Raw genomic sequence first — 288,358 nt, forward strand, 5'->3', positions numbered from 1 at the left:
GTAAGCAGAATCATCTTTTCCTACAGCTTATCTGTATGGATGAAAACTGGCCAGCATTAAACCTAAGGAAACCTTAAAACAGCTTCTAAGCTAAACCTTAGAAACAGCTTCTCTGGAAAAATGATTACTTATTCATGGTTACTCACCTGGATTAGTTAATACATGATATATCAGTATACATCGCTGACATCCAGGACCTGAAAAGCTTTATTCAACAACCATGCTCCTCTGGGCCTCTGTTGACCGATTTCATAGTCTAAACCAAATAAGCTATGGATCTCTAAATGTATTTACTAGAAACATTAACCAAATGCAGTCAGAAAAGCAGTGAACTAGATTCCTTGAAATCTTGTTGCCTTCATTCCTGTTGTTCATCAGCACATATATTTGATGCAGGAACTTCTGTGATTCCACCTCAGATCGGTACCATGCCAATCAGTTTGCTGTATCAACACGTCAGTGACTTTCTGCTCCATGAACCTGTGCTGGTGCTTCATGGTTCATTTAAATATCATCATCAGTAAGCTCCATATGGGAAATTACTTTAAACATTTGGAATGCATTATACTCACCTTCATAAATGCACTAAAATACAGAGCCACTGACTCCTGGAACAGAGAAATTACATTAACAGCGTCACAACAGAGAGTGCAGAAATATCCCACAAATCTACTTTTCTGCAGAATCTTTTTGAACCATCTTATCATCCCTATGTAGCAATGAATTCCCACAATATATTACAAAAACTCCTCCTTGTTCTTCACAACAGATGTTTTTCATGGATAAGTTTTAATCTTTCAATCCATCAGCTTCCTCACCTTTTCTAGCCTCAAATCCATTCAAACACTGCTTTTAGTTCTCCTAACCAGAATATACTTTCATGTACAGTAATAGCAGGATTGTTTTTCTTCTTGGTGCAGTAGGGGAGTAGGAAGAGACTAACAGAAGAAGACTGAGCAGCTTTTCTTATGGAGCTCCCTTTATTCACCTTGCTTAGAAGATACAAAAAGAGCAATTTGCCTAATATAGAGTGCTAGAAAACAATCTTTCAGAACCAAACATAGGCATAATACCAATTAGCTTTATGCTTAATCTACAGAAAACATATTGAGGCAGCCAGGTGCCTTCAGCCCACTGATCACTTTTCTTTAAGAACACAAGAGTCAATATTTAATATAAAGATACTAAGATTTTGTCTGAAATTTCACCAGGGGCAGCATGAGACCATTGATATTTAAAGCTAACAAGCTGAAGAAGTTCAGGCAATGCAAATAAAGCAAACATTTAGGTTTTTTACAGAATCCTTACTTAGGCAGAACCATAAGCAATTGAAGACAACCCTTAGGGGATGAACTGCTTTCTTTTAACAAAACATTTTCTCCCAAGAGGTTAACTTATTTTGAATAGTAACAGGAAAGGGAGGGAGGGAAGGTTAATTTAAAATATTCTGGTAATTCTTCTCATTAAATGTGTCTCTCTTTTATTTTCCAGTCATGAATGCTACAGTGACAGAGTTAGGAGGAATAACCAGAAAAAACCCCAAATATCACAGAACAACTTCTTGCAATCTTGAAAGTCTGTTCCTATTTGAAAACTAATAAACACTGAATAACTCCTACAACCAACATATACTAACAGAGACCTGAAATTTAGGAGGCAAAACTCCTGAAGACAACCTGCATTGAAAGTTAGCTGCCTACACAGTAATTTTCTCACCTCAGCAGGTACTGTGCTGGTCTTCCTGCAATCCTCGCTCAAATTCCTACAACTGGTGTGAAGTAGAATCGTGAGTAGCAAAAGCTACACTTTTCAAGGGGCTGGAGAGACTGGACCTATTACCCAATGGGGTAAAGATGCTACATTTATAGTAACAAACTAAGGAGTCTCATCCCACTTTTTCCACAGCTAAATTGCTGTCACAGTTATTCGGCTCATGTGAATTCGCAAGTTTTCCAAACAGTGGATGAAGTTCAGCGTAGGTGAGCAGCCACTCTCACAGGCAGCTGCCCTGCTTTAGAAAGCAGCAGCTTAACCACTGACCTGTTATTTCAGTCTCATGGCTACAGAGTTGTCTCTGGCACTGCAACTGCTCGAGAAGTCAGAAAAGAGGAGAAGAAAAATCCAAAACAAAACTGTGGCACAGGAGACATAGGAGAAGAGGAGACCCTGAATGAAAACAGCAGTAAAGCCACAGGTCTAGGAGCAAAGGAAATTGAGCAAGTTCAGTCTACCACCTGCTATGTAAAAAGAGTTAAGGCTAAACAATTTCTGTGCATTAGATGTCTCTCCTGTAACAGCTCTGTTGATGTGATTATCTTTTTCAGAGAAGAGCAGGAGTAACAAGACAAGGCAGGTATACAAAACTTTTTATTGACAACAGAACAATAGAGAGGAACATGACCACTTCCATTCCTCAGGAATGTCTCCATTTCACAGTCAGTCTGCTAAAAGCAAAATTTCATGGTAACGAGCAACACGAAGGCATGGAGCTGTCTGTAACCTCCACAGAAATGTTCATCAGTGCAGTGCAAGGGGACCAACGGCGCGCACGTGAGCAGCAGGCCCTGTCACAACACAACCATGGCAGGAACAGCGCGTGTGGAGCCAACAGGCACAGACATGAAGCAGGCAGAAGCCTCAAGTTATCGCCATCTAAGGGTGATACCCAACCTGTTATTCCATCCATATTCTTTACTCCCTGTAAAGGGGAGTACTTTATTCCCTTGCTCTTTTTTGCTTTCCCAGTCCTCAAAGACGTCGATACTTCCAGCTGAATTGGTACCGTGTCAGAGAACGCCTGAGCTTTTATATTTTGCTACCTCATATCAGTTCATACATGCACTTGAGTTTATTTTCAGAAGCTTACATTGACATAAAGAAGGGGGAAAAAAGTGCTGTATAAGAAGAAAAGGATTTAGTTGTTAATGCTTCCTTGCTAAGAAAAATATTTGGTAGTTGAATATACTCCCTGTAATGTCATTTTCAAATAGTAGGTAGGCAGTCTACTTAACATTTTAAAGAAACTACACATCAAACTCAGCATAATTTCAAACACTCCAAAATCAAATCTGAACTGAAATTCAATCTAAACAACAAAATATCTTTAGTTTTCACAGTCCACAGAACTGCACACTGAGTGCAAGACGAAAGCTGTCTCTCTCCTGCATAAGGTTTCCTCTGCCTGCAGAACTGTACTAGGGACCCTGTGTAGTAGCTTACACATTTATTAATTTATCATGTATTTCCTTTACTTAATGGTTGTGACTGTGGATGTGTAGACTTGTAAAGTGCTTTAAAATAAAACAAAAACCCCTACAAAAGAAAAAAAATCCCTCAAAAAAAACCACATAGATGTGAGAATTTTATCTGAAGGACTTTGTACAGCATTTACAATGTCGGCATAAAGCATGTGAAACATGAGCATTCCCCGCAGACTGATGCAGTGCAAGCAGTCTCATACATTAGATACTGCAATTCCTCTGGATTCAAGATGCACAATACTTACAAAAACAACCCTAGAAGCACAGACAAATGCTGGTGGCTCTTCCTCTTCTTTTTAGAAACATAATTAAAAAATCTGCATTACTCTCTCATAATTTAAATACATAAGTAATCTCCACTTTTATTACTTCATGACAATGACTTCAAATTTACATTATTTTAAGTACCGTCAGAATAGCTCCATGTATAATACAGATATTTGCTGATATCCTGTCAGAAAATAAAAAAAAACCAAAACCTTCCACTATATAAAAAAAAATATGCTGGAAAAGACGAGAACACAGAACAGGGACTTGGTACAGACTATGATTTCAGTTTTATATCAACCACAGTTAACCCAAAATTAACAGATACACAGCGATATTCAAAAGCAGTGCAAATATCTTTGGAGGTTAGAATAAAATTATACTACAAGAACATAAGACAGAAGAAATTAAAAGGCAAGTACTTCAAGTACAGGAACCAGTCTCTGTGAGGTCCACCTTAGTGTTAGCTGGGAGTTCCTTTTCCCATCTTACTTCTTCCTCTGGAACACATTAGCCAACATTGCACCTGATGTAGTCAGTTGGCCCATTTTGTTCAAAAACTTGGTCTTTGTATCTTCACTTACCAGGCTCGCTGCAATTGACATTGAGCTAGGAAAGAAAAATATTTTGTGGCATGAGACTACAAATTAAAAAGAACTTTATGTTGTTATTTTTTAAGCAACTAAATTGTCTTTGTGTTTCATAGGTTTCAACAAAAAAGAACAGTATGTGAAGAAAAACTGAAAACCCATCACTACCAAGTCCATATATACACTGTTAAATTTATTATAATGTGCTCACAGTGCCTGTGAAAATGGTAAAATATTTTTGTGCACACTAATTTTTAGTACCTTTGAATGTCACCACATTAGCATTCGCTACCTACTAGGGAATTGCTGTAGTGACAAATACCTCTGCGAAAGACTGGCTTTGCCTTCTTACCAGAAATGTCAATCCTTGTGTTTATTTAGTGTTAAGTTCACCAGTATTAGTTCAGACACAGACCTTTCTAACCCAAGTAACCTGCCTCCAATGGTGACATTAGCAGATGTGTAGAGATGAGTAAAAGCAAGGTAAGTACAAAACAGTGACATCTCTCTTTAATTTTCAGCTCTTTATTTTCCAGCTGCTTTCACCTGAGCAGAGTTAAAAACTGTGAGGATTGTCAACCTAGTAACTCTCAATAAATCTTTATTTTATATTACTTGATCAGCTTTCCTTTGATCTCCTTATAAATTTCTTGCAAACCCCACCCTGAGCCCTACTGGGTCAGCCCCCTGCTGGGTAAGGAGCGTCTTCTTCTGGTTGTTGTGAACGTGGGTCCTGTTACCTGTGCTTGGATGTTCCTAATTGAGACATACTAGATAGGACAATGGAGAGTTCAAAGCTTTCCCACAAACTGGACTGGAAGGAGCAATCCAATCAATGCTGAAGCTACAGGATGCTAAGCTTTGAATAATATGTTAAGAAATTATCCCTATTACATTAAATTATTCCTATTATATGAAATTAATTTTTTTAAAATTAACAACATATCAGTGAGCTCAAGTTCAGATTTATATAACTGTTTAGCACAGTAGGAATCATCTGTCTCAAGACAGAGCAAATGTACATAGCAAGAATATTAACAAATATTCCATACTTCCTATATTTGTAGTCAAAATGGCAAGTGTTTTTCAACATTGGACAAGGACAATTTTAGAAAAAAATACCAAATAAATTCTCCCTTGTGAACTCAGTGTGGACTCTGCATTTCAAAATTATAGCTAAGACCACAAAATCTGTCTTACTGGCAAAGGCCAGATTCCAGGAACTGACTTTTCCGTGTGAAATGTTATAAACAGTTCTGTTAGACGCACTTGCATCAAGGAGATAAAACTGAAGTTAACTCTGAATTGTTTCAACAGAGCTTGAATGATTTTTTCAAAGGTAGAAGGGATGTAAGCCAGTACTGTCTCCCATTTCACACTACAGAAAAAAGGTGCTTAGTAATAATGATTTCTGGTTCTTTTTAAAGTACCTTGAAAATAAAAGGGAAGCTTCTCACTAAAGCTGTATTGTGGATTTGCAAATAGTTGAATTATAGACTTTTAAAGTAAAATATTTATTTCAGGCACAGTCATATAGCCAGACATCTTTGGCTTGATTAAACATCTCCGGTCAACTAATGAATCACATATTTCCAGCTGATAAAACTCAGCTGGGAAATTACTGCTACAATAAGATGGATGCCTTTTACAATTTTCTTCGTCTTTGTGATAAAGCAAGGACATATAAATTATGTAAGTAACAGTTTGCACTCACTATCAGCTAGTTAAGGACAAGAAGCTATCTCAGACTATGAGGTATCCTAGAGTTATGTGTAGTTATGAAAACTTATTTGGGAAATACTGTACATTCCAAGCATTAGCAGCATTAAGAAAATAAAACTGCTCACTTCAGAAAAGAAAGCTTAGCAACTGGTGACAAATCTGTAGTTCTAAACAAACTGTGCTTTCATTAGTCTAATGATCCTGAATAAGATTGAGAAAAACAAGGAGGTGTTCCATTGGTTGTTGAAACAGTTTGGGGGACATCAGGCATCTGATATCAAAAACTAAACAGTAACAACTACAGAGCCTAGAAGTTCATGTTTTCTAATACTGTTACTGGAAATAGAAATATAATCCACAGCATCATGCATACTTAAAAGTTTAAATATCCAAAATAAATAGCCTCCAAAGTACTTCCATTACTATGCAAACTGAGTACTTAAACATAGCAAAAATTAATATGAAATCAAATAATTTGAGTCTCACATCTTTAAAAAGTAATCAAAGAACCCAACAAAGCAATAGTGTATCTTGTTTAAAACAATCATTATTTAAAAACCAAAACAAAACCCAACCCACAAATAAAAATAATGCGTAAACATCAAATTTTTCCTGGTGTCTAGATGAATCAGATGCTACGAAGAGTTCTGCCTGTTTTATGGGGAAGCTCTAGGCCAAAACAAACATTCCTAATGGGCATATTATAGCAATCAGTTTGTAATGTAAGTTGTTACCCATGATTAAAATATGTTGTTAATTGCTAAACAAAATGTTTAACAAAAGTGGCTATCCAATATTTAAAAATGTAGAAATTAATCTTCTGAAAAAACAATTTCTTTGATCCCGTATTATTTTACCAAGCTTTTCTAACAGCAAGGGGAAAAGACAAGATAAGAACATCAGAAGATTGCTTTTGCACCCACTTTCATTTCTGTGTGTGTGCACTGCCATGCTGTTAACAAACCCCAGTAATTTATATCCCAGTTGTATTTAAATCCTTTGTCAAATATGTATTTGCCATTGAAATTAGGAACTGAAATTAGCAAGCACTTAGTAAGAAAACAGAGATATTTATGTATATGAAAAGGTCATTTTTTCAGTGGTAAAATATTTCTTCTTAATTTTGTACAGTACAGCACAAGACTACAACCATAGCCTGACACTGAATAAGAAAGGGGAAGGCTAATTAAAGAACAAAGGAACAGACTGCAAAGACTTATCCTATTCATAGCTTAGTTTTCAGCAGTTGCATTCTTAAAGAAAATACATTAGATGTTGTATGAGGTTTGCATTTATCTGTTTCTGTAATGGCTTAATAGGACTGACTGTCATTTCAAAGTATTTACTACTAGTAAAGTCTGAAGTACTTTACTTGGTGCCGGAGAGACTGACCCTTTTTCTACTTTACATTTCTTCTGTTGAGTTCTTGTACACCTTTCTTATTTTAGTCATTCTCAAACTACCAGTTGCTTCCAGGACCATAGGTGACCTCTTTCAAGAAGTAAATTTTATCAGTATTTTATAGCTAAGGAAGCATGACATGAACAGCTTCAGTAATTGTCTCAATTCTCATGACAAAGCATTGGGATTGAGAACAGATTCTCTTTTCAGATACCTACTCACACACTTCCTTGGCAACACTGCTAAGGATTTGTTAAGCTATATAATAATCCACAAGAATTTACCTGCTGGCATGCCATTCCAGGCAATAAGCAGGCAACAGAGCATATACAACTCATCATAATGACACTGAGCATTCCAAATTTCCACATCCAACATGCGTCTGTTGGCTACTTTTGTTATCAGGAAGTGCACACAAATGATACCATCTCTACAAGTGAAGCAAATGGATGCATGTGCACAGTGTGTCTGCTGCCTCCCTGGTGAGCTGGGTTTACTCTGTGTTCGTGGAGAAGGTGTTTTCCCAAAGTGCAACACAGGCAGCATTTTCCCAAAGTCAGCCTACTGCCTAACCAGCACACTGACACAGGGGTCAGTTTATACACCGGAGAAACTGTTCATGTGTGCACTAGTCCTGTGCAAACCAGCCTGAAGCAAGCCATTCCCAGGACCAGAACGATTCCCTCAGCCTGCAAGTTGCCACCCCCATGGGTGACAAAGTACTTGCTACATATGTTGCTCTAAGCACTTAGGCCAGGCACACCCTGATTTCTCAAGATTCAGGACAGAAATTTAAATACAGCTTTAAATGAACAAAAAATTAAGAACCAAGAACAACATTCCTATAAAAATAATTGTTGTCTTGTGTTTTATACTGGAGACAGAAACAACCACTGTATTAAAGTTTCCAAAATCTGTTTTCAAATACAGCATATATCAGTGCAGGATTTTAGGCCACAAACCTTAGACAGCATTATGGAATACACTCAGCAGAACACTACTCTGGAGGCACATAGAAAAAGGGAAGTGGAAGTCTTACCCTTGCGGTTCTTGGACGGTCTTGTTTTCCACTTTCTGTTCGCATTCTTTTATCATGGAGCTCAAAATAACCTAAGACACATAAGGAAGAGAGATACATGACATTTGACATTTTTCCTTTTACATTAACACTTATGAAATCTACTCTGCAAATAATTCTGACATTAGCAGAACTGTTTAAAACATTTCCCTGTTTTTTTTTCAAGTGCCTTTGAGTTCCAGTTATGTGATAATGACTTGTGGTTAGAAACAACAAAACATGTTCAAAATAAAATAATAAAAAACAACAAAAAATGTTCAATATAACTTAAGGAAGAAAATGTTTTCCAAATAGTTACAGAAGTTCAGGACTCCGTCCCTTTGCCCCAGGCTTTTAAAAACAGCACTAAAACAAACCCACATCTGTGACACACTGTATCTTCATGAACATCATGCATGAAAGAAAAAGCAAGGAAAGAAAAAAGTGTGATGGTATCCTAAGACAACATCTTAATGGAAGGAAGTGCTAAAATCAACCTGATACCATTCCACAGGTGTCTTCCAGAGTTCCTGTGACTCATGGCTTTTTCCTTTTATTTAAGCAATTACAGTGTTAAAGGTTTCTGCAGAGTATTTAAGACTGAAGACACCTCCACACTGACATTTTTACTTATCCAAAAATAAGGAAATGATTCCCAATAGCAAGCTTTAAAACAAAATCATACAGTTAATTCATGGGACAGATAAATTAATCCCTGCCCTATTCACAACAGTACTATTTTAACACATTAAGACGTAAGTGTTTTGTCTTAAGTTGCAAATGCAAGATGTAGCCAGGGGTGTGTATTCTATTGCCATCTGTTAGAGGTGGGGCAGTTATCCTCTGTTAATTGGGCAGCTTATCTCTTCCACAACCAATCCTCCCTCCACGAGATATCTTCTGTTGATGGGCCATTGAGTGCAATGGCTGACAAAATTACATCATCCCAATGTGAAATGCTCCGCCCAAGGGGAGGTGCCAAGCATTCCTACCTGGGTATAATCTGAGATTGGAACACCACAGGCAGCTTTTTCCCAGTGGATTCCCAGAGGAGCAGCCTTTTTCCCACTGGATTCCCAGAGGAGGACCAGGCCCATCTACACCACCACTGGACCTTCAGAGGAAAACTGCACCCTTCTACAAGATCATTGCTTCAACAGAACCATATCTGTCACCCCAGGAGGACTGCAGCCACCATTCCATTTGGACTGCTACCAACACCCTGACCCACAGGATGTCAGGACACATTCTGAATCTGACAGTGTTGTTTTGTATTACTGCTTTTTTTTTTTTTTTTACTTTTCATAATAAAGAACTGTTGTTTTTACTCCCATATCTTTGTCTGAGAGCCCCTTAATTTCAAAATTACAACAATTTGGAGGGAGAGAGTTTACATTTTCCACTTCAAGAGAGGCTCCTGCCTTCCTTAGCAGACACCTGTCTTTCCAAACCAAGACATGTTTTGAAACACTTAGGAAAAAAAGTTAGAATGCAAAGTATGAAACTATAAATATATACATATACACACATATATACACACAGCATAAATGGAAACTTCCTCTGCCACAGCTCAGAAGAAAGCAAAATACTTTTTTGAGACACTAAACTTAAAATCTCAAAGCCACAAGCAATTGGAATTAGTACTGTCTTACCAAACCTGAATATATACAAGAAAGGAAAAAAACTATTTTCAATCTCTAAAATACAGATCAGTCACTAACGGTTACTACCAACTGACAACTATTTTAAAATGTATTTGTAACAATTAAAATTCTGATATCTGTCAAGTCTGCAGCACAACCATTTATTACACTAATAAGATGTGGCCTGGTCTGCAGACATGTGCCACTGCTCACTCTATTTATCCATAAGTCTTACTTCAGCATTTGAAACATTTTAGGTAGCAGGTGTTACGCACCCTTGAGTGTTTCAGAGAGCAGCATTCAAACAGGACTACAACTCTTCCTGCTACATTTGCTATCCTCCATTTGCATAAAATGTTATACAAATACTTAACGTTCAAGAGTACTGAGGTACAAGACAAATACATTCAGAATTCTAGTGAAAAAACAAGCTTTTTGTTCTGTATCAAAGAAGCCCTGAAATTTTCAAGCACAGCTGCCATAATTTTTGTTACTTATCATTTCCACCTGTGCACTGGAGCTTTCCTACATTTTTGTACATCTGAATCCAGATGTTCCAAGTATCAACAGTATGAAGCCTTGATCAAAGGGGAGAATAATTCAACAAGGACCCAGGATTATTTCAATAATAGGATGGTTTTCCCATCCATTGCACAGTTCCTTCTGGGAAGGCTGTGTAATTCTTGGATGAAGTGGAGCAATTCTTGCGTCTTCTGCAAATTAATTTCTAAATTTCTACATTATGGCTTTGCACATACTGCTCAGACCTATTCCCTTAGGTTCTCCTTGTTTGGTCATAGGACCGATTATGAACTCACATCTCCTTAAAGAGAAATATTTTAGAGCACTAACTCTATATTTAGAGACACTTAAGAGACTTAACATTCTGAAGTCTTATAAACAATACTGCAGTATATGGACTAAATATTTTTACCAAGTACTGACTCACTATCGTGCAAGTCAAATCCACTTACTTTGAAAACCCATAGAAGGCAAGTGGAAAATGAGGAAGAAGGGACTTGACATTGAACTAGAGATGCTGGTAAAGTATCTGAATGTCTGCACAAGGTGAAATGTTTCCTTTAAAGTTGAGAAGGTCTGACCTAAATGCTCAACTTACACTTTTATTTATATGAAAGAAAGGAAAACAAGTATGAGGTATGAGTGGTAAATTCTGCCAGACAGGACCACACAAGCCAATTCCACAATGTTACCCTTCCAAGATGAGCATAATCTCTGTACTAATGTTAAAACCATTAGAGCTAAGGCTCTGTGATTTAGACAATGTGTGTTTGTCAAGTGATATGCCATTGAATCATGAATAACACCAGAGGCCAAAAATAATGAAAAAAGGCTTAATTCTGTTTATGCAAAAGTCTAATTATTTGAGACAGTAAATGACATTCATTTCAGAAAACATGATTTTCAGATAGAAGGCTTCCAAGACAGGCACTAGAACTCACTGTGCCCCAGAAGCCTCTATGATGATGCCTACAAACATCCTATTGAATTGAGAAGCTGATCAAGCACTAGATATCCATTTCTACAAAAAAAGGGGTAAAAATTGTAAAGCCTGTGGTGAGTTTTCTAACCCACTGGAGCAGGAGCAAATATTTTTTAATTTTATATTGCTCTCTGGCTAAAAAACAAAAGCACTTTGGCATCATCACTGAAGTCACTTAAGCACAGTAATGCAGAATGTGGTAATGGAGGATTGAGAGCTGTCTTTACTTATTGATTTATTTTAAATCCTATTCCAGTCCTCAGTTCCTTCTCTGACTTCCAAGATTCAAACTCAATCAAACCCCTTGTTCTAATTCAGGATATCTTTTGAACTGACTATGTCTTTAAACCTTAGAAGTTACATTAACTACAAAAATGAAGTAGCAGTATTCAATCAGTTATCCCACTGGTGAAAGAAAATGAAACTTTTGCCTAACTGCAGCTTTCAGATATATGTTTAAGACCTCCCAGTCCATCTTCCACCTCTCTCTGAACACAGAGTATCTATCATTGCCACACCTCCAGTGCTGCTTGTGGTATGGAACACAATTCTGTTGCTTTTGAGTGATGCTGTTTCTTCTGACTCAGCCTTCTGAACTCAGGTTCTTTCAGGTTGAAAAGTTCCTCCAGTAATAATATATAGAAAACAAAAGATTGATACTATAGGCTTTTAGATGGCAAATGTAACTGGAAGAAGGAACTTTGTTACTGAATATAAGAACTTTGGACTCCTAGAGAATACAGCCATCTCAATTCAGTCACTTTTGCAAATACAAGGAAAAGAAAATAATTTTCTCACATACAAAGTAATTTATGAAAGTGCAGTAATTCATGAAAGTGCAGTATTAACCTTCAAAGACTAGAACAGTACTCTTCTGTACATTCTAATTAAATCTTTTCCTCCATCCCCTGAAATGTTCATCCTCTTAAGATTTTCCCCAACATGCAATGAAACAACCATCTCTTTTATTTCTCTTTTCTAACATCTCTTTGTTTCAATCTCTGTTAGTATTCATCTATTAACACCTCTTTGTTTCAGTCTCTGTTAGTATTCATCCTCTTCAAGTACTTACCAAAAAGGTGCATATGGCCAAGATTTTCAAGTTATTTAAGCTGGCTTCTTCTGCTAACTTTTTTGGGGTTTTTGCTGCTTTCTGTAAGCTCCTCCTACCAGAGAAGATCTTGTTCACTCCCATCTTGTCCTGTCTACTTCTCTTAATCTGCTCTTTACAATTCACAGAATCACAGAGTGGTTGAGTTTAAAAGGGACCCCTGGAGGATCATCTGGTCCAACCCCCTGCTCAAGCAGGGCCACTTGAAGCCAAATGCCGAGGAAGAACATGTCCACATGGCTTTTGAGAATCCAAGCATTTAGACTCCACAACCTCTTTGGACAATGTGGGCCACTGCTCAGTCCTACTCACAAAAATAACCCCAAAAACTCAGCTCTGCCCATGGTTCTCTGGTCTTCTCACTGAGCACCACTGAGAAGAGCCTGGCTCTGTCCTCTTTGGACCTTCTCTTCAGGTACTGATAAAATTTACCCAAGCCTTCTGTTCTTGAGGCTGAACAGTCCCAGATCCCTCATTTTCTCCTCCAGCACTTCAGTGGACTCTCTCCACTAAGTCCATGATTTTGTACTGGGGAGCCCAGAACTGGACACAGTAATCCAGATAGGAAGTGTACCCCAAGTATTTTAGGACTTCACTTCCCTAATCCTTAATAGTTTCTTTCTGGCACTCCACAATTTTTATCTACATTTCCTTGGATATATTGTAGCCAATGATTTTAGTGCATCCTTGGTTCGATTAACATAAACAAAACCAAAAACATAAACAAAAGCAGTTCCTTTTTCTTCAGTCTAGGAAGATCTGTGTTTCGACATGCATTTCTGGTGGTTGAGTATTTGTCTCCAGAGATCCTCAGCTTAGAATTATATTTTACAAGATTTTACTGGTTTTGAAATTATGTGACCTATTCTTTATGAAAGAAACCTCCTCAATGTCATGTTTTGAACTACTTATGAGCAGTTCTCCTTAACTTCTGGTTTTAAATGCCATCGCATTTTAACTTCTGCCACCTACATCTCATACTCAGTAAACATAGTTTACTGCTCACCTCATGTTCTGGAGAGAGATGTTCCATGTCAGTTCGTAAACACTTCAGTCCTGGTAAAAAGTGATTGACCATTAAATCCTCTGAAATAACTAAAACCCAGGTTGTTAAGGTATTGTAAGGATTGCCTTTTGAAATTATACTTTTTTTTCTGTCTTCTGATAATGTTGTTTTATGGAACACTAGGGAAGCAGCACAACTAAGAAAATGGAACAGCATTTGACACTTAATGACTAATAAAAATGAGAAAAGATCTTAAACATATTTAACATCATATATTTCATACATCCATATAATTATTTTTAGCTTTTTTTCCTTGATTTATTGTTTAAGATCAAGAGTTTTGTTTTTTTAGCTTTGTTTTTTGAAGCATCTGTCAGTTCCACCGTACGGGGAACTGGTTGAGTTGGAGTTCATTTTCTGCACAGCAGCCCTCAGTGCTGTGCTTTGCACTGGTACCTAGAAAGGTGTTGGTAACACACCAGTTCTTAGGCTACTGCTGAGCAGCGCTGGCACAGCATCAGCGCTCTCTCTAAACATTCCCCCCATCAGGAGGCTGGGGGAGGGCACACAGCCTGGACAGCTGACCCAAACTGACCAGAGGGATGTTCTACACTGTGCCTATTCAGATATAAAAACTAAGAGAAAGTGGTGGTGGCAGGGCAGGACACCATTTGTTATTATGATGTTTGTGTTCTGGAGCGACTGCTACATGTGCTGAAGCCCTGCTTCCTGGAAAATAGCTGGGAAGTAGAGAATAAATCTTTGGTTTTGCTTTGCTTCCATGCATAGTTTATGTTTTATTAAACCGCCTTTATTTTGACACGAGTTTCTCCTCCATCTGATTTTCTCCCCCACCCTTACCCATCCTGCTGAGGAGGGGAAGGAGAGTAGTTTGGTGGGCACCTGGTGTCCAGCTACTCCATGATATTCACCATCTCAGAAAACCTCCCCCTTATATTGAATAGATCATGTTTTATATCACAGATTCAAAGACAAACCTAGTTATTTCTCTAATATTAAACTTCTCTCACCACCAGAGAAATAATAGCTAGACTTCCCCTGAAAAAAGGATACAACAACAGGAAAGAGCACTGTAGGACTCAAACAGGTGGGTAGCGATATCCAATCTCTTCGAATCAACAGACTGCTGGTTGTTGACCAAGGCTAACTTGTGCAAGTGCGGAATAACAACTGGAAAAGTAAATACAGGAATAAGTATTTGAAATTGCTTTTCACAGACTTGTTTAGCATTAAACAGGTGCTATGTGGCAACTGCAGGCATTTGAAACTTCACACATCAGCATGGAATAAGAATTGCACACAATCGTTTTTAATGGGATTGCCCTTGCACATTTAATAAATTGACTCAAACTTGAAATAAAAATTTGTGGTAGCACCACCTAAAATAAAAAGGTACCCTGGAGTACCTTTGAAATAACAACAGTTTACAGAAAAGAAAGAAAAACCCCATCAATGTAACCAGCATACCTATTAGTTTTGGACAGAGAGAAGACTGCATCTTCCCATGGATGCAACTTACATTCGTCTCTAAATCTGGGCTCAGCGTTAGGTCCAACTCTTCCAAATGTTTTTATGATTTCTGTATGTAAAGAATGTTGGTCTTGATACTGAGGGTCCTCCAGGAAAGATGCCAGCTGCATTTTTACTCTCTCCAGAAGCTTAAAAATTCCCAGAGAAATAGAAAGAATACAAAATGAATTTATGTTATGTTATGATCAGTTCAGAGTATATTTACAGTCTTCTGTATTTCAGATGACAGATCTTGGACTTTCTTTTAATTTATAGATTTTTTCCTAAGAGGATGTTTCAAACTCTTCAATGCACCTCTATGTTTTAAAGACTGTTACCAGGGTTTGAATCTGATCTGTCTTTTAACAACAGACAGGTGCTCCCATATAGCTAATATTTCCTCCTGAGGTTTCCTTGATTATCTCCTTGAGATAATCGCTCTTTTTACCTACTATTACAGTTTCCCACTTACTAAATAACTAATAACTACAGAGTTTTCCTGTTTAATTAGAAATCAATTAATAGCATTTTTTGGTAATGTATCTCAATTAATAGGTTGAAATGTTTTGTGCAGAGGACAGAGATGCAAAAGTAACCATCATAAAATTAATGGAATTAAAAAGATTTCTTCAACTAAAGGCTAGAATACCAAAAATGAGATTGGTATTTAATTTGGATTCAAACTTGAAAAAAGTAACATTTTATGATGTATTTTGGAAGGTGCTATCACCTCTGTACTGTAAGGGTTATTATAATTAGTGCAATGAATGCAGTAATTTCTTTGTGGTAACAAAACAATATTCTTCCCAACTGATTATAGGTATGCATTCCAAGCTGCAAAATTCTAACTTTTCCATCGTCCAAGTACGTGTGAGTCATCACTGACTTGACTCACATTACTCACATTTCCTCAAACACATTCTTTTAGAATATGTTGAAATTACGGGAAGAATGCAAGCTCTGCAAAAAGCTGCAAAAACTTACAGACTGCACAGTTATATGAAACAAAATCCAGTTTTCTACTGTTTACAGCAGAATCCCAACTGTCTTCAGAATTCTTATCTATTACCATGGTATCATCATAAAAAAAATGAGGAGGAATTGCATCCCTGCATTATCTTCAAGGAATACTTTGCTAATATCATTATATCTTTCAGTGCCATCTTGGACACCAAGGGCTAAACCAGCAGATATGACTGGAACAACAAGAGTCTTGTGTTCTTCTGAAGTATTTGGGAGTCAAGCAAGATACCCTAAAGCACCTAAAAAAGTATAATATACGATAGTACAATATGTGGATGTTTTTGGTCACCATTTTAAAATAGAACTATTTTGTTTGGAAATAATGGAGTTAGATTTCACAACTGTACTGGAGAAGGTTTTAGAAAACATTTTGAGCATGGGATTTCCCATCTTCTAGTACAGGCCTCCCCTCTACTTATTTGTCTCTGTTTGTTTATGTTTGGTTGAGATTTAGAAGGAAATGTTTTTATTAGTTACAAGGGTTGGTTTGTTTAGACAGAAAAATAGCCCATTGCAAAACCAGAAAGAACTTTGGAAGAGAATATGACAAAGAAAGAAAGAAAGAATTTATGGCTTGCCTTTTCTTTTCTTTTGGATTTATTAAAAAATCATCCTCTTCTTTATGCTACAAAAACACAGGTGACAACACGTGTCTTACCTCTCTCTGAGTAACAGTTTCCATGATGGTCCCAAAAGCAGGGATTGTAGCAATCCTTACTGAACTACAATAGAAGAATAGGGTCTTTAAGATGTATTCAACACCAAGAACAAAATTACTTATATAAAAATTAAAAAATTAGTACTTTTAATTTACATTAGTTTCTAGCAATGACAAAGATAAAAAAAAAAAAAGCAAAAAAAAAGCAGACCAGGAAAAAGACAGGATTATCTCAAGGTCTCAGTCTGAAACTCACAATTCAGGATCACTGGACAAGGTAACAAGGGCCGGAGCAACCCGCTTGTCAACTAATGCTTCACTCATGCCTCGAAGAGTCAGCTGTAAACCAGTCAACATGCAATAAAAAACGCTTTGGTAAACGTGAAGAACTGGGTTAGCTGTGACTGAGGATGGGCAGGCAGACTCTTGGGGTTGTTCTTGGTTTAGTCACCCACACAAGACATTAAAGCCACTAAGACTCTATTCATGCTGGAGCATCTGTTAGTAACGAGTTGTTAGTGAGATTAGCAAAGCATCCCTTCTTAGCTTGAAAGAAATACCACATCAAAATGTCCACGAAATGAAGTACCACGGTTGTCTATCAGAAATAAGATGCAGCCAAAACTACTCTGCATTTCATTAATGCAAATGATACTTAATTTTGCAGTAGCAAAGCTGATAGCATTACAGAAAAGTAGTATTCAGCTTTCTGACAGAAATGATGTAAGCAAATTTGAAAACTGAGAACATGATTAAAGATAAACAAAAATTCTATTACATGGATTTAAGTTTTCTATTTAAAGTTTATTCAGCATTTTATGCAGTTTAATTCCAAGTGTTGCAGTAAACCTTTTTATTTAGAAAGAAGGGATTTAAAGGTTACTTTCCTTCAAAAGTAATTCAATTTTTGTTCAGCTAGATTAAGAGACATAACTGATAGTTATTTCTTTCTAAGTATTAAGAGGGATGCTAGGTATATAAGACAGGGAACTTACATTTCAGGGTCACTGGAGAGAGTAATGAGAGCAGGAACAACTCTCTGAGCTACCAGAGTTTCATGTACCCCCTTCACCAACAGCTGAATGGTCGGAGCAGGGGGGTATCACAGGTGATGCACGGAAAGAGCGAGCACAGTATCATGGGAAGAAGAACGGCACAACCAAGAGAGAGAAAGAAAAAACACAAAAAGCAAACCAAAATTAGAAGCTAAGCAAATACTGCTACACTAGAGCTTCATAAATGCAAAGGCATGAAGAAAGCTAAAGTTGTCTGGCAATCAGCACAAACATGACTAATTCAACAATATAATGTTTTCTTTATTTTCAGGTATTTTAAATTCAAACCTTTAGCAAGTAATTGCATGTTTTATTTCAGATACGATTATAACTATTAATAAAGTTATGTTACATAATTAAGTACTAAAGCAATGTCAATTTGAATTTGACGATTTCATGTAAATGCTGTTCCTAACTCAACACAACATATTTATCATAGTAGGTGGCTGTCACATGCAACACAGAAGTCTTGACTAGGCCAAATGCATGTAGGTTTTCCCATAGTGAGTGATACATCTCACACCTTTTACAATGAGACAAACAGCACCTTCCCAGATGCCAAAATGTTTTCCTGAAAGTCATTCAGGACTCCTTGATATTTAACAACCATTCAAGCAGTATACATCCTGGTCTGTGCAGGGACAAAATGGAGAATCCTTGAACTATCCATGAAATGTATTTCCTCAAGTCTTTTTGCAAACTGAGGAAGAGATGTATTTGTTGCACTGCATCCCAGACGTTAAAAGCTTGAAATCACAGTAAAACTCATTACCCATGAACACAACAAAGTTGTTTGAATCCAGATGTTCCCAGGTGATTTTTTTACATTACCTATGTAGCTATACACAGCTACATATGTTGCTGCATATGTTGCAAATGCCCTTTACATGCTTTCTTCATATGAAAACCTACTAATTTTCAAACCAAGTTGCAAACTTTTTAAATATTCAACAAAATGGTAGGTTTTGTCTTCATTAATAAAAAGAGGAAAGATTAGATATTTCCATTTTATGTCTCATGTAAGGAAGTCTGCATGTATTTGCTGGTTTTAGGAGATGAATACAAAGATCTTATCAGTAAGTTTATATGAGAAATATGAAATGTCTTTTTAGTATTTAGCAATATTCTGATTACTCATAATGCATAATGAACACAAATTAAATCCTAATCTATTCCCCTGGGAAAAGCAGTAGCTGTCAGTGTATCAGTACCAAAACCAGACAGTATTTACATCCTCTACATAGAGAAGATTTTACATTTTGCTATTTGTTAGAGCAACTAAAGCAACCTGCTTTACTAACTCTGAATTTAAACTAAAGTAAGCTGTAAAATATTGGAAGGAATCTGACTTTTCAGAAGTTTCTATATAAAGGAGTTGCTCCTATTAAGAAACATTTATGTGTGCATATATGTGTGTACATGCATGAGCGCACACAGACACGGAACAGAGTGTGGCCTCACAGACAATTACTGGAGAAGGAAGAATGGGAAGAAGCTGTGTAAGAACATAAGACACTACTGCTGCAAAGCACCTGGAGTAGCAAAGTTGCAACATCTTATACTTGTTATTCAGAAAGTATTAGGATGTCAGTTCAACTACAACATTTTAACATTAATACATTTCACAACTATTTACATTGGCAACAACTCCAAGTGCCAATCTGTTGAGTTCATGGGCTACTCTTCAAACAGCTGTTCAGGACATAGCTCAGTTTGCTTATGATGGTTTTGCTCTCATATAAAGCTTTACTAATTTTCACATTTATTAAAATAGAGACTGCTTATAATTTCCAATCTTGGACAAACAAGAGACTTGAGTTTTCTTTATGAACCTTAATTTAGAGAAAAGCCCAGCAGTTATACAGTGCTTTGAAAAAAAAACACTTGGGATTTGTATAATTAGCAAATAATTTGGAACAATCTCAGCTTCATTCCTGTCTGGTCTGCCACATTTTTAAGTATGGTAAACAGATGCATTTAAAGCATGGTGAACAGATGCATTCCATCACACAGAAAATAAAACATGCTTTATAATACAAGTGTCATTCTGAAGATGTGTCCCTAGCCCTGAACCCAAACAGACCAGCAAAGCTTATGTATAAGTCAACTTATACTTACTCACGTTCAAATCAGAGCAATCAAATTTGTTTGCATCAATATTCAAATGGGAAGCTGCTGACTACAAACATAACACAGAAGCAACAGGAACAGCTGGGTGGGCAAAGCTGTGTAGCAGCGTGTAAGTTAGAGTGAGACAGACAATGTAAATTGTTATCTTTTTTTGATTCCTCTAGATAATTACTTATACATACTACAGCTTTAAAATGGTAGCATAAAGCTTCCAGCCCCAAAGGAGCAAGGGAGTGGAAAGGCCCCACATCACTTCTGTTTCCTTCTATCCCTTAACAGACTGTAAAGGTTTGGTAAAGCAGTTGGGCCTGCAGTCTCTGTTCTGCTCAGAATTGTCACTGTTCTTATACAGCTGTCCTGCAGGTCACATACTCTTCCTCATATTATCTAGTCACTGGGCTTTGCCATTCAGCAGCCTCTGAGGTTACAGAAATTTCTTGAGTGATGGAATCTTCCTGCAGTGAAACCAACTATTACTACCTCTTTGCACAGGTGACTTCCCAAATTTACATAATACCATGCATAAATATGCATACACCATGGTTATCCAGGAAATTGCAATATGCTACTATTTTCAAGTAAGAAAAGCATTTAAAAAAAAGCTGCCTAGGCTTTGGTAAAAATTGAAATATGCTAAGAAACAAGATATGAAATGGCATGCATAGACTGCCTGAAAAATCAACATGCAGCTGAATTTGAAAAGAAGCTGCAACCAAGACAACAGCTTGTTGTAACTGAGGTGTTTCATAAATTTGGCTAATATTTATTAGGGGAAAAGAGCTTATCACTACAAATAGGATATAAAAAATACTTTTGTGAGAGGGAAAATATGAAAATAGATTGCAATAGTGTCCAAAAATTGTCATTTCCTTTTTAAAAGGAGGGGCATAAAAAAAAACCCCCACCCATCAAAAAAGGACATGGTTGGATGTTTTCAGTTCAAGTCTGAGGATGGAGCTTGTTGTGGTTGTTAACTGCTCTTTCTGCTCTAACTTGCAGAGTGTCACTAAAGAAAGCTGATGGATATCTTAAGTGCTCTTTTTTTCTGAGGCAGCCTTAGATTTGTTTTTGCAAATGGATACAAGATGTCAGGTTCAGCTAGAGGTCCCCTCCAAAGCTATCCAAACTAGGCATATATGGAAGAAATGCACAAAAAAAAAGGAAAAAGGAATGGTGATTAGAAATATGTGTTTCTAACACTCAAAGGACAGAAAGTTCTTTCTTTGTTAAGCCAATGGAGTATGTCCCAAAGATTTTGCATATGCCTTTGAAAAGGAACATTTGATGAAACAAAGGCATGATGTGAAAATAAAAGCAAATTTACTAGGCATAAATTTCAGTCTTTATTCTGACCAAAATTTGTAGATGTTAAGGGAAAAATGAAGCTGTCATTATAAGGGAGGTAAAGTGACTGTAAATTCTTTTAAAATTCTTTAAATGTCTACAAAAAAATACAGAATTGGTTATATGTGTGTCTTCACCACATCTACCACAAAGAAAACTAGTTTGAATTACAATGCAAGTGCATTGTATGAGCATACACAAGACCTACTGAAAATGGTAAGTTGTATATTAGACTACTAATGTGCTGAATAGCAAAAGCAGAAATTAAAACTCAGAGATGCTTATATTTAACTACAGACCTATAGAAAGATGTGCTGTTGAATAGAGAACAGATACAGAAACAACTGAACAACAACCTCCTGCTCCATCACACAGTACACAGCTTATTTAAGTTGCTTGTAATTATTAAGAATGTAGCAACATTGTCTGATTGATCCCCGTTTTAAAAAATACACTCTACTTTTAAAAAAGTGAAAAACAGTTTGGACAACACTTACCTCAAACATTCTAGCAGCTGTACACCGAACAAGAGCAGAAGTATGCACAACTCCATACCACAGAACAGTTAATAGTAGCTCATGATAAGCTGGGTTTGCACTAGAACAAAACAGTTGGGCAACTGATCAAACAAAAATACTCCCAAGCCCTGGATGTGTTCTTTACCTAAAAAATGCAGTCTTAAGAATTCCTTGTTCAACAAATCTAAAACTCTGGCATTTATCCTTTCTGAAGGATACAAAACACTTATCTCATTCTGAATGCCTCGCAACATGCTGCAGGCTAGAAAATATGTTCCTTCTTCACGTTAATTAAAAGAACCCCAAGCTCAACCTTAAGAACATAATGAATTATATAGAATGCAAATATGTATCTAGAACAAATGACAATAGTATGGTAAATACAAAATTAATTTCCATTGTATTCTCAATGAGTTATTTTTGTGGAAATATTTTGTTTGGATTTTGGTGTTCCTCTTTTACACTTCAGATTATTTTTTTAACTGCTATATTTTAAACCTAGAAATTACATTTACACCAGGGAAAAAAAGCAAGTATACCCTTTACTCACCCAAAGCATCACAGTTATTTAAAATTACAAAGAGATTAGCAGGTTTAATAAAAGCTTCTAATGTATTTAGATGTAGTCAACCCAAGGTATTCTTTACCCTAGTTCCACAAAGGAAGCTTTCAGGCTATCAAGAGGAGCATGGGACAGTGAAAGCATGGTCATTACGTCTTCTAGGAATCCAACTAACAGCTTGCGGTCTTCTTCCTGAAAGAAGAGAAGACAGGAGTATGGTGATGAATGTGCTGGAAGGATTGCTGAGGTTATGATGGCAACCTACAGCTGCAGAGGAGACAAACTATGAAAAAGAACTAATGAGATTAAGCATTTAGCAGTTTTCTTAGGAACTTCAAAAATGTATTTATAAGAACAAGAGCCTTTCAAAGCAAACACATGAAGAGATTGTGTTTCATCTACTAAGCACATACTTATGCATAAATTCTTTTCTTAGAGAAATTTCTAAGAACAGTACTTAAGCACATTTATGATTCCTGAAGGTTTGTAAGTCATAATCCACTAAACATTTGTAAGACTATGAAGAATTTCTTTTTTTTCCTGTAAGATATGTATATACTAGAACTTGACTGCTCATTGTTGGAGGATTAGGTAAGATTTATAGTGTGCTTGTTTCATTACTAGGTAACATTAAAATTTTAAGACTCCAACTAGGCTTCAAATGGCAATTTACCTGTTTCAGTAAGTTTTGCACCATGATGTCCTGCCAAGTTTACAGTTAAATGGCTGAGAACCCGTTTCAGGAATAACATTAATAGAGTTTTGATGGAGGGGCATGGTAACACGTGATCTAAATATGCATCACCACCTGACTAGAAAACTTAGCTTGTAAATGTATTTACAGCTGCCCATTCATCTACCTATCTTCAAAGCACAAGAACAGTAAGTTTTCAATTAAGACAGTAATGTTTAAGTATTTTTTAAAAATAAGTTTCAGACACTATTATACAACAAAGAAACAGAAACCCAAACCTACCTGAATATAACATGTAAGAACCCCTGTTGCATAGATGGGAACTGTGGCTTTTGTTAGCACTCCATTACCTGCTGTGGAATCTAATGAAACACAGTGAAGAACTGAGGTTTCATACATACATATGAGTATAGAACATATATATTATATATAGTAGACTTACATGTGTGCATTTAAGCATTATATATTCAATAATCCTTTTATATGTATATAAAGAATTTATATGCATATATACTGAAATGTGCTTAAATAATACTCAAGAGGTATTTAGATTTGAGTTTTTTTACCTTGCACACAATTTACAACTTCAGAGTGTTCCATTCAGATTAAGACTAGATTTTTCAACATTTCACAAAGATAACAAATTTGAGAACTGCAGCCTGACGATGTTACTTGAACAAGAGAATGAAAGTTTTTTTCCTGTTGCAGTTAAGATCAATTTCTTTCAGTAAAATCTACTTACCTATGTTTTCCTCAGACAGTCTTAAGATTTCCTGGAACTGTGGTTTTACCTATGCAAAGGATGATGAATCCCATGTAAGCATTGGTCAATGGTAATTGACCTGTTACCAGTGTCAATAAACTTAGAAAAATAAAGAGAATTGCAAAACAAAGACAAAAAAAAAATCCCCAAAACAAAACAACAACAATCCCCTTTCTGGAGGTAGCATGTACTGCTAACAGTTTTATCTTCAGGTAATCCTCTCATGTTTGACAATTTCCTTTGAAGTATTTTTAAATTTTATTCAGAAGTTATTTTATTGAGAAAAATTATACAATTCCTTGATAAAAATGTTTAGATACCACCTGCAGAAAATATTTCAAGCTGGGAAGGCATCAACTTCAAATTTTTTAATCAAGTAAAGCTGAAGATCTTATGTACACTGCAAAAAGTGAACAGTATGCTACTCTGAAGAAAGAAAGTTATTAAATAACCAGAATCTCTCCTACTCCCTCTGTCATTCACAAAGGAAATATGAAGAATATAGTTAAAAAAAAAAATGTCCCTGGTTGGGCAAAATTACCAAAACCAGAAAAGGACACAAAGAGAGTTCTAAAAATAGTAGGTTTAAATGTACTTATGGAAAAACATCAATGTGACATGAAAATATAAATGGTCACAAATTGTGGCTGTTCCAACATACTGTAAATATAGAGAATATATGTTACCAAGTATGTAGAATATTTAAAGTAATATCTTACCTTAGTGTTTGTAAAAATTTTCCCAAATGTCCTACAAAGTCTCCAGAAAAATCTAGAGAATTCATGGACACAGGCAGTTGATGCTACATTGATCTTGCCAACTATTTCTATAAGCTGTGGTAGCCTAAAAATCAGGAAACAAAAGGATATCAAACACTAACTTTTTGCTTTTGTCCATTTACATGTGTATAGATTTATTGCTTATATTAATAAATACATACACATACAGAGCACTACTGCTTCTAATAAAATTAGCTACATGTTCTGTACAATTCCTGACCCATGAAGAAAGCAAAGGTTTAAGTGCCAGAAAAGTCTGACCCATATTTTCAAACATCTGTTGCTATCATGAGATAGTCAGAATACAACAGTCTTTATTTCACAAGAGAATTAACAATACTGATGCAAAAATAAAAGAAACAACTTTTCAGAGCAAATAGTTACCTACATGTTCTGCTAGACTTGATATTTTCTGAATAAAATCAAAGGCAATTCAGCATGAAAATTAAAATGCCTAAAATAAATTAAGTTTTCCTCTTTAGCATTTTTCAAATGCAATCATTCTTAGCATTCTTATATTCAGTAATTGTTAAACACGACCATGCTTAAGACCTGTTAATTTTGACACATTTTAAAATGAGGTATCCTAAGACACAAATTAACTCACAGCTGATTGACTACCCATAGCAGAGTCTCCCAGCCTGTGGTGCCTTCATGTTCTAGCTGATGATCGTACAGTTGCAACAGCACTGCCAATTGTTCGCGGCTTCCAATGATGACGGCAACGTCCTGAAGAGGTGACACGGGTCGGGGAAACCTAGTGACTGTAACAGCAGAGAACAAGCAACCATGAACGAAAGAAGATGAAAATACCATGGAGGTGATGTCAGAAACAACAGCTAAGAAACTGTGAAACTCATTAAGTGCCTTCTCTATAACGTTATCAGTTTGATTCTTAAAAATCAGTGAGTAAAAATCATCTCTGAAGAGATTGTGTAACCTTCCGTTAAAAAGAGAAAATACAGGGAGATTAGTTATTATTATTGCCAGCATAGCTTGACCAAGGTCAAACCCTGCCTGACCAACCAAGCGGTCCTTTAGGATGGAGTGACTACATCTGGGAACACAGAGCTACAGATGTCACCTATCTGGACTGCTCTAAGGTCTCTGACAGTCTCCCGAAACATCCTCTCTAAACTGGAGAAATATGAATTTGATGGATCAGCTTTTGAGTGAATGAGGAATTGACTGGATGCTCACACCTTGAGGATAGTGGTCAAGGCCTTAATGTCCAGATGGACATCAGTGACAAGTTGTGCCTCTCAGGGGTCCATACTGGGAGCAGTAGTGTTCACTCTCTTCACTAATGACACAAACAAAGGGATCGAGTGCACATTTGGCAAGTTTGCAGATGACACTAAGCTAGTGGTGCAGTGACACACCTAAGGGACAGGATGCCATCCAGAGGGACCTGGATAAGCTTGAGAACTGAGAATCTCATGAGGTTCAACAAGGCCAAGTACAAGGTGCTGCATCTGGGTCAGGGCAATGCAGGTTGGGGGATATGAAGGGATTGAGAGCAGACTTGGGGGTGCTGGTCAATGACAAAACTGGACACGACCCGGCAATATTCGCTCACAGACCAGAAAACCAACACTATCCTGGGCTGCATCCAAAACAGCGTGGCCAGCAGGATGAGGAAGGTGATTCTAGCCCTTTGCTTCTCTCTCAAGAGACTCCACTTGGAGTGCTGCATCCAGTTCTGGGGTCCCCAGCACAGGAAAGACACGGACCTACTGGAGCAAGTCCCAAAGATGGCTACAAAAGTGTGAACAAAAAGATAGAGTACCTTTCCTATGCAGAAAGGCTGAAAGAGCTGAGCTTGTTCAGCCTGGAGAAGACTAGGCTGAAACCTGAAATTTTTGAATTTGTTATTTAAGTAGCGACCACTCAGTGAAAAAGTGCTCATCTTCAAATTACTCAAGTCAGATAGATGAGCCTTACCATGACATCCATTTTCAAAGGAGTATCATACAGTAAAGTACCACTAGCTACTTTCCAAATTCTCCTTTGTTACCCTTTCTTTACAACTTCACACACAGCACTATCATCAGCATGTGGCAGGTGTTACCAATAACATCTTTAAAGTATTTGCAACAGTAGAAAACACTCCACAGGCCAGGTTTGCTGATCTAAGGACAACTTCACCATGAGGCCATTCAGTCCTAGAATGGTTTGGGTTGGAAGGCACCTTAAAGATCACTTAGTTCCAACTCTACTACCATGAGCAGGGACACCTTCCACTAGACCAGGTTGCTCAAAGCTCCACCCAACCTGGCCCTTGAACACTTCCAGGGATGATATGGGCTTCTAGGATATTACACAGATAGATAACAGATGGGTGATGCTGCTGCATTATGCTGTGTTTTTCCCACTCCATGAATTTGTAAGAATTAATTAAATCTGGGGCCAGCCTTCCTGAGCTATTACTGGCTATTAATGAAAACAAATTTTTTAGAAACCCTTAGGAAGTACAGTTAAAACTGCTTTGCTTTCTAAAAGCTTCTTATAAGAAGTAGAGAAAAATAGATAGAAGTTTTTTTGTGATAATCAGGTATCTCAAGCATAGCAAGGGATGAAAAAAGGAAGCATTACTTAAGAATTTACTAAGGCAGACCAATATAAAAAATTGACATAACAGAAATTAAAAATTTACCTTCTATTTGTGGTACTTCTCCCTGAAGTTTAGCCTTGCTTGTAAAAGGTGCATTCTGTAGCACCAGTGCAAACAGCGAAGGAATCAATGACTGCAGGGCGGACAGATACATGTGGAGCTTATGTTCATCCAAACCATGTTCTCCTTCCTGAAACAAACAGGGCATGAACAGGTCAGCCAAACTGAAAGCTTCCAAGTTACTTAGGCATGTATTCCCTGGCAAGGCATCAATACATCTGTGATGAGCTTCTACCCAGACACACTAATTATAAAGCAATTTAGCCTAATCATAAGCATATTTTGCTTAAGTCACCTCTACTCAAAAGATTCAGGCAATATAGCCTTGGCATTTAGCAGCTCATGCTGATGAACAGACTGATACTTTGAAAGAACATTTTTCAGCACATTTTGGAAATGTGGATCCTTTGCCTCAGAGACCAAGGCATCGAAAATGAATAAACAAGTCACCTGTACTCTGAGAGCAAGTATCTTCTTCCAGCGTGTTAGATAGTTTTGAGGCACACAATTTTTCCAGAACTTTTGAGATATCTATCAAATGAAATGTGCAAACTGGATCATAACTGGAAATTACCTAACTTAACCATTCAAATCTACTTTTCTTGCTTTAATAAAAACTGCAGCTTAACAAAACCTACACCACTTAAACATGGGACAAATGCTATTAAGCTATAAAACAAAACAGTATTAAAGAAGATTATGTTTAGTTTGTGGGAGGTTTGGTGTTTTTTCTTGTTTTTTTTTTTTCCTTCTTCCAAAGTACAAGTAAAGAATACATAGAAAATTCTCCAATGTAGAAACAGCTGAGGACATACCCTGAGCAATTTTTCAATTTTATTAAGCAGTGTAGGTATAAGATGGAACTGTAAATTTCCCAGTTCTGTTGTCCAGGCAGCATAAGCAGGTAAAAATACCTGATGTGTTGCACTAACCACACGCTCTGAAGGGTCTCCTAAAGCTGAAAGCAGCAGTTCAAAACCCTGGTAAAAGACAGTAAAGAATGCAATTATTTCCCAAAAACCGATACACACATTTTACCACTCTGCCTTCAAAAACTCAAAGAGAAAAGTTCTTTATTTTCACTTATGTGAAACATTATTGGGCAGCATTAAGCTGAACTATACATAGGCTTTGTTGTAGCAAATGAATCTGTGTTAGTAAGTGATGATGCAAAACTGGCTAATAATATCAGATGGGCAGTGAAGTGGTATGTTCTTAAAGGCAAATTATGAACTATTAGAGCAGCTTCTGTATAAGGCTTACACCTGAAATTCTAAGGCTACTTGTAGTTTTTCTGTTTTGTCTTGGTGATATAGTAAAATCAACATACATATAAATAATCAATTTTTAAAAGTATCTGGAAAGAATTAATAAAAATGCAGGAATTGAAACAACCCACTATTATTATACAACTCCATTCCTTATTTATGAAATATCTATAGAAAGCATTTTACACATACAGAACCCAAACCAAATTATACCTGTTGATATTTATCTGGATCATCAATATAGCCCATAATGATGCCAAGGCTTTTGATCACAGCTTCTCGTACCAGATCTGCCTTATCTTCCATTAGCATTTGTTGCAGCATGGAAAGTACTAATGAACTACGAATTTCTTTCTGTTTGTAAATGAGAAACACATTTGTTAAAGCAAATGAAACAAGAAATGTGAGTTTGCATCAATTGTAATAAAAAGTTTCCACTTCTATTAGTGCTCACAAACAGAATCCCTTCCTCCAACCATCAACTCCTTTATGAATATTACATGTTCAGCTTTCACAACGGAAGATGAATGAATATGAAATATCAGTAGCTTCATTAGAAAGGCATTTGTCCTACTAAGCACAGAACTAAGGTCCTTTCATTCACATGGAACCAAAACAACTAACAGCAGTAAAACTACTATAGGTCTAGACTTTAAGTAATCACTGCATTGCTAAATTGGAGAAATTGGGTTTTAAGTTCCCTCCCCTGACCCTTTCTCTGAAGCTTCAAATTCTAGTTTACCACTGACATAATTTCACTGCTTCTTCTAAATGGCAGCATTCTTGATGTGACATTCCACAGTATCCGAAGAATGCTACAGCTGGGTGCCAATTCCTTTTTCATAGATTGTTTCCTTAATTGGTCCTAACTATCTTTTCTTTACCTAATTTTTACTGAAATGAATATTCATATTGTTTTTAGAAACATTTTATAGCTAGATTAACCTGTATTTCTTCATAACAAACTATCTCCCTTTTAAAGAGACTTAGTGAATTTCATGTGATATAAAGTAGAAGACAATGTGACTGTCTATGCATAACGTACACACTTGGTAATTAAAATTATAGAGGATGCTTACATCATGCATCAGATTTTTCCCTTGCTTTCCCTAGCAGGTATTTGGAGTCTATTAATACTTACTGGAAGGTAAGGTGCTAGAGCTCCACAGGATTCTGCTACCAGTAGCCGTCGCTCTGGGTATTTGTGGTTGATCTGGTAAAGAGAAACAGATGGACTATTTGCTTTGCAGTAACTAGGATTCCAAATGTGCTTAGAATGAACTGCAGAGGGGTGCACACCCTGTTAGAGAGGTGTGTCTGCACCTTCTCAATAAACACTGATTGAGCTCACAGAAGTTGCAGCTGGGTACTAGGCAGCCTCAAATTCTTGCACTGAGGCATAGAAGTGAGGCAGTTGTCCTGTAAGACATAGCTTGTAGTAGGGAAAGAGTCAGAGAAGCCCATTTGTATATAAGAAGCATGTATATATATGCAATAAAAAGGAAAGCAGCGTGGGGCCTGCTGTACTCTAAAGAATCTGCATAACTCCTGAACTAGCATGACATGAAATATTTTGTCTTATGAAGCCTTTCAGAAGCACTGTTTCTCCAAGAGCTGCACAAGTGCCCTCTAGTGCTCTGAGCCAAGCAGTGTAGCAGAGCTGCCCAGGTCTTGTTGAGCAATCAGTCAAAAGAAGACACCTGTAGAAGCCTAAACACATTTGCATTCTATTAAAGTTCAAGTCCAGCATAAATATGTCACACCTCTAAAAACAATTCATATTACCAAGAACCACTTGATCCTGTGATATTTCCCCTTTCTACTCAAAAGTTGCTTGAAAATTCTGCCTTACAAATTTAGTATTTATTATTGACACTTCAGAATCAAGTGTGCATCGTGATTTAGTGGTTCGTGTAATAGTTGTACAATGAAACAATGAAGCGTTTCAATACTTTGTGAATAAAAAAGTCTATGCTAACATGCTGAGAGTAAAATGTGAATTTTTGATGCTGTCAGGTAAAATAGGATATGAAGCATTTGGTGCAGCTGTTTTTTTCTTGCTATGTAGTGTATAGCCTTGGTGAGGCAGCCATCTCACCATGAAAAAAGACCAAAGTGCTCACTACCTTCTTTGTATCTGTCTTGAAAGACTTGCCTTCAGTAGTCTAAGGTCCCTAAAATCCATGCCAAATTCTGGCACAAGGAGGACCTTGGGCAGAAACTAGCAGGCTAGGAAATATTCGAAGAGATTGGACATACACTAGTCTGTGGGCCCTGATGGGGATGTACCCATGAGTGCTCAGGGATCTGGCTGACGTAATTCCAAGAACACTCTTGACAATTAACAAAATGTTGTGGCAATGGGGAAAGTTCCTGAGGACTGGAAGAAAGCAAATGTCACTGCTATCCCTCAGGAAAAGCAAGACAGAGAACCCAGTAAAACACAGATCAGTCTGCCTCACACCAGCTCCTGGGAAGGTGTTGGAGCAATCGGCCTTACAAAGTATTTCCAAACACTGAAGGACAAGAAGGTGGCTGGAAATAGCCAGCGTGTATTTACATAGAAAAAAATGACACAACCAACCTGACAGCTTTCTGGGATGACTGGCTCGGCACATTCAACAGTGATGCCTGACTTGGACTGCTCTGGTATGAAATTACTGAGAACTCTCAAGAATCAATTGTGGAAAAGATGATTTCAAAGAGACTTAAATTAACAAATCATAAGCTTCAGGACTAAACTGAGGTCTCAGGCATGGGAGAATGTTCTTTCAGTGTGTCTATCATTATTTTGCATTCATTCATCAGCAGAGCACCTGCAATAATTTTTGTAAGTATGGAGATTTCATAGATGAAAAATATTATGGACAAGTAAGAGGCTGCTTTAAAACCTACTAGGCTGTGAAGGTGGTGAGGCACTGGAACAAGTTGCCCAGAGAAGCTGTGGATGCCCCATCCCAGAAAGTGTTGAAGGCCAGGTCAGATGGGGCTTGGAGCTAATAGTTTTTAAGGTCCCTTCCAACCCTAACTTCTTTATTATTCTTTGAAATCTTTTACTTATGTACCATCTTTTCAAATGCAAATTCCCCACAGGCAGCAGAGACACACATAATTTTCTGGAGCTCTGCCTACCTGAGGGAAACAGCAATGACTAGTTTCAGCTGGTTTAGGTGGTCTGGCATGGCAATATAAATATCACCCCTGATATTGCAAAGACATATTGGAGAAAAAAAGACCAAAATTTCTGTCAGGTTTCTGTTCACAGAAAATGAGTAGCCCTTGGAAACTAAATGTAACTAAAATGTTTATTATGATTTCTTTTCCTTTTGTCTTTAGTAAGCAGTATTCCAATTTTGGAAGCCAATAACTGGTCACTAGTTTGGAGTGACCCTTTTAGCATTCACAGAGCCTTCAACTAAACTGAGTCAGTTATCAAATTTTACCTGCAAAAGAGCAGATAGAGAGTTTAAAAAGACTAGTCTGATAACTGAGCTCCACAATGTATCAATGAAAAGGATGAATTTCCTGAGGGCCCAGTCCTTTGCATCTGTGAACAGATTTTGGTTGGAGACCAAGAGCATGAATCCTTTTCATGATTTATACATCTACTGCAAAAAGTAGAAAATCATGTCTATACTAGAGTTCCTTCTACAAACTCAAGACTTGTGACAGTAAGATCCAGCTGGTATTTCGCTGGAGAAAATAATGACCTGGTTCCAGTACTGCCAAAGAAAGTCTGGCAAACTGCATTAAGTGCACTATGCCATATGACTTGGCAGTCTGATATGCTGTACTTGTACAATTGGACTAATTTCTCTTTTGCATCAGCAATTAGCAAGAAGTGGATGAGAAAAAGGTCTCACTCTCTTACTGAGGTGAGATAGTTTTTTCAAGCACATTTTCATGAGGACTAAAAAAACAAAATCTTGCTTACAAAATTAGGCAAAAATACAGAATTCTTTGTATGGCTCCTTTCAAACTACTACTGTCATGAGACCTTCACTTAATCAACAGATACATCAGTCATTCACAACAAGCAAAAACGCTGCATATAATTCGTACATCTACTGTCAGAAAGCATTAAGGCTATTAAAGCTTAGACTTCATTGTGAAACACAGATTGCTGTGTTATGCAAGGAACAGTAGAAAACTACCAGACCAGAAAGACTCTGCCATCAAAGCAGTCATTCCCATTCCGTCATGGCTTAGTTATTCATTGTCTTTTCAGGCAATGATGAACTCCCTTTCCTTCAACGTGTTAGGAAAATATAACAGATTTTCACCTGAACTCATGTTGTTCTGCTTCAATGCATCAGATGAAACAGTAAAAACATTTCCATTTGGTTGTTCAGTTATTTCTATTAATTTGAAGTATCTGTGAAAAAGATCACTGATTGTACAAGTGACATGTAAACTTCAGGCTTATCGCACAGGTGCCCATCTATGAGAGATCTGCTTATGAGTACTCTGGTCTTTGATTTTCTGTTTAAGAATTTAAACTAGCTGGTTTAGGGACACTGCTCCAGGGACTTAATAGAATATTAAAAAAATCAGCAAATAAAATCTTTGAATGAAAATGGATTTCCAACAGGCTGGAAGGCAGAGTAAAAATTATAAAGGTACCCACCTAGCAATATGTTACACAACATTGATGATGAACATGGGCTTATCTACACTTCAGTATAACAAGCTTATTCAGATACAAGCAGATAACTAAAATCTCTCCAGATAGTCTTTAGTAAGGTTTCTGCTTCTGAGGTGTTTTTATGGTAGATAAAAACATATATGATGAGAACAAAGAGCATCCCAATATCTTTCTGAAAACCAATCCCAAAACCTCCCCCTCGAACAAGTAAAACTCAAATTTATGAACTTTTAACTGATTTTGGAGCATAAAGAAAACACTAATCAGTTACCTGCTCCCAACACTGTGGTAAAAGTTCAGCTTCTACACGTGTTGGTCCAACATGTCGGGCAAATGCCACGCACCCAGTGAGTATCATCTGTCTGAAAATATAAATGTAAAGCTTTAACCTGTTTATAAAGTTTTATAAAATAGAACATATATTCTTTAAGTTAGGAAAAGCACAAGCTGACAGGCAATAGGTAGTTGTCTGCAGTCAAGATTTCACACCATCCGTATGGACTTAAAGACTAAATATTAAATTGAAAGCCACTAATATCCCTGCTCATTGCAGGGTGGGGATTTGCTTCCATGACCTTCAAACATCACTTCCAACCTAAACTATTCTATGATTTTACCTTGTTTTATATTCAGAATGCCTTTTCCAAAATCTTGGAGATCCTCAACTCCATAAACCAGTCTGAGAATCTCTGATTTGAGTATTTCTGATTTTCTGAAGTCTGAGATTGGGAGTCTCAGACTAAATCTCTCATTTAATTCTTAGTACTGAATACCATCATGCAGTAAAAGTTTACCTAATTACTATCATAATTACCTAATACTATAATACCATCAGTATTTCACTGAAGTAAATTGATTTTATTTAGAAGCATTTGTGAGATTTAATGAACTTTCTTCAGAGCAAGCAGCTTATTTCTTTTATAGTTTTGCAACATTCTAACATGCAAGTTACTGTCATCTCTCACAAAATACTGGACTTCACTCTTGTGAGAAATCTTCTAAAGCCCACTAAAAATGAAAGCAAGTAATCAACCAGTAGGATCTATGATCACCTGTTATTTGTATTCATATTCTTATACTTTTTTACCTTTCATTAAAGTTTGCAAGAAATTGCCATTGTAGCATCAATTTTATAGGCACAGAGGTATATATAAAATTGCAGTAAGATTGTACTAAATTGTCATTTGCGATATTTTATTTAATGAGTGTCTATCTTGCGTCTATCTTGCTAAGATGTTTTTACTTCTATTTTTCCTGTTGATAGGATTGGAATAGTACCAACTTTGCATGCAATTCACCAATTCTATTTACCCTCAGAGCCTACATGAATTATTAAATACTCAGTTTCAAATAACAATGCATGGACATGGATTCAATTTCATCACCTCCTCAGTAAGATTAGGACACCACTCAGAATTTATTATTATTCCTCTGTCAAATGTAAGCCAGAATTAATTTGTTACCATTTTAGTGTCATGTCTAGACTCCTAAATATTTTCTGTACCAATAGCATCCCCTTAAGGTTGAAAGGCAGAGATTCTGCTGGTTATCTTTTAACCCCTTAGAGAACATACTCCATCAAAAAAAGACTCATTCACTTTAAGAATTTTTTAGGAGAAAGATCCTATCAAAAAGGTTTTTTTTAAATCCCAGCATTCTTTATGCCAACAATCAGAGCAACTCTTTTGTGTTGTGCGTGTTTGGGTTTTTTACCTCTCTACCACATTCAGAGAACTAAGCCTTTGATTAAGATAAAAAGTAGGGAGAAAACAAAAATGATTTGATAAGACTCAAGAAATCAACAGCTGATAGCAATATGGAGACAAAAGCCTGTGGTAATTCTCAGTTCTACTGTAAACAAAATAGGCATTTGAATTACCGTCTTTGGTTCTGTGCACTGCACCTAATCACAAAACTGGACAAGAGAATATATATTTTTAAGACGTTAGAAAATAGCAGAACACAGTAATCACTTGAAGTTTTCAGCATTATAAATGGGATAAAACAAAATATTTTTTCTTAAATAAAATCTTTTTTAAAAAGTTCCATGAAATCTCAAAATTAAATCAGATTTATTTTTGCCCTGCCTACCAAGATGAGAATTTGAAGATATTTCAAAAATATTTTAAAATAAGGTTTTAAATATTCTACTGCAGCCATTTTAGCAGCATATCATAACAGTCAGCATTTCAGGGAAAGGAAAGTTGTAAGGATCTGAATAAGAGGTGCTTGAAGCAACGTTTTAATCTTGTCCTATTAGAGTCAAACATTACTCTCACTTCTTCATGACTCCTAGCCTCCAAAACTAACATAATTGTACAAAAAGGAGGTTATGTGAACACATTATCTTTCCTTTGCAGAAGAGAATTTGATAGGCATTTTTAAAAGTTGAATGGGACATTAATGAGCAAAGCCATGAGGATACAAGTGGCCTTCTTAAATATCATGTTAGTGTACAAGACTACAAAAATATGCCAAGCACCAAAAAGCATCTCCCATAGGAGATGGGCAAGAAGTATAATCCAGGCTTTCTGCTTACCTGTTAACATACTTCAGATATTTGATATTGCAAAACAATACAATTATTTTAATTATTTAGAAATGCAATGTCACATTTCAGTCTCTTGCATTTAGTAAATTAAAAATGTCAACTAATCAGCTGCTACATCAAGATACAATGTAGTAGGCCTGTACAGTACAGTAGAAGGTAAACAAGTAACAAATGATAATTTACATCATCGGTCCGGTGACTAAACCTGAATGTCTTTGCTCACTTCATATTGCACAAGACTGCTAAAATATTATTTAAATGTACTTAGATAAAAACAAAGCATGCACAATACACTTCCATACTAATGTATAAATATAACCCCTCCTTTAATTCTGAAAAAGTATGTTCTGTTTAATTACTATTTGGAATATATTTTATTTAATGAAATCTTAATTGGTTTTCCATCAGGTTATGGCACCTTTAGAAGCAACTATTACTTCTATGTGTGCAAACGTATATTATGCATATGCATGCTTTGTCCTAGAGTTTATAGCAGACTATTTTTTCCCAGATTTCTCATGGAAACAAATTATTTTTATATATAAATCTCTAATTCACAATAAAAATTGAACAAATTCTAGGAAAAAAAGCTTTTTCTTCTTTCTTAACTGGTGGAAAAGACATACCTAATGCACCTATAGGGGGATTTGAAAAATCTACTTGATAAGCCACCAATCCTGTAACAAATTTATCACAAGAGACTCCAAGTGACATTCAATTTCCCTTCCCTTCAGCCACAAATTACTTTAGCTTCTCAATCCACATGGGACATTCAATACATTTCAGAAGGAGATTTCTAATGACTCTGAAGTAGAACCAAGACTGCATCTCTTTGTAATTTCAATCTGCATGGGGCCACTATTCTACAAGTTGCTTTTTTATTTAAGCTTTTTTTTTTTTTTTTTTTTTTTTTTTTTTTTTTTTTTTTTTTTTTGTCTCCAAAACCAAGGCTTTCAGTTATACCTAATCTCTAAATTTTACCATGAGAACAGTTAGAAAGATGCCTGAACACTTCAGTTTTGGAGAGTCTCCAAAAGAAATGCTTTCCACCTATTTCATAAAGCCTATTTTGTCTGAAGACAGTCTGGAACAACAGATACAGATGCTTTCCAAAACATCTCTAATGAAAATAATGGAAGAGCGACAGATCAAACATGAAAAGTCGTTCCACAGCTAAGAGAAGGAAACATACCAGCTTGGGCGCTGTCTTTCAACCTTAAGGATATTCTCATCAAGATCAGTACAAAGTCAGATTTCCTGAGCACTACTGAAGAATTACATTTATAGAACAAAAGATGTAATTTGTTTCAGAAGCTTAACCAAAATGAAACAAAGTCCTTAACACTTGTCAGACCTAAATGACTGCTACATTCTTCTGAATTTTTTATTGCTACCATAGTAATAAGCCATATGTAGAAAGAGCATTATTTTCCCCAAAGAAATGTGGTGGTCATCTGAACAAACATGTAGATCACTGAGGTTTAGGAAAAAAAAAAAAAGCTGTTTTGATTTCTACATTAACCAGTGCTAAGAATTATGATGTTAAAGATCATTTTAACAAAACAGTTAAAGTTTCATCTTTAAACAGAAAAAGGAACTGAAATTACACTGTAGCTTACAAGCACATTCTTACATTTCAGTAACTAGGAAGTATAGGTCATGGAAATGGAAAGTCCTGAACTTGGCATAAATTTGTCAACACTATATAAGCAAAACACCAGCTTAAATAAAACTTGTTTAATACCACTCAATAATATCCAATTTTTACTAGTTCTGCTTGCACAGAGAAAAAAGTTCCTGCTTGTCCCATATCACACAAGCGCAAACACACCTTTGCTCATCGTCTGGTCGTTTGATCAAATTGAACAGTATGTGCAGAAGCTGATCTCTCTCTTTGGGTTCAGGATGGAGGCAGGCTGTACACAGTATGAGTGGGATCAATTCCTAAAAAGTTGTGGGTAGGGGAAAACCAAACAAAGTAAAATTGCTTTGGGCATACATTCATTTACTGCAAAAGAAACTAAGAAGATAAATCTAAAATCACATAACATCAAAACAGTTAGAAAAGATACTTTGGAGTCCTGATGTCTTATTAAGTGACTTGAGAAAAGTGAAGGTTTACAAAAGTTAAAATTATTTTCCTGCTAGGAAAAATCAGGGAGGAATCAGCACATAATACAAAAAGCTCTGCAAAGATTACAATTAACATATGCAGGTCACCTGTAACCAGAATTAGATGACAATCATAGTTTCAACTGTTTTCACTACCTACTGAACTGAAGCTCCACAGAACTATGTAATAAAGCTCCTATGAAAAAATGCCACAGAGTTAAAGATTAAAATTTCCACTTAAGCATCCACACAGTTTTGTGCACATTTGAAAAAATAAACATTAAGAAACATAAATTGGTAAAGGTGACTGCAGACAGATTTTGTGTTGGCTGACAATTATCTGGTTTTTGTAAAGGTTCTACGATTTTTTTTTCCCATACAAAAGCGATCTCTGAAGCTGAATTTTCTTTTTGGAGCAATTAAAACCCCTTAAAGGAACAAATTACAAAGAAAATACTGTGTAAAACACAGAGACAAAACATAAGGATCTTCATAGTAAAGGCCTCCTGCTTTCTAAATATGCCTACAAAGCTCATGGTATTCATTCCCAGAAGAAACAAATGTTTCTAAAACATTGTCTGGAAGTCCCTTCACTTGACCTTGTTGATGTGAGCTTTTACTCCAGCTGAATTTGGAAGCCAGACAGTTTTTAAGTGATTTAATACCTTAAAAACAGAAACATCACACTGGGAGGTCAGGAAAAAAAGAACAAGAAAAACCTCAGTGTTTGGAAAAAAACATGAACAAATAATCTGGAGATTACCTTGCACACCTGCTGTGTACTTTGGAGTAATTTTCAGCAGAAAGACTTTTTGTGAATTATTAAGTTGTGACAAATAGGCAGGTGACAGTGGAAAATGCATCTAATGTTAGTAGGAGAAATTATACAAAACCTGGAAAAATCTGTGGTTGTTTAGAATGACTTTGCAGGGAGGTGCAAATTTCTTCTTGGAGATATTCTAAGAGACCTAATCACGATGTTCTTGTGGACATGTGGAAACACCACTGACAACATCCTCACTGCTCAACCTGTATTTTCCTAAACAGCAGGAGCTCTATTTATACTAAACATAGAACAAGACTCAATTTTAAAGCAGTGCCTAAGCTAGTCAACTCCTGACAAGTATTTTTTTTTTTTTCATTTTACAAGAATTCTACTTGATGTGCTGTTTTCCATCTTCAAAGATGACCAAGACACAACCTAAACTGTATTTTAACATTCTGTGATTCTGGAAGACATATTGGCAATATTTAACTCAATTATGATACAGATTAGGGAATTTATGACAGAGGAAACAACATGGAAATATCCTACCTATCACTTAAAAAAAAAATCTAAAAGGAGAGGAGAAATGAAAAATAAATTTTAATACTTTGAATATTTCCATTTTTAAAATAATTTTAAGAGTAACTGGGGTTGTTTTGAAATAAGTACAGCACAACACAAAATAACATGAACTGAAGACCTGCATTAAAGAAACTTTACAAATTAAATTGCACGAAGAAGTAAATAACTTTCTTCAGCAGAGAACTTCTTTCCCTCTAGAATCTGTATGTTAGATCTCATTATTTTTGGTTACTTAAGATTTTTGCCCATTTAAAGTTATAAGAAGTCAGAGGCTTTAACTTATTTAACTTATTTTTTTGGACTGCATAGAATTTTCTGTCCTGCAAACCCTGCTTTAATTAAAAAAGACTTGAAAGAATATTATTAAAATAATACCATCTCAACACCACTCTAAATACCTCTACTTATACATTAAACTAAAATATTTTAAATAGGAAATCTGATTGCAATTTGTAGATACAGAACAAAATTACTACCATAAAGAATAAAGCTCACTTAAAAACTTAAAGCTAAATATACATCTATTACATTAGTGAAATCTACTTTCTGAAGTCTACTCTAAATTCACTTTATTCAACTGCTCTTGCAAGTATTCTTAAATACTCCTATGAAAAACTTTACAAAGAATATGCTCCATGAAATGGGACATTTATGGGATTTTTGTTTCATCTGTTGAAACCAACACATTGATATCACTTCCTTAGTATGTTTGAGTACCTACTTAAAAATCTCAACATCTTACACAGAACTGCTGCTAGATTTTAAAGCAATACCATGAGGTGGTATTTTTTTAGGCTTCCTATGGAATTTAAGGAAGTTAACATTGTTTTTTTTCAGCTGAGTCTGCGTGAAAGGAAAACACCTGAGAATATTCACCTAGAAACTACTGCCTTGTGTCTGAAAGGCTAATGAGTAACCTAACAGCATTGACATGGGGCAGATACAAGGCTGACTCTTTACCTTGTAGAAAGCTGGTTATTATAGCTGATGGAATTAGCTGTATTTTCTCGTCCATTGGTCACATTCTCTCATGCATACTATGGGAGAAGAGAGTTCTCTGCATCGCTGCATCAGGGCTTCTACAGTTCCTTCTATTAATGGGAGTGGAGAAACAGTGAGAAGTCTTGAACAGTGTTTTCTGTACTCCCTAAAGCCCTCAGGGACAGGAAGGTAAAACTGCAAGCAAAGGGGACTGTGGCACAAGAAGAACAAAACTGCCCTACAGTGGCATGAAACAGGTCAAGTGAAGTCTCTCAAAAACTTGTAAAGGGCAGATTCTTCTCAGGACATTCAGGAGCATTAAGAAAAAAACCAACCTATAGGTACATTTGAGCTAATTTCTTCCTGTTGCTAAGGGCCATGCTTTTGATGTAGATCTGTTTTACAAATCTCAGATTTTTCATTCTTGAAGCCAGCAGAGAAGCTATAGGAAGTAGCAATTTTCCAATAAAACATGGTAAGACTAGTATTTGGTGGTTTAGATTCAAGAGAAAATATGATTGTGGAGACTCTATGTAATTATTAATAATCAAGGTGTGGACTTCCAATGCTATTTGAAACACTCTGCATTCCTTGGGAAGGAATACCACTTGTGCTGACAGTCATAAAGCAAGAACTTAAGTTTTAAAAAAACCCAACAACTCTCCCTCTATTTAATTTGGGATCCTTCCTAAAGATCCTGTTCATCCCCAAGTCCTTCTTTTCTCTTTTGCCTTTGAGTTCAGAACATGAGTTTTGATAGTTCGTGTTGGTGTTAGTCAACAGGAGTGACTAGTGACTCATGACCATAGCAAGAAGAGTGACTTCAGAGCTTTGATACTGTTTTCCCATTAGATTCCAAGCAGACTGACATGGTAACATTGTTGGCACTTGCAGCTTGATGCAATAAAACATTATGTGTCATAAGTCCCATCTCTACTATTGAAAAGCCAAATTCTAATCGGAGGCAGTTTATACCTGTGAGCTACCCAGATGCAGAACAGAGAGAAGTAATTTTGGTTTTACTGTGAGAGAAGCTACATACATGTGTGACTGACAGACAATGCTCTGAGGCTGACCTAACACAATGCACAGGAGAACTGAAACAGCGCCCATCTTCCCTCTGCTCTACTTCTCTGTAACTCTCCATGTAGGTGTCTCCAAAGAAAAACTCACATTTTTCTCATCATAGTGTCTCTGGACAACTTCTTCCTAACTTACAACAACTTGTTCCATTACCTTTGAAAGGGAGTCACTATTTGAATTATCAACAAAGGCAACATTTGCATGGTCATATGGAGTAGCTCTCTCTTCATTATGGTCAAAAGAACATGGCTTTTTAATAGTAATTAGTACCATCTAAACTATATGCCTACAGTTCCTCCTACATATTAAAAGTATTACAACAAAATATTGAACTTTGGGTTTTTTTAAAGTGCATCATATAGTGAGCATCTCAGAATGTAGCATGGAATTTTCTGTCAGTGTTGTTAACAATAACAATGTTTTGCTAAACATTCCAACAAGTCTTCTACATCTTATTGCTCTCACTAATTACCGTCTTCTTGTTGGAATGTTCATAAGCAAAATAATTATCTCAAAGAATACATTTAACTAGTGTTAAGTGTCAAGACTGGTTACTTCAGTAGGTTCAAATAATATTTTTTGTTACTCCAAAAATTAATGTATTAATATTGCAGGCAACAATATAGAAACCAGGATGACACGATCAATTTTGTTAATGTGTGCCTTTTAATCTTCTTTAATAGTCAATGCTTATATTGTGAACCAATATGGTGTTAAAATTATTCTGTAACTTAGCCTCTGACAACAAGTAAATAAAATGAAATAATCTTATTGTCTGCAACTGAAATAGCTGCAGGTACCAACAAACCACTGATAGAGACTGTTGTGGGCAAGAATGTATTTAAAGTTCCAAATTAATTCTTTTAGTTTTAAAATGAAAAAAAAAAATCATAGGATTAAGTTAAACACATGACTCAAAACTTTGTGCTACTAATCTTACCAATATTAAAGTCACAGCTCTAATTACCTCTCATGGGGTGAGACTATTATTCCAGGATCCAAAGTAAGCCTCTCCAAGATCCCAAAGGGACGCTTTTACATAAGAATCAATAGTAGGGTGTGGGTGTGAAAAAACTTTGTACTTCCTTGTCTGTATCTACTGTGTATTTGAAAACACACATAAAAAAGTTTGTGATATAACAAAAGCTGGTAATTCAATTAATAAACATCAAATTCAACTCCTTGCATCCTTGAACTGTCTAAGCTTTACAGACCAAGTGTTGAAAGACATTGGCTTTCAGACTAGACATGAAAAGGATACTCTATGAGACTGAGCTACTTTACTCTAAGGAAACTGCATTAGGCTCTCCTATCGAGGAGAAGGGAGACTTAAAAAAAAAAGGACTTAAAAATGGTTATGTCTCATGTACATCCTCACCCCCTGAACAAAACAGCCCTGCAAGCCAAAACCAACACTGCATGTGTACCAGAAAGGACCAGCAAACAGGCTGTGATCAACACTACCCCTGTTTTTTAGAAACATAATCCATAGAAGTCTACTGCAATCTAAGTTTTACAGAGTAACGAAGTATTGTAATTGTTCATTTAGATTTCTTTATTCTCCCCTATAATGTGAAATTAAAGTGGTCATCTAGAAAATATTGACAACTGACAATTTTCATGCCTAGCAACTCAGGTTTATGTACCTTTATCCATATCCAACCATAATGAAATCTGCTAGATACAACCCCTGGAAGCAAACAATTATACTGCCAAGATCTGACACGGTCTTCTTTTGCATTTCTTTAGCAAAACCAGTATTTATGGCTTTTAAAGCATAAGACTGAGATAAAAATTTATAGTAAGATACTCAACTCTACTATGTTTTAAGAGACATGCCAGAGAATTAAAATGCCTTGATGATATTTATGTGCAGTTACCACACATTAATGTGATTACTTTCAATCTACAGTGGAGATCTAGTGGAGTGGAGAATGGCATCAATTCAGAGCCTGAAGATTTAACATTATCTTTGCTTTAACTTTACAAACAAATGAAAGCAAAAATCTGTTCTTAACATGTTGAACTCTCTATAAATAACAGTTTCTCAGTATAATTATTTAGTGGTTCATATTCAGTAGACTACTACTATGACGATTTTGCTAAGTTTGCATAACACAACAGAAGCTAAAGACTAACACTGGAATAATGGGCGAGATGAAACATGTAAATAATTAAATACAAGTGCTGATGAAGAACATTAAGATATTAAGCAAAAAGTTTACTCTGGGCCAAACTCTATTAAAGGATTATACTGCAGAGTATGGAAGTTGTACATACAAACAAGGTTACTCTTGTTTCCTGACAAAAAACCATTGACTTTTACATTTTAGAAAGTGTGAAAAATGAGTATTGCACTGATTAGCTATTACAAAAATTTTAAAAGGCAGCTTCTCTCTAATTACATTTTAGCCAAAGGAATTTTTCTATGGTACATCTGTTAACAAATAGAAGGTGTCTGATTTTACTTTTGTGATTTTTTTAATTGCTAATATATTTTAAGTGGCAGAATGACAATTGAGATAGCAGATTCCAATGCAGATCAATTTTTATGAACCCAAGCTGCTAATTTTCAAGAAGTACTATCACAGACTACATCCCAAACAATGGACTATTTTTTTAGGTATTGGTTTTTAGCATTTTGTTACTGGTCATTCCACTTAACTGTCACTTGGATTGCAACATCTCCTTTACTTGTGACTGCATTCATATACAAATCTAAATATTGATGTACATGTTTTCAGGGAATCAAGATAACCTAGATGCTTGAGATGAAAACAAAATTAAATTTATATGTTGTTACACGAATTTTGATGATTATGAATTGCTTTGAGGCAATTTTCCTGTTTGATGCATTATTCATTTTACACAGTTGAACTGCTTTTTTTAGAAACAATTAAAATCATCCCCTCAGCCACCCTACGCAATACTGCATTTTTCCTTCTTTGTTACCTTCCATTGGAACCTAAACTACAGACACTGAAGAACAATTAAAGCTGCACCAATACACAAAAATAAATAATTTCAGAAATGTCAACTATAATATTTGCTTGAACACTTACTACTGTATCAGGCAGGCTGCTGCTGACCTTAACATGCTTAAAAGCATAGGAAAAATGGTTTCTGAATTTCTGCTAAAGGACAACAACTACTGAGATATTGTTAACCTCTGCAAACTCAGTTTCTCTGAAATGAAGATGCATAGCATGTAATTTTCAGCTTAAGATTTTGTAAGCAATTTCAACATGACAGATGTTTAAAGCACAAAGACATTTCAGGGAGTCATCAAAAAAATTATGTTTAACTCTCATCCTATTACATTGATAGTGTAAGATCTTAAATACTACCATTCTTGTTGTTTCAGAACAGACTGATGAGAACTTTGCATTATGATCTGAACCTGTTACACATCTTTCTCAAATTAATGATCTTTAGGTATATTTTTACACCACTTCTCTGTGCAAAAGTCCCATTATAAGGTTGTTTATGGACAAGACTCAAAATTAGACCTTGTTGAAGACAGCCTAGTTCTTAGGTTAGCTTTCCATAATTTGATTAGGATAAATACTGACAAATGGTCTACCCAACTTTTCCTTCAAGTTCCATGACTACATCAGAAAGAACATTAAAATAGTTGTAGCAAAAGGTGGTGGGGAACTAAAAGAAGGTATTTTTAAAACAAATTTCAATTACTGAAACATTAAGCATCCCATGTAATCCAATTACTCAATTGTGATTTCCAGCTTTTTCAATTAAACTGAAGCAAATAATTTAAGGCAAAAATACATGTAATCAAATGTAACTTCCACTGTAAAACAACCTAGGAAGGAACCAAGCAGGAAACAGACTAATCAATACATTACACAGATTATGCTAAAAGCTGTGAAAAGGAGCCAAAATACCACATCCTGCCAAGCAGAAGGAAGGAAAGGAATAAATAAGAAATCAGAAATTAAGCACTGATCCAGGAACATTCACAGAATTATTGTTAAAGACAGAAGCATTTCCAGAGCACCCAGTTAACACCTCCACCCCCTCAAAAATAAAGCCTTTTATGAAATTTCAAATTCTCAAATATCAAGTTCACCATGTCAGTGGCTGATAATTACTTGTATGATATAAAATTTTAGATTACAGGATCAGTACAAATTTCTTGAGGAATTTTCAAAGCCTTAAAATGAATTTTTGCAAAACACATGACTTAGTCTACCATACTGTAGGTCCTGTCAACAAGAACTAAAACTTGCTCAACAAGATATGTTACTTCAAAACCTTTATTTTAGTGTCAACTACAAAGACACTGAATTTTTGTTTGATATCGCTTCAGGTTTTGGGGTTTTTTTTACCTATTTGGTAATGTGAAATATTTACACAAAGCAAAATAAAACCAGTCACGTTTTTTTCCTTCCTTTTGTATGCTATATAGCATGAATTATTACGCAAACCATCACGTTCAGTTACAGTCAAAATTCACATTATATGTTCATAATTTTTAGTTATTCTCATTTTAAAGTTAAGGAAAACATATAAGCAAAGTTGCTCATTTCCTTATGAAGTGGTATTTTTGATGAACCTTTGCTTGGCTGATACATGGAGCTTCCAAGAAAAGACATTAAAATAATTTGTTGAAAATTATTTTTGTTGAAGGACGTAGTGCTGCAAAAGAACCTGAACATTATTCTTTATTTAAACTGATAGACGAAATAAACCAAACAATGTTTGAACTTATAGCCCCTGTTTTTACAATGCACATTGATATGGTCTTCCCCAACAAAAACATTAGTGCTACCACAAACAGATGGACCTACAGTAACAGTCTTGCTGAATGCTAATGGGTGCCTTAAGCAGAGGAAGGAATATTAGGATACCATGCAGGTTTACTGAACTCACCTGACAGAGGTGTAAAACCATTTTCTAGGAGCAGAGATGCATGCACAAAAGTAAGAACATGATTGCAAGTAATAGACTTCCATGAAATTAGACACAACATCTTCAAAATGAACAACAATATATCGTGATAAAAATAAAATGTAAAATTTCAGGGTTCCTCACCTCTCGCTTTGCAAGCAGCACATTAGGAACAATATGAGGCAGGCAGCGTCCCAACATTAACATGACACTTTTCTCACTGTCTGCAATCCGAGATACCTAGAAAACCAAATTTCTTGTTTGCTTTTTTTAAGAAGCACAGGAACAGAAAAATACCATTTGAAAGGAATAATAAAAATTGCAGCAGGCTGATAACTTACCAGGAAAGTATTTAACTTATTCCCATACATTAAGCTGTAAGTTTTTGATGTGTCAGTAATTTCAAAAGCATGAATCCACTTGTAGAGACTCAAAAGTTCCCAGTAATTACACTTCTATCACCAGGTTTCATATTTAGCATAAAAATCTGAGAACATATCTTTATTTTTTAACTTTCATGCACATAGATTCATCTTTCCATGTCTTGTTTCAAAGCAATTATTGCTTAACTGTTGCTGCCATGCAAAATGAAGGATCTTTTAGTTTACGTCAACTGGAAGTATACCTCTGATCCCAAACGGCTGTCTGCTGACATCCGACAGAAAGACAGTAGTGCTTGATGGAAAGCTGGTGACAATTTCCTGAAATATCATCAAAAAGGGAGAGGGGGAAGAAAGTATAAATCAGAAAGGTGATAAAGCGAGTCCTTTCACTCTGGTTTAATCAACTAGGTAAAATGACACCCAGAAAGCATGTTTAATTGATTCATGCTACGGAAGTTTTAAAATTATCTTTGACTTTCAGGGTGTTTAGTTTGTAGCAAGAAAAAACCCTGAGTGCCCTAATTAAGAACTTACTTTTAGTTCCAAAAAACATAACATCTTTCAAACTGCTGCACAGACAAAAATAGGACTAAAGCATGAAGAAAAGGAAGCTTAGGCAATACAAGAGGAAGCATACAATTATGCAAACGGGGTGGGGCGGGCATAGAAATCACATGAAACAATATTTTTGCTTAATGCTCTGATTCTGCAAATTGCATAAAAGCATTTGAGTAGTCAGTCAAGTTATGAGCTTCAGGGTTAAATAGAGTTTGCTCAACTGCCACTTTGGGATCTAACTGTGGATTCAAACGCTGCCAGAACCTCAAAATCAGTCTTAAACTGCTGTCTAAGCCCTTGTACCGGCTGCATCTGCACAAGCACTGCCTCATGGCCACATCCAGCACCAGCTAATGCAGCCGAGCTACTAAAAGCCCTAAGCATCCATATCAAACTCTGATAAAAGCTTCAAAACAGCCATGTCTGAAGAGGGTAATTTGGCAGAAACACTCTCAGAAAACAATTACTGACCACTACATTAAACAGGCAAGCAGCAGCACTCTATTTTTCCCAGTAATGACAACTTCCTCTGCCTTATCTGAGGCCTTGTACTTAGATGCTAATCTAACACTGCTTCACCCACTACGTTCAAAGAAGACAGACATTTGTCTTCCAAAACATGCACTGAAAGCATCTCACCCATTTCCATAATCTGCTGTTTGAGTCCTCTAATGACACTGAGAGGAGGCAACTCCTATTTTTTATGTGAAAATTGGTAACACCTTTGAACCCTCAAAAATACACGAGCGCACAAAATCCAACACACAAATGAATATGTGCATGGACATACATTTTATCTAAAAGATTGAAACATAATACTTCTTACAGTAAATACACCATCATTCACCCTTTTCTAACTGAAAAAGGCCATTAAGAATCAAAGCTCCTACTTATAATTACTTAAACTAATTCAAGAGGACATAAATAAATATACCAGTTTTCCTCTTCTCACTATTTAGAAAATTATGATAAGTAAGAATTTTTATTTATTGCTTAAAAGAATTTTTTCCTTAAGAGTATGGATTTTTGAAGTACATTTTAATGAAGGGAGCTTGTTTTAATTCTATTCAGCTTGGTTTTGTGCAAGGTTCACTTTAAAAAAGTTACTAAACTACTTAAATGGTAGCTAGTTGTAAAAGACCTCTTTCACAATATGTTAGTCCTTATGCTGTAAAATATTCTTCAGTGACAGATTTACAGGCTCTACTCAAGACTGTAGAGTTTTTTTTTACACTGGGAGAACATAAGCAAGCATTGCAAAGCAGCAGCTTAACATTAACACAGAGGCAAGGCCTTGGCCAGCCCTTTGCCCAGACTGTCCTTCAATCTGGCATTCATTCTAAGAAAATCAGATCCTTTCCCACCTGGAATCCTAATTAAAATCCTACATAAGGGCAAAGTTCCATTCCCACTTTGCAGAGAATGAAAAGTAAGTATGACAATATGTCACTGAATTTCTCTGTGGATTAAGTAACAGCAAGCTCTGGGCAGTTTGGATCCTCTTACAATTGCTGGCTATACTTGGAGTCCAGAAAGCTTCTCCTTAATAAAGTCTAACAAAATCCTTGATGGCTACACTGGACAAAACTGATGAAAGACCAAGGCCTCTTGCATACAGGTCAGTGGCAAATCTCTTCAAGGGCCAACAGATGTAAGTACTGAAGATGTCCGAATATAAGAAAATACAATGAATAAAAAGCCCAAACACTACTCTTCTATTCCATGTAACTCTGGGACAAAAGAGTCAATTCATTCAAAAAGCCGGGACTGCTATATACAGAAAACACCTTGGATTTGGTGCAAATTACCACACACCTCAAATCAGTTGAATAAACACATGTGGTGTAGTCTATTTAAACCACTGCTAGTGCTTTGCACTGCCATCTGTTAACTGAGGCATTTTTCCAATGATGGCCATGTCCTCATTTGCCAGCATGCATGCACAGCTGCTCTGAGCGCAGTCACACAAAGCAGGCTCACTTCCTCTTCTCTCTTCCCATCTGGGCAAGATTTATGCCAAGAAAACACTCTCTAGATACAGTAGTAATGATTTTGCCTTTTACAATATAGAGTCTTAGTTTTTAACCCTTCTTAGTACATTCTGAATAAATGATAGTAATTGTCTTCTATAAATAAACTTGGCTTGAAATCAATAAATATCCAGCATTTCCACTGTGCTGCTTCTCCCGCAGATCTCAAAACATTTAACAAATCATCTATTTTCTTAGTGAAAAAAATTACTGCATTATTACAAACCTAGGGCATAATCCAGGAAGAAAATTTAGTACTAGATACTGGTCTATAAAACACTGTATCAAATATGCTTTCCTTTGACCCTCTGCTGACATATTAAGCCCAAAGTGGAGTACAAAAATAGCTACATATTACACATGCATTATTTATCTCTGCAGTGAACTGTATTTGAGGGGACTTGTGAATTTAACTCATTGGGGATTCACGGCTTCATTGAACTACTTTTCAAATAAATCTATGTGCAGTTATAGTTAAAACAACTATGAGCAGCAGAACAAATGCTATTCTTCTAGTCTGTACTGTCATAAATTCTACTGGAAATACACAGTTCATTCCTTCCTCAGTGATTTAATCCTATTCTGATATACACCCTCACTATCCACAAACCATCAATCTAATATTCATGCACTTAATGCCACCCAGCACTCACCATTAATCTGAGCAAGAAGAAATTTGTAACAAGCCAAATGAAAGTAGGTAGACAAGTATATAGCAATCAATGAACAACAGCCTGAAGTTTTGATTACTACATAGTCTAGACTTTTAGCTAGGATATGAAAGAAACTTAAAAAGAAAAAAAATCTGGAAAGCTTAAACCAAACCACTGACCATTTTCCAGAAAAATCTAAGCTGTTCTACTTTCCTGTTAAACACTAGTATAGTCAACTAAGAGAGAAGAAATTTGTTATGAGACTCCAGATTATTATATTCAGAAATCAGAAATCTTTCCTCCTGTCCAATTCTAAAAGTTAAGACATCACTGAAAAAGTAGCCCTGACCCTAGAAGTTAGTGCAAGAAGTACAGAAAATCCAGAAAAAGCAGGATTGTTAGGGTTTGCAAGAAAAAAAAAGTAATTACTAGCAGGGTTAGCAACTCCTTTTTTTTTGGGTGTTCCTTTTTGCCCCCCCACTACAAGCTTGCATTTATTTTTCCATCTGCACAGAATGTCACACAGATTTCTACTTGGTATTTTCAGATGGAAAGATAATTCTAGAGACAAATTACAGTATCAACACCAGCAAAGGCTCACTAAGGGACAAAAGACAAAGCAGGATGGCTGCCTGCTTCCCTACAAACAGCAACAGTAAGAGATCATAAGGTGAGCTCCTTGCATATCTTTGTCCACAGTGGTAACAATTACAAGTTGTACATACCCTCATTATGTTTGTGGTCTGTGTTACACCTGATGACTACAGTGGTTTATCTATCACTTAATGAACATATCACTTCTCCTTTTCACTATAAAAACACTTGTACAGGTTGAAAGGGCTTTCTCAAAAGCACTTACAAGCACAAACTCAGTCTCCAAGCAGTAACACAACATGAATACCCTAATTTAGTTAAAAGAATCATAGCTACCTAGTGAAGGCTTGCCCCAAAATCAAAACTCAAAAAAGCAGTATGCCATTAGATACCTTTCTGATAATTACAAAATAAGTAAATGAAAAATAGTACTGCTCTCTAGGATAGTTATACACACCTACACAGAAAAAGCAAAAAATTTTCCCAACAACTCTTCAAGCAGAAGAGAGTTATTAAATTAAAACTTAAAAGAGGACAGAACTCCCTTGTCTTCCCATTCATTATTCTGATTTTACCTATTTTTTTTTTTGTTGCAACAAACAGGGCTGGGTTTAGAAACAAGTAGAAAGTGAAAAGAATTTTTGAAACTTAATACTACAACTGTAGGTTTGTCATATGTACTCCTTCCTAAAGAGATTAGGAACAATATAAAAATATCAGCACTGTACCCTAGAGGTATGTTAAGTCTTTTATTTGCCTTCAAAACATAAATGATATATTCACTTGGCAGAATTTCACTGTTAGAAAAATATCTACTCAGCTTGCAAGAATTTTTAATAATAGCATGCAGTTTACAACTTATCACTAACCTATTAGGTTTATCAAAGTGGACTGCAGCTTTAGATGACGGAGTACATGAGGACAATTTCTCTGTCTCTTTAGAGGGCACAGAATTTAGCATATCATCTTTAGAAGTCCTTGAATCCACTTCAGGTGATAAAGCAAGGCTTGTTTCCTCAATGTTGCCATGTTTACTGTCACTCTTAGAGCTCTTGATATCCAAGTACCGTCCATTGTCCTCTGAGACTGTGAGAGGCACTTGTTTTAAAGAAGGATGGGGAGCTACACCATAAACAGTTGACACAGAAAAGTTTTCATTCTTGAGAAGATCTATTTCACTGAAAAAGCAAAATATGAAATATTTTTGTAGCTTTCATGCAAATGCTGTTCAAATCACACCACTGCAGCACAGAAATAAAGACAACATGCTGAAGAGCTCAACATACTATTCAATTCATGTATGTTTAAGAATTCCTATAACAGAAATAACTTTGATGACAAAAACTGTTCAAAAAAGCACTAGTTTCATTGAGCACTTTAGTAAATAATTAGCAGCAGGAAAAATGTTGCACTCTGTGTGTGAATCAATGAAACAAGTGAATAACAGTTTTATCTCCTTCTGGCTGAAATCTGAGCACTGAGACACAAATTGTCACAAGACAGAACACTACCTAGGATGCAAAACATAAAATACTAGAGTGGTGAATCAATATGTAGTATCCTATCTGGCTTTGAAATGGTAACTATGCAAGTCAATAAAGCCACTTAAAATTTATGCACTTTCCCACACACTGCATTTGTACACCTCTTAAGAGGAATGATATGACTTACAGAATGACATGTTTTGACCAACCTTTTAAGTATCTTTCTTTTTGCTGTTATTAAAGATATTGTCATGCCTACTAGTCTTGCTCTTCAGAAAGAAAAACTATGTTGACATCAGATGTTAAAACAAGCATCTTTCTGACAGTTTGCAAGCTTTATGTGCTAAGGAGCGACATAAAGCTAACTGAAGACAAAACCTATGTAAAACAGACCAGAGCGATTGTTTTCAAAGAAATAAAGAAGTTATACTGAAAGAACAAAACTGGTTACAAAATTAAATTCTACAAGTAATATAGGGAAATAGTGAGTTTGACGTCTCTTCCTTTTTCTAAATCAAATACTATGTATTGAAAAGGAAAGACTGCCCTGCCCTGAAGAATTCTCAGTCATTTCCTATATCTAAGTTACGGTTCCACATATGTGTTAGAAAAACTTTGAAAAGTTATCCAACATTTATCAAGAGTCAAGTAGGTTGATAAGAACATACCTTTCAAGTCTTTGGATTTGTTCCATCAATGACCATTTTTCACTGTTTAACACACTAATTTGATCTTCTAATTTTTGCACTATTAAACATTGCTAAACACAAGAGAGAAACAGAAGAGTTTAGTACAATAAAATTAAGCAGTACATCAAACAGCTGTAACATTTCTTCTGTACGGTCTTACTTCTATTGACTGTGGTGCTGTTTCAAACACAGGGACGGTCCCAAGTATAGGAGTATCAGCCTCTAACTCATCATCTTCTACACCAACTGATGCATCCACCACATCTCTTGCAGCAACATGATGGTTCCCAAAGTCACGGTAGAGTTGTAACAGGTCAGGAGGCTTTGGAATGTTCAATCCTACATCATCCCAAAGTTCAAAATCCTTCAAAAGAATAAAAGAAACTAAAGGATACAATATACTTCCTTTTCTTTTCTCTTCCTCATTTGACCACAGGTGATGCAATAGCAAAATAATCACATCAAGACTGCATTGTAGTAAATCAGATAGATGCTTAACACAGCAAGAAACAATAGTAAAGGAAGGATCCACTTTGTGAACCAAAGCAATTTCACCATAAAAGCAGCTCTAGGTAACATACTAGAGAGAATACCTTTCCAACCACATAGGTTACTTTTTTTTTTTGCTAAGACATGAGCACTTTTTAGAATCAGAAATAATATTGCTCGAATTGTAGCAGAAGCCAATGAAGTTGATACAAGGCACAAATATTGGTTTTGTTCCCATTTCACTCACAAGTGCCAGTGTAATTTCCCTAGGGAAGACAGGCACAGTATCATAGAATCATTTAGGTTGGACAAGACCTTTGAGATCAAGTCCATCCTTTGGCTGATCAACAGCATGTAAGAAAGACCAGAGCACTAAGTGCAACATCCAGTCATTTCTTGAACATCTCCAGGGACAGTGACTCCACCACCTCTCTGGGAAGTCCATTCCAATGTTTAACATCTCCATGAAGAACTTCCTCCTGATGTCCAATATAGCTTAAACAGCTCGGTAGAAGACTGACAGCGAGGTGCAAACAATACAAGGGCCTCCTGTCTCAAACCATCACTCTGTGTTCTTCCTTTTCTCATTTACATCTTATCATCCTATTAATACAAGAATATTCCATGTCTGTATATACAAATAAGTTTGTGCACTGTTACACAGGACTTGTGATGGTCTCTTTAATGACATTAAATTTAAATATTGGTTTAAACTTTTTTTCATATTGTTCCCAGTCTTCACTATATTTTTTCCAGAGTCTGGTTACATACATTTATTTGAAGAAAGATTATTTTCTCAAAGAATTATGTGAATAATGTAGAAAAAAATGTGCCAACTATATGTTAATTGCAGTATGTTTATATTTACCTTTTAGAATTAAGAATGTAGGTTTTTTTTGCTAATTGTCTCACAACACAAAACATTCTCAGTTGAGAACACAAATAGGATAAACTATTAATCTTTTCTCTTTAGGGGGCTGTATTCTCACAAGTATTTGGACGTTAAGCGCAAATATTCAGTGGAGGTGGATGATTCAGAAATTCTATTTAACAACATATATGCTTTACAGATTAGGATATGAAATATAGGAAAATATAGGAGGACCAGTTACAGATAAAACTGTATTAAATTCTGTATTTAATTCTTCTGGTAATATTCCTGTTTTGTGATAAAGACATATTGGGTGTTGATGTTGCTAGGTGTTTTGTCTACCCAGAAACAGTCAGAATGTAATTAGAAGCTTCCAAACATTCTTCTCAAGATATTCTTCCCATCAAATGTAAGCCAACAGAGATATATAAAACTGATTGTCTTAAGAAAACTGCATCAATGCATAGCTATGTTGGGAAAGAGCCAGGATAACACCTTATTACCAAGAGCTTCTTCAAATGCCATAGGTGATTAAGTACTCTCACATACACACATAGGCATTTCCAGAAAACAACCAAGGAGTAAATTGTATATCCTGCACAAATCAACTGAGTAGGATCTAAGGAAAAGATTACGTTTGAGATCCAGATCCTTGAGTTCAACTGAATGTGTGTCACACCAGAATACAAGGAAATATCTAACTCACAGTATTTCACTTCTTGTTTTGCTTCCTTTAAAGAATGCAAGCACTCTGTCTCCTTCCTACAAATTTTGGGAAACTACTGCTCAAACTGCTGTGTTTTCAAACCATGGTTTATATATGAAAATGCTAACTAGCATATTTAACTTTTAGAGTACTCATATATATGAAGCAAACTGCATGCACAGGAAAAAACACTTACGTTCACTTGAGTTTATGACAAGATCAGAATATGGAAAGCAGGCGTGCAAAAAACCCCAAACAAAGCCACAAGGAAACTTTACCTGATCATGATTTTCATCTGAAAATGTTATTGATGTAAGCTTGTAACTATTCTTCAATAAAAATTCATTAACTAGGAAGTTAAGAGCTCTTTTCTCAAGAGGTCTGATTGGCTCCTGGGGAAAAAAAAAAAAAAAAAAAAGAAAAACTAGATCTTTGGTTTATCTCCCTTCCAACTATGGAAGCATACTGATATTAAAATCCATGCAAAGTTCATTTATCTCCAGCCACCTACCTGAATTTCAGGACTTGATTTATAATTTTTTCGTTCCTGCAAAGGAACTTCATTTTCTGGGGAGGAAAAAAGAAGTAACTAAATTTTACTCTCTCACAGAGGATGAGCTCAGCTACTTCTATATTGTTTAAAGTAGAGACTTAAGAAAAGGTTTATGTACACCACCTGCAGCCTGAGTCAGGTTGGCTCGAAGGGCCTGTATGGTCTCCTTGGCTTTCCGTAGTTCAAACTCCAGGACTGGACAGGGATTTGGATTAAACACACACAGGCATCCAACCAAGGCAAGGGAAACAAAAATAAAATATAAAAAGCAAGGATGGGTGTGAAAAAAAAGATACTGTTTGTATTAAACGTAAAGCATGCAGTCTTTATGGAACTTATGAACACATGCAGCAGAGTTGGTTTGAAAGCAAACTGGTGAACATTTTCCATAGTTTCACTGGCCTTAGGTTAGCTAAGTCAAAATTTCAAGCTGTCTGACAAGGACTCGCTGTAAGGTTTTGGGAAAATATTTGGGAGCTGATGCTGTCAAATGTTTTGGTTTTTGCAGGGCAAGAGGAGTATGTGGGCAATAAGAACACAGATCTAAATGAAACAAGTATGTTGCAGCAGGCAGAGGAAGCTGTCTCCATGTAGCAAAGCTTAAACCATGATGTGAATGTCCCATTGACACCACAGACCTTTTCTGGAAAATAAAATCATACACTAAAATTGTAGTAGTTTAAATGTGAGATCTTGAAATGTACTTTATCTTTCTAGAAAAAAAAAAGTAAATTTCTATTTAAAAATAGTGAAGTTTTAGGAATGCCCTACAGTTGATTAGGATTTTGAATTCAGTTCACTGAATTCAAATGAAGAGAGATGCACAAGACCAAAAACACTCAAAAAATGCAGCTCTTCTGCAGTACTTATTAAAAAGCTTGAAAGGAAAAAGGTCTTTGCACCATTACTCTTGAAAGTTTACATTGATTTTCAAAGACCTAGAGTCAGCTTTAAATTCAAAAATACTTAATTCTAGTTCTCCACTCTCTCTTAATTCACCTTTCCACTCCCCTAGTCACTCTCATTTGTTTCTGATGTTCCAATAATTTCTTCCAAAAAGGGCCAGTGGTGATTTGTGTGCACTGGGATTTCATGTGTTTTGATGCTGAGGTCGTATGTATATGGTGGCTTCAAATTTTAACCCCCTGGACCTTTGCAAAACATATAGCAAATGTTCTTTTAATAGCCATTTACAGGTAGAACATCTAAGGAAACCTATTTAAGAGATTACCAGATAAATACATGCATTTCACTAATTCTCAGATTAATCTAATCACACTGAAATACACAGGTACCAGAAGGAAGGACTCTAAACTAGGAGAGATGCACAGAACCACACTGAAGTGTTAGTTGACCTATTTAGAATAGTTTACTATCTACTTTATTCCCAAACAAAAGGAAAAATGTAGCGACTTTTAACAAGAAAGTTTCCATGAGATCTTTAATCACTGCCTGGAAACAATTTAACATGGCATTTTGAAATATTTACACAGAAAACAATGCACAGCAGAAACATGCATTGGTCCTTGCTGGTAAAAAATGTTACTGAAGGCTGCAAATAAAACCAGTTCCTCTTTTGAGCATCTATAGCTAAGACTCTTGGTAATTAGCACTCATGGAAAAAAGATTCACTCAGTTTGCAGTTCTGCATAAAAACTGAAGGAGTTACTACAGTACACCACATTTGCTACATGAAAGTAACTTGTTTGATGCACAGAATTTTACTGCAGCAATACAAAAGCGCAACTGAAGATACAATGAATAAAATATGTAAAATCTCTCTAGTATTCAGCAATGCTGATCTGCAAATACTTCTGTGCAACAAAGTTAGAAAACATTCTCATGGTAAAATAAGTACCTAATTTTAGCACTTCCTTGCATTTGAGTTTCTTACTCACAGTTGTAAGATACTAATTTGTTACATTTTGAAAATTTTAAAGAACACAAATTAAATAATTTTTCTTATGGAAATGACTATGTGTTAACATTTTATTCTTGTAAAATATTTTCAAAGACCAGAACAGTTGCAGATCAGGAGTGCCCTGCACTAGAATGATATAAATAATAAAAAAAGGTAGAAAAACAATGAAAACTATAAAAACTCAGGAATCTAGATAAGGAAAGTAGGATTAAGACATGTCTGAAGGCATAGAAAGCCAAAAAACTCATGTCAGACAAACCCATGTCAGACGGCAAGAATTGATTTTTAGTGAACTGTGATGATGCTGACAATTCGTAGAAGTCATTAGGACTTTACCCATTCAACCTTAAAAGTAGATTACTCTGCTGCATGTTTCTGTTACATAGTAGAAGATTCTAGCCATAGTATATTTGAGAAGCAGTCACTGGTAGCATTTCAAAATAACCACATAATCCCACCACAACACAGCATTGTTACAGTTGTACCTCATCTAATCTTCCTAATGGCACCATGATAATTGCCATCATACAAACCTTGATGCTTTCAAGTCAGTCACAAATGTAGCTTTTATTTGAAGTTTATAGGTGTTTATACAGTTATACATGTAAACAGCTATAACATCATTAACTTCAGTCAAATGTTAGACAGTCATTAAAAGCTCTTTAAGTTATACTGAAGTGATCTTCTGCCAAAACATGTAATGATTTTTAATTCAACATGTCTACCAATGAAATCAACACTAATAATCCCCATTTGTTGATTCTATAGCATTTTCTTACATAAAAAAGGCAACCTTTTAACCCCTTTATTTGTAACCATTATGAACCATTGACTTTTAATATAAATGACCTGATGCTTCTCCCCCTCTCCTGTTATAAAGCTGCAGCTATGCCTTCAGAGGCATTGACAAAGCCAAGCCAAAATTTAACTTCATGCTTGACTAGGCTGATAACATGTACAACTCCCAGCAACTGGTAAAAGAGCCGATACTCCTTAAGAATAATGCACAAAAGTTTTGCTGCAGACAGACTAAGAAAGGAAAGAATCAGACATTCCTCTGCACCAGGAAAGCAAAAAATAGAAATTTAGAGTCTTGAGGTTGGGTAATCTTCCTACAAGGAAACGGCATTTCTGAACAATTTAGTTTGCCTTAGGGGAGAAAACTATCCAAATTTCAATGGCTCTTTTTATTAAAAATGATGGCTTTTAAATGGCTTTTTCGTTATTAAAAGTTTCCAATCACTACAGTTACTATCCTAAAAAAATGACAAAGCCTGACTTCAAATGGGTGAATATTTCAAGCTGGCAATGATGCATTGGACCAACGTTTTCAGATCAGCAATTTTTAAATGTTTCAGTTTTCAATCTAATACACCTTAAAAGAGAAGTGCATATCAGGAATGAGTAGCTTCTCTGTTGAGCTTTGAAATTTCAAAATTAAGCTTTCTCAAGGATCTTATTATTCTATTGACTCATATTTGTTAATGACTTCATAAGTTATTGGATCATAGATACCTACAAAGAACCTACAAAGAACCACCTGCAATTGGGATTGAACTAGTTGAGATCTACATGAACAGCAGTCTTGTTGAGCCAAGGCCAAAAAGTTGAGGAAATAAACAGTACTTCTAAAATCATCCAGCATTTGTGTTATGTAAGCAGTAGTATTTCCAATTATATTAGAATTTTATAATCTATATTTAGAATACCTTGTCAGATTTTTGCATACTTCACTATGAAGAACCCAGTACTTCAGATAATGACAGAAGGGTAGTTTTGTGTTGTGAAGCCACTATATGCCATTTGGACATTTTCTTTTAAAAGTAGTTCTTCTCTGAAGTATCAAGGGCTCCTGTGCTTACCCAGCTTTCCTCACTTTCGTACTGTTACAAGCTCTGTTGTTCCTTAACTGCCATTTTGAGTCCTTCCTCCTTGCCAAGTAAATGCAGAACTCCAGGTGTCCTAAATCATACTCTCTAAAACATGTATGATATCCCATTATATTTGATGAATCTGTACCTACATTTTAAATCAATCAGAAGAAATTTAAATTCTCTGACAACAACTAGCAATGAAGCCACTGTCCCAAACATACTTCAGGACCTGAGGTTTCCCAACTCTCTTTCCTGATGGAAGTATTAAGAAAAAAGGCAACCTTGAAATGTGAAACACTTCAGCACATAACATAAATAGCCACAAATCAGAAAGCTGTACTTCGGTACAGGAGATGACTACCATAGTACAAAAATTGAGACCAGCAGGAGGATTCACAAGCAAGTAAAAGAAAACTTGTCACCATAAAAGTGGGAGGCCAACACTTGACTCAGTAGCCTCATTAATGCTTTGAAGTTAATTAGACAGGACCACCTACAGAGAAGACTTGAACTACAGCAGACTTGTGTTCAGCTTCAACCCCTGGAGACCTTCAACCTGGAAGGAAATCTAAGAGGCTTACAACTCCTTCACAGGCTTAAGACAGGTAATGGAAAGACAAAACCAGATCTGCTTTCAGGATGAACAAAGTACACACACGGTGTTAGCAAGTGACTGTTGCACTACAGATGCCTTTTGTGCTCTGTTTCTAAGTTTTGTTTGATTTTTTAAAAGATTTTCCTCTGATTTTGATGTGCACAATTTAATAGTGCCTACTAAAAAAAAACACAAAAAAGGGCTCTGTAAAAAGCAGAAACTGTGAAACTGAGTCTAGATAAATGAAATTCTCAAAAGTAAGTGTTTTCTGAACTGGTCTCTTCCTTTCAAATCTTATTCTTCTAATCAGAGACACAGACTAGCTTGAAATCAATGCAAATACAGGGAAATCTGAGCATACATATGATTGAAATGGAGTTTGATTGTAAGAATTAATTTCATCATCTTTGAAAGCACAGCATGTGTTTTTAAAATTATTAGGTTCTCAAAACAGTTGATGTCATAGGCAGGTTAGCAATAATAAACATATTGAATTATGCAAAGTAGGGGGTTTAGACCATGGCAAATTTCAGATGTGGCAGAAGATGCAGTTCCTTAGACTGAATGTCAGGCAACCTATTTTAAACAAATTCTGTGGGTATTCAAGTGAGGTGTACCCTTATTATACAGGAAGGGAGCAGGTTTTCCATTCTCTAGCTGCTTTCTGGAAATTATGAGTATTTGGAGGAGGTCTACTACTCCTAACAAATCCTTCAGATAAACTGAGTTTATCCTAGCAGCAATTATTTCAAGCACTTAATACATGACTTTGGATTCAAAACTTACCAGTCTTAGAGAACAAGTTGTTTCCACCTAGTAAATTGCAAGATTTAAGGATGCATTGTAATCTTAGTGGATTACAACTGTATTATCCAAATTGTTACACAGCTCTCAATTTCATTAAGATCAGGTAGATAAAGAAGAAAATTTATGTTTTCTAAATTGCAGATAGTTTTGTCATACTTATCCACATCCTGACTGGCTTCTGTGACTTGCATCTTTTCAGTCAAGCAGATAATATTATATAAGGGACTCACTTAGATTCCTTCCAGTAGATTTCCCAAGTGAAAAGCTCACAGCAACTCTTCAAAACATGTTTGCTTCTAGGCCAAATTTTGATTCTAATTCCAGATGGAATGAAGTGGGCTAATAGCTTTTAAATACTGAAATCAATTTCAAACAGGAGTTGATACAGTTAGTTCCAGGAATTTTTGGACTGTTAAAACGAAAGAAAAAAAAATGGCAGCTAAGTCTACCACTACTCATAAGGGGCAAATGGAATATGGTGGCTTTGGATGATGATATAGGCACACATTTTTTGATTTGGGGCTTTCTAACATAGCCAAGATACAAAAGTATTTGTAAAGTGGTTATGCTACAACCTCCGTTTTAATGCCCTTCTGACTTGGAAACAGTTTACCAGTTTAATTTAGTGACTGATGTGCATTTATTTCCTATCTTTCACTTGATGTGATAGGGAACTGATATGGAAATCATGTGTTCTGTCCAAACTAAAAAACAAAGATAGGAGCATAAGAAAGGCATTTACAAAGAGAAATGATTCAAACCTCATCTTCAGATCTATCCGAAGAAAAATATGACTATTAGATCATGGCCCCAAGCTTTCACAACAGATTACAATTTTAATCTCCTAAGCATCAAAGCTCTTAACAGATAGAAGAAATAAGCAACATGGACTTCCAGTTAGGTTTCAAAGTGCATTTGCAGCTAAGAACAACTTCAAAAGCAGAAGTTATAAGCCAGAGTTTGTTTAAAGAAGGAACTGGATTTGCAAGATTTTTGAAAACTCTGTTGACATAAGTATTTATTTTGCACATGAAAAATTATCAATTTTTGAAATTACTTGGGAAGATAGCTTTAAATATGGTTGAAGCAAAATATTTTAAGCAATTATGACTGAACCAGAATTTTAAGTAGGAACAAAATATTTTTGAAAACTTCCAGTCTTTAAAAACATCCAGAAATAATATTCAGTCTTACTTTGTTCAAGTTCTTAGGTTACTTTTTAAGAACTCTTTGAAAAGCAGCTCTAAAGGAACACAGAACTGTAACTATAATGACATACAATTTCCTCATCCATTACATATGATAGTAGTCAATCACTACATAGTAATTATCAAAAATATTGATCAATTTTACTATTTACTATTTACTTAATTTTAGGCTATATTAATTTTGTACTGGAAGTAATCAATATTTTGTTACTAATGTTTTGTCAGAAGACTACTGTTTCTACTGGATGTCAATTCTGACTGGTCTGTATTTTCCATAAGTGTCTCTAATCCAATTCTAAGGGCAGCTCCAAGCAAGAATCAAACTAGCTCTCTCAGTAACACTATTGCCAAGAAATACTGACTAGAACCAGGAAAAATCTACTACGATAATGAAAATAAATGAAATATTGTGATTTTGCTTGTTTCTTCCTTGCATTCCAGGACACAATTCACAAAGGCTTGGGCTCCTTAAACACAATTTGTTTAGAAGATTAGTTTTCTATTTACAGCTATTGCTTCCTTAAAAAGGACTATGTATATTGAAAAAGAGAGTAGCTAAATAGTAATAAGAATCCACAAGTTTCCATATAAATTGAAGAACAGTATGTTCCTATAGTTCTAGACCAGAACACCAAAATACATGGATTTGCTTTGTGTTTGTGAATTTAATGCAGTCTTTTAAGTCAGCAACACTGGCCAGTTAACGAAAACGAGATTTTCCCACCATTTCAGACTGCCCCAGAGATGAAATTTCAAAATGAAGATCCTTTAGAGAACTATGTTTCATCAGCCTTTTCGTTGCTTAGTGGTTCAGAGTAGAGACAATAGGATGGAAGAGAGACATGGCAGCTTGTATCACCTCAGGTTTCATAAAGCTTAACCATGGGAGCAGAAGTCACAGCATGGACAACTTCCATGAGCTCAGGATATTGAACAGTACTAACTGACAAGAAGTAAACAAAGCTCTGTAGTCATTTCTAGAGAGCTTTTATGAGTTTCTCTGTGGAAGCTATGAATAACTTCATATATAAACTCAGAAAAAAAACCTGGACAGGGAAATATGGCTCACATGCAAAAGTGGTTACTAAAATAATTTCAAACATGAGAGAAAGTTCTGCCTTTGGTGATGTAATAGATCCTAAAATTAAAACTGCTGAAGGTTTCGAACAAGAGGCAAAACCCCCAATCTTATATAATCAAAGAAACAAATAGGAGAGAAAAGCACTACAATTAAGATTTGTAGCAAAGAAGATTTATGGAACTGAGTACATCCCAAATTTGCTCTGGGTTTTGAAGTGCTTATTTGATCTCAATGAAAGCTATATTTAAGAGATTACTTGCATCAGATCTTTATGTCAGAAAGCTCTTACCCACACAGTAGTAACAGACCACTATGTAGAATAATTTAGTGAATGTTTCAGCTTAACAGTAGTAGTCAGGAGACAATACTAGGATACAGTTGTGTTGTCAAAGGCTGGGCACAATTTTCAAGCACGCTGTGACATCTGGAATCATACACAAGTACACCTGCCTGAATATTTACAGTAAATACAGCAGAAGTACATCAGTGAAATCTTGTCATCTTCAGAAATGTTCATTTAAATATACTTATGCCAGAGACAACAGGTTAAACAATAAAATTAACATTAATTTTGTGATTCCTAAAACATAGAGAACACTTACCTGCTACTCTTTCATCCGTTTCTCTATTGCCATCATCAGAGTATCTTGCAAAATCTAAAGAATCAAGAGTACTGATGCTTCCAGCACGATCTTAAGGGGTAGAAAAAAGAAATATCAGACAGAATCCTGAAGAGCTGCCTGTCTTTTACAGAGAAAGTCAAAACAACATCTCATTTCAGAAACTATAAATTGGAGGCTACATGTTCCGCAAGACTCAAGTTGTACTGCATTTTCTGAAGCTCTATAAGTAGAGAGTACATCAGTAAACTTGAACCAAAAATGCAGCACTACAGCAAGTTCACTGAACAGACTAAGATATTTTTGCTACCCCTAAAAGATGGCATTTCTAGCCTGTCCACAGCAGATGAGGAGCAGTGCATTGTAGCACTTCCCTTTTCCCACAAGGGCCAAGGACTTTGGCTTGGACACAAAGGTAAGAATGTAAAAGAAACCAAACTGTTGTGTGACAAGTTTTAAGCAGTTCCCTTTTAGCAGAAACCTGTAACTGCCTCACTCTACTTCCTTTTCCCATTTTTAGTATTTTAAGCCATGTCACTGTGACCAAATACTTTTTTTTACATATCTCCTGATCTAGCTTTTAACTTCAGTACATACCCACTTAATTAACATTTTTTGAGGAACGCAGTATCTAACAAAAGCAAAGGAAGCACAGTTCATGCTATTGCAGGTATATTATTCGCACTCTACAATTAAATTCTGAATTTAAAAAAGAAAAAAAAAAAAAAGAAATTCAGTAACTCGCATACGGTTTGGATCTGATCTTGACATTGTTCATTTCACAGGAATGGCAAAGAAAAAACCATCAACCAAAATGCAATTTTGGTAAGTCTGTTGAAGCACAGTCACCTTTGTATTATAAAAACGCACAAATTACTTGGTAACAGAACTTAAAATAAATTGAACAGGTTCTTAGCACAATTGAACATGCAGAAATTATATTAAGTACCTTCGTATCTTTCCTCTCCTTTTGAAATGAATTTCTGTGTAGCACTTCAAAAATAATTTTAATTACACTAGAACTGTTGTCACATTAACAAAGAAAAACTCCACAGAGCTGTCAAGAAAACTCTTATCTGTCAGTGGAAATAGAAGCAATTTCATCACTTGTCAGTCAAACTCTGTCATGACTAACATCATTAAGTATTTAACCTCTCCTCCCATTCTGCAGTATGTAAAAAAAGAAAAACAAAACAAAAAAATCTATTAATGACTTTCTTTGTATATTTGTGCTTAATTGTACTGTAAAGTCTTGTGATATCCTCTCTACATATAGACCAGCATTGCACTCAAATAATAACACCTGAATTAAGATTGATTAAAGCATTTACACTTAAAAGATACAGAGGTACTAAAGTTAGCAACTATAGCTGAGTTCCACAACATCAAGACTTGCCTGAAAACCTTAACCTGCCTGTTCCAGGTTAAGTATATCTCAGTATATAGTTTACATCTACCAAAGGGCTTTTTCCTGTTACAGTGCTTTCTTATCCAAACAATGAAACAGGCTGTTGCACTTCAGTGAGTCTCTACGCAGTCACTGGTTTTAAACCTCATTGCTTATACGCAGCTTCCAGTCTTATCCTTTGCAATTTTTTCAGACATTAATCTGATTTAGTAATTCTCTGTAGGCTGTTCTATATAGCTTAGCAACACAGTACAAACTCTTATTTTTACAGCATTTTTGGAAAATGGACTGTTATGAAAATAAACCAGTGGGAATCACATTTGAAGAGATTAAGTTCAAAAGTAAACATGAATTCATGCAGTATGAGAGTTTTTAGAATTGACTTTTTGAAACACCCAGCACCTTGATGAGTAGATATTGCTCCAACTTATTTCATTGGGAGCTACAAGATCATTTTTTGAAATCAAATTCAAGACAATATTTGAATGGAGATCTCAATGAAAAGCTGATGCTGAAGAGAAACAACCAAGTCTCACATAAAGCATCACTATGGCAAATGCAGAAATAAAACTGTTTCCCTCTGCAGTCTTGCCATGTTCACAGATCAATTTTCTAATTGATCTGTGAACAGAAGCAAAGTAACATCAGAGAAACAAAGCTCAAATTTCAACTTAAGCCAACCACATCACAATAACTGAAGCATCCACAGCCATATGCAACACAACTTTTTCTTTATATGACTAGCGGTGCACTTCAGAGGCCAAGGTTCTCCCTGAGAACTGATAAATCCAGGCATAAAATATGAACTTACTTGCCAAAGCAAAAAACTTCTTGAAAAAAACCCAAACCACCAAAACCCAGATGCCTATAAAAAAAGCAGGGGGTAATCACAATCTTTGTCAGGATTTAGACAACAGAAGCTGTTTAAGATCATATCAGTAGCAGTGAACCCAACAACTCACAATATCAATCACTTCTACAACCTTAATGGTCCTACAGGAACAAGCAACACCAAGGGGGTTTATGATTTCAACACCCAGAAACTGCCTTAAGCAGCACCACTGCATGCACAGCAGCAATTTACAGGGTTGAAACTTGAACATTCACCATTTTGACTTTGCTTTATCATTACCATGTTCATAATAAAAGCAAACATGTGACTTCCTTTTCATAGAGGCCGACACTGGGAAGATGCACAAACAACTAGATTCAGATTGATGAAACCAAGGAAGATCTGCTAAGGAACACCAGCCCTCATGGCCTGTTTCCTGACACCATTATTTCACTCTGCCAGTAATGCTGATCCTCCTGCCCATTACAAAATCCACGCCCATTAGCACACCCTCTAAGCCAAGGTGTGTCATTATCAGCACAGTCAGGGCACACAGGCACTGCTGAACAGTGCCCACAGTGAAGAGCAGCAGGCCTGTGCCATCACCTACCTGCCTAAAATGTCACCATGGGGAAACTGCGTCTGTGGCCTTGCTACTTACCACTGTCTCTTTAGGCAGGCATCAGCAGAAGTTTAACTCCTAAAACTAATGCCACTGTCTAGAAAATAATGGAATAATATTTTGTAACCTTGTATTTTACATTTCCATATAGGATGCAGCTGCTCCGCAAAGGATCAAGAGGGTGTAAAAGGTACCTCCCTGCTGGCAGCACAACAGCCTCATTTGTTAGGAAAATGGGCAGGGTTATTTGAAGGAAAGGAATCAAAGGGAAGGCTGTGCTCAGTCACACAGCTCACCTGAAGAATGTAAAATAGCATTTGTCTGAAGCACAAACAGTTAGTTGTACTCCAGGACACTGAGTGGAAGCATTTCAACTACAGCAGTCAGAAAAGAGAACTATTTTCTGAACTGAAAGTGAAAAAGAAAAAAAAAATCCATTTTTTTAGAAGAAAACACATAATTTTTAAAATAAAAATAAAAATTTTAGTCTCAAGTAATTTGGCAAAGAATATCAAAGCAACTTCTTGTGGAGAATTCACTGAAAAGGAAAAGTACACCTTGGCTGAAATCTGCTTCTTTCTCAGAAAGAAACCCAATCTCCCACAGCAGCAGGAACCCATTTTGTTGTCTTGGTATGTGCATTCTTACCAACAGTCTCCTGTGCATGGATTTTAGCTTCTTCCTCTGAATTAAAACACTTTATAATTAGCAAGTCTCTTTTGCTAAAAGCTTTGCTAGTGAATACTTGCAAAATAATTGCTGTCAACTTCATGTTTCAGAAATGGTAAAAGCAAAGTAACAAGAACAATTTTGACAAGCAGGTATAAACAACTGCAGAACACACATCACCTCAATACGGAACAAGACAGTGCATAGAGAAGCAGTGAAACAGGCTTAGGGTTTTCATAATTGATACTAGAGAAATGCCAGGAGACATATTGGGATAATAAAGGAGAGCCTGTGCACAGGTCTTGTCTCTTACCTTTACCACTGGAAAAGGATGATCAAAATTAGAATACCAACATTCATATACCCAAAGATAAGAAGATTTTTAATCCCTTAACAAATGCAATGCATTTAATTTCATTTGTGAAGTGAAAAAATTGGGTTCAACATCACATTTTGCTTATTAATTTATACAGTCTTTAAAAATATTGCTTCATTCCAGAGGAAAGGAATTTGAATTCTCTTCTTATTCCCAGAACAGGCACCAAATGACATGCAGATTTCTGCTGACAGCTTCTGTTCCCATGGCATATATTCAGCTCTCCCTGAAAGTTGAGCATAACTACCAAAGTAGGAAAATGTATGGGAATTTCAGAGTGATACATCCCCCTCCACTGACATACATAATATGAAAAAGGTTATGTTTCATTCACTCTGATGATAAAAGGAAATTATTTTTACCAGTTTACCTAAAGGACACCAAGAACGATCACATTAGCCATATTTTCATGTTAGTCATATTGTCATAGTATGTGCATTAAGTAGAAATAAGTTGCACTCTTCTACAAAATCTCATTAAATAATCTTTACATGTTCATGACACTGTAAATCAGCTAAAAGCATAGACAAATTAAGTGGCATTACTTATTGATAGGAGGCACAAGAAAAAATATTTTAAAAATTAATGTTTTAGAAGCTATTTGAATTTACTTTGCAAACACCCAAATTTATTTTGAAAATTACTAGTAAACAGCCCAGTTGTCACATTTCCTCTAAGATCACAGAAAATCATATCATCATGTACTAACAATTAATCAAATGGAACACATGAAGACCCAGAAATCCACAATTTTTCCTTGAAATTCAAAGAGAAGAAATGATATTATGCTTGTACATGACAGATTCACTTAGCTAACTAAGTGTTCACTTGTACTGAAAAATATCTGTAATCCTGAAACCAGACAATTGCCATATTTTAAACTGCTGAGTGAAATAGCTGGCTAACCGCATTTTATAGTGACTGGAGAAATAACTGGCTACTGGAAGTAGAATTTTGGTTAGCATACGAATGGAACTAAAAGTGAATCCTTCCCAGGCTGGATCAGAGCAGCTTTCCACTGGATATTGCATATACTAGGACAACACATCTCCCAGTTTAAGCCCGGCTTTATATGAATTATATGGTTCTGTGGAGGATGGAACAGCTAAAGGCAGATAGCTCACACATATCACAGGGAGATAGAACCTTTTTGAGGTTTTTTAAGATAGTAAAGATCTGGATAGTAAATTATAATGTTAACAGGGCCATCAGGTGGACTCCAACCTCTACCCTCACACATCACAATTTGGAGAAGAAAAACCAAACATGACTTTGCATTGAGAAAAACCCCCAAAACTAAGCAAAAGAACGCTCTGAATAGATTCTACCCAACTGGTTAATACAACTGTATTTGTCATTTACTGTAGCATTATCAAACAGGAACATACAACATACTAAAGGCTTGGAAAACATTGTTAAGAACATTAGCCATGCTATTGGATACTATAAAGATTTATATCAAGAACTTTGAATACTCATCTAAGCACAGCTCTGCTTGCAGAAGCACAGAATTTTTATTTCATGTTGTCTTTTACTTTAGATAAAGTTAAAATGTTTTAACAATAGTGTTAGCATTATCGTACAAGCAATTTAATCCACCAGTAGTAATTTTATTTCATAATAATACACTCTCTTCACTAAATTAAATTTTCACTACATAGGATTTCACTAGGGACAAACATTAAACAAGGCCTGCCAGTTCAGTGTCAGGTACAACCCTACTTAGAAGCCATCTCAGGTTAATGCCTTCTAGCTTATCCTGAATAAAACCAGACATTGAAAGTTACATAAGTGAATGACTGAGGCTATCAAAAATTATTCCTTCAGCACCATCACCTTGATAGCTACTTCTAGGTAAGAAAAAACCCAGTATGACTCTAGAATACCATTCTCTGCAGAAATAGAAATAAGTTGCACTTCATTCTTGAACTGGGTACTGAAAATCTGTTTTGTAGAACAAAATTACTAAAATAGGGAATTGCTAAGGTTTGATTTTATTATGAATTAAAAACCAAAACAGGATAATTCAACCAACAAATATGTTACACTTAACGCACAGCAGCAAATTAGACTACATAAATTAAGTACTATCATACAAAGAAAGTTGTTGGGGGTTATAAATCCCCAAAAACATACAATTAGAGCTGTATGTGGAAAAACCCCTAACTTACTCTGAGATACTCTTTCAGATCTCTGAAAAGTGAGAGGCTATAAAAGCCCCCTACTGCAATTTTTTTCGACCAACAAGCCATGTATTATTACTAAGACAAGCTTTAAAATAACCATATAGTTCCATGTAACTTTAGAAAACACACAACTTTTTCCTGATGAGCTGTGCTATGTCTATGAGTTAAGCTGTCCCTCCTCCCAATATATACATAAACCCCTTCTAGCATGGAGGAACCTCTCCATCTAAAAGTGAATTATGTAATGAAGAGATCAAAGTCAAAACTTAAAGGTGTCTGCAAATCAAAGGTCAGAAAAAGATTTCATAGACATCTGCAAAGGGCAACAGTATCCATATTTTATAGGGCATAGCTTATCTTTACTTTTAGGGCACCCAACCTAATTTTTAAATGCAAAGACACAGGTAAACTAGCAAGTATTCTGATAACAGATCCCAACTGAGAAGCTTCTATGAAAATTACTCAGGTCTGACACTTTTCCCCTTTCTTCTCTGTGCTACAGGTACAATAAAAGAACTATAGAAATTCAGACCTAAGGGAATGCAGATGTATAAATATACATTTTAGGTCTATTTCTGCTGGCAGTAAAGAAGTCTGCAAGTGAGGTGTTTTACCTACCTTAAACATTCCAGACCCAGAGTAAACGAGCCAGTAGGGTCATGCGGCAAATGGCCTGCTCTTTTCTAGAGCTACTGATCGGAAAAAGTATATCCTCAAATAAACTTGTGTTTTCAGCTATCCTGCACAATATCACAGGCACAAAATAGCAGAAGCCAAGGAAACAGGGAATGGAGATTAACTGGGAAAAAGAATAAATTTCCTCTTGTACTTCTTTGTACATGCTTAAGCCCCATATTAGTACTGAACCACACACATGTATATGTGAATAAACCAAATTGTGAGAGAGAGCAAGCATGTGTGATAGAAGATGTGGGATAATGTGAAAACCCAAACAGTTGTAATGAAGTCCTTTCTACATTAAATCAAACAATCAGTCATCATTAACTCTTTAATAAGTGATCATCAATTCACAGTTTGTATTTGTGACTACCTTATATAGCAACTGAAGTAGATATGTTGTGCAATACATATGAACAAATGAATTAAACTACTTAATTCCCCATAAATAAAACTGCAAATTTATTTTAAGTGTACCACATTTTATAAGACATCTCTGGAGCAATATTACTGCAAAAAGTTTTAAAAGTCTGCTGCATTTAAAATTTCAGTTTACGTTTCAACTTGTTCCAAGCTTACCGATGCTGGATCTTTCAGCAAAGCAAACTTGATCCATTGCAGCAGACATGCAATCTAGCATACAACCTTTACAGCAGAAACAGACTTACGTAACCATTTTTTAAACTTGAACTTCTAGAGTAAATTTTACCAGATCAACACATTCCACATTGCTGTGCTAACTCAGAGATGGAACAAAAAGCCTTAAATTAATTAATTGCATCAGCCCTAAACTGTAAGCACCTGACTTACCAAGGTTTGCAATTCAAGTGCCTCTTTTGCTCTCTCCCAGATGTTCTTAATCAATGAGACCTGCAGAATTTTCCAAATTCGTATGTTCTGAAAAGAAGACTTCAGACCCTCATCAAATGAAAACTTAGTTAAGTAAAGCTACTAGAATAAAATTAACTTCCAAGCAGTCAGAGCAATCTACTTACCAATTACCAAGAACAGACATTCAGTACTAGTCCTTGATGGGCAATCCAAGCCAAATTGAAAACAGATGCTTAATACACTTTCCTACTTCATATTTATAGCAAGTTAGAAAAATTCATAGGAAGCATGTGAGGGTAAACCCCTAAAGCTGGTTAGAGAAAACTAACCTATGCTTACTGGCCAAGAAAAGAAAAAATCCCCACACAAACCAACAGAATCCCACCCACCAACCAACCACAACAAAAAACCCAACCACCAGATATGTAAAACAAATATTTTGCAAACACATTGCAATAAAAATACTATTACTCTCTCTCCCATGACAGGCACACTGCAGAAGCTCATCAGAAAGATGAAATTACAAGTAGAAAATAGGTAAGATTGTGCACCCTAGCACAGAAATAACATGCCCACAGAACTGGGTTATGATACAGATGCACCTGGGCTGATCTCCTGGAGAGCCATACCAAAACCAGGCTGCTTTTGGAGCAAGGTTTACTGCTCTCAGGCAGCATCCAAATTACTTGAGTCTGAAAGAATTAAGCCAGCCCTGCACAAAGCATTTGGATGCTTGCTGCAGTGAACCCTGAGGTCCAGAGTGCTGTGACCTTTGGAAAAGCATCAAACCCAGCCTGACCCCCTACACATGTGCAAGGAGTAGCTCAAGCTGCAGTGCTCTTGAGCAAGCAGACCTTCCCAAAACAGAACAGCTAAGGGTGAAGCATAGCATGGAGGTACTCCTTCCAGCTCATGACCCCAGCTGGCTTTAGGAGAAATCAGAAAGCTTCACCAGCATCAAATTAACTCCATATGCTTGATGCTGCAGGAATGCATTGACCAAAATGCATCAATTAACTTGCACCACAAGGATTTTTCCATTTGTCGCAGGTACCCAGCTTTCTGTTAAAGGCTAACATCAAGCAAAATTGTCTCAATTTAGTCCTTAAATGGTTGCCCTTCCTGAAGGACTACCTAAAGTGTATGGATAATACCTATCTTTATTCTCAAGCACTCTATTGCCTCAATTTTTTTTAATATTTCAATTTCACTAAGTTCTCATTTGCCCACTTGCTACATTTATCTTAGGACAGTAGTAAAATTTTCCAGTTAAAACTTAACTTGTGTCCATATGGTTCATAGAGAATTAAAAAAAAATAACTAGCAACTGGAGACCAAAGCATTTCTCCTATAAAGAAAAAGGCTGAGAGAGATGAAGCTGTTCAGCGTGGAGAGAAGGCTCAGGAGGAGTCTCATGATGTGTATAAATAATTGAAGGGAGGGCACAAAAAGGACAGAGCCAGGCTCTTCTCAGTGGTGACCTGTGACAGACCACAGACAGTGGGCACAAACTGAAACTCAGGAGGCTCCTTTGAAACATCAGGAAACACTTCTACTGTAAGGGTGACCAAGCACTGGCACAGATTACCCAGAGGGGTGATGCAGTCTCTGTCCCAGGAGATATTTAAAAGGCCATCTGGTTATGATCCTGGGAAACCAGCTGTAGGCCACAGTAGTTCTGCTAAAGAAAGAAGAAGGTTGGACCAGATGATCACCAGAGGTCCCTTCCCACCTCAGCCATGCTGTGATTCTGAGATTATTCTTGCCATGATTTCTCTTACTACAAAAGTTTTTTTTTTTTTTCAAATGACAAAACAGCTCATAGCTTTCTCTCTCCTCTAACATCAAACAAGATGAACAAGTACTTGTTGTATAAATACGAAATTCTTGTTGTGACTTTTTACATAACAGTATTTCCTTCAATTCAACAACAAAGTAATCAGCTGCATCACTATCATGCAGAGTTATATTGCAGGAAGGGAGAAAGAAAATTGCCTCTACCCTACAGTGCACTGGAAGAAAGGGTTCACTATTTCTTAAAAGTTTTTTCAACTTGGTCTTAAAAGAAAGTAGTTTTTTTAAACTATTTGTCCAACACACTCAATATACTTAGTAGCATGTCTCAGGCATTCACATCATAAATAAATATATAAGGCCTACAAACTTTATTTAATTACTCAGTGTTTTAGCCTGTGCTAGAGGAAATTTCAGTTTCTCAAACCTGCAACTTTGCAATACACTACAAAACCAAATACAAGTAACACCTTGAAGACAAGGAGTTGTCAGTTTGAACCCAGCAGTATAAGGTTTCAGGACTTATCTTCTGATTTAAAAAAAAGACTCCTCATGCTATATTTTAGAGAGCTCCATAGATATAAGTTGCCTAACTCAGATTTTGTAGAAAATCTTAATTTAGTTGAGAAGTGTAAGAACATCCTGAAAAAAAGATTTTTTTCCCCACATTTTCATTAATTCTGTGTTTATAGAACACAGAAGTCCAGTATTTACAAATTTTCAATTAACAGAGACGGACTGCACATAAATCAGCTTCCAATATAGCTGATATCAATAGCTACTTGATAATAACTTGCTTGCAAATACTAGACAAACCTTTTTTATCAGGTAATGAAACTCGTGTAAAATTATCAGCAAGCATTCTCTCAGCTGGACAGAATTTATGAGTCACATCTTCAGTTTAGAAAAAGGTAATTCTCAGAGGGAAAAAAAGTGACAGAAATTTGATATAACTTACACAGAATTGAAATTACATATGGGAAAACTTAGAAAAGTTGCCAGTGGCTGGTTCTGAAATGCAAAGCTCTAGCTCAACATTCTAATTTCCTTCTTTCCACCTACCTAAAATCCCAAAACCAATCTCTTCTTTCCCTAACAGCAAAGCCATCAGAAGAATGGTGTGCTGCTTCAGCACAAATCCAGCTTGTTTTGCTGAAGCTTTCAGCCACAGGATGGTTAAACACATACATAACTGAACAAGCTACAGTGCATATATAGAGAAGTTCACTTCTGCTTTCCCCAGCATCAAAAAGTAACAGGAACTCTAGCACAGGAACAGAACAGAAGCCAGGACAAAAGCAATTAAATTCCCCATCTCATAGTTCTGAGGATCCTAAAAGAACCACAACATACACTAAGTTACGACAGGGAAAATACAATATAGTCATCACAGTCACTCGCTACTGAGTGGATAAGATGATATTTACCTGCCTTCTACTCTGTCCTCCTTTGTCCATAATTGTCATACTTATCATGCTACCTTATCTTGTTACTTCTTTGTGTAGTTACATATTCTTACAGGGACTAACCTGTCTCCTGAACAATCTACCATTACATCCCAAATAAGCCCAACATAGACATCAGCCAAAGCTTAGACTCATCCATCAGGGACAGTTTCCAGCACACCCACTTTTAGTCATTTGACAAGTCCAACACTTGCAAAAGCCTTAACATAAGCAGCTTGTAAGCTATGAAGTGCATGTTACTGAAAACCTGTCAGAAACACCAGTGTCAGTAAAATGGAGTGGGTTTAAAGCAGTCACAACAGGAAAAGTTCACCTGGCTTCTCCATCAGTAAAGCCAATATCAGCATACTATCGAACCTCTCAGATTTCCTCCAGGCATCGCTCTTTTCTGCCAGGTTTGAAGCAAACTCTGCTTCCTTTTCTTTCAGCATTATGCACAAACCTCAACTCTTTCAAATGTTTTCTGTACTTCATTAAAAGTGACAACAATCAGCCTTTCCCATCTATTGATTACCAGCAGCTTTGATTACCTATTTATCTTCACCTTTCCATCCTATCCTTTCTCAGGGGAGCACATATTCCAAATTAGGTAGTAAAACCACTCTTACTCACAAGTTGCCAGTCTACCTCCCATTATCTGCAGATCCTGCCAACAGGACTAGGTGTTTTTGCTTGCTTTCATATAGTAACAAGCCAAAGACTTGAGCTGAAAACACCGTAACACCTAAGAAGTAGTCATTAGAACAAAAAATATTCGCCATCTTCTCAATTTCCTATTTTATTTAGACTGCTATTTAAACTGAGGTATAATGAACTGTTTGGAAGTAGCCCTGTTCTGCTGTATTTTCATTCAGAAAAAAAATCAGTTGAAACATGGCAAAGGTCCACACAAAATTACAATGTTTGTAATTCAGGATTGAGAAGAGCCAAGATACCCCCCTCTCACAAAGGCAGAATCTGTATACTCTTCCCACTTCACTTTTTCCAGTAGGATCCATCTGAATTTCAAAGGCTACAAGCAAAATGAGCAATGCATTACAATATTCCACATCAACCCCAAAGGAAAATCAAACACCCCAAATCATAAACAAAGCCTGGAGCTTACTATGAAGAAGTAGCAATACTTTATATCTTTGTACTCATGGATTAGTTTAATATAACTGGAATCAAATCCCCAGAAAGCTATAAACAGTTTTATTATGGCAGTAATTAGAAAAAAAAAAATTATCTCCTGAAAACCACAAATGTAACATAAGTGCTCAAAGCCCTTATGATTTTCATTAAAGCTATTTCAAATTTCGGGAATGCTGCACTTTTGTAGTAATAAAGAAAAAAATAAATAGCAAATTTTAAGACTAACATTAGTCCTACCAGTATAAGCTGCATTCCATCAGGAAAGGGCATTCATCAAACATAGCAACCAAAGGGCATCATATCAATCACATTAAAAGAAGTTTTCTTCACCCACTATGGACAAGCTTGAATTATGGTCATGCGTATAATGAGCACATTTGTGGTCCAGGAACACAGATGAGACATCTGAGCCAATTTTATTCCTAAATTTTGAGTGTCTCAACTTGTACTGTACCTTCTTATGCAAAAATGATAGGGACAAAAATTTATATTTAATGCGTAGGTACTGACTAAAGCCCTGTAAAAGATCTGGAATACAATAAGAAGGAGGGAGTTCCAAACCATACTGCCCACATGAGTAGCATTAGAAAAGTGGTATCCAATGCTCTAGGCAGACATGAAACTACTGCTATTGAAACCAATGGAAGAAGCTCTCAGAAGTTTGGGAACATCTAGCTGAGATACAAGACATGAAGGATGACTGTACACAGTGCTGGGCATCTAAAGGAACAGTGTTACCTCCTTCACATGCTTCAAACTAGAAAAGCAAAGTTGCTAGACACAGGAAACATTTCCACATTTTTCATTACAATATATCTTAATCTCAGTTTGTAGATGTGATGTTGCTGCTGCTGGAAAAAGGAAGGGTGTTTTTGCAAAGAACTAAGAAATCCCAGTCATCTGACTGTCATTTGCTGTTGCAACCAAGTGCTCTGAAGCATGGTTCAAAGACAAAACAGCTTCTAAGTCACTCGCTGACCACATGATGCTGGTTGTTTAAATCCAATGACACTTCAACAAAATCTTTTTGTAATAGTCTTTGAAGATGAAGAGAAGAAATAAAACCACACCAAAATAAATTCCAGCACGTACTCAAGAGTTTAGACTGGCACTTCTCAGTGTCCTTTTAGGCAATGAACACTTGTACTGAAATTCTCCCATTCTGTACAGCACATAAAGTATGAAAGCTTTCTATTGCTCAGTGGAAATCCTCAGGCAGCATTCCAAACATACTTCACATTCAATAAGAATTGCCAGTCATACTTTTTCTGCATCCACTTCAATTATGAAAAACCTCAGAATAAAGCCAGAGAAATGAATCCACTTTGGGGGCTGGGAGAAGCAGGTACAAAGCACTGAGAACAAATTTTGACTTCAGAAATCAACAGAAATAATCTTTTTAATTATGTTATGAATGCTTTTCACTGAAGCGTAAAATTCACATGACCTTGAAATGGCAATCACACCAACCTGCACTACTTTCTACATCAATACTTTCTATTAAGAAAACTAGTAGTTCATTCTCAAATACCTTTGGGCATGTTAAAGCAAGAGAAGGTACATGCACAACTCTCTTATAAAGGCAGGTGCAACAGACTGGATCTCTCAACAAAACTGGACATTTTGACTAACTTAGGAAACTGTTCAAACTTATTCTTGGATCTGAACAATAGCTCAGTCACCTACCTAAATGAAGTAATACCAGATGCTTAAGAAAAAAGTGAGGGAACTCTTCCAAAGATCACGATTTTCACCCCATCAGAGTCTTCTGCAATCTACATTTTAGTATTTGGAAAATGACATAACTACAGAGGCATGAGACTATCAGCTCTTGTTCAATCAGAATCAGTCTGAACATCACTGTCACAATTGCAAGCTCAATGCTAGACTCCAGACTGCAAGAAAGTCTGATGGCACTAAGTTAAAAAAGCTACTTGAGCTATATAAAAATATTTTTTTCATTGTTCTGCATCTGTCACCTTTCAATGTCACTTAATGTGAAGTGCTTTTTGAATCACTTTTGAGACAAAAAAAAAAAAATCCTTTGAAATGCACTCTCTACCCTATTGTAGAGATCAGATTTCAAGACACACCTTTAACATAAGGTCTAGCATGATATTTAATTTCAGCACTTCAGTATTACTAAACTTGTCCAAACTAAGTGTTAGTCCCTCCTTCTCTCTCTCCTCACTGCTACAGCCTCCTCCCTCCTTTTTTTAATAGAGATATCCCACAGGTATCTATAAATTAGCAAGTCAGCAAAATAATAATTAAGATGTTCTTACATAAGTGCACATTGCTCTAAGACTGCAAGAGGTCTTTTTTCTTTCCCATGCATCGCAACACAGCTGCCCAGGCTGCTGTTTTTCTAATTCTGGAGTATGTGCAGTATCAATAACTGTAAACAATGTACTATGTTAACAAGAATAGAGAATATTTAATCAATCAGATTAATTGACTGGAATCCCCAAGGAAACAGCTTGAGGACGAAACAGAAAATTTTATCACTTCAAAGCCCTGAAGCACAAGTTTTTCCAGCATTCACTAATCCTATCATGAAGAACACCACACTGAAGCTCTCAGCTGGACAAAGAGAAGTACGAAATTCTCATTATTCACAAACAAGACAACCAGAACATAAACAACACAGCACGAATTTTAAAAGAAGCCAAACATTTTTTAAAAGATCTTGAAATGCACTAACAAGTTGAAGTTTAGATGTCTCTATTATCCCAGCCATCCAGATGCTACTAGATATTTCCAAATTTAAAGTGTAACTTCATGTCTCTACGACATCAGAAACTCGTAAAAGAAACGAAAATACAGAACTATTCCTAAAATGCCTTTAGGTATCTTGGTAAACACATAATTATGTCTTTCACCTGTCTGCTACCCACAATTCCTTTCAATACCTTCCCACGAGTTCATTCAGTCCTCAAAAGTCAGGTGGCTGGTCAGCTTCTCTTTCCCAAAGCCACTTCCACAGGCTTTGTAGAACCCTATGTGTCTTGACAGCAGCACTGACGAGACACAGAAGTGATTTTATTCTAAGCCATGTGCGCTACTTTTAAAACTCAAAAGCTGTTAAGGTCAGCTGTGTGACAACACTGTCCGAATATCTGCACTCCTTTTGCTCCCTAAACTTTTACCAACTCAGTATATCTACTGTTCCCCATCTCTTTGGCTAGCCAAAGATTACAGACACTTGGTAAACATGGCAGCGTTAATTATAGGAAGCATTGTATTAGTTGCGCAAGAGCTGTGAAACTCAGACTCAGACCTATCTTTAGGTGCACCAGCAGAAAGAACACCCTGGCTCCTTATAACCCATTTCTGACAGTTTTTAGACTGTACATGCGGCACTCAGGGCTTAACACCCCATTCTTTCTCCCAGCACCGTACGACTTATCTCTTGGCAGTGAGCACTAAAGACGCTGCTGGAAATAATTTCCTCCACATTCGCAAATACCCGTGACGTTCACAGGGATACCGCAGCTCGATGAAGCTACGTCTGTGGGACCAGGGTAACGCCGGATCTGGCAGCCCACCTCCTCAGCCCCCTCTGCCCCGCTCCTACAGCCTCCGCCAGTGCAGCGCAGGTTAGAGAGAGCAAGGGATATCTGGAACAAGGAGCGATGCCGAACGCCTTTCCCGGCCGCCCAAGCGACACCGGGAGCTATCCCCGCCCAGCCCCGTGCTCCCACCGGCGGCTGTCCCCGCCTCCCGGAACCCCCCCGGCCCCGAGCCAGGGTCACTTACTGAGCTGCCCGGCCCCGGGCTCCCTGCCGCCGGCTCCCCCGAGCCCGCTGCTGCCGCCCAGGCTGCCCAGGGCCCCGCCGGCGGGCGGCGTCCCGCTCTGCCTCTCGAAGTTGCCCGGGTTGGAGAAGAAATCGCGGAGCCGGGGCAGCTCCCGGCCGCTCTCCAGCAGCTCCGTGTGCAGCTCCAGCGCCGTCAGCAGGAACTGGTCCCGCAGCAGCTGCGCCGCTATCGCGTCCATCGGCACCCGCGGCAGCTCCCCTGGCCCCGCGGCGGCATCGCCCGGCGCCGCCGCTCGCAGACCCGGCAGCTCCTCGGGGCTCCCCGCCGCCGGCTCCGGCTGCTGTGGCGGGTACGCCGGCCCGCCCGGCTCGGTGCTGCTGCTGCTGCCGCCGCCGGGCCGGGGCTCCTCGGGCTCGTCCTCCTCCGAGTCGCTGAGGAAGGGGTTCACACTGCCGCCCCCGCCGGCCGCCGCCGCCGCCATCTTACAGCCCGGCGCGGCGCGACCGCTGCCCGGGCGCTACCGCGGCAAAGCCTGCGCGGAGACGCCGCCACAGACACCCGTCCCGGCGGGGCCGGGGCCCGAGCCGCTGCCGGTCCCCGGCGATAGTGCTGATGATGTTGACGATGCTGCTGTTGCCGCGGGCGCTGCCGCCACCTGCGGCCACAGCGACTGCCCGCCGCCGCCTCCTCGGCGGCCTCCCACCCGCCCCGCTGCCGCTTCCGGATCCCCGCTCGCGCGAGAGTTCCCGCGGCCAACCGCGAGCGGCGCCCCGGCACGCGGCCCCGCCCCCTCCGAGCCTCGCGCCCGCCGCCGCCGCGCAGGGCGGGGCCCGAGGGGTGGGAGATACGCGGGGGGCACGGCCACGAACAGGGGGCGTGGCCTTGGGGCTCGGTCACGGAACGGGGCGGGGCTTGGTGGCGCAGACTCATTGGCGGGGCCGGGCCGGGGCGGGAGCGGCAGTGGGCGGAAGCGGAAGTGGATGGCGGCGGGGCGGAGGAGTGAGTCCTGGCGCGGGGGCGCCGAGTGCTTCCCGCGGGGCGGGGGCGGCCGGTCCTGGGGCTGCGGCACCGGGAATGGGGTGGGCACGGGCTGCGCCTTCCCGCTTACGCAAAGCTTGCTTCGCTCCGCAGCCTCCACGGCGGCCGCCCAGCCCGTATAGCCTCACGGCGCTGCTGGGGACGGGAGGGGTACGGGACTCGGCTTGGCCTCCGAGCCCCGGCTGGGGGCTCCGACCCTCGCCGGGTTGCGTTGGCTGGGCCAGGGTAGGGCTTCCCGGGGAAAGCAGCGCCCTGCGAGGGCCCCAGGACAGATGGACATTGGGCTGCCAAAGGAGCTGGTGGAGGCAGTGTCCCCGGAGGTGTTTGAGGAAAGACTGGGCACAGCCCTCGGTGCCGTGGTCTAGGTGACATGCGTTTGGTCGTGGGTTGGACTCGGTGTCATCATCTCAGAGGCCTTTTCCAGCCAAGGTGGTTCTGTAACTCTGCCTTCCCAGTGGGTGTGTGTGTGAGCCATGTCCCAGCATCAGGTGTTGCTGCAATTAGGGAGGGCACAAGCACAGGTGGATAGTAAGTTGATGGCCTCTGGAAGAAGGCCCAGGCAACTCAGGGGAACTGCAGGGATGTTGTAAGGTTATACTGAGAGAAAATTAGAAGGGCTGAAACAACATCTAGTATTTAATCTGACTACTGCTGCAAAAGACAACAAAATGTATTTGCAGATAGATCAGCAGCAAAAGGAGAGCTAAAGAGAGTGTTTATCCTGTTGTGGAATGCAAGAGGAAACGGTGGTAAAGGATGGGGAAAAGGCTGTGGTACAAAATGTCTTCTTTTTCTCACTCTTTAATGACAAAGCCAGTTACGCTCGTGATGTACACCCCTGAGCCAGATAAAGGGAACAGAATGATACTCCCGTTGGGTCAGGGGGTGAGAAGGCTCTTGCCGAGGGATCTGGACAAGTTGCATCAGGCAGTGCTACAGGCTGCGGGAAAAGTGTCTGGAAGGTGGCCCACCAGAAAAGGACCTGGGTGTGCTGATTGACAGTTGCCAGCAATGTGCTCAGGCGGCCAAGAAGGCCAATGACATCCTGGGCTGTATCTGGCCATCTGTGGCCATCCTGGCCACTAGTGTGGCCAGCAGGACCAGGACAGTGATCATCCCCCTGTACCCAGCACTGGTGAGGCTGCACCTTGAATCCTGTGTCCAGTTTTGAGCTCCTCGCTATAAGAAGGACATTGAGGTGCTGGAGTGTGTCCAGAAAAGAGCATTGGAGCTGGTGAAGGGTCTGGAGCACAAGTTTTATGAGGAATGACTTCAGGAGCTGGGTCATTTAGCCTGGAGAAAAGGAAGTTTAGGGGACACCTTCCTGTTCTCTACAACCCCCTGAAGGAAGGCTGTAGCAAGGTGGAAGTTGATCTCTTCTCCCAGCTGACAAGTGAAAGGAGGAAAAGAAATTACTTCAAGTTGTGCCATTGAATTTTTTCCTAATATGCATGAGATATTACTAAAAATTTATTCAGTAGTCAGACATTGGAACAGGCTGCCCAGGAAAGTGATGGGATCACCATCCCTAGAAATATTCAAAAGACTGTGGCACTTAGGAATGGGTTTTAGCAGTGGACTTGGCAGTGCTTTGTTAACAGCTGGAGTCAATGACCTTCAAGGTATTTTTCCACCTTAACGATTATGAGTCCATGAATTTGTGCATCTGGAAGTGTGAAGTTATCTCTTTTAAAAAGGTGATGCAAAGTGTGTTACCTGGCAGAAAACCTGAAGCCAGAATGTAGCAGCAGGTAGTGTGTGCTACTGAAGGAAGATCACTGGAAACTATGCAAACCAGGGCCAACATTGGTTTCTGTTTAATTTCTTTAAAAATATTGTTCCATTCCCACCAATTGAAGCTCTGTGTAAAGCTGATCCGCTAGGACCTGCATATTGGGGCTGAACTCTTGGTAATAATAAAATAATGTGAATGTTTGGCATGGAGATCTAGAAGCACTCTGGAGTACTCACTCCAAACTCTTCCATTCACATGGTGGTGTGCTGTAAAAGACTGTGCTTTCCAGTTTTAGATTTGCATAACTTTTCTGTAAATGTTATATTCAATTTAGCTTTCTGTCCTATAATAAACTTTGGATTTTATTACTGCTGTATTGTTTTATGTTGTTGGTACACTAAAAAGAGCCTAAGTGGCAGAGCATGAACTGGTTGTAGCATAAAATAAAATAGCCGTGTGTTGAAAATGCTTAAAAATTCCAGTGGGATCACAATAAAAATAGGGACAAAAGCATTTTAGTGTTGCTGTTCCGGTGGAATTGAGAACCTTTAAAGAAACCTTCTGCTTTTTCCTTTCCTTTCTGGAGAGTTGGAGTGTGTTCATGGTGAGTTTGTTGTAAGCGGCCTCTGGTGCTTTGCCTCCTTTGGGGGAGGCGGGCGAGCCCTGCCGGGGTCCTGCAGCGGCCTCTGGTGGCGATGCGCGGGGTTTGCAGCGCTCGCATCTGCCCTTCTCTTCATTTCTGCCCGCTTCTCTGCGCTCTGCCAGTAAGGACTAACTCTTTTCACTCTACCACGTCAATGTAAAAGCGTTCCACTGTTTCAGTGCTTTGGAAGAGGTTTGCTTGGGTTTGTGAAACTAAATTAAACATTTACAGATGTCACTCAGTTGCTCCGAAATAATTTATGGATGGCTGGGAAAAAGCTATCTTCGCTGAATTGTGTATTCCAGGACTGAAGAGTGGAGATAGAAAAATGTGCTTGTAACAATAAGCTTAAAAGAGTTTCTTATGTTCCAAAGGGGTATTGTTCTGAGAAACCAGAGAAAAAAACCTAATAGTGCCTCAGAGGGTATGTGATGTGTTGCAGAAAAAGCTGCATGAGTTCTGGAAATGGAGCATTATATAGGTCTACTTGAGGCAGACAGCTGCAAGTTAATTATTCAGTAGTCATTCTGAGAGAGGCAGATTGTTCATCAAGCTACTTTATCTCTTACTGGAGTTGCTGTCTCCTTCTAACTTTTAAAGGCTATGAGTTCTATGTCTGAAGAACAACATATCTAAATACATCTCAAAGCTGTGAGTCCAAAATACATGGGCTTGTACAAAAAAAATCTGAAGGGGTTTTCTTTGGAGGAGGTGGTGTAAACATTTTTTCCTATCTATGCATGTTTTGTTTCATGAACTTTTAAATTTATAGTCCTTGAGATGAAAAATGAGTAGAAAAAGGTTTGTTTTTACTGTGTTGATTTTGGTAGGAGTGTTAAATCTTGAGCTAATGCCTGAGAGTTTAATGAACTGAAACATATGACCAGTTTCAGGTCCCTCTGTTGTTTGGTGGGGTCAAGTGTTAAGTGTTCTTTCTTTCTGCACTGCTCAGGTGCAGCCTCAGCCATTCTCACAGCCACTGAACACACAGTTTCAGTCAAGCTTTAAGGGGGTTTCTGTTTCAGCTCCCACAGAGAAGGTTAATTTCATTCAAATAAGTTAATTCTATTAGGTGCATACTGGGGCTTTTTTCTGTGCTGAATACTTGAAGTATATGGCTTAATGTTTTCTAGTGGGCCCTATAAGGAAATAGGGTAGCTTTTTTTAACCTGATTTGGATCCCAGTTAGGGCACAGGGAACAAAATAATGGAGAATTATCTGAAGCAAATCTGATTTCTATTTTAAAATAATGCTGATCTGGGAGTTCTACCAACTCTTGCTTAAGTTTTCTTCTAAAAGAGAGCTGCCTGAAAGAATCTTTGTCTATATATGTTTATCGAAGGCTGACTTTTACCTCCTTTTAAAAGTAACTTTAAGGCAATTATGATTTTTATGTTTGCTTTTAGACCTTAAAAATGAATTTTAGTGCTTTGTTTACTCTAACCTCTAAAATATTTTTATATTTTGTGGTAGCCAAATAATGCAAATATTGAGATGCATAGTGTTGGTAGCTTGTGCTTAAAGATCTCTGCCATGTCTCTGAAATTGTATCTGTCTATTCCAGTTTCAAGGGAATGTTTTTTAATGAGAGCAGCCTGTAAATATCAGTAGTTAATGGTTATTTGCATGTTATATTCAGATGTAGCTTTACCCAGAGAACCCTCCTTTATAAGGGTTTGTTAAATTGGAATTTTAAGTAAAGGTAGTACAGCAGTGTGAAATATTTCAGTGTGAACTGAAATATTTTCAGTGTCACCAAAAATGTGATAATGACCCATGAAATCAGATGAAGACATGAATTAAATAAAACAACCCCCCAAAATCCTTTTGAATTCAAGTTTGGCTGTGTTTTTCTACCTCCAAAACTACTTTTTTTTTCAAATACAGTGGGTATTTGGAAGCCTACCATCAAAAAAAGACATCAAACACATTAAGAACCTAAGGAGTATTTTAGAAAACTTGTTCGTGCTTTATTATGTGTATATTTATGGCTTTGTGAGAATGAATATGTAAGGAAAAATTGCTATTACAGTTGAGTGAGGAAATACAAACTGTGAATCAATGTCATGACTTTTTTTGACACTGCAAACACTTGAGTATTGAATTACTTGGGCCTTTTCCACCGTAGCCTGGAAGAAGGAGCACATTGTCTGGACTGTATGCTGCCCAGAAAGGTATTGCAGAGGTTCTGAGATGGGTGCCTTGCCCTGCCTCACCATGGTGAGTGATGGTGGAGGCAGGGAAAGGAAGATGCTCTGTGCTTTTGTTGTCTGCTTCGCATTATTCCTCTTCAATTTAGTATTTGCATAGTTTTGAACAAAAAATCATAATTTTTTTCTTTATATGACCTGCTGATTATGACTAATGTGGGATGCAGGCTTCAAAGAACAAAAGAGTCTGAGGACATGCTTTGAACATGCAGAGTTAGGTCTTTTGTTAGGAGGAGATGGCATCCTGTCAGCTGCCAGCATAGGGGTTGTGTTGGGAATTCAGGGAACTAAACTACAACAAAGTCATCTTTATTCTTCCTGCTGCTTTTTTTTTTTTTTTTTTTCCCTTGAGGTTATTTTCAATTGAATTCATTCTCTAGAATGCTTTACTATCCAATTGTACACCTGGCTGTGCCAGCCCAAGGAAGAGATTTGGCTTGGGAATAAGTGGGCAGGAGCAGAGGACAGGACACCTCTCTCAAGCTGTACTGGCTTGGTTTTTCTTGGAGTATTTGTAACTGTGAAAGCCTCTTGTTCTGCTGACTGCTACCCCCAGGACAGCTGTATAAAAGACTTGATAAAATATATTTGCCTTGCTGGTCCCAAGTATTTTGGAAAATATGCTTTTAGTTACAAGCAAGTTTCTATAGGTGGCAGGGTACAAGTGAATAATTGATACCCAGATCACCTCAAGTATGAGAACTGGAGAGTTGTTGCCCATCTGTATTCTCCAGGTTTGTGGGTTTTGCCCTAGCAGTTTTTGGTTTGTCTTCTGAGCTCTTTTTTTTCTCTACAGTGACTCTATGGCTGTTCATTTGCCAAAAGGGTTTGAGTGCTGGGGAGTTTTCATTTTAAATCAGCAGTTCCCCATATTGCAAAAAGGCAGAACATTGATTGTTTTCAGGAATAATTTTCTGTCTCCATTAATTATTAGACTGAGTCAGCAGCTGAAAAATAAAGGTGTCTTATATAAATGAAAAGTGGCTTGGCTTTGTAATAAAAACAAATACAAGCTCACAGGGCTTCAGCAGAGGGTGTTTGCAAGTTGATATATCATAAATGCTAATGAATGTTAACTACTTGGTTAGTCGAGGCCGATGTAGGAGCACAGAGAACTTTGTTCTAAATTGAAGGCAAATATTTCAGGCTGCAGTAATTGATAAGTTCATTGACTTTTTGAGTCCTATGGGAGCTTAGGGAAATGCTTCCTTTGTGAACAGCTTGCAAGTATGGCTGCAGGTGAAGAGTTAAAGAGAAGGTGATTCCTGTGCGTAGGGATTTCTGACTGGACCTCAAAGTATCCTTGCACAAATACTGTGCATGCTTATACTGTGACTTGATGCTCTTTTAAAGGAGTCATAATCCATCCTTTTAATCATTTTTTACACTTTACAACTTGACTATTGCAATTCTTTTACAGTCGGAGGGGTGTGATTTGCCGGGTTTCTGGGTGTGGTGCGGTGCAGGACCCTGGAGAGCGCCCAGCCCCTTCCGCAGCTCCGAGCTGGGCTTGCTCTCCTGCTCCCTGCCCACCTCAGGCCTTAAATGAGATTTGGTTCGCAGTGGGGAGCTTAACTTGCCTCTGCCCGCGTCAGCCTTGTTTGGAATGGAAGTTGGGCAGGTAAAGGTGTATAAAATGTAGATTATGCTAGCCGGTTGAATAGTATTCAACTACACATTCTAGTCAACTTGATAGCATAAGTAGTACTTTTGAACCCAAAAAGTTCTGAAGCCTTTTTCTAAAAAAACAAAACAAAAACAAAGAAAACCACAACTTTTGAAAAGGTGGGAAACTACAAATTGATTATTTGACTGCCTTTTATTAAAGTATTACTCTATGCTTGGAAGGTTGTGGGTTTTTTTCCTTCAAACTAAAGCTTTTGGTAAATTTGCATTCAGAGGCTTATGTATAAGATCCAACAGATGTGCTCGTTGCTATATGACATAATTCTTGTTTCTTTGTAATGGTTGCTCTCAATAAGCAAATGTGACTTAATAAAAGCAAAACAACTTCTGCCAACTTTTTTAAACCTTCCTTATTCATACTAGCTTCTGTAGAACATACGTCAAGCACTTTTTTTTTTTTGTTAAAGGGTATTTTTCTTCCTCTGTGTGTATATATATAATACATTTGCAAACTAATTTTGCAAGAGTGCAGCTGAAAGTTGGTTTTTTTTCATCCTCATCTCTGTGTGTTCTACATTAATATTTGTTGTATGACTTTAAAATATGATCCTTGCCCCTTTTGTTTTTAAACAGCAGAACTGTCATGCTTGTATTGGTACTTCTGCTTTATTGTGTAGTTTTATTGCAAATGGCTTTAAAAATATCCCAGGGGGCCTTCAGCCTTGGTTTGTGAGGGAGGGCTCCAGATGGACAGAAGACTGCTGTGGCAAGCTGCCTTCCATGTACTTGTTTTCTCTTAAGTACCACTTGTTCTTTGACCCTGATTTGTGAAAACTGGTAGGATGTGTTTTATTAGACACTGTCAGGCTGAAGTTCTTTCTCCAAAAGTGTCCCATAAAACTTTTAATATGAAAAATTTGTCTACAAAATCTCCAAGCAGGTTAAGAAAAAAACAGTGACAGGAAAACATTCTTGTTTTATTCAAGAATGCAGAGAATTAAACAGCTAATATTGAGATGAAAAAAAATATACAGTATCACAGTGATGTTTGAAGAAGACTTGATGGTAGAGTATTGCTGAATGACTTAGAAATCAAGAAATATGCAAGAGGGTTTGCAGATACCTCCTGAGACTAGGCATAGGTCCTCCAAATGCTGTTACCCAGTGAAATAATCCACAGCAAGATCACTCAGGGTTTCTTGTGGTTGTTGGGTTTTGGTTTTTGTGAATTCTGAATTTTTAGGTGCATGCATCCTGAGTGAATGTAATGCTAAATTTCTATTCCATATTTTGTCTCCACTTGGCTAACAAGTGGTACCAAATGGTAGTGGTCTTTTTTTCTTTTTCATGCCTCAAAACAGTAATTGTTTCTTAATGAAGTGCTCTTGTTCTCTTTATTGCTGCTATTCCGTTGTCAGTGTTGTTCTCAAGTAGGGTTTTTTACCCTGGGAAACTTGTGGCTACAGTTTCCCGTGTTTAAGGATAATTGAGAAAAAATTGCATAGGCTGACACTGGGGTGACTGATTTGCAGTGTGTTCAAGTATTGGAACACTTGATGTTTCATTGATGCTTTGCAGGCCATAGTGAAATTTCTCCCTGAAAAATTCTAGCAAAAGAGACTTTTCTAGGCAGGCAGAGTAATTATCAAGTGATGTTAAAAAGAAAATTAAGTATTCTTTTAGCTCTTTGCCTCAGGTTTGGATGTGCTTTACTGAACCACATTTAAAATTTAAAACAGTTGTCATTTGTTATTATAATCCTTAAAATGCTCAATGAAGATGTTGAACATAAAATAATTTTAAACAGATGGTTTGAATTACAAAAGTCACTTCAGTGCCAGAGCAAGTGGAAATACTGTAGTTGCAGTTTAATTGTCTGGCAGAGTATGCTATACTTCAGTAGAGAAAGAAAATGAAAAATTATCATTTTCGCCCTTCATACGTGATGAAGTCAAGATGAGGATTTGGGGTCTCCTACGTTTAAGTAGTGGGTGAAGTAGAGAGTTACTCAGAATTGGCTGGTACATCTCTTGTATAAACTACAGCCTTGTGCCATCAATAGGTGTGGGCTGTGACAGCAGAAATGACTTGAGTGCATTTCCTGACTAGTGTAGCTCTTCAAAAATCTAAATTAGTAAAAGAATTGGGTAGGGACTGCTAACACCACCTTAGATGTGGTAGAGCTGCCATATCATGAAAAGTACTGTCAGACCACCCAACTTCCATTTGCTCTTCTGCCCTAAGAAAAGGATCATTTTTTTAATGTGTAGACAAATTTTACAGTCACAACTTTGACAGTTAAATTACAAAATACACAACACTGTTTAATTTAAAAATATTAGCCAGAAGCACAGCAGACATTCTTGTCTATTTTTTCTATAAAGATAAGGCAATTGATGCTTACTGAAAATGCATTTCCAATGGATTTTCTTCATTTTAATCAACAGATTTGATGGTATTAGTGAAGCATGGTCCCTCTAAAAGAAATTACTAATGTACCTTGGGCTCCTTGTTTTGACACTTCATTGTCCTTAAGAAAATATTCCTGCCAATGGGGCATATTCCATGCAGTATTTTGTGTATGTTTTATTGCATATTTAGAGAAAGAAAAATATAAAAAGGAAATGTTACATTTAGTATGAGGAACTATTTTGTGTTGCAGTACAAATATGGTTTTCTTTGCTTTATAAATAATGCTGTGAGATTATAACTTCAGAGGCAATGCAACTTAGATGTAGATTACTTGGGGAAAATGAGTGCTGCATTTAATTATGTCAGCCTTCCTGTTAATTGTTGAGGGACCTGATCCAGCCTGGTGCTGTGGATGTAGCTTCTATGGCATAAAAAAAAAAGGTTTGGAAAAAAACAATCTTGTGAACAAATTACAGATGAACTTAAAACAGGGAAAAGCTCATGTGAAGAAGGGTTGGGCTTGGATGGCTCATTGCAACTGTCTTGCTCCCCTGCCACCATCACAGTCTGGGTGTTTTAGTCTTTGCACTGATGTGGCTGCTGGAGAGGAACTTGTGGCTAATAGCAGGATTTTTTGGTATTGTTTTGATAGGTATGAATACAAAGAAAGAAAGGGTCTCTTCATCCCTTTTGCCACCAGCTGGGAGCTTAACTTTCTCCCTGAGAATTCAGAGTGAGGGGAGAGAACCACCAAAAAACCTTTCTCTAATCTGCATGTATCACTTTATTCTGGAAAAGTAATTAATTGCACTCAGAAGGTCCTTGCTGCTTTTCTTTCTTTAATCTCCTAGACTTTAGGGAAGGTGTCTGCTGGTTCTGCCTTGCTGTCTCTCAGATCGATCTCACCCGTGCATCTTCTCACTCTCTTCTCTACTTGAGTACAACATCCAAAGAAGTGAGAAGGTCTGAAGTCCCGTGGAGCCCCCTGCATCACCTTGGCACTGCTTGTTTTCTACTTGCTCCGTGTGAACAACTTGCATTTGACAGGCAGTGAGTAGCTTAGTGGGTCTTTAGTACTTTCCTGTTAAAGATCTGAAAAGGGTCGTTGTTTAAGAGTCTACACCAGCTTTGTGATTTTGACTCCAAATTGTTTGAATAAAAATACTTTATTGGAATAGTTTAAGGTCTGGCATATGGGGGATTGAACAGTATCATTATTGGCTCTGTATCGTTTAGGAGATGGTGACAGAAGGGGGAAAATGTAGAAAGAAAGGAATAAATTGGAGTCTGATATATAGCTTACTAGTTGGACTGAGTCTACAGAGGAGGTGATTTGGCTGTCTGAACTGTATTAGGATTCTGTTGTAACAAGTGATGTGTTTGGGTGGGCAGTAAGAAATGACATGTAGCAAATAGGTTGCAACATGCTTTTCTTATCTACAAGACTCAGAGTGTCTTTCTTTCCTTCCTCTCGGTGTGGCAGGCAATGACTTAACAGAAGAAAGTAGAGTAATGGAGTCAGATTTTGAGCAAAGCGGATGTTTTGTCCTGTGAAAACAAGGACTGTGGAAGGTATTGCACTAAGGGATTGCCTGAGAAAATATCACAGGACACAGAAATATTGAGATATCTTTGGCTCAAGTTTTCTTGACAGAAAGATATAAGATGTATTTTCAAGTGACAGTTTGTTTATCCACATTTTGGATGGCCTGGCACCTGAGGGCAGAGATGTTTTGGCACTAGTCATAAATACTTAGATATGGCTTCTCGTCCTCAAAAGTGTGTATGCTTAATACATTTCTATTTTTCTTCTCTCAACAGGTTGTGCCTTTTGCTTTTTCTTATAAGCTAGTGCTTAATCCAATTTTTCCTTTTATCCTGGTTATTTTTCCCTTGTGAGGAAGAAATTGTTATTGAAATTGTTATCCTTATTGTTTCCATGCCTTTCGAGCTGTCTTGAACAGTCGAGCACCAGGCTCTGTAGAGAAATTTGCATTCAACTGAGTGCAATCAGGAGCTTTCCAAAGCCTCTACACCTGTGGGGAAGTATTTGTAAGCTTGAGGACAGAATATTTTTCACAACGTTGTGTCTCAGTCATGACACACAAAGTCCTGCATTCAAGGAGCAGTGTAAGCTAAGGTAGAGGCAGAAGGAATGGCTGTGAGGGATATGGCAGGAGCAGGTGCTTTAGGAGCTGCCTGTCTGGAAATCATGTGATAGTGTTGACCAGTAGGATATGTTGGGCCCAGATAAATAGTTTCATGTAATGTAGTCAAACTGTGGTTGCAAAAGAAAGTATCCCCTTCTTTTTTTCTTTTCTCACTAATTCTATAGATACTATAGTCTAAGCATTACGTTTGAATTGTGTTGATTGAACTCTTATTTTCTGTTTGCAAAGACTGAGGCCTGGGGAGTGTTTAAAGCAAAGAGAATTAGCTAGTGCAGAAGACAGATTAGGTTACTAATACTTAAATTAGAAGAACATAGAATATGTTAAGCTATAGAATTGTAGCACTGGGAACATGCAACAAGTAGAAGTAACAGCTTTCTTTAGTAGGGTGTTTTGTCTCATCAGTTTAAGGCGTGAGTAGTTCATATTCTCTTATCAAGTACAACTGCCTCAAAAGAAAAAGCCCTGTGGAAAATAAAACTGATTGAATAAAATGAGCTCTGGCAATGAACTTAGTGATATTTCTGTGATTGTGATTTCATATATTTAAATTTATGCAGGAACTCTGAATACTTAAAAATAAAAAAATAAACTGATATTTACAGATATTCCAAACCTCTTGGAATCTCACTTGTAGACATAAAAGCATGTAAGTTCCTGATTAACAAAAAGGTTTTGTTCATTTTAATGTGACTACTACATGTCTCTTTGAAGTGTTTGAGTATTTTCTTATCCCAATTTTTTATTTAATTTTCTCTCCAAATATCTCAAATGAGACATTGCTATAGTAATGTTTCAGATTAGAGTTGGAGTTGTTGCATCTGTGTTTCAGTAAAGAAAATGGGTGGAATTGGAAGTTATGTTTAAGTTGCATGCAGATCTGAATTTTCTTTGGGTTAGTAAGTAATATTGTGTATTGTCTTTTAAATCCTTTTTTTTTTTTTTGTTTGTGTTTCTTTTTTTTCTCTGGTTTTCCTGGTCTTTTAAGTTTTTGTTTTAAAAAAACATCTTTCAGAGTTTTGATCAGAGCTAAGGTTGTGTGGTAGTGAAGCCTTTTATCCTTATTTGCTAAGAGTGGTAGATTTACCATATGGTGGCTGCCTGTGTCTGTTCAGCTACTGGAATTCTGAAAGTAACAAGATAAACTTAGAAGATATATTGTCATTTAGAAGCTCTAACTAGATTCTTAAACAAACTGTTTCTTTTAGAGAGAGATGTGTATTTACATAGGTAGTCTGAACCTTCTAGGCTGGTAAGAGCATCTGTTTCTTAATTGGTGAATGGAGGTGATGTTTGGCTAGTGGATAATTAGTTAATATTTAAATAACTAAGCAGCTTGGACAGCACTAATAGTCCTTTGTCAGAACTGAGCCTCATTCAGGCTATGGTCCTACACTTCCCTCAGCCAATATTCATATTTACTTCCTACTTTACTTAAATAATTACATATTTACTTAGGAGGCATTGCACGAACCCCACAGCATGCTTGGCAAACATGGACATTTTCCAGTGTACCTGTTATTAAGCATATTTGTATCTCTAACATGACATCAGAGGATGACAGGGAGGGAAAAAAAAACACTCAAAACGGGAATATAATAATTCCTGAAACATAATTCTTCAGCTATTGTGCTTTTGCCACTTGTTTTAGAAGAGGAATAGCATTCTGTGCTCAGCACAGGATCTTTCTTCTTTTAAAAGAAGGTTTTGGTTTCTAGGCAGAATATAATGAGCCCAGATTGGTGGCAAACTTGGAGGAAAAAAAGAAGTGTTGGATGGATGTTTATTATAGGATGGTTTTCTCTTAGCTGTCTGGCTTGCATTTGCCTGAGCAGACTTCAACTCTGTCGTGCAACCAGCCAGTAGAGGGTAGTATGTTCCTGGAGAGATTGCATTGTCTGAGTCTTCTGTCACAGATGTAGCTCACAAAGCAAACTGGCTTGATTCAGTGGTCTTTTGAAGCCATCTAACAAACTCCTGAACACCAGAGATGAGTTGCTGAGACATAATGGTTATTGAAAGTCTGAATTAGTCATGCAGTGACTCTGACCAGGACTTCTGGGGAAAAAAAACTTGTTGGAAGCCAGAATTGATTATGGATTCTGGGGATGTCGGTGGTTGTTGCTCCCATTCCATAACAAATGAAATAAATATTGATTCTGATAAGTCTCATCTGCCTAACTTTATTTTTCTCACTCTCTCTTAGTGTTGTACTTTGCCTTTGCCAGCCGGCTGCTGCCATGGGAATACCAGTCTTCATTCTTGCGGGGCTCCTTGTGCATTGTGTGTTCTTGGTCTCCATTTTTGACATCTACTTCAGCTCTCCCCTCGTCCATGGAATGACTCCTCAGCAGACTCCACTGCCACCTCCGGCAAAGCGTCTTGTGCTTTTTGTTGCTGATGGTCTGCGAGCAGATTCTCTGTATGAATTGGACAGCAATGGCACACCTCGGGCACCTTACCTGCGGTAAGCCCAAAACTATACTGACCTACAAGGTTTTGCTTCTGGATTCAGCTCTATGCAATGTTGAGAAGAAAAGAACAGCAATTGTGGTGGCTTGAGTACTGCCTTCCTTCTGCCCTCAAAGTAACCAACTTTGCAGAGTTACACTGTGCAGAAATGTGTGAGCTTGGGTTGGTGTCCCTTGTCAGGAAAGCTACTAAAACTAGGACAGTGTAAATTGAGTCCATATTGTCCCCTGAACTCTACAGATAGCCAGTAACTGAGAGGGGAGTGAACTTCCTCCGTTCACATCAGCATGGTATCAATTCTGAAGCCTGGCAGTCACTAATTTAAACTGCTTCCTGGATGCTCAGTTTAAGAGTAGTAGTATATTAATGTGCTTGTCTTCTAATTCTAAGCTACTGACAAAACTTTTTAAGGAGTGATTAAAAGAGATGCCCTGAATAGATCTAACAGCAGGCTACCACTTCCTCTTCATTCCACCCTTCCTGTGTGCATGACCCTGCTGCCTCCCTTGTACTCTTTACAGTGTGTGTCTAATTGCTTAAAGGAATGATTTAGTTTAAGGCTGTGAAAAAGTAATCCTGCTAAAAAGGTGTTTAAAGTCATATCCTTTTGTGCTTAGAACTAATTTTCATTAACAGACAGGGAGAGTTTCCCTGTCTCCTTATGTCAAGGTAATTCTTTGAGCATAAGACAATTAATTTCCTAAACTGAAAAACAAGATGGCATTAAATAAGACTTTTGTGTGATCATAGAATTGGTCAGGCTTGAATATCAGAGCAAATCTAAATAATCAGTCATCTGACGCTCTTAGGGCTTTTGCAGTCCACTGCTGCAAAAGTAGTACAGAAAGGTGAGGAGTCCTTGCTACAATGCTTGCCAGCCCATATAGGCTTACTCGTACCTACTTCTGCTGCTGTTACTGTTTTTGTAAGGTGCTGTCTGCCACTGGCAGGTGTCTGCTACATCAGTGTGAGTTTACCTTGTTGTCTTCTAGCAGTGGACTACACACTTACCCCAGAGAGGTTTTTTTCCTTAGCAGTAAAATTGTTGGTCTTTTGGACCACCAACCAACACCATCAGGATCTGAATGCTGTAATGGCCCCATCACTAGGAGCAGATGTGAGTAGTGGCCAGGAAAAAGTTATAATGGGTATTTTTTTTACTAAGTGATTTTAAGCTTTAAGTTTTAGCCACTCAGCATTATCATGCCTATATAGAAAAATGTTAAACTATGTACTAGCTTGTCTACTGCTGCAAAATTGTCACTTTTGCTTTCTCTGCTTGACCATGATAGTGGAGTTAGGGACTTTCTATTTCAAAATCTGTAGAAGTAAAGCATTGTCACTGGTGCTGCAAGTACATGGGTGAATGGAGGGGAAGAACTGCCTTGTGACAAGCAAAGATGCTGGTGGGTTGCTGAGTGGGAGAAAATGCCAGCAGAGGTGTGAAGTGCCATCTGTATTTCTCTCATCTCTCATTCTGCATAGAAGTACATATGTGTGTGTGTATATGTGAGAGATGATGAAAAGAAGAAAACATGCAGCATGCTGTGCCTTTTGAAATGTGGAGGATCAGGCAGCCCAGAGCATATCTTCAGATCTATTATACGAGCTGCCACAATTTTGAAGCAACAGGTTCAGAATTTTGTCCCTGAACCTTTGAGCTATACAACTTGCATAAGTTAACTTTGTAAACAGGCTGACAAGATCATGTGTTGGTTTCTGGAAGTGTTTCCTTTTTTATTCTGCCAAGTTGTTGCTGTCTGAACATTCCTTTTTCAATACTACTAACTCAAGGTATATGCAATTTAATATAAATTTTACTTTTTTGCAAGTTCATTCTTAAGTTCCAAGTATTCAGTCCCTTACCCACTTTATAGTAGCGGGCAACATAACAGCCAGATTATTAGTCTTATCCAAGTGGAGTACCTTGGGAACTACTGCATTGTTAATGAGGAAAGATTGTCTTTAAATGAGCAAGAGCCATTCTTGTAGCAATGTGCTATTAAAAGAAAGTTTTAGTAGGTACATGGAATTAAAAATAAATATCCATTAGGATTGAAGCAGATTGTTGGATAATACATGTATGCCAAGTACCTAGTCTTCCACACTATTCATGAAAAATCTGGTTTTCAGCAGTGTTTTCATAGCTGTGAGGGCATGTAAGTAATCTGAATTGCTGCAATGGTGATTTCAGGGAAGATGTTTTCTTCCTTGCCTGTCATGTTTCAGCCATATTACTATATCATATTAATACTTACCATTATTATTCTGGGTAGCTAATGTTTCTGCTGTCATGGAAATAAATTTTTTTCACTGGTTCTTCTGAGTAAAAGGCATTGAAGTCATTCAAAGTATCTAAATGAATTTTGAGTAGGTAAATGACAAATTTGTATGTCATTTTTTTCTGCCTGGTATGTGTTATTGTTGATTTCAGATCCTGAAGTCATCCTGTTGTTGACAAGCAAAGGTAAAAATTACTTTCCAATGCAATCAAAATAAAATTCTAATTAAATCAATTTTCTACCTGTTGTTACAATGTAAGTCTGATGAGAGCTGCAAGTGTTTTATTTTTGTTTTAAATCCTTCATGAATGTTAGTAAAATACATCTTGATCAGTCTGTAGTGAGAAAAATAGGAAACCACTTTGACTAATAAATAAATAAATCCTTTTTTCTAATTACTTTTTTCAGTACAGCTTGTATCATCTCCTAGCTGAGATGAGAGTAGGAATAACATAGAGAGCTATGTCTCTATATACCTTTATGTTCCTCTCTGTAGTATTTGGGCTATTCCAGGTAGTTCTGTGAGCTTTCAAGTAAGTCTGAGGATGTGAGGTCTAAGATGAGCTTAAAAAAAACCCCAACAAACAAATGGTGAATGCTGCAAGCTTAGAGTGGAGCCTGAAATTTTAGGATGTTTAAAGGTACAAACTTGGAATTTACTTGGACTAAAACACATAAACATAGCAAATTTGGTAGCTTATATCATGAACAACAAAATTTTAATTTCCTGGTAACTTGACTGTTAAAAACTACTTTGATTTTTTTCAGAAGATTCTGCTGTTTTTTCCTAAAAATCAGTAAAATATATATCCTGTTGTATTTTCCTTTTTCCCATGCTCTGATAGTGAGCAGTGAATCTTTCTGTCCTTCCAGAAGATGGAGACAAGAAAACAGTGTATGATAACACTCACCTCTTGCTTCCTGACAGGCTCCAGCTGTTCAGATCTTCAGCAGATGAGAATAATTTATGAGGCTGTTTCTTAGGCTTGGGCTTTTTCCTCTGTTTTCTTTGCTTTTTATCTGTAACTATTTGCTGTATGTGCATAAACCCTAGACACTTGATGTGTTTCTGTGCATGTGGTGAGAATGCATTCTCCTTCACTTCAGTGTAATTGCAAAAGATGAAAGGTTTACTTAAATTTTCTTCTTGTTGCCAAGATTATTTGCACCTTAGATTTATGTGGGGTTCAAATTCCTGTAATGTTGCTTCCAAGATTCAGCACAGATAAAGGCAGACATGGTTACAAGAGCTAATTATAATTGAGTGTATTTAAAGAGTAAGATAAGATTGAACTAGACACTTTCAGGCTAAATGGAAAGAACAAAGAAGAATAACACCAGGCAGAAACAGTCTGTTGGGGGGAAAAAAGCGAAAGAGGAAAGCAGCAGGAAAAAAAATAGTATGTTAATTTTAAGTGTATTAGAACACCAGCTGAACTCATCTGTTTGCAGTGCTGATGGGCCACAATAGTAATGTTCTCTGTGTGGTGTTGCAATATAGAACTACTTGCAGGTTAATGTTCTGCTTGTTTTACTGCACAGCAGGTGGTAGTGAAAATCTGTTTTACTCTGGGTTTGGGGCTTTCTTTGCATTTCCTGCCTCACATCTACCTGTCACTCTTTTTATCTGCAATTTGTTGTACTTTGACAAGTCATGAACATTAACTGCCTTGAATCCTTTTTTCAGGGGTATTCTAGAGAATAATGGCAGCTGGGGAATCTCTCACACCCGGGTCCCAACAGAATCAAGGCCAGGGCACGTTGCACTTATTGCTGGATTTTATGAAGATGTCAGTGCAGTTGCTAAAGGTAGGCTGGTCCTAAAGCTTTGAATGTTGTCCTCCAAAGTACAGTGTTTCAGTGATGTGCTGGGTTTCTGGATGATTATTGATAAATACCTGTATTGTAGTTTATATGCTAAGATTATATGGAAAATAGTAATTTTGGATGGATTTTCCACTCCTAACATTGATAGCTAGGAAAATAGCTTACATAAATTAATATTTTTAATATGGTTGAATTTAGCAGCCTGAACCTAAAAGCAGAAGTATCTTATGGCCTCACCTCTTCATGTAGCAGAGTTTTCAATTATCATTTGGAATGCACTAGGATATGGCTAAGTAGATGTTGCAAACAAGAAATGAACTGCAGTGTCTCAGCTGAACCACTGATAGCTTGAATTGGAGAATCAGGAGCAAAATGAAGTAAAAGCCTCAAGCCCATGTTTTGTCCAGAGCTTTTACTGAGTATTTGGGGCTTATTTATGTGGAACAACCCTTTGCATTACTGACTTGGTCTTATGTGTGCTCCTCTGCCTTCCCCCAGGCTTCCAGGCCTGAGCACTAGTCATGTATGTTGGTTTTGGATGGGGGAGGTGAGAGGAATTACTTGATCTGGTCCGCGTTCCTGATGAAAAGGTTGTTCCTTCTGACAATCGCTACAAATGCAGGATTGGCAGGGATACCTACTTAAGAGAAACTCCATATTTCTGTCAAGTGTCTTTTCATGGAAACAAAAATTGTAAGGAAGTACAACACTTCTGGAAGTATATAAGTGTGTATCTTATTGCTTGAAATGCCAAAAACTGAGTTCAAGCAATAGGAGATGCAGAATTCGGGGAAGTGTTAGCTGTTTAGAAGGTAAACTGGCTGTGTGCTTTGCTTGTTTGAAATTCTGCATAATGAGATTGACCTGGGGTTTCAGCTCACTTCATAATGAATGGGGGAGTAATTGTAATAGATGTTTAAATGGAATTAAAATCAAATTTGACTTCATTGTGAAATAATGTAGGGGAAACTTGTAAAAAAACCCACACTACTTTGCATGGGTTATCAATTTTAACAGTCAATGAGATCTTCTGGCAATGCCATTTAAATGCAGGTGTGTTTGTTTAACAGGATGGAAGGAGAATCCAGTGGAATTTGACTCTGTTTTCAATGAAAGTAAATATACCTGGAGCTGGGGAAGCCCAGATATTTTGCCAATGTTTGCAAAAGGTAAGACTTAATTTTATGAATCTTTACCACACAGTTATCAGGTAGTAAAATATAGACACTTAGCATTTTTGAGTTTTCAGTTTGTGTATTTCTGTATACTTGATGTCTAGTTAGTGAAATTTAGATGGGTGGAGGAAAAGAAGCAGGCTTTTGATGAGGCTATCACTATTTATTACTCTTTATTTAAGTAAATTAAAGTGAGTAATTTTGTGAGCACACTAAAAGAACACAGCTTTAGTTATAAGGACATAGTATTTTTTCCTTTGGTGAGGTTTAAAACTCTTGTTTTGCGAGCCTGCAGCTGAGATTTTTCTTCAAGCCTGCAGCTTCCAGTGAGCTGGGAGATAGAACTGCAGCCATGCTTTTCCGGTGTCGGAGCTGAAGAAGTAGCTTATTGTGGGTTATCCTGCTTCTACTGAGAACATTAATACGTAAAGGGAAGAACTGTATGCAAGCAAGAACTTCCCGATACTATTCCTGAAGCTGAGGTCTTTTGCCTGTGCTGTGCAGTGTGTTAAAGTCTTGTCAGCCCAGTGCAGTTGGTGTTTAAGCTTGCAGAGATTACTGAGCAATGCTTCAAACGTTTAAAGGTTCTCCAAGTTTAATATTGTTGTTTTCTTGAAAGAATGAGTACATATACACCCTTTCACATAATCTCAGAATAAACAGACTCAAGTGAAAAGGGGGCAAGCTGAGGGCCATGCGCTGCTGTTCTGTTCTAGGCATTGGTATTGACAAATAATAAGAAAAATGGGATAGGCAGGATAGGAGTGGAATGTAATATTTGTTTAGAGAAAATATACATCATATTTCTCATGATGATTCGTGAACTTTTTCTGAACTCATGTCTCTTCCCCCTCACATCCTGACATTCCCCCCCACGCCCCTCTTTTCTGCTCTTTGCTTAAGCCTCATAAATTTATGTTGAGCTGTAAAAATATCTCCTGATAATTTCCCATGACCTCAGATTACAGCTTGTATTTGGAAATAGTGTGATGGTGGTGGGGAGAGGGGAAAGGTAGTTGTTGCCCTTGCACAGATTATTTGTCTTTTTAGGGATATGTTCTTGGGAAAATATTTGGGGAATTCAAGAATTTCCCAGAGCCCTGTCCTTCTACTGGTTTTGTTTGAGTAAGATGATAAGCAGAGGACTTGTGAACAGCTTTGATGTTATCTGTAAGAGATGTGCAAGGATAATACTCTCTATATGGCTTGTTCTGAGTGGTATCAACAATGCAGGTTCTTTTTGCAGGGGGAAGAAAATCCCCTAAAGTTGGCAAAGTTTAATGTATCCAAGAAGTACATGCTGTGTCAGAACATGAATCATGATTTCTCACAATAGGAAGAAGATAGAAAAAGATAGTTCCCTTTCTTTGCACATGGCCAAGTTTTATAGTACGGAAGGCAAAGGAATCAAGTGTTTGCTCTTTATCTTTTACAAAAAAAGCCAAGAAGGAGATAGAGAGAAATTGAGCTAAGTGCCCCTTTCTTTTCATATTGCAAATTAGTGAGGCCACAGGACTCTTCTTGTGGATATTTTATCATGTCAGTATGTTCCAAATTTTACTGTTTCACTACTTGCATTGGATGATGCATAAAGACTGTATGACACCTACTGCTTTTTAGGAAGGATAGAAAAATCCTTTATTTCCTGTCATTGTCTATTTTCTCTAGGTACTTTTCTTGCAATTAAATATATATTTCAAGAAAATGGTTGAGAATTCTATAAGGAAGTAAAAAAAATGCTCACAGATTTTTTTTAAAATATCAAAATAATATACATGAATTCTAAATTTGGCAAAGTTCTAATGGCTGTGTGATTAGTATTTCAGTCTGAGAAAATGTCTGAAGTACCTTTGTATCTTGAGCAGGGTTAAAAGGTATTTGTTTCTAATAGTTAAGCTCACTTAAGATATACAAATTCACTGTGCTAATTTTAACCTTATTTTCTATGATGTTTTTAGATTATAACCTTGAAATGATCGAAAAATAACAGGGTTTGAAAATACTTATTTTGTTTCCTTAAAACTTTGAGTTTCTCTTCTAGGCTTGCCAGGATTTGAGGTTTGACCTGAAAAGTCCAGCCCTGTACTGTTCTATCAGTGGTCTGGGTTGGAGTATATTACAATGTCATGCTGAAAAAGGAGCTGAGACTGTTGCTTCTCTAAGGGGAAGTAGATGCTAATTTGTTGCACCCAGATTGCCCTTTGTTTCATGGGTTCCCCTTCTCTTTTTTGGAAGCTTCCAGAAAGGCTAAGGTCATTGTTTTACCTTGAGTATGATACTCAAGATCATGGGAACAGCTGGGACAAACCATTGCCAGCATTATTCGGGACAGACAGACCTTTCCATCTTCTGGTTTAGTTCCTTATTGTTAAACAATGCAGAATTTCTCATATCCCTCACATGGCTGTGTTTGATGACAGCTCTCTGATGGCCACACTCTGTCCTGCTCAGTGTCTGACTGTCTTTGTGTATTCATTCTTTTTTTGCCTGCAAAATTTGCTGGCAAATTCTCCTGGTGCTGTGGACTCTGACCCATGGTAGGCTTGTCAGAGGCACAACCTGCCCCACTAGCAGAGCGAGACATTCACTTTCTGCAGGACCTAAATCTTATTGTAAGAGGGTGATAACTTCATCCCTGATCCTAATATTCAAATATTAATGTTGAGTGTGAGATATAGCGACAGAGAAGAGAGCAAAAGCAATAGGTGGTATCTTGTTTTGGAGTTTCTGGCACCGCCAGTTATTTTCCATAGTGTAATGGCATCATCAAACCCAGCAGAGCTCTGTCCTACTAAAAGATGCTTTAATCCCTGGCTTTCTTCTACTTCTCTATCCCATCTTTGCTTTCTCATTCCCAGACTTAAGAAAAAAGTGTTGGCATACTGTTGCCTGCCCCTCAGACAATATTTTCTAACATTTTGCATAGTAGAAGTTCTTACTACAAAAAAAAAAAAAAGAAAAAAAAAGCAAAGAAACTGTTATTTTATAAGCCATTCAGGCACTTTCAAAACTGTCCTGGTATGACTTCATTTTGCCACTATTTCTCTTTATAGCAGTGCAGGGTTGGGTGGATTGTTTTGTTTTGGTAGAAATTAGAAATGGGTAAGTGGTAGATGTGTGTAGATGTGTTCCTCTGTTTGTCTGCAAACTCTGTGCTGTCATTTGGCTTTCTTGGTGGCACTTCTCAAAGAAGGGCTTCTCAGGTTTGCTGTGACACTGTGGAAAAACACTACAGCATTCTATCCTCTTAGACTATCAGTCATCCTGGCAGTGATGGACAGGACTTATTTCCTCTTTTGAACTCATTTATCCACCAGTTGGAATTCCTGCATTCACTTTTAATGCCTGTCAGTGTTTTCTTCCTTTTCTTTTAGACTGAGAACTGCAGTGAGTGTTCTGTGTTATAAGTAGTAGTAACATCTCCAGAGGTGCAGGGGAGAGCTGCATGAGAAAATCTGTGCCAGCTTTCATCTTCCTGGCCTGAAATACCTGCATCCCCCTGTGTGGATTTCCACATAATCTTGGTTAAGCAGCTGCCCTATCCTGGGATGTTAGTTCATTCACACGCCTGGAAGCTTACACAACTGCATTATGTAATTGTGACATACAGCAGATCAGATAGATTCTCTCTGGTCATCAGCTGATTGAAGAACATTTCCCCTCTGGGAGTTTATATAGTCATAGTATGAATGGCACCCCTGAGCTGTAACAGCTCTGCCATTGATGGAATTATTTAATTAAACTTCACCTAGCTTCAAATCTGTTCCGGACTTCTGAAGTTTAAGTTTTTGCCAGTCTTTGTCGTCCCCCCACCCCTTCTCTGCTTTGCTCCCTTGACAGTGAGTAGAGAATGGAGTTGCCTTGTCCAGATGCTGTGTTTGCACATCAGTGGCCCTTGTGTTGTACTTTGTGACTGAACATAGTCGAGTAGTTCTCCCTTTTCTGTTTTGGATGCTTCATTTAAAGATACAGACTTTGAATATTGTCTCCCTGGAGTTGTCCACTGAGCTTTTGGTAGCTGGAAATGAAATACACTAACTCTCCTGAGGCCTTTGTTATATGTGATATGTTTTCCTGTGGAAGAGACCTCATGGATAAGGCATTATCTTGTATGATTCAGTTGAACCACCAAAAGCTGAGCATATTTTTCTTAAACAGCCTGTCCCCAAAACACGTGTTCAAATGAGACTATGAATATATATCTTCCCTGGTTAGAAGTTTCTCCATGAAATTCTTTGTTTCAAAACCAAATTCTGTTTAATTTGCTTAAACTGGGATTTGGTTTTCTCCTATCTGCTTTTCCACATTTTATTTCCTTGCCTGAGCATACTGGATAACATTGTTCCTCATTCCTCTGAGGTGCTGATAAGCTAATGAGGCAAAATGCTATCCAGGCTTCCGAAAAGGATTAATTATGGAAAAGTTTAAAATAAGGATAAAATTTCTTTGACTTCTTTCAGGATCATAATTTTTGGTAGGTTTCTACTCCTGTGCATAAAAGTATTTTTGACTATGAGAAAGGAAAAAATCTTGTATCTCGTATGCCATCTATATTGTTCTTGCAGGTGCTACTGGAGATCATGTTTATACATTTTGTTATGCAGCAGAAAGTGAAGACTTTGGAGCAGAAGATGCAGCCAAGCTTGACATATGGGTTTTTGATCATGTTAAGGTAAGCAGAGAATCTTTTTATGCTACCTGTTTATAAAAAGCACGGTTACCTGTTAACTTTATCACAGAACCTGTTAACACTTTTATCATAGATCTAGAAAGGAGGAAAGTTTTGAAAGGCCTATCACTTGGGGTCATAAGTAAAAATTTCTTGAGTCAACTTTCATGAGAAGTATAATAGATGCTTAAAGGAAGTATTTGTCATTCAATGCTAATTAAAAATTAACACTAATAAAAGTACCCTGTAAAAACATTCTTGGCTGTGTTTTGTTTGCCTATAATGTGAAACCCATCTTGGAGTACTATAGACCCTTTAAGATCTTGAATGTAATTAGTTAAGGATTTTATAACAGCTGTTGCAGCATGATAGAAATGATATGTCTTCGTTATGAAGGCAAAATAAGCAATATTATGGACTTATTTTTTGTTAAGCTGTGTGGCTTTTCCTGATAGATGTAGCTGGCTTCTAATTTTCTGCTGTGCCTCACACTATGCTGTGGCTGCCAGAGCAGGCATAGTTTGTTTGGGGGGACAGGGTGAGGTGGAGGCAGCTTAGGACCCGGAGCTGCAGAATTTGTTGATGTGGTGCTCTGCTCAGCTGACTTGGGTCAGTGCTGGTTCATGACTGTTGTTTTCTGTGACACTCTCACCGTGTTAATACTCCAAGGCACATGATTTCGGATTATTCCTTAATTCCTGTATTTATGTTATTCCATGCTACCTCACTTGTTCTGGATTTTAAAAAATGCAGGTAGTGGGCTTTGCTGTATAAATATCTGTATCATTGAAGCAATTAAATTAGTTACTTTGTGGATCTTATAACAATGTTAATGGAGTTTCAGACTTAAAACTTTTTTTCACAAGATCTCTGGGCTGTATGCATTAGTATAGCTAACCAGCATAAATCAAATCAAACAAAAAATAAAATAAATTAATAAACCAAATCATCATCTATTTAGGAAATGAAAGGTGGTTCTGCTTTAAACAGTGACAAAGGGTGGAAAAGTTCATTATAGTTTGCTAATTTTCAAAGGAAGTGATTTTCTGAGTTTGCAGGTGAAAAGATGTTTTTCCTAAGTGCCATCATCGCCCTGAATGTGCACTTGTGCCATGTTGTGTGTTGTAATGCATATGAATAATACAAATCAAATTAGGCTGTCAGTTACACTTGAATAGCTGTTGTCATAAAGTTGCACCCTGCTGTCATTTGGAGCTGCACAAGTATATGAGGGTGGTACTACCATTCTTTTGCTTCAGAACACCTAATGGCATTTATCCTTTCAAGCTATAATGATATGTTTAAAATATATATGTCATTACTGATTACTTTTTCCTTGGAGCCAGCACTATTATTTTTAAGACTTATTTTGCCCGTCTAAATTCCATGCTGTGGATGGATAGGACTTGATTGAGTGGCATAAGCCATGCATTCCATTAATCATCTCTTCAACTACACATCAACAATTGCTTCAGGAGTGTGAAACTTGAGGCTTACTGAAACCAAGGTCACTCTGCTGTTATAGCTCAAACAACTTTCAGCTGTGCTAGTGAGATTGTGTAAGCAGGAATGACAGTATGCTGGAATCTAAATTCTGCTTTGCCTACTCTTTTTTTTTTTCCTTCTTTTATGTTTTAGCTCAAGTATTTAACAATATATTGTTTAACTCGTATGTTGGCCAACGTGGTCCCTGGTTTCTGCCTCTTTAGGAAACAAAAGATACCAAATGTACTTCCTTTCTACTCTGCAATCCACAGGTCCCAAGCATTGTTTGGGCCACTTGTTTGGGGGCCACTTGTTTGGGGCCACTTCCTCTGCCCCAAAAAACGATGGGGATAAAATGAAGAATGGCTAACTCATGTTTGGGCTGCTAGTGCTGGCACTCTGAAATTGCTTGTTCTCTTTAGAAATGCTAACTAACAGTAGCTTACCATTAGGAGATGGTAAACTCTTAACTACTTTTTATTTGTATCTATGCTTAAACCATGAGTAGAAGACAAATGTATGACACTTAATAGTTCTTTTCCTGTCCCCTTGTGATACAAGGTGATCATAACCCTTTCTTGAGACAGAAAATACACCATGGACTAGGTTTTTTATCTATAGCAGTGTGAAAATTCAGCAATATTAATGTGCAGTAATAAATTGGGAGTGGTTTGGATCCAGATGGGCATGGAGTTGATGGACTCTGGTTTCTTTCTGGTTTTAGGCTTGTTTGGGGCTTCTTTTGGTGTGTTTGTATTTTTGTTTTTTTTTTGTTTTTTTTTTTTTTAAGAAGCCGGCAAAATAATTGAGTGGAGTTTAATCACTGTAACATGGCTCAATGATTCTCAGTAAAATAACTTTTACCTAAAGCATAGTTTGAGTCTGTGCTAAGAAAGAAGGAGCAAAATACTGGGAGTCTAGATTAGCTAATGGGAAAAAAAGAGCTTATTGATGCATTTCTGATTTTTGAAAATATTTAGTAGAAAATAGTTTTGGAAGAGTCAACTCTTTTTATTTTTAGGGTAAAAAATTTAAAATTCCAGGAACTCAGTCTTGGAGATGAGTTCCAGTAATGGCCTGACCACAATTTATTATGATCAAAGGATATGATGTTCAGTTAATGTCTTCTCACTGAAAAGGACATGTAGATACAGATGGCCAAAAATTGTGCTTTTTTTCCTTTATTCTTTTCTCATTTTGAACACAGTATTCCATTCTTCCTTTGTCTGCTTTCTGCTGGAGAAAGGCCACCCAAGCCTTCAGACTGTCCCTTCTGTGCAGGGTGGTGGATGGAGTCCAGAGCTGAATTATGTTAAACTTTGAAGCTCTGCAGACAGTGCTGTGACTGGATGTTGATTTGTGCCAGCGGATTTCAATACAGATAGCTCTACTCTAATTAGCAGTACAATGGTTTTATGATTCATTTAAAATGTGTTAGTGTCTTGTGCATGATTATGCTCAAGGGATCTAAACCTGGCATATATGTTTGTCCTGCCTTTGTACTTTTGTTTTATATCTGAAAACTGGCATAACTATTTAAACTCTCCCATCAGCACAAATTAGTGTGCATGGCTTTAAGCAGCCAATTAAATTAACTTGTCCTAGATTAAGGAGCTTTGTGAAAGGAAAAAGGTTTGTTTGGTCTCTCTAGTACATGCAGTCAGCAACAGTTTATCAGCTTTACTAAAGAATCATGCTTCCATGGAAGACACTGTTTGAGGGAACACAAAGTCCCCAATTACTTAGATGTTTAACATTTTAAAGTTCATATTTTGTTCAGATGTCTCTGAATAATTTGTTAGACTTTCTAAGTAGTCTTTATTTCTTCTTTGCTTTCTCCCACCAGAGGAGGGAGTTGGTTAGATCAAGATTTCACATAGTTATAACTGAAATTCTGTTGTAGTAGTTTACTTAGTATTACATTATAATTAAGTTCACAGCTTGCTGTAAATGTTTTAATGGAGAACTTTGTGTTCTGTGTTCATCTCATTAAGTTGCATATCAGTTATAGCCAGTGCATTATTTTGTTGTTAGTTGCAAGAAAATCAAACAAAAGTTGCCAGAATCATTTAAAAAGAAAGGTGAAAGGAAGCTGTAGTTGTCTTGAGTCCAGCTCTCTTCTTGAGGGAGGTTCAGTTAGAGCAATGTGCTCACACCTTGCCCAGTCAAGTTTTGAGCATCTCCAAGGGCAAGCCTTTTTAAGCAGCTGTTCCAATATCTGGCTATAGTTATGGTTTACCAAATAATTTTTAAGAGTCTCTGTGTCTTACTGCAATTTTTCACATTCCAAATTGTGAGTTTCCCCTCTGTGTAATCTCTGAGGCCCTCTGATCAATCTGGCTCAATCAAGGGATTGAGGTTGCCTTTACCCTCAGGGCAGATGGTAGAATACAGCAATGGGACCTCTCCTTAGCTGCTCTTTCCTGAGACTGGAAAAACTGAGTGCTCTCAGTCTCCTCCTTGTTTTCTGCTTTCCCTTGAAAACCTTTCTTGGTGAGATTCATATGCATATACAGTGGAGGAAATATTACTGAATAGAGGAAATAAGAGGGAAGCAAGAATAAAAAATAGTGGGCCAGGAAGATAGTTAAAATAGAGTGATGGGTTGGAAGCTAATGTTGAGTAGAGGTAGGACTCAAGTTTTGTGATCACTGAGTACCAAAAAGAAGAGGCCTTGAACAGGTTATAAGGAGATAGAAGGATACTTCTGAACAAACAGTTCAGCGATGTCCAGAGAAAGGTGAAGTGATTTTTGCCCTTAGTGTTTGGTACCTGCTTGCCAACTCACCACCTTTATCAGCCATCAATCCTTGTGGTGAGCTTCCTGTTGTTTTTGGGAATTTTTTTCAGTAAACCATTTTTGTTCAAGTTTCATGGGATAAAGTTTGCTGTTTGTTCTGGGAAAGATGTCACGTCTTGGGTTGCACTCATCTTCTTTTTGTCTTCTTGTTTTTAATTGGCCAGAATTTGGGCAACTTTTCTGGTTGCTGCTGCTCTGACTTATGAGGTGGCTGGGACGGGCAAAGTGGGATGCTTTTGGTGTATCATGGGGACTTGTCTGGTGGGAGAGGAGAAGCTCAGGCCTTCCCTTCCTCTGAATTATTTCTTTTGCTTAATCATTCTGTGATAGAAAAACATATGCCTTCTAATATTGATCTACATTTTAAGATTTAATTTTTGGAGTTTTCCTGTTTGTCTGTTTTGATATGCTTTGTTTTGATGTCCTTTTATTTAATTAAAATTAAGGAAGCAGTTTTATTGTGTCCTGCAAATTACGGTGTGCTCTGGAAAGCTTCTTGAGTCTGTGGTCAAATACATGCAGGTGGACAGATCTCTGTGGGAAATGAAAACCTCCTTGAAAATAATTATATTGCTATTTAATGTAATCGGATTTTGTTCTTGTATCTTTATTTAAGATATCTCTGGACTTTGGTCATGATTTTGTTTGGACAAGAGTTAAAGCTGAGAGCATGCAAATATTAGTCCATGCGGCTTGTGTGTACTCAGGGAGTTAGAAAAGCGGAATTGCATAGTGCCATGGTTTCCTGGCACAGCTCACTGTGAAATCCTTGCTGCCACTTTGGTCTTCCTCTGGGTACACTTACTTTTGTTTATACAAGGTATGAGCTTTAGATTCTAAGAGCTCCATCACTATCACAGCTGTGTGGTGGACTGCCCTGTCCCTCGTTGGCAGAAATGCTTCCCTGCCTCTACCAGCATTTTCCCTGGACTCCTGCACAAAGTTCAAAGACACTCTCACTTATGTCAGTGTACTGCAAGGTTCTCTAGATGCTTTTTTGAACTAAGACCCTACCCAACTTTGTTTCCTTGGGCAGTGCTGTTTCTAAGGAGCTGATGCTGGAATAGCTGTCTGCCTGCATTTTGCATTGCTGCAGCGTGGCTGGTCTAACATAGAATAGCTGTGTCAAGACTCATTCAGTCCAAGGGGAAAATTCTCCCCTGGCATCTGCCTCAGGGATGCTTAAGTAGGACATGTGCAAGGCAGATGTATGTTCTGTAGTTCATGTATTTGCAAAGTATGTCATGTTTTGTTCTGTTTTTATTTAGTTACTGCAAACAAGTTGTAGCTTGGTATCTCAGTCCTGCAGAACTTGCTTCCAAAGCAAGAATATTTGAGACCTTTGCTTCTGATTTAAATTCAATAAATCAATAGAAATGTGAGCTGTAAGTGGCATTCAGGAATGGTTCATCAATTTGTTTATACAGGATGCAAAGAAGGGGTGATGTATTTTTGCCTACGCAAACTCAAAAAAAAACCCTGTAAAAACCAAAACAAACCAACAAATAAAATAAACAACAAAAAAAAGCCCCACAAACAAGAAAAGAACACTTCAATGTAAGACATTGACATCTAAGACAACATTTGTCTTAGATAAGCTGAAAATTTGGACTGACCTTACAGATAGTAGTTGTCCTCCAAGCTGTAAATTGGGAAGTCATTATTTTTCCTCTTTTAAAACTCTAATAACTAATAGTATTTTGACATGGAAACAGCAGTGTTTTAGTTCTAGTAAGATGCTTATCTTCTTCCATTTTGCTCAGATTAATATATTAATGGCTTATTCCATACAGAGCTTCTTTAATTCTTCCAGAAGCAATCAAACGTTGTTCTCTGCACTGAATGAGGATAAAGTGGTTCTGTTCCTGCATTTGCTAGGCATAGACACCAATGGACATGCCCATCGGCCAAACTCAAGGTAATTGAGATATTAAGTATACCTTTCTTACTAGTTTTAAATGCATATAGTAATTTTTTTAGCAGTGCAAATTATCAAGGCAGAAACAAAATTTGTAGTGTTGGGGGTCATATATGTCACCATGATCACCTACGTTCTGAACTTTTGGGGTTATTTTGTTTTTTAAGGCCCCATCTATAGAAATGACAGATTTTTGCTCTCTACAATATGTCAGGTTATACATCTGTATTCAAGTCTGATTTTTAGCAATTTTCTTAGTTACAGCCAACACATAATCTAGAGAATATGTAGGAAATATAGTTTTAAATATAAAATTGATACAGTTTTCAGATACCCCCCCCCCCGCTGAAGTGTATCGAGTTTATAGACAGCAGCATGCTCAGCAATAATGGCAAATTCCAGCATTATGTTTTGGCTTTCTTTATTACACTTGAAAAAAGAGAAGAGTTTAGATTAACAGTTCTCGAGACCAATTCATCTTGAAGTGCGTTATTTGAGAACTTTCTTTTAATTTCTTTACATCCTGCTTTGCAGGATTTTCTGTTTTTCTCTTGATCCTTGCATACTTTTAAAATTCTCTGATTTCCTACATCATTTTAAAGTTCATACTTGCTGTGTGTTTAATGCTCATTTATTATGATTTTTTTAAGACAGGGTTTTAAAACTGGCTTTAGCAACAGATAGGAAATTAGTTGTCTGAAAGTCAATCATGGTCAGTCACTTTTTCTAAAAATATACAAATTTTTTATTTAGCTTCTATTACAGAAAACTAGGGTCTGTCCTGATCTATGAATCATCTCAAAAGACTGACTGCCTGGTGAGATCTTTCTTTGTTATTTAGTTACCAGCTTAAAGTAATTTTTGCAACTTAGCGTTTAAGGTGTTTGAGTTTTCTAAAATTCCTTAGTTTTGGCATTCTGCTTAACTTGCCTGGCAGCTGTGAATAGTAAAATAATAGTCTTATGTCAAGGACAGGTCTGATTTGAAATATAAATCCATTTGAAACTGTGGTTTCAGTAATCTTCAAACTGTGCTGCAATGATTTCATGTCTCAGTAAGACTCAGAGGAGGAGAGATTTTACATCTAGGAAGCCTTTTGTTAGCTTGATGTTCATTTGAGGTTAAAAGCTGTCTGTACTCAAAGGACTGGGCTTTATGGCCATGGATAAGTTGCTTTATACCAAGTGTGAGCACCGCCTGGAATGTAACCTTTTTTTCCTATTTTTTCAAGGGAATACCAGGAGAATATTAAACAAGTTGATGAGGGTGTGAAAGAAATTGCTTCACTGATTGACAGTTTCTATGGAAATGATGGAAAGACTGCATTTATTTTGACTTCTGACCATGGAATGACAGATTGGGGTGAGTCTTTTTAAATACTGAGTCAGTTGAGTTTATGGGCATCTGGCGTGTGATTAGAGAACTCTGTCCCGTGAGAAGCTTTGGAACCCCTGCTTTGATTTGGTATCCTAAGTGTTGCTTATGTATGAAAATCCATGCAAATTGCTGTGACAGCTGCATTCCATGTCTGGTCAGAAAAAAAGACACTAAGTTAAAGCTTAACTTCCTCAGTGACTAATAGTAGGGATAGAAAGATTGCTGCAGAAAACCACCTCAAGCAGGAGGAGATGGTGTTATTTGGCTGCCAGCAGCAAATTTGGTCTTGTTCCAGCCCCTCTGGGAGATACAGTTTTCACTTCAGTGCTCTAAAGCACCTGGAAAAGGTAGGAAATCTGTCCAGGAGCTGGTGAAAAACCATACAGAGAGAGGTTTTGGGAGAGGTGCAGAATCTTTTTGCTTATTTTGGCCTTTTACACACAGCAGAAATGAGGGGACTGCTGTGTGATATTTCTAGAGGAGGTTGGTGCTAGAGACAGGTGAAGGAGCTGAGAGAGAGTACAGAGAAGAGAGTGAGGCAGGGGCCAACTGTACTGATACCCACAGAGTAGACTTGTGAAGGGTATGGCCACAGTGGCCAAATGCTTTGAGGGCAGATGAGAAAAGTTTGCAGTGCTAAGCTCATTTAGACATTTTTCCCTAATTCTTTCTTCTTTCAAGAATCTTAAGAATGCTTCTGTCCTTGTGTGCAGCCAGTGAAAATGATAAGTCTGTCTTCCAATGCTGTGGGTTTGCAGCTACTAACTATGATACTTTTGAACCAAGGCTGCTCCAGGCATGGTCGTAGCAAAACAGCAGTCAGCATCTTACTCTGTGTGTGAAATCCTAAAGTTTTTCAATTGAAGAGATGCAGATTTTTCTCTGTCATCAGAGATAACAAAAATATTCGTATATTTATTCAATCAGCCTAATTACCATCTGTTCATTTGCAAAATAGTCCATTTTGAATAATATTTACTGTTGAGCTGACTGCCACTTGCAATAAAATTTTAATTCTGTATTTTTCTGCATGTTTCAAGAAATTATTTCATATTTTTTTATAAGGAAGGAGTGAACTTCCTTTGTGTCAAATTATGCCTGTTCTGTCATACTCCCACCGTGTATCACAATGACACTCTGGCTCCATCTGCTCTCAAACCCCCTCACAGGGGGGTACAGGCAGGCTGCTCTGCTATGTTCTCCCCAAAGCTATTTCTTCTCCAGGCTGAACAAGTCCCAGTCCCTCAGCTGCTTCTCACAGGGCAAGTGCTCCTCACTGAGACCATTCCAGATGATGGGTGTCTTTCCGGTACCAAAGAAGCCCAAAACTGGATCCAGTGTCTAGAGGTTGTCTCACAGGTACTGAATAGAGGAGAACAGTCCTTTCCCTGTACCATTCTCCTGTTAACACTGTCTGTGGTGCTGTTGGCCTCCCTCACTGCCAAAGTGAGCTGCAGGGGTGTTCTCATTATGTACTGGATCCTTTGGAGGGGGAATAAAAGGTGTTAGGAGTAACTTCTTCAGGCTTTGAAAACCACTTGTCTGTCATAGTTTTCTGTCATCTCTTTGTCTTGAAGGAAAAGCTTGATCTTGTGCCAGAAGTGTTAATAACTTTGAAGTTGACTTTAGTTAATATGAGAGCAACCCAGAGGTTCTGCTCAGGCCTGTTGTGAGCTGTCTGAAGGATAGTTCAGGAGTTTTTATTTGGGCTGGTTGGTAATATCGGCCCCTGCTGCAGCCTTTCAGTGGTTATTTGCAAAATGGGATGTTCACCAGTTTTAAAACAAATTAAACATTGGAAGGATGGGGGGGGGGGAGCTATTAAGGAAAGAAATATGATCTGAATTAGACATGATCAAAGACATTATGGTTGCTGGCAGAAGCCAATGATGTCACTTGCTTTCTCAGTCTGGCCCCATGATTTTGCTTTAATTGATGTCAGATGGAATTGCTGACCACCAACACAGGGCGTTCCATACCCACCCTCACCTTGGCCTCTTGTTTCTGCTACCATCCTGGCACAAGTACCTGTGTGGTGTGCTGGACTATGGAACAAACAGCTAAACAACAGCATCCTTTTTTCCCCTTTTCCCTGAAAAAGTATTTGGAGAGTGCTGGAGGTGGAACCTGGAACTGACTTAGCTGAAAAGAATTATTTTTCTTTCCCTCTTGTTATTCAGATCAGAACTGAAGCAGTTCTTTATAACAGGGAGGGAATAGGTACAGCTGCCTTTCTCAGTTCTATCTATCTTAAAGTATTCATAGAGGCAGAATCTCAGTGAAATGCTGATGGAGCTGGTGGCTTGGCTAAATTTTCCTCCTGCAGTAATAAGAATATAATGGATATAAGAAATAATCCCTGGTCCCTGGCAGATACAGGAAGTGCTCTCTCCATAAGCTCTTTTCCCAAGTTCTTCAAAGGAAAGCAGTTGTTGCTGTTTTTTGAACCCAGAGTGCCCACCAAGAAACGTCAGAAATCTAATTCCCAGACCAGTGTGTTCTTAAGCTTTGGGTTGTTTAAAATAAGCAAAGTTGGCTCTTCAGCTGTGCCACAGTGATTGTTTTAAGGACAGAATTGGGTATGATGTTGGGAATAGCCTTAAGGTTGCACAACAGTGTGCTTTGTCTGTCCTTTGTATTCATTAAAATATATATTTATAGACAGGGAAGAGCATGTGTCTATGCAAATATAAGGAAAATGTCTAATCTTGTAGACCATGCAGGGACCCACATAGGGTTTGTATAACAAAGTCCTTCTCTTTGAGGCTGGGTTATCTCACTGCTGTGGTACCTCACCCACTGGGTTCAATGACCACTGTTTCTTTCAAGCTCGTGTGGCTCCTGCTTTAGTACAACTGCTGCTGAGATGTCATTTTCAACCTTCCTGCTTTTGGTGGCTGATGTGTTAATCTGGAGGGAATCAATTTCCCCAGGGAAGAAAATAATGTTTTATCAATTTTTAAGGAGTGTGCTACTAGACTTTAAAACCTTAAAAATGAACTTCTATCACTGTTGGAAGGATGACAGTTCCAATGAATATTGCTTTCTGGTTTTGAAGTGGAAGTCTAATTCTTATTCAGAGGTCAGTTCTATATGATTTTTTTTCCACACGTGCCTGTTATTACTGAAATCAGGCATTCTTGGTTTCATTGAGATGCTCAGGATAAGGACATGTATGTGTTTTGAGCTGGTAACTCCTCCATATGTTGAGGCTTTAAAAATATTATGGCTTTATTTTCTGTATGTTAAAAATTTGGGGGTTTTTATATAAAAAGTTCTATCTATTTAGTCTTGACTTAACTGATACTGATTTCCCAACTTGAAACTTGAATTTAGCCCTTATTGTTAGTGACATAAAAATAAGATATGAAGCTGGAATAGGTTGTTTGTAACAGGCTTTTCATATCTCTGTATCAAGAGCTTCATACATCTGTGCATATTTTTATTGCATGTAGATTTTGTTTGTTTTTACAGCACATGTCTTAAAGTTTCTATTTTTTCTTGTTTGGTGTATCTTAGGATCCCATGGAGCTGGTCATCCCTCAGAAACTTTAACACCACTGATTGTTTGGGGTGCTGGGGTAAATTATCCACAGAAAGTTACAACCCAGTTATTTGAAGACAATTTTTTGAAAGGTAGGTAAAATATAAGACTTAAGTGAAAGATTGTGGTGGAAACTGAGATGTTTTTAACCATTACACCTGTTGAGCTTCACTAACATCTGTTGCATTTCAGTAAGTGTGATTTGCTTTGTGTGATGTGTAAGGAAAAGGTAACAGGGTATGTCTAAGGAAGCTACTGCAAAATTAGGTATTTAACATCAGTCAGTTTTCTTTTCTAATCATAGAATTGAAAACTTTCTCTCTTTGTTGACAGGAGGCTATTCATGCTCCTAAGACTTCATTCCAGGAGACTTAATTTTTAACTCCCAGAGGTTGAATGCTATTAGTACAGAAACATAAGCTGACAAGTTCAAAGACACCTTTCTAACTTCACAGCACAACCCTGTGGACTTTCCAGGGGGTGTCTTGTCTCATTTGCATCCTTGCAGCTGTTATGCAAATGTAAACAGCTTTTTTCAATGAAAAACTGTGATTCTTCACTGTTATTTTTCCCTTTTCTAATTTATTTAAGAGTAAACTTTTTTTTAAAGGAGTGAGTTTTTCTTATTTCACATACCTAATGCAATAAACTCTGTCTTACTAAAATATCAGTGGGGTTAGAGAGTCTTTAATATATGATTAAATTGTTCAATCTGTTCCTCTTTCATGTGCCCCATTCTTGTGGCCTACTCTGTTTCTTAAGATGCCTTCCGTCTTGGGTTGTTGCTCATGATCAATGAGGTAATGACTTCCTATTTTATTGGATTGTTTGTCAAGGTACATTAGAGAAAACAGGCAAAAATTACTTCAGCCCTGAGGTTTTAACTCCGCCCTGTTCTTGAGAAGGTATTTGGTAACAGCTTAGGTAATTTCAGAAATAGTGCTAACTTTTCATTCTTTGCACCTAACTGCTGCTATAAAACGGTGACATCTGTGATAAAATTGAAAATGAGTTGTAGGAAAAAGGATAGAAAACAGAATAAAACAACTGATTTTGGTGTTTGTGATGGCTGATCTGCTAGACTTTTAAGGACATTTGATATCTAAGGGTTGATCTGCAATAGTTGAATTTTACGTCTGTCAGTTTCCATGATTGTCAGCAGCTTTAGTACAAACCTCAACATCTGACTTAAAGTCATGATGAAAATGATGTGAGAGATTTCAAAAAAGATGAGCATTGAGCTGACTCCCAGGTGCACAGTAGGGAAAGCTATATGGCCCTCATCTATTAGGCAGTGTGTATTTACTTAAAGGACGACATTTGTCTGCACCCTGCTCTGCCTGCTTCATATTTTCCTTCTAAAGGTAAAAAAAAAAAAGCAAACCAAATAACCTCACAAAAAACCAAGCACACCAAAGCAAACATCAGAAATTTCTCCATTCATTTTTTACTAGCTTTGCGTCTGTCAGGCATGTTGTTGCTTTGTTTAGACCTTACATATTCTTAATTGGCAAGGATGATCTCTATTGGAGATTTGAGACGCTCTGAGTATCTTGGGAGTTTGAATTACTATTTGAGAAATAAGTATCTTCTTAAAAAGGGACTGTTCTTTCTATGGCAGTACGTCAGAGCTTCCAGTAGGTTACGTAGCTTAGAAGTAAAGAGAGAATTGTTGACATGGAACTTGGCACTTGCACAGGTCAATACAGTTCAGCTACTCCATTGTTACAATCCAGGTATCTTCGCAAAGTTAATGTATAAAAGAAAAGCTGTTTAAAAGAGTTCCCTTGAAATGTTCTTTGAATCTGTCTTTCCTGTTCCATACAGCTGCAGCTGTGACTGTGCACAGGGGAGGAGGGTGTTTTCAAGACCGCTGTGTCACTGATGTATGCAGGTGTCAGGCTTACATTTCTAGTTGCATGCTCCAATGTTCAAGTTCTTTCATCTATTGACAATCCTTTCTAATTTCTCCAAGTGTTTATGGAAATATTGACAGAACGTTTCTAATGCTGACAAGCTTCTTACGATCTGTTCAGTGCAAGCAAGCTGTAGGCAGCTCAGTGAATTGTCTTTCTTCTCATTGTTGCCATGGAGGGTTCATACCCCCCAAAGGCAGTGCCAACAGGCAGGACTTAGCCTGTCCAGTTTGTCACAGTGAGATGAATGTGTTCCTTGGATGGCCAGAAGGGCAGAGAGTCTGCTCTGGGTTGGCAGCCTTCTCCTCATCAGTTTTGTCACCTGTGCTCTGCCTTCCCTCAGGCCTGCTCATGCAATCCTCTTGGAAAGATTTGTTATGGCAGCCTTGCATCCTGTGGGCGACATGTGGTATTACCCATTTGGCCGCTGGTTTGACCCTTCTTCAGAAAGCAGACTACAGAACTGCTCTCTAGCTCCTCAGGGGTTGATGGTTGGCCCTGGGGCACAAGCCCAGAGGAGCTTGTGAGTGAAGGCACAACCTCCTGCAGCATCAGGATATGGGGTGCTTGATACAAGCCTGCTTTGTAGGGGGCTCAGCCTGCTTTGTCACAACTGAGGGAGCTCAGTGTACCCTCCACTAATTTGGCTTCTGTGAGGTTTTATGTGAGATTTTCTTTGGTTCATGTAGCCTCATCCTCAGCCTCTTTTTGAACTGGCACTTCCCTGCTGTTCCCCCGGACTGTTTGCATCTGACAGCCCAGCGGGCTGCAGTAAAAGCAGGGCAGGATAAAGGCAAAAAAAGCCCTCTATAAATGAGTGGAAAAGTGCTGATCACTGTAGAGGAAACCTAGACAGTGAGCTGGAATCATAAACCAGTGTAGGCAGCTAAGATACCTCACTCCTGGGAGTACAGCCTGGACTGGCCAGTCTGTAGGTGTGTCCCAGTCCTTAGGAGTTCCTGGGCTCAGTCCTGTGGCTCCTGGTCCAAAGCAGATGTCTTCAGTTCTGCATTTTGGAATATCAGAGTAGGGCACACGGAGATGAAAAACTTCTGACAAAAAGAGATGTTTTCTCTAGCAGAGATACAGTTTCTTCCTACTGTACGCACATTTTGTGTGTGCATAGACAGTTTTCCAATGTTTTTCTTTGGAAAATTGTATTTAAAAGGAAAATGGGCAATTCATTTATATAATAGAAATATGGGTAAGAGTCTGTTTCTAGAACTATAAATCCATTTCCTTTTCTGGGAAGCAAAAGGAAGCAAACTTGTACCTTTTGGTTTAAGTTTAACAGAATTGGTGATTAATGCTGCTAATACTTCCACTGTGTTGCCATGGGAACTCCTGGTAGCTGTCTCGCTACTGTTAAAGTACAAGTCTGCTCTTCAGGGTGCTTGTGGGACCAAATAACAGTGGACCTGTACTCAAACCCCCCAAGGTAGCAGTGGTATGAACTAATTGCTGAAAATAAGTTTGGTGTATGCAATACTGCAGATGTATAAAGAAAAAACCAAAACCAGACCTTGCTAAACTCTGTTTTTAAATAACTCTCCACCCCTAAAGAAAGCAGGCAATTTTCTCTTTATTTCCTTAGAGGCTAGCGTAGAGCAGGAAAATATAATTTTCAACCAGGTTTTTGTATGATGTACCAATGCTTTAGGATCTAATGTTTGTACCATGCTGTACCAGTGCATTTAGGACCTTGGGTTAGCCTTTTTTACAAACTGTTGAAGAGATGCTATAAATCTCCTAAATCCGAGTTTGATTCTTTCAGTTGGCACAGGAGGTAATACATCACTGTGCTGAAAAAAATAAAAGCCTTGGCCTTTTTTCTTCTGATCTAGGTCACAATTGCAGGCAGCAATTTATCCTGCTGGATAAAAGAAAATGTGAACTGAAATTAATGCATTTTGTTGTTTCTGCCTGTTGAGTTCCATCTGTAACCCTTCTTGAGCTAGCATCCTCATGTAAAATCATAATTTTCTTTAGTACCAACACTATAGAAAATGGCAACAAGATATTAAATGTCAACTGAACTTGAACTGTCCTTTCAAATCTGTGTAGATTAGCTGTTCAGGTGCTCTGTTGTTTCTTGCAGAATGGAAACTGGAGAACTTGAAGAGGCTTGATGTCAATCAGGTATCAAACATACCTAATTTAATAGTTCATAAGTTTTCACCTTAAATTATAAGTTTTGTGTGATTTAAAGTAGTTTGCTTAATTTAAATGAATGATCACACCAGTGTACCATTTCCCTAGAAACAGGAACCCCAATAACATTATGAGGATAAGTTCAAATTGCTTGTTGACACATGACAGCTGCACACACAACTTCTCCAGGAGATGCATTATTGCACCATTTATTTAAGGAATCCCACACAGCTGTAGGAAGAGTGCAGTACAATACACTAGGTCCCCCAAGCCGCTGTTACTAAATCAAAATCATTTCTTGCTATAGTGGTAAACTGTGGGGTTTTTTTTCATCTGTGATTGTGACCCAAATATTTTGCAATTTAGACAATTAGTACTGTGAAGGAAGAAAAGAATGTGAACTGCTTTTCCTTTGATCCTAAATCAGTCAAGCTTTTTTAAACTGTGGTGCTTCATCATCCTACAAAAACCAATATATGAATAACAGACTCCAAACCTACTCAAACAAGGGAAATAATCTCATGCTAGAAGGTTCAAGTTGGGAACGTTCTGGATCAACTGCTTTCATCAAAGCCCTGGTAAAAAACTACAAAAAAAGATTAGTTTTCCTCTCAAGGCTGGTATGAGTTATGACATAGTTGTTTTGAGACTGTAAAGAAGAGTCTTACTTTGTCCTGGATAATGGAGTTCTCAGAGACAGAGCTTTTGTCCTGTAGTACACGTGGGACTAGGGGTAAAAATAGCAAATGAGACTTCTAATTATCATTACACTCCAGGTGTATTTTTCTCCATAAATAATGGTTTGAAGTCTGCCCAGTAGATCTGAGGCTGGAGCAGGGCCTGTGGTTTCTGTGCAGTTTCTTCAGATTTATGCTGGAGAAACAAAGAATTTTGGTGTGTAGTTTTATATTAAGGTAAAATATAAACCCGGTATGAGGCAGTGTTTATTATCACAAATAGAAGGAAATGGTAACTTATTTTATGAGATGCCTTGGTGTAGATTGAAGGCCCTTTCTGAGAGCTGCTTGGACATTAAAAAACTGCAGAAACTCCCTCTGAAGGGGAGAAGGTGAGTAATCTGCACTGTGGAGGCATGGGATAAAGAATGTTGTGAAAAGCAGTATATCCAGTATACTGCTTAAAACTGTAAATATGAAATTAGTTCTTTTGGTCATATAAATAGTCATAAAAAGTGGTATGCCTCTGAGTGAAGTAAGGAGGTGCTGAATTCCTGCAAATAAATACTGGGGTGGTTATATTTGCTTTTTAAATGAAATATATTTTTTCACGCTTGTTCAGCAGCGGAGCTTCACATTTTGAATCTAGTCATGCCATGACTACTAGAAACGAAAAAACTGTAAAGGAGAGATATATGTATAATTTGGCAATATTACATAATTATCTTTTGCATATGCAGACACATTAAAATTAAGCTGAATTTATTATCTCTAGAGGCTGAAACTATGTTAAAATGGGAATGCTTCTGTTTGCACAGGCTGATATAGCACCACTGATGGCTTCCCTTATTGGTGTGCCTTTCCCTCTGAACTCTGTGGTAAGAAGTACAAATGTTTTTCTATGTTATAAAAATCTGTTCACCATAAAGGAAGAGGCGTTGAGGATAAGACTTGAGGTGTGTAAGGAGAAGGATTACAGATTAGTAAAAGTGCTATAGGGTGTGAAGACTGTTTGTAGTTTTAATTTTATATGTGTATCTTTAGTTTAGAGTACAAATTTAAAGTTTTTTAATGTATTGTATAGGGCTTTTAATTGGAGAGGCAGCCGGTCCTTTTGTAATCTGCAACTTTATACTCTTGACTATATAAAAGTTTTTTGTTGCTTTGTTTTTAGGGATGGTAAAAATGCAATATGGTTTGAATAACACATGATTGTGGTCATGAAAGCTAAGCCTGTAAACAAGCCGGTTCCTGCAATTTAATGTTCAATTATTTCTTGATTAAACTAGTGTACTTTCTTCAGATGTTATCTTGTGCCTCTAATTTAGAGGCACAAGATAACATCTGTTCAGTGAGATGGCTTTTTCTTTTCATTTCTCTCATGTATTATTACATAGTCCAAAAGTTGCTTCGTAAATATCGATTTGACAATTAGCATTTCATCAGTGTGCTGTCACACTGCTAGTTTCACATATAAAACACCTATTTACAGCTATATTTTGAAATATTTCTTCTGGAGACTCTGTCCCAGGGATTGTCCCCCTGTCCTGCACTCATTGCTGGTCATGTGAGGAAAGCTGCCCAACATAAGGTGGCATGGGAACTGCTCCCTTTCCTATCACAAGTACTGGATTGAGTCAGGCCCAGGTGAGGCTTTGGGTGGAAGACTGTTAGGGGTATCACAAATGACTTCTGATTAAAGGTTGAGTTGATATTATTTTATAGTATATAGTTTAGTAACAGCTTCTGTTGTTTATGTTTTTTCCATTCCTGTAGAAGCTGAGATATGACAATCCCTATGATGTTGCAAATCTGTGTGAGAAGAGTATTTGCAAAGGAGTTATATGAGTTATTTCAGCAGTAATTTGAAGTGTTCTTACTGTTTATTTGGCCAGCAATTCAGTTAAGAGAAATTCCTGTTTTTTTTTTTTTTTTTTTACTTATTATGTGTATTTGTCTTCCTCAGGGAACTCTACCTCTGGAGTATCTGAACACTAGTGCTCTTTTCAAAGCAGAAAGCATGTTTACCAATGCTGTTCAGATTCTTGAGCAATTTAAGGTACTAAATATATGGTAAAAAAGCCCAACTTATTTGAATAATAGCTGTTGCTATGTGTAAAGTAATTGTTTGACTTAGCCTATACATAGTGTGCTAAGTTGAAAGGATTAAAATTGAATGCACATTCATTTGATTGAATAGCTGTGAGACTTATCTGAAGAAACTTGAAAGACTTGAATAATGACGTTTGGTTGGTTTTTTTTTCTGAGGAGAATGAATAACTTTTTTCTTGCTTCTTAACAAAAATGGTGATGTTTATGGGTGTTAATGTAAACCTACTTACAGTATGTAAGTGGAATACTAGTACCAGAGAAGGGGAATAATGCCTTTGCAATGGGGGCTGGGAGACAGGGCCTTAAATCAGGGTCAGTACACAAACAGATCAGAAAAGTAATAGGCTCCTGTGCATTAAAGAAACTAAATTAGTGGCCTAATTAACTTTCAGCTAATGCTGTTATATCTGTTGTTTTGCTTTGCAAGTGTTCATCTCTGGCTTCTCTGTCTTGATTCATTTAATATTGGATATTACATTATGGGAACACATGAGTGGTCCAAATAAAAAAGGTTCTGTTTCACTAAGCAGTGGAGTGAGAAACTTGCCAAAATCCCAAAATCCCAGTTTTGGCAAGGCATAGAAATGCTCTGAGGGAAAACCATCCTCCACAGATAGAAGCTCAGACACAAAAGAACTGTTATCCTATCTGGAAATTCATGTCATGATAGTGAAACAATGAAATAGCATGAGATGATTTGCATTAGATTAGCACCTTCTCATTCTTCTGTCCCTTTGTGAATGCCATGTTCACAAAGATGTGGATACCAGGGTGGCAGTGTCAGCAGCAGAATCACTTTCAACAATGTGGTGGAGAGCTGGCATGTTAACAGGGAAAGTAACTGGTGGGGTTGGGTGTGAAGTTTGAAGCATGCTGATATCACCTCTGCAGCTGGAAGACCTCTGCTTTAAGAATTAAGGATGTCTCAGATATTTTTCAGTTAAATTGGCATCTTGGAGATTATTTAAAAAACGAAGTAGTCCTGCTTCTCCTTTCCTTTGAGCTTGCTTTGTTCTCTTGTTCTGTAGTGCTGGGTTATTGTTGCTGTTGTTGGCTTGTTTTTAGCATTGTATTGGAATGATCCTGTCTGCATTTCCTTTGAATTTCCTTCTTCTCTGCTGAAGAAGAAGTAGACTGGCTTAGATATGCCAAGTGTATTTTTACTTTTCCTGTGATGGGCTGACCTGACCAAAGTTTGTGCTCCCTGGAGATGATATTGCCTTGGATGGATAGGATGAAATGTGTGGGTTGCTACTTCCAGCTGTCAGGTTTCACAAGTAACGTGCTTAGGAAGTTCCTGACTGCACATTATGCCAGATGTCAGACTTCAGTCAGGCAGCTGCAGGAGGCCTTGAAGATGTTTTGGAGGACCTTGGACAAAGTGGCTCTGATGGCACCAAAACCTTCTATTTTTGTCCGTGTGCAGGTTAATTGATTTACAGCATTGCTTTGTCAGTGTTTGCTGCAGTGTACTGGTGCCTGTCTGGCTTAAATGGTACTGGTTTCATTGAGGGTGGTCGTCACTGAAGCCCAGTAACACTTCTAGCCATGTCTTCCTTTTATCCTGCAAACTGTAGAAGGCCTTCTGAGAAAAGCAGTGGCTGGACCATGGTTTATTTTATTTACTTTAGAGCAGGTCTGAGTTTCCAGCAACTCAGAAGAGTTGTGCGTACTTGAGTATAATACCCAGTTTCATGGACAGCATATTGACAGTGTGATTTCATTCCTTTTCCAAAGTCTTAGAAATCTTCTGTGATCTTTGTAGTTTAATTCCTGATACATTTTTTTTGTCTTGTTGCCACTTGCATGTAATGATTTAATGCTCTTTTATGCAGGTTAAGATGAGTCAGAAAAAGGAAACTACATTGTCAATTCTGTTCACACCATTCAAGTAAGTGTCTGTAAAAACTGTGCTTATTTCACCTGATTGTTTGTCTTACTATTTGCTTTGGTATTTCAGTGAGCTGCACCAACACGTTCAGTCTCTTAAGTCTTTTTAGATGGTAGTGTTTATCTGACTTTGAAACTTTGCACTAGAACTCTATGCAATTAACTGCTTCTTCTCACCAGAACTTAAAGATAGATTCATTTTCTAAAATCTATTCCTTACATTTTATTTTCCATTAAGGGTTATTTACCTAAGCTTTTTTTTGACACTATAGCTATAGAAAATGCACTGATTTTTTTTCTTGCTATGGTTTTTTCAGCATTCTTTGGGAGATACTAGTCCCTGTAGGGTCAGGAAGTGCAATCTGTTAATTTATATATATATAAAAGTTTAACTAAGAATTGTTTCTTCTGTGATTTAAATGCTAATGAAGAGTAAATAAAATGCATTGCATCCAGAAAAGAACCTTACAATGTTTAGCATTTGTGTTGCCTAGTCTTAGTGTTTCCAGGGCTGTGAAGGAATCTTTGTAGTCATTTGTGTATCTAGGAACTCTGTTCTAGTGTATGGAACAGTTACTGCTCCCCTGACCCTTCTGTCTTATCTAATTAAAGCTGCTGTTTCCTTTTCCTTTCTTCTGTAAAAGTTTTTGAAAGCTTTGCCATGGGTGTACATGATAGTGTTCAGTTCTGCTTGCAGTTTGTGGAGTGCTCCAAAAATGCCTTGTCACCAAGAGCAGCTGTTTTCCTTTGGGAAATAGAGCAATGTTAATTAAGATCTTTAAATCATACCAGCAGTAAAACGTACTTGAATCGCTTCCTGTGAAGTATGTTTATTGTTAAAGATGATTGCTGTCTGTCTGAACAGACAATTGCTGTGTTATTTTATTCCTCTAGCTCCTTCAAAGGGAAAGGTTCAAGACAGTCCGTCAGACAAAAGTCGAGTTAATCTTGGGCACATAATGAATCCTTTAGAACAAATTCTGAATAAGAATGACAGCTGCATTATCAAAGAATTTACTGATCTGTATGAAATAAAATGCCCATATGGAAAGGATGAACAGTCTTCTTTGATAAATGACTTAGTTTGATTTTGCAGCTCTTTCAATTTTACCTTTCCTTGAGAAATGAGACTGAGTCTATAAAATAGGATGTGCTTTTCTTAATGCTATATTTATCTTTAAAGGATCTAAGTATTACCAATTACTTTATGCATTGCTGTCTTTGTTTTATGATATGTTGGATTGTTTTAAGTGGAAATGCCAAAGACATTTATCACTTTGAAAATGCAACTAAAACTTGGTATAAACATATTGTTACTTTGGTATGGTTCACTGCAAAAATAAGTTTATTTTCTTTAGGTACTCTACAATTTTTTCTGAATCAAAATTTGGATTAATAGTTGTTCCAGGAAAGGTTTTTATTTGAGACCAAAATAATTCCTTGGATGTATGAATGTCATGGATAGTGCGATGCACCTCGCTCATCAGCGAGAAGTGATGACTGTTTCACAATGTTTGATAGTAAATGCGACAGCGGTTAGCAAGATTTAATGACAAGGTACACTTGATTATTTACTGCATAGAGGATGGGTCAGAAAAAGCTGTCATGGAGACCCTCCTGTTGAGTTATGAGATACAGAGAAGACCCCCTTACATTCTAACCTCTTTCTCAGAGGATATTTAGATGCAGCTGGGTCCAGAATTAGTTTCAGACTTGGTCAGTGGTTTGTGTCTAAGGGATTATACATGCACAAAACTTTGTGTTAGTCAGCTAAGGTTCTAAGTTTGGCATGCTGTTAATCACTTACCGAGGATCTGTTGTGGCAAGGCATCTGTCAGCCTTGAGGAGCAGCCAGTGGGGGTGGGGGAGGCAGGGAATCCATTACCACAGTGAAATGCCTTACAGAAATGTTGTGGGGGTGAAGACTTTATTTGTTGCTTCAAGATTATGTTGTTTGTTCAATCTAGGAAAGCAGAAAAAGACTCAAACCATGGATGGTCACACACTAATGTAAATACTCACCCACAGTGTGCTGGGAGTAGTTTGGCCACATTCTGATTAGTCTTCACAGCTCTCTTTGACTTTCAAAACTTGGCTCATGTCTGGGAAGCTACCAAGGGGTCTTGTCCAACTTCTTACTAATAGCTGGGATGAAGTGGTTGAACACAAACTTATTTTTAAATAGATGAGTAACTTCCTAGTGCTCCAGCTTGCAGGAACCAAAGGAAGACTGAAGGTAGTTTTAGGCATGACCTGTCTATAGATCCATCCCCCCTTTCACATGCAGATGACTGAATGCGTGTGCAGTGAACACAAGCCTGAACCTCAGCTGCAGGTGCATGATCTGATGAATTAGTATAAGGCAAACCAGATCTGTTCTTCACACAAATTATGCTGGAATCTGAATGAGATAGGCAAAGGCATGTATCCCCTTCTGCTGTCTTTGCTGAGACACTTTTTTGGTGGTAGATAAAAGGGTGTAGAAGGGTATGGTTACTTTTTCAGGAGAAGTTAAAAATGCAAAGGTGGGGATACCTACCTCCTGTCCAGAGCAAGAGAAGTTCTGGTGTGCTGTGCTATGTTTCAGAGTCGTTGGTAATTGTATGGAGGCTGTTGGTAATTGTATGGAGGCTGCAGAGCTGTATGCTACTGGGAGTTGTTAGCCCAGGTTTAATGTCAGGTTTGACCCCTGATCTGTATTAACCTATGGTTGGCCTTATCTGCTGCTGCAGCTGAGTGCAATTCTGTGCCCTGTGTCTGCACTGCTGTCCTTTCATTCAGACACAAATAACTTCTTCCACCTCTGTTCATTTTCAGTTGCTGTACAAAGGAGTTATACTCTTTTTTAATCCTTCTAGTGCCTGAAATATGTAACTTGAAGCTCAGAAAGTTTGTGCTAGAGCATATAATGCTTTTTTCCTTCATAGTTTATTGGAGGTTAGTGAAGTGCTTTGGAATCATGGAGTTGTGTAGAAAATTTTAAATACTTTGTTTGTGACTATTACAGATTTTGTGTTATTTCAGCAACTTGGTGACCTGAAAATGAACAAACATATCTCTAAGAACTGAATTTCTTAAATTATTTAAAGATGTAGTTGTATAAAGTCTATATAATAGAAATGTAGATATGAGCTCCGGAAGAAATCTGAGTTTAGAATTTCAGATTGAGAGATTCTGTTTTTAGAAGTGCAAGTACTAATGAATGATGTTTCCAGAGTAGGGGAGAGGAAAGGATGTATTCACAAACAATGTGCTCTGTAGAAATTGCAACTTAACAGAAACTTAACCTGGACTTAATTTTTTCAGTCAGAAATAGCATTAAAATGTTTGTTTTGATATTCTGAGGGAAAAATCCTGTTTTCTAGTTTGATTTTCAGGTGTTTTATTATTGAGTGAGTAGAAAACTGTTCACAACCACCTGCTGCAACAACTCAAAAGCTAGTGTTTGAGTTGTATGCTTAATATATTGCACCAAAAGCATTAAGCTAGTATACACATATATATTTATGGATAAAGTAAGCCTATTTTGAAAGTGTTGGCAACAGAGGAAGAATATTGAATTGATATAAAGCTTCTGATTTCCGCAGGGAATCTCATCCCTAGCACAAGTGTGGCTGGCACAGTGGACAGGAAATGAAGGAGGCCAGTAGATATGTGCCCTTTCCTACTTGGATCTAAATTGCATCTCTCTCTGAAATCCATCTATCAGGTGTATAATGATGAGAAGGAGGATGGAGCTGATCATTGTGCTATGTGATAGAAACTTCAGTAGTGTCTACTTGACCAGACTTGAGGTGGGTTAGAGTTTGGATAGCTCTGTCTCTTAATAAGGATGTATCTGGCTGCCAGTAATGCCATTTTTGCTTTATGGAAGTGCTTTCATCAAAGAACAAATCTGGGTAAAAGTGTATCTTCAAGCTACCTGTGAAACTGTTGAGAATACATTTCAGAAACTCAGCTCCAATTCTGTTTTTTATTCTAATTTATTCTGCAAGGCAAGGTGCAGTATCACTTCCTTAAACTGAATACTTACCTGCAGTTCTAGTTGGATATATGAAAGAAGTTACTAACTGAAATTTGTTTCCTTCCCATTTCCTCTCTCTCCCTACCTTTTTTCCCCATCTACAAAAGACATATTTTCAAAAACCATTTGCTTAGCAAAATCAGAGGCTTTTCTCAGAATTCCGAGAAGCACAATGCTTTGACCTTTATGTGTAAGAAAAGGAGGTGCCAAGATACCAGATGCTTTGAAGGAAGTGAGAGGACAAATCTGAAGACTGCTGACAGAGGAAAACTGATGTCCAGGATAGTGAACTATCTTAGCTTTCTGACCATTTGATGTACCTTAGGGCAACTGCCAAGCTGGCACAGATCAAAGATGAGTGTGCCAAGGGGCCAGATGCTACTATTGCAAAATCACTCCCAAAGTTGGCATCTCTGGCCCGTGGAAGTAATCCTACAAGAAGTGTCAGAAGGACAGGGTAGTCTGGTGAGTAAATGGTGCATCAGAGTTGCCCTAAAATCTGCATAACCAATTAGTGCAATTTTATTGCCCCAACAAGTATAAGAGATTTAAGATAATAAATTACACAAAAGCACAGGAGTCCTTTTATATAGTCCTGGTGTATCCAATTCTTTCAGGGATGGCTGTGCTTCCAGCTGGTCAGGTCCTGGTGCCTCACAGTAAGATGGCAGGAGCAGTAGTTTAAGAACCACCATACAGAAAAAAATCCAAGAGATGAACAGCTGAAGTATAATCAGTGCTTGCTTACCACTAGCTGTGCTTGTTTATTGAATGTCTTGAAGTTTTTATTGATAATGGTTGGGGTTTTTTTAGCAGGAAATAGAAACTTGACTTTAAATAAGATACTTGAGCTATCTGCTCATATATGAAAAATCCCATACCACCTTATGCTGCATTTTTAAAGTAACCTAATTGTCTGAATACTACATATTAATCATACAAAATAATTATTTTTGTGTGCATAATCAAGTTATAACTTGCATATTTATATAGACAGTCACTGCATTTTTAATGTGCAGTGTACATTTATTAAATAAAAATGTACTTCTCACCATATGAAAATGTAACTCTTCCTTTGCTCTATCCTCTAGTATGAATTGAGATATAACTCCCTTAAACATTTGTATGGACTTGGTGCTAGGAAGTATCAATCATGTAGAGGCTGAGTCTTTCCACATAATTGCCCATTATTTATTTTGTCAGTGATAGAAAATAAAATAGAGTGTAGAGTGTCTTTGAAGATTACAGAAACTTCAAAAAACTGCCATGTACACAAATACTTCTCTTTTCTTCCTTTCTGTGATGACTGGAGATACAGTACTACATTGTTCCCGCTGTCTGATGGCCTTTCAAAACTTAAATAATAGATATTCCCACAAAATTGACATTTGGATCAAAGTGAAGCAAGTGATTTCTTTTCCACCATTGAGCAAGGCAGGATTCCTTAAGATGTCAGTACATCCTTTGAAACACGCTATTTTTGTTTTGTTTAAATAAATTACTTTTATTTAAATAACTGGTAATAATAATATGTAAGATATTTGTGCTACATGTGATAATGCTTGCAAGAGCAAGCATTAAGCACAGAATGCCAAGAGGAAAGGGTGAAAATATTGCAGTAGGGAAGGATAGTCTAATAGTGACTATTCTCCCTGCATGTTTGTTGGAATGCTTTGTGTCTTCAGAGGACCTTTTATTTAGCAGAAGCACTGATTTATCTGCAGAGATTTCAACTCCTTCATCCTGTGGTCAAGAATGAAGGACCAGCAGCTTCTATCAATTCCAAGTAAACCCTAGAAAGGCAGCCAGCCTTTTCCTTTGTCCACTTTGTCCCCATTGTGTTATCAGGTGTGAATCTAGGCATAAGGCTGCTGCTGGGACTGCTGGTACAGGCCAGCCAGTGTGGGCACCTTTAGCCTGCTGGTGTCGGGAGGCAGACTGGCAGCCCTCTCCCCTCCACCCTTGGCTTTAAGGACATGTGTATATACATCAAAAAATAGAACTGCAGTGCTGCAGAGACAAAGTGCTCAAATGAAAATAATGGCTTTTTATTATTTTTTACTAAAATCCCTCCTGTTTAAATAGTTAAGGTATTATCTCTTCAGGGAGAAATCAATGCCTCTTCTTTGGCAAAAATGTTAGCTTCTCTCTCACTGAATGGGCCATGTCTGAAGCACACTGCTGCTCAGGGAGGATGCAATCCTCTTAGAAGGCAGACATCCTGCTGGTCTCGAGTTTCAGCAGTGCACTCAGGAGCTTTTAGTTTGTACATGAAAAGCTAACTGGCAGCGGCTTCTGCGCAGGAGGACTGGATGTAATTGGATTTACTCTCAAGTAGGAAGTAGGGGAGGTCTTTAGAAGGAGCTAAAAGGCTGGTGTATAAGATAAAATATCACAAGATTAATGTGTATTTCTCTATTTCCTTGTATTATAAATCCTTTTGGCCTTTTCATGGAACTTGTGAGGCTTTGTGCAATGAGGGTGAGGAAGGATTTATAGCAGGTGGTAGAAAGGGATGGACAGAGAATGCTCTGGGGCATGAGGTAAGGGGCAGAGTACAGGGCTCTGTCTGGATCCCAGTAAGAAAGGCCCAATAATAATAGCTTCATAAAATAGCTGTTATAATAATAGGAAATGAATGGAAGAAAACAGATAGCAAATAAATTGTATGTCCCTTCAGATGCTGGGCACCCTGTGTTTGTGGAGCATGGGATCAGTTTTCTGATGGTGCCACACAGATGCTGGCTGTGGAGGCATTCCCTTGTTTTGGTCATTCAAGCTGCTATATGACTTTCTATCAAGAAATCAACCCTGTTGATAATTTCTACTGTCAGACAGAAAGGAAGTTCACATGAGAACTTCTTGCACTCTTAGATCCACGAGGACAGGCAGGCAGTGTAATCCCTGTTACGGAGTGGGACTTGCCTGCAGACTCCTCTGTTCCTACCAGCTGACTGGGTCTGTCCCTTGGCCAAGGTATTTGGGCACCACAGGCCTGGGCCTGCATAGGGTATGTGGATCATTGACTCTTTGATGTACAATGGTCTCCTGATTAGGATTAGTATAGTGATCTCCTGGTTAGGATCAGTATGGGTGGTGTCCCATGTTTTGGTAGCCATGGGGGCCTGCCAGTAGGTACTTGCTCAGTACAGCACAAGCTGCTGGCTCTGGATGCAGCTGCTTGAAAAATGGTCACTAGGGTATAGAATGCCCATGTAGGATTGTGGAGCACAAGAGAATCTGTGGTATAACACCACATAGCCACTACTCTGCAGATACCTAGATCCAGCTCACTGTCACAAATCTTACATAAGTCATTGACATAAATCATCATGTATCTTGCAGAGGTGAGGACTCACTTGCAGCATTGGCAGGGTATTGTTATGTAGAGTCAGCACATACCCCTCCTCTGTAGTACTAAAATAGAAAAGACTTCAAAAATGGTGCCTTTCTTCTCCTTCAAGGATTTTCCACCTTCCCTGAAAAGCAGTTTCCCTTTCCAAGGCGTTGTCTCCTGCTATCGCTTTCTAGACAAACCTCCTGCCCCTGGATGATCCCTGCATCCAGCTTCTCAGTTCTGCTTTAGGGAGGCCAGAGGGACAGTTTCGGAGTGTGGTCTCCTCCCTTCTGGCCTCTGGTTCTCTGAAGCTCTTGCCATAGTAGTTTATATGCAAAATATGCTGTGTGCAGCCCAGTTACCTTAATTGCTTCTCTGTTCGGTGAATTGGCAGCTGGCAGTTTAGTTGTCAGCTCCTTTTTCTCTCATCTTTGTTATCTAAGGGATTTACATAAATATCCTAAGGCACTATGCTGTTGAATATGCTACATCAGGGATTCTGATTTGTGAATATTAAAGGCTATTTTAATTCCTGAGACTTGACAGTCCAGGGTTAGAGCATTAGCAGTCAGACCATTTCCTGCGGCTTCACTGATGTCCCGCTGTCCTCCTCTGCATGTTTGTGAATCTGATGAATACAAAAGCGTAGATGTACTGATGGGCTTCTGCAATGTGTCAGTAAATATACATTTTGCTACCTTTGGCCTGTGGAAGTGTGTGTGTCCTCCTTTCATTTCCTTATGCTTTAAAGAACAAAAACCTCAGAACTTAAAAACCAGAGCCTCTTATTGACTTTCATAATCCTTTTGTTTCTTTTGGGGTTCCAGCAGTGCTTTTTGATTCTTAAAAGAAAAAGGATAACTGAGTTGCAAAGATAACTTACTACAACCCTACAACTAGACTACTTGACTGAAAATTTAACACAGTGGTCAGAAAATCCAGAAATACAAATAGCCACTTGAAATTTAGACCCTTCAAAACTGAAAGTCCTGGCAGTGGAACAGCAGGAACAAAGAGATTACATTAAGTTGGGAAAGGGAATATTGTGGGTTCTGGGCTTTATGAAGCTGTAATAAACCCTTTAGTGTAGGTTTCTGTAGAGCACATTTTCTTTTAAAAAGCATAACTTTAGTATACTAGAACTATGGCTGTAATTTTTAAAATCTGTAATCAGCATGCATCTTCTAATTATGAAACGGAAGTTTTTTAGGACTTGCCTCTTTTAGCAGTTTACCTAAAAATATTTTAGTAAACAAGTAAAATTAAGGCCATCTAAACGGATTAAGGATCACTGAGTTACCCATCAAATTGTTTAATCTTTGAAGCTTCACTCTTTGATCAAAACTAAAATGTATGCAAAGGATTGTCTCTTTATCTCATAAAGATTGTCTCTTTATCTGCTTTCAGTCTGTCTTTGGCAGATACTGTAAAACAGTTCTTTTTTTCTGAAAAGGCACATCTAAAGAACTGGAATTGAATGCATTTTGAAAATGAGAAAAAATTGACTTCTGGCCATTAAAATTCATGTAAATGGGTAATTTGGTGATGTCCATAGAACTGTAATAGCTTTTTTTTCCCCTGATCATTGCCCCAGGTAACATCATGTACTCTGTATTGCACAGCAAGTTCAAAAGAAAGGAAATATCATGGTTCCAGACTTTGATTTTTGAAATATTTATTTGGTCAATTTTTTTCACATTTTGTTGAATGAACTCAAGTCTTTGCACCACTTGCCATTCATTGTCTTTGTGATTGTTCTGTGCTGTTGATTAAGTGGGAAGGTTTTCTCTTATGCATTTTATTCTGCTCTTACAAGATTGTTCACAGTACTTTGAAAAGTAAACAAGAAACAGGAGAATGACAAAGTTGGGTTTGTTTGTGATTGCACTGTCACCAATATTAAGTCTCTGCACTCATGGGTTGCTAACTGGAGTGAATTTGCTGTAGAACAGAAATGAGTGTTTCTGCCACATTAATAGTGTTGAATGCTGACAGATCTGTGTCTCTACGCTCCCATAACCCATACGATACTTTCTCAGGTACCGTCTTCCTGTGCAATGGGAATGTTTGAAGGCAGTTCTCATGGGAGACTGCATTTTTGAAGCCTGTTGTTGTACTGGCTCAGTTGCTTTTGAATAGCAGCCCTGCAAAAACACCAGGCCAGTCTTCCATCTGCATTTTCCAGATGACATTTTGCCAGCAGTGGATCAAATTATTGCTTTGAGGATCAAAGCAGTAATAGGGGGTCCTGTAAGTACTATTTCAGCTGCTTGCAGAACTGCTGAAGTGGAAGGCATCTCTGCTCTGTAGTATGGCCCTCTCACAGAGGGCTGTGTGGCAACAGGGTTTGAAGATACTCAGCTGATTGTGTTGCTGGCAATTTTCTCCCATGGGGAGAGAGCAGAGTGGCACTCTGGCACCTGACCCCCGCAGTGTCTGGATGGCAGAGGCCTCGGATGCTCTGCAGGGTGGGTGGTGCCCATAGAGATGGGCAATTTTATCCTGGGTGATTTATTTCAGGTTGCAAGTTACTGAGGTACCAAGCATCTTCTTTCTGGAGAAGAGAACAAGAACCTGTAATTATTCAGCATTTTGGCAGATGTTGCCAGAGTTGTTTGGATAGTGTCAGTCTGATGGCTCTTTTGCTGCTAACAATTCTGGAGTTAGAAATTTCATAGCAAAGCTTGTGAGAAGCTCTGCTTTATGTTATGTTCAAAAGGAAACTCACCTATACAAAATCCTATCATGCTATGTTTAAATGGCCTTGCTCCATCATGGGGTTGTCACAGGCGTCTGGAGATACGTGTCCATATCCTTTAGCTTTTTAGTTTTGCATCAACAGGAGGAGCAGGTGCTTTCCTCCCCATCTCCCAAATAGCCAATATGAAAAAGTTAAAAGACTGCTGAACAGCAGCTTCTGATTTGCTGCTGGATAAGGGTCATAGAAATGTGATCACTGTCTTTTGCAAATCTTGCCACTCTCAAAGAGTTGTAGGATGTACAGTATTTTCTTTTTTTTTTTTTTTTTTTTTCTGATGGAGAGAGTGAAAAGACAGTGGTAGAAGGGTGTAGATATGCATGAGCTGACATAGTCAGGTGCATGGGGTTTGTGAGTGTATGTAGGTAAGGAGCTGAAATGAATTTTTTTTTTCATCTGACAATGAGCTAGGCAAAGATCTCAGTCTTTCTCTTTGTACATTTCATCTACAGGTCTGTGGTGCTTCCTTGACTTTCATTATTAAATCTGTAGCATTTTAAGTGTTCAACTAATACAGACACGAAGGGGTTACTTTTTATAGCAGAATTCTGGAAAATTTACTGTGCAATAAAATTACCATAAATCTTTACCCAAATAACCAGGCATAATAAAATGAACAAACTAGCAGTGGTGGATACAGATGTATTTGCAAGGCATCTCCTTCTGGTCTGAGATTTTTTTATTTCCTGATTTGTCTGCAGCATGCTACCTATGCCGTTGGGGATGGTAATTTCTGTAGTGTGATGATAAACAAGACTTGTTGGCCAAAGAGAGATCCCTTTGACATTGCTATGGTGAATGTACTTCATCACAGTCTTGTTGTGAATTGCTGTCAAATAGCTTAGCTTACATGAAGCATGAATGATGTGCTGGAAAGATTAATTTTGTCAGGTATACCTATGACAAGGGTAACTAACATCTCGGGAGAGTTTACAAGCACTTGCATGATTAGCCCAATCATCTTGTTTCATAATTAATTATGTTTATTCATGGATGAAGCTGTGATTTCTCTGTGGAACCAGGAAGTTAATTTCTGATAGCCATAATGAAAAATAAAATTACTCTTCCAGGACCACCATAATTTTCTATGAAGAATGTAATCTTAAGTCTTTAGAATCCTGATGGTATTGTGAATGCATGTGTGTTTATAATCCATGTGATCATGGAGCTCTTGTTTTTTTCTTTCAAGATAAACCTCTGAGTACTACCCTTTTCAGTGCATGTGTTTTGCAATACTTTTCTTAAAAGAAAAGGAACACAGAGTTGAGTCCACTGACTGAATTCTCTTTGTGTGTTCCTCTTAATAGGACAGGTATTTTTGCGTTATGGAAAAAGACCTCAGATTTTATGAAGCAAGACTATTCATCAATTTGTTAGAATTGGATTTTGATGATAGATAGCTGGAAAGAGCATATACACATACCCCCTAGTTTTTCTTCTAGAATTGAGAATCTTTCTAATAATGATCAGTAAATTCACTTCCTTTCTATTAATATTAATATTGCATGGATGTGTGTATTAAGTGACCTTAAGAATACATTGACATTTGCTAGTGCCTCTGGGATGCTGTACAGTAGAACACAGGGAACAACTCTTATCAGTTTATTATTTCCTAACAGTCTTCTGCTGGAGACCTTTAAAATAGTTTAAGTGAAAATCAAGTGGTGCTATGAACAGTTCAAGCTTTAATTTCTCAGATTGAAATTTTCCGTGTGGTTTTGTAAGTCTTGTAGATTTTATAGAACCACCATTTCTAAAGTCCATGGGTTTTTTTCATAGGCAATTTTCCACTTCTCTTCATGGCTCATCTTTGTCTCTTTATGCTTTCTGCTACATCTAGATTTCTTTTAAATCTCTCATCTACTTTGTCAGCTTCAGGAAGTGAATCAGTGTCCTCAATGGATGATAAATTGCTTTTAGAGAACTATGCCCATTCTTGAATTGAGGGATTATCAGCATATTTGGTAACCTTTTTTAGACTGGTATAAAATACAAAATCTCTTTAATCACTTCTTTGCTTTTTGTTTAATACAGAGATAAAAAATATCTTAAGATAATGATCATTCCTTGCATTTTCATAGTTATATATGAATAGTCCTTAATTTCTGGTGGAATTAATAAATTTTACAAAAACAATTCTTAGACAATTGTAAATTCAACCTCTTGAAAATTATATATATATGGAAGTAAGGTAATATATGTGTTATGATGTTAGCTATTGAAAATTAACAATGCACCTGTCAATAGTAATCCAATTTGACAAAATAATTGCTTTCAGTGTTTGACTTGCTCAAAATTTTACAGTTTGAAAACCCCATTTATTCTGTTACACCATCCATGTATAGAGATCCTAGGTGCCGTCCTCTAAGAAGGAATAGGTGAAGACTATTGTTCATTAGTAATATAATGATTCAATGAGAATAAAAAGATAATAAGCGGATTGTAGCTAAATGACTAAAGATATGAAGTAAAATATGATTTTGGCTTGGAAGAAATTTGCATTGAATATGACAAGCATACAATTAATGAAAACCACTATGTGTAAAACAATAAAAGTAAGACAGGGAACATAGGAACATCTTGAATGTGTTAAAGTCCTAAATAAAGCTTATGAATATTTATTCCAGATATTTTTTTAAATCCTTACCTAAAAGCTATTTTTTTAATCTGCTCCTTTTTTTTTTTATCTCCTTTATTTTTTCCCTCCTGTTTTTCCTCCTATTATTACACGTGGTGAAACTCCCACCTTGAATGCGTGTTTTGCTCCCTTTCCCTACCAAACAAAAATTTTAACAAAGTCTGAAAGCCACAGATTTCCTTGAGGCAGTGCTTGGGGTCTGGTTTGCCTCCTTTAAGAATTGTTTCTAATTAGCCCTCAGCCTGTGGAGATGTAAGGTTGGCTTCCATAGAGACATATCATGAAGGTGCAGAAACAACCAACATTCACTTTACTATTTTTCAAGTCTAGTTTCTAAAATCCTCTGTTTTCCCCCTAAAATTAAGGTGATCAAACTCTTACCATGACCTTGTGATTATCTTTTTCTCCTTTTTTCCTTTTCCATGGGACCTCTTTCTTCCTACTTGTTTATACATACCACCCTTCAATTCTTTTCTAGACTGGAAAGAGATAAACATTTTCTTAATACAAGTACTACTCTACAGTTAATACTCTTCCCAAAAGTAAGATTAATTGCTGTTCCAATTATTCAGTGTTTTGGAAAATTCCTGCATGATACTGCTGTGCTCTGAACTTAATGAAATAGCATCAAAATATACCAGGATGTTACTACTAATAAAAATTCAGATTGTTCAGGCACAGAATACTTGCAATGTACTTCATGGCTCAAAGGATGGTGTGTATGTATTACTGATGTATCTATTAAGTGCTGTATCAGCCTATTGACTGGGTTGTAGGCAAAAGTGATTCATGGCTGTTTGGGAGCTGCAGGAATGAGCACTTCCATGCAGCAGCTGCATGAAATCAAGACCTGCCCCCTGGTTCAGCTGAGTGACCACATGGGCAGCTGCTGCTGATTTAAATGGTGGGAGTGACCTGATTTGGCACTGCCTGAAACATGAGATTGGTGGTTGTGAATGAGGCATGTAAAGGAGCAGGAGAGAGGCAGGTAGGTGTGCATGCAGCTGGGCCATCTTGTGCTGCGGACGTTGAGAGCTGGTGCTGTGCCACTGCCGTATTCTGGAAGGTGTGAAGGAAACTGCTGTATGAATTCCCTGGCTGTCAGAGACCTGTGGCCTATGGTGGTTTGTCTGTGGTGCCAAGAGCGCCAGGGACTGTGTCATGGCTTATAACTTATCTAGGGTAAGCCTGGAATTCTCAGGCCTGCTGCTGTCCCTAAATGTGGAAATAAAATGGTACAGGAGAAACAGCTCCTTCTCCCTTCATTTGGTGGAGTTTGGTTGACTGGCTTGTTTGTCCTGGTTACTGCTTTCTGTAAGGGAAGAATGGTAGCAGTTGTTTAGGTTGATGATCGGATTCATTAAAATCAAAGAGATTTTTATCACTGACCTCAGTGTAGCCAGGTAACTGTGTTATCCCCTGCTCTGGGGACTCAGCTAATAGCTTCTTGAGTAACAGGAGACACAGTCATAATTTTCAAAGACTCTTAGGCATCATCTACTGTTAACATAGAACAAATCATTCAATGCTGTGTTATTAACTGCTTACAGCCATATTCAAATCAATTAAATTGCTTAGTTTTTCTATGTGCTATGCTTCCTGTCCAGAGCCATGGTCAATAATCACAAGGGAGATAATTCTCAGTAGTATTAGATGGGATCAGCTACATAAAAGAAATGTCTATTAATGCAGCAATTTTTAAATAAGTTAAAAAGCAGCTGTATTGACACATGTGAAGATGAATGCAGAGGAATTGATTAGTCTCAGTTACCTAATTGCTTCTAATGAAGTTCAGAATATTTTGGTTTCATTACAGAATAATTATTTTAATTGCAAAGTTAATTTTTTCTTCTCATGAAAAGGAGAAATGTTAATATCTCTTTATATTGTTGTACAGACCACTTTCTGCTTCTGAACAGATCAACATTTTAAAAAAAATAAGACTATATATTGAGCAGCAGAAGTACGATGAAGCGGTAAGTCTGTTTTTGCTATATGTAAATAGTTTTTTCTTTCAATTAACTGAGAAATAAAACTTTTTTCTTTCCTTGTGATACACATCTCATTAACTCAAAACCTCACTGTAAGTCTTCAAAATTTTACATTTTCATATAAATTCTAATAAATAATGCTGACTTGCTGTATTTTTTCTCATACTACTTAAACTGTTTGTTACTATTTCGTAGTATAATGACACACAATGTGTGTTTTTATTTTCCACACTTGAAAAGGGTAAATTGAGAGATAAACTGAGGAATGTAGTTCATGTTTGCACTACTTAGACTGCTAGTTGCATGAAAAAAAGTGTGGTATCTTGCTCCATCATGGATCCTGCTTTACCTGATCCATTTTTTTCTACCTGAACCAGCTGTGCTTGGTTTTACTTTCACATTTCAGTGTGTCAGACTGGGAGCCATACATAGAATTATGCTTCTCAGTTCCAGTATTACTTTCCTAAGCATTTGCTAGCACTCACTGTGTGATGGGGTACTTGATGGATGCAATTCACCAATGCTTGTATTCTGATGTTCACAGAAAGAATTTGTAGAGCTAAATTATACCAAGAAGTCTTTCATTTTAACAGATTTAGTTTGGCCATTGACTTCTGTGTTAAAAAGTATGAAAATACTGAATATGTAAGATTATCTTTAACCTGCCATGCACATGGAAGACTTCCATTATGTGTTAGGGTTCAGTTCTTTTTTCCTCATGTGATTCTTAGGGTAATAAATTACTATTTTGTGCACAGGACAGCTAAATCTATTTTATGCCTTTTTACTTGCTTTCTTGTAAATTGGAAACTGTTCAACTTAAATAAATTGATCTATTTTGCTGTGGGAGAAGGTTTTCTTTTTGGTTTCCTAATACTTCTACTTAGTTGTCACGTTTACTGATAGGAGACGTTTTATGCATTTCAGGAGTAGAACTTGTGATTTCGTATTGTTGCTTATATGTAAATTTTATTCCTTGTTTGTTTGAGTGCTCCAGGTGTTCAAGTTCACTCTTGATCACTCACACTTCAGACCTGTGCCTGTGCCTTGGTTATCCTCAGCATCCTGTATTGCAATGCAGAAAGGTTCTTTTATTCCCAGAACCTGGGGTGTGGATGATTGTTTGCCTGAACCTTGCAACTCTTTGCATTGCAAATATGCACTCATAGTTGTATAGAATAGATGTCTTTTGGGGTGAGTTTGCCCACTGCCAGACTTGTGATCTCTTCAGTAGTTGCTGTACCTTTTCCTGGGTTGTTGTTGAATGCCAAATGGATACCTGCACATATAAAAAAGCTTTGTTGTGTATGTTCACCTTGTTGCTGTACTCTTCCAAATGACACAGATGAGCTTCCCATCTTTGGGTAAATCACAGCACACCCAAATGGCATGGTGGGAAAACCCATGGCCTTTATTATGGTGTCTCCCCAGTGGAGGTATTGAGTGAGGGGACCTGTGAATAGACTATGTACAACCCTTCTTGTTTCCAAATTATTTACATCCTGAGAGCTACAAGCAGCTGCTCTGTAAATGCATCTGGGACTCCAGTTTAGTCTCTGAATTCACTGCTGGTGCTTGTGGTATCAGGTACTTATTGAAGTGGAGGACATCAAAACCCAGGCAGGGAATACTTCGGGCTGTGGAGAGTGACCATATTTCAACTGCATCCATAATCCTGTGCCTTCAGGAGCACATGACTGTTTTTTAAGGGAGTAACTTACACTGGAATATGTACAGTCAAATGCCTGTGGGAAAACCAAATGGCATGCTTGGTAGCAGGTGGTGTTCCAGGTGTGCTCTCTGTGTGGCATTCACCTTCTAACCACTGTCGTGGCCGGGGAGGATGGTGAAATCCAGGTGATGGTTGACTTGATATCCAGCAGGAGTCCCAAGCAGTGTGCACTCCAGCAGTTGGTGCTGGGCAAAACACTGTCCCTGAGCATGGAGAGGACACATGTGCCAGGAGTAGTGGAGCTGCTTGAGCGCCAGTTGCTGTCAGTTAGGTTGATTTGTGGAATGGGGAGCTCACTCTCTTCTAATACATTACTTAAATATTTTGTCTGCCTCCAGGTATCCCTGTGCAAAACCCTGATTAACCTTGCTTTGGAAGGCTTGTCCTACTACCACACGTATGATAGATTATTCCTGGGTCTGAGTATTGCAGTGAGTTTTGTGGGCTGGACAACTTACGTGATTTTGGTCATTATCAAAGCCCATACCAATTTGACCAAGACTGTCTCAGCTAATAAAAAGGTAGGTTGGAAGCATTCAGTTATTTTTTTTTTTCTATCAGTTTTCAGTATTACATGCATGCTGTGCAGGATAAATTGAATACTTTCTACTTCCTTTGACTTAATATGGAAACTGGCAAGCTGTTGAGTTTTCCAGCTGCTGTAATCCTGTGTGATGTTGCTGTTAAGTCCATTGATTAGGATCAGAATTCCTAACATGTGTAAGTCTGAGTGTGCAATATTGTGCTTCTTCAGTTTTTCTTCCTACAGCTGTCTATTTGAGATGCTAATGCAAGTGTGAGAAAACATAGTGATTGAAAACTATTAAAGGGTCTGTCTTTAACTGGGTTTAGTTTAACCAGGTTTAATTTTCAGTATTAACAGTACTCTGTTGTAATAATAATTGTTTGGAAGAATACAGATTTCAGGCTTCCAGTTTCACTGATGTCTCTTCACTGTAAGGCCAAAAAAACCCACCCAGCATGTAAATAATTTGATTCCTGCCCTCTTTGGTAATTTTACATCTGTTCTCAGAAACTGTGCAGTCCAATCATGGCATTTTTAAAATGTATAGCCTGTTTTGATAGAAGGTGAGCTGTGGTTTCACAGAACAGTGTGCTCCCTTGCTCTTTGTGATTTGCAAGTGTGCAGAGGGCATTAAAGATGAAGGAAGCTCTTTTTGACTATATTATTATGGTTTGATTTTCCACAAAGTATAAAATCCTAAGAATTTATTTTCAGTCATTCATCAGGAAAAGAGGGACCTTAAAAAGGTGAATAGGCAAAAAGCTATCATTTCACTAGAGAAGGGTTAAAGCATTTATGGGGAGGGGAAATGCTCCCAAACGTCAAGAATTTGTTTCAGAATAAAAGGATTGTTTCATTTTGTAATGTAGGTGAGAATGAGCACTCACTTAACATCTTTACTGCCTTCAGTATATTACTCTGAGAAAATTCCTATCGTGCTGTCTTGAAGTTTTTACTACTGGCTGAAATGAGATAGTCTTGACCTTTAGTGAAAATGCTGAAACAAAATTAAAATGGAAAATATTCATAAGTGCTGTACTGCATGATTTAGTTGTTCTTTCATCAAATAACTGAGAGGAAATAATCCAGAATGCATGGATTATGTTCGATACAAACAAAATCATTACAATAAGTAGGCTGAGTATCAGGCATATTAATAACTGCATTAAGGAAAAATTTGCATTCTTAGTTGACATAGATTTTAATTTCCTATATTGGTTTTACTTGTTGAAGACAAATTTTAGGCTAGTGACACTGGCAGAAAAAAAAGCTAGGTATCTTAATTCTTTGTCTATAAAATTTATCTTTCTTCAGTTTTCATAAGAGGCTCTTTTCTGTAGGAATGTTTTTTAGTGTTCCTAAATACTTAGACAATCACAATGTGAGGCTAATGCTTCATATATGGAAGTTATTTGGTTTATAGCTTATATTGGAGCAACTTAAAGAAATTTGCTGAGTGACTAATCTACCATTGACAAATAGTCTCCTGCAAAGCACACCCTTATAAAATCAAGAAGCCTCTGAGTAATGAAACTGCATATCCTGTATATATCATCTTTAAAAGTTTTTGGCTTCTTATGCTGCGTATGAAAAAACACTTTTTTTTTCTTTTGGTATAGGATGTTGTTTTGCCTAGCAAGAAATATAACCTTTAGATTTATTTTAAATATTCACAGAATTGCAAATCTCATTTCCACTTTCAATGCATGACTGACTATATTGGACTCCATAGTATTTGTGTTGCTATATGGAATAAAATGTTGATTGTGTGTGCTTACTCATTCAGTGATAAATTATACTGTGTGCATATCATATATATGCATATTCATTCTGTCTATATGCTAGCATACATAAAATTAAAAACTAATAAAGCCAAATTCTTCTAGGTCAGCTTTCTATATGGCATATATTTTCTTAGTCTAATGGTATATCTTAGCAAAAGTTCTATTTTAAAAATAATTTAGAACTTGCATTTGCTGTCATTTTAGATCAAGGCAGTTGTACATCAGTTACAGGGAGGGGGAGCCAGAAAAGATGTTAATCCATCTAGGTGAACTGTGAGCTGATTGTCTCTTCTTCTCAGCATATTTAACACAGTTGTGTATCTGTCTACCTCTTTCAAAAAAGTAGCATATGTGCAGAAGAAAGCAGTGTCTGTCATTACCTACACTAAAGCTACCTTTGCTATGTCAAGTTGTAATACATACAGATAAAATGGTTTATTTAAAACTTGTACATAATCTTCCCTTACCAGTAATTCTTCTGATATTGGAATGTCCCTGAATAAGAAAGGATAGTTCAATGACCAGATAAAAGGCAGATGCAGAGTGACTGTTTAATGCTTCTCTTTGCACAAACAAGGGATTTCTGCTGGTGATTAAGGACTGACTTGCCTATCTGAGATAACCCATTTGAAAATTTTCCTTCTCTTTGATGTTTCTCCTTAAGAGTGTTCTCAGTCTGAGAATGTGTTTCTTTGAGTACATAATATTCCAATCCTGTATCTATTTTTTTCTAAGAAAAGCCCAAAGCAGTACCTGTAGGTTAAGATGAAATATCATCAGAGTTGTAGCTATGCTACCTTTTAGGGCCATGCAACACTAGTCCTCTGTTGTATTTTGAAATGGTGGGTTCTTTGAGGAAGGAAGTTTCTCCTGTGGAAGGCTGGTCACAAGCTTGCTTTTGTAGCTGTTCCTAGATCCTGAATAGTAGTGTTTTTTTTCTGGTAGGAGTTAATGCTTAATATTTTAATTTAATTAGTTCTCTTACAAATGTCTCAAGCAGGAGGAAGAAATGTGCTGATGGAATTTTCATTAAATGCTTTGACTGTAAGGCTGTGAACTTGAACTCAATGGGTTATATTCCAAGTCTGTTTCTAGAATCTAAATTTGAGATTTCTTTTTCCCAAACCCCTTAGCATCTCTGGCTTCAGATGGATTCCAAATATCCATTGAACATAAATGACATTGCATGTATTGGGCTTCCAGATTGTACAAGTATGTCTTTCCCATGCAGAATTTACTGCAGGACCTTATGAAGAGACACATTTAGAATTAGATCTTCAAATCCTACTGTTGTTTTTTTTAATCTGGCTGACTTTGTCTAGAGTTATGTAGAGACACATGGCAGCTTGTGTGGCTGTGTTAAAATAGCATTTGTTTTACTGTGTAACTAACAAATGGAAAATAGAGTGTAATTTAAAACATTTTATTGCTGTTAAAAGAATGTTTGTCCAAACATTTGTATTTCAGAAATCTACTGTTCTCTTCTATGGTTTTGCCTCTGCTGGAATGATAATAGCTTTTTTCCTGTTGATTCAAGCATGTCCTTGGACATACTATATATACTGTCTCTTGCCAGTGCCAGTATGGTATGCAGTTGTGAAAGAGTAAGTAAAGAATGCAATTTATTACTACTGTCTTAGAAGACCAAGTCTGGACTTCCTTCTTGTAGAGAATTAAATTTTTCCCATAAATCTGGGAGAAAACTTCCTTAAGTGTTTCCTGAGACATTCCAAAGGACTCTGGTTTATATTTCAGTTGACATGAGTAGTGTCCAAACTGACTGATACAGTTGCCAATTCTAGAAGATCTCTTTTCTATTAGCAAAAATAAATTATGCTAATTCCATAAAAACATAATTTTAGTACTCTTGCAACTGTTGCAAAAGTGCTAAAATCTTTCCAAATACCTGTAGCAGCTGACTTATTTTGCAAAATGATCCTGCTAAGTGTCAAGTCTGTGGAACACCAGCTACTTTTGGAGAACACATGTTAGTCATGCTGAGGAATGTGCTCCCATATTGAAATATATTTGTCTTGTTTGGGCCTCCTTTTACTCCAAGCCCAAAAATACTTGTTATCTTCTGATTCCTACTTTCCTGATCTACTGGCAATCTGTAGATACCAACTCAGTATTATTCAGAGAAAATGAGACCAACTGCAGTTAGATAATGAGCTGTCTCATAAACCATAGGAAAAGCTAACAAGGAAGGTTTTTCTCTCTCTAAAGCTTCTGAATGTTTCATCCGTTATGACAGACATTAAGCAGAACATAACCAAAAATATTCATATACTCAGAGCTAATTTGAGTAGTGAATAATCTGAAGCTTGTCCAAACATTGGCAAAGATGTGCCAAATATGGGAGGAAAAAAGCTGGAGGATTTTATTGTAGATTTTCTATCAAGTAAAACTGGGCAGAAGGATCATCTGGCTATCAACCATGGGGTCTAGGCAGGACCAGCAATACCTCTAAATTTTTTTCTGCTCTGACCTCATCCTTGCCCTGTAAAGGTAAGATGCTATGTTATTTCTGGGTTTTTTTTTTTTAATGAAGGTTTTCTTGTTCTATCATTTTGAACAGAATTCCTGTCATTCAAGACCTTGCTACAAATGTTTTGTCACTTCATATTGGTCAATTTATAGGATTCCTCTTGGTTTGTATACTGGGAATTGAAATACTAGTAAGTATTTTATCCTTATGTATCAACAGGGTGTCTCATTTCTTGTATTCTACCTCTTTGAGGAATTAATGTGTTTGATTTTCAGTCCTCTCTTGGATTTTTTTTAATTAGGTCTTCAGCTTTTTCTACCGCTCTGCACTTACTGTTGGCCTTCTTGTGTTTGCTGGCTGGCCAGTGATCACACAGCTGTGGATTCAAGCTAAGGTATTGTATTGCTTTGGTGAACAGTTGGATTGCATCTTAGGATGTTGGGATGCTTTGGAATGCTGCTTTAGATTGTTATTCAGTTATGCTCTTTTTCCGATCTCTGTCATAAGCTGCATGTAGCAAAGCAAGGGAATTTAATATGATCTGGATAGATCTGTTATATGTGAGAAGTAATGAGTGCTTTAGAGTTTTGGAGTAACTCTGGGTTAGCTATCAGTTTTCTGTTGTTGATGACTAAAAAATGCTTGACTCAATCATATGAAATGCACATCATTTATCAAACTGTTGCAGTGGACTGTGGTGTTGACATGTACGACTGGTGAAAGTGTCACCGTTTAACTAATATGATCATTTATTAGAAAAAAAATATTGAAGGTAATGGAAAGGCAGTTGTCAACTCATTATTGTCTGCAATCAGCTGGGACACATTGTTCCTCAGAGGCAAATTTCTGTATTGCTTTTCCTAGGAAAAAATGTCCACTTTCATGAAGTGGCACAATATTTAATTTAAGAGACATTACTTCCATTAATTGATTCCAATGTCTCTTATTTCAGGGGATACTGAAAACTTAGGGTTCTAGGATAGAGAAAAGGAGTCAAATTGCTAAGTCTTGCTCTCCAAGAACTGCCAAGATGGAGGCTTGTATTTTACAATTTTTTGTTCTAGTTGAGAAATCAAGTAACTTGTCTTAAAGCTGGATATGCACAGATGATGTTTTGTAGCATGAATATGAATTTTACTTGAGCTTGAAAAATTTAAATTATAGAGCTCTTAATGTTTTTAGTTAAATAAAACACCTGGGATAGTTTTTTGGTTTTTTTCCTCCTAGCAAAGAGTTTCAAGAACTACTTAGATGATTATGATAGCTAAATCAAATGGCTCATAGATGCAAGGACTGGATAATGGTACCATATTCTCAGAGTATTCTCTTTGTGTTGATTAATTAACTGCTGTATGGGAGATGCTAGTAGCTGTTAGTAGTTCACAGAAGTATTTCTTTATGATTAGACAATTGTCTGTCCACATGACCTCCTTCTTCTTCTAGACAAAAGCATTGATCTGGACTCTCCTGTGTGTGATCCTGGCAATATTTCCATTAATGCCTGTTGTAGGAAGAGAACCAAACATTCCTCTGGTGTAAGAATCTCATCTTGTTCTTTAAATTTTTTATTCCCTCTTTGATTCAAAATTTAGGCTGTCTTTTGGTATTTGTGAGGAATTGTATTATGGAAAGCTGGCTGAGACAGGAGTTGAAATTCAGAATTTAAATAACATGATTATAGGGACCTCAGTTATTCACTAATGAGAATGAGAATAGACTTTTAATTCTTTTGCCACATCCATTTGGTTTTGTGTTATTCTGTAATTTCTTGTCAAGGGAAACATTTCTCACAATAGAAAAATGTTCACATTTTACAGGAAAATAAAGGAGACCATTAAAGGAGAAGCTTCAGTGGGATGCAAATATGGTCAACAGCACTATCCTATGTGAATAAGAATTTAGTCAAAAGCAATATACTTTCAACAGCATCTTTCAGAACTTGTCCACTGAATTTCAAATAATCTGTCTTTGAATAGCACACTGTACCTAATGAGATATTCAGGGAAATAAACAGGATAGGCAGAGCTCTCTTCTTCCTCTATGTTTCCTGTGTCTCTTTTTTCCACTTCTGCTTCTCTGTCCTGAGTTTTCTTTTCTAGTATTGTTTGATTTTCTACAGTTGTTGTTTTTTACTGTTTTTCTAGTTCATCTTTGTTATCTGTCCCTCTCCACTTGTGAGCCACTGTTTGGTCATAGGAGCATTCTCTCATATCTGGATGCAATCCAGGTGGTTGGCCTGAAGGGTTAGGCTTGTGGTCTCTTTGTAGTTACTGCAAAAAAGTGAATTTACCCTAGGGTGCAATGGCTCCTGCTGGCTGGTAGAAGATGCTGTGCCTCAGCAGAGCCAATCCTCAGTAAAACACGGGATTTGAGCAGTAATATATGATTGCAGGTAGAATTATGAGCCCAGATATTTCCAGGATTATTGACATTCTGCCTCAATTTTCCACTGTGTTTTAAATTTATCTGTTGAAAACCTTTCTTAGTCTTGATCCTTGGGCACACTAGAAATATTCAGCACAGATTTGCTTTGACTGTGTTACAGCCTCTCAGCTGTATATACACATGTGTGTACTTCTGCTGGTCCAAACTGAGGATTTTCTGTTCTTTAGAACATATGTGCACAGCTTAGAAATCAAAATGGAATTAAATTACCTACAGATTTTCCTCTCTGACACCTCTTTATATTCACCTTGCCCAGGCTGTACATCTTTCTATTTATTCTTCTGATGAAACATTGTAACTTTGAAACACTGTGTTTGTCTGAAACTTTTCAAGGGAGTTTTGAAGCTGAAAAGGTTTGAAGCAGCAATTAAAAATATATGTGACACTTCAGAATGTTACAGATAAGTTGATGCTTGAACATACAAGAGGGAGAAATCAGAAAGCCAGGGAGAAATAGGTGTTTCTGTTCTTGGGCAGTGGTACTGTTAAGTCAGGGCTTTTCAGTACATTAATAAAACTTGTATGGTTGGAACAGAGAGCTCCTGACTCAGCACAGTCGTAAAGGAAACATGGAGGTTAGAGCAGGGCTAGATAATCCAGTGGAGACACTGAATACTCAAGGCAGATTAGGAAAGCCAAAGAGCTCCTGGGGTTGAATCTGGTGTGGGATGTCAAGTGCAACAAGACAGCGTACAGTAGCAAAAGAAATTTTTGATGGTGTTTTCTGAGATTTTATTGTTCTTTTGTTTGTTTTTGCAGAATAGCAGCTGGTTTGCTGACCATCTTGATATCTTTCTTCTCGTTGGCGTCTCTTTGTAAAAGTGAAAATAAATACAAAGATAATGAAGATCTGAAAGTATATTTTTATCAGGTCAGTTGTTACTTTTCAGTAATTTTGAATGTTAGAGGGTTTTTATGTGCAAATTTTTATTTACTTTCTGGGAACATATGTCTACCAAGGCCACTATTTTCAAGAAAAAAATGATTATTCCTAAGAGTTTTCTCTTTGGGTATTTCAAGAGGACCATGTGCACATATTTAAACATCATCATGCCGTGTTCTCAAAAGGCCATCCTGCGCATAACTATATTGCTTGGTATATCGATGTGCATATAGATTTTGATGCTCTGCTTGGAGAGTTTGAGAGTTTGTCCCATCTTTGGTGCATGTATGTCTCTTCCAGTGACCTTTGCAGTAGTTGCATATGTACACCAAGGCTTGCTGTTTCAGGGGGCTGAACTTGTTTCTGACTGTAGAAAAACAATGTGAAACTGATACTGCGTTGGTTTTCTGTTGGTAAAGTCTTCTTTCAGGTGAATTATACCTTTGTGAAATAGGTAGGTTATTTTCATGCTTGGAGCTAATTAAGTTCTAGAGAGCTTTAAGATTCCAGTAATATCTTGCGTGTCTGCTGTCCTCTTTTTTTTCTTTTCCCCCCCTCAACCTATTAGAAGATAGTAGTTTTATTTCAGGACCAGCTTTATCTTTTATGATTTAGTTTCTTGCTGAGCAAAGCAATGCACTCATTATATCAGTGATTTAGGTATGGAGCTCAAATTGGTTGAAAGGAGGAAGGGAAGGAGTAATGAATGCTTAAAATGACTTTAGCTCAGCATGAATGCGTGTAAAATATGGTGGTCATGTCTCTTAATCTTTTTAGCTTACATGTGGAAAAGAAATGTCAGTTCCTTTCCTAAGCATTTAGAACATAAATTTCCAGTATCCACTTGGCAATGGATTTCTTGCTGGAATGCCTGAAAAAAGTTTACACTGGGTGGGGAAGTGAGGGAGCAGCCCAGTAGGTGGCTGGCCTACCTGAATTCACCACACAACTGCTGCAGCATCTCATGATGATGAAGAAATTGATCTGTAGTAAAAAAGTAATGCCAGACTATTCTTGAGCATAGTTAAAGAATCAGGAAATTCACTCACAGAGTGATAATTAGATGAAAATCTTCTGCCTGCTTATTCTGGAAGTAACATCTTCATTTTCCTCCCAACTTTTAAGATCATAAAGTTCCTCAAGTTGCCCCTTAATCACTAGATATTTTACAATAGTGACATGTAATTAATAGTATTTATTAGATTTTTGTTTCAGTACCTTAATTGGGAATGGAAAATATGGGATCCACCCTTCACATTTTGGAAAGGATTGGGAGGTGAGATTATTCAGATGTAGAGGGATAAAAGGACATTACAGAGGCATTATACGTGTTTCTAAATAAAGGTCTTATTTTGAGGTTAGGTTACATTTGGTTGCTTAGAAATGTACAGGAATACAAAAGGAAAATGCTTGTCAGAATACTGGTATTTTTAGTCAGTGGAATTCCCTAATTCTACTATTATATTTTCCTCTGAGTTGGACTTTTCAGTGGGAACAGGAAGGGGTAATCTTTAAAAATGCTCATTTTGAGATCCTGAATTTTGATTACAACTCCCAGTTTTAAAGGTGAGATGAATCCCCTAATCAGGGGAAAATAACTATTTTGCTGCAACAAATGGTGATCAGGCCACTGGCATTCAAATAGATAAGCACACTCAATTAGATTCCTGCTCTGCATCTGACAAGGGATTTCTTAAAAGTAGGTTTTGCAGGTCCCCCATAAGTGGTGTTTGGAGGCAGCCATCAAAGGTTATGCCTTCCTCTGATAACGCTGTTACTTAATGTTTGGGGTCACTGATGAGTTAAGCCTAAGCCAGCCTAAATAGTTCTTTGATTCTGTGATCTCTGAGAGGTCATTAAGGCTTCAGTAAGGATGAAAACAGGAGTCATTCATAATCCATTAGCTAGACTGCTGCAGTGCTTACTGTATAACTTAATTTTTGCTGGAGAGAGCACCGATTTCTCTTTGCCATCTGTTTCATAGGTGATGTCCAGTTTCTGCCACACTACCGAAAACATGCTGTTTTCATTGGTTGATAATGTTGGACCAAGTTATTATTCCCAGGATGCTTGGACTTCATGTGTGTCCAAGGTGGTCAATTTATTAGTTTCCTCCTCTAAATTAGAATTATAGAATAATTTTGGTTGGAAAAGACCTGTAAGATCAAGTCCAGCCATTAACCTAACACTGCCAAGATCACCACTAAACCATGTTGCTAAGTGCAGCATCTACGTGGTGTTTGAAATAGAAGTGAACATTAGGAATCCATGTCATTCTGGTGGAACCAGGGGACAGAAAGGGTGTTTTGAACCAGCCTTGTGCACAGCTGATGATGCTGGTTTTCCTGCCATTCTTCCTGTGGGTCCTTACGATGTTCAATGCTTAGGAGAGCTCGCAGCCAGAGCAGCTGGCAGTGTTGGAGTGTTGACACTCCAAGGGTGTCACCCTTAGTTTCTTCTTTGTAGCTGTGACCTAAAGGTATGGGTATCTGAGACCTGCTCTTTAGTTGTTCAGGAATTATCTCTGAACATCAGAGAGGGTTATGAAGGATGATGGGAGACAGATGCTTAGCTGGAGATCTCTGCTTGCATCTCCAAGTTTCTTCCGCTCAGTTCCACAGTCCTGAAGGTGTTGGTGGAAGCCAAGAGCAGTTTGAATGTGAACACAGATTCTCAAAAGCACCTGCTGAGCCCTTCCCTGGACACTGGCATAGATTTAGCAGCAGTACATTGTGCTTACTAATGTTCCCAGGCCATCACAAATCTTCCAAGGCACAGGATATATTACGGAGGGTGACACAAAGTCAGTGCAAAGTGACTTCACCAGTGTCTAGGGGATATCAGAGGAATTACCAGAGCTCATGACACCAAAAAGAACTTAATAAGATATATCAAAGGGCCCGAATACAGCAAAAGTATCCAAAATAAACATCGGAAGTCTAAAAGATCCTATTCCCTGAGCTTTTGGATGCCTAATGTTGTGACCTAGTTTATTGATGTCACAGAGAAATACAAGGTACGTGTTCTTGTGGCCTGAAATTAAATAGAAGCAGCAGATACTGAGCACCTGTGAAACTTGTCAACAAAGAATGCTGATGCTAAATGTATCGTCTGGGCTGATCCCACTAAGGTATCACTGCAGTCTAGCAGGGAAATAGCAGCTATTCATATGGTACAAAGTGATGGATGTGAATGGTGTAGTTGCTGTGCCTTAAAAAGCCACGATTGCAATTACATCTTGTAACGCGGTTTTAAAGCGCATGTTTGCAAAGTATTGTGCATGCTTGATTTGCCTTTTAGTGGAACTGCAGAGTTGTGAATAAATAGCAGTAATTGAAAACTTGGCTCAAGCATTTTCTTGGATAATTGTCACCTTTCAAAAATAACTGACTCATGGGGTAATTTTTGAAAGGTTTTTTGCATGTACTAGATGACTGAATGATGTCTCTTGAATTAGTCAAAGAAAATACCTCTCCAACTTCTCTGCTTCTGCAAGGCAGAGGGCTCTGCTTGAAGTGGTTCAGTCAATTCGGTCGGGAGGCAAAAAACTCAACAGCTTCTTTCTGTCTCTTAAAAACTACCTCCGATTTGTTCTGCTGCTGCTTCTCTTCTTCCAGGAGCCTTTCCCTTCTCCCTGTACCTGATTCTGCAGCAAAGCCAAAGGCTCTGCTTGTTCTTTGTGGCTGCTATTTGAGGACAAGTGCCCCTTGAAGGACTGGGGGTGTGTGTTTTCTGTGGTTTGCAGGAGTGTTTAAATAGTTACTCTTGACAAAGAGCATAGCATGTCAAATCAGTGGTCCAGGTCATGTGTGTGTACTATTTTAAAATAGCACAAATAAATAATAAGAATGCTAATAAAAAGTAATCTAGAGGGAAGTTTTAAAAAGCCAATAATTGTAAGTTATAAAAAGTTATGAATTTTGACACTGTCTTTGACTTCCTGTTCTTATGGTGATTCAGATGAGGTGTTTATGCAACTCTAAAGTATATTTACATATTCAGGATGGAATGGCAGAGATCCATGCATTAATTTTGTATTTCATTGCCCGATTTCTTCTTTCTAGATGTTCAGTGTTGCACTTTCGACATATGTTGTGGGCAGTACCCATAACAGTCTTAAGATCAAACAGGGATTACCTGTAATGAATCAAATTATTAGCTGGATGACGCTCGGTAAGAAAATCTTCCCTCTCAGCCTTTTATACTGGCAGTTTGTAGAGTCTTGGATTGGGTGGGGGATGATGTCATGTTTTCATTAACATCTTATTTTCCTTTATCTGACTGCTGATAGTTCTTCTGTATGTTTGCTTTCCTAACTGAGTTTTTTTGAGAAACGTGTTAGTCTTCTAAATATTATTCCTTTGTAAATTTGTGAGAAAATGAAAATACCTTTGATTAACAAATAGCTTTATCTTTTATTTTGACTGTTCTGAATATTTTGAAGACCATTTTTAGGGATATAATGGCATAAATTCCCTTTTCGTTTCACTTGGAGCCAGATATGGGTGATCTGAGATGTTTTGCCATAAATCCAGTTGAGCACGGCAAAATGACTAAAGGTTATTGCTGTAATTCAGTGTAAACTTGAAGCTGCAGGAGATGGCAGTGACCCTTGTGGAAGTGATTTTTGAGAGCTGCTTTGCAAAATACCTGTGAAATAATGATGATAGTGTATTTTGATATCTGTTAGTATATAATTATTAAAGAAAAAAGCAATTTTCAAGTCTATGAATTTTTCACCACTCAGAAATCTTAGTGTGATTAAACAGAGCAAATGGAATTGTTACTGGAGTTCTGGAATGCAGTGAAGCAATACCCTTCATATTTCAGATATAAAATAATTTCTATAGGACTCCATTAGACAGTGTTAATCATTGTTTATCCTTGAGTGATCTGAAATGTGGGATTTGTTTTAGAGCTAAACATATCCCATATAAAGTTTGGTAGCAGCTTTTTGCTACAAGTTGAGATCAGGAGTTTAAACATAGCTCAATGAAAGAACTTTGGCCCATGTTACCTACTTGCTGGTTGTCTTGTTCATTCGTGTACTGATGACATTGTTTTAACTTAAGCAGATCTTGTCAGTTTTAGCAATCCTGCTTCTGTTTCAGCAAATGGATTCACGATTAAGTTCAATGATTGTTACCATTGTGTGTGAGCAATGCTTTCTTAGTAATGCATTTTTTTTCAGAGCATTTTCCTTTCCATCATGCTCCCCTAACTCTTTGTAGCCTGCTAAGCTAAATGGGGATCTCTGTGTGGATGAATTTCTCACAGTTGTAAAGTCAATGAAATCAATGAAGTCCTGCTTGGCTTACTGGAGCAGGAATTGAGTGTAAAGGTTATATTTCTCTTCTGTGTAAGGATGAAAGAGAAACATTTTTCATCTAAGGGATGATTCAGGCAGTCAAAGAGGTTTAGAGTTATGAGGAAAAAGTATATTAGAAATTCTCTTTGTTGTGGGTGATGATAAAAATAAAGCTAACTGTGAAGCAAACTGTAGGTCCTCAAAATATCTACCTGCTGCCACAGAAGTAGTGAATATTTTAGCAAAGTCTTTCAGACTGGAAGTAATCATTCTAAGTGAATATGATATACAAGATAGGAGTTTTGTGTGCTTGCTGAAATTGCTTTCCATAATTAAACACAGAAATAAGCAGGTAAAACACTAAGGCATCCAAAATATCCTCAATGCTTCTCTTGGAGAGAAATGCCTTGTCATTACCATAACCATAACTAGCACCTGCCTTGTTGCCAGTGTGTACCACAAATGGGATACCATAAGAATTAAGGTATCAAGCTCTACTGTAGCTTTTCTAAGGTTGGTGGGATTACAGGTGGTCCAACTCCTCTTTGTCTTTTTGCATAATTGTGGAAAAATGGCACTTTTAGTGAACTCTCATTTTGCATCTCTGTCTATTTATAGAACTAGAAACACAGTTAACAGTGTTTGTTCATAATAATACTGTTTTATTTCTGTGTCAGGATCATAATAATACTTCAGAAGTTTTCTAGGGAATTTTTGCCCCCCTTTTCAGCTATTTATCCTGATTAATATGAAGCCTAACTATTTAAATTCTAACTTTGACCTATTTTTTTTTTTTTTTTTGAGAAACACTGATATTTAAGGAACCAGGCAAATGAATTAGTGATGGCTGGGTTCCTGCAGGCCTGTGTCCAAGTGGCTTTAGCTGTAACACTGTATGGCTCATACAGTGTACTTAACTGCAAAGATAGCTGCAAAACCAGGAGGTGTAACGTTAATTCAGCTGCTTCCCATGTTCTTCAGAACCTTCTTGATATTAGCAGACATTTCTAAATGAATGTATATTATATCTTAAAATTTTCATCTGTGGGAATTTATCATAGAAACTTGCTAAATTTTGAGGAATTTGGTGTCACAACTGTGTGCAGGGGTCATATAAAGAGGTTTGTGTAGGTCAGCCAGAAACCTACAGGTTGTTTTATGATTAATATCTGATGTATTGCATCACAGATGGAAGAGAAAGACTAATAATCACCTACTAGCCACTCATCTGTTCTCATCATCTGTGATTGCACTCAGAGTGATACACATTTGATATGTTCAGTGTCATTTACAGGGGCCAGTTTCCATGCTGAATTTTATTTCCAACTGTTCTTTCAGTGAGGTCCTTGGAGTCCCTCCTTGAATTGGGACTTTTTGGAGCCCCTTGATGTCACTTATTCTGTAATTGTAGCAGTGGCCAAGACTGAAAGCCAGGAAATAAAACATACTGACCCACAGGACTAAGAAACCTCCTCACCTCTCTTTCCTTGTTATGTTTACTATAAATACTAATGTATACAATGATGATAATCACAAGGGAGTACTTTCCATATCTTATGGTTTTGTGTTCCTTAGAGTGATTATTAATTTTGACTTACTGTTGATGCAACCTTTGAATGATTCAGTAATGTGAAGTTCCTATACTGCAGTGAAGAATCACATTAATGTTATTTGTCAGCATACTTTTTATAGACATGCAATTTTCATATTTAGAAAAACAGGTTTAAAGATTAGGTCACAGCAATGCTTGTCCTTCTCCCTTTCCCTTTTTCAAGCACGGCCATCTTTCATGTTTTTCTTCCTCTTTACTCACTTTTGCAGTAGCCCAGTTCCTAATCTAATTACAAAGAATAGAAGGCCAGGTTGGATGGGGCTTTGAGCAACCTGGTCCTAGTGGAAGGTGTCCCTGCCCATGGCAGGGGGTTTGGAACTAGGTAATCTCTAAGGTCCCTTCCAACCCAAGCCTTTCTATGGTTCTAATCTAGTGGAGCAGTGGCTTTGTCACTGCAGTTTTTGAGCTGCCAGAGGTCCTCAGGGCCATGGTAAGTGGTTTTCAGAGTAGTATTGAACAGTCAGGTTTGACTGGATTTTAGGGTAAGGCTTCTGCATCATCTTAAAAACTTAGTAACATCAGTTCATGAGAAATTATAAAGGCTGTGACATGGAAAGACAGGGAATTAAAATGATACAGAACTGAAATTACTTTTGATGAATGTGAAGCATTCCAAACATTGTATTTTCTTTAGCAAAAGTAAGTTTTGAAAATAGAGGGTCATATATGATCTGTATAGAATTTCTGTACATAAAATGTCAAGATTTGAGGAAAGTTATCTTGTCACTGAGGATGAAATGTTTTGCACGATATGACTGATGGATCTCTTCTTCTTATTGCAGTTTTTTCCCCAGTGTTGCTGCTACTGAGCCCCACGTTTCTCTTTGAGAGACTGTTCAGCATATTGCTCTCCCTGATGTCCACCTACCTGCTCCTCAGCACAGGGTACTTCATTCTTACTCTATTTGAGTTGTTTTGCATACGGAAATCCAGGACTACATGTGAAACTTCTTCATGTCATGCCCATTTCTGTTAAAGGTGTAACGTGTGCTTCCAGCATTTATCTTCTTGTTTAGTTTACTAAATAAAATTTCAGGGGAGCTTTCATGTTCTTCCTTGTATTATAAACACAGTTTGTTGACATTCCTTTCAACTAGACAAGGCAGTGGCTGGAAGGGTGTGTGTTCAAATAAGAAAGTCTGGTTTTGTTTATGTTTTGATGTGTGCTTTTCTGCTCACAAACAAAAGGAAATGGCATCTCTCCCAGATGCTCAACACTGGTATCTAGTTATGGCTTGAATGATGTGTGCCAGGAAACAGGTAGTCTTAAAATGAGGGAAAATTGTATTCTGAGAGATTTTGTGGAAGTAATTTTTTTTCAAAGGGATGTTTTTTCCATAAAGACTAGACCTTGCTTCTTTTTGGATAAAAGTCAATTCCTCTGATGTTTTAAATGAAGAAAACACTACATCAGCCAACCCTTTCTTTTTTCTCAGACTTGGTAGCTCTTAAGAGCATAATTAATGGGGAGTAGAGGAACTGTTCTTTCCGCCTCCCCTCCCACTTATCCTCTGGATTTAATTACACTGGAAAATTAAGTGGAATAAAACATCTTGCAGCAGACATTTTGCAATAGCTGCCTCCTGTGGACACTCATTTTAGTTGAAGCATCTCCTTTTTTTTTTCCAGTCTTCTCCCTCTCCTTCCTCCCACTTCCCCATTAAGATTTTGATCCTAATGTTACTCCTGACTGCACACACATTCTTAACTCAACCTTCTTAGCCTGTGCTGGCTACTGTATAGAGCATGAATGTTGTTCTCTCTGAGGCTGGCAATCTCCCTCTTTGTATTTTGGCCCTGCATCAGACCACGTAAATGCTGACGGCTCTCTGCTGTCTTCCTACAATGTCCAAATAGATGAAAAAATTTTGGAACGATTCTTAAAAGGGAAAACAAAACCCAAGGCACTGATGCCAAAAGTGTCCAATGTTTCTCTCCTCATGCATTCTTCTGTCATGTACTGGTAACCCAGTGCATTGCCTGGGTAATTGCAGCAACTCTCTAGGGGTAGTTAAGTGCAAATACTGAAGCCAGCTGAAGAGCATGGTTGCATACACCCACTTGTCACTGACTCTGTTGAAAGCATTTAATCTGAAGCCAAGTGTAGACCATTATAAGGATTGTAGTGTTTCTATTACTGACAAAATAACTATTTCATCTTCGTGTTTAGCTGCCTGTGGTTCTGATAATTAAAGTGGAAATGTCTATTCAAATTTTTTTGTTCTAGTTTGAAATTGCTTTGTAGCCCAACAGAAACAATACCAAGATTAACTCCAGTGATTTCCTTATTTTCTAGACCAACAGGTGTTTGTCTAAGAAGAAAAAATAAAAAGGGAAACATTTACAGTCTTGTCAGTATCAGTATTACAGTCAGTATCAGTATTATAATTTTATCCCAACAGAAAGAAGCCTGGGAGGTACCATGAAGTGCAACTGGAGAAACTAAATGTTATCCAATTTCAGTTTACTCCCTTATGTTATCTGGGGGTATTAATCCCTCACATAAATGCACTTATACTTTGGAATTTGTGTGCTCTAGGAGCCAGGAGTACTCCTCAGAGATTGGAGGTGTAGCTAGAACAGCTTAGTGGCCATGGTTAGAGTGTGACTTGATGCTACTATTGTAGAGGATTGGAATTCAGTGAAGAAAAGCGCATTTCACTGAAGTGAAATGTAATGCTTCTTTTATTATACAGATGTGTCTTTCCTTAGAACCAAACTGAAATCACCGTAATAAGTTTATATGATTAGGTCCTAAAAAGGCACAATCTCTAGCTGCTGTTTAAGTTGAACTGTAACCCCTCAGTTCCAAGTTGCTCTCATTGAAAAATATTCCATTTTGTAGCAAATTAATGTCAAATAGTTTTTTTTTTTCCCCTATTTCTTTTAACTTTATTTAACAGTTTTGTTAAAATTAAAAAAGGCACTCATCCAACATTGTGGTAGCCATTGAACAAAAAAATACAAAAGATGAGAAAGCTGAAGCAAGCTCTGTTTCTCCTACTTTGGCCATTTAACTACTTTATGGCTTTAAAATTCAACCAACTGTGGTATTCAGAAATGGGGAAAGAAGGGGAACAATGCCACTAGGTCTTGGTATATCTTTTGTGTGAAGAAAAAAGAAAAGAAACATGTCAGCATTTGATGTTAATTAGTTGTCAGCAACTGCACTTACTATGATTATTACATTACTTTTCAGATATGAAGCTCTCTTTCCACTGGCACTGTTTGGTTTGATGTTTGTGTGGATAAATATGGAACAAGAAGCACTGCAGCACTATGGTCTTTCACTCAAACCAAAGGTAACAGTTCTTGATAGATATATCAATTTAATTAACAGGTTTTTTTGTGCTTTTCAGAGAGCAACACTTCGTGTTTCTTTTCAGTTTGGGAAGTCAGTATTAGCTGTTTCATGAACTAGGAATATGACTTTGTAAGTAAGATTTGTAATTCATGTTACTGAAGATGTTGCACATCAGAGCCATTTCTAGTGATGCAGGAAGACAGTCTGACTTACTAAGACACAGTGGTATGGTCTGTAGGCCAGAGCTGTCTCTGTCAAGTGTAGTGATAATTCAGCATAAGGTCCAGTAACTCTTCAGAGTAAGTACAATGTTGCAGTACTTTTTTTGGTCTGATTGCAGACTCACGAGCGAGAGGCTGAAAAAAAACTATTAGATTTCTGAAAAGACCCATAGGAAATATTAGAAATCTTAATTTGGCTTTATCCTCTCTTTGTCCAAGGATGGAGACTTATTTTTGTTTAGACTGATAAGTAACTGGAGACCAACTTCGAACTAGCACCTTCTCAGATTTGCCTGGAGGAGAAAAGGCGATTTTGTAACCAATGCAACTTCTTCCACCTTAAAATTTAGTATATTGTCAACAATTTGCAAAGGCTGTGCTGCTCACACTGCAACTTAGCTCTTAGATTAGGTCTAGAGTTGAACAAACTGGGGCTGTGCCACTGTTTTGGTCAGATCCAAAGTGTCAGTTACAGTGGTTTGGGTCCTTGGAGCCAGGTAAGTGTGCACCACAGCTCTCCCTGGCTTCTCCCAGATAAGCCCTCCTGGCACATGCATGGGAGTGGCCAGAGTCACTTAAAGAGAAGTGTTGGTACACATCTTTCCTTCCTTTTGCAGCTTGTAATAATTAGGGAGAAGTCCTGGAGGTTGAAACCTGAGCCAAGACAGTCGTCAGAGCGGACCTGACACATACTGTGGTTTTGTGGTGCTCCTACATGCAAGACAGTTTTGAAATTTGAGAGAGTAGGATTTACAATTCAAGGCTAAAAAACAGAAATAAAACCAGGAATAATTTTCTATTTATGCTACCTTTACTTATGATAATTTGTGTGATTGTGTTTTATAGCATCTTAAGCAATAGGGATGGAATCTGAATATAACAACTACAATTAGTGTGATGCCACAATTGTGGTTGAAGGTGTTAAGCATCTGTGGGGGATATATTTTCTCTTCCACTCTAGAACCCACTCGATCTTTTGCATCTTGTTACAAGGCATCTGTGATGCTTGCCTGTCTGCTGTTAGTCTGATGTTCTCTTCATTGTAAAATAAAATTCTGTTAAAGTAGTATTAAACAGTGATGAACACTTTACTAATAAGTGCAAATGAAAAAAACATAGGTAGGCTGTAATTATGTTTTAAGTTGTCACTCACTGTTTGTCAACATTTACTTGAACCTTTTGGGTTCAATTGAAAGGAACAGTAATGCTTACCCCTTCTTCCTGTTTTTACATCAGAAAATATCCCTAGAATGCCTGTTAATATATGCTGCAAAGTAAATAATGTATTAGAGAATGCAGCTCAATTCTCTGATGATAAGAGATTATTTTAAATTAAAATGTTATCAGTCTTGAATGTCTATTTTCCCCCAATATAAAGGAGTTCACTGACCTCTTAAATTCCATGAAGATTTCTCTTCAAGTCAAGTGATATTATGCTGAGGACTGAGTGAAGGAGATGGAGAGTATTTTACTATTTTCACTCACAAAATAAGTCAAATCAGGATAATTGCAGTGTTTTATTTCTGAGCATCTTTATCCATATGCTCATGTGAGCAGTGGAAGGGTATGTGTGTAGGAGGGGTGTTTCTGATGAAAAAAGATGGTTATAAGTCTGAGTCATAGTAGTTTAGCTAACAGTGAAAGCTTCACTGTTCATTTGATCATCTCACTTGTACAGTCTTTCTGGCAGATTCATTAATTCATTAAAGTATGATAAAAACATTGGAAATGTTTGCAGTCCTTATTATAATACTCTAATAACAGGCAATGGGGAATTAGGTTTCTTTCTCATTCATTTCAGTAAAAGTATGGTGGCTCTATCAAAGTCTATTAGTTAATATTTGGTGTTGATTCCTTCTGCTGTCTTTCCAGCTTGCTGTTTTCAACTTCACCTGTACTATGGATATAACTCAGTTTCGACAGCTCCACCTGGATGATGTCCGGAGGTCCTTCTTCTTTGTATCCTTTGGCTGGTTGCTGCACTCCAGGGCAAAACAAGGGTTTGTTTCAAAAGAACCTGCAGTCAAAATCTGTAGCCTGGTACTCACTGAGAACAGGAGCTGGTAAAGATGATTTGATTCATATCGCTCAAAAGGCAATGGTCTTGTACATTATGCATTTTATCAAGTAGTTAAAAATGCAGTTTTAGAATCTGGCTCCTTGCCCACTTATGACCATTGCAGCTGAGGTAAATTTCTTCTGAGGAGTTCTGTTTTCAGTTTGGTTTTGTTTGACTACATTTTGGCTGGAGGGAATTAGCTTACCTTCACAAATCAGTTCAAATAGGTGATATTAAAGTTACTCTCATTTTTAGAGCATGGCAGTGTGTTAGGAAGCAGATGTTAGGTAGCAGGCAGATGAAACAAGTAGGAAAGTTCCTGCAGGCTTGTAGTGAAACATGTTCCCAGAATCTGGCCTAGAATTATTTATATCTTAAGTGATTTCTGCTGTTAGAAATTATATGGTCTTAGGAGCGAGGAGCTAATATAGCAGTTAGTTTGTGTTCCTGTAACTGATACTGCATCTGATTTTTTTTTTTAATACTCTACATTGATAACATTGTCATTTTTCTCTTCCATTGTGGAACTGCAATTAAGTGAGAGCTATTTGGCAGCAATGATGATGGATGGGCAAATGGGAGAGAAATTGAGCTAGTCTGGAATATAGGGGGATTTTGTGCAGGTGAGTTACTGTATCTGAGAGGGTGGGTCACAATGTCCACACTTTTGGAATTTGGAACTCTGTTGTTGGACATTGGGAACCTGCAGCAGAGTGTAACAGATACCAATTTAAGAAGGCAGATTAATGCTAAGAAAGAAGGCAAAACACTTTGCTAGATGTTTGATGTTTGTCTTTGCTTTAGTATACCTAAAAAGAGCTGAGACACCTTGCAATAAATGCATCAATTTCATTTGCTATTTTAACAAAAAATATGCTAACTTTAGTAAAGCTACTGCTCTCTGTCAGTTGCTAAGTACTAGTAAAAAAAAAATCAACTAATCCAACTGTATTTTTTAAAGCTCCAGCATAGTACTTCTTTAACACTGGAATGCAGCTGTGCTGGTTTTGGCTAGAGTTAATTTTCTTCATAGCAGCTAGTGTGAAGCTATGTTTTGCATTTGCATTTGTGATGACAACAGTTTTGATAATTCAGTGCTTGCACAGAGTTGAAGCTTTTTCCTGTCCTCACACTGTAAAGCACTACTTTGAAACACTTGAATGTGTTTTGCTCAGCTCCTGAAAAAAGTAACCAATTTGCAGATCTCCTTTGCCTGCTCAAAACATGTTGTGTCTTTTTTTAAATTTAGATGCTGTTTAATGTTTAGAAATAGAGGAGAAACCTTTTCTGCTAGAGCAGTCATACTGCAACTACAGGCCTGTGAACTGTGTGTCTTAAGGCTGTCCCGAGGCTCCTGTATTGGGCCCAGTAGCTGGCATCTGCTGAGAAATCACAGAGTCTGGTCTTTGAGGAAAAGATTCAGATTGCTCATGCTTAGCATTTTGATTAGACCCATGTGTTACTGGTATTTTCTTGTTTGTTTTATTGCAGACCTGTTCCTCTTATAAATCTCAACCAGCAGAACCACGCTAGGCTGTTAGACTGCCGTGTTACTAAACTTGAAATTATGTGATACTCTTGGGAAGCCTGATTTCTTCAGTTATGCTGACCTAATCCTTCCAGAATATTGCATGCAGAATCCCAATGATTCTACTGAAGAGTTGGTAACAAATTGTTTATGGAGAGACTTAAATGATCCAGTGCAGGAGCTATAACGGGAGCAAAAGGACCAGCGGGAGCTCTGGCAACAGCAGCCCATCCTCACTGACTTATGACCCTCTGCCTTATGCAAAATAAGTTAAAAACCATTCTTCAGCTGAAGCCATGTGAGCTATAATGGGCTCCGATGAGCTCAGGAGCAAGAAAATACCTTTCATGGGCTCATGTAGTAGCAAGTGTTGTATCTAGAAGGAAAAGGTAGGGTTTATTAAAAAACTTCTAGCTGTACAGATACTGCTGGAGTCATTCTCCCTCAAGTGACGAAGAAAATGGGAGACCTGTATTGCCATGGGTAGACTCAGCATAATCTTTGGGAAAAAAAAAAATCTATAGTAAGGATAGCATAAGAGCCTCTAGCCTCTAAGAGCCATGGTCAATTCCTCAATAAACGAACCTCTTTCATAGTCAGTTCCTCAATAAAGCCATCTTTTTTGGCGTGCAGAACACGTGCCTGTGTCATTACTTTCTGCAAAAGCATGTGTTTGAGTGCATTGCTGGGTTTGTGGTCCAGGCATGTTCCTATCTTGCTAGGCAGGGATCCAAAAAGCCAGCTGCAGCTTTCTTACAGGGGCCTCAAGGCAGGCTCTAAAACCTTACCTAGGCAGTATGTGTGTTTTAAAATTGATATAGCTGTGTGTGAAATCTAGGGTAGAGCTAGAAAATACTTAGGCTTTCTTAATGCACTGTAAACCTGTAACAGTGGATCAGCTTCTTGTGGTTTCATGACAGATTTTGGAAGTAAATTGGAATGAAGGAGGAGAAATGTGGATTTTATTTTATTGCAGCCATTTCTGTAGTGTATTTTCCTTAAATACATCTAGGTTTTCTTCATAGTGACAGCCTTTTTTGGCACTGGAAACATAGCTTCTATTAACAGGTAAATTTTATTAATTTATTTGAGACACAGAGTACAAAAATTCCTCCTGGAGTTGACGTACTAAATGTAAATTTAGTTAGCAAAATCAGGGCAGCAGAATCAAAGCACTAATCAGTGGAAGGATAACAATTTATTTTGTTTCTGCTCTCTGTACCATCTTCCCTAAGAGCCTGAGCTTGTTGGTTGTAAGGCTGTCTCAATTCCATTAGATGTTATTGATGGGATGAGCAGAGACAGCTTGGTTGCCCACCAACAGCATGGCACCTTGAAAAACACAATGAGAGAAAAATTGTAGAGAAAGAAAGGTGAGGTTGGCAGTCCCTGCTGATTTAATATTTCATCAAGAGAAGATAAAATTGGAAGCCTTGTTTAAAAATGTATATAGAACCCAGTGTGTTACAGGGTAATTAAAGGCTGGGGTTTTTTTTAATGGAAAACGCCATTTCAAAGATTTGTAATGTCTTTTTCATGTTTCTCTAGTTTTGATCCTGCTTCTGTCTATTGTTTCTTGACTGTGTTCAGTCCCTTCATGATGGGAGGCTTGCTTTTACTGAAGGTTAGTAATCTTAGTTTGGTGAAATTTTCTCAGAGAACTGTGGAATAAATAACGTATCACATACATGGTTGTTACTTTGCAATTCACAAAAGAACATGTGTATAGATATTTTAGCTTCATTAGGCTTCTTAACCACGTGTGAAGCTTTCCGCGTTTGTAGTGTTTCTAGAGAGATCATTTTGTTTCCCAAAAGAGAAGCTGAAGTGTGGGGAAGTGTAATTTAACAGGATTTGGTCAGTTTATTGTATTAAAATGGAAATTTCAAATGTTGAAAGTACTTTAATAATTTTTAAAGTTATAAACTTTTCCTGTAGTATAATATCAACAGAAATGTTGAGGATATATATAATTAGCTCTATCTATATTACATTAAATGGAGGTATTGAATGTTCTACTGATTAGGTTATCATTTTATAATGGCCATTATTTTCTGTATTTTTAATAGTCTGTCAGAGATTGGATTGCATTTCTGGTTTGCAGGCAAGGTGTGGTAGCTCTTTTCTAGTATTTGAGTAAAGGATATGCCAGAGGGGGTGAAGTGGGACACTGAATCTATTGGTTATTACTAAAATAAGCAGTATTTTCTACCACGTCTTTTCTGCTGCTTCTGTCACAGAGGAAGCAGACTGAAGTTACAGGTACACTGCATGTTGTCCTACAGGACACAGATCAATAGTGCAAGCCTTCTGGATGCCAGCAGTCAGGCTTTATACACTGCTAACATAAGGATTGCAAATCAACTTTGGAAAGAGCAAAAGGCAGCATTCATGTTTTCTAGTTTTTGGTCTTAATTTGCTGAACTGTTTACATTTGCTTGACTTGGCTCTGGAGGGGCAGTGTGACCCTTGCCTTATTGAATGCCTTCTGTATTCAGACTTTTTTGTGCTTGTGATGAGATTGTCCTTTACACTTGAAACTCTGCAGCCTGTCATGTGAGATGCTGAATCTGATTAGTTCTCTCTTCTAGCCTTGTTGAAGTATTTATCACTAGTGCTAAAATGGATAAATGAAGTGAGGATGTGTTTTAGTTATAGTTTTCATTATTACCTCGTGGCTTATTTAACTGCAGTTCAGCTATGACCATGGAAGGAGGTTTTTATTAATTAACTGAAAATGTTTCCTGCAAAATTATTTTCTACCCTGTCTAGCCAATATTTCATTTTGTAAGATACCCTTCTGTGATAACTTCAAAAACAGGAAAATGTTTCCACAACCTGCCCAGGTTCTTGTAAATATGACTATAAGCCAAAATGTAGCTTGTGTTTTGAACAGGTTGCAATCCCGTTTGTTCTGGTATCATGTGCTTTCGAAGCTGTTCAAGTCACAACACAGCTGTCTTCTAAGAGGTACATTACATGCTGTATTTCTACATTAGAAAGGGTTTCAAATCTATTTTGGAATAAATCAGAATTTTCAAATCTCAATGTAAATAAAAAAAAATTAGATCTCATTGTTGCTTTTATTTGTTATTGGGGCTTGGGGTTTTCTTCAGTGATTTCTGCAAGTTCAGGGTTTTTTTCCTTTGTTATAAATGAGTGTAAAATTAAGTGTTGCCCTTGTCTGAAACAATCAGATATTTAATATTCTTTATTGACAATGCACGGAAGGACCCTTTTTCCTCCATAATGTTAAAAATGAGCAGAATTTAAAGTCTGATTTTTACTTTATACTGCATCTCTGCCTATAGCATAGTATTTTTTAAATAGCCCATTTGTAATGTAACCAATTTATGGTTTTGTAGCACTGACCTCACCACAAATAGCATTAAAAAAGGCACTGGATGTCCTTGCATTGCAGTTCAGTGCTTCCCAGATGTGTTCAGTATTACATATTTTTTGCAGCAGGAGCAGATGGCTGCCAGTCCTTTCCCTATCTGTAAGGACTTTTCAGAGTATGGGTGCCCAGCCTCACGGAGTGCTGTATCCAGACTTGAAACATGTTTTCCCTGTCTCAAGACTTTTATTTTGTTAGCCCTGCTCACCCCATTCTCAACAGACCCAGTGCACATGACTGAATCCTCCACTCATCGTGTGATATTATGGATGCTGCTGTGATGGAGGAGGTCCCTGTCAGCCATGTGATTTTGTCACTGTGGGATGTTGTGTGGGGTTGACCAAAAGTCCTGCCTGTGTGTGGCAGGAGGACTTCAGGGACTTTCCTCCTGCGCATCGCTCAGCTGAGCATGAAGAAGCTGCCCTCACTTGTTGTGATGTCTTCTGCTTTTCTGTTTGCTTTCATCCTGCCTGACCCTGCCTGTTCTCTCCTTGTACAACACCACTCACTACCAAAGAGAGGTGAGGCAGCCCAAAATCTGACTCTCTGTTGGGGAGGCAGCACGACACTCCCCACCCTTTTTACCTGCTCTGCCTTAGCTGTGTGCACACTGTGCCTGTGTCGTCCTTGAACCCCCAAGGAAGGGTTCATCCTCGTTCCCTAAGGCTTGTACAAGAGCAGGGCTGCACTGGGGTTGCTCAGATGACCAGCTAATGGTTTCCATTTCTAGGGCTCAAGCATCATAAAGGTCAGCATTTCCCAATTTGTGAATGCTTGCCTTGGCAGCACTGGTGATATTGCAAACTTTTATGGAATGTGCATCTGAGTGTGTGAGAGGGGAAATGATACTGCCTTCATAAACCAGGGCACACAAGTATTTCTGTGCCACTTCATGAGGCTGTGACTGTAACTCTGTCTGGTGCTTGTGCCAGCTTCATTTGGCTGATAACAACAGCTCAGGTAACAAATGCAGTGATAGTGCCACAGCATCCGCCTGGGAACAAGGCAGAAACCGCAAGGTGCACCTGGGATCCCCGGAGAGGTTGTGCTCTGATTGTCAGCACATCCTGAAGTCTGTGCTGCATTTCTTACTGCTGTTGCTGCCCCTGCTAGATAAATTAAGCCATCACAGGGAACAATCTTGTCTTTGCAGTATATAAACACGCCCTGAAATTAGTCTTGTCCTTCAGCTGAGAAGGGCTTCCTGCAGTTCAGAAGGGCAAAAAGTGGATTTTTGTGATTTGGACAAATTGCTTCTAAAGTCCCTGATTACAGATTAAAGAGTGGTTGTTTTTTTTTTTTTTTTTTCAGTGGAGAATATTCTGTCCCAATATGTTCTTGGAACTTGCCTATTAAAAAATATCCCTCTAGCTGAGTGCCTTCTAAGCACTATTACTGCAACATGCTATCTATCTGAGCCATAGGTTAGCAGAGAGAAGCCTTTCCCTGTGTCTGAGATACAGTTGGTTTGTTGCATCCTGATTTACTAATGAAGCACAACTGATGTAGGCAATATCAGCAAGTTCCTGATTTGGAGGCATTGGTATGGGTATCTCCCCAGTACATGCTCATGCAATGCTGCAGCAGGACACATTTTCCAAAAAAACATTTTTAGTTTTATGATGGTAGTACTGATAAATTAGCTGTATTCTAGTTAAAGACTTTTGTTAATGGGTCAGCTGTTTACAACATTACTTCAGTGTCATTAACTTAGAAACCAGTTTTAACCAGTTACAGCAATTGCTTTCATGTAATTTAGGATTTACATAGTTTGAGGAAAAGGAGATTAGGTTAATGGGGGGGAAAAATAGCTCTGCCTCCTCCTTTCTGGTTCCTTTTACTAGCCTACGCCTAATTTCCAGAAGTTAACTGCTACCTGTAAAGAGGCCCACGGTTTGGGAGCATACCACCAAAATTCTGGGTGTTCCCAGAGCAGGTTATAGGCATCCAGAGATTTGGAAGAGGGCAAGCACCTCCTTTAGCAGCCTCTGACCCAGCAGAATGGTTGTCAGCAGGGTGGCACTGATCAGCTCAGGTACCTGCCAAACAGCTTTGCTCACTCTTGAGTCCATCACGAAGCTCCTAAATCAGCTTTATGTGGTCCAACCAGCACACAGCTCTCTGCATCAAGAATGGGCCAGATACTCTTCGTAAGATTCTTTTGTTCTCCAAAAAATTACTCATGTTAGATTTGTCCATTGCAAAATTGAAACCCTATTAATGTGAAATTGTAGATGCCAGATGTTCTAGTCATGTATTTTAGTTGTTTTCTAGTAGATTGAAATGTACCTGAGTGTTTGAAAGGCAAATGCAGTAAATCATATCTTTATTTAATTTCTTCTGTGGGTTTTAATAAACTCTTTTAATACCTGTGTCCATAAAGAAAGGTTGATGGTCTGACTTTGCTGGGTTCTTTTCTTTGCAGCCTTTTCCTCATTGTTCTTGTGATTTCAGACATTATGGCTTTGGTAAGTTGTTGTTGCACATTCACCTCAAATAAGATCAAGAACCAGAGAGCTCTCCTAATTCCATCAAGAGAGATCTGAATTTATTTCAGACTTCAAAGTTTTTCTAACTAGGGCAGAGAATTGGATTGAAATCCTAGCATAACTTAGAGATAAAATTCTTCCAATCACTGCTTTTCGAATTTCATGTAATTAATGCTTCTGAAGAAGCAATGTTCTTGTAATAATAAGAGACAAAATTAAGTAATAAGTTAACATTTGGAGTTCCTCATGTGCTTTACAATCAAATTCCTTGGAAAAAAATTAAACAAGAAGATCAGTTTTAGCTGTGTGCAGGGTTTAGTTAATTGTTCAGGAATTCCAAACCTTTTACCAACCCCAGCTTTTCTTGAAAAAGAGAGGAAAAGGAGAAATGCTTTACCCACCCGTTCCATTAGACTTGTCAGAATCCAGGAGATCAGCAACATCCAAAAAGACATTTTGTGCCCTTTGTAATAAGCTGTCAGGAAATGCTATCTTCAGAAAGCCTGCATCCACAAATCAAGTTAGCCAAAACAACCCAAAGCTGAATAATCCCCCAACACAGTTTTTGCAGATTAAAAGTATGTTGTTGTTGCCCACTCCAGCTGTCTTCAAATCAGCAAGCGGTGCCACTGGTAAATAGAAACCTTTTCAAATCAGCAGGTAGAGCTGGTGTTGTCACTTTATACATGCTGGTTTTGTTTTATCCCTTGGAGTAAGCATCCCTGATCTTATTTCTTGGTACAGTGTGATCTGTAAATATCACCTGACAGGAAAAGCAGCGAGTAAAAACCAAATAATTGCTAATTTGTCTGTAGAGTGAGAAAAGGAGAAGGTATGGCTGTGTCAAGTTTCAAATAAGTCTATGTGACTAATCTGCTTTTGGGTAACTTCCACAGGAAAAGAAATAGTATTCCAATAAACCACATTCATAGCATTTCACTAATAAAAATCAGTATAATTAAACCAAAATAAGACTACAGGTACTTACTGGTGTGTAGCAAGCCCCAGTATATCCAAGTCTTACATCTCATGTATTCTCCTATTTTGGTTTAAGTATTTTGAAACAATGTACTTGGTGTACAAAAAAAAAAAAAAAATTACCGAAGAGGTTTGTAGGAGATTTGTAGGAACTCTTCAAGAAAAGAGAAAGTAGCAGGCCAAAAAGAGAATGTTTGTAGTCTTGAATCAATGGGGCCACCAATTAGTACTAGGGGAATTCACTAATAGGTAAGTACTATCTTCTCCCAACATTACTCCCACTTTACAGGTGGAGAAGTGCCAGAGTTGCCCAAAGATATTTGTGTTGAAATTCCATGAAAACTTCTAGGCACTATGCATTATTTGGCATGTTGTTATTTCAAACAATAAGGTGGCTTGGCTTTTCTTTTTGAAAAAGTTCTGGTATTTCTCTGGTTTTTGCAAGCCAAGCTAGAAAGAACTTAGTCCATCTCTTGATGTTTTTGTTTGATACCATGTTAAATCTATTTCTGGTTCCTAGACTATTCTTTACTGTGGTCCAAATAATAATTTCTGGAAAGGTGTTGTGCTTATTCTATGTGAAGAATTAGAAATTAGGAGCAAGCAGCCTGAAAAAATTTGGGTTTAATTTTCTCTTCAAATTGTGCAGTGTTGATGTACTAATCGAAGTTGTTTTATTTCCTAGCATTTTTTCTTTTTGGTTAAAGATTATGGAAGCTGGCTGGATATTGGCACAAGGTACAGTACCTTTTTTGCTTCCCTTGCATTCTTAAAGCTTCATGGGTTCATACTATTGTTTATCTACTCATAATTCTTGTAATTTTTTCCAACTACTCTGCTTAATCAAATGTTTCAGGGATATTCCACATACTTTAAACACATGTGCACACATACATATACATATTCCAGGCTAAAACTTATGTCTTAAAATCTGTGCCAGAGCAATGCAGAGTAAATAGTAAATCCAGCATGGCAAGAAATACAGTTAGTAGGATCTGTTTGAAGAGTAATTACACAAAAACGATTTTAATTAATGTTTTGCATTTTAATAAGTTGTAATCTCTGTTAAAATAACAATTTATTGAAGTTGTTAATTATCTTGTTTCTAGTTAAGCCCTCATATACAGTTCACTGTGAATTAGTGAGCCATGTGTAAGTATGTTGGTAGCTACCAAGGCCCATGCGCTTATCCTTTGCCTAGCTGGGGAAGAGTTTAGCATTTAAACATAGCAATCTCAGCTAGAATAAGAGAATTTGTTTTGCATTATGAGTCATATTAACCTCAAAAACAAGGAATACACATTTCAGATTTACCTTCCTTGAGTTGTGAAAATAGATAAAATGCTGTAGTAAGCTTAGTAGGGAATGTGTTGTTACTAATCCAGCCAATCTGGTCACTTGACACTGTTATTTGAACAGAAGCTGAATAGTGACCCATTGTTAATATTCTGTTTAGTCTATGTGTACTCTGTGCTTTGCTTTTGTGAGCCCCTTTGTTCCTAGCAGTGTGTGGACACACATGTGCACATGTGTTCTTTGGAGGTTCCAATTCCTGCTCATCGTTACCTTCTGAAGGTTCACAGTGGACAGAGGTACATTTAGATCAAACAGTGAAAATGTCACTTTAACATCCCACTTCTTTGCTGTGGTCAGTTTATGGTAAGTCAGAGGGCTTCATCCTTTGGTTTGAATTCCTCTGCAGATTAATAAGGATATTAAAGCCCTCAGAAAATTTCTGTTCTGTTGGGCAAGAAGTTTCTTAATTGGGAGTTAGTAGCAAAAGTATAAATTCTTACAAGTACCTGTCATGGTTTGACACTGGCGCAATGCCAGCGCCCCCATGAAAATGCACCTTCCCCAAATAAATGCTGTGAGATGTTATCAGGAACAGAGCAGAGCAGGCCCAAGCTTAATAACAAAGGGAAAAAAAACTTTACTAAACTACTACTACTACAGAAAACACATAAACTAAATCCAGGATGAAGACCTTTTAAAACACCCCTCTTCCTCCCAATTTCTAAAACACCCACCATGAAACATCACCCGGGATTCCTGATCAAATTACCACCCTTCAGATGATCAATACTCAGTCTATCAAGGGAGAGAGAAGTCTCTCTTGCACCACAGACCCCCCAGGAAACACAGGTGCCACCTCCTGTGTTTCCCTGTCACACATGGCAACCGCCCGGAGAAAATCTGCCAGTGTGACACTCTCCTTTCCATGTCACAGTGCTCTCACTACCGTGCATGGACAGACTGCTCATAGCGCTCCTTTAAGGATGCTTTGCCATGGACCCAAAGATACAACAGTTCAGCTTCTCATCCTGGGACTACAGTCCCCCCCATTTTCCCCTGGGGCCAAGGGTTTAAGAACAGAGATCATCTTCTTTCCTGAAGACAGAGGGCATCACCATTCCCTCCTCAGCTTTCTTCTGTTCTTGCCATTCCTGTACTGTTAGAAGCTGAAGCAGGTCTCCTTGGGTCACCACTGCATCCCCCTAAAATGCAGTCTCTATTGCAGGAGAATTCGGTTCAGTCTATGGCCTAACAAGAAAAGTCCAGCCAAAAGCTACTTCATCATCTCCTCCCACCTAAATATTTCTTCTTCTAACATGTCAGGTCCCGGACTGTCTCTCTTCCACTACAAATCAAGGAGGAGTAATATTTTACAAAGCCCTCATTTCCTGGAAAGGGTTAAAAGTTCAGACTCGCTGGACGGCTGATATCTCGGTCCAGCATCCCGTCTCCCACACTGGGCATCATCCCCCCCCCCCCCCCTTTCTCCTTCTCCTCTGCTGGCAAATTTCCAGGTGCTGCCAGGCTCTCTGTCACTTTCCCTCTGTAGGGGGGGAACAAAGGCATCTTCGCTTCTCTCCACCCTTCCGTCGGCAGGAGCTGGCTCAGTTCCAGACCTTCCCCCCCCTCGGCCTACCTGGACAAGGCCGCGTGGCTTCCCCTCCCCCACCCAGCCCGTGGCTGGGCAGGGGAGCGTCTGCACTCTCTGATGACCGGAACCAAAGAGAGAGTTCTCCTGGGAGTTCTTGCTTTTAACCCCCTGTGTTCTCAGAGGCGTGTCCATACTTTCAGTGGTCACTCCAGGTGCCAATATCCAAACCTGACCACTGATTGGTTTGACCCAACTTCCTGGAAAAAAATTCACTTCCATGACGAACCACGACAGTACCAAAAGCTTCCTCTCTGATACATGGTCTTCACAGCTTGAGCTTTACAACAATAATGCATTGCTGGATCTATCTCAGCTGGAAGGTTGCCTTATTCTGAAGAGTTTAGGAGAGCTCATTATGCATCACTAATTCTGCCTCTCCATGTGTGTGTTTTGATCACTCAAGAAAGCATTGAAAAAGGCCTTTTGAAAGAGTAATTTGTGGTTAATTTTTAACATGGAAATTCATAATGTTCAGGCAACCTCTGTCATTACTTCACTTTTGAGTGCTTGACTCTACCACCTATGTTATTTTATTGTAGTCTCTTTATGTATGTCTTATATGTAGGTGTATATATGCACATAAGAAAAATAATTAGGTTGCTTAAGAAAGGAAGTGAAGCCATAGGTATGGAACTAAGTGGTCCTTCCTTTATCTAGCATGAGCATTATTTTGGCACCAGAGCTTACTCCTCTGAGCAGATTTCTAATGTGTGATCCTCAGGCTTGGCAAAATTAGCAGGCAACAGCAGAAGATTTTTTTTGTTTGTTCCTGAAATGGAAGATGAGCTTCAAGGGGTTTTGGGTGATTCCCAAAACCAGTGGGAGTGAGATACTAATATAGCTCTTTCCTGTCCTCCTGTTGCAAGTGCAGTGACAGCTTTGTGGCACTCTTATTGCAGTGTTGTCTGTTGCTGCTTTGACAGCAAGGTCTGAAAATATCCTGTCTTACGACAGGCAACATTTTCCGTGTTGCCAAAGCTTTCCTGAGAATAGGAGAAGTCTTTAGGGACAGCTGCTCTCATATTTTTCTTTTTTTCTTGTCACGCTGATAGGAAGAGCGTATGTATGTGTCAGCAAAAATATCTGGATTTGTGTTATGTTACTGGTTAGCACGTCAGTGAAATCAGAGGTGGAAAACCAGCAGCTTAATTGCCTGCTGGAGATTCATTCCTCTAAAGTCTCTCAGAGTCCAGTTATGTATGTGCCACATTTGTAAAGCTTCGATGTGTGTTTCCTTACTCATCCTGTTTTGTGGTGATGGGCTTTCCAGAGATTTTTTAATTACCATGTTCAAAAGTTCTCTATTTTCTCTCTCTTACTAAGAATATGCAAGTTGACTTAGGAGACTTATTAGGCAATATTTGGTTTTTCCAACAGTCAAGTTTCATGTAGATGAGCTGGCTTTAAACTTGAAGTAAAAAGACCTTCACTGCTTTTTCACCTTGATGTTTTCTTTCCTAGTGGATCTCATTGTTCAGAAGTAAGGTTTGTTTACTGAACTGACATTTTTTATTTTTAAAAATTTCACCCGTAACTCCTGGCTTTTGCATCCTATTCTGCTATGCCTTAACCATGTGACATGGCATTTTACCATGCCTCAAATCTGCCTTAACAATATGATGTCTTTATTCTCCCAGTGGAATTCACCAGGTGACATAAGTGTTGTCTTTGAATGGGAACAGATTTCTACCTCTTCCATTCTTACAGTTCGTTAATGAAATGCTGATCCAACATATAGTCCTGTATTACTGCATTCACTAAATTATCAATGCACCACTGATTCCCTCCTCTCAGTAAATTATCAATTACCATAAATATTTATGGCTTTTTAGAAAGTTTTAAAGCCCCTTTTTGTAATGATGATGCCAAAATCAATGTAAGCTTGGCTTTCAGAGAGTGCTTTTCATTGTTTTGGTATAATAATGGGATAATAGTCTTGCAGGGAATGCAGAACTCAAAACAGCAGCTTACACAAACTTCTAAGGTGTGCTTAACCTTGCCCTGTACCTACATGCCTTGAGGTAACCTGAATTGCATCATATGCCCCAGAAGAACACACCACTAAATTTCTTAAAAATAATAATGTAATTTTCCTAGTGTTTTTGATGTATCAGTGTGTAATACATGGTCATGAGAAGTTTGTTTTATTTTTGAATAACAGCCAAATGGAATAGCTAGCTTTTCAGCTTCTTTGTCACTAAAATAATTTCTCTGCAGCTTAAAAGGTGTTTATCTATCTCTGTCTGTAAATTTCCAGAAAGAGAGAGAAATAGCCTTTAAAGCCTACTATATCTTTACAGTGCATGCACTTTGTAAATAGTTGTATAACTTGATAGTAAAGATAAACCTTAAAAGTTCTTTATATAGCTATTATATAGCTTTATACAGACACATACTGTACTATTCCTTCTCTTTATAGCTGCTGGAAGATAAAGATATGATCTTAACTGTTCTTCTGCAGTTTCAAAGGTCAGGGGACATATATAAAGCACAAAACTGCTTTTTTCAGGTTTTAGGAATAACGGAGTCAGTTTCGGGGTTGGGATGCTGGGGCTTCTTGGTTGAACTGTTAAAACAAAAATTCTGTGATTTTTTTTGGTGAAACTGAGGAGAGAGGGTGTGGCATCCTGGCTGGAAAAGCAGGGAACTTAAAATTCAGAATCTAAATCTGGGGTCTCAGTGTGTGCTTGGGAACAGTTCAAAGAGCATGTCACAAAGAAATAATGTCTCTGGACTCTTCTGGAGAGTGCTTGTCCAAGTCTTTGCACAAGTTGGTTTTGTTTTACTTATTTTGTTCCTAGTTGTTTTAATTGCTATGGTGACTTACTCCATCTTCTTGTCTTTCCAGCTTCTAATCAGGTCTGTCATCTTAGGAATTAGCCTGTCTTGGGAGAAAGCCTAGTTTTGGAGCAAGATTGATTCCCACTGCTTTATCCCCCTGATTTTTTTAATAACTTAGATTGTTCTTGTCTTTGATTCTTCTTTTTTTCTCACCAATATACACTGTCACGAAGCCAGGAGGTGGTAGTACCTCATATGTTCTCCTTGTGGTTCCTTGCCACTGAAACAGGTGTCTTTCTACCTGATAAAAGATTTTCCTACCACCAGCTTTGCCTGTTGACATTGATCCATACAGGGGTACTCACCTTTCCATTGAACAGTGCTGCCTCACTGTAGATCATCCATGATCCCCCACACGTGCTACCTCTGCCATCTCATCCTTTATAAACATTGCCCCACTGTGCCTCATTATGCTATTCTCTCTCTTTAATGGCTCTTCTTCCTCCACATGGATCTAATTTTCCTGGAGCCTAGAATCTCACTCCTTCTCCTCATTAGCTCAGGTTTGACTTCTGATGCAAAAAGCTTGTTTTGAGAATTACCTCCTTCACTGTAACTACAGATCCAGTCAAGGGTGCAAGTTCTGAATTGTACAAGGATCAAGACTTGACACTGCTGTTTTGGCATATACTTGTAAGCGTCTGGGTTTTTTGTTGTTGTTGGGTTTTCTTTGGGTTTTTTTTTTGTTTTTTTTGTTTTGTTTTGGTTTTGGTTTTTGGTTGGTTTTTTTTTTTGTTTTGTTTTGTTTTTTTTGTTTGCTTAAATACAGCATTACCCCTAAGCCTAAGAAGTAATTTACCAGGCAGAGCTGTGCACAGACAGTGCAGTACCAGTTGCTGAGAGCCCCAAAGATGCTGGCTGTTTGTAATTATGTGACAAGCAGATTGAAATTGTTTTTATTGTGCTCTATGGCATTTTATATATATATATTTGAATGTCTGGTATTTTATTAAAGGAGCCATAACTGTGCAGACCTGTGCAGTATAGCAAGGGAGAAGTGTGTGCAACACTCTCTTCTTTACAAAAGTACGGAGGATCCAGTCCCTCAACTGACAGGTGCCTAAGGAGAGTTTGAAGATACCTTTTTGCTTTGAGAAAGCTTCTCCCTATGCCCTGCCAAATCCTAATGACATCTGAAAGAGCTCCTTTTGGGGGTGCACTGGAACTCAGATGCCTGTCTGAGGACCATGCATGTTGTGATGGTGTTGGGATATCGATGGGAATAGAGGCAGGGTCTTCATTTGGCTTGTGATTTTTCTTTGAAAGTTACAAGGAACATGGTGTTTGCTGCTTACATGAAAAACTAGAATTCTGGTGCCAGGTGAGAAGGTAAGGCAGGAGACACTAAGTGTCCAGCTATTTACCAGAGTGGCTGTTCCCTTAGAAGCCAGCAACCTTCTCTACCTGTGGTGAATGTACAGTCCCCAAGGCCACATTATGCCATGAAGATAACTGCAGCAAGAGTTTGAGCTTCATCTGTCAATGTGTCCTTTCCCATGGAGAACTGAAACCAAAATTGTAACATACCCAGGTGATCTTTCAAAGGCAGCTCTTGAGGAAGTTTATCTTTGTTGTTGTAAACGTGCTGTGAACTATGAAGTCCAAAGTACACTGCCCAGGTGACAGTAGGCTTTGTGCCTGGCTTCATGCTCTCCCTGTGTCCCTTCTTACACCTTCCCCACAGAAACAGGACAGGAGCTTGGCTCTTGTAGATGTGCTGCTCTGCTGCTGATTATGCTCATTGAGGTCTGGGCCCTTTTATGATGGTGGATTTTTCTAATTGATTTCTTAAAACTATGCATTTTGAGCAAGGCATTTGTGAGATGTAATCAGACTCAACTGAAACAGGAAAATCTTACAGTATGCATCAAGTCTGTTTTCATGTTTTCCATGTTTGGTCCTTTGGTCGCTGGCATCCTGGCTGTGGAAGACCTCTTTGGATTACTTTTACTCTCACACTGGGTTAGCAGCCCAGCTTTGTGAAGAGCTGGTGCTTCTCCACTTCACAGGTCTAAATTGTGCTAGGCTAGTGCCAGAGTTGTCACAGTCTCAGGGTTGTGAGGATTGATAGCATCGGCGTTATGAGCTTTACTGCTCTTCTGTGGCTACATTCTCAAACTGAATGAGTCCTCTGGCAGAAATTCCAGGTCATTAAGCCAGCAAGCCTTCCTTGCAATCCTTTTTTGTGACTACACTCAGACTTCATTGAGCCTGAAGTTACTCTGTTTGTCCGAAAGAGCCATTTACTTTGGAATAATAGCTGTGGGTGCGTCAGGTATGGGTACCTCTCATGTCAGAGTGCTAGTTTCTTCAGTAGTCCCAAGAAAAACCAAAGCCACACTGGATGCATAATGGACACGGGTGCAGCAGTGATTCCTCTGCAGCTGTAACCTGAAATGTCACTGGTTTTGGAAGATTTCTGGTTTCTGAATGACTAGTGGTTTGCATTAGCAGTACCCGATTCAGATCTTACTGAATCACACAATGCTTGAGGTGAGAAGGGACCACTGGCAGTCGCCTAGTCCAATCTCCCTGGTCAAGCAGGGTCCCCCAGAACACACTACTCAGGATTGTGCCCAGATGGCTTTTATCTAGGGACTCCACAGCCTCTCTGGGCAACCTGTTCTGGTGCTCAGTCACCTGCACAGTAAAGAAGTTCTTCCTCATGTTGAGGTGGAACTGTGTTCCAGTTTGTGCCCATTGCCTCTTCTTCTGTTGCTTGGCGCCACCAAGAAGAGCCTGCATCCATCCTTTTGACACCCTTCCTTCAGATACTTATAGACATTGAAGAGGTCCCTTCTCACTTGTTTGTCCTCAAGACTGAACAGGCTCAGCTCTCTCAGTCTTCCCTTGTAAGAGAGATGCTCCAGTGTCTTAGTCCCTTAATCATGCTCTTAGCCCTCCACTGGACCTGCTCCAGGAGCTCCTTGTCTCTCTTGTACTGAGGTCCCTAGAACTGGACACAGCACTCCAGATGCAGCCTCACCAGGGCTGATCAGAGGGGCTGGGTGACCTCCCTCCACCTGCTGGCAATGCTCTTCCTAATGTACCCCAGGATACCTTTGGCCTTCTCTGCCACACGGACACACTCATGGCTGGCTGGCTCATGGGCAGCTTGTTGTCCACCAGGAACCCCAGGTCCTTCTCTACAGAGCTGCTGTACAGCAGGTCAGCCCCCAGCCTGTCCTGGTCCATGGGGTTATTCTTCCCCAGGTGCAGGACCCTGCATTTGCCTTTGTTGAATTCCAGACAGTTCTTTGCTGTCCATATCTCCAACCTGTTGAGGTACCTCTGAGGGGCTGCACAGGGGTCTGGGGTATCGGCCACTTCTCCCAGCTTCGTGCCATCAGTGAAATTGCTGAGGAGGCATCTGCACATGTGGATGTCAGGTTTGACTGAGTGGTCTGTAATCCAGTTCTCCTACACGAAGGGAAAGTCTGCCTTCCTCCAGACTTTCTCCCTGATCCCCTGGGTCAGGGATTCTTGAGAGCTAGCCTTGGCAGTGAAAGCTGAATGCATTCAGTATCTCCACCTTTTCTGCAGCTTCTGTTACAAAGGTCCCTGCTCCATTCAGTACCAGGCCCACATTTTCCATAGTTTCCCTTGTGTTATTGTGTCTTTGAAGAAGCCCTTCTTGTTATTCTTGACATCCTTAGCCAGATTTAATTCCAAATGGGCCTTGAACCCATTTAAGGGTTGAATTTAAGAATGCTGAATGTCCTGGATTGAATCTTAGTCTGACCCTAAATGGCCCATCTGTAACACCAGTGAACCTCAGGTAACAGAATTTGAGCAAGTGGAGAACAAGCTTGCTGCTTGTTAGACTTTTAATCATTAGTGGCTTCAGGACATCCTAATCCAGAAGCTGCATTTTCATATTGTGTTTACTAGCCAGTCTTGAACTCATCTCTTTAATCTCTTTGCATGTGCTACCACAATACAGAATTATACAGATTTTAGCAATATTCAGTGAGAAAGTATTGGGGTTTTGCTTTTTGGCTTTTTTTTCCTTAAAGCTATTTGTCACTAGGATAGTATTTTCTCTAGAAAATTGCACTTCATCTGACATAAATGTCTGAGTTGTCTTACTACCAAGGAATGTCTGCCTGATGGCAAGTTCTCTCTAGATTCTGTGTTATTGTTGACAGCAAATGAAAGTTTTGCAGTTGTTTCACTCACATATACTGAATTATCCATTTGAATGAAAAGTACACCTGGTATTCTTACTCACTTGGTGTATGTTCAGTTGTGTTTTCTGTTGCCCCCACCATTTAATTTTGTCAGAGACTTGGTTTTTTACATGACAGGACTACTATAATACTTGTCTTCTAAGAGCAGTGTATATAAAATTACACCTTAGGTGAACAATTAGGCCTACTTAAAATTGAAAAAAGAAATATTCAGAGGGTTATTTATGTCAGGGTTTTTTTTTTCTTTACTCTGCAAATTTGTATTTTTCTCTCACTTTTTTTATCTGTCTCTTCCTTGCAGCATCAGCCACTATGTGCTGGTGATGTCACTGACCATATTTATGATGGTCATGAATGGACTGGCCCAGCTGTTAACTACACAGAGATTTGGACTTCCCAGAAGGAATAAGCACCATTCCATGTGATGAAGCATCCTCAGACTTCCTCTGAACCAACCTCCAGCTCCAGAATGTAAATAAGGTTTAATGGACTAGAGTGCCAAAATCCCATCCAACGATCAGAGTGCTGTGCTGATACAGATTAAATGCTGTCACATGACTGACATTTGCATTTGAGGGTTGCCATTTAAAATATGGGAATAAAAAAGCCTCTGTTTATTCTTTAAGCGTACACATTTCTTGAAAATGAAAACAGCAACAAAATTGTTTTTAAAATACATAGGCCGGTGTCTTTTGGGTTGTGTTTTTTGGGGAGGTGGGTGTTTTTTTTTTTTGTTGTTATAACTTGGCTGCCAGCTGTTTGTTTATACATACTCTCATTAGGAGTCTGCAAAGTTCTAGCTTCATTTCATGTCTTGCATAAGCACCTCCCAAACTAAGGCATGAATGAAATCAGTCTGGGCAGATCGCTGGTTTGTGTGTACCTTACGTGGCACACGCGTTGGAATATCTCTGAAACGGGCTGTGCTTTTTGCAAGCCGTGTCAGCGTGCCTGTGAGAATATCTTGAGGCAGGTTAAGGCTGGTGTGCTGTGAGACTGTTGCTGTAAGACAACATCTTTCAGCTCATCCTGCTGTGAATTGCTGCTGCTGACTGTGCTCTCCTGCTACCTCCTGAGCTTGGGCAGGCTGAGCAGTATGACACTCAGGTAGCTGATCCAAATGAAAAGGAACCTGCTTAAATAGCAGGCAAATTCCCTGGGCCAGCTTGTGACAGGGTGAACAGGAAGGTTAGGGCTGATTGCTTCCATAGCAGCCCAGAGTTAGATCAGCATAAAGAGGTCATGAAACTGCAGCTGGAGTTGCTGGTTTTCAGAAAGTGATGCCAGGTAGAGGCTTTTTTTTTTGTTTGTTTGCTTGTTTTTCTTTCCATTTGTGTTCTGCTCCTGATTACAAGCATCAGTAATGGCTGCAAAATGAATCTAATGCAGATTCCCTGTGTACTGATTACAAGTGAGAAGCAGGGAAGAGAAAAAAATTTTGTTCATTCTGGCCCATTCTATGATGGCATCACTAAAAATTGTGCTGTATAATATCCCTGTGTCACACTCCCAAGTAGTAGCCAGGCCTTTCTATCCGGGAGCTAATACATATGGTGCATGATGCTGGCAGCCAAGGCTAGACATGCATCATGGGGGCTTCTCCAATGCTCTTTCCAGCCATCTGGCATTTGGCCATGGTCACGTGTCTGTTAAACACTCTGAAAACTGGTCATCCCTCTGCAGGAAGTTTGGCTGGGAAAGACCGGTTACAAACCTCCATCTGCTTGTTGGGTACTAGAAAAAATGGCATCATAGGCCTGCAGTCATCCTCATCCATGCAGCTTCAGAGTACCTCGTGAGAGTGTCTGAGTACTGTTAAGGGAGTAATTTTTTCCACTAGGTGGTGGTCCAATGGTCTTATTGGGCATATTGCCTCACAGTTGGCCTCAGTTGCAGATATTTTGCATTTGTACCTGCTGTACAAATGATATTTTGCGGCTGTACCTGCAGACTGCACGCCTCAAGGTGGACATGTGCCTGGTGCTGGTGGTTGTACCCTACAGCCAAGGCAAGGAGCAGCCATGAGCAGCTGGAAAGTTGCCACTATGGCAAAGTCTCTGTATAGGCATGGGAAGGTGCCACACTTGTTCCAGGATCCAGTGATTGTCTGCTGTGAAGAGCTATCCTCACCTCAGCCTCACTCCACAAGTGTGATACAGCACACTGTATCATTGTGGATACTTACTGCATCCTCACCTTTCTGTGACCTAGCTGATGTCTTGAGACCTCTGTCCACAGTGCTTCCCTTCAGTACACAAAGCTCTAAGCCATTGACCATCCCAATCCCCACTGCTGGAGTGACTGCTTTGCAGAACTACTGTTTGTAGAACAAATTCACTCATGTGAGCAGCTGGACAGCTGGCATTGATGTGATGTGAAGAAATTGACTGAAAAATTGGGAATGTGGGACTCACAGGGCTGCCACCCCTAAGTCATGCCTTCTGCAAGCTCATCAAAACTGCTTGTATCTATGACAAGACAAAGTGGATGTCCTACCTGTTGAGAGGTACATACTGCTGGCACTGCAGGGTCCTTGGGAGAATGCAGAGGAGCTTAAGCCTGATGCCTTTTTTTACCACAGGGGGCTGGTAATAAAACAGCATCTCAGCCCACTGTGTCTGGTGCTGCTTATCTGTGGTGGTAGGAATAATCTATATACTCTGGTATGCAGGCAAGTGGAAATGAATGTGCAAGTGCAACCTGCATCAGTTACTCTTTCTGCTTATGGTTTCCATAGCACCTTTTTCTACAAAGTGAGTTTTGTTTCTTACATTGTTCCTTGTAAGAGAAGAAAGGGGACAATGAGCACCGGGGAATATTTGCAATATGCGTGTTGTTTTTCCCCAGTGCTGCTCTGCAGGGGTTTGTTCATGTTTGCCATTTGCTCTGGTTGGGCCATGGTGGCAGCAACCTCAGCTGCCCTTTCCCTTTCCCCCTCTGGTTCCTTGCATTTCTGTGCCATTTGTGAATTCAGTTTCTGTCAGAGGCCACGGGAGTGCTGGAGAGCAGCTCTCATGGAGAGGCAGAATTGGCTGTGCTATTCTCATGTCTCCCCAGGGGAGGCTCTTGCTGGAGTTTTGGCCTGCACTTCTGGGTTGACTCCAGCATGGAGAGGTGTCAAAAATTCTCCCACTCAGCTACTTTACACAGCCCCATGGGGTGTGTGACAAAGTTGACTCTTCCCTCCCACAGATGCGTGTTCTCCAGAAACAAATGGCATTGGCAATAAAATGTCCTCCCCAACCTTAGCAGCTAAGGTAGGGAGTAAAATTCTGTGTTTGGATGGGTTTAAGCTTTCTTTTCTTCTACTTGTGGGTCTTCAAGCATCATCATCCCTCTTCATGGGGTTTTGACAGGATTCAGGCCACAGAAGGGGAGTTCTGAGCCAGCAGAGGCTTCCAGCACACATGAAGGATATGAAGGCAGAATTTATCCGAAGCCCTTCTGCCTGCCTTCTTTCACCTGCAGCAGAGCTGCACAGTCTCTGACTTTGGAGCAGGTGAGGCTCCAGAGAGTGAAAACCTAAGGCTGGAAAAGGCAAGTAGATGGACATTGTTATTCATGCCAACGGTGGCAAAATTTTAATTTTTTTTTAAACTAAAAACCTCTGCAAAGCTTCTTTCTTCCTGATTTCAGATCCATGGATCCCTGAAGGGCTAACCATAAACCTAGAGTGCCCATCAGGTGGTGTAATGAAAGAGAAACTATACTGAAGAGCAGCTGATACGAAGGTCTTGTAATCTTCAGCACTAGGAATTGTTCTCTCCTTTTTTGTTATCAAAGCTGTACACAGCAGCCTTTTGATACCTGCCCAGGGAGTGAGCTGTTTCTTCAGAAATGATGAAGCTTAGATTGTATCAAGACCTCTTATGACTCAAACTAAATAACTTCCCCTTCTCCCTCACAGAGTAAATCAGATTTTTCAAGCTTTGGCAATTTCAATGCATGCCGTGTTTGTTAGTTGTAAGTCTGAAACAGTGTTCACATTTTTGAATGAGAACAATTATATGAATGAACATTCATGGTCTCACCCAAACCTTAAACTGTGGTATCTGGTTTGGAGAAGCCACAATGCACATGTTTTTTCAGCTCTTACCACCCCAGCTAAGTTGTAAGGATGCGATGCTCATTACTTCTCCAGATTGTTTGTGTGAACCCTGCAGTCCCTTTTCCCGTGGCTTTGGAGTGGTGGGGGTACTTTGGCAAAAAGGATGAGAGCGTGCAGGGTGCCATGCTTCTGCATCTGATAGATGTGAGGCTCTGTGAGCAGGAGCCAGCTGAAGAGAATATTTTTGGGAGATATAGTTGTGGTAGGGAAGGAAGATTTCCTGTCTTGCACCTGCTTGGGGGTGTGCTGTGTGTCACAGTGGTGGGACATCTCCAGATGCCTTCATCCAGCCTGAAGGTGAAAAACTGTCTTCACCTGTGTGTTGTCTTTGGGAAGCTGCTTGGTGAGCTTCTATGGCTGGGGAATGTCTGGGAACCTGTCTTGCAGACCTGCCAGGTGTGTGGTACAACCCCAGATCAATCCTGGTTATCCATCCACGAGACAGGGCTTGTGGTGAGCTGGGACTGACCATCACAGCAGCTGGTGGTCACCAAATTATTTGCAGTTCTCTCTGGTCTCTCTTGGACTAGTTATGTTCATATGGATGTGTAGAATCCAGTGCATCTGCTTACAGAGGCTCTGAATTCAGCTGCTTCCTGCAAGAGCTCCCTTCTCACCCCAGGGCAGGGCACAGTATTGTAGCATTTGAGGACTGAAAAGAGGAAGAAGGCTGAAAGCGTGGCACTCTCCCTCTTCCCATGACCTTTGAAATCAAGCTTGTTGATGTTTTCATTATTTGTTTATTTATTGACTTACGCTTGGCATAACTTTCTAACTTTGAATGTGGATAATGTAAAGGCAGTGACAACACACCTTGTTTTGTTTGCATTTTATTTTCCATGTGAGTTGTAAGAGCAAATGCCTCTAATGTTACATAAAGTGAAGTTGACTTAAAGGTTTACTTTTTGCTCAGGTCAATACTGCTGACAAGCCTGTTAGTAATGGCTGGATATCATCCAGTGCTTTCTCTGCAATGGGGAGAAAAAGCACCAGGACCAAGTTCCCCCCAGCCATCTGCGACTGCAGGGGGACACGGCCAGGGATGGAGCTCACTTCTACTCTGAATTTCCTGCCATCTGCACCCTCCTTCTAGGGGTGTTGCCTCTGCTGCAAGGAGGTCCTTCCTGACCTGAACTGTCCTGTGACCCAGTGTACAGCCACCAAGTCCTGCACACCCGATGCTGGGGCCAGTGGTTAAGCAAGGGACAGGGTGGTGTAGAATCAGGTCTGGGGAATTTAAATTTAAATCACTGCAAAAGCAATCACACCTGGGTCCAAAGTTTTTTGCCTCAAAGTGAGAAGGTAGAAGAAATATGAGAAAGCCAGGTGTCACTACCACAGCTCTTCACTGTTCCCACTGCCTCCTCTTCCTTCTCCAGGGGTTTGCAGCTCCAGCAGTACCTGTCCAAGCCTGGCTCCAAGCTTCAGCAAACACAAGCTGATCCAAAGGGCACAGGTCTAGTAACAAACATTGCACAATTGAACCACTGGCATTTAGGGCCGGGGAAACCTCTGACCAAGACCTAGACTCCTCTAATTAAACTTAGCTTATTGCTCTTGTGGAAATGCTGAAGGACAAGGCATTCTCAGTGCAGTTCTCATATTGACTTTCTGTGGGGTAACCTTTATATATCTCAATAGATGTGGCCTTTTAGTGATGGACATCATTATTCTGCCTTCTTGGCATGTGAGGCAGTGCAAGACAAAAACTGCAGAGTAATTTCAACAGAGGCTGAAATTTGGTGGTGTGAGTCGTGGTGAGCACACAAGCAGAGACAGACTGAAAATGCTGTGATTTTATTTTTGTATCAATTTCCATATTAAGTTAAGAGACACTAGAACTTACTGTACAAAGCACTGCTATCCAGAACTATATTTAGCTGCTCAGATATTTGTGTCTCCATCTTACTAGCTCTCCAGAAGTGAGTGGATATTTTCCATCAAGGGCTTGTTACATCTGACCTACTGTGAAAGGAAAATACCTGTTTCATCACCATGCATTTTTGCATACAAGTAGTATCTTTCTGTGTCTTTTCTAACCTACTTTAACACATTATATTTCCTTTAATGCTACAGACTTACTTGCTTTAATGTAACTTGATAATTAACTGGTGGTTACAACCAAAAGAAGAAATTAACATGTGTGCCATTTTTAAAGAATTACATAGTGCAGGAAAACCTCCTAGTATTTGGGATGATGGCCAAATCTCCATCCAGGACCTGAACTGAACATAAGCCTTCTGAAATTTGTCTGAGGCTCCTCATTTCCTGGGGCTTTATTTCCCCACCAATCCCAAAACAACCATGCAGTGAACCCTGCCTAAGATTTCGTTTTCCCAAGCACAAGGGTTTCCCTTCAGAATCTCTCCTACTTTTGCTTCTCCAGCAATCTGTGCCCTGGGTGGCCCAGGACCTTATCTTCCAGCCCAACTCTGCAGGAGGATCTTAGGAGCATTTTGCAGTCAGCGCCCAAACCCAGGACAGTTCAGGGGATGAGTTTTGTCCTGTTCAGTGGGTCATGATGGTAGCTGGTCTGTCATGGGAGAGCCCATTTGGTTAGTCTGCTGCTTTCTTTGTTTGTTTAGGAGTTGGGTTTTTTGTTAATTTACACATAAAGTTTGAGGTTTCGTTTTTTTCAAGTAATGATTGTGAGACCAGCTGTCAGTGTTAATTTGTTTTAATATGACTCAATCTGAGCAGTGTTCAAGCTTCCTCTTAGAAAATGTAGCTGACTGAGGGTTTTTATTCCAGGCAGTTTGCTTGACAGAGAATAAATTTTTACAAAAAGTTGCTCTACAGAGCAAGGGAACAGACTCTGTCATTTTCCCTTCCTGCTGCTCATTTCTTGCAAAAGTACCTGACATCTGGGGAAAAGCAGCCTTTTCATTAGTGGGTGCATGGAAGGCCCACGGGCAGGAGCGCAGAATAACTGTCTCTGCAATTTATAGAACTGCAACTAATTGTGTTTTAAGGCTCTCTTTCAGTGAGGCACTATTGCTGCCTATCATTCCAATAAATATATTGGAACTGAATGGCAGTAACTATATTTCTCTCCTTGTGGCAATTTTAATTCTTTGTGAAAAACCACAGCAGCTGTGAATACAAAGCAACAGAGCACAGGTAAGTGGAGGTGACATTCCCCTGTAGTTCACAGCAATTAACCTCAGGAGGGAAAGAAAAATTAAAATGGTCACTAGTGTTTGGGAGAATTATCTTGTGATGCATTGCAAATACCCTTGTAGGCAGTGATTTAACTTAATCTGTGCCAGAGTTATGCAAATATGCTTATGATCTGTTGAACAGCTAGATCTCTTTCTCACTCTGGGAGTGGAGGAGGAAGATGGATCGGTGTACATGTTTCTAGAGGCAAAATTTGTGATACTTGTCAGGATAGAGCTAACTGGCATTATTTATTTGCTTACTTTGCAAGTCTGTGAATGTGCCTCACCATTAAGAAGACGAACACAGTAATGATTCTGTTTAATTAAGGGAGAAGTAACTTTCTTGCCCGTTCTAAGTGTCGCTTGATCTATCTGAGGTGTCACAGGACTGGAAAACTGCAAAGGGCTGAGGAAGCATTATTTGTGCTCAGCGCGTGGAGCTTTATGAAAGCAATTTACATATTTGCACACTGAAGCATAACTACCAGAACATAAGTGGGGTGATAAATGATTAACTATAAAAGATTGGCAGCTTGGGCAAAAATCCAGCAGAACACTTAAGCATGTGCTTAACTTCAAACAACCTGGCCCTGCTCACAGTGTCAGGGCCTCTCTTAAGTTTGGGAATCTGCTCCTGCACTTTGGTTAAATGTGTGCTTAAGTGACCAGGAGGACCAGAGTCTGGCTAAGCGAGCTTGTAAGCAAGAAAATCTTTCTCATAGAATGCTTTTAAATCGGGATGGCAGCTGTAAGCAGGACTGTAAACAGATGAGAGCTCATCACAGATGGAGCATCCCCAGCTCCTATTGATGAAGTGGGAATTGTCTGTTGCCTAGAATTTCTCAGACAAAGGGCAAAACCAGAGGTATTGCAGCAAAAGACTAATCTAGTCTGCCCATTTCAGCACAATGTTTTGTTTTGTGCATTTTGTTCTGGTTTGTTTTTAATTTTTGGGAACAGAAGCATGCTAAATATTTTATTGCTGTTCCGTGAAAATCACTGTCTGCTATGGCCAAATGTTGCTTTCACTAAATGGTTTAATTGAAAATAAGATTTGGCCAAAAAAAAAAAAAAAAAAACAACCCCAAAAAAAACCCCAGAAAACAAAACCCCCAACCTCCCAACAGTATTTTAATTTTCCAGTAATTTGAAACTCTTCTCTAGCATTCATCTTGCACTCTCCAAGAATCCTGTTAGTAACTTTGCTTCATCATAAGCTGCTTTCTTACAGTGTATTTGGAAGTTCCTGAAGTTGGAGGTTGAAGAAGCTGCACATGGTGAGGCACATTCACAGCCTTGCAAAGTAAGCTGCTCTGAAGCACAAGCATTAAGCAGAAGTTAAAGGCCCAAATGAGGGTCATTCTGATAGAGCTGGTTTTGGTCTCCATGTAACAATTCAGGAATGTTTCCATGCACCTGGGTGAAATTTACTAAAAGAGTACTACAAATGAAGTCCACTGCTTTCTCCTTTTAGCCCTACTAAAAGAGGATATTTGGGCTCATATCTGTTGTCAGAGTGACTTGCTCCTCGAATTACCCCTCCCACCTCCAGCAGACACCTGGGAGAAGTGGCTACTGTACATTCACCAGGCATTCACTCAATCCATATGGGCTTTTATGTCACCACAGAGTGAACCAGGCTGCTGTTGCAAGTTCTTTCCATTTTGGGAAGCTTTTTGGCTCCATAATTAATTTATTTTAAATTTGTTTAACTCTGCTGATATAATCTCTCTTAAACCATGTCCGAAATTCTTGGTGGTTAGGTAAAACTTAATTAAAGCGTGTCAGTGTGATGGTGTCTTTCATTCAGGAGACAAGAAGGAAGATGATAATCTCCTTTTCTGGAATAAATGTGAATGGATTCAGTGCCCAAAACATAGGCTCTGGATAATTAACAAGAAGCAGAAAGAGGTGGAAGTATTTTTCCAGGGCTCAAATTAAGATCTAAGCAATAAGATACTGTTACTCGAGTGTGTTGCCAACCTGAATAGCCAGGGAACAGCAGGAAAAATAGGATACAGAAAGTCCTGGAGACAGAAGAAAAAAGTTGGAAACACAATTTGGAGAGATGGTTGAAAATTCTTATAAAAAATACAAGTGCAGACCAGAAAATGATAAATTATCTCTGATTTGATTCAGACTATCTTCAAGGCTTTTGTATTTCTTTTTCTTTTTAAAATCAACAGGTTTACATCAAATTACCTGATTCCCTCAGCAATTTCTCCTCCTAATGGAGCTAACTTGAAAGATGCTGAACAATGATCAAACAGCATGAGACACCCTACAATGAAAGCAGTCACATTTTTGCAGTCAGAGGGTGGGGGGGCTGGAGCTTTCTCCATATCTGTTTAAAGCATCAAAATGGGTTTTATGCTTCTGTAAGGCATGGACCTTGGATATAAGCCAACAGCTGTCAAAGTCCACAGGAATTTCCTAAAGCTCATGGAAGCCAATGGATTGAAAGGTCAGTTGTAGATAGATCAACAGTCAGAGTGCTCTCTCAGGAGCATAAGTTAAAGGCTGGTTATTATAAAATTCAAGCGCTTATGTTTTTTGTTAGTCTGCTATCATTCCTTTTTTACAGCCAGGTTTAATATGCTGGACCTCTATGGAAGTTGTGGCTTTCTGGAATGTTATTGCAGGTGCCACATTGCTGAAGCTTTTCCAGGTAATTGTTCAGGTGGCCATGAGCTGATTGTCTTCTCATATGCAATCCAGCTACTCCCTCCACCAAATCCTCCAGTTCCCTTGGTCTCAGATTTGAAATCCCAATATTTACTCAAAAGTCTTTGTGCATTGGTCAACCTGTGAGCATGGGCAGGAGCAACACCTGATCAGAACTGAAAAGGGGAAAAACCACTAACATTCACTTTCACAACCAATCCTGGTTCCTTGGGAAGAAGATATATCAAGGTGGATTTTATCACTGGCAGATTAACCTGAGAATTGGTGAAGGATGTGGAAGAGGAGCTGACAACTCTTCCATTACCATTATTGAGTGGTTTTGCTTCTATTACTAAAGGAAACTACATATATATATATTATATATATTATATATATTTGGCGGGGGGGGGGGGGGCTTTTTTGTCCTTTTCTTCTGGACTCAGACAATTAAGAAATCAGTAAATCACATAAATTCAGGAGAGGTAAGTGTATTGTTTTCTGGTTTGAACCAGTTCTTTTGTGTTTTGTCTTGCCTGCAAAATCTTTCCTGTTTCTCAAATGTAGGATAAGTAGCAATATATGCCAGAAAATATGTGATAATAAATGTTTAACTGCAGTTTCCATTGCACATGCTGAAAGTAAGAAAAGGGGGAGGGGAAATAGACATGTTAATGATGTCGTATCATTATCATATTTTCTTAACCTAGCATGGGAGGAGGATGCATAATTACCTGGACAGAGACTGAGTATATTGACTTCAGCTATTGCTCAGCTGGAGCTGTTTTTCAGTGTGTGAGCACAAAAAGCTTTAAGGAATAATGCATAAAAATGCTATTATCCTTGGAAAAAGCTATATTCAGCTGTCTTGGCCATTATGTAGGTGAAAACACAATGGGTACCAAGACTGCTGAGTACATTTGCATGAGATTAGTTAAATCATCTAAGCAGAATGTCCCCCCTGTCTGTTTCACCCCATGCTCAGATGCAGGGGAGCCTGGAAGCAAAAGTAAAAAGAAGATGCAACACTACATGAGCACTTCCATTATTTTTTTTCTGATTAAAGAGGAGGCACAAAAGGTGGGGAGGGACTGGCTAGTCATGGGAAATGCCAGTGGGGAAGAGAGGCACCTCTGGGTTCTGTCACAGTGTGCAACTTTGGGTAATTTGATAAACTGTTTGGGATCACTTTTTTGAGCTTGATTTAATTTTTAACAAAATGTCAGAACACCAAAATTCCATCTTCAATCCACCGCATTCAGTAGAAGGGTCAGTTTTTCCCCTGTGAAATGGGAATTGTTTGAGAGGATGACCCACTGACACTTTACCCCTTCTCTGAAAGGTTAATGGCCTACCTGGACATGAAGGGCAATTTCCTTTGTACTTGCAGCAGGAATCTGATCTCCTTTGGGGTTTCTGGGAATCTCAGTGATGCAAATAATACCCCCCTCCAGCATCAACTTGAGTGCCATTTGCAAAGTTGTGGCTGCCTGGTGCCGAAAAGGTAAAATGTTACTTGCTGGAGCCAAGACAGACCCTGGCCTTTCTGGCACAGCACCACTGATGGATGAGGCTCTTTCTCTGGGCTGCATTCATGTAGTTCAAAGCCTTTGCAGGGAATTTAGAGAATATGTCCCCAGGATGTTGTGCTTTGGAACACAGGCATAGGGATTGGAGCATGTTAGCTCAGCTGCGGCTTTACTGGCAGTATGGGACATGAAATAACACAGTTTTCATTTGGCCACAGAAATGACTAAATAGAAGTACTTTACCACTTAGGGAGTGTTGCATTCTTGTCGTGTCCCAGCATTTTCAGATACAACAGATGAAACAAATTAAATTATGCAAGCACTAAAAGAATGCATTGTTAGCCCCATCTTTAACTTGCTTGCCAATAAATAAACACAAATAACTTATGTTGAAAGTACTGTGGGTGGAATTTTTGCCTTGTGCTGGTCCATGGAAGATATATACATGTGTGTGCATCTGTAGGTGACCCATAAGTTGTTCCTGCTGCACATGTTGCCTGCTGGGTCTCACAGTGTCGGAGAAAGTACATGACTGCACATTCCTTATTTGCATTCCAGTTGTGTACAGCTTTGGCAATTTGTTTATGCAGTTGGATGTATGCAATTATCAATAACAGAGCCCACAATAAGTCACAATTAATGTTGCCTCAGGAATCTTCCTTTATGTTGTACTGGTTTCTGTAGATTTAAACACTCAGCATTAATGATGCATTAATGTTGTTTTCTTTTGTGGTTTTGGGGGTTTTTTTGTTTGTTTGTTTGATTTTTTTTTTAATTCAATGCTGTGTTTGCAGTATATAATCTCCCATTTATTTTGTTCTCTTTGCTCAGCAGGGACACTTTTTCCACTGACTCTTTATGAGACTTCTTCATGAGTATGAAAGCCATTTATCTTTATTAGTTGTATATTTTGCTCATCACCTCTCTTGCATTTATGAATTAAATATTTATTGATTTTTTTCCACAAAGAAGAATGCCCCACTGCTCCGTGAGAACAATTACCAGCATCTATGTACAGAGAACCGTAAGGAAAGCAAATCTTCATTACTTCTGCATGCACTTCCATGTCAGAAGTGACAGAAACTGAATCTGTCTTTTAATGGAGATCCTTGTAGGGCTGGGTATTTTCTTTCCAGGAATCTCTGTAATGGGATGTGAAAGAAGAGATGGCATCTGTTTGTTTTGTTTCTCTCTCTCTCTCTCTCTTTTTTTTTTTCTTTGTGCAAAAGTGAAGGAATTTTTCTTCTCTTCCCCACTTTTTGCCTGTAATCTTGTCGAACTGATAGGTATTCATCCTGATGTAATACGAAACTGTTATAACTATATCTGAAAGTGATTAGCTTACTCTCAGTTTTTCATTAATTAAGGCTCAAAGGATCAGTGTGATCAGCTGCCAGATATTGCTGTATGAAGCCTACAGCTCTTACTGGATCTTGCTGCAGGAAGGTGTGCAACCCTGTGCTGGAAATGGTATGTTCGTGTAGCATACAGGACAAATCCCCATCACCTCTGAAAACAGGGAGATTGTTTCCAACCTAGATAATGTGCCTTCAAACTGCAGCCAAGGAATTTGATGCTGAGTCTCTATCTAAAGCATGGAAATGCCCTGTCAAAGCAGTCACAGAAAATGACTTTGAAATTGTTTCCTCCCCCCAGCAATATCCTGTATTGTTTGAAGTTACGCCCCATGAGCAGAAGACCTAGTGGACCCTGGGAAGGCTGTGCCTCTGCTCCCTTCCCCTGGCTGCCTGGCCATGTTCCTCAAGTGTCCAGGTAGGGGCCATTCAGACAAATGGCATTGTTGACCCACTGGCCAGTTGTGCCTGGTCTTGGCCATGTGCTTTTCCCTGTGATCTCTTATTCTCCCAGGCTGCTATGTCTCATCAGTCATGTGAAAGCTCAATTGTTTCTGAGACTTACACCTCTGAGACTCCTTTGAATTCAGCTGAAATTGGCTGAGAGAGAGGCAGAGAGGGATGAAGTCTTCTCCTGAGAACACAGGCCTCTCAATGACCATCCTTCTCTCCCCTCCCTTACTGCAGCCCTTGGCAATTGGAAATTAAAGACAGCTCGTGCCCTCTGGCAGAAATCATCTAGGTGGATTACCCATTTTTTGGCAAATGAAATTTTCGCCTCTGCACTTTGTGATCCAAATGGACCAAAACTAACCCTGTCCCACTGTTCACTACTGACTTCCTTGAAGTTGGAAGGGTGCTATGAAGACCTGAGCTTTGGCTTTTTTTTCTCAGTCTTGATGGTGTTCAGGAAAGAAAGGGAGCTTCTGTGCCCTGTGGGGTTGCTGGGTGCAAGTCTGTTCTGGGCTGGGTCTGTGGCTGCAGCTCAGACCCTCATCAGGGAACTATTATGCACTGGCCCCTCCTGAGTGTACATGCAAATGTAGTGGCTTTTTTTCAACTTCTTTTTTTCAGCTGGGATGGCACCACTGGGATCACTTTAAGGACAGACAAGGAAATGTGGGTGAAGGCCCTTTTGCCCAGCATCCTTCACTGACAGACACATTGGGTTTAACTCTAGTGGAGCCAGCAAGCTCAAATGGCTTCATGTTGGCTGCATGTATTAGTGGACTCCCATAAAAACACTTTTTCTTTTCCCAGCACTTGGAGATTTGCTTCTCTTTTTGAAGAAATAGAAACATAGAGAGGAAAAAGCCTTCCCTCAGCAGCACTGTTGACACAGCCACAGTTTTCATTATCTGCACTTTTCTTCCGCGCAGCAATAATGTCACCTCCCTCGTCTCCTCGGGGCTCTCCTGACACATCAGCCGAACGCCCCGAGCAAGATTGCCACGGCATGGCTCCTGACAGGAAGGGCAGCTCGTACCCCGCAGCTGCAATGACGGCTCTTGCAGCGCCGGACTGAGGACAGCGCAGGGCGGGCGCTGAGGCGGCTCCGACACCATCGGGCCTTGCGCTGCGCTCCTCAGAACACTCCTTAATCTGCTCTTCTTGCGGGACTTCTCCCCTCTCACTCCTGATGGATTCATTTCTCCCTGGGGCTGCAGCCCTGTGGCTGCTGTTCTGAAACACCTCTGTAGTGATCGGCTCAAAGGCAGCGGAACTGGAGGTGATTTTCTGTGTGTCTTGGCTGAGGAGGTTTGGGTTAACGCTTTCTTGCCAGGCACAGCCCACAGAGGCCATCCAAAGCTGGGCCCTGATTAGTCATCCTCCTACAATTTAAGCTCTACTGATAATGCATCTTCATTTTATTGTTTCTACTGCAAATAATTTCTTTGCAAGATGCTTTTCTCTAGCCAAGGGTGTGTCGCCCTTCATGGAGGTGACCATGCCACTGGGATAAATCTCCCTGAGGGGCAGGAACCACAGTGCCAGGAGGTCCAACTGGAAGCATTACTGCCCTTTGACGTTAAAAAGCCCGGATTATATGAGAAGGTGAACAATCCTCGTTGAAATGTGCACATCCCATCTCTCTGTCCTCCCCTACTGGTGTTTCTAGGGTGAGGGGTTGCAGTGGGAAGACTCCATCCCTTGAGTGCCACGGTGCTGGGATGCTCTCAGGGATGCAGAGGGAGGAGGTTAGCCCCATATCCTTTGTTGCTACACTTTACCCCGGGGGCAAAAACAGGTTCCAGTTTTCCAGGGGCACTTTGGTCTCAACAGGCCTGTGCCCACCAGGGAGAGCCCAGGGCTCTGCAGCAGCTTGGTCGCTGCCTGTTGGAAATGGCCCGGCTCTGCCTGACAGTGAGTGATACATTCTCCAGTGGCATCAATCCAGGCACAGCTTCTCCTGTGTCAGCTCTGTGATGAAAGATACTCTCCTCTGCCACCTCCTCCTCCTCCCCAGGACTGACTCTGAAAACTGTGGCTGGCTTTCAAAAGCCGGCTGTTAAAACGCTGGCTGCTAAAAGAGATAACAGCATGCCTGTCCATGAAAGCCAGCCGTCCTGGGTGAGCTCATGGGAAAATCTGATCTAACCTGCCTGTCTGAGCAGTATTTATAAGCGCTGCTACCCAAGGATTAGGCAGCCCAGCTGCACTGATGTAGTCAGTAAAAGCAGCTGTTTATATTTTGAACTTTCTGATACAGCAGGGTTTTATAAAAAAGTCACAAGGCCACACGTTTTTATCCTTTTTTTTCTTTTTTTTTTTTTTTGAGCAAAGTCTCATGAGGAACAAGCAGTACTTCAAAACACTGCTGCCTCCATTTATTTAAACATTTCAGGATCTTGCTGTCATGTCCCCACCCCCTATCCCAAACCTCAGCAAATAACAAGCTTTGTTTTTGACACTGAAAAGGAAGCCAGGATGCATTCAACAGAGCCTTGCAGGATGCAAATTCCTACAGTTGCACCTATGATGGGCACGTGGAGCTGATTTTCACCAGCTGATGAGATGGTGCACTGCTGACTGTAGGACTGGGGTTTTCAGTCAGATCTGGCCAAAACACAGCTGCTTTATCCCTCTCCATTTGGACAGCTGCCCCTAGGCTATGGGTTTCAGCTGACTTGTTTAGACAGAGGAGCTGGAGAATGATGGGAAGCAGCTAGGAAATAAGGGTTTTCCTGCTGAGCCCAAGAGGTGGGATTGATTGTTCCAGTGGTCCTCCTCCTGCCTCGGGCTCCTTCAGGTAGGTGTCCTGAGCTCCTTTTGTATGGGGGTTTGGTATATGGCTTTTATGTCGAGGCAGAGAGGCGTCTAGCGCTGCTCATGGATCTGTGCTGCATACCCTTTGTGCCCAAGGTCCTTCCCACCCCATTCTGAACATCAGAGAGCTCCCAGGCCCAGCTGCTCTTGAAGGAGCTTCCCTCCTCTCTGGGGAGGTTTGTGATATCCCGGGAATGTTTTTTATTTTAAATTCAGCTGTTTGTTGTTAAAGCATACTAATCCTCTGATTCCACCCCAGAAGGATTGGAAACCCTCTGTTTTATGTTTCTCGACAGTCAGCATTTTCACTAGATGAGACTGAACGATAAAAGGGTGTTTACTTAGGCCTGATGGTATGTGATACTAGAATAAAGTTAATAAAATAAAAGAATTATTAATATTTTACTTAGCTTTAAGTATTTATTTTTTCTGGCTATTCCTTCAACCAGATAGCTTTTTGGAGTAGTTCATTATCTGCTGCTACTGGGGCTGGGATATTCTGTTACCTGTTCCTCTGATTTTAAACCCGACTATTCTGGTTGCCATATTCCTTCATAGAAAAACTTTATTTTCTTCCTATCTGCTTGCCTCTTGGTGCCTGAAATTTACCCCTGGGACCTGGCTCTGTAAGGACTTGCATCGCTTCTGTGTTCCCCCACCCCCGCTTCAGGTTACTGAATTTACATTTCTATTGTACAAGTAATTACCTCATTCCTGGCTCCGGGCTGTATGCCTTTGCTTCGGAAAACACTTTTGCCGTGACTATAACGTTTCTCATGCTATATCATTTATAACAGTGCAAAAGCCTTTGAGGATTTATAATTGATAGCTCGCCGCAAGATTTGCATACAGCCTAAATGTATAAACATGACCAAACGGTGATCTGAGGACGTGCTTCCCAACATGGTGGATGCTCGGCTCCCAGTTTATTAGGTTTTTGGGACTCCCAGCCCGACGAGCTGCAGAACTGATGCTGGAGTTCCCATAGCCCATGAAGGGCAAATCCCATACCTGTTGCTCTCCCCGTTTTGGCAGCATGTTGCTGCTTTTGCAGCCATTTTCTACATCAGTGTCTGTGTCAGATGCAAGCCCAAGGAATCGAGGGACCTCCAGTGCCTGGCTGGTGGCTTTGAGGAGAGGTTTCTGCAGCCCTGGTGTGTTCAGGGCTCAGTGCTTCCCTGCCAAGACAATGGCGTTTTGCCACCATCAAGGAGAGGGCATGGGCTCTTCCGAGCAGGAAGGAGCTTGCTGTGCTTGCCAGCCCTATTTCTCCATGAGCTTTAATGTAGAGATGGGTGTGAGGATGCACATCTGGTGTGTACCTCCCTCTCTTCCATGCCCCCAGATGTGTCTCTAACACTTGCCTAATAGTCCTGCGGATGTGACCCTATGGATGGATAAAGAAAATCAGATGTAGAGCCTTGCCCCTCCCCATAAGGCCAGCCTTTTCAGAGTTCATACTATGATCTTTAAAAAGGTAGCTTGGTAAAGCACTTTTAACTGAAAGCCAAGGCCAAAGAGCAAATGTTTTGCTGAAAAGTGATTTCTATCTAAAAAAGTAGCTCTTCTTTGCCCAGTTTCTATATTTAAATTTTTTATCAGAGCACAAACTACTTCTGCAGGAAACTTTCTGTGCTGAAATGTTACTGGTTCAGTGCAGGAGTCAGAGTCTCAACAGAAGGTAACTGTTTGCTGAACCATATTTGAAAAAAACAAATCTCCAGTTAATTTTATTTTTTTCTGAAAAAATACCCTCTGTCACTTGAGGGTGTCTGGCAAATTTCAGGCTCATGTTTCCATAGAGCAAAGCTGTGTTGGGGCTAAATTCAGGCTTTATATTGGAAAGAAACTTGTGACCTTCTGTCCTTTTTCTACTGCATCTTTAGAATGGATGTAAATCCATGAACTTCATTGTCAAGATGGGTCTGAAAGACTCATTTGTTATATCCCCATACATACATATGTTTGCTCTTCTCAAGTAGGGATGATGTTCTGAATGTGCAGCCAAGGCTTGATTCATAGATAATAAAGCAGCTCTGAAATTCTTGATGTAGCCCTTCTAAAAGTAATTCACAGGATTAAAAATCTCTGTCAGGAAGCCAACTAAATGGTAAAGTTAATAATTTCTGCCAGGGCCCTAGGCATAGGTTGTCACCTAACAAACAGTTGGGATTTGTGGACCTTTAAGAGCAAACAGCTACAGTACAGCTCATGGATCAGTAACGCTGTGCTGCAATTTAGAGGCACTTCAGAAGCTGGGTAGGGTGGGGAAAAAAAGTCAATCTGAATATCTTCTCCTTACTTGAAAAAAAACCACTGAGAGTGAACTCTTTTATCAGCCTTCAGGTTTTAAGCTGACTGTGTTAAAACAGCAGAGCAGTAGGTTTTTTATAATAATTATGAGATAATACTTTGTGAGGGTAATCCTCTTAATGTTTCTAATTTATAATTAAGGTAATTTCCATTAGAAATTATACTACCCTCCTGCCCCATAATCTACCAATATATTTACAGTGAAAAAGACTGAAAATGAGCAGCCGTCTCCTTATGACTGAACAGATATGTTCATACCTCCAGCACAGACACAGGCCCATCAGCAATAGGCAACCCCTTTCTCTGTCACTACAAATTAAAAGGATTCAAGAGCTGTAAGAAGTCACAGACTCTTTGTGAGTTGAGGTCACATTGTAGGATGGGCTGCAAAAATGGGCCCGAGGGCAGCGGTGGCCCTGGTGCTCTGCTGTGGAGACTAGGCCTGGGCAAGTAGGTGACAACCCAAGTACGGTTTTGCTGTTCACTCGCTCAGGTTCAGAGCAGGCAGCCTGGATGCTTGGGGTGGCTGAAAGGCTCCCTGCTACACAGCTCCCTGGGCTGGAGAGGGGCAGCCAGAGCAGGGCTGAGAGTCCTGACCAGGGATGTGCCAGTGGGCACCCAGCTGGGGGGAGGCTGAGGGAGAGGGGATTGCAGCACAAAGCCAACTTCTGGCTGCTGCCACACCCTGCATTGGCACTGGGGAGAAGCCTGGTTTGGAAGGGTGCAGAGATAACATACAAACCCTCTTTCCCTTAAGTCAAAAATGTCCGGACAAACTGGCCGAAAATCAGGTCTCTGTTCAGAACAAAAATGAAAATTGTAAAATGCATTCAAAACTTTCTATATTTATTCATTCCTGGTATTAAGAAAAGAAATGGTACTCACAGGTTTTTTGGTAGTGTGATCTCAGGGGAATATTTCCCAGAAAAACTGTGAGGAAGGATCAGAAAGAAAGTTTTGCTTTTAGTTTTTTCTGTTTGCTCATTTTAGCATGAAGTGTACAGTTGAGGATGCTATGTAGTTTGTAATATTCTGGTCCTTTTTTCTTTTGGTCCTGGCTTTGGTGTTTGGTTGGTTGCTTTGTATTTGTTTTTCATTTTTTTTTTTTCCTGGGATAACAGTTTTAATAAAATGGCAAATTTATTACAGTACTTAAAATCTACAAATCATCACTGTCTTGTAATACCTCATCTTGATAGAAAAATGAAAACGCAAAGGCTTTTGGAGCTGGACTTGACTCCTCTGCACTATTTTCTCTCTTTTCCTCTCCCTCTCTTCCCTTCCAGAACCACTGATGCATCTCTAATAGGAAAAATGCAAAGTGTGCAAGTTGTCTTGGCACTGTGGCTCAACATCTTGTCATGTTGCACTATTATGTTGACTCTTCTGCACAGGGTGAGTGCATGAAAAAATCCCAGAAGCGCTGTTCTGGTTCAGGCAACCACAATTCCGTTTCTTGTTGGCTCTGGGAAGAGAGATTCTACAGAGACAGACACCTCGGAGCTAATCAGCTGGTTTGACTTAAAGGGAGATGTGTGGAGGAAAGCCAGTGGCATATTGCAGACCTAACTGTGCTCAGACTCACTTATTCTTTCTTTTGTTTGCTTCTTTGGAAGCAGAAAGGAAAAAGAAGAATGTGCAGAATTTTGCTTCCAGAAACTGGGTGTACTGAGTTGTTCATAATTATCTTATAAAATAAGAGGGGATGAAATAGGAAAACTTGACCCAATTATTTTCAAGGCTTTTGAGGGACAAATTTAATTATTTTGGTATTTTGTGGTTTTGCCCACTGAAGTATGAAGTCCTTTAGCTACATGTGTCTGTCCAAGTGTTTTTAGTTTAGGTTATTTATAGAGCTCCATTATTGTGGTAGATGTGCCTTTCACAATCTATAGTTCAACACATTACTCTGAACTAATATTGGTGAACTTGCTCTTTACACAAAGGGAACCGAGACAAAGCACATGCATTTGTTGAACTTGGAGCAGGATTATTCCTCATTTAAAGAAGGATGTTTATTTCAGTATATGTTTTATTATGAAGTTTAATCTATTTGCCCAAGTCTTGAAGATCCTCAGCGCAATGATTCAGAACCATTAAGCCCTGTCCCAGATGAGACAGTCAATGCTCTGCTGCTTACAGCTCCCACCTGCCTCATATCCATATACATCCTGTAACAAAGCCCTAGCACAGTCTAAGGAATGGGACCCAGCTTTCCAGAAGCAAAGAGTTCTTGACCAAAGCAGATAAAAAGGCTCAGCTAGGAAGCAAAACCCTTAGTCCCTCATTTTTTCTTGATTACAGAATGGTTCAAAACAGACCTCAGGGTAATTTGACTGGAGCAGCAACTTCCTAACTTCTCACTGCCTGAAGTTTTTGTAGCAGAGTTTTATGAAGACAAGGGTGCTCTCTCTGTTTGACTTAACAACAGCAGCAGCAAATCACCAGCCTGTTAATTTTCTGGTTTGTTCACATGATGTGTGCCTGCTGAAAATGCTACCTTAGGTCAAAATAAAACTCAGTAGGAAAGCCATGTGACTGTGAAGGGAGAGAAAGGGCATGCTGAGTAATGCAGTGGCATATTAAAAAACACCTGTTAGGCTTGATTGCAGAAGTTAAATGCAATATCTTCTTCAGCAGGTTTCGATCAGGCTTTTATGAAAAGCATTCAGGCTAATTCTATAGCAGCTTTATGTGTAAGAGATCTGTGATTGGACTATTGCAATGGAGGGATGCTTCAAGGGCCTCAACACAAATCACATGGGCATGAGCAGCTGCCTGGTTGCACTCTCTTAGAGCAGGAACCTGGGATGATCCTCTCTGGCGTCATTCCCTGCTCTGCTCTCAAACATTGCTTCAGCAGTTCTGATACCGCAGTGATTAGATTCCCTTAGAGGTTTGTATGGTCACAATTGTTCCAAGCCTTGATGTTCACACACTTGTTTCACTGTCAAAGTTTGTACATGATCAGTCAGCCTCCTCTGTCTATAAGCCACACAGAAAAGGCCTCTGAAGCTCTTCTTGCCTCTGTAAAGAGGAGTATTTGTGTTCAGGCATGTTAATGCTATTTCAGTGGATATCTTTGGGCTTCCCAGATTTATTGATCCTCAGAAATGAATCCTTCCCCTCAGTAGCACTAGGAAGTCCAGGAAAGCTCTGGATCATGGCTCAGCATCCCATGCTGCACCCTGGAGATCTGCTCTACCAGGCAGCATGGTCTGGATCCAGCCAGACCTGTGAGGCTGCTGAGCATAGGCTCGCCCTGGGTACAGGGGGATCTTGCTGTGCCAGTGGTGGGAGGGTGCTAAGGGAAGAACTCATCTGTGTCTGCCGGGTTGGCTGGCTGGTGTGGGCTTCCTGCTACACAAAAGTGTGACATCATCTCCTGCAGCTGAGCTGCTTTGAAACCAATCTTTATTGTGTTACTCTTGTCGGGACAGAGCAGTCTCCCAAAATTTGAGGTGAGTTCATAGAGGCAGTTCAACCTGCAGTCTTGTTAGTCTGCAACTAAAATAAGCAACCCCTGTATAGCTTAAAGTTGCCTATTGAAATTTTTTTCCTTGTTATCATAGAATGATAGAACGGTTTGGGTTGGAGGGGACCTTAAATATAATGTACTTCCAACCCCCTTCCATGGGCAGGGGCAAACCCCTGTCTAACCTCACCTTGACCACCTCCAGGGATGGGGCATCCACATGCCTGTGTTTTAATACTGGTGTCAGTGTGTCCATGCGAGCATGCACTGCCTTGTTGTACTGCTTGTTTAGCAGTACCTAGAGTAGGAGAGTCTTCATCCCTGTATTTTGCCTATAATACAGAGAGATGGGGTAGATGGATGGTCAGGTTATTTGCCCTTTCAGTGAGGAAAAGGCCATATCCTTAGCTGAGGTCTCTGTGCTCTGCTAGGGTGACATCAAGACATCAGCCTAGAAGTAGATGGTGCTTCTGCTGGGCAGACAGAGGTCCTTGGCCCAGGGACATTCATAGTGCACATCTGTCCTGCTCTCCCTTTGTTAACAGGAATTTTTCCACATATCACATCTGCTAGCTATTCCTCTGAAATATTTAATACTCTAATAGTAAAGTTTATCCCTTTAGAGATGGCCATAAAACATAGATTTTGAACATTGAGGTGATGCAGTGGTTGGCCTGCAGTATGACAGTGGATTATAACCTTGTATTAGCAAAGCATTTTCAAATTCTCCAAGGAGAGCACCCAAGATCCATAATTCATAGGATTTAGGGCCAGAAGGGACTATTAGGTCATCCAGCCTGACCTGTTTAATGCAGATCATGGCATTTTTCTGAGTAATTTCTGCTTCAGCCCTGTAACTTCTGTTTGAGCTACTGTGTATCTTATAAGGGAACATGTACTTTCAATTAAATGAAGCCAGAAATTAAGATTTTAAAAAATTATCATTATTCAGTAGTTTGATCTAGCAGCTAATTACTTTCAATGGTTAGTGATTATTAAAATTAATTGTATCTTCTTAGCCAAGTTTCCAGCCATTAGATCTTGTTACATTTTTGTCTCATAAAGAGCCATTTAGTATTAGAAGTATCTTTTTACAGTCAAGGTTTTCACTATGAATTACAAAATCCTTAAGTTCAGGATCTTTATCATCTCCACTGGACATAATGTGAAGAAGAGAACCTCTGTGATCCTTAGATGGATCATGTATTTTTTTACTGTACGTTTTATATTCCTGCAGAATGGACTTGGTATTTGTGAAAATTAACAAAGCAAATCCCTTTTAATACATTACAAACAGCGCTCAAAGCCTGTTTATTTTAGTCAGGCAGAGGAATTGTCTCCTGCTTTGGAAAAAACCTCAGCTGAAATAAAAAATTATATTAGAGCAATGCAAAGCATTTCATCAGACTTCAGACACAATTGAACTTAGCCTTGGGCCAGAGGCTGAGTTCATGAACCACAGCTCATGCTGGCAAAAATTCAGCTGTGAGAAATGCTGCTTCTCCTTCTCCCATGACAACTTGCACCTTTTACCACCCTCCTCAGAGCTACACACAGATGGAGGACATGGAGGGAGAGAAAAGCAGGGGGAAGCAGTTTACGTCTCCTGTCACCACTCATTTTTGCTGGGGGAGGATTTGGTTGCCCTTCTCTACTTTTCCCTCAGTGGGAAGGGATGCAGGCATGAGAGTGTCTGAGACAGCCATGATTCAGACTGCCTTGTATTGTCCTTGAAGGATTTTCTGTGTTGTTGGGTACTAAGCCTGCCCAGAAGAAAAATAAATAAGGAAAAAGCCTCCCATTTAATCTGATAATCTTTAGAGGAGTGGAATATTTTTATTAGAGCCAGGCATCTCCACCAGAAGCTCTTTGCTGGTAAAATGTTCCTCATGCAGGAGCAGTTTATAAGAATCCCTTTAACAAAATACATGACAAAATCCCTTTAACAAAATGACTGCAAAATTGTTATTGCAACCGAAAACTTGAGTTTCTAAATCATAAAATGGAGCTTCTTGCTGCAGCTATGCTGAAAATGTTAAGTGTGGGCCACAGTTTAAGAGAATCTCTGTTGAGGTGGTTGGTGTATCTGGTTAGTTACTACAGTGAGAAGTCAACTGTGAGGAAAAAATGTGTGATTAGGAAATTTGGGTTTTTTTTTTTAATACAGAAAGAAAATTTGGAAGTAATAAAGGCTATCTACAGATGCCATAATATCTTATAGTTATGCAATACATGTTACATAACTTCTTCAATCATAGAATGTTAAGGGGTTGGAATGGACCTTAGAGATCATCTATTCCTAATCCCCCTGCCATAGGCAGGGACGCCTCCCACTAAACCAGGTTGCTCAAGGTCTTATCCAGCCTGGCTTTGAACACTGAGGTGTCCACAGCCTCCCTGGGTAACCTGATCCAGTGTCTCACCACCCTCACATTCAAGAATTTCTTCCTAATATTTAACCTAAATTTCCCCTTCTTCAATTTGCGCCCATTACTCCTTGTCCTATCACTACAGTTCCTGATGAAGAACTTGGCTGGCTTCCCTGTAGGCTCCCTTCAGGTACTTTAAAGTTGTTATGAGGTCTCCATGCAATCTTCTCTTCTCTAGGCTGAACAGCCCCAGCTTTCTCAGCCTGTCTTTAGAGGGAAGGTGCTCCAGTCCTCTCATCAGCTTTGTATTGCTCCTCTGGACTTGCTCCAATAGTTATGTGTCCTTTTTAAGCTGGGGACCCCAGAGCTGGATGCACACAGGTGGAGTCTGAGCAGAATAGAGGGGGAGAATCACCTCCTTTGACCTGCTGGCCATGCCCCTATTTAAGAATAGAGGTTATATTTCCCTTTCTTCAGTCGTCAGGGACTTCACCTGACTGCCACAATTTTTCAAAAATGACAGATGGTGGCTTAGTGACTTCATCTCTCAGGTCCCTCAGGACCTGCAGAGGAATCTCATCAGGTCCCATGGAATTCTGCAAACTTAGGTTACCTCCAATAGATGGTTACAGATATTCTTCCCAGCTTTATATTTTGGTATTTTATTTTCCAAATTTTTCAGCTATGCCTGTACTGAAGAAACATGCTCTGATGGATTGGTGTGTAATGCAGTAAAAACGTGGTCAGGAGCCATCTGTGTTTTGCTGCGTTAGCACCAATACTTGCCCAGCTATGTTAAGGGTTTCCACCAGCAAGAGAGACCACCAGTGTCTTCAGTCCTCCATGTCCTACTGTTCCAGTGCCATGGGGCCAAGGAGTACCAAGAGATGTGTTAAAAGCATCCCTTTTACTCAGCACCTGTCAGTCCTAGAGTAGAGAAGTCCTTGATGGCTCTTTAGGAAATTGTCATCCTTCTCTCAGCTGGACCTAGTCCCCATATGCAGCTCTTTTTTCTAATTCTAGCTTAGTCTCTACTGACTGGTATATACTGACTGAAAGAAATCTGGAAGAATTTGGAGAGAAAAGAAGGTACATACAGGTGATATTGGAATTCATAGGTGTGATTCAAGGTATGGAGGAAATTTAACAGGAAGTTTGGTTGTAAAACTTGTGCCAGTGAAGAGACACTGTAAAGGAGATACACCCTTCTTACTGGCTATTTGTTTCTGCCCTTTTCTTTGTTTTGACATGAAAGATGATGTAGCTGGAGATTCAGGTGCTGATCTGGCTGAAAATAAATATGAGAACCAGCACACTGCTACACTGCTGGTTGCAAGTTGAGAACAATCTTTGCAGAGCTTACTATAAAGGTGCAAAATCTGGTGTCAGATATCCCTCCAGCCATGTTTCTTTTCCTGGTGACTGCCTGCAGGAAAGCAAGCTAAGGTATTGTGTCCATAAATGTTTTGATAATCCAGACTGATCCCCTGCCAAGCCAACTGATTTTATTTGGTTTTATGTCCGCATTTCTTTCACAGCCAATTTCTATTGTATGTCCAATGATACTGCAGTGCTACAGCCTGTTTTGGTGACTCTTCCCTGCATTGATGGCATGTTGGCAGCTGATTGATGGCCTCAAACTGCTGTTAAAAGACCCAGTGGTGGCAGTGCTTGCAGGACTGTAGAAGATGCTTTGATGTTGCTACTGCAGAGTGCTGGACTGGACTGTAATGCCATTGGGCTCATTTGGGATGGCTCACCTGTAGTCACTGCTCTGATCTGAATGCTTCACGGTATTCCCTTATCCCACTTGTAACAATTTCTTTGCAATGAAGAGGCCTGAGTAGCACTTGCAGAAGGGTGTTTTATGTGGATATTTGTTTTCTATAAGTATATAAAGAGATATCCATCTAGATGTGTAATAAACACCCCATAAAGCAGCTTGACTCTACGTGGAGATTTGCAGCTGTGTTTACGCAGCCTGACACAGCAATATCCATTCATCATCCCTTCCTCAAGGAAATCTTGCTTCTGTTTTATCTCTTCTTGCCTTTTAAAGGCTCTGAGAATTTACTTTGCTCCGACATGACCAAAGCTTACCATGACCTCACTGCATCTGCTTCTTAGCAGATATTGTAGAAACATGACAGCATAATAGTGTTGTGCTAACTTGGAAGAGGTGGACTTGCACTTGAGCACCACTGGTGGGAATGTGACATGAATTAATGAACATCAAGGTCAGATTTAGACCTTGTTATCCTCATGCCAGCAGACTGTGAATCTCATGGTCTCCTTGGATGGAACCATGCTCATATGAGACAATTCACGTGCTCTTACACTTTCCAAAGATGCTAACAAATTAGCAGAAGGGTTGCTCCTTTTGTGTTTTGCTGGTGTCACTTGTTATCAAGAAATAGATTCTGCAAAATTCATCTGTGGATAGCAATATCTTATCTCTACAAGTAGCTTGGCACTGCAGGCACTGAGCTCGGACTTTTCAAAGGAATCCCCACATTCTGATTTGATTTTCTGGGGTTTCCTGAACTGGCTCCACAAGCTAGCCTAGGCAGAGCTGCCTTTTTGCTTAGTCCCAGTCTCTTGCATGATGCCTAAGTAGGGATTAATTTGTTCCTTTGTTATAAATCTTGCAGGACAAATGGAGCCTGTCATCATCCATGTTCCTAGGTATAACCAACGTCATTAAAGTACATAAGCTTGTATATATGTGCAAACTCACACAGAAACACAAACACACACTTCCCTAATACTAGAAATTTCCTGTAGGTGGTAGGAAACTCCACAGTTTACATTTACTGCACATTATTGTAAGTTACACTGCGGTGGCAGTAGGTAGAAGTCCTGTCTCACATCTTCTACACGTGGCGACTAAAACTGTTCCTCTCCAAAGAGCTGGTGTGGAGTTGCCTCTGCAGGGTGTTGTGGAAGGTCATGCATCCTCTCCTTTGCTCCTTCTGCATGTTTTCCTGGCTGAGGATGGATGGCAGGAGTGCCAGCAGAGGCTGCTGCACTGTAGCCCTGGATGTTCCTCCTGGCAGTTGTCTGGACATCTCAGCGTGTGGCTCCTGGGGAGGGCAATGTGAGCCACAGATGAGGCTAAAGCTCTGCCTCGTTTGGGCAGGGGTGATTTCCAGCAGATCTAAGTTGAGCATGAGAACAGGCTCTCTACTCTTCTTCCCAGCTCCTGAGCTGTAAAACCCAGGTCATTCACACTCTGTGGTTCCTTGGGCTGAAGGATAAAAAAGCAACTGAACTTGGTGTGCCTGATTTTTCTACCCTTTGTATTGCACATGCAAACTTGATATCCAGACCTGAGGCTTTGAGTGAGTGGGATAGAAAAGCCATGTTTATTTGCCAGCAATTTGATGGTGTGAAGATACCCTGTATCTAGAGATCACAGGATATTTTACAAGTCTTATTAATCTCATTTTCACAGACAGAGATGCAGCAGTGAAGGGTGGATAAGATGACTTTGTGACACTGTCTAGGAGGAGAAGAGGCCCATTTGCTGAGATTTAAATCCACAGCAAAGTTATACAGATTGAAAACATAAACTTGCATTAGCCTAATGTAAGTAGCTCTTCCATATGTTTGATCTACTCATCCAGTGTTTTCAGTTACCTGTCATGTTGTTAATCCCCAGAAATGTTTGTAGAAAAGTTGAGAAAAAAACAGTGCTGCTCTCCTTGCCCAGGCCTACCATGCTTCTTTCCCATTCCCCAGAATTGCTCATCAGTTCCTAGGAATTTAACCATGATTCCTCATCCTGTTCAGGAAATGCCTTATCAGAAATGGTTGTCCATCAAAGAGATTTATATCTTAGTAAGTTCATAGGAATCCACTCTCAAATTACTTTGTTCCAGATGCTCATACTTGATATCCATACTTCTAGAACTGATAAACTTCTATTTCGTAGTAGTTCCTAGTGTGCCCTGCAAGTGAGGATGAGGATTTCTGGGTTGGCCCCAAAGCAGCATTATGAAGAGGGAGCACAGTTGTAGGCTGTCCTTGCTGGCAGCATGGGCTTGCCTTCAGAGTGGGGAAATTCTTAACAGTGAGGTTTTGCAGCATGGGCAGAATGCCTCAGTTGTTCAGGGTACTGCATTTACGGCTGCTCTCAAATCTCTGCATGATTGTGTCTCTCAGAGTATGCATGCTGCTCAGGTTTCTGAGCCTTGCTCATTCCTGCGGAGGCATCATAGGATGGTTGCCCCCACTTTCTCCATAAAGCATCTTTGGAAAGGCAACTAGACTGTGCGTAAGTCACAGAAAATATTGCAGAAAATTTCCATCAAGAATTTCCAGCAAAATTCCTTTTCTCTGCTTCCTCTCTAACTACAGAGCAAATTTATAGCATCTTCAAAGAATAGTTTGGGTTGGAAGGGACCTTAAGGATTGCCAAGTTCCAATCCCCCTGCCATAAGCAGGACATCTTTCCCTACATGCCCTTGTCAAAAGTCCTTCTCTCGCTTTCTTGCAGGCCTCCTTTAGGTACTGGAATGTACTATAATGCACTGGAATGTGCTATAAGGTCTCCCTGGAGACTTTTCTTCTCCTGGTTGAACAACCCCTCACTCTCTCAGCCTTTCTGCAGAGGAGGAAATCCTCCATCCCTCTGGTCATCTTCATATTCCTCCTCCAGACTTGGTCCAATAGATCCTTGTCTTTCTTATATTGCAGGCCCCAGATCTGGACTCAGCACTCCAGGCAAGTTCTCATAAGAGCAGAGTAGAGGGGAAGAATCACCTCCCTTGACCTGCTGGTCGTGCTATTGTCAGCATAGGATACACTTTAAAGTGTGTGGATTATTTAAGTGTTTTTAAATGTTTTTCCAGCCCTTGTTTTAAGCCAGATACTGTTGTCACCGTTTACACATGCGGCAGACGTGTAATTAAGTACTTGCACATGCCTTTATGCTATTTTTTCTAATAGCAAGGAGCTTTTTTTCTCTGCATTGATCAGATAGACTCTCTCTTCACCCCTTTTTGGTGTCCTCTTCCTCCCTGACCTTCTGCCACCTGCTCAGCAGACCTCTGTGACTTCCCTCTGACTCCAGCACATGCTGAGGCGACCTGCCAGCTAATCACCCTGAATTTGCTCTCACTGCTGGGACCTGACTTGCAGATTCCAGCCATCTTTACTTCAGGCATAGCAGCCTGGCAACCTTCCATGCTGCCTGCTGGATCTGGGCCAGGTATTTATTGTGAAACTTTTGCTCCTCTTGGACTTTGCAGTAATTTTGATCCCCCTGGAGGATTTGCCTAGTACCAGGTAAAGAAATCCAATAAAAAGCCCTGGGAATTTGCTCTGTGCTCAGCAACACATAGTTGCTACTGACTCAAATTCTGTTTCTTTTACAGCAATATAAGGAGACTGTAAAACCAATAAAAGGTACTTTTACCTGTGACTGCAAATATTTTGGTGAATGGGAAAAAAAAGCTGCATGTGCTGGGAATTGAGATAAGGTCCAGATTTGATGCTCAGTGTGAACTGTTAGAAGACATGTAGAAGAGCAATAATTTTACTCTCTACTTCACTTTTGGATCAAGACTGAGCTTATTCTTATCTCTGTGCATTGCTGAGACTCCTTTCCTTTACTTGAATATATTAAAATGAGCCAAACAAGCTGAGTTTCTCTGTTGTCCAGATGAGCCTCCCGCTGCTGCACCCTGTGCAAACAGTACTGTCCCTACAAAAATGGGACCATGCTGCACACTCCATGCCTACTCAAATGGTTTCAGAGGCGCTACTAATGGAATAATCCCCAAGGAGCTGGCTACCCTTGCTTTAGATGTATGCCAGTCAAATAAGTGCCTGTGCACCAGTTTACAACCACTGTTTTTTCCTTTGCAGAGGACACAAACATCCATCTCAGCATAGCTCCTCTGACAGAATAAGCAAGTGTATGAGCTGTTCTTCAGCATGGGAACTGCTGCTGCTGGTCTGTGTCACCCTGCACACAAGTTACCACTTGCTCATGTATAATTTAATGTGGAATGTGGGAAATCAGTCTGAGAGTGAGGTAAAATGCAAACCTCTGAAGACGGCAGGTCAGCTGGAAAAATACCTTTCTCCTATGTCCCCCAATGGCCATGTAAAGAGATGACCCTCAGCGAGGAAGGCTGATGGCCTAACAATTCCACTGCACTAATTTTTGCCTCTGCAAATGTGCACTAGGCTGGAAGTGAGGATTTGCTCGATTCCCACAGTGTTCAGTCCCTGTAGCCAACACCCAGGCATTTTGAGGGACTGAGGGAGGATGTGTGGTCTCCTGCTTGATGGAGACCAAAGATCAATGCCAAGGGTCAAGCCAAGCCACAGAGTTGCCATGAGCCTGTCCTGAGCTGGAGCCTCCAAGCATAATCCTCATCTGTGGCTCTGGGAAGCATCAAGCTGGAAATATTTTAGGGTGTCCACGGGCATCTCAGTCACACTCAGGTATCACAGTGCTTAAGAAGTAGTTATTTTGCTGGTGATTTTTACTGCAGCTGTGCTCCCAGTCTTGCCCTGGAAGCTGCTTCCAGGGAAGAGGATTGATGCACTTTTGCTCTTTCTCTTCCTGAGCTGTAGCTGTGGGGTCTCCTAAGGGGCGACATCAAATAGGAAGAGAGCTGGGGATCGTTGTAGTGCCATCCTTCTTGAGTGTCTTGCCATGGTCTTGGACCTTCTTAAATGAAAGGTAGCAATTACCCCATTACGCTTGATAATGTTTTATTAGTAATTGTGGTGATTATCTGTAATTGCCACTGTTAATAGTGTGCTATGATTGGCAGGGTTCAACTTACACTTGATTTCTGCCTTGGGTGGGGGAGGAAATGGCTGCTTAGTTTGTCACTGCTGTCCTCTGTAATAATGTGTTTCCTGTCAACTAAAGCCACAGCTTAGGACCAAGTCATTGTATTTAGGATGTTAGACTAATCTTGCCTTTCCAATTAAAGTCTAATGACCCCCAGACCAATTCCAGGCTATGAAGGCCTTCTAGAAGTATCTAGGACCGCCAAGGACCATGCTACATTATTTAAACATGCTTTGAAGAACTGAATGTTGTTCAAGAACATGCCCATCACTAACTGTGAGCTGAATTAACACCTAAGTATCAGAAAACTTGCATCACCTGCATGGGAAAGAGGTTGATTCCTTGGTTTGACATTTTTAAAGAAGCAGCCCCAATGTCATCTTAAACTAAGATTTCTATTTCAGAAAGCCTAGGCAAAGAAAGAGGTTTGGCAGCTGTACAAGAGAAGGACTGGCTATTTATGCAGCATAGGAAAAATCCTTCCCCAAAAGAGGGTTCCATGGATTTTGTTTCCTGACAGAAAAGAGTGCACCCTCTTGGCCCCCTAAACAATGGGAATCAAAAGAATTATTTACCAGAGGTGTTTCTGGATCAACACCCTGCTACAGCCTGATCTCAGTGAGTTTCAGGTTTAGATCTTGATTCCTACCCTTGCATTTCTCTGCTCGGCTGAACCTGCTTCTTCAAAACTGCTGAGTTATGGGTGTTTCAGAAGGAGGGTTTTTTCAGGGGACAGATGAGGGTAAAAGCTATACAGAAAGGAGTGTGAAAATTGCACGCATGCAGAAGCACTTTATTACATGCCTCTGCAGTCCTTATCTTCAGTCCACATTAGTTTCTGTGTATAAAATACAAATTTGGGACTTGGACCTGCAGTGGCATAGCACGTATGATCCCTTACATAACAGCCTTTCATAAAGTCTGAAGGGCACTTTTGCTGTACATAAACCCTTATACTTTTCAAAGCTCTGCTCTCCAGCTCTCTCTCCTCCTACCCAGGTCATTGGAACAAGGCAACCCTTTTTGGTTACCAATCAGAGGTGAATGACCTGCTTGTTTATGGGATTGGGGAAGATCCACAAACTGATGATTAACGAGTCCTGGGAGCAGCTTCTTTAAAGCCACTTTAAACTAGCTTTTGTTTTCTGCCTGAGTTGGCCCAGAGGACTGTTTGGACTGGTTGTACTTAGCCCAGTGCATCCTGACAGTAATATGCTATATCCTGTCCTGCTGGGCACTGGAGGCAATGCAAAGCCAGTCTCTCAGGAAACAGCCTGGTGCAGCCGTGATGCAAACAGCACAATACACATTAGCTCTGAGCAGGCACCACTGGCTAAAAAGATTTTTTTAAAGAAAATCTTTTTCCAGTTATTATAGTATTTCCATTACTTACTGCAAATGAAGAAAATGTGAAGGAGTTAAATTCAGCGTGTTTTATTTGCCAATCTTTTTGCATGGTTGCTTCTAACTAATTTGGGGGTTATTCAGTGAAATTTGGATTCCGTTTTCTTTTCTACCTACCATTTTTGCCTTCAGGACCTAGGACAAAAATGAAAATTTAAAAATATTTTCCTTTATAGTGTTTCTTGGGTTGGAGGAAAGAACCACGAGCATTAGTGGTATTTTTGCTTTAATGTATATTTGTGTATGCATTTATTTTTTGTATAATATATGTATGTTGAACCAAGTTTGTGCCTCTGGTGGTGTCTCTTTCATCCTGTTTAGTTAAACCTGTATGTTTTTTTCTGGATTATTCTTGTGGTTATACAAGTGAGGGTGGTCTGATATTTGAAAAAAATTAGTCCTTTAGCTGGACACAAATACCATGATTTCACATAGCCACGTGAAACTAGCCAGGGTAGTTGTGCATTAATGGGCTCAGTCTAATACACTTAAAGGAGGCTTGAGCAACTTAAGGAAGTGATGAGGATCTCCCTCTGAAAAGCCAGCCTGTTATTTAAAGATGGGTCAGATCAGATGCTGGGGAACTAATGAATTCCCTGTGCTTACATCTCAAAACCCCTGGCTTTCCATAAGTGACATGTGGTTGTCCCTAACAACAGCCAGATAAAATCCGAGTTAATGGTGTAAGAGGCAATTTAGCTTACAGTTATGTGCATTTTATTTAAGATAATTGTAGGAGCTGCAATATGCTCACTAAGAAATGTGGAGACAGCTTACATTTACAGGCTCATCTTATGTGTTCATGTAAAGAAAAAATCAGGGAGATGGTGTTTAATTTCCTGAGAACAAGTGCATGAGTCAGAAGCTGAACACCAGCATAGCTCGTGAGGGGTCTCAAAAGGGAAAACAAATGTCCCAAAGTACAAATATTTTGTAAATTTTTTAAGTGGAGGTTTTATTTAAGCTTCTCTTCAGATTCTACCTTCTTCACTCAACAACACCAAAGTGGATTTTAAGATGATACTCTTTTATGAAAACATCTAGCTTAATTTTACTCCTGACATCCTTTGATGTATAAAGCACCAGACTTTTAGGTGATAGTTCTCCCTTAGGGCAACAGAAGTATGCAAGAGCTTTAAAGGCCTTTAACCAAAGCCAATGTGGGGAAACCCTGCATCACCAAAGTATTTTGCTAGCACAGAGTGTCTACAGATGGCACCTTACCCCAGTCTACCTGAAGGAGAAGTTTCTCAGAATCATCAGAAAAAGAAAACCCCTGTCCCACTGACCTGGGGGGATTTTTTCCCATATGCTGGCCTCACAGGAAGCAATACAGCTGGGATGCTGGTTCTCCCTGGAGTGGTGCTGGTGCCAGCAGCCCATGAGCTCAGTGTGCTGAGCATGGCTGGGCACTGCCATAGCGCTCCTCTCCACAGCCATCCCTCCCTGCCCTTCTTCATGCAAGCTCACCACTGCTCCCCTCCCCTCTCATCTCTGAGGCACCACTGCTGTTGATGAGGCACATGAGGTGATGACAGTGTTACTTGTGACTTTCAGGCTCTTGGATCTCATGCTAGAGGTGAAGTATTGCTATCACCCTGATCACCAGTGTGCGAAGGGCTGGCGGGAGAGATGGGGGCACGTGGGCAGCCCTTCTGGCATAGCTCTGCCGGCTTCCTTCCCTGCCACAAGCAGAAACACATATTTATTCTCAGAATTAGAGGTTACCCCTGGAAAACCATAATGTTGGTATTGAAAATACCATTTATCACCACAAAACCTGTGATGGCCACTATTACATACTTTGCCTGCCATAAAAAGCTGTTCACCTCCATTTATCAAGGGTGATAAGCTAATTATACTGTTGTTGGCTGTTGCTTGTGCTTTGCTCCTTCTCTGTTGCATGACTTGTGTAAAGGCAGCTACATGGCCCAGGAGGCACATGCAAAGGACAGGTCCATGGAACCAAAAAGTCATGTGCATCCACGTGACTCAGGGAGATGCCTGAGCCTGGACATGTTTTAGTATGATATGTACCGTGCCTTTACTTGTATGTGTGTTTTATTCTTTGAGGCTTCTGTGGAAAAGGGCCATGAGCAGGACCATCACATCATTTTTGGGGCAGCTGATAAACCCTATGGTGTCCTTTGAGTCTGGGAATGTGTTTATTCCCAGCATGAGGCAGGGACCAGACAGGGACTGTGGGGTTGGGAGAGGAGGAGGAAACAATCCTTTACCCCACTAGTAAGTTCACAGCTGCGTATGTGGCAAGCTTTTGATCCTTAGTGGTGTCTCCCTTGATTTCCTGATGTATGAGTGAGCCAGTATCATGAACATGGTTTTTGGTTTGTTTGTTTGTTTTCTTTTTTCCAAAAGAACATGTAGAGGACATTCCTTTCTCACTAAACAGGCAAAGGGGACAGTAAGTTCTATCTTCTTTTAGTACAGTCTAGGCTAGATAAAACCACTAAGTATATTTTCTTGATTGGATTCCCAAGACCCTGAGATTATAATAATAATTATAATAATGATAATAATAATAGTAGTAACAACAACAACAACAACAACAACAACAACAACAATAATAATAATAATAATAATAATAATCTCAGATGTGGTGTATTATAGGATACCGTGTCATTCAGTATCATAGTCATCCAAATGCTGATGAGATGAAGCCCCTCCTAGGCATGCAATTTGTTAGAAGCATTTCACAATTCAAATGTCAATTTAGCATAGAACAAGCTTTTTCTCTCTCTGTCTCTTGAGCCTATCACTACAATCAAAATACCCCAGGAGCAGAGGTAGGGCCTGGATGTGTCCTGCTGGTGGGTCCCTGCAGAGTGCTTCAGCTGCCTAGGGTAGAGGGATTTTACCCCTCATCCTGCCTGACCCAGTGCCACTGTCCCCAAAACAGAGAAAGGACAGCCTCAAAAGTCAAGCCTCCTCACCCAGCTGATGGAGAGTCTCCCATTTTTGTTTCCCTTGAAGGGATGACCCTGACCATCACACCTGCCTTTCTGGTCCTCTTTTTATAGGGTGGACTGCTACCTGATGACTACAGCAGCCAGTCCAGGTGACCCCAGCCTCACAAAGCTTCCCTGAAGCTTGTTTCTGCACACTGATGCTGGTTCATCCACAGAGTTTGGTTGGGATGCAGGTGGCTCCCAGTCACCTTTGCACTGCCTGCCCCAAAGTGATGCCTCCTGCCCTGCAGAACCTGAGGAGATGGCTCTGCCTGCAGCTCATCCAGTTCAACACAAGCCAAAGCCCATTGGCTTCATAAACAGGAGAACTGAGTCCTTGTCAGCCAATTTAAAAAAGAAGCAGCAACAAAATAAAATAAGCATGGGGCTTCTGTGCAAGCTGAGGCTAGAGAGCTGGTTGGAGTAGCTTCCTCAAAAATCTTCCTCAGTGAGCTTTGCAGAGACAGATCAGTCATGGTGCTTCACTCCTACAGCCAAGTCTTCCTCTGGGTTTCCCTGGCTCCTCCTCAATTCACTTTTATATTGGCTGGGATAAATTAGATGAGAATTTGGCCTTTGCCGTCATTTGCATTTTTTTATCTACAGAGTATCTTAAGGACACTAAGTAATGAGCTCACACTAAGGCCTGTGAGGGAAGCGAGGTGTTATCACATTATCTTTTTAGGGGAGCCAAAGAGGCTAAAAGAATTGCCCAAGGCCAAATACTATCAAGGCCTAACTATGTGTGAGTCCTGGACTCCTAAAGCTTTGTCCCAGTGTCAGGGTCTCAGTTCATTCTCATAGTGTCTTTACCCACAAATTCTTCATGAATGAAAGCACTTGAGTTCTTTGACATCCTTTACTTCCACTCCAAATGCAGCCTGATGCTTCCTGTAACATCCTCCTTAACCACAAGTGAGAGCTTGAAACTTGCTCCTGATCAAAGGCTGCATTTTGACAGTTCAGGTGCAATTAAATGCCAGTATCAAGTAGGGTGTCTGCAGTTCATTATTAAATCTATGCTGAAGTGCTGGCAAAAAAAAAATAGAGCCACAGCACTTCCTTGCAGATCATGTAGTTAGATGTCTAAATGGGTGCACTTGCAGGCAGGAAATTGTGCTTGAGCCACTGGAGGCTTGGGCACAGCCTAGCTGACACCGAATAGCCAGCCACTCCTACAACAAAGTGCTTAATCTCACGAATAGGGAATAGGTCTCTCACTTAGCTGAAAGGGAGCCAGGGGCAAGCATTCAATAAAACATTTCTTTAGTCATGGACTGGGTATAAGGGAGCAGACAGCTGCTGGCTTTAAAGCAATTTTGAATCAAGAACATTTGCCGTATGCTTGGTATTTACACTAAAAGGTTTCTCTTAAGCAAATATCTGCCTGAGCATAGAAAAGCAAGATCACATTTGCTGTTGAAATCTGTGCTCTGGTGGATCAAAATCAAAAATGTTTAATCCATTAAAAAAAAAAAAAAAGTAGAGGAACTTATAGTAAGGAAAATGTTCACTGCGATCCAGACAGAATAAGTATCAGAAACCTTAAATGTTTGTTAAGGTAGAAGAGAAAAGCAGTTGTTCTCTTTAATTTCCTCGGCTCCTGAAAAAAGCTCTCTTGGCTTCTGTTCTTCTTTTGTAAGGGACATTCAAACATGTTCAACTACAAGAGAGAATTGATGACAACTCTGTGAGTCCAGGTCGGCATTTCTGTGGGGCTTACAAGTCATGCTTGGACACTGGAGTGACAGGTAAGGTTCCCTCTGAAAGAAATATGTCAGCTGCTCCATGGTTGTCCTGTCCACTGTTGTTTCTCCTTGTCTGTTATCAGAAAATAGTAATTTGTACTGTCTCGCAAAAGTAATGAAAATCTTTTGTCTTTTGCTGTCACCTCTCTTCCTGCTGAACTGGGGGTGTTAGAGCCACTACTGGTGTACTGAGGCTAAAACTCAGTAGAGCAAGCTCAACTCAGATTTAAGAAAATGAGTCAATGAGCAGAACAGGAAGGAAACACACCAATTTAAACCTAGAAAACCACATAATATGGGGGTTAATACATTTCTTTGTACTGTGAAACTGGGGGTATAAACTTTCAGGTGCAGTGGCTGTGACATTCCCACTCTGTCTCAAGTCAAAACATATTCATTACAAAAAGATAAAATTGGCATGAGGCAGTGCTGTCTGTACATATTGAAACATAAATTGCCTGAATGGGCTTGCTGAAATGCTACCACGAGCAATGTATTTGTCAACATTACTGCAGGGAAAAGCGAGCCAAATTAATGACAACTGCCAAAAAAGTAGAGCAAAAAAGGTGTACTTTCCCCTGTGTGTCAGATGCTGAATTTATGCCAGGCTCTGTCAGGATGTGAAAGAAAACATGCTCAGAGGCTGCCGAGTCCCACAACAAGTCTTCAAGTCCTAGTGTAAGTATTTTCCTCTTTATATTTATATTTGGCCATGTGTAAGGGATGGTGATAAGGATAGATCCTTTATTTTGTGGAGCAAGGAGGAAGACAGGACTGCTAGAAACATCTGTTAATTTGGATTTGGTGCCTTGAGGCCTCTTCCTCTTCTCATTGTACCAGAACCAGCTATAGGAGCTGAAGGAAACTTCACTGCACTTCGTGTCCCAGTGGTACCTTCCATGCAGGAGTTGAAGAAAGCTTGGAAGACTAGAAACAAGTTTTTGAATGCACTTGAAGGTAGTTTTTATTCTCTCTGGTTTGCATATTGTGAAACTGGAGCATTGAAGAGTTGATTTTCAGAGTTTCCTACTGCTCAGCACCTGCATGAAAGGTCAGCATTTCAGAAGCACTACGAGTGCTTGGGAGGAACCAAGCTCTTTCTCATAACTTTGAACAACAGCCACCTCTTTGCTAAATTTGCTACTATGCAAATACTAGGGAAAGTCAGCACTGACGTTGACTAAAGTGGAGTTTGCAATCTGTTCGCAGCACCTGATAGCACCTCCATTATCACTGTGGTTTTACCCTCCCTAATGACTAAAGCACTAGGAATAAATCAGCGACATGCAAACTGGCACATTTTTCAGCAAGCACAGTCACCCAGGAAATTTGCATCATTTTTCTCCTTCTCCCCATCCTGCCCATCTTTCCCTACAAAACTGTTTCTTAATGGGGAAGATCATTTATGGTGCTGGCAATTGCCTCAAACTATTACGGACAGAGATGTCTCCAAAGGCCAGCTTCTGGCACCCTACCGCTTGGGCAATGGGGTGAACAGGAATTTGTATTTAAAGGCTTGTGTGAATAAGAGACCCGGTTGCTCACATCAGTGTTTTGTCTCATGACATCTCTGGGCAGGGAAGAAGCAATGTTTCTGTGACCCATGATCATGCCATAATTATCCCAGGTGTAAATGAAGAGCTGGAGCCAGAGTCATTGAGATTGAGTCAGTGACAGCAAATTTCACCTGGTGTTTCTGGTATTATTTTAGAACCAGTGACCCAAATTGTAGCACACAAACTGCGATGTATTTATTGCATAAATATATATACATTTTGGACAGCTACAATACGGTGTGTATTCCTGCTGCTGTTTTGACAGTCTTAGCTCAGTGAAACTACTAATTGAACTTTCAGTGCTGAAAATAATACAGCCATATGTGTAACTGCAGTGTGTACTTCATAAATGAGATGGTGCCACCATAAACTGTGAAAATAATGCAGCTGTATAAAATGAGAGTGATGAATGTGCATTGGCCTGCAATTCTACTGTGCAAGCCAAAGCTGGTACCAAACTGCTCCCTCAAAACCGCGGGCGTTTAAACGAGCTTTATAGAGTAGCAACTGCTTACTCTGCACTTTCATGTGTGGGATACAATGGTATTTTTCCCCCCCTTTCATCCAAATTTTTCTACTTTGGTGACATTTCTGTTATGATCGTCGTCCACCAATGTAGGTGGGCTTTGCTTCAGTTTTGGAGGAAACCACCCATTCCAGGCTAGACCAGCTGCTGTGGGCTGGGAGCTCCCAGATGGAGGGAAGATGAGAAATGGGACAAAGCGAAGTATGGCAATGGGGTGAACAGGAATTTGGTTTTGCTGCATTGTCCTTCTAAGGACAGAGAAATTCTTCAGTTTAGCGGGTTGTCACCATCACAGGCCCCACACCCCCTTCCCCTGCACACAGCTCCTCAAACAAAGGACAAGTTAGAAGAGGGGACAAAGAAAGACCTAGGCCATAAAGGGCTGAGAGCAGAAAGACGAGGAACATGAATACAGCCAAATGACACCCAGAGACAAAGGACTGGGAGTGATTCCTGATGACTCACAGAGGAGGGAGAGGATGAGGAGGCAAAGACCATGATTGCTATCAGCTTCTGGAGGGAACATCCCAGCCACATCCCAGGCTATCACGTGGTGCCCGGAGGGAAGAAGCCAGGAGACACGTTGAGGAGGGTTAGTGAGTGAAACACCTCTCGGCAAGCCTGGCGAGACTGCTGGGACATTATCTGGAGAGGACAGTGGTGATGAAACACGTTAGGGGTTGTTGTGGTGGGGTTTTTTAATTTTTTTTTTTTAATTTTTTTTTTTACTAGAACAATCTGCAGCTGCTACAGTGTTGCAGCATTAAAAGATGAAGGTTAGCGCAGCTAGATCTCTGCCAGTGTGAGTACTCTGCTGGATGTTTCCTGGAAGAGGCACATTCGGGATAAGGGGATAAGGGTAGTTCAGCCATCAGCGGATAAACAGAGATTTGTCAGCTTCCAGACCCAGAGCAATCGCTGCAGGCGAGGGTGCATCACTGGGGAGTGACTGGCGCTGTTTATCGATCTTGATAAGCATGCAAAAACCTCTGTGGACAAGTAACAGCCATGGCTCTTAAACTGATACTCTCCCTCTGACACTACTCCACAAAAAACCGCCAAACCCCTACATCCCAGAAGTGATCAGCAGCATATGAGAGTTCTGTAGGAAAGACCGCTGAGTCCATATGCATAGCCCTATGCCATAGCATACTTTTCTTGCCCAAGTTTACAGGTGGCAGAATGAGATGGTGCACTACATGTACTCAGCAGAAAAAGATCACACCTCAGAGACAGAATAACCTTGCTCTGTAAATATTCTCTATTTTAAATTTCATTTTTCATGCTGTGGCAACACCATTGCACCCCCTCTGCCTTAAAACAGCATTCACAAGAACCAACCCACTGGTGAGGCTGTGTTGGGGCTTCAGCTGCAGACATGACTACATAGCATCAGCTCCAAAGAGAGGTTTGTCATGCTGCCATCAGCACTTTCTTGTTATATGGGATGTCTGGACAGGTAGGACTTTGGCATTAGGCTCTGGCAAGCAGCAACCTGCAACTGCAGCTTTTTCCAGAGCTCAAAAGTAATTCAATGTGAGGCATTGGATTGGCTGCACTGAGAGAAGCAGGACCAAGGCACCAGAGGTGGGCTCCTCCTCACCTCAGATTTGTAGCTTGGTCCTCTTCGTCCAGTAGAGCACTTCTGCCAAAAGCCACCTGGCAGTCTCCTGGAGCCACCATTGCACATCAGAGAAGTTTTCCTCATAAATTAAAGGATAGAACAAGCTGGCTGGGACTGGGCCTGGATTGGATGGAGCAGAATGCTGTTATTTATAAGACAGCAAGGATGAGAAGGATGGTTAAGGAGTTCAGGTCAGAAAACACACTTCATAGCATCAGGGAAGGAATTAATGGGCCATGAGGTGGAAAGAATAAAATAAAACCCTAGCATTGAGAATTAGGCTTCCTGATCTAACTTTGATAAAGCCACAGTGAACAAGATCGAAACTATCTGGGCTTCTGAGCGTCCTGTGGAGAGCAGCCCAATTTGCCTAAGGCAGCTATGAGGAGTAGGAAAGGTGACATCTGAAGCAAGAAAAGGGTTTGCTGAAGTCGGTCTCTCTCATGATTCCATTCAGGCATTGCCTGAAAGATGCTGACCGTGAGTTCAGAGCCTGGCAGACCACTTGATTTTTCCACTTCTGATATAGTGCAGTAGATAATCTGTTTTTTCTCATCTGTCACTAGTACCACTGGTGTAAAAACATATTCAGAGAAAGCAAAACGCTTCTGGCTTTAAAATGGAATTGTGTTCTGCCACACATAGGCAAATCTTTATTAAAGTTGGGAAGATGATGATGAAAGGAAACATTGCATAGAAAACAGTAAAATAAAAGAGTCTTGGAGGTCTGCAAAGTATTGTGGAGTTGCATCAGAATTATTTTAAAAGAAGATTGAAAGAGAGAAATTAGTAGGAAATTAAGAAATGGACAGGGGAAACTTGCAGGTAAGGAGAAAACCACAGTTTGGGCTTTAAAGGAAGAGAGACAGGAAGAGAACAACCCATGATAAAAACTAAAACCAGAAATGGTTGGAAGGGAATTACAGTTTTAGAGGGAGAGCATGAAGAAAGCTGTGTAATATTAAGCCTAGCAAAATGTATTTTACTTATTCATAGTTCTTCTGGATTATTTTTTGCTGGCAGCTGCTGAGGGTCCCATTGCTGCACATTCCCCTCCCTCCATGGAGGGCAGCCAAGCACTTCTCTTTGAGGATGATGAATGTGCAAAACGGTTTTGAAGCTTCAGCTTTAAACAAAGCATTTTCCAAACCTCCCTTCTGCCTTGGGCAGCCAAACTCGAGTCTCCCTGGTGGAAACCTGGCAGCTTCCATGAGCTCCTTTTGCAGGTTGGTCCATAATTAATGCTGAAATATAGATACTGGGATTGAAATAAATGAGAATCAGGCAAACTTTCCTTGCAAAAAAGAGAGATGTAATTTACTTCCTCCTTGCATGTCCGGTGCTCACTTCTTGCAGATAAGTGGGCAGGAACATCAGCTCTCCTAGATTTAGAGCAGCTCTTGTATGGGACTGTCCAAATCCTGCTGTAATCAATGGAAACTCCACCACTCACTTTAATGGGACTTGGTGTGGCCCTGCAAGGCTCACAGCCTTGAAAGTCACACCCACCAAACACCCAGTGGCCTCTTCAGAGAATCTGGAAAAATTGGGAAAGTTGTGAAGTTGAGAAGCAGCCTAATCCTTTTAATTCTTTTCCTGAGTAAGGGAAAGCCTTTTCCAAGCCTAAAAAGAGTGTTGAAAAGAAAAGCCTTTCTCACAGGTAATTTTTATTCAGGCCAAACAGCGACATAGTAAGTTTTTCAAAAGCTTTAATGGGACTTACAGTCCCATCTGACTTCAGAAATAAGAGGCAGTTTTTTGCCTTTCAGCCACATCTCTAAGGAGGTCTCTACTCCTTTAATGAAGGTATGAAAATAGGGTTCTGAACACATCTTTTTAAATCAGAGTTAAGTGTAAGAGCTGCCATATTACAAGACTGACATTAGACATGGATTTAAGCAAGTCCTTGCAGCTTACAGGTCTGAACTGGGAACTCTGCACTTATTTTCTGGCAGCAATCATACATGAGATACGAGAAGTGCTGTTCTAGAAAAACATGAACACACTTAACTGGAGCTCTAGAAGAGTGAGTACTAGTAAGACTGATCTATGAACTTAGTAAGAAGCTTATTCTCTCAGACCATAAGCAGGCTGTTTGGAAAAACACCTACTAACTGAGTGAGGCTGGGAAAAGACTGTTTTCAAGCTCTGCCACTGCAGAAATTCCCTCAGAATCATCTTATATTTGGCAGGGCAGGAGGCAGGAGCCCATGAGGACATTGAGCAGCAACTGTAGTCCCCCAGACTCTGGACACGCTGACATAGGTCTGAATGTGTCTGCCTTGGTTGTTATGTCCTGAAGACATTTGCTTGCAGAAACAAATTTGAAATTAGACACTACTGAAATCCCCCAAGTTTCTTCCAGGGCTTTAAGGACTGCAGGATGAAGCCCTGAATGAAAGACTGCTGTGCAAGGTTATCATCAACCAGTGTAGTTTGACCGAGCATCTCTGGCAGGGACAGCATTGTTTTTGATTTATTTCATGGCTACCAGCAATGCCCTCCCCTCTGCAAGGCACAGACAGGATGCTTTCATTTTCAGAAGCCCTAATAAAACAAAAAAATATTTACTTCACATATTCATGTACTTAACTAGCCATACTGTTTATCCCAGGAAATCCGTGGCATTTCCTGAAGACCTCTGCTACTTAATTCATTGTAAATGGTGGGGAATCTGCGGCTGTAGTGTTAAATGATAAATTATGTAATTTTCAGGAAGTGTCAGGATGAAGTGCAGTCACTGCCATGCCAGCACCCAGCACATAAATATCCCAGTGTGCTTGTTTTTCTATGTGTGCTTCAGATTTGACTCTGAAATTCCAGGCCTTGGTTCTCATTCTGTTAACACAGTGCGAGTAAAGTTACTCAGCTGAGGATGCTTCAGAGCAGCTTGTCCTGCAGGTAAGAGCTGGAAAGATCAGCCAGTGGCTTGGAAATTTGTAGTGTAAAAAGTCAAGAGAACAAGTCTGCATAGAGACTTGCATACCTCACTTTATTTTCTCTGCTAAAGTACACCATGACAGATATGATGTCTGGCTGATTGCTGGACTTTGTTGGACATGGGCTGGGTGTTCTGCCTGGAGTAACCATAGGGTTTATAACACCAGTCACGGGGTGTAAAGCACCCTGAACCTCGTGACTGGTCCTAATGGTCCTAATGAACTATATCTAAAGTGTTTACACTGTGCAATTTCATCTTCTCAAGGCCTGTAGTGTGAACTGTGGACTCTTACTATCCTAAGGATAATATATCTGGTACTTCTGCTAGGCTAGAGAAAATAACCTTTCTTTTACTCAGTTTGCTTTAATTAATGCCAGAGTTGACTTGCAACACTTTTTTTTTTTTTTTTTAATCTTCGGTAACTTGTTGAAACCTTAATCTTTTGGGTTAACATTTTCTGTGCCAGGTGAATACCTCAGTCTGATTCTGGAGGGATGTTTCTGGCTGTTCAGGTCTTTCTATGACACTTTTTCCTGTGAAAGACATAACACCACTGAATGCTTGAAACTAGATTTTCTGCATAATAACATTAATCACTGCCTGGTTGTGATTCCCCTTCCAAAATGCAAGAGCAAAAAAAAAAAAAAAAAAACAAAAAACAAAAAACAAAACCAAAAAAAACCAAACCAAGGTAGTGCAACTCAACTCTGCTCCTGTGAAAGAAAAATACCCAGATTCAGCTAAATTACAAATTCTTGGAAAACTGCATTTTGTGCACTCCTGGCAGAGGCTTCTAAGTGTGGCTGCTGGTCTCTTTGATGTTTCAGTCTGTGTAGACTTGTGCTCTGGTCCATCTGTGGCTGGAGGGACTGAGTTGGAAGTTTCTGGCAATGCTCCTCTTGGTGCCTCCTGGTACAGGCATGGAGATTTGTGCTCTGTGTCAATGACTTCCTGGATCCAGAGCAATGAGGAGGAAGGGACCTAGCCTTTATTTGTGGAGTTGGCATTAAAAGGTGGACTAAAGCAGCCTGCAGTGAAAGACTGGAATTGGAGACTTGGAATGGAGAAGGTACTTGGGCTTCACTGTAAGAAACCTGGTCTGGGACTCGGGGTTGGAAACTGAGGCTGGAAACTGCTGGGATGAAATGTGGGTTACAGCTGGATAAGGAAAATGGGGGAGATGGTGCTAAAGAGAATAAAGTGGTCTATCAGGGCTGGAGACCAGGAATGAGGGAATAGGGAGCCTGGAACATGAACTTGGCATGTTGGTGGTGGCACAGGGGAAGATGACAGAGGAGGTTGGCACTGAGGAGCAGGAAGCTGAGGTTGTGCTTCTGAGATCCCATACAACTGAAGGAAAGCCCAGGATGCTGTGAAAAGCAGCATGGATTCATGTAATGGAAGCATGTGGTTATGTCAGGAAGGACTTGCACAGTCAGCTTTAATTTGGGTGTTTTCTAATTTTAAATGCTTATGTTTGAAACCTCGATTCTCTTTCTAATTGAGCTTTTTATCAGTGATAGGACTACCTGTATTTATTCTGTAGAGCTGGTGCCAAAGGCTATCCTGATGCTTTAGCATGCAAGTCCTGAACAGTGGAGTAGTTGTTGCACTTAGTAAATTATGGTGAAATATCTTCATGCCATTTATTTGTGGTGCTGTTTGTATATGAGGACTGTAATTCTCTTAAAATTCATCTACTTCAGAGGAGAATGAATTAACATGGATGATTGAGGGGCTGTCTAACTAATGGACTTCCAATATAGTCAGTGCCCAGCAACAAATTCAGTGTTGCTCTGGATAATGGAAAAGTTAGGGTTTTTAAAAGAATCAGGCTTTGGTAATTGAAATTCACTGATGTGAAAATATTTTTCGTATATATGTTTTCTTTTTTGTTTAATATACAGTGAACTATTAATTATTAAGAAGATACAGGCATGACTGAGTACAGTAAAAACCAAAGATTTGATTCTTATATGTGTATTTTTCTAAATATCTTGTGATGGGATAAGGAGAGAGAAAAGTGCAGCTCTGGAGATAATTGCCAGAGCTTATAAACAACCCCTCCCTTTCATTTTGTGACAGCTGCAGCAGCAGAGACAATATCCAGGACTGTACAGAGAGCCACTGCTGTGGTAGCACCCCTGGTGTGTTTATCCAGCTCTCTGTACTGGCAGTAAATGTTCAAAGCGCAGCAGGAGACAGCCCTGAGTGCTGGGCTGATGCTGCCCCTGCTTTGAGCAGGGGGATGGACAGAAGGATGTGCAGAGGTCCCCTTCCACCTCGGCCATGCTGTGCTGGCAACATGGGTAACACATCTCCAGCACATCCACACATGCTGCCCAGAGGCAGGCGGTGACACTGTGCTAGAGGTGGGATCGTGGTTGGTGGGATACAGGGTTTGTGGCTCCTCCAAGGTGACTCACTGAGAAGAGTCTGGGCCACCAGGATGTGTCAGCAGACCCAGGTGGTTCCCAAGACTGGGAGCCTCAGGGGGCTCTTAGCACTGCCTATCTCTGGGCACTAAACTTCAGTGCAGGAAGCTTTTCCCCCTATCTTATCTGTGGAGGGAGATTAGCCCAGGCAGCAAGAAGGTGACTCAGAGTATGGATATCTGCTGTGAATTACCTCCAGGGACATCTGCCCTTTGAGTGTAAAGGCAGTCAGCTGGTACTGAAGGAGCAACTTCCCTACATTTTGTACTTACAGATGTCAAATCACGTGACATGTCAATGCAGGATGAGAGAGTTGGGATTGTTTAGCGTGGAAAAGAGAAGGCTTCAGGATGACCTAGCTTTCCAGTATCTGAAGAGAGCCTACAAGAAAGATGGAGAAGGATTTTTACAAGAGTGTATAGTTACAGGACAAGGGGGAATTGATTCAAAATAAAAAAGAGTAGGTTTAGATTGGAAATTCGGTGGAAGTTCTTTGCTGTGAGGATGTTGAGGCACTGTAAACAGGTTTCCCAGAGATGCTGTGGAAACCTTGGAAGTGTTCAAGGCCAGGCTGGATGGGGCTGTGAGAACCTGGTTTAGTGAAAGATGTCCCAGCCTATGGCACATGGGGTTTAGACAAGATGATCTTTAAGGTCCCTTCCAACCCAAACCATTCTATGGTTATATGATTCTATGATTCCATGATTCGATGATTCATTATTAAGGTTATAATTAATAGATAAGCTATTGCTATCAGGAGAAAATTATTGATCAAATTTCTGTATCCAACCCAAGGACAAAAAGTGAGCTGATTGGCACACTGGTGAATAGAAGATTTGTTGCTCTCTTAAGGTAGGCACATTGACCAGCTTCTCCTGCTTGAAGCCTTTAATCTTAATGAAGGGGTGAAGGCTCTACTGGTAAATTTAGGGTGGAGCTTTTTCTTTTTCGAGGGAGACTGGGGTTTCACCGCAATTTATTAAATGGAGTTACCACAAATATGCATCCTTTTTACGTGCCTGTTTTCAGGTTAGTGACCTGTAAAAATACTCACTCTGCTGAATCTTTTAAAGCACACAATAAAACAGAGTTTTATGGAAGAGAACAAGGGAATGTGTATGAGCCTGTCAAATTTCAATGAGCCAAAATGTTCATTGTAATTTTATCACAGGGTATCAATATGAGAAGTGACAATTACCTGTGATCAGCAGGGCTTGAAGATGTTTCCACCAATAGATGCTTTTTTAATCACTATGGGCTGTACTTTTGTCTCAGTTTTAGGCAACAGCTTTCTGTGAAGCTACTGTGCTTCGTGTGTGGGGTTTGACAGGCCTTGACTCAGTAGCAGTTTGAATGGTCAATGTAATTTTTCCCCGTTAGTCCCAGAGCTCTGAGATCATGGAAGTCTTCATTTTCTCCCACTGAAAGATGTTACCTGAGCAGGGGATATTTTGAAGTTTGGTGAGGTACTGCTGTCATGCATGTATGCTTGCTGGCTGCTGGACTGAAGGGAAAAGAGCTGAACTCTCCCTGCATCTTGCTTGGGGAGGGTTCAAAGAATCTTCTTTACCGCATTCCCTCAAATAAGATTTCTTTGCCCCATTAATGATTTAATACACAACAAAAAAATTAGGGACATTACTGTCTGATTTCTTCTCCTCTGCCAACAGTTTCAAAAGCAGCTGAAAGAAAACAGGAAGATAGAAGGGATACACAGTGAGGTAATATAAACTTTGTTTCTCTAGGAAACTGGGCTAAAAACAGTTCCTAGGCTTTTTAATAACAGAATAAACATTGGAAATATGATTTAAACCTCCAGTGTTGACTCAGAAATGAAAAGGAATGGATCCCCTATGTGCTGATTATTTTTAAAATGCTCACAAGCTCCCATAAAACCATTCGGTTTTATGATTATTTGGTGACTTGTTCCTAGAACTGAAAGTTTGACACTGAGGTCTTACATACATATTGTGTATTAGAGGTCTCTTAGGTGATCATAATGGAGAAACCATGAGTTAGCTACCTTTGTTATGATATCCCAGTGCTCCCCCAGCGCTTGTAGGGATTGCTCCTGTTATTTCTCTGAATGATGGATGTTCCCACCTCCCCAGTACTGAGTGTGCTTGAGTGAGTGCATCTGATAGCAGTTTGCTCTCATTGACTGTTAGATATGATGTAAAAATTAAAATTACACAAATTGTTAGAAGAATCCAGATGGGGGAAAAAGAAATATCCCCATATCCAACCGGATTGGTGAGAGAATAGCAAGGGCAGAAGAGCACAGCTGCCTTTGCATGTCTTTGCTCTGTCTTTTGATGCCTCTGGCACTGGATGAACCCTTTTAATCCTTTTTATTCAGGTAGGAACTGAAAAGGGCAGTACCAGAGAACTTGCTGCCTTTTACAAAACCGTCTCCTAGTGAAAAGTTTTATCGAAATAAACCATGTGAGGCAATCTGAAGATGAAATCTATTTATCTTTCTTTTTTCCTTCCCAAGCCTATTGCTGTGAACTTTTCAAGATTTCCTCCCCAGTGACTTACAGACTCTTCTCATAACAGATGCAGCCTTGGGGACAATGGCGGCAATCCAGGGATCCTCCTGGGAGTAATTACTTTTTCCAGTTCCCCTCACCTGCTGTGTCTCTCTGGTAGCACTTCTGCCAGGAGCTGTGCATGTAATTCATGCAGCAGAGGGAGTCAGATGCTAAAAGCTGCAGTAGCCCCTCTCCAGACTAGGACTTTGTATTTGCGGATGGGATCTGAAACACTTGATTTTCTGCTGTCTGCTTAACTTGGATGGGGGTGTATGGGGTGAACTGGTCTCAACTGAGCTGGCTAAACTCTGCTGTGATGATACAATCACAGCAGCAACAACAGCAATACCATTGAGTCATTGTGTAAATGCTCTTCAACACTGCACTGTGAGATCCTTCTCGGCAAGTGTGTGATCTTTTTCTACATCTTTGTAGCCCCCCTGCCTTACTGGTGGACATCATTTGCAGAAGGGCTGACCAGTGCAGAGTTGGAGGGACATTTGGTTTCATTTTGTAATGCATTTTCTTCCCTTGAGACGATGGAGATCTGGTACCATAGCACTGCCTGTAGGCACCATATGCCACTTGTCTTCTGAGTAAGAAAGGGGAAAATGACCCCTGGAAGGGTAGGCACTTGGTGCATAGAGGCATGTAAGGAATTGTGCCTTCCTGGTGTGTCTCTTCAAAGACAGGATGTTACACAAATGCCTGATGTGAATTTGGCATAAGCACCTTCTTAAACTGTAAAAACAACTGTACAGCCCCCCTCTCCAGCTGGGGGAGAGGCTTTTTCTGAACAAAATCTGTAGAACCTTGAGTGCTCACAGTGGGAAGGTATGGGTTACAGCAGGTGCCATGGGCCACAGCCCATCCCCAAGAGCAGAGGGAAGGATAGCAGGAGGCCCCTGTTCCTTTAAGGGACACCTCAGAAGAAGCAATTTGGATGTTTGTTCTTCAGATTACTCAGCTGGGCAACGGGAGGGGGGAAGGGGAGATCGGCAAAATATTTCACACAGTCCTTCCAGCTGATCAACAGAGAAGCGAAAGTCAGCTGCATGTGCTAAAATGATGCCTGTGGTGTAAAATACATCATGAGAGGTCAGAGATGGTAGTGACTAATACTTCAGAAACAGACATGAAGGGGGAACCAGACTCAAACTGATGGCTGAAATTTGACCTATTTGACTTCTCCTGTGTTATCTCAATTATTTCATTAGGAAGTTTTGAATCAAGAAGCACTGCGGGATGCAAAAATCTGCTTCAAACGTTCATTCTGAGAATGGTAATTGAGTTTTAAATATTTATGGCAGAACCTGGAGTTGTAATAGTGAATGCATTATAGACTCTCCCTAGTGGTAAGCCTGGCTTGCTGGAGATCTTGCACTGCAAATAGCCCCAGTACAGTGAAGAAGGGGGAAAGGAATTTTATTTTCTGAAAACGATTTATTTAGCTGATTATAGAGAGCTTACTCCTTCCTAAGCAACAGTTTCAATGTGGAGCTATAGGATATGGGGAGTAGAAGGGTGTTCTATACAAACCTGGCACTTGGATAACCTACAGGTCTGTATTCACACCACTTGCAACTGTTTGCTCCCAAAAAACACTGGATGTGCAAAAAGATGAGGCAATGAGGAGTGAAAGACTCCTGCCTACTGTTGTCATCTGTAGCTCTTGCCGCTTGGCATTACTGATCCCATGTGAGACGCTAGAAGGTACACATACATTTTTTTCCTTTATTGCTGATGGAAATAGGATTGTTTTCTCTGCAGGGAGAGAAGAAACGAGTCTGTGGTCCTGTCCTCTGTTGCAGGCGTAGGCCTTGGTGCAGTGGGTAAAAACGAGGCCTTATTCCCTCACCTGGCCCCTGGGTCTGCTGTGGTAAGACAACACACCACATGTACACATCACTAATGTGCACTACTAATACAGCTCTAAGCCTCTAGCTGAGATTAATAGTCCTCAAGTCACTTGAGCCGCAGAACCTGCCTTGCGCAGGGTGTCCGACAGCCCCGCGGTCCCCGCGGGGGCAGCTCCGCAGGGTGCGCGGGGCAGGCGCCGCTCTGTCCCGCCGGGAATGCGCTCAGGTGCAGGTGTCCCTCACCTTGGGCCAGGTGGCAAAACGCGCTGCAGCTTAAAGCCGCAGAGCCCTTTCTCAGCCCTGAGGAACCTCCCGGCCGCTGCATCGTCTCTCTCCCGGCTGGCGGGGCCGGGTGGCACCGTGCAGGGCGCGGGCTTTCCGCGGCTGCCGCTGCTGCGAGGCCGCCTCGCTCCGGCCCCCGCGGGCAGCCTCGCCCACAGCAGCCGCCGCGGAGCAGCGGCCGGCCCCGGCTGGGGCGGGGTGGGGCGCACCGGGGTCCGGGGCGGCTCCGGCGCTCCCCGGCGCCTCGGCCACGCCTCGCTCGGCCCCGCACCCCGGCGGGGCGGGGGGGACGGGGGGCGGCGCTGGCTGCCGGGGCGAAGGCGCCAGCTGCGGCGGCGGGCGCGGGGCTGCCATCCCGCGGGCAGGCACGGCGGCGGCGGCGGCGGATGGCGGCAAGGTCAGTGGGCGCCCGCTGCCCGCCGGCGGGGCTCCCCTCCCGGCCTCCCCCCGGGGCGGCCGGCGATGCTCGCGCGCGGTGGATCCAGCGGCGGGGGCGCCTCTTCCTCCTCCTCTTCCCGGTGGGGAGCGGGGCTGCCGCGGGCGCAGATGCCCCCCGCCACGCCTCCCTCCTTCCCTGCCGCCCGGGCGAGGGGCAGACCCGGGTTTCGTAAGCGCCCGCCCCGGCCGGCTCCGCCGCGCTCGGGTGGCCGCGGCAGAGCGGGGTCCCCCCGGGCGGTGCCGCGGCGCGATGCGCGGTGCAGGTGAGCGGCCGAGCAGCGCCCGCGGCCGCCGCCACGTCCCGGGAGGGCGGCGGGCGCCGAGGTTACTTCGAAACCCGGCGGGGTCGCGCCTGCATCGCAACAGCGCTGGTGCGAGCGGAGGAGGGTTATCCGTGTGCTCTGCGAGCAAGTGAATCCCGATAACTTAGAGACGGGGTTTGGTGGGGTCCTTTGTTCCAGCGGGAGGTTCGGTGGTGCTTTTGCGTTGGTTTGGGTTCGTTTTTTGTGTTTGTTTTTTTTTTTTTTTTGGCTTGATTTCCCTTCCTTATGCCGGCAGTTAGCGGAGAAGATACGCGGTAACTCGGGTGCTGTCATTAAGTGCCAGACATCTCGCCGGGCTTTCAGAAAAAGGCTTTAATTATTTTTTTAACTAGCCTGGAGGAGAGGCGTGAAGCTCCCAGGTAGGGTCCCCGCTGTACGGAGCGGCAGCGCTAAGAGTTCCTTTCGGCGTTAGATGCCGACCCAGCTGAGGTCGAGCTGCCAAAAATGTGATTTACGGACCCTGCCGACGTCCGTCACCCAAGCGCTTTGTTCCGATGCGCCGTCCGGTGGAGGGACTTCTCCGGGAGCAGCTCTGCCTCTCCTGAAATGTGGATACACAGGATACGTGCACCAGGGTGCCAGCCGGCGAGGCATTAAGTGCGTGTGTTTGTGTAATAGGTGTCTTAACAAAAAAAAAAAAAAAAAAAAAAAAAAAAAAAAAAAAAAAAAAAAGCGCAAACAGGCTTTTGATAAGGTCCCATTAATTGAACTGTAAACAAAGTAATTCCTCTGCGCTTGTTTGCTCACTGAAACTCTTCATTCCTCCTCATCTATATGGCCCGTTGTTTGGTTTTTTTTTTATTTTTATTTTTGTTTTCAACTAGTAGGTTTTAGAGAGCTTTTGATACAGATTTACATAGATTTTTTTGTCTGATTTAGGCTGTTGGAAATTACTTGTAGCCTTTTAATTCAGGATGAGTAGGAAGGTCCTGTTCTCAGCCTTTCTGTACCACAGGCCTTTTTGAAATGCCCAGCGTATCTGCACTAATGTAGAGCCTATGGGATGACAACAATAGCAATCTGGGAAAAAAACCTTCTGCTGAAAACTCTGTTCTGGGCTGTGTAACAGTGTGCAGCTGGATTTCAGCTTGCATGAAAGGTGGAACATAAAAGTAGTCCTGGCCGAGGAGTGCAAAGCTGGGACAGCCTTGTGCTGTTGCTGGCCGTGGCACTGGCATGCCCATGGCAGTTGGGGCAGGGCTGTGTGGAAAGTTCCTGCTATGCACAAGCTGGCAGTACAGTTAAAAAGCCCAAGCCTCTGGCTCAAAGCTGTGAGGTCTCTCAGAGGGTTTGGACAGCTGGCCAGGTTTGTGAAGACAAAGTAACATGATACCTGCTTTTTGCTGCTTTTCTGGGAGGAAGTTGGTTGGACCACCTGTCATAGAAATTTTATATATACATTGTGAAATCTTCTTGGAAGTATTGGGCAGTGCTGTGAGATCTCCAGATTAGAAATGACAGGAAGACAATAAATACTATTTTGGCCTTAATATTGTGTGTTTAGGTTATACATGGAAATGCAAGAACTCAGAATGAGCCTCTCATCCAAAGACCTGCTGTGGCTTAGCAGAGTGCCCAGGGAATGGGAAGTAGATCCTTCTGGATGCTGGTCACCCTTCCCTGAGGGACTCACTTGGTCCTTCAGCTTTGCCAAAATCCGTGGATATGTTTTTGTCATACCTGCTCTTGGCTTCAGTTCAGGGTTCTCACCTTGACCCCTCGATGAACTGGATCATAAGCTCCATCAGCCGCAGTCAGAGGGAGGCTTCAGCACAGGTTTAACTTCAGTCATGTGAATTGCTCCAATGAAATTAGAGGGATACTTGAAAGCAAGCTTGCATATGAAGATTTCAAGCTCAGGGCTACTTCTCATAAGCTTTCCAGGGTGTGAACTGCACATCGTTTTTCCTTGCACGGGGCTGAGAGCAAATGCCACATCATGTCTGGGTTCCATCCAGAACAGCTGACCATACTTGGGACCAGTACTGGCAGAGTAGGAGCAGTGGTGCTTCTCTGCTGGAGTTTTATGGAGCATTAGTTTGTGCTTGGGGCTTGAAGTCTTGCTGGAAGCTAATGAAGCTTATACTCCTAAATGCTCAAGCCATCCTTTTGAGCAGAATTTAGTTTTGAGCAGAATTTAGTTTTCTAAGTCAGTGAAGTATTTTTCAGACTGTGACCTCAATCAGTTGATGGGGCCTGGAGGATACAGGTCTATGGTATGAATGGATTTGGATGATCCCCTGATAAGTTGACATGACTCTACTGAAGATCTGGTGCTTTGTGGTTCTGACCACGTGGCTGTTGACTTTGCGACTTGGCCTAGGGCTTCAGCCTTTTTAAGAAGAATGCCCTTACACTGCCTTTTGTATACCTGTGTTTATTTGTCAGCCAGTTCTGCAGCCCCCTTCTGTACACTGAGTAGAAGATATTCAGGCAAGTAATGTCTCTGACTTGAGTGTGGTTATTCAGACATTGAGTAAATGAATGGTGTGCAATCCAAGTTCAAAGCAGCAGATTTTGGGTGTGAGTGCTCTTTTTGTGGAGCATGTGGGAAACTGATTTCCAGAGCCTGGGATCTTGGCATGCCTTAAATTTTCTCCTGTTCTTATGCTTTGCCTCTATCCGGTGGGTGGGTGGGCTGGAAGTCAGATGGAAGGCTGGGCTTTCCTCCCCTTACAGAAAGCAGCTCTTCAGAGAAATTCCACAGCTGTTTCTGAGTCTGTCTGGAGTTGCCTTGCTTTGTCGCTGCTGTTTCCTCCTGCTGTGCTGTGCTCTGTGAAGGGAGCAGAGGAGTCCTTGGAACTGATGCAGCTCTGTAGCATTATCTGTACTCTGTCACACCGAGTGGGGTTAGAGGAAACCCTCCCAGCCCTCATCACTGCAGACTCTCCCTGGGTCCTGGACTGGCCAGGGCTCAACATTTGCTGGTCTGACTGCAGCAGAGCTGACCCTGCCCTAAAGGCAGTGATGGTGGCCAAGCACCGACAGCATGGGTTAAGGGACGCTGGGGATGGCAAGGAGAAGGATGCTGAGGTCTCTGGGATGAATTAATTTCCAGGGCTGTGAAGGACAGCTGCTTTCACACTGAGATCTGAGTGATAGTCCTTCAGCCCTGACAAAGCATTTCACTGCTTTCAGATGCAAATCCCCTTGCCCTGTTTTTCTGCTGCAGAAATTACCCCTTCAGAGCAACCCCCAGATGTAAATAAGTTTGAAATTTGCCCCTTCCCGTTCCAGATGTGTAACATCTGGGTAGTTACAGAGCTGAACTGCATTGTGTGCTATGCAGCTCACAGGCTGGATTGAGCAAGGCGTTGTTTTTTGGGATGCAGCAGAACATGGGAACACCACTAATCAAACATCATGATTTTCATCTGGTTTTATTTTATTTCATTTTTACTTAGTCTCCCCATGAAATGAGTGCTGTTTGTCTGCTGTTTGGCTAGTTTCAACCAGATTGCACCAATGGTTGGCAGTCTGGAATATCACACATTTCCCACTTGTGTTTGTTAAGAGTAGTTAGTGAGTGGCTGGGAAATCTTTGAAGCAATGCTCTCTCTGATGAAAACTAGACTGCTTACAGCTTCTCTCTGTTCTGGCTGGTAGTGACTGCCCAGCCAGGCACTGCATGTGTGGTGGTCAAACAACGCAGCACCTCTGCAGCCCTGGCCAATCTGCAGGGTGTGTGTTGTGTGGTGTCCAGGGCAGGGGCGGATGTGAGGCAGCATTGAAGGGAGCTGCAGGGGCAGGAGGGCAGAGGACACAGATGTCCCACAGATGAGTTCCTTTTTGTTACTCTTCTTGCAGCATGGCTACCCTTTGGTTTGTCAAACTAGAGCCACATGAGATTTAGGAAGGCTTGTGGGCTGACAGCCACAGCTTGGACAAGTCTGCTTTCTCTGACCTCCAGGATACCTTGGGAGGTGAATGTTGGAGCAGATGGGAATATGCACGCTGGGCAGAACTTAGCAGAGGTGCGTGTGCATAGGCAAAATCTTTGCACGTGTGCAATGGCACTGTGATAATCTGGGTGTTCACTGGCGCCAGCCATCCTGTTGAATTCAGTGCTAATTTGACACTGATACCATTCAGTGCTCTATGTTTCTCCCAAAGTAGCTTCTGTGAGTGAATGCAGTCTCGGATTCCCACACAGCTCTCTCCCTCCCCAGAGTTACTTCAGGTAGGTGTGCACTTGGGCTGAGGTGCTGCTGTGAGATGTCAGGGACATGCTTCTGTGTTGCTGAGCATCCCAATATAGATGCAGCTGGTTTGGCATGGCTGTCTGGAGGGGTCTGCCTTTGAAATCTGGACACCATTGTACTAAGAAAAGCAGACTTACCCTCACCCCGGCTGTGTCTGTGCCAGACAGTATAGCTGTGCTGGATGTGGTGAGCACATTTCTTCCAGATTTGGACTGAAGGAAAAGACAAGCATTGACAGTAGAAATATGAGTGTCAGAGGTGTCGAGCGTTCATGCGACGCACATGCAATTCCTCACCCAGTGTGCATTTTGATACCCTTTTTGTTACTGCTGGTGGTCCAGCAATGCATACCTGTTGTCGTGGGGCATAGAACATGGCCTTACAGAGATCACCACTGCCAGGCTCTAATATCAAAATATTATGTGACACCTTAGAGGGCCAAGGTAAATCTCAAACACCCATATAAATCTAGGTAAAATCAGATGCATCTGTCAAAGTGAGGTGAAGGGAGGAACTGTATAGCTGGTTTACAGAGGATGTGGTGCACCAAGTCATGCCAATGAGGCAAAATTCCCTTTCCCCACACAAAAAATCTGCCTGGGCATCTCTGGCATCCAAGTGTAATTCTCTACACTATTAGGGATATGTCACTTAATGAAGCACAACATCTCTTACTTCCCTTCTTTTCCCCTTCATGAGCACTATCTCTGACCACTGGTAGCTTGGCAACAGTAGGTGACTGTGGTAGAATGGACTCTTGGGCTTGGACAAGACTTTGCAGGTCCCTCCTCAAGGTGCCAGCTACCCAAGCTTCTGTGTCAGAAATCCTGAAGCAGGTTGATGTAGGGTAGAACATGGCTGTGGTGTTATCTTTGCCTGTTCTCGTTACATGTATTGTGCTAGCCCTATACATTTAGGGATGGTGCAGTGCTTTCTCTGTTAGCTTTTAAACTGAACTGAGCAGGTTGCATGCCAAAAGGAGAGGATTGCAATGTTTCCATTACCAACCACAGTGGACTTTTCCATGGTGGAGCTTTTCCAAAAGATGTGCACTGAGAAGAGCTGGTGTGACCCGAGTGCCTGGGACACTGCAGGCTCTGACTGACTGCACCTCAGGGACTTGATAGCTCCAGATTTTACAAGCTCTGTTCTGTGAGGATGGGGAAAGATAGAAGTGAAACTTGCTTTGTTAGGTGCACAAGATCATGTAAAGCTTGTGGTAGTAGCTGCCAGCACCCCACAGACCAGGTGAAAACACTAGTTAAAAGAAAGTCTGGGTGTGTGTTTGCAACTGGGGACATACAAAGGCAAATAACATGTTTTAAAAAGCATGAAGCATGCAATAGGGAGCATGGTGTCAGACGCACTGCCTCTTGCCACTAATACTATCTGCAAATAAAACAAGTTGGGTTGTTGCTACTGTAGCTGCTTTCCCTCACAAAGCAGGGTGACCCAGACTCTGAGAAACACGTTGGCAATTGGCCTGACGTCGGACCTATGCAAGGTAATTTACTTAAAAGACCCAATATAACAATTATCATCCAGCATGAACACATACAGCTGTAATGTTTGCTTGCCAGTTGTACTTTTTATGATGCCATCCCTGAAGTAGCTCATTGACTGCATCTACCAACAAACACAAAAACACAGCCTGGAGATGATGGGCTTCTTCCCTGACCTGCAGTTAGGAGCACTGATTACATTTAAAAAAGTTTTATTGTGGAGGTAGGAGGAATTCAGTGGCTTGGGCAGAAAGCTGTTAGTGGGGTCATTTGGGATCAAGGCCTTGGGAGCTATCCTTCTGACTTTGGGCAAAGCACATCAGCTGCTCAGTGCCTCTGTTCCTAAAATCTGATTTGTGGCAATCAGCTTCAGAGTAGGTGATTGATATTGGTCTTGGTTTCCTCCTCTGAAACAACCCCAAAATCCCCAAGTGTTTGTGCATGGAATTGAAGCATAAAAGCTCCCTTTCTTCTCCCTGCTCTTTACCTCAGATAAAGGTGTAAGAAAGGGAGTTGTTCACAGCCATCTGCTGGAGGCATCCATCATGTTGGGAGCAGAGTTTGCTGGTTGTTCACATGTTATTAATTATGAAAAGATATAAACATATGATCACATAATTGTTTTGCGTTTCAATTGCTTACAAAATAATGATATCAGGAGAACAATGGGGTTACAAAATCAGGCGGACAAAAGCAATGAAGTTCCAGGACCAGTGTTGCAGAACTCCCCTTTGCATCTGCATTATGATACAATCTTTAATTCTGTAATTGCATCATTTTTTTTCCCTTTCACAGAGTCCCTTTTTCACTGGATAGGTAATTGCTGCATAATTCATTTTCTCTTCCCCACATTTACTTTCTTCACGTGTCTTTACATCTATTTATTTTACACCCCTACCGAGACCTTGAACTGAACAGTTGCTAATTCCTTCCTGGGTGGGCTTTCTCAGGTGGGGAAGTTACTCTTGCAGTATATCAGGTACAGGTACTGTCTGTGTTTTCATAGTTGAGGAATGAAGTCAAAGAGCAAATCAATCTCAGGAAATTTAAACACCTTCAATTTTGGCTGCGTCAAAGAGGTACTTGGGTATGATTTTGTTTTTTTGCTCATCCCAGAGTATCTGCCATGATGTGGCAGTTCATCTGCTGGAAGCACAAGGACAGCTGACCTTAGCTGCTGGTGTCTTTAGATTAGCCCTAAATGCCTTGACTTGAAGGTGAAACTATGCTGTTAGGGGTCACCTGAAGAGAAAACTGGTTTCAGAGACTTGCTGAGCTTCTTAAAAGGTTGAGTGTGGAGCCAAGAAGGAGGTAATTCCTGCCTGTAGGTGGTATGTCCAACTTCCTCGTGCAAGGTGGTTTGTCTCTCTTTGTTCGCTAGTGTTTCTGACATTCACTGAGTGAGGCAGGGTTTGAGGTATAGTTGTTGCTTTTATCACACAACCTTAACTGCCTTTTTTTGAAAACTGTTGATTTCCAGAGCTCAAATGGTTTGTAATCATTTAATTGGAAACAGAGTCAGTGCAGATATATACTGAGGTGGGGTGAAGGTTGTATGGGCAGTCTTCATGATGATACCTCCTAATTTTGAAGTGATCAAGTTTGTAGTCTTTGTATTTAAAAAATACCATAGCGAGGTTTAAATGTAATTTTATAACTGTATGAAGGGAAAAGTGGGAGATAAATAAAAATTAGGCCTTGTCATATGAATCTGCAGTGGCCTGAGTCATCCAGAGAGAACAGATCCTTGGGATGTAACATTCATTTCTGAGCCATGAGATAAGGGCCTGGTGTGGAAGCGCTGTTTGGCTATGGATAGTGGTCAGTGGCCGGAGTGGGATGACATACTCAGCAGGTTGTCTGGTGCTGAACTGGGGGCTTTGTAGGGATATCCTCAGATCCCAGTTAAGGATGGGGTAGGCAGAGTTGTGGTGCTTCCCAAGTCCTCTCTAACTTGCCTGTGTGTGTTCTGCTCTTCACTGTGTGGCAGCCTAGTCATCCCCTTAAACTTACCCTCCCCAGTCCTCCCTCCTTTCCCCCTCTGTTTCTGTGTTCCCCTAACATGCTTCTCTCCATGTTCTCGGGTAACATCACTTTAGCCTGTTGTTTCTGGTGCCACTTATAATTTTCCAGAGGTCCCGGATAGCCTGGTACAGGTGTGTACAATCTTGATTCCAGTGTAGATCTGTAATTTTTACTTGTTCAAACTGTAGGCGAAGGCCAGCCCAATGCCTTTGAAGCATTTTCCAGGATTCATCTTCCTCTAGAGCCATTACTATGGGATATTTTGAGATCAAGCAATGGGGAAATGGCTGCTTTAGGCCAACTCTGTTTATACCTTATATCTAAAGAATATGTTCCTCAGTATTTTGTTGTATGCAGACTTGCTTGATGTCACCTACCTTCTGTGGGGTAAAATATGATACTGAAATTGTAGCAATTCATAGTGGGGAACACTAGTTGTTCATGCTTTTTTTATTTTCTGGAAATGAATAGCAGCATGATAGTGCAAGAAAGAGTGTGCCGCTTCTAGAGGCTGAGCTTCCAGCTGAAATGCAAGTTGGTGAACTTGGCCACTTTCCAGAAAAGTGGTGCCTGTTGTTCCAGTAAGTCATTAGATGTCTGCACTTCTGTCTTCTGACCAATTTACAGCAAGTCTCTTCCTACATCTTTATTCAGGGGAGGGGGGTGGTTTAATACCAACCTCATGCAGCAGCAAGAGAGGATGAAGTAGACAATTTCTGATTGTGTTCAAACGAGCATAACAATAGACTTTCTTTATGTACTTGAGGATTTTTTGTTTCATTTTACTAGATGAGGAAAAGTGGATGTACCAGCAAAGAAAATACGCTTGCCAACAAATCTGGTCTTGGAACAGACTAGGCTGACCTGCAATGAAACAGTTGGGATGATAATAATTTAAAAGTCAGACTTTTGTTCTTGGGAGTTTGTGGTATAAATCATAGCCATGATCACTGTAAAACATGTCAAACTAGATTAATAAAATAATGTCAAAGTGTCTTAAAAAGTTTCAGATGATTCCAAGGATTGTACACCTTTACAAAATAATTAATAAGCCAGATGCTAAAAACTGGCACCAGCCGGTTTTTCTCCTTGCATTGCCACTGTGTGTAAGTCCAAGAGGCAGTATTTGATTATTGAACTTCATGTGTTTGAGGAGAGACAATTAACAGGAACATGGGACTGGTCTTCAGCTCTTACCTGAAAGTTCTTGGAGTTCCAGGGACTTTGTCAAGCCTCTGGAAGGTTACTGGAAGAAATAGTTTGTATCAATGGAGACATCTACACATCTTTAAGAGATGGGGGACAGGTTTTGTGGGGGGGAAAAAGGTAAACAGCAAAAAAACCTGCATACTACTGGCAAAGGCATCTCCAGCCTGGAAGGCGGTGAGCCTCTGTGCCTGGGATTTGGTCTGAGCTTGGATTGGCTTCACTTAATCCCTGATAGAGCCTTGTTCTCTCTATTTTGTGTATGTGGTTTTCTTTTGGAGTAAGTATGTTTAGGCAGACCTTCAGGCATTGTAAGTTGCAATAGCTCCCCTGGGGAAAAAAGTGGCTCCTCTGTGGGATGGCCCCCATGTTAGGTGTGCCCTGCTGGCCTCTCTCCACCCCTGGTTTGCCTCCCTCTTCTCCTCTTCCTCACAGCATCTGTGGTCAGATGCTTAGAGGCAGGGACAGGGGTTGGAAAAAGCTGGCTCAGCAGAGGAGGTGGAGAGCCAGCTGATGCCACTATTAATGTTCTTTCAAAATTGATGGATGAGACGATTACAAAATTGCAGAGGGAAGTGAAAGTTAACAGAATCCATGTTTTAATTGTATTCTGGATTGTTTTCAGCAGCCAGCTTCTGAGGTGCAGGACAGATCAAGCGTTTTTGTGAGGATGTTGATATGGAATGCACATTGTACTGTTTTTAAAGAAAGAAAAAGATTGGGCCAGTCTGTTTTCCACACTCTGCTGCTCTCAGTCTTCTTCACTTGTCCTGTGTGATAGTATGCTGTGTCTAGACAGTAAATCAGGTCTGAAATACTATCCCAATGCAGCTAGAGAAAAAAGAGGCTCTTGCAAACACCTGTGGTGTCAAGGTCCTCAAACATGTAAGGGGTACCTAGGTTCTGGACTTGCAATTTCCTCTGTGTGCCCTTCATCCTCGTGGAAAGGAGTGAGGATGGTGGAGCTGTCTGGCTGGTGTGTGACTAGCTGTGCTGGCCTTTAACCTGAGGGAGATTCTTTTTCAGCTGATGAAGCCCTCCTGCTCAGTCTGCAAGTAGCAGTTGTGTGCAGCATGAGGTTTTCTGCTGGACAGGTGTTTTACTTGAGTATGCTTCATCCAGGATTGGACCAAAACGCTTTCTTCTAAGTTTTGTTTTTCTTCAGGTTTTAAATAAACCAATTTTCTTTGTAGTATTTTCTCTAGCTTTTCTTTCTTCTGTTATGAGAACTTCTCCCCAAAGGCTCCTTAATTCAAATATAACATGCTGTAATTCTGCATGTTTTGAAAAAGTACTTGTGTAGGTGGTTAAGAGAAGAAAGCATCAGTCCTTATGCTTGCCTCCTCCTGCTTCCTTCAAAAAGGAAAAAAGCTGAGAATGGGACACCTTTCAGGAATGGGCTCTTTAAATTAAAGTCCCAGTCTCGAAGTCCTGGTATCTTCATCAAACAAGCATTCTTTTCCATCAGCTGCAGGTGGAGTTGCATAAGAGAAGGTATCTTCGGGGTCTTGGAGGGCTGCTCTGTTTCTGAAAGTGAATAATTTGGGGTAGAGATGGTCTTAATGCCTCATTGCTTTAGCATGTGTGTTTTTTCCATCTGTCTCATACCTTTGTAAGTATTTCTGGAATCCAGTTGGGCAGTGAGGAGCTCCCCCATTTCTCCCTATTTACCTTCATGGGGTAGCAGCTGCCATTCTAGTGGTGAGGTTTAGAAATTTGTTCCTCTGGCTTCCTTTCCTGCTCTGAAGCTGCTTGGTATTTTAATGTTTGTAAGCTAACATAAGGCAGGGTAGCACACCAAGGAGCTGGACTGCTGTAAGAGGAAAAGTTCTGCCCATTGTTGCAGGGAGGAAAACAGGCTTGTGAGACGTGGTTGTGATCCCTGTGAGTTCCAGAGGTGTCTTAGCTAAGTAGGCAGTAAGTCGGGAAGATGAGCACTGGATCAGAGCGGTTTTCTGACATCCTAAAGGACACAAAATCTTTGCAGTGTTTACTTTGAAAATATTCTGCCTTTCCAGAAGTGCACTGTTTACACACAAGCAAATGCTGAGGTTTTGCAGTGTACGTGCTTGTGCTGTTTGTGCTGTGGGCACAGCTGGTAATGCTGATAGGAGGGTTTCTCTTGTTCAGATGCTTGCTGCTTAGAAAGTAGAAATTTGCTGAGAGTGGCACTGGAAGCCCAGCAATTCTTCCAGTGGGGTGGGGGCTGAGCTGTGCCACAGCAGGACCAGGGGTGCTGAAGTGCTGGCACTGTTATTTGGAATATTTAAATCCTTTAAGCTTTTTTTTTTCCCTTAGCAATACTTTCCAAATCTATTTCTTTAAAAGAAAACCTGAAATACACTATTTTGCAGGTGCTTGGGAGCCTGTTTTCTTCCTTCTGCCATGGTAGATCTGTTAACGTCAGTGGCTACAGCTACAAGTTGCTTGTCCAGGTGAAGCTTCTCTTTGCTTTTGTGGTATCAAGCCCTGTTTGGTATGTTTCAATCTGATTCTCACAGAACTTCCTTTTGTTTGCTGCTCTGTTGTGTATGCCAGTTTCCCTGTAAATGTTATGACAACTGGCAGTATGGGCCTTATGCCAAGGGTAAGGGACTAATACAAATACATGTATTTTTATTTTGGAAGCTCTTGCAATTCACACTTCACTGGCAGGGTGGTAATGATGTTTCACAGAAGAATGCCTTTCTTCTCATTTTGATTTCAAAGTGCTCTAACAGTCCATCCACAGTCTTAGGCATGGCAAATGATGCACCAGGATCAGGGGCCATTCAGCAGCAGGAGATGGGGGTGGAGATTGGCCTGGGGGCATAGGATGAGCCTGAGGTTCCTCCGGATAACAGCGCTGCTGTGGCATCCCAAGAGCAGGGTGTGATGTCCCTGGGGATCCAAAACAAGGTCATGTTTCCATTTTTTAGTCACCAGGCCTCTGCTGTAGCCATTCTGCTGTGTTGCTTACTCAGTGTTTTGTTTTAGGGGGCCTGAAGTTGTGTTGCTGTAGCTGAGCAAGGTGTCCTCTGTGAGATCCGAGATCCCTGCCTGTGCAGTACCTGGCTGTTTGGGTTGTGCAGAGCCAGGGGCAGAAGTGGCTGAGGGTTTGCTTTGGCTCCTGCTGTGTGGCTGTGCTCAGCAGGCTGTGGGATGTACAGAGCATTGTCATGCCTGGCTTCTTCCAGGGGGACATGGCAGCTTTGGCATCCAGGGCTACGCAGTCTGAGGGCACAGTGTTTAAGCTGGAGAGACACTTGATGGGAGGTCAAGATGGTTATTTGCATTACTGATGAGATGATTAGTAGACAGTGTTCATGGCTCTCATTAGAGACCTGTGGAAGATTGGGTTCAAACAGAAGGATCTCTGTGTGTGTGTAATTTATGAGGGCTGCTGCTCAGACCTTCATTCGTATACTCTTAATTATTCCACAGTGGCAATGGGGAGGAGAAGCTGGAAAATGCTAATTGTGTCCTGTGCTCTCAAATGGGAGCAAAGGCGGCCAGGGCATGTGGTCCACAGAGGCTTAGATGCTCCTTTATGCTGTGGATCAGCAGTGTAGTGCAGGGGGATCTGATTTTGATATCCTGATAATTGACTTTCTTTGTATAGAAATACCCATTTTTTAAAAATAGCTGAAATCAAAGGGCCAGGCTCTTTGGTACAAAACTGTTTGTTCTTGGTACTTGTCACATGCTTAGTTGACTGAATTAATCAAATGGAAAATGCTTTCTCCCAAACCAGAAAGATTCCATGAAAAGAAATGTACTCTACCTATTTTTTAAATTTAAAAGCAAAATACAAAAAAATCCCTCTTCTCTGCTTCCTTCTCTCATCCTCTTTTTTCTATGTTTCTCTTGGTGGCAAAATGAGAAAAGTAAAAGGTTGAAGAAAATGTTTTGTATGGACATTCACACATATATGTGTGGAGGAAAAAACCACAATATATGGATGTTTTTGACTTACCAGAAATGGTAAAAATTTTACCAGGCTGGTAAAAAAATCAGTGATTTATGTAAATTTACTTGTATGATAAAGTTGCATTTAACAACTTGCAGTAACTTTGCAAGTTATTCCACTTTGTATTCTGGTGGTACATAAACATAGGCTTACTCTTCCAATTTCTTGCCCCTGCATATCCTTTTCTAACTTACAGCACAGTTACTGTTTGTGTAAAACTAGGGTATTGAATAGGCATGTCCAACTATTTTTCTTTCAGCTCATTGGTTGTTTTGGTTTTTTTTTTGTTTGGTTTTTTTTTGTTTGTTTGGTTTTTTTTTTTTTTGTTTTTTTTTTTTTTTTTTTTTTTGTTTTTTGTTTTTTGTTTTTTGTTTTCTTCTATTAATTAGTACTAGAGGTGTGGCAACTCTTAGTTCTGAAGTGTGCAGTGCACTTCTTCGAGCGTCACAGTTCGGGAGCCTCTCTTCTCCGTTTCCTTCGTGACACGTGTCCGAGCAAAAGCCAGCGACTGCGTTAAGAGGGTCTGAAGTCATGGGTGTGATGTGCTGCATACTTCTGAGATGTATCAGCTTCCCCCTTTTGTAAATTATAAGGTGCAGATCCTTTTATATTTCAGCATGGCTTGTTTGTTCAGTGAAAGGGATGCATGCAGTTGTCTAGGTGGATTAAACTGGTTTTGGGTGTTTCAGTACTACCACACATGACAGAAATTCTGAGCTTCTTTGTGTGAAACTTGTCTCTTCCAAGAGAGAAAAGTCCTTGACTGTACTTTCAAAACCTGGGTTAAGTAATTACTCTATCACCACATTAATATTTTCTTTTCTTGCCACTTTTCCAATTGTGGCAAGATTTGCAAGCAAGAAAAAAGTAATGTAAGGGAGAAGATAGTTTGGGGGTTTGTTTGTTTTGCTTCTTTAGTGCATCTTATCTACATCTGATTTCTGGCAGTGTTTTGTGACCTTCAGTGGATTTCATTAGTGTTTTCCATTCGAAGCTCCAAGCAGACTGAAATCTACAAGCCAGAGCACTGAAAGTTCTGAACTGCCCAAAAGGAAAAGCTTCTTGCATCAGCTCTTCCTCTTTTCTCCTGTGTTGACGAGAACGTTGAAGGCAATTGTTTAAACCAGCTGAGCTTTAACCAGTAAAACTGCAAAGGAAAAAAAGGAAAAAAGCCCACAAAACTGTCAACATTTGGAGATAAGTACAGAGAGGACTGAGCACTCCTATTCCTCCTCAGGGCAACCCCAAATTTATTGCTGGCCTTATTTCAATCAATTGTTAAAGCTTTTGAAGATCAACTTCATCTGAAAACAGAACTGTGGTTTGGTTGTAGTGCACCTAGGAAGTGGGGATTAGTCTTGTGTGTCAGGATACATGTGTTTAGACTCTCTCGAGAATGAATATTCTCAAAGTGAAAACTGGGAGCCATCTAGGCATTAGCTGAGAAAGAAAAGGTCTTCAGTCACAAAAATCATAAACAGAAGAAATGCAAGTTGCATTTCTTTAGTGCTGCATAAAAGGAAATTGCTAAATATGTTCATTTGGTAAGCAAATGGGTTCATGAACTGTATTGTATTGGCTTTTTTTTTTTTGTAAATACCCCCATTTCATCAGCTTCTGTTCTAATAAGATAGATTGCTTGCATGTTACCTTCTGTAGCCAAAAATCAAGAAGAAAGAGGTTTGTAGGAGTAGCAATTTCAGTGGAATCTCAAACTGCTTATTAGGTTTCTTTGAATTATTGGGTGATGTATTTGGTAGCTGGTGCTTTGTATCAGAAGTACATAATGTAAATAAATTTAATTAGAATAGTGCTCGTACACTTTCTATCAGTCTTTTGACTGGATTTTGCTAGCTTTGTAAAGCACAAAACTCTAGGTATTGGCAAAATTTCTTCTTGTGAGCTCCTTTCCTGTAAAAAGCTGGTGTAAAGTAGTTCTGTTTTATCAAAGGGAAAGACTAGGAGGCGTGCTGCCTCTCCCAAAACCACACAGGTCTCTGCTACTTTGAGGATGAATGTTGGTGATTTAGCTCTTCTTTCATCACAGATCAAGGGTCCCTCTTTGCTAGTGCCTTGGCTGCCACTGCAAGGCCTCCTTACAGATCTTGCACCGGTAGAGGGAAGTGCCCCTGCCCTTACCTGTTGAGAATGCTCAGCATCTGGGAGGCACAGACACCATGTTGGAAGCCTTGCACTCTCTGGGAAAGCTGAGGCAAATCAGAAAGAGCTAGAGAAGCAGGGTCCTGCAGTCCACACACTGTCTGCTTCCTAGGTCTTAGTACAGTGGCTTTTTGGAAGCAATGAAATAGATGGCCATGTGCCCACTGCAAGAAATTATTCACTCCGCTGTATTTATTTTTATAGTGAAATTGCATTTTCATATCTCCGTGAGAGAGACTGTAGCCGGATACAAACCCAGTGAAGCATTACTTTCTGTGAACATAGCAACTTTGGCACAGCTGTGATGAAGCTCGCTACTCTCTTCATGAAAACACACTGAGCTGGGAAAACACACTGCTGCTAGTTTGCATCCTCTCAGAGGAAATTTGGCGATGCAGTTGTGGTGGATGGAGATTGTATTTTGTTGCACTCCAGACTAACATTGCTGTGCAGGAGAAGATGCGCTGGACAGGCATAGCTTTAGTAAAGTTATGTGACTGTGATTTCACAGTGAAACATGGGATTAAGAACTATCTAGAAAATAATTTAATTTCACTTTCTAGTGACTCAGAATGTGAACACTTTATATTTGAGGTACATTCCTTAAAGGACTTTTACATTTCAGTGCATTGAAATTAATATGCATGTGAAAGTTTGAGAGTATGAAGTCTGTGCTTGTGAATTGGGCAGTTAGTGGTTTGGCCCACCTGTATTTTGTGTTTACATGCAAAGTAATTTGCATTAGCAGTTGAGCATTCCATGTGCATAGCATGTGTTACTACTAATCTGCACACAAAGAAAGTAGTTCTGTGAAATACAGGAGGCCATGTAGTTAAGATGGGTTACTTGTTGGAGGTCACTAGATTGTTTCTTGTCTTAAAAACAGAAGAGGGGGAAAAAAGTGGAGGTGAGATGGTGGGGATTACCTGATTGTTTTAGTTAGGATCCAGTCCACTTTGAGTAATGCAGTCTGGACTTGATCTTAGAGAATTACTCAGGGCTCTGTTTCAACTAGTCTCCAAAATGACTCAGTGTAAGAACCAAGGTCATGCGCATTTTTTTTTTAATACTTATTGGACTAATTAGGCTATGCTCTGTGGCTTAGTAGTAGTTAAGCATGCCCAGTGTTACTGGTAAGAGTTCAGCCTTCAGTTTTCTGCTGGAAGCAACTTCCCTTCAAAATGCAGAGATGAGCTCCAGTTGTGATTAGAGATTGTAACATACAAACCCCAAAGCATTGTAGAACTTATAAGGGAAGGAAAGAAGCTGTAGAAACTGGAAGGGGGGTTAATTATATGACAAGGGATCCACTGAAAAAGCAGATGGCTTAACATTCAGTGCAGGGAGAAGATAGATTGTATGAGTTTTAGTAACTACTTTGACTGAGCCTGTTCATGTGCATATAATATATAAAAAAATGTGGCTGCTGTGATTATGTATAATGGCTTATTATGTAGTCGTTAGAACAAGGCAACAGTGAAATAAGACTTCCAAATGTACTTCTTATGCGCATTACAAACATTCAGTTCCTCTCTCTCCACCTCTGGACATGCTGAATGTTGCTTGCACATTATCTGTGTTCCCCCTTGCTTCCTGCTCACTCTCTGTCCCTACCCACCTCCTCCCCCTGCCCTGGCCTCCAGCTCCCACAGGGAGTCTGGTGTCTTTTCTCCTGCTGCCTTCTCCATCCTCATCACATACTTCCTAAACTTCAGTAATACAGATGTAAATCAGGCAGAGTTTTAGTTTCCCCTTAATTTCTGTAGCGTATATAAGTTCAAAAGATTTAAAAAAAAAATTAATAAAGGTCTTTGTCCAGTTTTTGTTTCCAGATACTGTAAATTATTGGTGAAGGCCTTAGATTATTTCTACAAGGAAACTCTCTTAGTATAAACTTTGCCAAATTCTACATGACTGAAAAAAATCATCTCTTGACCCATAATTCCAGAGGGCTAATTTTATTGAGCTTCAGACTCAGGTTTTGTATTGTAGGAAGTCTCTGTCTACTAAGAAAGAGCCTTCATCTATCACATACCGTTTACTGTCCAGAGGCAAATTTCAAGTCTGGAAGTATCAGGCCATGTGCCATTGGGAGGGTTCTCTCAAAATCAGGTTGCCAGACCAGAGGGCAGTATGATCAGATGATCCAGAACATGCAGTGGGGTGTTTTTAGTGGTTTTCATCAATTGCAGGAATACAGAGGACTACCTGACTGTTCTCAAGACCTGCTGGACAAATGCACTGAACCAGTAAGAACATATTGAAGCAATGCTGTGTTTTGTGCCTGTGGTATCCATGGATGAGTGTTGGGTTGCGTCAAGACCATCTTTGCTTTTGTGTGACACGTTGGCCTTGTGCTGGCAAAGGTTACAGGGTGGCATTGGGTGCCTGTTTGTCCCAGCATAATGTTCAGCATGATGTGCTTCCTCCAGCACAAGATTAGCTTGGCCTTCTGGCTGGATTTTGATCCAGAAGTAAACCCTGCCACCAGGGGGTGAGTACAGCATGGATGTTGTACACAGTATTTCACTATGAGGCCTGCCTGGTTTAGTGGTGGCCAGCACTGAGTCCAGAGGAGTTGTTTCCTTTTCAGCTGTGCTTGGTGTAGGCACAGCATAAGCTAAACTTCCCAGCACAGACAAACATCACTTAATTTCTCCTCTTCAAAGGCTGTTATTACTTGCTGCTTTTTTAATTTCTTCCCCCCCTCCCAGTGACACCTTCAGTAATGTTTCATTGCCATGCAAAATGAGGAAAGCACTTTGTCAGCAGCCTACTTCAGGCAGAGAAATTTATATCTTTGAGAAGCATATCTACAGAAGAGCAATTACTCAGATCATCAATATTTATATAGCAGATAATAGACATCATGGACAAGATGAATATTGTCACAAGAGCAATAGCTGCCGGGGGGGGGAAATGCAAAATATAATTGCTAGATTTCTTTAAATGGGATAATTATTTAACTTCCAAGTGATTGGTGAAAATAGCTTAGAGTCTGAATTAACTATTGAGTGGGAGTTCATCTGCTTCTAGAAAGCACGGAAATGCCCCCTCCTGTCTACCCTCAGTTCACACAGCGAAAGCTGCCTGATGTATTGTCCCTTGCATGTGGTTTTAGCTGAAGGCAGTAATGGTGCCAGTTTCTGAATGAGGAATCATATAAAATAACAATAAAGTAATCAAGCAGCTTATTCTGAAAATTAATTTTTGTTATGTCTGCTGTGGATGGACAACACTTCTGGCTGAGATGGAGACGCAGTCACACATGCTTTGATTTTAAGAGCGGAACCCCAGTGCTCAGGGAAAGGTGGCCGTGCTAGGTCAGGTTTTTTTACCAGAGCTTTGCAGCATCCTGCCTGCCAGCTGATGTGCTGCTGGCTGCCTTGGTGTTGCCTGATTGGACAGGCAGCCCAATGAGTCCCTGTCTGGCCTCCTGGCCGGAGGGACAGCCCAGGTCATAGCTTCCTGTTTGCACAGGAGATGTAGCTCCTGAATTCTGCAAAGAGAATGCCTCCTCCCACCCACCCTTTTTAACCTTTTTATGACACTGTGATTGTTTGTGGGACTTTCATTCAAAGGCAAGAAAAGCTGCTATCTTGTCCTGGTTTTGAGATGTATTAAGTCAAAAACTAAAGCCTACTGCATGTGGGCTGTTTGCTAAAGATAATTTATTTGCTGACTTTTTTCTTCTGCTTGTGAAATGCCTCTGATTAGCTCCATTTTTTCTTTATAGTGACTAACTCTTCATGTGTGACTTCAGATGAATATCTGAAACCCTGCACCCTCTTGACTTCTTTCAGCTGAGGGAGAACAGTGGATGGGAAGGTACAGTACTTGATATTCAGTATTTAGCTTAGTTGAGTTCACTGTCATTTCTAGCATTAATCACATGGTTTTCAAAACATTAAAGCAACTTGGGAACATTTGCAACAGAGTTGGTCCACCACAAAAAGTACAGCAGTATCAAGCCTCTGGGCTCTGTGTACTGTGGGATGCATATAACAAGGCTTCTTGTGCAATGCCCAGAGTAAAGCTGGAGCAAGATTTGCAAAAGCTGGCATCCAAAATCAGGAGACACATGAACTGGCTACAAGGGAGGATCAAGATGAGGACTTTTAAGTCAGTATTCCTCTTTCTGTTGCACAAAAATCAGCTAAACTGCTCCTTTGTATTCCTTCCTGGAGTTAGGTACCTTCTGTTGAGTTGTAAGCAGTGGAGGAGCTAGGGCTTGCTATCTCTGAGTTAGGTCTGATACTCAGCCCAAAGGAAGCTAAGGCTGAGTTCCCACCTTTGTCTAGCAGCTTTTGGTCATGGATCTTTTTCTCTTCATAGGTAAACCTATTACACTACCTAGATTCTAGGCCTTTTTCAAATTAATTTTTAATATAAAATAAGTAAACATTCATTGGAGTAGGGACAAGGAGCTTCCTTCACCTCACAATCACTTTTCCTTTCTCACCTGGATATTGAATTATGCACTTCAAAGTGGAATGGGGTTAAGGAGGAGGCATTGGTGAAGCTCTCCTGAACAACTGAAATTCATGGTACTTGAAACTTTAATCTGGGAGAAGGGAAAAGAATATTGTAATTTAGTCAAATTCACCCTTACCGAAGAAAAGTTTCTTTCTACTGTGAGCATACCCAGGTTCTTGTGTGTGTTCACTGAGTCTGCTACTGGCATGTGGCTTGGGGAAGTCTTGACCCTGTTGCATGCAGCTCAGTTTGAGCTGAAGGCATGTTTGAAGCTAAATTTAGACCAGCTTAGATCTTACTATTGCAGGTAAAGCTGAGCTCTCCAATAACATCAGTATTAATAGTTTAGATGCTTGTTTCAGTGCATAACTGCATTAATAGAGGTGGTTTCTAAATTGCAGATCACAGACCCAGTATTGCAGCTATGTGTGTTTCAGCTTTTTCTAAAGTAGCACCCCCTAAGCTTTTTATGATGGTGGTGTAATCTTTGCTGGGAATTTAAACTTGCAGTCAACAGGCTCACTTTCTTAGTTACCTTCCCCAGATGGCTTTGAGGTAGCCACTCTTGAGACTCTGTTGAAAGACTGTCTGCAAAAGGGTTAATTTAAACATTACCATCTGTCTGAGGTTCTGCCTTGAGGAAAGTAAGACTAGATACCTCTTGGAGAGACTACTGCATTTCTCAAGCCAGCCCCTTACATAGGTGAGCCAGCCCTACAGCAGATGCATTCATTGCTCCTCCAGGTGCATTGCAGCTTGGAATAGCTTTCTTTTCAGAGTAAGGAGAAGAACAAGGGGCCATTGAAAAGAGCAGGTTATCAGCACTACTGATATGCTAGATTATTGGATTGTGTTGAAATAATGAGTTTTTTCATCAGGCTTGATTGTTTGTGACTAGTTCTCTGAATAGTTTTTTTTTTGTTTTATTTTTTTTTGGTTTTTTTTTTTTTTTTTTTTTGGCTTTTTTTTTTTTTTTTTTTTTTTTTTTTTTTTTTTTTTTGGCTTTTTTTTGTTGTGGTAACTGTCACAGAGATCCTGGAGATGATGAAAAGGATTGCTTTCCCCTCATGTTTAATGAGGTACTTGCTATGTTTTGGCTGTCTTGTCCCATTGCTAAGCCCTGACGTATTTATATTCTAATTTGCGGATGAGGTATTAATGGCATGAGGAAATGGTGTGTTTGCAGCATCCCGAAGCCATGAGCCTCTCTCAATTCCATTCCACTTCAGTGTCAAGCACTGGGGCACCACCATGAAGACTCTACATCAAGGCCTTTCTGTCAGGCTGGGGCAAACTAGCTAAGGCCTCGAGAGGTTTTGGTGAGTCAAGTGTGTAAAGATCCAGTCCTGTGTAGTGATTTTCTTTTAAGGCAGAAATGGGAAGAACTGCATGGTGAAGAATGGGGTCAGGGATATATTGCTAGAAAGCTTCAAGAATGTTCTTAGAAAAATCGCTCCTCTTTAGCTTCTGAGCAGTACAAGGGTGAAGCTGTTTGCCTCTTCAGTTGGTTTTAAGCTGGTTTGAGGATTTGCCCTGCATTGCCTTCTGGAAGAGTGTTTCTGCATCTTAATTTTGTCAAAGTTCATTGGTTTATTTGATGGAGGGACACTGCCCTCCTCCCCCCCTCCGCCAAATCTCCTTTCACTGAAAAATAGAACTGAAGGGTTAGATTTAGGAATTCTAGCACCATACCCCATGGGAACTGTAATTAGCATACTTTATTTCCTATTCTTCCCTTGGGGTTTGGCTTTATGGCTGACTTCCAGCTCCTCTTTTAAAGTTTAGTTGCCATTGTGGTTATGGGAGATGCGGTCTAGCTGGGAAGCCCAGTCCCTCTTGGAGGTTGGGAACAAGGGTCATCTTGTCTGCAAGTACCTTGAGCTGGAATAAGCAGCATTTCACAGTTCTGAAAATGGACTACCAAATTTCCAATATTTAGTAGAAAGGCACCACTTCCTTTAGTACAGGTGGTGTAGCTGTTCATTTCATATAATTCATAAAGTATTAATTTGAAAATTCATAAATTTTCATGAAAGCTCATTTTTCTCTATTTTTAATTAATCATCTTGGCTTAATTTGCAAGCACAAAATACCACTTTTATGGGCTTGTCCCACACTAACTGTGGTACTAGGATACTGAAATTAGTTGTGAGTTCAAAGTGTAGCGTGTAGGGGATGTGATATGATTTACCTGAGGAGACTTCTTGTTTGGCATAAATATTTCTGATGTGGAATGGAGATAGACTGGGAACAGGAATAAATTACTCTTCAGACTTCAGATTTTACTTTCTGAAGTAGGTAAGATTCCCTTCTTGAAATAGAAATCAGCAGAAATGCTGGAATTGTGTTAATTGAACAGACCGATAGTCTGTGGAGTAGATGTGTCAGTATGAAGTTTAAGGATGTGTAAAAGAGAGAAGCTGGTCAGCAATAGCAAATCAGTTAGAATTCAGTGAAGTTGTATTGCTTACAAATTTGCTTTCAATAACCAATGAGCTATTTTTACGAGGACTGCTTACAACTGCTACTTCTATGGTTGGCTAATTAGCAACCCCCTTCAGGGAGAAAAATGACCCTCCTGAACGTCTTCAAGCATACAGAAACTTGGATTTTTTTAATCCTCTCAATTTCACGGTGTCTTCTGCCTTTCAGCTTACAATCTTTTGCAAGCTGCCACTCTCCCTGTTTGTGTGACTTCTACAGAAAACACAAGTAATAGTAGCTGAAAGGGAATTATAAAATAGATCATGAAATATAGGGCATGTCAGGATGATTTCGAGGTGGTTTTAAAAAATCCAGTGGTTTTCTTCTTTGAAAGCTTTTGCTGAATGTTTGAGATTTAGCCTTCTTCCTCTTTCTCTAAAGGTTGGGAAGGTCTGTTCCCCTCAGACAGCACATGTCACATGTGTTGGCATTTGGGAATTTGACCACAATGGTTTCTCTGCTGGAAGGATTCCTGGGCAAGTCAGGCTCAAATCTGCTCTTGAGAGCAGTTACTGTGAAAGGAACTTCACCCAGCTCAGTGGAACTGCTTTGTATGGAGTGGCCAGCAGCAGAAATAAATTCTGGCAGAACTGGACCTAGGCTGGTTATCACAGCTTTAAAAAAACCATACGCTCACCTACAAAATGTCTGTGATACATTTCCTTAAACTCATGTATAAACTTATAATTATATTCATGCATAAAATAAATTAACTCATGCTGTCATACTGGTGCTCCTGAACATCTTTGCAAAAAGGCAAAGGAAACAAGTGAAAAGCATTTTGGTAAGAAAATGTGCATTTTAGGAGTTTATTTTGCCCCTATTCAAAAGCAGTTTAGGGAAGAGACTCCCTCACATTGATTTACCTCTTGGAGTCCTGAAGTACTGTGCAGATCTCTTCTGATGCAGCTGCATCCCTGACACAAGAAGGTGTGAGCTGGGCTATTTATGGTAGTGAGGACTTACTTGAAGAAAAGTTAGAATTGTGTGGGATACTGGCTTTCCTTCCTTATATCCTTATGTTTGGAGTTAGTGTGGCTGGCCCAAAGATAAGTAGTGGTGTTTGGTGAGGGGCTGTGGAAATGTAATCCCACAACTACAGGAACTTTATGATTTTAGCTTTTGGAGGAGCTGCAGTAAAAAAACCTGTGTTAAGGGTGGTTATGAAATGAGAACAGAAAAACTAAGGATCATGAACTGGCAATTTTAAGAAGACAAATCTACAAATTTGTCCTTTAATAAAATTATAATACTGTTGCTTTTTCAAATGAAGAGGGACACAAAGATCCATAGCCTGTACTTGTGCATTTTTAAATCAGGATATAATGCTGAGTTGGAGTTTTTCAGCTCAGTCCTTTAAAGTCTCATTTTCTAGCATTCATGTTGATTTCTTTTGTGTCATTTCAAACAAGATACAATAGCAGTTTTCCATCAGCAAAGGCCTGTGCATTTCAGTGGCCTTTACTGCTTTCTTTAGAGGGGTTATCCATTCAACATATGGGAATGAAAATACTTAATGATTTTTTTTTCTTAAAGAGGTCTTATGCCTGTATTCTTAAAATTGTACAACTCACACCTGTGTCTTGCACCTGCGTTCTTTATTTTGAGGCGCCTGAAAGTCTGCTTGCAAAATCTGAGCTCATTTGCAAAAATCAAGCTAAAAAAAGAATATAGGTGGATAAAATTATTGTCTTTAAAGCAAGAAGCTTTTATTCTAAATGTTCCTCCTTTGGTCTCTCACCCCTATTAAATATATTTTCTTCCAATTTGCACAGAATCACATAACTTGCAAAGGGGTTGACCCTTTTCATATCTATTGCCTAGTCAGAGCCAGAGAATTTTGTGTGCTTTTCTGAACCCACTTAGAATGCACTTGCCTGCTTTTTGCTGCTTGGCAACATTAAAGCTCCTGAGAATCCACACTAATTGCAGTGTCCTCACTAGAAATGGAGGTTTATTGCACCTAATAGCAAGGAGAATACTGAAGCCTCATCACCCCTTAGTTCTGCTTCCTGATCAGATGGGTGGGATATTGAGGAGAGTGTCCATGCATCTGTTAGGGGACATCTGTGGAAACAGAAGATTCAAGTAAGTTCATTGAGCAGCAACTGTGTGACTGTGAACTTGGAAATACTTCTGGTATTAAGCAGACAGTTAACACACTTCATTGCTGCTCTGTGTATGGGTTAAGTTATGCTTCATAATTTGTCTTCCACAGGTGAATATTTTACGGTCCACATCTACAGTGAGATAGCAGCTAGGAAGGCAGACAAAGCGTGAACAGTTGCCTCATTCTTCTTTCCATCCTGTCAGCCCATCTTTGTCTATTAAAGATAACTTACTCTAAGAACATGTTTTGAACAAACTTGTGTGCAGAGCATATAGTGCAGTATTGAGCTGCATTGTGCCTCTTTCAGTGGGTGATACTAATGCACCATCAAGAAAAAAGGTGTTTATAGCTTGTGAGGAAATGAGTTTGAAATTCTAAATACAAAGGAGTTCCCTAAACACAATGGATGTCATGGCACTGATTGTGGGGCCTGTTCTGCAAGAAGGACACATTACTTTGGTTTCATTTGTTGTTCATATCCACAGATATGACTGTAAACTTTTCCAGTTTTGTGTCTATTTATATTTGGGGTCAATTTGGAGGGAGGGGGGCAGGGAAATGCCACTGATCCACTGACATATACAGGAGAGGAAAGGAAATTACTTCATGACAGATCTTTTCTGCTATTTCCACATGAGTAGATGGATCCTATGGTACAGGTTTGCCTTTAAGGAGAGTTTAAGCAGTAAATACTTAACTTATTGTAAGAGGGCTAGTTATTTTCCATGTTTGTGTAGCTTTAAGGTAATTCATAAAGACTTATGATAAAAATGCAGGCTTTTTTTTTCCCACCCAGTTGTATGAACCTTCAGTACTTTTAAACTCTAAATTTTTCGAGGGTAGAACAATGAGAAAACTGCATCTTTGTCAAATGAAGCAATTCATTACCTCTCTAAATGTTGACTGCTGTGCTTGATGGCTAGACTTGGACAAAACAGCTGTCTTACAGTTTTTCTTTAAAATTTCATTTTCTAAGGGAATGGCACAATCCTTCTGGGTTTAAGGATACCTCCTTCTATCTCCCTCAAGTTGCACAGTGTTTTCAAGAGCCTAATTTTGAACACTGAAGGATTGGGAGTGTTTTCAGCAGGAGCAAAGTAAGCGATTACTGTTGAGAGTTGGATGGGAGATGCAAAGACCAGGGGGGCTACAGCTCTTTGAGGTGAATTTATATCTTCTGGCTGCTGAGACATCTAGATAGAGGCTTTACTGACAGTCAGTGTTCGTTTGGAAGAAGTGCTGGTGTGACTGATGCTGCTGTGGCAGGAGTGCGAGTGTTGGGGCAAGGCAGAAGGCTCAGAGCAGGGTGGGTGTCTTCACCTGGTGCCTCGGGGAGCCATCTCTAGTGACACTTCCTAGCCATGCAGGTGAGTGCTGTAGCTGTTCTGTGTGTGTAGGGCACAGCTAAAAATAAACACAAAGAAGCTGGTCTCCTAATTGCTGGGGTTTATTTTTTGTTGGTGGTGCTGTCTTAAAGCAGTAAAAACCAGCATTATTTCAGCTCTGTCCTGTGTTGGGAGGAGTGTAGGAGAGTGGTGGAGGCAGCAAAATGCTGGCACTTCTGCATGCACAAGGTGGGTAAGCCACTGTAGGTGCCCTGTACCTCGGTCAGGGAGCAAATAATGAGCTCAGTGCTTTGGGTGTCCTTTGGATGTGTCCCTTACTTGCTTCTAGAAAGATCTGCACAAGGTGCATCTCAGCATGCTGCTGCATCCCATCCAGCACCAAGGTAAAAGCTGGGAGACTGGCAGCACTTTTCCCTGCTGTTTGGGAGAGGGAAGGTGGAGACGATCATCCTAAACCAAACCTCCTGAAGGGTGCTAAAGGCGTAGTGGGCCTCCCAAGCAGAACTGGCTTCGTTGGTCCCATGAGCCCTGGTGCTTAATGGTTTGTATTCTGGTGTGCTACCTGCTGACACCTCTCTCTTTGCTTGCTCTTTTCTAGAGGCAGCTGCTCCAGAAGATGATAACACAGAGCAAAGAAACATGAATGTTAATAATAGGAATAACAGTACTAATTATTTGTATTGATCTTTACATTATTTTTTAAATCATCATGGTACTTATGGATCCTGTTTATTGGCAAAGAATACACTCTGGCTGGTGTTCTGCAAACTTGGCATGAAATAAACTGGCAGAGGCTTCATGGCTTAAAAAACAGAGAGCACAGTGTGAAGGAGTGGTTTAAAAAATAGAAAATGATTTTTCCAATCCATGCTGCTATTTGGCAAAATATGAAGCATTTTTTAAAATTTATGGCTTGCTTTAGTAAAATGTTTGTATCATTTCTGTGGTTGGCAAAATACCCCCAAAGGCAGTAACTATTCCATTGAAAGACACCTGACAGTGAAGGCACTTAGGCAAAACTTAAGAAAACACTGACTCAACCCTAAAAAGTAAAAAATACGTCAGTAAAGTGATTCTGAAAACCTTTTGGCTGTAAAGCAAGAGATATTGTAGTTTGTGTCACAAAGCAGATCTTGGTCCAAAGCTGAATTTTTTTCATCCCACTCAAGAACTTGTTTTGGCAGTACAAAAGAGGCAGTTTTTGATTGTTTTTTAACACTGATTTTGCATCTGTGGGTCAAAGCCTAAATGGGTGTTGTCAGTGTGGTGCCTTTGGCATCAGTTTGGTTGTGTGCGTTGGCATTGCCAATGTTCAGTGTGCCACTGTAAGACACAGATACAATGCTATAACAGAAATTAGGTAAAGAGCTCAATTGAGTGGAAAATGGTCAGATCTTGCAGATATGCATAAAGCTGTGTGTATTCACACCATGTCTGAGATAATCTCATCCAGTGCAACACTCTAGACGTTTTCTTTTTCCCTTCTTTAGTGAGCTGTCCCTAAGGCACCTCTTTGGTTCCTAACTGCTTCAATGTGCTGTTGCATGGAATAGAATCACAGAATTGTTTAGGTTGGAAGAAGCCTCTAAGATCATCGAGTCCAGCCATTAACTCAGCATTACCATGTTCACCACTAAACCATGTCCCCAGGTGCCAGATTTCCACATCTTTTAAATACCTACAGGCACAGTGACTCCACCACTTCCCTGGGCAGCTTGTTTCAGTGCTTGGCAATCCTTTTAGGGAATAATCTTTTTCTAACATCTAATCTAAGCCTCTTCTGGTGCAACCTGGGGTCATTTCCTCTTGTTCTGTCACTTGTTACCTGGGAGAAAAACCCAACCTCCACCTCACCATAATGTCCATTCAGGCAATTTTAGAGAGTGATAAGGTATCCCCTGAGCCTCTTTCTCTCCATGCTTAACACCCCCAGCTCCCTCAGATGCTTCTCATCAGACTTGTGCTCCATACCCATCACCAGCTCCACTGCCCTTCCCTGGACAAACCTCAATGTTCTTCTTGTAGTGAGAGGACCAGAAATGAACACTGAATTCAAGGTGAAATACATGTTGGAAATACATGGTAAGGTTTCTCTGATGTAAGGCCTCAAAAGTAATTAATGAGCTTAGGATGTATGCTGGAGAACATTGGGATGAGTGTGACTTCCTTTTTTTTTAAGAAATCGGTGAACTACCTGTATTTTTGCTGTAAGATCCTTCAGATCCTTTGCAAGAAACACTTGTAAAAACCAGCAATCCTATTGACCATGTGAGAAACAACTGCTCACTTTGAAAATTTAAAAGGTTTATTAAACCTTGACAAAAATACAACAAAAGGACTACATAAGGAAAAATTTCCAGCACTGGGAACTGCCCTCATGAGTATCACGTGGCGGGTTTGTCTTCAAGATGGATGCTCTGTCTTTTATACCTCTGGGGGGTTGCATCAGCCAACCTTGGCCCCTCCCAAAGTCTGTCAAGTCAGCTCTTCTTTGCCATTTATCGGTGGAGATTGCTTTCTTGTAGCTTGATTGGAGGCCAGGTGTTGTCGTGCCATACCCCCTAAGCAACAAGCTTTTTCATTCCCACCTGCCCCATGGAAGAGGCACATGTGTGAGCCTTCTTTCTACCTATCTTAGACAACTCAGGCTGTCTGATGGCAACAGTACAGGGGGGGGAAAAGGGAACTATGGGGAAAACTGGGGACATCTAAACTACAATAACATAAATATACATCACTAAAGCTTTTCTTAATAGTCACACAATAGTCATCCCTTAATTGCAAGAGCCAATCATCTCATTATCCATCTACAACAACCACAGTCCTCTTCAGCTTTTGGTCACATTGTGAAATGTAACTTGTATGTTGAAAATGCCCCATGTTGTGATCTTATTTTTAAGCCAACAGCCAAAAAAGCCAAATCACCATTATTGGAAGCACACTTCCATAAAACTACAGCTGATAGTTCCAGCTGATAGTTTCAGTGTATCTCATTTGCCTTTGTTAAACTAGGAAAGCAAAAAAAGTCATGGTGTATCACTAGACTTAAACATTCCACATTCAGTAGTAGAGCAGTGTGAGATACACTTCTGGCTCAGCCAGTGGCTAACCATATCAGAAGAAAAACTATTCCAGAGTCAGTACAAAAAGCTTTGTTTGTCCTTTACATTACCTTATAAAAAATTTCTTCTGCAAGAAAACAGTCAGACTGAAATGGAAGTTGAAATGAGCTGACGTCTTAATGGAAATTTCCATTTTTGCTGAAGGAGAAAGTATTTGCATAATTTGATCTGAAACTGCCAATGAATTTGTTCACCTCAAAACTTTATTTCTTTTTTTAGCTCTAACTCTCATGCAGAAATCACGAGACTGGCCTGCAAATCAGAGATTGAAGTTTAGGGGTCTTACCTAAATGGGATCTGAAGTTCATGTTTTCAGGCTTTTCTTCAGATAAACGGGACTAGCAGCCTTTTTTTTGCAGAATAGTGTCTTGATTGATTGTCCATACCCCTGTGAGCCTAGGACTCACTGTGGCCATAGACTATATCAGGATTGTGATGATGTGTTGAGCATTAGCAGCATTATGCTAGTTTCTTTGTCTACGTTTGTTGTGCTGTTACATTGCAAGGACTGCAGAACCAAGCAAAAAATTAAGAGGTGTGAAGCAGTTTGCTTCGCTTTGATTGTTTTGCTCTATTGTGGCGTAACACAATCCTTTCTGAGCATTTGCACTCCTTCATACAGCAAAAATGCTGTAAGCTGTTAGCTTAAGTGCTGCCAAATGGAGGGTATTATCACACCAGGATGTTTCACAAGCAGATTTTGACTGGCAGAAGTATGATGGGTGATGTCTGGCCTAAACTTTCAGACTCACTGTAAAGAATGAAATTCAACATAACAAAGCTTGGCAGGTCTGATAAACTTCATGCAGCTACAGGAGTGGCTCTTGGAATTCAGTACCATCTCTGCGAAGGAAAGCAACAGTAGGTTTCACATAATGTGGGCAGGAATAGTTCATCTTCCCGTGCCTGAGCATTTGAGCAGCCAATTGCCAGTCCCCACTTGTAGCGTGTCTGCCACAGCAGAAGGGGTAGCAGCCCTGAGCTCAGTGTCCCAGAGCTGTAATTTATCTCAGCCCACCGGAGAGGGTTGTGGTAGCACTAACCTGAGTTCTGATCATTGCCCTTGAGAGAGAGCACTGCTTTTTTTTAGCTGCAAGACTACTTCTGTCTGAAAACAGTGCTGGTTCATACGGTGGAGAGACTGGGTGCAAATCCCCTCACTCTGTTCTAGGCTTCATTCTAGAAGTCCATCCTTGGGAGTCTTGTTTCTGTCATGGGCATGCCGATGCCCACGTCCATGGGCATGGAAAGAGCCAGGAGCCTTTCCTGGTGTTAGTTTGTTGTCTCACCACTAATCTGCAGTTTCACCTGGTGGTGCTGGGGCTCTGTGTGACTGTGTGGAGCTGGTTGGGATAGTTGATGTGTAACCAGTTTGTTTAGTTGCAGCTATTTTGGGAAGGTTATCATTGTGTTTCTTCAGATCACACCTTTTCAGCGAGGTGTAGGGGAAATAAAGATGTCAGCACTTGGCAATTACCTTGATCTGCCTGTGGCTTCTGGCAGGGGTTCTGTATTGATGGTGTTGATGGATCGTGTGTTAAGTATGTAAATGTGCAACTGACCTCAAGAGCATGTGTCATCCCGTTAACTTCCCTGGCTAATATCAGGTCATGTGCTTCATAACTTGTCTGAACTGGAACCTGCAGAGTGCATAGTCACAGGTAGAAACATGCGGTTTGGAAAAGTATTGGAAGTAATTATTTATCTGGTATAGCCTGCTGCATCTCTTTGGAGGATTTTACCGGTCTAAAAACAAAGAGATAAATCATGAAATAGGAAATAATCAATATTATGCAGTTCAGGCTTGATCTAACTCTGCTTGTGATCCATATTTTCAGTGAGAGTTGGACTGTTCCCAAAATCCAGGAAGCGAGAGTGGTATTAATATTACAAGTTGACAGAATGTTACAGGGTGAATGATTAGTTTCCAATAAGAAAGGAGCTTTTGGATCAGTTCCAGTTCCTTTTGGTGTAATCTGCAAACCTGAATGACCAGTGCTGTAACCTGGAGTAGCTGTAGCGCTTATCAGAGGCCAAAACTTCATGAAGATCATGATTTGTCTGCATTATGAAATGACAGAGCCATCGACCTTGAGGAGGCATATTACTTGTCTACCTTCCCCTCTCTTGTGAAGATGAACTCCTGGAAGTGGTGGTTTGGTGTTGGCACAGCTGTTTCTCATTCTCTGCTGATAAACAGGGAGCTTTACTCCTTTGTGCTGCCTGCTTAGAGGATTGCAGGAGAAAGGTAAAAAAAGGAACAAAGCTCCCTGTGCCCTTCTAATCTCTTTCAGACATTCTTCTACCAGTTAAGATGTATGAAAGAAGAGAATTTCCTTACTTATTGTTGTGGGACTTTTAAGAAAACATTTTCCAATTCTTTAATTCCATCTATTTCAATGTAAAAGGACGTATTACTTTGACTCCCCTAGATCTGTTGTGCTTTTCCCCCTGCTTTTTCTGAAACAAAAGGAAACAACCCCTTCCTGCACTTGAAGAAAACAAACCCCAGGCCATCCCAGGCCTTGAGAGCAGCCATGTGGAGGTGGGTCACATACTCATGTCCTCAGGGAAGCTGTGCTGGATGAGTGTAGAGAGCAGAAACCATGTTAAGCACATGGAGGGGGTGGTACAAGGTGGGGGCACAGAACAGACACAGCAATTAAAACTGTCATTTTAAGGGCTTTTTTTTCTTGAGGCAAAAGTGAAACTGAGTTTGCAGTTTTTGCATTGTATAGGCAGTATATGAACATGTGAGCATTGATTCCTTTCCTTACTTTTTGGACCCATAGGCAGGTAGATTTTATCCTAGTTTTAGCAAAATCACTCAATGACTTTACAGAGCTGTAGTACTCTCTCCTCTAATTATAGACTAGTGTCTTAATAGACTCAGTCACCCACTCACCTGTATCAGTGAGAAAAGTCTGCATTTGAGCTTTATTTAAAATTACATTTTTTTGATGGTGTATTTTGTAAGTCTAATACAAGATCCTCAGGGGAGGGAGGGAAGAATCTTTTAATCAAGTTTCTATTTAGGTATCTGGCAAATTCTGTCAATGGCAGATGAAGCATAAAGCTCTAATGGGAGAGTAAAATTTGTAATTTAAGTGATCAGGTGCTTCATGCCTCTCTCAGCAGTTTGAATGCCAATGTAGTATGTCATATTGCCATAAGTGAAAATCCCTTAGAGGATGTTGCATTGCATTTGAAAGCTCTTACTGAGTGTGCATTTAGCACCAGTAGCTCCTCCCATATTTTGTGGGATTTTGGCCTCATTGACTTAACTTGTGACCTCGCTTTAAGTTTGGGAAGCAGTTTCTAAATCTGTCTTTGCCAGCTACCTAACCACTTGCCCCTTATGTCCTGGTCATAAATAGTTACTGGTGTTGCTTTTATTCAGGCTGAGGGGTAGAACTCTTTTCACACCACACCTTCCACTGGCATTCTTCACGGTGTTGGTATGAATGGCAAATGGATCTCTCACTTGGTAGTGGAAAAACCTGGCTTTTCATTCTTCTTGTCCTGGGATTTAGAAGTGAGTCAGGCATAATTAAAAGCAGCCAACAAAACTGAGGAAGTGCTAATGGCCCTGCAAGCATCGTGCTCAGAGTGGGCTGTAGAAATGAGCATCATCCCCTGCTCATCCCCTGGGATGCTTTGAATGCTGGAGATTCTGTTTATTTGCAAAATGTTAGGAACCTTTTTGTGTCCTGCACTGGAAAATTTTCAGATGTGGTATGTGTTAGGACCGCAGTCAGGTCTTTAGTGCACCCCTCATGGGAGAGAAGGGAAACTTAGAGCAGCAGGAATGGTGAGAAGTACCATCACACTCCTTTTAGCAGGGCAAAGCTGCACCTGGAGGTGCTCTGCTAGCATGGAGGGGGACTAGGAGATTTAGAGAACCATAGCTTGACAATTGACCTTGTCAAAAACCTGCAGACATATCAGAGTTGGGCTGGTGAGGAGCAGATCATGCTCCCATCACCTGGCCCCTAGGATCACCTGCACAGAGGACTGCTGAGAGGCAGGGAAGCTGTCCACTCTCTTGTCTCTGCCTGACTGAAATGGGCATATTTCTGTGGAATATTTTAATTTGAGATAATGTTTTTCACTTGTAAAGTGCCTCATGTGAAACTGTCTGATGAACATAGCATACAGAACAGCTGTACTGTTCTGCCTCAGCACGATGAAATGTTTGCTGACCTGGCATGTTGCAGGTGATTAGTAGTGTTTGCTCTTGGAACAAAGTGCAGCATATCCTGGTCATATTTGACCAAAATAAGGTCTTTGGAGGCAGGGAATGTGGACGTGTCAAAGTTTGCAGATAAAAAGAGGGAGCAGCACAGCTGGTGATGTGAGATGGAACATGGAGCAGCATGTGAGCCTCTTTGTGTTTTGTCTAAACACCAAAGGCTGGTGTTTTCACCTGATCTGTTTTTGCTCCAAACCCATAAACGTCTATGTCTCATTACATCCTGTAGGTGACCTTTCTGCCTCTGTCTCCTCTTCCTAGGGCTGGCTGGTGACAATTCCCAAGGTAAATTCTGTGGAATGATACCTTGCAACTAGGCTCTTCTTTTGTGATCCACCACTGATTTCTCAGCTGCCTCAGACGCAGGACAAATTGGTGTTCTGTCCTATGTGTACTGTCGGGATCATCCACAGCAGGTTCTCTTGCTGTCAACATGGATCCCCTGGTGCTGGTTCATTGGATATTACAGACTCATATATCACAGCTTCACTCAGCTTTATTTTTTTGTGGCTTTATGCACCCAGGACTGTGTATACAAAGATGCTCATCTTGGCAGGGGCTGGGTTAAAGCTAAAGGAGCAGTGATAGCTTGCACTGGCTGAGGCTTTGGCTAAATTAAAATACTTTCCTTCTGCAATATTTCTTTGCAATTGTGAATAATGAAATGGAAAGGATGGTGGGTATAGGTTGCCTGGCTTACAGGAAGGTTCCTGGAGAATAGGTAATTCTGGAGAGAAGAATGGATTTACTTTGCTGTTTTATTGTTAGTTTTATGTTCCTCAAAATGCATATAGTCTTTCAGTTGTAATCTGCACGGTGGATGAACTGTGCCTGTGGAGATACATGGCTTTTGGGGCACAGGCTCTTGTGTTTTTCATAATCTGTGAAAAAGCTGATATGTTTAATGAAAGCCCTCCCCAAATCGCAGGCATACATACCATAGGGATGCTGCCAGCTGAAAGAGGTGGGGAGAAATGTGTAGGTTTCTGAGCTGTATTGCTTTGTTGCAGAAAAGAATCTGTCACCTCTGCCCTGTGGCTTGTGAGGTGAAAAGTAGTGTTCTGATGAAATTGTACTAGAACTTTGAAGCAATCTGGGTGGTGCTTGCATGACCTTGGACCAACAGCTTTGTCTCTCAGCGCTTCTTTTCTTAGATAATGAAAGAATATAATGATGATAATACTTGTCTCTTAACAAGGATGTTGTGATGAATAAATTAATTGTTCATTGTGCTGTTCTCAGTTACTATGGTAATTAGTGCTGCAGAACAGCCTAAAAATAAATAAGATCATTTAGTGAAGGATATTCAGGGGAAATCAGGTAGTACATCCTGGGCATTTGCAGTTAGCCCAAGTGTGTTTTGTCCAGACATGAATTTGTGAAAAACGTTCAGCAATGCTGAAGTTTTGTAGCAGAAATGCTTCCAATTATCTTTTTGGAGGCGGCTCTAGCACACATTTCCTTCTGTATTTGTGGGCACATGATTCTTGCAATTAGTTCTCCTATTGAGAACAGCTCTCCCTCCTCACCCCATCTCCTTTACAGCCTAAGGGCACCTGGAACGAATGATTCTTTCTTCTTCATAAATCATACATACTCAGTAATACTGCCAAAGAATTGGTAATGTGTTTGGGGAGTTTACATAATGAACCTTTCTTGGTAAAGGTGAAGTATTGTCGATGCACTGCCTTGCTGCAATTCTGTTACATCCTTGTTGTATGGCAAGTAGACTGCCTAAATCCATGTGTAAGTCTGTGCAAAGTTTTTGAGTCTGTCTTTCAGTGATCAGTTAACTACAGCAGCATGCCCCAGAGCCAGCCTTTTAAAATGTTATATGATGTTTAGTCATCTGTGAGTTGTATTGGATTCCACAAGGATCACTGAAGTATATTTTTGGGGTTTTAAAGTTAATATAATTTTGGAACCTAGTAAGTTAGGAAATATGTCTTAAGGTACTTCTGCGTCCTTCAGTGAAGACATCACCCCTTCAAGGCTCTGGTTTCCATTGCATAATATCACAGGGGCTATCCTTACATAGGAATACTATTGTGTTGCTGGGCAAGGATTTGCCATTAATTACTGTGTTCTCTGACTTTACGTACAGCTCTGGGCTTGGATGTTCACTGTCTTCCTTTGCACTGGGTTCCAAAAATAGCTGTGTTTTGTGACCTGGCCAGTTTGTAGTTCGCATTTGTGCAGAGCAAACTTGTGCTTTCTTCCTCTCACTGTCACAGCTACAGCAACGTTCATCTGTTCACCTCCCGCAGCACCTCCCCACATTGTGTTGGGAAGGCGTCAATAGTAAGAGCATCTTCAGGATGCTTCTTCAGGAGCATCTGCTTCTTCAGGAGTAGGAAGCCGATGCCTTGGCATTCCTGGGCTCCTGCTCACCCAGATAGAGAGAACTTGGGTGATTGCTGTGGCCTCCAGCGAGGTACTGGCAGAACAGGTAGCACGACTAACAGCTGAAATACTTCCTTTATTCTTCAGAGCTTTACTGGTATTGAGTCATACAATTTGAAAAACTCATGGCTTGTGCAGAGGGCAGCCCAAATCAGCAAGGAGGACCTTTGTGCCATATCCTCAGCCATCTGGCTGCCGCAGGGGTCATCAGCTTTGCAGGTTTCTCCCTGGGTTTCTGTAACTGCTTGTGAATTCCTCTCCTTGCCAGCCACTGGTAATCTTGTGGATATTGGGCAGACGTAACAAAAAGGAAAGAGAGTGCAGGGCAGGGAGAGAGGCTTCTTTTCTGTGGCCTGTCTCTTCTTGTTGCCTTTGCTCCTGCTGTGCCTTTCTGACACATGAGTTTCGGATCTTGTGGATTTTCATTTTCAGTTAGTTATTATTTGTGTTACAGGTTAGATCTCAGCCCTGAAGAGCTTCCAGTTGCTGTCAGGTTTGTGCCAGGCAGTCACTGCTTGTAGCTGCAGTTGTTTCTGTGGTTCACTGTCATAGTCTCCAGTCCCTGTTCCACATGTGTGCCCCATTCATACATACACATGTGCTATCACTTTTGCAGAGACCTGTGGATATCCCTGACATTGTTTTCTGTTTTTTCTCCCCACTCTGTTTTCTTCTGTCAACAGTCCCCTTGCCCACCTTGGGTGTCACTGTGTGATGAGTGCAAATGACACAGCAATGGTTTTGGCCGATCCTTGATGTCAGCTGTGTCCTCACATGAAGTCCTGGCTCCCTCTCTGTCTTTGTGCTTGAAGCACAGAGAAGAGTCCAGTCGAGTGAGCCTTGAATGAGCTGTTCACCTGTGGCAGCTCAGCACCTTCAGCTGGTATGAGGATGCATTGAACACAGACTAAAGAGCTTGGTCTTCTGTCCAAGCAGAAACCTGCTCTTCTTGGCATAGTTATTAAAGTGAAGTGGTAGAAGAGTAAGTACTGAGAGCTCCCATGGATTTTTCCTTCTTAAGTATGTAGTGCATATTTTTTCAAAATGATTCTTCTTCTAGATGATGGCTTGACTTTCTTTTATCCTGAAACTGAGCTGTGGCAGAGTGCAAGAGGGGTTGTATGGTTGGAAATAAAGTTACATTGCACCTCTGAAGCTACATGTCCAACCTTTGAACAAGGCAATGTCAGCAAAGGTCAAGGGGTTAGATGGCTGTGGCTACTCTTTAACTTGTCTTTAGTTATGTTCTGAAGGAGTCATACTAACCTGTCTGCTTACTGGTCATTACTGCTGATCCACACCTCTGATTATTATTTGAGATGTTCTGGGAAAGTATGAGCAGTTTATGTCATGTGGGTGGTAAACCCAATCCTGACCTTGCAGATACACTGATTTACATCTGCAGAAGCAGTACCTCCACTCTGTCCTTGGGCCGAGTAGTCACGTGAGAGTAGGTTTAGATTAGATATTAGGAAAAAATTCTTTACTGTGAGGGTGGTGAGGCACTGAACAGGTTGCCCAGAGTAGTTGTGGCTGCCCCATCCCTAGAAATGTTGAAGACTAGGCTGGATGGAGCTTTGACAAACTGGTCTGGTGAAAAGTGTCCTTGCCTGCAGCAGGGGTGTTGGAACCAGATGATCTTTGAGTCTCTTCTGTGATATTCTGTTAATTTCTGAATTTCAAGGCATTGGGATTTTTTCTTGTAATAATACTGCAGTATTGTTATACCTGAGGCTTTTTTGACAGATTGGCAGATAAAGCAGGTAAGAGTTGTGTCTTGTACTGTCTGAGATCGCCTTTGACTTGGATGGTCTGTAACTGCAGATTTTGCATGGGTACTTCTGTGCAAAATGCAAATCTGCTGGGTTGGTTGTGGCTGAAAACTGGATCTGGTGGCTTGAGTGATTCTTTTCTGAGTTTCTGTAACTGATTTCTATTCTGGCCATTGTCTCTTAATATAATTTTTTCAGCCAGAAATTGCCCAGCATCATGGATATCTCTCTTTCATTTTTCTCTTTCAGCTGTATGCTAGTCTATTATCATGTCAGCTCCTTTCTTGATAATCTTCCTTTGTGTGTGCCAGTACCATGGGGATATGGAGATAGTAATGGATAAGGAAATAAGGAAGATAAAACCTCTCCTCATTTTCTTCTACTTTCTCTCAGTGTGGCCTGCACACAGATGTGTAGCCCCTTCTGCAGCAGTGTTCAGCTCCCCAGCACACGGAGTATCTGTTGATGCATTTGCGTAGCATGGCACTGGTGTGAAGCAGGTGTCCCATGGGCTTCATGATGGTGGGGGTCTCTCTTAGCAGTGGCCTCTGTGCCACATAAAGCATCCCAAAAGTGCTGGTGGACAGTGTGTGCCAGTTCCCCCTGCAGCCATTTTACGTGTTTCAGGAGTTCCTGCCTTCTTAACTGCCCCCTGCTCCCTCCCGAGTCAGGATTATCACTGCGTGTTTGTTGAAGCATCTTGTGAGCCAAAATCCACTGCTGTTACAAAATCAGCAAGCAGGGCCAGTTCTGCCAATGTTGGTGAAACCAGTCATCAGAATCTGAAGAGATGACGTGAATTTTGTTTTCCCTACTCAAATACTGCCAGAAGCAGGGTACAGGACAGTGAGGTCCAGAGCACTGTCCTGGGTTGCAAATCCCATGTCTATGCCTGCCTTCTCTTCTTAAACTACAATATTAGTTTTTCTGATATCATGCATTGATTAGTATGTTGCAATCTAGTTGCTATAATCTAGAGAGGAGAGCCAGAAGTTATTGTATAGAAAGGAAGAAGTCTTCTGAAAGCTGTAGTTGTGGTTGTGGCTGTTAGCTCTAGTCTGGAAATAACATTGCAATAAGAGAAGATCAGAGGTTACCCTGCAGATATTTTGGGGTTTCTTTATTCTCTGGAAGCAAATTCAGGCTGATACTTCTTCAAACACAGGAAGGAAGTAAGTGTAAAATGTTGTAAAATTGTCACCTCTTCATATTAATTGTGTTGGAGTGACCAAAATCAAACAAAGCTGAACTACGCACTGTGCAGGTAAACACAGATGCCTTCTTCTTGGCAAAGATGTAAGTAATAAGTGGCAAAATGGGAATTGTAAAGGGAATCCCTTTATAAGGATTTAGAACAAGATTAGTAACAATTTGCTTTTAATTCAATGCATTATCTTTCTTTCTGTTATTATTCTGTTTTATTCCTGTTCTTTGTGGTGTTCAGTGGTCCTGGGTCTAAACAGAGCCTCTTGTCTCGGGTGCGGTTTTCATTAGTGAAAGAGTTTATGTTTCAGAGGACCATGTTCAACAAACTGCTTGTGTAACTGAGCAAACAGTTAATTTGACTGAAAATGATACCCTTCCTTTTCATTATGTGCAAATGTAGGTGTTGCAGTATAGTTGCTTGGTTGCTCATTTGTGCACAGGCACAAGTTCAGGAGCCTGTGGAAATGTTTCCATTTAAATGTACTTTTTCTTTCCCTCACCTTTCATGCAGACTTAGCTGTTGAGCCAAATAGCTAAAAATCCTCAGAGATTTAAAGGATTAAATGAGAGCAATTGTTTTGGTGCAAGAAGGGCTGAAAAGTCTTGAAAGTATGACAAGAGGTTGTTGCTGTGGGACCTGGCTAGTGAACTATACAGCCACCTCTGTTATGGGCATAAATATAACTGTGAGTGGTGGACTGATGGTTTGATGGGGGTTTGATTGCTGGGAAAATTAGCGGGAAAAAAAACCAAAAAGAGACCTAGTGATGGTACTGGTGATTGACCTGAAGTTTTGCCACTGGGCTGTTTGGTGAAGGTGGTGGGAAGATGCTTTCTAGTGAAGGATAACAAATTTTTTCTCTCACCAGATAACAAAGTCAGTGCTAGTTTTCATTCTCCTTTGGCTGGACTCTTCTGTTCCCACAGGCTCCTGTGAGTAACCTGTTCTTTCATGTTCTTTTTGTCTCAGGTGCTGAAAGTTGCAGGCCAGAGGTTTTCCTGTGCTCTCCATAGCTGCTGCCTGGTGCTGCCCTGAGGAAAGCAGTGTTGGGAAGGCAGGTGCTGCCCTGAGGAGAAGTGGGGGGAAGGCTGCTACTGCTTGCCTACAGGGTGTCGGGGCGAGGCTCACCACAAGGCCTGCTGCGCTTCCCTGCTGGCCGCCATGGAGACCTTATCCCAGGACTCTCTGCTGGAGTGCCAGATTTGCTTCAACTACTACAGCCCCCGCCGGCGGCCCAAGCTGCTGGACTGCAAGCACACCTGCTGCTCCGTGTGCCTGCAGCAGATGAGGACCAGCCAGAAGGACCTGCGCTGCCCCTGGTGCCGTGGGATCACCAAGCTGCCTCCGGGGTACTCTGTGTCACAGCTGCCTGATGACCCCGAGGTGATCGCTGTCATCGCGATCCCCCACACCTCGGAGCACACTCCTGTCTTCATCAAACTCCCCAGCAATGGGTGCTACATGCTGCCCTTGCCTCTCTCCAAGGAGCGGGCGCTGCTGCCGGGAGACATTGGCTGCCGTCTCCTGCCCGGCAGCCAGCAGAAGTCCCTGACGGTGGTGACGATCCCCGCAGAGCAGCAGCCGCTGCAGGGCGGCCTTCCCGCCGAGGCGGGAGCAGAGGAGCCGGACCGGAGAGGCGCTGTGAAAAGCTCCACCTGGTCGGGGGTGTGCACTGTGATCCTGGTGGCCTGTGTCCTGGTCTTCCTCCTGGGCATCGTCCTCCACAACATGTCGTGCATTTCCAAGCGCTTCACGGTGATCTCCTGTGGCTGAGGCGGCGGGGGCTGTGCTCCCCCGGGGTCAGGTTGGGTCGGGTTAGTGGTGGTGGTATTGAGCAAGACAATTCTGTGCAGCTTTCCCCAGTGACTGCAGGACGCTGTGCACCTGGGCAGTGGTGCCCGCCTGGCTGCGGCCCCCGGAGGGGTGGCATCAGGCCTCTCGGCAGCCTGCGGAGAAAATCACATCCCATGTCTGGCGGCAGTGGCACTGAGGAGGACTGCATGCGTCACCTCAACCATTTATCAAAGAGACTGCAACTTCACAGTGATCCTTTTTTATTGTGTTATGAGATTAAAGACCTCTATGTAGCTGGTTATACTGTGAAGTATACAGTACGGGCTCTTCTTTAAACACAGTATATTAAAATCAAAACTGCTCCACATAGGATTAAATGAGAACTGTATGAGCTGTTCAATACCAGTCCACACATGCATTATTTTTTAATGAGGGGAGGGAGGGAGACTTGTAAAACGGAGAAATCATGTAGCTGGTAAAGCATTTTATATGTTTTAAACAGCACATTAATTAAACCAAGTTAGGGAGTTGTACAATAGTTTTTAAAAGGTAGCATTTTACAAGCAGTTATTTCCTTCCTTGGTGTCTGTTTTTTGCTTCTGTTTTTCCCCATTTCTTTCAACTACAGGGAAGTGGTACTTCCAGCATCTTTTATTTGAAGGAGCTTTCAAGAAGGGATTCAAAGTGAGGTAGAAAAAATACATAGAAAGTGCAGTCAAAACAGTTCTGCCTAACCAGCTTTATGGGAGGGATGGCTTTGTATGGTAAACATTGGACATGCTGTTCCACCTCCAGTCTGGCTGCCGACTTCCTGATGATCTGGCCTTCATAGCCTTTAATGAAGAAATGGGTCATGAGAAGGCCTGGGACTCCTGCGAAGATGTGATAACATCTTGCTCTTAATTTTCTTTTTCTGCAGGTTAGGTTTCCTTAATTGTTTTTGCGGAATTTTGACCTATTTTGCCTCCCTCTTTCCTAGGAGTTGCAACTGTGCACTAATGGGTGGTGTGGCAGAGGTGTTGCTCAAAGAAAGCTTCACCATCAAAACTGAGACCATGGACTGTTGTATGCAGTCATCTAGTAAGAGGCGGTGATGTATCTCGGAGAAGAATCCAGGCCAGCCTAACCTCTTACTGGGTCGGCCACCACTCCTAAACTGCTGTGACTGTCCTGGTGTCAGAATGTCTGGGTGAGCGTAACAGAACCTCTTCCCATGTTTCAGTCTTACTAGTGCTGATGATTTCATAAGGACAGATTTGAAAAACAAGCACAGTAAGTGTCCCTCCCTTTCATGACAGTCTCCTGTGACTGTCATGAAACCCCAGTCATTTGCAGTTCACTTCTTGGGAAGAGCCAAATTCCTGAATGTTCACTGCATCAGCACCTTGCCCTAAGCAGTCCACTAGCTTTAGTAGTACTGCTCATAAGTAAAATAGAGCCCAGTGTGAATTTGGGTATTTGGCAAGTCTTATTGCTGAAACTTACATGAGATTTAGGGATTGGATCAAGGGGCACATGGCAGACCTTTAAAAAGACAGAAAAATCTGTTGATTTGCACTGCTTCTTTTTGTGAGTACAAGGCATAACCTCCCTGAAGCGTGTCCTCTTGTTGTCTACCTACTGCTCTTTCTAATTCTTGGAGATTGCTGAATGCCGTATTATAACATAGTTTCGACTATGCAGTGCCCAGGTTGGCTCCATAGTCATCCTTGGTTTTCTGGTTTTGTCAAAAAATCCGGTTGCTGGTTCACAATAAACATTCTCAGCTCACACTTTTGTCAGGAACATACCTCTGACTTCATGCTGGATTTCTTTCCTTCCCTGTTTCTAAACCACCATTTTCTTCCTTGATTTCCGTTAACAGAAGAATGGAATATAGGGTGCTTAGCTGTGATGGTGTGTGTTTGCTCACGTATGGAGAGGAACCATTGTGCTGATTTTTATCTACTGTCATATATATGCATAGCACAGGGAGAAAAAAAAGTCTTCAGATAACACATTTAATGCCTTTTTTGTGCAAGGCCCATGTGCAATATGCCTTGAACCTGGCTTGCAAGCGTTGTAATTACATGGACACCTCTCCACAGCATGTTTCATGTGGTTGCAGTAGGGAACACCAGGTATTCCCAAATGTCTCTTGTGGACGTGCTCATCTCTTGTTGCCAGTAGCTAGCCAGATTTGTACTGACATCCATGCTACGCTGCTTATTGTGTAAAGGAAAGCCAGTTCACAAATATCCTGCCTTTTACAAGACTCTTGAGGAACTGACCAGACACAGGACTTGACCCTCTACTGCCTTATCCTGTAGCAATTGCTGGGTCTACCAGAAGCTTATGGCATGGGTGAAAGATGCTCTGAGAACAGCGCTGGTGCATTTTGCACCAGCTTCTGCATTTGTATATCTGAGTTATCAGTGAATGCACAAAACTGCGAGGCAGTCAAGGAGCAGGTCCTGGTGACACAGTGGTGGTAACGTTACCTCCTTCCAGCCATACCTGCCCGACTGAAGCTTTTGAGGCCGAGGATTCTCTGACATTGCAAAGAAAGGCCCTCTTCATCTCCATATGGAGAGTGCAGAATAAAAGAGGAATCAGAAATTAGGTTAAAATACCGCACTGCATAACACATTATACAACAGGCAGACCTGGAGTTTATCCGGAATTAATGACGTTAAGTGTTATATTAGCAGAATACCATCCTGTGCTACATTGTTTGGTTAATATGAATTTCCTGTACTTTTGTGCCTGCTGAAATGCATGTTTGACCTAATTTCTGATCCAGACATTTGCCTGCTCACAGCCTTGTGTAAGAGCAATAAGTAAAACCTCAAGATTTTTGCCTGCGTGTACGCGCATGGTGTGTATGTTCCTTCCTTTTTATAAATAGGAGTTCTGGAAAAGTTTTTGTTCTGGCTTTAGACTGTGACTAGAATTTTAAATTTGCAGCTGTCATATATGTTAGATCACCTAGCTTTTTTGCTGACTTGTGTAGAAATGAACTAAATAGTTTGTTGTAATGTACAGTGTTAAAATGTTTCTCAAGTATGTCAATAGTCATACTACTTTAAAAATGCAGTGCAGTCTGTCCTGTTCCTTGGTTCAATACCTGGCATTAAAAAGTGATACTGCTAATTTTTTAAATTATTATTTTAAAAAACCAGCCTTGTCTTTGTAATCTTTCCTTTGTGGAGAAACACATTTGGACTTGTGCCAAAATCATCAAGGTTCCAGGTTAGCTTTTGTTTTCTGATGTCCGATAAGAAGTCACTGCCCAGTTCCACCAAAAAGAAAGACAAGCTTACTGTAACCCAGTACTGTTTGAGAAACCAAAACTTATGCTAAAATGTGTGGGTAATTATTCAAGCACCTGCATTTTTAGAGCACATTACTCTGTATGAATGTGTATTTATTTGCTTGTTTAATAGGAAAGGTGTGTGTGTTGGGATCCAGTTTCAGGTTTTTTTCCTGGATGGTCCCAACTTCTATTGTTGGCTTGTGCTTTGCTGGCAAACAGACTTTAGGGTTCACTCTGTGAAATTTTGTTTAGTGAATTTTAAAAATTCAAAATATGCAATTTTGGTATGCAGGATTTTTTTAGGAAATTGTGTGTTCAGTGATTGTTCATGCTTAACCACGATGTAAAGGAGCCTGTATGTTTTGTAAACATGGAGTAGTCATGAGTCCAAAGTTTCATCTTTACTAATGAAGCTCATTCTGAATAAAACGTTAGCAGGAAAAGAATGTTAGCAAGTGAATTATGGTTCCTCTGTTATTTGCCATCAAATGAAGAGTGGAAGGGAATTTGGCAGAATTGCTCCATATTTTATGAGAAGGTGGCTGAAATTCATCACTCAGTGTTTAAAGGCAATGTGTGAAGTATGGGTTGTGGTAAATAGTGAAAGGGCATTCATGTTTTAATTAGTATGGAATACAGAATTATAGCTGATGACTACTAAGCCACAAAACTTTTTTTCTGTTTTAATAAAATTTAAAAATTTAAGTAAATGCTTTGCTTGTAGGAATGAGGGATTGCTGGGCTTCACTTACGCTTGCATTGTGCAGACTGCTACACTGGTTCCCTCTTGCCTTGAGCCCCCCATCCCAGTCACGTGATTGCTGGAGCCATGGGCAGCCAGCTCTTTTTGATAGTGCAAATGATTCTCTGGAGTAGGGATGGTTGATATTACACACTGATTTTTGTTACATTCACAGCAGGGCTGAACCAAAACCAAACAATTAATACATGGTCTGAGCTCTTCTGTAGATGTCCCAGAATCAAAAGCTCCAGGCACCAGTCTGTCATGTAAATTGAGTCAAGCCCGCGTTTTCTGGATCTTTTCACAACAATGCCAGGGAGCAGAGGATGTTGCTTCCTCCCACTCATGAGAATGGATCTGTACCCACCATCCATAGCCAAACTAGCCCCAGGGAATGGGGCCTACAGGCATGAGACACTTGCATGAGTACTGCAGGAGATGTTTGCATGTCAAGTAAACACCTCTCATAAGTGTTGGGGTTGAAATGCCTCTTTATCCTAATTGCACCGAAAGTATGCCTTGAGATTTGTTTTTCCCAGACCTTTTCTGTGGGTGGATGGAGGGGGAAGGGAGGGAAGAAGGTACATGGCAGCAAATTAATCCCAGCAGCGTCTGGGAGGCTGCTGAAAGATCTGCTGGCCTGAAGGCAAAGTTTTTGAGCAAGAGCTTCAGTAGGACAAGATTGTCTGTAAATGCAGTAGATTTAGAACATGTTAGTGACTGACCTTTCTGGTGCTGTACAGTGTTCTTAGGCCTGACAGCTGGGCTTGTTGTGTTCTCTCTCTTTGTCACTTTACCTCTTGCATGCTTGTGTCAACAAGCAAAGCTTCTTGCTTCAACCTCAAGTTGAACAATTTTCAAGACATTTCTTAAGTTGCCCTGAGCATCTGTGATAAAAAAAAATAACCTTCCAAGATCAGTGAAATTTAATGCTTAATGAATGTTCAGAAAATGCATTTTTCAAGCATTTTCTTGTGCTTCAATATATTTTTATTATGGTTCTAAATCCTCTGGGTTTTTTTTTGTGCTAATCATGTTCCTGAATGTCAGAGTCAATTCATTTCCTACCCATCCTGCATTCCCCCTTCAGATGTACATGAGTCGGTTTTCACTCTCCTCATCCATTTCACACTGGAGCACATAATCATGGGGATGAAATAGGAATTCATGGGCATGCATGGAGCACCTATGCATACGAGCACAGGGATGCATTCCTGTGCTGGGTGGGGGGCGTGCACACAGCAGGTGCTCATGTAGAGCCCTCATCAAGAGGGCCAATCCTTAGGCTTTTCTGTCTCAGGAAGGTCATGTATTTAATGGTGCTGGGATAGCTTGGTAACATGAAGCTTTGTTATGACTACCTGGATTTCCTGTGGGATGAGTTGCCACCCCCTGTGAGCTGTCCCCTGCAAACCACCTCCTGCTGCTGTTGGATGGAACTCTCTGCTCCACAGCTGATGCCTCTTCTGGAGTTCAGGTGAGGAACCATACATTCCTTTGTTCCTCCAGGCTGGAATAGCCACCCAAAAGGGTGCTACCAGATGCCTGGGCTTTTAGTTTATAAGGAGTTTGTAAGATAAACTGGAATTCTTTTGAAACAGAACTGCATAGAGCACTCTTGCAAGCTGGAAGGCAACATACAGACTTGGCCTAACTGGTTTGAAAGAGTGAAGAGTGGGTGGAGAAAGAAAGGACACCTGAAAATGAGGACATGATTAGACACTAGCCTGGAAATTCAGATCTGTATGTGCAAAAACATCTGCTGGGCATGTTTTGCAGTGGCCTGCTTATGTAATTTCTGTCAAATTGTGTCTCAAGAATGTCACTGAAACTCCAGATCTTGCTTTTTCTTCAACACCTTTGAGCTGGGAAGCAGCCTATTTCAAAAGTGCAGTTTTGTACCTCACTGAAAGACCTGATGGATGTACAGAAATTTTTTAGTTTACTGAATCGCCAGTGAAGCTCAGCACTTGGACTAAAGCTGAACAGGAATTCAGTGGGGAGAAGCCAGGATAAAAAAGCCAAATCAGTATGTGCAGTTGAGTCACATTGTTTAAAATAAAAACTTTGCATGCGTGTCTCCCAGGACAAATAATGAAATTGACGAAGTTGGTAATGCCAAACAGCTTAAGAGAGGACTTAATGAACCTGTTAGATCTGAAAAGCTGAAAAAAAAGAAGTGGCTATTTGGTACAGTTACTACATTCAAAAGAAATAGGATTAGATTAGGGGTCTGTAGCTTTCTGGCTTGCTTTTCAAGATTAAGTAAAAAAAAACAAACCCGAATGGAGAAACTTGAGTGGTTTCAGGCTGAAGGTTATTTACATTCCTATCTTGAGAGTCATGAAAAGATGAGTGTGTGTTGTCGCTGTGCTCATCAGTTTGGGAAGCATTGCCCTATAGGTGCCAGCATGCCCTGACTTGATCTGAACCACTAAGATGTGCATCTGATCTGAACCACTAAGATGTGCATCTGATCTGAACCACTAAGATGTGCATCTGCTCGAGAGGAGTAGGGGGAAGGGGGAAAAATCATCTTCTGCAAGATGTTTTGAATTCAGGTGTCATTTAAGTATGTGGATCTCACTGAAGAATTTAAAAATGGTGGTGAATCTCACAAGACTGTCAAAGCAGTCTGTCATGTGGTAGACACATGGGGCTGGCTGCGAACATTACAGGGAGATCAGTTCCCAAGTATGGCCAATTTGCTGATTGAATTGCAAATTAATAATTTCTCACTTAAATTTTGTTGAATAATGGTTGCAGATGTTTCTTGAAGATATGCTTACGGAATGTATTTAAATACTGGGGACACAATTCAGAAAATATGCTGAGAAAGCACTGAAGTATTAAGTCTGAGGAAGCCAAAGGGATTCAGTCACAGATGATTAAATACTTTCTTGAACAGAGGTGGACTTCACATTCACGTATTTGTTTCTTGATGCTTGGCTAGTCTGCACAATTCTTAAGGAACGTTTGAAGTAAAAAGCTTTGCTTTGGGACAGGCTTTATTTTGAAATTTGAAAGTATATTGACTAGGAGAGGCTCTTTTAATACCCCAAGGCAGCTGTTTTCAAGCATCTGAGTCTAAAAACTTATTTCTGTAACTTCTGTTTTTAATTGCTTTTTGCAACATAGCTGAGCATTCTTAATTTATGATGGAAAGCCCCACAACCTTGCAGTTCAAACCCACACCAAAACCCATTTTAGGAATCCAGATCAATGATGGTTTAAAAAGCTTGGGAGAGATAAACTGAATTCTAATAACTTCTTCTCTGCTATGCTGAAATGCTGAGGGATTTGCTAAACCTACAGGTTGATAAAACTGAATCCCCGCTTAATGGTTGTATTTGCTAAACCAGCTAAATGCAATGGATATATAGTGTGTTCTTTCTTTTTGACCTCCCATGGTTTAGAGAAGACAAGATTTGGACAGTTGTAGCTGGATTGAACAGCATGATAAGAGTTGTAAAATGTTACCAGCAAAGACTGTGGTTTTGTGATAAACAAAGGATTGCAACACTGAATGTCTTTCGGCAGCCATCCAGGCAGAACAAGCACGCAGCAACTCCAGCAAACCCTTGGGATCGCGAGAAATGTCAGGAGTAGTGCATAAACGAGGATATTTTTTAATACCATAGATACTGTCTCTTATTGCTGATGCATCTTTGGGTTGGGGTTCTTTGGTCTGTTGTAACAAGCAGCCTAAAAATCCCTTTGTGTTGCTTCCTTAGGAGCGTGCAGTCTCCTGTTTCCTCTTCTTCAGCCCTTTGTTTGTGCCATCCTGTTTCCCTACAGATTTGCAAGGAGAAACTTACCTTTGTATGAATGTGTGACTGCAAATTTCTACTGCATTTTCAGTGATGAAACTGGTAACAAAATCTTCACAGAAACAGCAACATCTCCATGGCTCCCAAGTTCTATTTGAAATACCCCATTATCTGCTGTTATTATCATAGCTCCTTTCTAAATCAGTATTTTGGATTATTGTTTCTTTATAGAGCCCAACTATTTTTGAAAAAAGCAACAGCAGAACAAGATAAAGCAATTTGGAGACCAGATATTATTTGCACAATCTGATTTTTAAGATAGGATCATTTATTAACATGAATGATTGTGGTGGTTTTTTTTTGTTTGTTTGTTTTTTTGTTTTTGGTTCAGTGTATCAGTGACATTAATTTTGCAATTTGACTTCCTTTGATGAGGGAGGGAGATAAGGAAGAAGAAAATCCATATTCACGGCTCGGATTAGATCTGCTGAGTTTCACAGTGTGTGTTTGTGCTTCTGTTTTGTAAAACCTCACAAACCTCCTAACAGCTGAACACTGCAGTAGCACCGAAATCTTAATGAAATGTCACGTGCTGCCTATTAAGTTTAAAATGCCTGCTGAATTGTGCAGAGTCTGGACTTTCTGGCTGTCGAGCACACAGAGCACTGCATGTGGAATTAGTTGTGACTGTCACTTCTCTGAGACCAAACTTGAGTCTTATACCTCATTTAGAGTTGTTAGCTGCCTTGGGCTCTGAGGATCTGTCATATGTCCTAGATGCAGTGGCAGTCCTAACTTTATGGATCTAAAGCAACCAGCCTTTGACAGGGAGACATACGAAAATTTTGAGGGCAAGTTTTCCACCTCCTTAAGAGATTCTTAAACACTTGATTTGGTCAATGACTCAGGTTTTGCTAAAGGAAACAGAAATTTGGTTAAATCATCCAGGGCCCTGTCCTACCTTCTATTCTTGCTTAGTGGCCCAGAGGAAGGAGGTGTCTTGGGATGGGTGTTGAACCAGCTGATGGGATGTGACCCACCACAAATCTCTGCTGAAACAATGGCCCCATAAGTACATATCTCAGATAACACTCCTTGCTGGAATGGTCCAACATGACATCTATGGTAAGAGCATAGTATTCCTCTATTGTAGATAGCACCTTTAAGCTTTAAAAGAAACTAAAATTTTGCAAGACTCCTTCAGCTTTCTAAGTTGACTGAAATGCAAAGCTCTTCTGGCCATGAGGTGCTCTGCAAACTGGAGGAACTGCTCTTCTAGTCAGCTTCAGGTGAGGAAAGTCCCAAAGTAACCTGCCTCGTGGCAGGGCACTGTGTCTGATGCTGCACTGAGGGTTAATGTGCTGCTCAGCTTCTCTTTTGCCTAGCCTCTAAAAAGTATTTCTCATTCTTCCCCTTCTCCCCCCCCCCCGCTTTATTTTTTTGCCTATAATTGTTTTGGAAAAAAAAAACTAAACGAGACACTAAGAAAAATGAAAAGAAGAGTAAAGCTGTTCTTCATGCAGGCCACGTTTATACCATCTGTTCTGTATCTATTTAAACTCTGTTGGGAGAAAGCAGAGGTGCCCCTGAATTTCAGCTATACTTCAAGTGAATCCCATTGGGCTTCCTGTTTTGGAGACTAAACATTGCTAAGCAGAGGACCTCTGAGAAGAAAATTTTTTTTAAGTCCCAGGAGTGAGCAGATATGGTCGGTGGTTGCTGGAAAGAGCAGAGGGAGCAGTGGCAGTCCTTGCAGCGAGGCATTTTCCCTGTGCTTTGAAACCAGCAGGCTGGTGCAGCACAGGGCAGCAGCAGGAGGGCAGGACTGGCTGCACACATGGATTCTCTCGGGGTGCTGCTTGACAGCTTCCCAATGTGTATTTTGAGCTGCTTGCAGTTGGTATCCGTTTAAATTACTTCCGCTACAATATCCCTGATTGCTCCAAAGACATTGCAAGTGATCTGTAACCTAAAGCAGACATGAAAAGCCCATCCCACAGGGCCTGTCTTTGCACTATCCCCATTAGCAAAGGCTTCTGTATTACTATGGGAGGTAGGGAGGAGTGAGGATGGTTGGATGGTTGGGATGTGGTTTTCTTTTTTTGGTGAAGGCAAATAAACTTTGACAGGTGATAAAACAAAAAGGCAAAAGAAAAATACTGAACAGTCCTTATGTCAGCTGAAGTGTCCTCAGCACAGCTTTGAAGTGAGAGCTGGTTCTCTATTCAGTGCCAGCTTTGAAGATGTGTATCTCTTTTCACGTACTTAGCGTGTTAATTAAAACAAGAGCTGAATGGAGGCTTGTCTCTTATTTTGAGAATAGTTGCACCAGAAACTGGAAGGTTGAGTCTAGCCTCAGGCACACAGGTATTACATGGTTCTTCTAGAGCTCTACCACTGTCTCTGCTCCTTGTTTTACACTCTGTTTTACATGGTCCTTTGCCTTCCCTAGGCTCCCTCCCCAGTACTCATTAATTATATTCTAGCTAAATAAGCAGACTGGCAGTGTTCAGTGGCTGTGAACTAAAGTCCTTGATGTGTTTCAGAGGCAAGAACACATTATCACTTGGTTTTATATAACTTATCCCTTTTTTTCTTGTTAAGGGCCAATCAGCCTCTATAAATACAGGACCTGCTGGGCCATCATGTCAAAACCTTGCCAAATATTTAATTTATAAGTGTGAAATCAAAGTGCTGGATAAATCAGAATGTCTGGAGAAGCATTCTTTGCTTTCTGTGTCTCCCCTAGAAGGATGTCTCAAATACTGCTCAGTTTCTAACCACTGCCCTCTCCCTGCCCCTGTTTTAATACATGGTACTTTTGTAGGTCAACCTCTGTAGTCTCGTCTTTTGTATAGGTGGAAATGCTGCTTTAATGAGAATGATTCAGACACATTTGCTATGACTAAAATTCTTAAAAATTATTTTCAACAGACTAGTGTGTGCTTTTTTTAAAATACAAGAAGTAAAATTGGCTGGGACATTCACTCATCAGTTCCACTGAGAGCTTTAATAGAGTTGTGCCATAATTAAGAAAGACTGAGATCCTCAGCCAAGTTTCACATGGGTGGAGGTGACATTCAAATGGTCCATCAGAAAGCCACTACTGCAAGCTTGTGAGAGAGGGGGAGAAAAATGGTTTGCACTCCTCTTCTTTCTCTGGCCAGCTCTACCTTTTCAATTTTGGTACAACGTTGGTGTTGGCTTAGGTGCAAATCTCTGTCCTTTGGGACAGGAGCTGTTGTGATATTTCCCTATGAATATTCTGTGAGGCCTGAGTGCACATGTGCTCATGCACACTCATGTCTATGCTCATGTGTGTAGCTCTACAGATGCTCTCTTACCTCCTTAACTTATATACATCCTTACAAATATGGAATTAACGAATGTAAATCCAGTGACTTCAGAGGACCTCTGAGGAATTGCAACACTCAGAGTGAAGACCAACAGAAACAGATAACTTTTTATGTTCACCAATCTCTGAAGTTTCAAGTCAGTGTTATTCTGAACAGAAGTGCAGCTTATTTTCTTTGTAAATCTTCTATTTTATAAAGCCTTATTTCCTATAGAAATGAGACATACCCCCACATACTCTGCATGTGTGTGTCCCTTTCCACTGACCTTGCAACCCAAATTTAATGCAGTGATACCTATCGAAAAGATAATTAAATTTCTGTTTTGATGATGTGTAAGTAGAAGAGTAGAGGGAAGAGAAAGATCCTGTTAGTCCCAAATATTTGAAAAAGCTGCAGTGTGTACTTGAATCTCATTATAAAGACCATGTGGGGATGACCCCCAATAAAAGACTCAAGCAGAAGAAAAACTCAAATTGAAACTTGCAGTGAACTGTGAGACAGCACAGGAAATTAGATTTATATTTGCTTCTTTTAATGCAATTAATTTTCTTTTGAAATGCAGCCTCTTCTAGGATTTTATACATATATTTTAGCTTTAAATGATGAATTTAAGTGGCAGTGGTTGCCAATATATAGCGCAAGGCAAGTCGAGTTTTGCAGTCACCAGAAGCTGTATCTCTTCATTAGTGGAGTCATAACACTCAGCTAACACACAGCTTTCATTATAGCACTTTAAACAACTAAGTAATTTCACTGAGATGGGGACAGATACCAATTGGCAGAACTGTAGAGGCACATCATCAAAAGGAAATGCCTGTAATGATGTGTCTGAGTGAATTTTAGTATCAAAAGCAAGGCAAAACCATACAGTGCTCTGTCATTTATGATAGTATAGTAGATATGGTTGGTTTAGCTGGGTTGAACTAGGAGTGTAAATTAGGTTAGGTGAGGTAACGTTCTATTACTTGAAGCGATAAACAGGAAATTAATGATTTATTGTACCCACAAGCTCCCCTTCTTCAAGGCTGTAATAAGAGTAGCCAACATCAAAACTAGGTACAGGTGACTTAGTAATGCTACTTACTTGGAATACTGAGAGAGTAAGACAGATACAATCTATGGAGGAAAGGAAATTTTGTTGAAGGCCAGGAGAGATTTTAGCCAAATAGAACAGGTAGAGAGAGTGTAAGAGGCAATTTCACTAGTGAAAAATTAAAGTGGTTAAGGGAGAAAAGGCCTGAGGGAGACTTATAATTTGGCATGAAATATGGATATTCAGTAGATAGCAGTCAAACAGATGAAGAAATTCCAGGATCCAGTACAGCTGTTAATTCCAAAGCCAGATGGAAATATTCTCAAATAGCAATGTATTTTTCCCCTGTGCCATCAACAGGCAGACATATTGGACATTTCCAGTGTCTTTAAGCCAAATAATACCAAACAGGGCTTCTGAGTAAAGCTCGAGATAAGGTCATTTTGTATTTTCAGTTATGTAAGTCCCATATAAGGCAGATTTGTCCGAAGACTTGATACATAGCTTCACTGAGGTAAAGCCTTTTGTATGCCATTGGGCTATCTAGATAGCTTAAAGAGTGTTAAGCAGTGAAAACACATCTGAGGAGGAAAAATTTTGTGTCAGCAGTTACCGCTTCAGACAGACGGAGTATGAGAAGGAAAAGAGGAAAGGAAGAAGGGAAGGGAAGGGAAGGGAAGGGAAGGGAAGGGAAGGGAAGGGAAGGGAAGGGAAGGGAAGGGAAGGGAAGGGAAGGGAAGGGAAGGGAAGGGAAGGAAGGGAAGGGAAGGGAAGGGAAGGGAAGGGAAGGGAAGGGAAGGACTAAGCTTACCTAGGGGTTGAATAACCATTAGGAGATGCAGACTCCTCTGAACCTTGCACTTGTGTCTGTCCCAGACTGCAATGCTGGAATCAAGAGCTGCATCTCCAGTGTGAGAGTTACATATGTGACTGAGCAAAGTGCGAGCATCTGGCAGCTGTAACCCTTTTGGTGTAACAGGCAGGTTAGCTCTGCTGAGCTTGTCTTTTGGTGGAATGTGCCTCTATTTCTCTGAGTACAAAAGGAAAGCAAAATAGGCCCAGTTGTAGTGATTTTGCCACTGGGCTTCCTCTCCGTTGCCAGTGCAGGAAGGTGGGAGGAGGCTCCCTACAAGAAATGGAGTGAGGGAACAGCTGCACACAAAGGTATGAAAAATGTTGTTTCATCAAAACTACCTCTTTCCTACCCGCTGAAGGCATTATAAAAGATTGCTGGTAGCTAAAGTCTTACACAGGAAGACAGGTTAAATTATCACAATGTTCTTCATGGCCTCCCAGGCAATGAATCAGTGAAGCAGTGAAGTGGGTTGTTGCTTTCACTGTGGAGGAATTCATCACAGTACCCAAATTAATGACTGCTTTTCAGAAGTTTCTCCTGGTATCTGAAGGACTGATTTGCTCTCTGCTGTTTGTTATCTGTGGCAGTTTTAAGTTTCACTGAAGTGAGTATATTGCTTTGTGTGTTTAATGCCTGAATACAGCCTTCCTAACCTTGATGATGTCCACTGCTTTGCTTTCTTCCTTTGCTGAGCTTAATGATGATATCACAACAATTTACCAAGCTAAGAGCCAGTTCCTCATTTCCCCTTGTGGCTACATTACAGTGATTGCCTCTGCCACTTCAAATGGGCATGCTTGCAAGTTGACCTTGGGGTAGGAGCAGTAAGGCTGTAGTGTTTCAATGGTATTTTAGGTGCTGTCTGTGTTTGAAGATGTAGCACAGAGCTCTTGGTGGCACTAGAGAAGGGGAACGAAGCAAATAGGTTGGAGGAGTGGATGCAAATGAGCTTATGAAGCCCTGACTGGAAGGCACAGAACTGACTGGCTGATTTGCACACGCCCTGAACTGGGCTTAGATTATTGCCAGCATTATCCTGGCCTGGGGCTTTCACTTGCTTTTTTTTTTTCTCTCTGTGCTTCTCTCACCTGCCACAAGCTGAGAGCTGTGGAGCTACAGCTGGAAGGCTGCCAGGGCAGGGGCTGCCTGCAAAATGCAGTGGGTCAAATTAATCCTTCAGGAAACCTTACTGAGAAGAAGGGTGTTGGTTGTGTTCCCTGGCACGGCTGAAAAATATATTAGTAGAATAAATACAGTGGCATGACTCACAAAGTATATTCAGCAATTTTCACTCTGACACTATCTTTTACCCAAATATCAAGCCTCCTAACTCATACAAATTAATTTGAGTCTTTCATCAGCTTTATATACAGCTTTTGCTGCTGAGGCATCTGGATCATGGTCTTGTCTCCAAGTCTTTTGTGTCCAGGACAAACCAGAATCCCTAGACTTCAACAAATGAGGTGTCTCCTTCACTCAGTGACCCCCAGCTCTCCATCCTACCTGTATTTGAGAAGAACTACAAACCAAAACCAACCCAAACAACCCAACCAAAAATGTGGAGGCTGTAATTTAGGGCATATTCATGGGAATCAAAACACACAAATAAGTAAACAAACCAGTGTTTTCATTCACTTCTGCCCTGGTTCGAAAGCCAGGACAATTGTCTGTGCCAGGCAAGCAGCTCCCAAGATGCTGTTCAGCTCAACAACCTAATTAATGTGTCTCCAGCCTAATTAGTTGGTCAGAGGTGCAGATGAACACTTTAATTGCACCAATGTATCACCACTTTTGACCAATCCCACTCATGCCTACACAAGGAGAACAATGCAACTTGTGCAGATTTTTGTGGCAACTCTACAAGGAAGGTGGATAAATCATGGAGGCCTCATTCTGCAACCCCTGTGCTCACAGAGTGAGAAGCCTTGTCAGGAGAGGGGTTTGAAGCACCAGGGCTAACAGTGAGTGAAATACTCTCAGCATGAGTGAGTGCTCCTGAGCAGCAGATTAGCGCACTGAGCCAAGCACTTATCTAAAATTAAGCGTTTTCTTCTACTTACACCCTGACATTCTTGTCTCCAATTATGTTTATTTTGTTTGCTTTTCCTTTTTTCTCTGTGTGTATTCAAATGCTGATGAGAAGTCTACACAGAGACCAAGGAATGGATAAGGTCTGAGTAGTGCACTAAAACAAAAGCTTGGGTGGAGTTCAGCTGTTAAATCTATATACTTTAACTATTATTGTCTTTGGCTGGGTTTGAAGTACTAATGTACCTAGGCAAGAAAACAAATTTGCAATGGCTTAGTTAGAAGTTCCTTCTCCAGGAAGAGCTAGAATAAGCAAAACATAACCTGAAACAAGGCCAGATTCCCTTGGAACTTATTGAAAGGGATCTTCTTGAAATCAAAACAGTTGTGTTCTATTAAATTAAAGCAGATCCCATTTGGCCACAGGCAGACACACAGTCCCAAAGCTGCATTGCAGAGATGGAGTGCTGGCACCCCAGCAGGACCAAATTCACTTTTGTGATCACTGGTTTTGTGGAGGTAGCAGCTGCTGACATGGCACCTCTATGTTAGTCCTCCACCACACCATCCAAGGAGGGCTCTTGTTTATCTTTCTTCCCAGCCCTGGGAAATCCTGTGACTGCTGGCAGTGTGCTTGGACAAAAGGAGCTGGGCTGAAGTGATGGAGTTTGCTACAGCTGAAGCAAAGGGAGGGTGCAGACAACTGCTGGTGTAGTAGCCCCTCTGTCAGGGACCCTCTTCACTCTCTAGCCCCAAAGCAGCTGGATTGGTTTGCCAGGAATCCATTAGAAGAAAAGTAGGGAACCAGGCAGTAGGTGATTTCCTTTGGTTGACAATCTGTTGCACTTTTTTTTTTTCCTATGATAAAAGCCTCAAAAGTTTTGAGGGGAGTGTTAAGATTTCCGCTTCCTCTGCCAGCCTGTTTGGAGGTGGGGAGGTCACTTTGTTAGTGTGTGTGGGCACCTGAACACTGCAGGGGGGAGCTAAGAGTAGCACTGCTTCCTGACCTTGCTGATAAACATATGGCATTTTTCATAGGCATAAAATTGAATGGAGCAACTCGCTGCTGACACTGAGCATTCTCTGAGATGCCTGATGACATGCTCACATGCTTCTGGAAATGGTAATCAGTGATGCTAAGGGCAGCAAAAATATTTCCCTCTAAGGTTAGATGGCTGTTGGTGTTCTGTCTCTTTATGGGCAGAGAGGTTCAGCTGATGGGGACACCTACACGTCTGCCACACAGGATCAGACCCTGGAGAGCTGCACGGTGAGCATGATACACCTTGTTTTCAAAATGCCCCACACTTTGACTTTTGCAGGAGTGAGGCATACCTGTAGCATCAGGACATTTGGATGAAACTGAGAATCAGGCCAGATGGTGTAATGATCCCTCCCACCTTCTGTAAGGTTCTATAATGCTGCATCTTTGAGACGCAGCATAGTCTACTTGTGCAAACCTGAGAGAAAAATCTACCACTACCAACCCTCCATATTGCACCTCCTGAAGACCTTGTGCAGCAACTATCTTAAAATACCTTTTTAAAAATATGTTCAGGTGCTGTTTTTAAATTAAGTCTCTGACCTTGATCACTTGAGAATACATGGCTGAATTAAAAATGAACTGTGCAAAACTTGTTTAAAATATTACCCTGCATTTCAGAATATGGCTTATATGAAAACTGCATATATATTCCAAATTGAATTGTATATTAATATATCAACATCAAAACTGTATATTAATGTAATTAGAACCACCCTTTCATTGCTTTGGAAATTATTTAACAGTTGACAAGTTCAAAGGCGAATGAAAGTGAAAATTTCAAACAAACATGGCTTTGTCCTTTACTTGATAATGTAGTTATCAGTGTTAATAAACTATTCCTCTTGTATGCCTTTGTTGTCATGGTCAAACAGGAAGTATGATGGAGGTATCATGTCAGAATTGGGTAAATTTGCTAATAACATTTATTCCTTGAAAATTTGTGAAATAATAATAAAAATGCTGCCACAATTAGATGTTCTTTCATGTTTATCCAAAATCTGTGTGTAAATTCAGAAATAGTGCAAGCTGAAGCATACTTTATAAATATCCATGTGTATAAATAGACATTTATATATATATATTATTTATATATATATAAATATATATATATATGTGCATGTGCATATATACATGTGTTTGTATTTAATAATACATATATTAAAAAGTTTCACATGGCATTGCTTTAGAAGCCTCGGCAGCACAGAATAATTTTTGTAAAAGACTCACAGGGAAAAGCTTGCAAAATCCTTTCATCTAAAAAAATGACAGAATCATCATAGATTCACAGAATGGTTTGGGTTGGGAGGGACGAGGGACCTTAAAGAACATCTCATTACAATCCACCTGCTATGGGCAGGGACATCTCCCACTAGACCCAATTGCTCAGATACCATATAAGGTTGAAGATTTTACTCTTCAATGCATCTCACCTCAACACGGAGCTTTTCAGTTTTGGAAGGAGTGTTCTGTCTCTGCTTTTTTACCCTTTCAGGCATGCAAACATATGGATGGATATACCTTCTCATAGGAGGTGACTCCAAATTACTGGATAGCTGTACTCCAATGTTAAAAGAGCATCCCCTGGTCTCTTTCATCTTGGAAACAATTTCATGTGAATGTCCTGTGCAAATTGATCTATATAATATACTGATGTAATATATGCATGTGAAAATCTGAATGAATGCTTCATAACATAGCTAGATGAACATTACTGTAGACCAGATATTGCCTGTGAGTACCTCACTGTCTTTTCAACCATCCTTTTTTTGCTCAGCAGGAAATTATCCCGAGGTATCTCAAAGGCAAAAGTGTAATAAACTGTGGATCAGTAGAGATTCATATGATTCATATGATCCATATATCTCT

General features: G+C 40.0%; 3 protein-coding genes across 13 annotated transcripts; 2 read left to right on the forward strand and 1 right to left on the reverse strand.

Moving 5' to 3' along the window:
- Positions 1-2,349: 2,349 nt before the first annotated feature.
- RELCH (RAB11 binding and LisH domain, coiled-coil and HEAT repeat containing) lies at positions 2,350-79,667 on the reverse strand. 6 transcript variants are annotated; one of them, XM_053941525.1, is made up of 29 exons: positions 79,059-79,654; positions 63,286-63,375; positions 55,321-55,392; positions 55,156-55,211; positions 54,923-55,036; positions 52,739-52,942; positions 52,558-52,649; positions 51,275-51,583; positions 46,813-46,888; positions 46,332-46,427; positions 37,587-37,699; positions 33,476-33,566; positions 29,701-29,772; positions 28,773-28,913; positions 28,107-28,271; positions 27,274-27,421; positions 25,225-25,381; positions 24,558-24,681; positions 23,818-23,866; positions 23,358-23,437; positions 22,467-22,573; positions 21,799-21,898; positions 17,029-17,111; positions 16,773-16,836; positions 15,102-15,240; positions 14,636-14,752; positions 13,562-13,650; positions 8,280-8,350; positions 2,350-4,136 (listed from the first exon to the last, which is right to left on the reverse strand). In XM_053941525.1, exons 1-29 carry the CDS (start codon positions 79,537-79,539, stop codon positions 4,016-4,018), a joined length of 3,621 nt encoding a protein of 1,206 aa, XP_053797500.1. In that variant the 5' UTR covers positions 79,540-79,654; the 3' UTR covers positions 2,350-4,015. The 6 variants fall into 6 exon arrangements, with proteins under 6 accessions (XP_053797500.1, XP_053797491.1, XP_053797510.1 ...); XM_053941516.1 differs by lacking the exon at positions 17,029-17,111 and adding an exon at positions 17,768-17,850 and having other exon boundaries at positions 79,059-79,651; XM_053941535.1 differs by lacking the exons at positions 13,562-13,650; positions 14,636-14,752; positions 17,029-17,111 and adding an exon at positions 17,768-17,850 and having other exon boundaries at positions 4,007-4,136; positions 79,059-79,662.
- A 360-nt stretch (positions 79,668-80,027) lies between these two features.
- On the forward strand, positions 80,028-179,294 carry PIGN (phosphatidylinositol glycan anchor biosynthesis class N). 3 transcript variants are annotated; one of them, XM_053947438.1, is made up of 29 exons: positions 80,028-80,057; positions 93,101-93,361; positions 97,336-97,457; positions 98,546-98,644; positions 103,216-103,322; positions 109,398-109,522; positions 110,754-110,884; positions 114,419-114,535; positions 118,458-118,498; positions 120,006-120,065; positions 121,154-121,246; positions 123,135-123,190; positions 137,844-137,922; positions 140,008-140,190; positions 143,447-143,583; positions 144,558-144,657; positions 144,769-144,861; positions 145,911-146,002; positions 147,672-147,783; positions 151,860-151,968; positions 155,498-155,600; positions 157,915-158,017; positions 160,113-160,199; positions 162,840-162,895; positions 163,376-163,451; positions 164,724-164,797; positions 167,650-167,692; positions 169,377-169,429; positions 178,971-179,294. In XM_053947438.1, the coding sequence occupies exons 2-29, from the start codon at positions 93,135-93,137 to the stop codon at positions 179,092-179,094; spliced, it is 2,802 nt and encodes a 933-aa protein (XP_053803413.1). In that variant the 5' UTR covers positions 80,028-80,057; positions 93,101-93,134; the 3' UTR covers positions 179,095-179,294. The 3 variants fall into 3 exon arrangements, with proteins under 3 accessions (XP_053803413.1, XP_053803430.1, XP_053803422.1); XM_053947455.1 differs by lacking the exon at positions 80,028-80,057 and adding an exon at positions 89,581-89,773; XM_053947447.1 differs by lacking the exon at positions 80,028-80,057 and having other exon boundaries at positions 93,273-93,361; positions 109,418-109,522.
- Positions 179,295-247,596: 68,302 nt separating this feature from the next.
- On the forward strand, positions 247,597-274,320 carry RNF152 (ring finger protein 152). 4 transcript variants are annotated; one of them, XM_053962655.1, is made up of 3 exons: positions 247,597-247,650; positions 249,138-249,229; positions 269,543-274,320. In XM_053962655.1, exon 3 carries the CDS (start codon positions 269,735-269,737, stop codon positions 270,344-270,346), a length of 612 nt encoding a protein of 203 aa, XP_053818630.1. In that variant the 5' UTR covers positions 247,597-247,650; positions 249,138-249,229; positions 269,543-269,734; the 3' UTR covers positions 270,347-274,320. The 4 variants fall into 4 exon arrangements, with proteins under 4 accessions (XP_053818630.1, XP_053818614.1, XP_053818622.1 ...); XM_053962639.1 differs by lacking the exons at positions 247,597-247,650; positions 249,138-249,229 and adding an exon at positions 267,104-267,357; XM_053962647.1 differs by lacking the exons at positions 247,597-247,650; positions 249,138-249,229 and adding an exon at positions 268,239-268,538.
- Positions 274,321-288,358: the final 14,038 nt, after the last annotated feature.

This window comes from Vidua chalybeata, chromosome 1, assembly GCF_026979565.1.
Source record: "Vidua chalybeata isolate OUT-0048 chromosome 1, bVidCha1 merged haplotype, whole genome shotgun sequence".
In the NCBI taxonomy this organism is placed as follows: domain Eukaryota; kingdom Metazoa; phylum Chordata; class Aves; order Passeriformes; family Viduidae; genus Vidua; species Vidua chalybeata.

Bases quoted from the DNA above. Each gene is read 5' to 3' on its own strand.
- RELCH (XM_053941525.1), bottom strand. From the start codon at position 79,539: ATGGCGGCGGCGGCGGCCGGCGGGGGCGGCAGTGTGAACCCCTTCCTC. The intron at 55,212-55,320 runs GTGGTGTACATA...TTTCCTCCCCAG, and splicing joins CAACCTGACTCAGGCTGCAG to AAAATGAAGTTCCTTTGCAG. The intron at 23,438-23,817 runs GTAAGTAGATTT...GTGTTTCATTAG, and splicing joins ACTGTCTGAGGAAAACATAG to ATTCCACAGCAGGTAATGGA.
- RNF152 (XM_053962655.1), top strand. From the start codon at position 269,735: ATGGAGACCTTATCCCAGGACTCTCTGCTGGAGTGCCAGATTTGCTTC.
- PIGN (XM_053947438.1), top strand. From the start codon at position 93,135: ATGGGAATACCAGTCTTCATTCTTGCGGGGCTCCTTGTGCATTGTGTG. The intron at 93,362-97,335 runs GTAAGCCCAAAA...TCCTTTTTTCAG, and splicing joins CCTCGGGCACCTTACCTGCG to GGGTATTCTAGAGAATAATG. The intron at 167,693-169,376 runs GTAAGTTGTTGT...TTTATTTCCTAG, and splicing joins TTTCAGACATTATGGCTTTG to CATTTTTTCTTTTTGGTTAA.